The sequence below is a fragment of the Pieris brassicae genome, chromosome 6 (genome assembly GCF_905147105.1).
Source record: "Pieris brassicae chromosome 6, ilPieBrab1.1, whole genome shotgun sequence".
NCBI classification, from domain to species: Eukaryota; Metazoa; Arthropoda; class Insecta; order Lepidoptera; family Pieridae; genus Pieris; species Pieris brassicae.
The window spans coordinates 8623325-8900184 of NC_059670.1; the positions used below are offsets into that span (position 1 = coordinate 8623325).

At 35.3% G+C, this 276860-nt stretch overlaps 18 protein-coding genes and 2 long non-coding RNA genes across 34 annotated transcripts; 12 read left to right on the plus strand and 8 right to left on the minus strand.

Moving 5' to 3' along the window:
• Window positions 1–7184: 7184 nt before the first annotated feature.
• Window positions 7185–21550, plus strand: LOC123710834 (TOX high mobility group box family member 3-like). 3 transcript variants are annotated; one of them, XM_045663082.1, is made up of 14 exons: window positions 7185–7570; window positions 12544–12636; window positions 13071–13199; window positions 15586–15695; window positions 15795–16008; window positions 16315–16392; window positions 16529–16659; window positions 16748–16883; window positions 16953–17033; window positions 18309–18581; window positions 18830–19057; window positions 19349–19801; window positions 19991–20109; window positions 20343–21550. In XM_045663082.1, the coding sequence occupies exons 1-14, from the start codon at window positions 7505–7507 to the stop codon at window positions 20410–20412; spliced, it is 2181 nt and encodes a 726-aa protein (XP_045519038.1). In that variant the 5' UTR covers window positions 7185–7504; the 3' UTR covers window positions 20413–21550. The 3 variants fall into 3 exon arrangements, with proteins under 3 accessions (XP_045519038.1, XP_045519039.1, XP_045519040.1); XM_045663084.1 differs by lacking the exon at window positions 7185–7570 and adding an exon at window positions 8766–9062; XM_045663083.1 differs by lacking the exon at window positions 16315–16392 and having other exon boundaries at window positions 7190–7570.
• Window positions 13960–15251, minus strand: LOC123710839. Its single transcript, XR_006753870.1, has 2 exons — window positions 15042–15251; window positions 13960–14965 (listed from the first exon to the last, which is right to left on the minus strand). It is a non-coding gene; the product is annotated as an uncharacterized LOC123710839 (long non-coding RNA).
• Window positions 20292–23467, minus strand: LOC123710838. The gene is made up of 3 exons (XR_006753869.1): window positions 22793–23467; window positions 21687–21740; window positions 20292–20401 (listed from the first exon to the last, which is right to left on the minus strand). It is a non-coding gene; the product is annotated as an uncharacterized LOC123710838 (long non-coding RNA).
• Window positions 23468–23618: 151 nt separating this feature from the next.
• Window positions 23619–28574, plus strand: LOC123710836 (protein RER1). The gene is made up of 5 exons (XM_045663087.1): window positions 23619–23875; window positions 24003–24107; window positions 24622–24718; window positions 27691–27914; window positions 28366–28574. Exons 1-5 carry the CDS (start codon window positions 23801–23803, stop codon window positions 28447–28449), a joined length of 585 nt encoding a protein of 194 aa, XP_045519043.1. The 5' UTR covers window positions 23619–23800; the 3' UTR covers window positions 28450–28574.
• A 1841-nt stretch (window positions 28575–30415) lies between these two features.
• Window positions 30416–33350, plus strand: LOC123710835 (serine/threonine-protein phosphatase 2B catalytic subunit 3-like). The gene has a single exon (XM_045663086.1). The coding sequence runs from the start codon at window positions 30718–30720 to the stop codon at window positions 32203–32205; it is 1488 nt and encodes a 495-aa protein (XP_045519042.1). The 5' UTR covers window positions 30416–30717; the 3' UTR covers window positions 32206–33350.
• LOC123710837 (phosphatidylinositol N-acetylglucosaminyltransferase subunit P) lies at window positions 33151–35482 on the minus strand. 3 transcript variants are annotated; one of them, XM_045663089.1, is made up of 4 exons: window positions 35391–35473; window positions 35199–35291; window positions 34853–34975; window positions 33151–34631 (listed from the first exon to the last, which is right to left on the minus strand). In XM_045663089.1, the coding sequence occupies exon 4, from the start codon at window positions 34514–34516 to the stop codon at window positions 34031–34033; it is 486 nt and encodes a 161-aa protein (XP_045519045.1). In that variant the 5' UTR covers window positions 34517–34631; window positions 34853–34975; window positions 35199–35291; window positions 35391–35473; the 3' UTR covers window positions 33151–34030. The 3 variants fall into 3 exon arrangements, with proteins under 3 accessions (XP_045519045.1, XP_045519046.1, XP_045519044.1); XM_045663090.1 differs by having other exon boundaries at window positions 35193–35482; XM_045663088.1 differs by having other exon boundaries at window positions 35199–35481.
• Window positions 35483–36218: 736 nt separating this feature from the next.
• Window positions 36219–48459, minus strand: LOC123711278 (vigilin). Its single transcript, XM_045663780.1, has 18 exons — window positions 48389–48459; window positions 48254–48320; window positions 46640–46907; window positions 46330–46545; window positions 46007–46213; window positions 45487–45702; window positions 45055–45238; window positions 44752–44882; window positions 43947–44130; window positions 42894–43615; window positions 42402–42636; window positions 41098–41384; window positions 40068–40313; window positions 39607–39744; window positions 39275–39369; window positions 38750–38963; window positions 38106–38318; window positions 36219–37685 (listed from the first exon to the last, which is right to left on the minus strand). The coding sequence occupies exons 3-18, from the start codon at window positions 46859–46861 to the stop codon at window positions 37428–37430; spliced, it is 3768 nt and encodes a 1255-aa protein (XP_045519736.1). The 5' UTR covers window positions 46862–46907; window positions 48254–48320; window positions 48389–48459; the 3' UTR covers window positions 36219–37427.
• A 66-nt stretch (window positions 48460–48525) lies between these two features.
• LOC123711276 (splicing factor 3B subunit 1) lies at window positions 48526–61855 on the plus strand. Its single transcript, XM_045663778.1, has 21 exons — window positions 48526–48746; window positions 49135–49403; window positions 50105–50231; window positions 50352–50431; window positions 50555–50749; window positions 51183–51375; window positions 51712–51968; window positions 52150–52339; window positions 52726–53009; window positions 53238–53441; window positions 53750–53948; window positions 54614–54772; window positions 55072–55364; window positions 55613–55771; window positions 56230–56418; window positions 57702–57884; window positions 58132–58310; window positions 59400–59645; window positions 59922–60134; window positions 60791–61007; window positions 61403–61855. The coding sequence occupies exons 1-21, from the start codon at window positions 48719–48721 to the stop codon at window positions 61559–61561; spliced, it is 4023 nt and encodes a 1340-aa protein (XP_045519734.1). The 5' UTR covers window positions 48526–48718; the 3' UTR covers window positions 61562–61855.
• A 3-nt stretch (window positions 61856–61858) lies between these two features.
• LOC123711277 (tectonin beta-propeller repeat-containing protein) lies at window positions 61859–69153 on the minus strand. Its single transcript, XM_045663779.1, has 6 exons — window positions 66008–69153; window positions 65743–65939; window positions 65465–65674; window positions 64329–64418; window positions 63616–63937; window positions 61859–62990 (listed from the first exon to the last, which is right to left on the minus strand). Exons 1-6 carry the CDS (start codon window positions 68817–68819, stop codon window positions 62818–62820), a joined length of 3804 nt encoding a protein of 1267 aa, XP_045519735.1. The 5' UTR covers window positions 68820–69153; the 3' UTR covers window positions 61859–62817.
• A 2491-nt stretch (window positions 69154–71644) lies between these two features.
• Window positions 71645–72888, plus strand: LOC123711281 (mpv17-like protein). The gene is made up of 4 exons (XM_045663784.1): window positions 71645–71919; window positions 71999–72138; window positions 72215–72346; window positions 72526–72888. Exons 1-4 carry the CDS (start codon window positions 71796–71798, stop codon window positions 72697–72699), a joined length of 570 nt encoding a protein of 189 aa, XP_045519740.1. The 5' UTR covers window positions 71645–71795; the 3' UTR covers window positions 72700–72888.
• A 1913-nt stretch (window positions 72889–74801) lies between these two features.
• On the minus strand, window positions 74802–78066 carry LOC123711280 (F-box only protein 21-like). Of its 3 annotated transcripts, none has more exons than XM_045663781.1 (10): window positions 77659–78066; window positions 77453–77584; window positions 77206–77373; window positions 76848–77049; window positions 76596–76775; window positions 76206–76507; window positions 75873–76011; window positions 75533–75622; window positions 75262–75463; window positions 74802–75169 (listed from the first exon to the last, which is right to left on the minus strand). In XM_045663781.1, exons 1-10 carry the CDS (start codon window positions 77832–77834, stop codon window positions 74991–74993), a joined length of 1770 nt encoding a protein of 589 aa, XP_045519737.1. In that variant the 5' UTR covers window positions 77835–78066; the 3' UTR covers window positions 74802–74990. The 3 variants fall into 3 exon arrangements, with proteins under 3 accessions (XP_045519737.1, XP_045519738.1, XP_045519739.1); XM_045663782.1 differs by having other exon boundaries at window positions 77206–77352; window positions 77659–78065; XM_045663783.1 differs by lacking the exon at window positions 77659–78066 and having other exon boundaries at window positions 77206–77369; window positions 77453–77491.
• A 7494-nt stretch (window positions 78067–85560) lies between these two features.
• Window positions 85561–93630, plus strand: LOC123710623. Its single transcript, XM_045662646.1, has 5 exons — window positions 85561–85639; window positions 85919–86001; window positions 86384–86540; window positions 93205–93291; window positions 93593–93630. Exons 1-5 carry the CDS (start codon window positions 85561–85563, stop codon window positions 93628–93630), a joined length of 444 nt encoding a protein of 147 aa, XP_045518602.1.
• A 5189-nt stretch (window positions 93631–98819) lies between these two features.
• On the plus strand, window positions 98820–117339 carry LOC123710550 (VPS35 endosomal protein-sorting factor-like). 3 transcript variants are annotated; one of them, XM_045662517.1, is made up of 18 exons: window positions 98821–99059; window positions 99146–99233; window positions 99317–99421; window positions 99490–99634; window positions 99736–99905; window positions 100004–100176; window positions 100481–100820; window positions 101394–101569; window positions 101874–101977; window positions 102248–102429; window positions 102887–103033; window positions 103606–103775; window positions 104302–104461; window positions 105353–105524; window positions 106164–106303; window positions 108781–108949; window positions 114741–115006; window positions 117169–117339. In XM_045662517.1, the coding sequence occupies exons 1-18, from the start codon at window positions 99040–99042 to the stop codon at window positions 117241–117243; spliced, it is 2802 nt and encodes a 933-aa protein (XP_045518473.1). In that variant the 5' UTR covers window positions 98821–99039; the 3' UTR covers window positions 117244–117339. The 3 variants fall into 3 exon arrangements, with proteins under 3 accessions (XP_045518475.1, XP_045518473.1, XP_045518474.1); XM_045662518.1 differs by having other exon boundaries at window positions 98823–99059; window positions 99751–99905; window positions 117169–117338; XM_045662519.1 differs by lacking the exons at window positions 108781–108949; window positions 114741–115006 and having other exon boundaries at window positions 98820–99059.
• Window positions 117340–117973: 634 nt separating this feature from the next.
• On the plus strand, window positions 117974–120239 carry LOC123710624 (the record flags this gene model as incomplete). Its single annotated transcript, XM_045662647.1, has 2 exons — window positions 117974–118124; window positions 118203–120239. Coding segments are annotated over 2 exons (1989 nt in total), but the record flags the coding sequence as incomplete, so codon positions are not given.
• Window positions 120240–120946: 707 nt separating this feature from the next.
• On the plus strand, window positions 120947–122924 carry LOC123711483. The gene is made up of 3 exons (XM_045664091.1): window positions 120947–121105; window positions 121948–122120; window positions 122544–122924. The coding sequence occupies exons 1-3, from the start codon at window positions 121048–121050 to the stop codon at window positions 122706–122708; spliced, it is 396 nt and encodes a 131-aa protein (XP_045520047.1). The 5' UTR covers window positions 120947–121047; the 3' UTR covers window positions 122709–122924.
• Window positions 122925–122983: 59 nt separating this feature from the next.
• On the minus strand, window positions 122984–141124 carry LOC123711481 (nipped-B-like protein). The gene is made up of 27 exons (XM_045664090.1): window positions 141033–141124; window positions 140573–140686; window positions 139492–139660; window positions 138802–139397; window positions 138414–138589; window positions 137947–138181; window positions 137266–137427; window positions 136779–136966; window positions 135917–136154; window positions 135153–135400; window positions 134406–134639; window positions 133706–133924; window positions 133262–133444; window positions 132366–133097; window positions 131901–132221; window positions 131182–131320; window positions 130711–130835; window positions 129723–129957; window positions 128792–128946; window positions 128223–128487; window positions 127549–127739; window positions 127091–127284; window positions 126363–126486; window positions 125854–126000; window positions 125544–125743; window positions 124467–124641; window positions 122984–124057 (listed from the first exon to the last, which is right to left on the minus strand). The coding sequence occupies exons 2-27, from the start codon at window positions 140637–140639 to the stop codon at window positions 123905–123907; spliced, it is 5871 nt and encodes a 1956-aa protein (XP_045520046.1). The 5' UTR covers window positions 140640–140686; window positions 141033–141124; the 3' UTR covers window positions 122984–123904.
• A 1446-nt stretch (window positions 141125–142570) lies between these two features.
• On the plus strand, window positions 142571–144850 carry LOC123711271 (dehydrogenase/reductase SDR family protein 7-like). 3 transcript variants are annotated; one of them, XM_045663770.1, is made up of 6 exons: window positions 142571–142857; window positions 142928–143110; window positions 143184–143327; window positions 143515–143743; window positions 144123–144368; window positions 144440–144850. In XM_045663770.1, exons 2-6 carry the CDS (start codon window positions 142985–142987, stop codon window positions 144628–144630), a joined length of 936 nt encoding a protein of 311 aa, XP_045519726.1. In that variant the 5' UTR covers window positions 142571–142857; window positions 142928–142984; the 3' UTR covers window positions 144631–144850. The 3 variants fall into 3 exon arrangements, with proteins under 3 accessions (XP_045519726.1, XP_045519725.1, XP_045519727.1); XM_045663769.1 differs by lacking the exon at window positions 142571–142857 and having other exon boundaries at window positions 142865–143110; XM_045663771.1 differs by lacking the exon at window positions 142571–142857 and having other exon boundaries at window positions 142865–143110; window positions 143524–143743; window positions 144440–144848.
• A 20-nt stretch (window positions 144851–144870) lies between these two features.
• On the minus strand, window positions 144871–146084 carry LOC123711272 (transmembrane protein 11 homolog, mitochondrial). The gene is made up of 3 exons (XM_045663772.1): window positions 146011–146084; window positions 145659–145879; window positions 144871–145417 (listed from the first exon to the last, which is right to left on the minus strand). The coding sequence occupies exons 1-3, from the start codon at window positions 146031–146033 to the stop codon at window positions 145137–145139; spliced, it is 525 nt and encodes a 174-aa protein (XP_045519728.1). The 5' UTR covers window positions 146034–146084; the 3' UTR covers window positions 144871–145136.
• A 27555-nt stretch (window positions 146085–173639) lies between these two features.
• Window positions 173640–264535, plus strand: LOC123710828. 5 transcript variants are annotated; one of them, XM_045663070.1, is made up of 133 exons: window positions 173640–173906; window positions 182363–182424; window positions 182817–183018; window positions 183365–183469; window positions 184004–184120; window positions 184316–184447; window positions 185351–185466; window positions 185831–186080; window positions 186481–186746; window positions 186819–187551; window positions 187635–188807; window positions 188887–189096; window positions 189257–189550; window positions 189741–192737; window positions 192817–193482; window positions 193742–194452; window positions 194538–194729; window positions 194802–194984; window positions 195086–195217; window positions 195382–196102; window positions 196187–196362; window positions 196475–197386; window positions 197467–197604; window positions 198275–199048; window positions 199795–199938; window positions 200203–200277; window positions 200495–200572; window positions 201309–204902; window positions 205134–205349; window positions 205723–205905; window positions 205977–206177; window positions 206291–206581; window positions 206880–208031; window positions 208107–208442; window positions 208517–209776; window positions 209921–210226; window positions 210672–210986; window positions 211090–211407; window positions 211490–211801; window positions 211892–212203; window positions 212274–212585; window positions 212671–212991; window positions 213073–213387; window positions 213465–213788; window positions 213872–214180; window positions 214404–214724; window positions 214815–215129; window positions 215418–215741; window positions 215862–216176; window positions 216264–216596; window positions 216689–216988; window positions 217069–217395; window positions 217483–218421; window positions 218504–219439; window positions 219655–219969; window positions 220039–220347; window positions 220427–220741; window positions 221478–221798; window positions 221868–222179; window positions 222274–222603; window positions 222683–222991; window positions 223080–223382; window positions 223461–224099; window positions 224179–224490; window positions 224732–225067; window positions 225156–225761; window positions 225861–226487; window positions 226582–226890; window positions 227143–227469; window positions 227588–227887; window positions 228103–228408; window positions 228479–229114; window positions 229202–229516; window positions 229600–229926; window positions 230006–230305; window positions 230388–230693; window positions 230771–231403; window positions 231482–231802; window positions 231925–232245; window positions 232404–232706; window positions 232923–233231; window positions 233344–234609; window positions 234699–234998; window positions 235086–235391; window positions 235480–236112; window positions 236219–236848; window positions 236944–237258; window positions 237347–238276; window positions 238352–238666; window positions 239124–239459; window positions 239527–239826; window positions 239987–240292; window positions 240370–241002; window positions 241102–241410; window positions 241531–241860; window positions 241935–242234; window positions 242316–242618; window positions 242694–243011; window positions 243086–243406; window positions 243518–243817; window positions 243906–244238; window positions 244329–244628; window positions 244744–245052; window positions 245140–246411; window positions 246488–246790; window positions 246860–247156; window positions 247224–247871; window positions 247957–248265; window positions 248430–248750; window positions 249626–249931; window positions 250231–250542; window positions 250819–251130; window positions 251427–251753; window positions 251938–252561; window positions 252751–253059; window positions 253143–253445; window positions 253569–253877; window positions 254129–254443; window positions 254552–254851; window positions 254955–255434; window positions 255558–255914; window positions 255985–256188; window positions 256687–256869; window positions 257078–257266; window positions 257373–258137; window positions 258703–258900; window positions 259263–259457; window positions 259538–261640; window positions 261740–262125; window positions 262311–262493; window positions 262843–263113; window positions 263536–263780; window positions 263865–264535. In XM_045663070.1, exons 2-133 carry the CDS (start codon window positions 182368–182370, stop codon window positions 264234–264236), a joined length of 58179 nt encoding a protein of 19392 aa, XP_045519026.1. In that variant the 5' UTR covers window positions 173640–173906; window positions 182363–182367; the 3' UTR covers window positions 264237–264535. The 5 variants fall into 5 exon arrangements, with proteins under 5 accessions (XP_045519026.1, XP_045519027.1, XP_045519029.1 ...); XM_045663071.1 differs by having other exon boundaries at window positions 222277–222603; XM_045663073.1 differs by having other exon boundaries at window positions 215421–215741.
• A 2844-nt stretch (window positions 264536–267379) lies between these two features.
• On the plus strand, window positions 267380–274436 carry LOC123710769 (sodium- and chloride-dependent GABA transporter ine-like). Its single transcript, XM_045662945.1, has 4 exons — window positions 267380–267932; window positions 271310–271503; window positions 273693–273827; window positions 274219–274436. Exons 1-4 carry the CDS (start codon window positions 267523–267525, stop codon window positions 274434–274436), a joined length of 957 nt encoding a protein of 318 aa, XP_045518901.1. The 5' UTR covers window positions 267380–267522.
• Window positions 274437–276860: the final 2424 nt, after the last annotated feature.

The window sequence follows — 276860 nt, forward strand, 5'->3', positions numbered from 1 at the left end:
TTACCCCCGTGCACAACTCTTCCCGCGGGGAGGGGTGGCCCACGGCGACGTAAAAATCAATATGCTGGAGTTGTTAAATCACGCTTATAAACGAGCACTCGTCTTCGTTTCATTTCTAAAATTGCTTAAGTATATGAATACCCTTTAAAATTGTTCATAATAATATCCCTAACTAAACTAACACGTGGGTGGAGAGATCGCACTTGGAACGCCGCCCGTCAGATTAGTAGTTCTATATAAAATCTTCCTTTTATGCATAAAATATTTACATTCACTTTAATTTTCGTCCTTACGTTCCGTGAGATGTTTCCCCGATTCAGTATAAGTAGGTACCTAAATAATATAATTTATTTCAATTAAGTCTTGGATCCTATTTCTATTCCTTTTTATTCATGTTCACCGCATTTTTAATGATACATATTAGGTTACCAAACGTTACGTCAAAATATATTTTAAATGACCATGTCTTTAAACGGTATCGAAATTTACTAAGCATTGACTAACAAAAACATTCCTAAACGTTAAATTATTATCAGAATCTAATGACAGAGCTTTAGGCGTCATATAAGAACTTACAAGAGATGCAATTACTCAAAGCAATAAAAATTATAAATTAGATGTTAGTAAAAACTTCATATATTTTACAAGCTTAGAAGATATCCTAAACTTAGATATACTAAATAAGCTGAAGCTATATAAAGCTTAGATATACTAAATATGTATTGTATACATACCTCATTGGAAACATAAAATACCAGAACGTAAAGACTGAGATTTAGGAATGCAAAGATTAATTAGTAATTAATTTATTATTAATTTGGATTCTTCGAATTAATTTACTAAATTGTAGTCGATCAAAATTTTCTATGTTTAAAGATTTGATTATTAAAATAGCTATCTGTATATTTAATTATTTCTTACATACGAATTTAATTCCTTTTCTGGTGTTCCTCATACATAAATCAATATATTTATAGTATTCGAATTAAATTGTCTGGAGGAATTTTAAGTTGCTAACTACTCAACAATCAATAACATCTTGGTATTCGACCCAAAAACCCGAAAGAAGTTTGCAATTCAACGTCTAATTTTTTATTTTGTTTTTAATTTATGTTCAACGTTATCCCCGTTCTTCTTTGTATGTATTTTTGCTTGTAGTTGTGACTATAGCACGCATGATGTCAACACAAATTTTTAGTGACAGTTTACATTTTTATATATAAAAATTTAAATCATCGCGAAAACGTACCGAATTTGGTTGGGCTGAGCTGTACAATTACTAATATTTAAAAAAAAATAGAATAGACGTTATAATATACGATTTTTCTTAGTTATGATTATAATATTCTATATAGGTACATTACACTTCTTAGATAATTTAATCCATTTTACTATGACATCACAAATGTGTGTATATTTATATATGTTTCTCTCTATTTCGCATATTTATGTTGCACTTTATTGGAGAATTATTTTATTACATATTACAAAATTTTAATTAGAATTTTCAAATAAGTAGTTATCACATAATATTTACTAACAGGATCTTACGTGAGGTATGCATAAGAATAATTGAAAAATGTATTGATGACGTAAATAATAAATATTATTAGTTTAAGAATTAACTACATTTAAATTTCTTTTTTTTAATTAAACATTTTCCTTGTTGCCAATACAATATTATATTATTATCTTGATAAAAATGTGAAATAGTTACCTAAAAGTAAAAAGTAATATTACTTGTCCTGTTAAAGTGGGTCACCCCCCGGGCCCCCTGTTCCCTGTCCCTCTCCCCGCTGCCCCCACCCCCACCCCTACGTCGCCGTCTCTCGGCCGCCCGCGACTGCCCCCTTACCCCCATCCACCCCTAACATTCATTGTGCCGCAATATATTTCTTTTTATGTGCAAACAGAAAAGTCATTTATTTAAATTTTCTCACGAATTCGCATCGCAATTTTATTTTATTATATTATCTATATCGCATTTAGATTGCTCTGAATTTGATTATTGAAACATGTATAGAAATTGGATGGTGTATAATTCGATTCATACATGCCGACCTTATTTAGAAGTGTTTTTGACGTCTTAATAAAAATGTTTACCAAGAATTTCCGTAATGTTAAAACAAATTGAAGTTATTTAATTTCATGAATTTCATGAAATCTTTGAAGCGAGCTCGCGTCATCGCTATTAAGTCCCCAAATAATTAAATTGAAAGCTCTCGACGTTGTAGAGAATAATATTAAACTCAATCACATTGAAAGATCACAATTTTCCTACATTACAATATAATAGGTACATTTTAAAGACTTTAAGTAAATTGAAAATTGTTGTTTGTTTATCGGAAAAATATAGAATTACTTTTGTATAGTTTTTAATAAAATATTTTTATAACATTGGCATTATGCAATACTTTTTTCTTCTGAATACTTTTCTCATATTTACATAATGTAATAAGAATTATTTAAATTTGTTGTAATTTTTGTTATTTATTCCATTATTATTTTAACAAATGTTGAGGTTATAAATGATAGATGCTTTGACCATTTCGGCCTTAAATATGGGTGTTTTCTTAATAAAAAGGGCATAATGATATTTCATATGCAAGTAGATGACTACGTCCCTGACGCGATCGATTTCTGGGTGCTGGTTTGTAATAATGTAATATAAAAATTTCATTAGTGCACAACCCGGCTGCGAACGCATCACGTCAGGAGAGCCTCTCGCCTAGACACTAGGCTCTCACTAAAATAGATGCGTATCTGCCACATTCCCATTGTAGGGTTGCCGGACAGCAACGTATGTTTACCTTACATGTTTCATGTTTATTTAAGATTATTTAAACCAATCAAACGATCAGAGGCATAAGAAATACCATACCATAACCAGTACAAAATCTATGATATAATACTCTGGCCTAAGAATTCTGAATTCACAGTAAGTTTAAATGTCTATTTGAATATAAAGGAGGTTTATTTGAAAATATTACTAATTATAACCAATATAAATAAAATTGTTATGCGCATAGATGCAAACCATCGGTAGAAAATTAAATATGTAGTGTATATATGGATATATATATTAGGTAATTTCTTAGTGTAAATTTATATGTTTATACAAAATATATGTATAAAATAAGGTCCTGCACCACAAGAGTCGGGGATATTGGGATTTTTATAAAAGAAAAAAACCATCGGCATCCATATTCATCAAATTGGATAACTTCACAGATTTTTTAAATCTCATAATATGAAGCGTGAGCGAGTGCATGAGACTGAAGATTGTGAGACATTAGAACATTTTGACAGAATAGCTACATTTATGGATGTACGCTATAGGCTGTAAAATATCAGGCTATGACCGAATTAAGGGGTTAAAACAATTTTATAGAAAAAAAATACATTTTGGAGTTATTATTATGTGCATGTTTACTAAATGCAAATCAATAAAATATATACTTTATAAATGTAATATGTTAATATAAAAGGTAATACTTCTTTGGCACAATTAACATATTACAGAATATATAAAATATGTATTTCGTGAAAACGTAATCCAACTATATCTATACTTGTAATTTAGTTACTTTATATCATCGGATAGTGTAGCATGCGTAGACATTATTAATTGTGCAATTCAAACATATTACGAAATATTCGCGCTATAACACAAACAGGTGTTTACAGTCAGAGCTCAGTAATGAAGCAGCGATAAAAAGCGTCGTTGGCACGACCGCGTTCATTCATACAACGAGGGCACGGCTCGTCGCACGAACTACGTACGCATTCCTTGACAGCTGATATGCAGACCAATGAAGACACACTGCCTTTTCTTGCTGCCTTAACTGGCTGTACAATGACGTGTGTAGCACCGCGTAATCAAAATGAAGAATGAGTTATAGGTTTATAAGTGGGTTGTTTATTATTATGAAGTCGCTGTATCATAGTGTTTAACCACTACAATATATCTAGAGTAACATGTAATTTTGAATAAAGAACACAATAAAATATCAATGTAACGACTTCGCTGTCAACGCGTAGCGCGTCGTCCGTAGCGCGTAGCTAATTACTACAGCCGCAAATGTCCGCGTTTCTTCATAAAGCTCGACAATAATCAGTCACACGAATAAAAGGTCGTTTCCTTGTTTTCATTGAGAGGGAATACAAGCAGTGTTGAGCACGAGTGCGGGCGGGGTCACTTAAAGTTAGTGTCGGCTCGTAAACGTATCGGGCGGCTACAGGCTACCGCTCGCTGCCGGCTCGCCAGGCCCCGCGGCGACCGCACTCGACACGCTGCACGTCGCCGGCTGAATCGCACCCATTCACACGCTATCATTGTGTGGATATTACTTGCGAATACCTATTATTGAATTTTTTTTAAATTTACAACTACTTTGATTTTTTAGTCTTAATACACTTTAGTTTACCTTGTGAACTATATTAATTAAGTGTTAATATACTTTATTGAAGTATCTTTGTTGAAGCATTTCACTATAAAACTTTGAGATAGATTAGAAGCAATATGAAAAAAATATTTAAAATTTTACAATACTTATTAGAGTAAGAAGAAAGAAACCTTGAAATATTGCACGTTTTTCGCTTGAATAAAGTACAAGCTAATCTTTAAAGAGGATACAATTCGGAACTTTCGGTAAGAATAACCAAAAAAAATTATATATTTTTTTTAAATCATATTATCAAGTGCAAAACATTAAAAAGCTAATCTAAAACAAATTATAATTTGAAATCCTCTATTAGTAAAGTTCGCAAGGCATATCCATACTAGGCTCCCTTGGGAAAGGCGGCGGCGGCGTTCCGACAACAGACAGCGGGTGTCAGCCGCCACGTGCTACCCAAGGCCACTCGCTTAGTGTCAAGGTCATTGCCACTCCAGCTCAGTACACGCGGCTCCCACGCTTCTCCTGTCACCACAAATAGACCAACCCACTCTCAACAACCTGTACACCGCAAAACTGGCTCAGAGGAATCAGAAATGACTCATACAAATTCCCTCCTGCTGAGGTTGTTGTATTAGCAGACTTTGGTTAAAAGCTGACACAAAGTGACTACAATCACGTATGACCTCCAGTGTGGGTAAGTTAAATATTCCTCTAGGGTTGCTCTGGGCTCTGCCAATATCCAGTCTCCGTGCTGGTAGGCTGATAGTATGTTTCAACACTCTTTGTTTATTTCTGTTTGTATTTCAGGCCTTAAACTACATCCAAACAAAAACTCTCTAGTATTTTTATGAATAATACGTATACGCTATATATAATATTTACATTTTAAATATTAAGATCTTTCTATAACTATAGGAATGTCGTAATGTAAAAGCGGTTGGTGCAGTACAAAGTTTTCCTAAGACTCGATACTAAAAGTTCAATCAGAAAATAAGCCCGCCGTAGTTAAAATAGATTAAACAATCTATTTATAGATTTATTATTCATAACGATTTATTCAAAAAAATCACAATGTGATATTAAACACCAGCTTGTGGAAAGTCCTGTTCTTAACAGCTCTACAAGTCGGCTTATTAAGCTAAGTTGGACATACAAGCTAACTTACAGTCTTAAAAAAATTGATTAGCTTTATATTTCTTTTACTAATACGAGATGTATAGCCCCTTACACAACTCTTGTACTCTAGAGTTTAATACTCTATAAATAAAAATCTAATTTAATTTTTGTTCTATTCTTATGAACACCAGATGAACACTTTACTACCCTCTAGGAATCAAGTTCGTACAATGAATTCGTAGTAAATAAACGATTACATGGCAATAATGATGGAAACCCCCATATAAAGAAAGATATTTGTTGTGACAACTTCATTATCAATAATAAATTTATTATGATCATCAACAAAACAAAACTTGTCACTGCACGATAAAACCTAAATCAAACCGAAATCCATTTATGAATTGTTAATGCGTTTCTATTTATTTAATTAAATAAATATTTTTTTGATTCCTAGAGGGTAGTAAAGTGTTCATCTGGTGTTCATAGGAATAGAACAAAAATGAAATTAGATTTTTATTTATAGAGTATTAAACTCTAGAGTACAAGAGTTGTGTAAGGGGCTATACATTTCTAACTAAAATTGTGAATTACGATACTATTGGATATAAACCTGCCGGCCACTATTAGTACCTCAACCACGAATATGCATTTAAAAAACAAATATTCTTAACTTTTTGGTAATTTATCATCCATCATTTAATTGCAAAATTTTACGCACACAATAGCGAGGGTTAGCGATAAGGGGCTGAACGGGTCAATTGATTGCAATACGTATGCTTTGAACACAAACAATTATGGCATGTCTGGCTCTGAGCATGCCACCCCTGTTGTCTGGCGCAGGGATTTCCTGTAATAACATCATTACAAGTGCACGTCGTTCGATCATTGATCGCGAAATATCATATAATTACCACATAATATTGCATAGTATTAGAATATTTATTGAGTTATGATTGATAGGCAAAATAGACAGAGTATAAGACAAAATATAAAACTATCAGGATTGTCAGTATTAATAAGTATATATCTCTTATTGTGAATTCAGTAAATTATAGGAATATTTAAATTACTAAATGTTAAGTTTTTATTACAGATTTAACGATAAGACACGTTGGTATCCAACTAAACATAAATTACTCTTATTCGTCGCACTATTTCATTAATAAAAATACTAATTCTGAAGGAGTGTCTAACGTCAAGACTGTTACAAGTATGGTGACAAACATGGATTCAATCATGTCCAACAAAAGCTAATCTAAATAAAATATGAACAGCCCCCACCGTGCACGTAAGTTTATATAGTGTCTATAGACGTCCATTGATTTAATAAAATCAAGGAAGAATTAAAATATTATACATAAGCTTGGTAAATACGTAATCAGTTACGCAATTTCCTAATCCAGCGTAATGAATGACATCAAATTAAGCTCTAAGCTTAACAGAAAACATTACTGGAAGTTTAATTTGCGATTAAGGCGAGTATAGAATGCGGGGTGAGCGGTGTTGTGGAGGCTTCGAAGTGCATGTGCGGGGTGAGGGGTGAGGGGTCGCTGGGAGAGGCGGGAGTGCCGCGGGCCGCCACTTCTCTGTACTCGAGGAACCCTGGTACACCTCGGTTTCCGGCGGTCGCTCCCTCGCGAATTCTAAGTGTCCCGTCGCGTTGCTTCCTGATCATCTCGGACCGGCCACGTGCTCGCCCTTTGCTTGTCTGTTGGCAGTGACGTCTCCCACGGTTTACCCTTTAGTTCTTCATTGATAAACCTGTACCCCACGTATCGGAATGCCATATCCCTTTTCTCACTACACCTACACGCGTTCACAATTTATTAATTGTTGATATTTCTTACTTTGGACTTATCAACGTTTGTTTACATTACTCTTTTTAAAAACTGTGCCGTTTTAGTTTGCATTTATTGGATTTTGTTTTACATTTAGTAAATGGACCGTTGCATTTTATTAATTTCCCATACTGTAGGTAAAACAGTATGGAACCTGTTCAAACAGCGGGTGATGGCCGAGAGCAATCGTATAAAATCTACAGTATGTATAAGGTAATGATTCTTTAATTTCAATGTAATAGATAATATTATATTAAGAATAATTTTAATTAAAATATAATTAATAATATAATATTTAGTTATTATAATTTCGAATATACCAATGTTTAAAGTTTGACGATAAATTCGCATAAAATGTTAGTTTAACATGTCAATTTCATCATTCTAATTAACCAAGGAACAACTAACATTTCAATTAAGAAAATAATCTCACATATCCGGCTTTACTTCCTCATATTCAATATTTTAAATTACATCATATAACATTTAAAATTTAAGCCAATTTTTCATTTAATTCAATAACTTGACATCTACCGTTTCAATTCGATCTCAGTAATTCAATCACATTTTTTAATTCTATTTTTACGTACCTATATATATTTATTTAAAAATTCGTTTTTTTTCTCTAAATAGTATTATTTCTTTCACCGAAGCATAAGCATATATAGAATTATACTCGTACTTCAGCATAACAGACTTAATTTAACTACATATTTAAGCGAATTTTCATGTTTTATGTTGGGGTGGGCTACAAATATGTAATAGATAAGAGAAAATATGTATTTTATGATTCAAACACAACGAATGAGCTATTCATTCAATTTAACTTTGTAATAACTTAAACGAAAAACTCTGATAAGGCAGTAAAAATCTTACAGAAAACCTCTTACGGATAAAAATGATGTCTGGGTTATATAGGAAGTTGGGTTATATATGGGTTTATATAAGCAGACTATATGTACAAATTGTATACCATTTATCCCTATCCCTAATAATAAATGACGCATACATATATATATATATATATATATATATATACAAAAATAATATTCCGTGCCAGTGAGATAAATTATATTTGTTTTGGGATTTGTGTTTTGGCACATTGTATTATGCAGGTACCTAAAACATATATTGGTAAATTATTATTCCCAAATTAATAATTTATACACAGTACTTTTATTAATTACTTCATTAAATATTTACTTTATGATAACATAAGATGGACTGATATACTACATTGAAAAAAAATATAGAATTAATACAGTACAAACAGTACTATTATTCCCTGTAATATATTTTTCATGACAGCTACCAACGACACAATATTATGTTATCTGTGCTACTACCGTGAAGTCAAAATTCAAAATTGTGGCGCGGTTCCTCAGTCCCCGCCGCAGCCCGCGTGTAAACGCCACGCAGTCTTCCCGCGCGGGTCGCACGTGCGTGTCTAGTGTGTGGTCATACAAGTCCTGTAAAATAATCTTTCCCGCTGTTTTGACATATTAAATCTTAACTAATAATAGACAAATTACATTTTGTGACCTTTATGTGATTAACGAAAGTACTAAGTGTGTCCAACAATTGCTGTGCTTAATTCAATTAAAACTGTAATTACGCCAATTTTTCTTTCTCGATTTTTAATAAATCTTAATGAAGCCGGACTTCTTAATTAATTGGATTTCTAATTCTCGCTCCTTGTGATAAAGTAAGTAATACGTGGCAGTTAGTGCTATTTGCATGGGTTACCTAAACAAAAAGTTCTCTATGTACAGTTAATATCTCATAATTACAATAATAATGACATTATTAACTCTGTTTATGTTATGTGGGTTTTCTTAATAATAAACAAATATTTATTATGAAATTAACCAAAATAAAACTTGAATGGCAACTTGAAATAAGAACGTGGTCTAGACATAAATTTAAAAACAATATATGTATCTATTAGAAATGTAACACTGTTTTACTTTCGCAGATTGAACTATAATATTTAATTGAAATAAATTAAAGTGGGACAAAGATAGACGTAGTGTGATATTCTAAAGATAAGAGTGCATGATAACATACCTATATTATTAGTAGGTACATACTTCAATAATTTATGGAATTATTCAAATTTGACTTGATACATTAAGTCGACCGTATTATTCCAATTTTCGTGACAGTTGTCCAGTTTTAAAATAAAAAATGGTTTACAGACATTTTACTCATATACTAATTAATATATGTAACAATAAAATGACAAGCAAGGTTTTCTCCATCGATTTTTTCCGTTAATGAAATATTTTTATGAATATATATTGTGGCTTGTTTAATATTTCACGTTTAATTATTGAAGGTATAGTTTTATCAATTAAATTTAAAAAGTTGTGTTTGTTATTAAATTTGACATGTCATATTTTTGTGTCCGTCATTGGGCAAGCAAGGAATTCTCCTAAAGTGCCATCAACTCTAAAATTATTACATATTTCGCCGACATTTGTTTATACTAAAAAACAATATAATTATCTAATATGTCCTTAAATCGCCGTAACTCGAATACAGGCTTTCATGAATCTCGATGCAATACATATCAAATCCTTTACTAACATTAGAAAAAAAGCGAGAAAAACTTATTCACCTGCACCCTAAAAAGCATTTTTATCTCGTCCTGTCGACAGACTAACCTCTTTCGACCGTTCTTTTAGGTGATCCTTAACTGATCTCTTGTTAGGAGAGCGTAAGTCCCAACTTCGAACCGTAACAACATCAATTGATTAAACTCTATTTTAGTGGACAGAACTAAATAGGGGTCATTGACCAATACAATTGTTATAAGAGCTCGTATATTACTACTCGTATGTATCTTATAAAATTAATATTTTTGAATTATCGAAATGCACTATTTTTTATTAGAAAATCAAGATTAGTAATTAAGTCTGTATGTAATGCGTGTTCGTTATGTCCATAAAGTAAAAGTAGATTCAAATTCTATAATATAGGTTGATATATGATTTTGGGATTATTTTCTAGAATGTGGTTTTGTAAGTTGTAAATATATACTTCATTTGATTTTAATATACCTTGATTAATATGACCTACTTTTTTCTTACTTTCTACTTTCCTCGCTCTAAATATAGAGCTATTAGAAACACTTAATTATTTATTTAGTTTTTGAATCCAGAGACACCTATCGACAATAGAAAAGAATAGACATAGTTGGTCCACGCTCGTCTTAGATAATGAACCCTACGAAGGAGGAGTAGTAGGAGTATCCGTATATTTCCTAATAATCAGCCAATTTAATTTCAATTTATTCCAATTAAATATAAAGAATAATATTATTTATTGTAAAACTAAAAATGTGTTTTAAAATCGATCACAATTATTGTGCAAGTAACACTCTTTTGTTATAAGACTAAAACAAAAGTTAAATAGAAAATCAAGATTTTCAATAGATCAAAAGCTCTAAATGACTTAAGGTAAAACCTTATTTGATCCAAAATATACATAGCTTAACGATAAAAGTATTAGTCGTATATATGTAGAAACTTTCCCATAAATGTAATAATAACGTAAAATATGTCATAACCCAGCGATTAATATTATTTAATTATAATTCGTATTATTGCAAAATATAAAGGTATTATCGTGTCCTTTCACTTAGTCGATATTGGTATGTTATGCTCAGACCCATGGACTCAGCCGGTGTGCTACAAACCGGTTACCGGAGAATGAGACCAACTTGCCGCATAAACCAGTACAAAAACTGATCAATTGATTTTTGAAGCTATGAACCTTTTAATAGCCACAGACTATTAACTAACGTTTTGATATTACGTATACATATTTGATATTCTAAAATCAGTTAATTCTCGCTATATGGGTACGATATAATACCATTTACACTCAAAATATTTTTTTTCATCTGTTGCTTTCAGGTCAAAAGAAAACTGCCATAATGAAAAATTTGTTTGAAATAGTACCGCCAGAATGTTATGTGTAAATAATACATACTAAAACTAGTTAAAAAGAGTATTAAGAACATGCATAGCGCAAAATCAGCGGCATCATGAGCACACCCGACATACACACCTTCACGTACATACCCTCACTTTTACACCATCACAAATCACAGGCAAATTAGGTATCTCTTAGTTAAATGTATTGAATACTGAACCTAGGTAAATATTATGTTTTCTATCTTTGGCTAGATTCTAGTCTAATTGTTTGTTATAACGAGTAATGTTAGATGTAGTATTACGAAATAAATAAATAATATACCGCTACGAGAAATAAATTTTATTATTGTCAAAAACTGACAATTATTAACATAAAAATAGATTAATTAAAAAATTAAAAAAAAACTTTTTATTTCTATATTAAATAATATTCGTAGAATATAGTGGTAATAAGAATCATAAACAACATTTAACAAAAAGACAAAGAACGTGAAAAACATTTTTACTCCGATTTCTGAAGTAAAAAAATGGTAGTCATGATGAATGTTAAATTCTAACGTGTCGGTGACGGTCAAAGTGAGACCAACACTAGCTTGTTTCTAAAATTTTCCTACGACCGTAATCAAGTGAACCATTAGAATAAAAAATATTTGTAGAATCATCCGAGTGAATAATAGATACATATAACGTTTATTTATATAACATTTTTTCAAACTTGAAACATTACTTTTTATAAACATCTTGTGGAAGTATCCTAATGGCTATTCGGGATAAAAGTACACATAAAAAGAGTCTCAACGGCTGCTTTAATTTTTTTTCGCGTGGTGATTTTCTAGGATAGTACTTAAGAAATTACCGATTATGACTTACCTGAAATGCTTAAAGGTCTAGGAATAATATTGTAGAATGCAACTCCCGTGGTATTTTAATCGGGATATATACGTTCTTATTTTCTTAATTGAATCAGGAGCCATGCCACCACACCTACATATTCATATGCTTCGCTGGAACTTAGGGGGCTTGACTAAAGCCTACATCTTTAAGAATTATAAAAATTCACATAAAACTGTTCAATATGACCAACTTCATGGTAGACAAAAGTTTTCGTATTCTTGAACGTCAATCAAACTAAAGTTAAGCATATTGGAAAGCGCTCAAGACGAGATTGAATAAGAAAAAGGACCTTCATCTATCTCGATTTGTTTATTATATGAAAAGTTAATTTAGTTTTCGATTTTTTTGCAGCAAACTGAAAATCACGATTCTACGGCTAAACTCAGTTCTCTTCCCCAAAACAATCGTAACGCGAAGCCAGGACATTACACCATGAGCGATCAGGTATGTGTAGATATAGGGACATTATCATCACCATGAACTCTAGTCAGGCCTCTGATGATGGGGATTGGGGCATAATATACTTTTTGTTTGTAAAACAGATATGCCGGTTACCTGACGATTTTTCCCCGAAAGCTCCAATCGTTATTTTTGTTGTTATTATTGCTTTTTGCATTTTATTTATTTATATACTCATATATTTTATACAACCTAATAAATTTCCCAGTTTTTTCCACTGCCTTGCAATTTTGTATAATTTTTCCTTTATTCAGTGTCCCCAAGAGAAATCGTTGCATAACGGATATTATATTATGTTTGCAACTAAGTATAAATAAATAAATAAATCCGAAAATGTGCACAGCCGGAAACCTAGAAACACCACTCATTACCACTACTAGTAATGGTTATGCTTTTAGTCAAACATTGTTTTATTGCAGACATTTCATACACCCTCCTTTGGCGACGAAGAATTTGATATTCCTCTTATCCATGGACAACATCCAACTAGTGGAAACGGGCAAAATTCTCATATGCAGTACCCACAAATGCACCATTCGGCACCTCAGGTATTATTGTATACAGTGCTTTAAGTGGTCTTAATATGAGTTGTCAAGAATATAGTTAAATACAATAAAATAAAACTGTTAGAAAAACTTGTTTATCATTTTTGACACAAATAAGAAAACTTACGGAGGTAAAAAAATTAAATTAACATTGTGATGCGTCTGATCGATACCATCAGTTCGATAACTTTCGAGGTACAAAATAGTTGATTTTGTTGATATTGCATAGATTTGAAAGTCTTACAGATTCCAATAAAAAATACGTAAAAATTATACTAAATAGGAGGGGAACGGGCAGGAGGCTCAGTTGATGTTAAGTGATATCGCCGCATATGGACACATTGCCAGAAGGCTCGCAAGTGCGTTGCCGGCCTTTTAAAATTTGTATGCTCTTTTCTTGAAGGACCCTTAGTCGAATTTGTTAGATGGTATTTAAAAGCATGATAATTTTATAAAATTGTGTTCACGATCATAAAAAACGCATGATTATGAATCTGGTGTCTAATTCATTCGTTCACACATTAGTCCATTAGATCAAATAGCTATAGTTCTACCGGAATCTCGTGGCAAATTTGGGAATATTATTTTTGTGGGCAATACTGGGGAAATTTGATTAAATTATCTTGATACTGTTTAATTATTATATCTTTAGTATTCATGAACATTAATTACTTAATTACTTATTTGTACCACGCATGTTATGTATCGGAAATATTATTATTAATTAAGATTTGAAAATATGTCATGAAAAATAAATCAATCGTAAATTACTTTATGTATATATTATTCATTTCAATCATACAAATAACCTTAAACCTCAGTCTGAACTAGAAAACGATTACAATAACTCTACTTACATATCTTGTTCTTCATCACATCATGAAGGTGTTTGTTATACATCGCTCTTCCTTCAAATATCATAACTTGCTTCATGAAATCGTTTTCACAACATTTCCGACAATCCTCTGCACCAATTTGTGAGAAAGTTTCTTCTGTTAATGATTTTCTGTCACATGCCATGCCACATTTACACGTCTATTTACATGTTTATTAACAACTGTCTTATAACTTCATTATACCCCAAATCATTTCTATGGGATTCAATGTGCAATGATAAGGTGAGAGTCTTAAAAGTGCGTGCGATTTTGATATTTGATATAAGAGCGCAGACATAATTTGTTTCACTACATCAAGTAGTTGCCATTTATGCCAAACATCATCATAATGTAAATCATTTTCACGGAACCATTTTTTGTATCAGCGATACGATTGGCGTGTTTGGGCGGTTTGTTCGTACATACAGACTAATAACTAGCATTATTCATAACAATTAATGAACGTTTTTTGTGTTTTGGTAAAATTGTCTTTATTCATATCGTAGTGGTAGTCTGTTGATTTGTACACCAGCCAAGAATTTGGTACAAATCTATTTTTTCATCAGGATTATTATATGGACCTGCAATAACTTTGCTTTGCCAGCACTTATTCACAGAACATGAACCGTGAATGTAAATGTCGTCTAAATTAATCACATCCAATTTATTATGCTCTTCAGCTCCGCGGTTTTCCTTTATACGCTTCAAAAACTGTTGGAATTTCCTTCCGTACTGTATAGAATTCCTTTACTTTATTCCCAATCAACTGTACATCGAAACTGTCGAAGTTGAATTTCTTCGTCCTCTCTCTCCTCTTTTTACCAGGCTTGGAAAACAAACCATCATTCGGTGTGCCCTCAGCTACGATTCGCCGTTTAGTAGTACTGGAAACCCCTATAAAGAAGTTACAATTAAGAAGTTAATTTAAAATATAAAATAAACTAAAACGATCAAAACCACTCAGTCTAACTTATCGGTCAACTCTTACGAAAAACATTGAAAACAATATTTCTTGGTTGAGATTGAAGTGCCGTTTTCGACATTTTTACGGAAGAAACACATTTCAAGAAGATAATCACATTACGCTGAGGTATTATTTGAGCTGTTGACAGATCTCGTACTTTGATGTGATGGATGACACTTGACATTGTCATATGAAAATCTCATTTTTCATTTTTGTTTTATGTCACGAGATTCCGGCAGACCTATAGAATATAGATGTCCACTATTGTTTTCTACATGGTTTCTATATTTTTAGATGTCGTGACCGTGACACTTCTACACATTAAGCTTGGACATAGCTGACAAAAAAGCGTGTAGAACTTTCGTGTGTCAATAATTATCATTACAAGTTCTTGAAGATTCGAATCTTGTTTACAAATAAACAAAATAGTTTCCTACTAATCTAAACATTAATTTTTCATGCAAAACAAAGTAAAATAACTGAGTATTTTACTTTTAGCGTTTTAAAACTATATTTTACTAAAATATAACCTTATCAATTTAATCTTTAGGTTGGTATGATAAATCCTGCTCAAGATGGCTTAGCACCGCCGGGCGGCGCCCCGTCATACCAACAACCCCTATATTTACAAGAACCTCATCCGCCAGTTACAACTCACAGGTGATATAAATTCTATGTACTATATTAATTTTTAGCTCACTATTGTTTAAATGAAATACACGATTACTTCAATCAATTAACCAAAATGTCATATTTTAGTGCTGCTTGTGCTCCTGCTGGAAATTATATAATCCAACAACAACCAGGAGGTCAACAACTATTGATGCTACAGCCAACTCAAGTAATGAGCGGACCACCAACCCCAAGCACTCCAAACCATCCTGGTCCTGTGTATGGATCACCACAGAGATCATCACCCCCAGGCACTACTAGTGATGATTCAGATGATAGTGTTCCCTCACAACATTCTCAGGTATTACTCATAATTTGATGAAATAACTATGTAGTGCACTACAAGACATATGAAACACGATGTATGTATCTATGACTGTATACAATGCCACTGTTACTGTGTTCACTATGCCATTTCGATAAATCTTAATTTTAATCATTATAGGATGTAATATTGAATGCTGTTTGTCTTTAAAAATATAAACAAAGCTTCAACTTTAAAAAAAGATATATATATACATCTAATGCTTATAGTTCATTGGCATATACACTTGTTAGAATTATGTTAAGTGTAGTGAATTCTAATGAATTGGTTGTTTGTTGGTAGTTGCCTGGTGATGCGGAAAGCCTTCTGCCTATCCATTATTGCTCAGCGAGCCGGCAGCAACAAACTGCGCTTCATCAGGTATAGGCAAATTATATAGTTTCAATAATTTGCTACTGAAAAAGTGTTAAGTGTGTATTGCCAATGAATTATTATTTTAGATTTGTAATCATTTAATATTTGACATGTATTCTCATATGTAATTTACTTTTTGTAGATGAATTTGAACATGGGAGTAAAAAGATCCTCTCCTGAACCAATTGAGAATGGCATGAGCCGTGGTCAAATGCAAAAGAAACCTAAAGTTCAGAAGAAAAAGAAAAAAAGGGACCCCAATGAGCCCCAAAAGTAAATATATAAAAATTATGTTTTTTTATATGTAGTTTTCTAGTAGTAATAGGTTTTATTTTATATTTATTATAATTAATTTTTTTAGACCTGTCTCAGCATATGCCCTATTTTTTCGTGACACACAAGCTGCAATTAAAGGGCAAAATCCGAATGCAAGTTTTGGTGAAGTTTCAAAAATTGTTGCATCAATGTGGGATGCTTTAGATTCTGAACACAAAAGTGTAAGTCTTTTTTCATATTTGATAACCATTTTTCATATTTTTGCAATAATATTTTTTTGCTTTTAACAGGTCTACAAACAAAAAACAGAAGTTGCTAAGAAGGAGTATCTCAAAGCTCTCGCAGCCTACAGAGCAAGCTTGGTTTCAAAGGTATTTATCTCCATCTGTTATAAGTTTAGGTAATTTGGCACACTTACTGACATTTCATCTAGTTCAATAAATCAATGCATCAAAATCTAAACAAAATTATCTATGTTAAGTACTAATGACTTTATTACTATTATAAAGATTTATAATTTGTAACTCAATAACTACTGGAGCAATGAAGGAATGCTACTTTAGGCCTAAATAAAATAAACTTATATATTTGTTTAATATTATTTTAAAATCCGTAGGTAGCAAGGACAGATCACTAGTTATATTTGTGGTCTAATTTAGAAAAGAGAATGGTTGTTGGCTTAGTGCCTTAAGCGTGTACCTTTCAACCATGAGTTCGTACGTTAGAATCACGGCTGTGGTCCAATGAAATTTTCATTTAACACTCGCTGGAAAACATCGTCGGAAAACCGGCATGCATGCTTTTGACCTAAGTATCCTACTTCCATATCATGAAAAAAAATTATTGATGTAATTAGAATATCGTTGGAGAGCAATTATATATGACAATGTGTTGAGTCTATTTTTAATTAAATGACATTAAAACATTTACATCAGCTGTTAAAAAGAGAAGCTGTATCACGAAACACAAACAGAAAAAGTTAAGACCTTGAGGACAAAGGTTGTAGCGCTAATAGGTTTTTTCGTCTCGCGAATTGCATGATAAACTATTAGTAGTTTGAATCATTTAAGTTAAGCTGCACTAAACAAGAATGTTATCTGCCGTTGTTTCTTGTCAATGTCGGGTGTTGATGATTGTCAGATGTCAGTGTTAACCATTCAATATCGCGCAAGCGTGAAGCGTGCTTAAAAATAAAATGGTAGTCTGAAATAGGTGGAGCACCGGCAGCGTTTGGTTTTTTTTTTTTATATTGTCAAATGAACCAATAATAATTATAATCTTGTTCATGTGAATTAAATTACGGAGATATTTTTTCTACTTTACTACGCAATGTTAAAGTATTTTTTTTTTAATTAAAATAATAGAGTTGTTGAGAGACAACGATGTATTTCGATCCGACCGAGTTTGATATATTGGTAAGTCTTTACTAACTTCTCGGACTATTATAATGAAGCGATTACAGACCTAGCCTTATGCATTTTATAGTAATACGCAATTTGAAGTTCTATGTTGTACAGGAATCGTAATTAATATCATTTGTGACATAAACTCTTGTTAATTAAAGGTTTAATGCACAGATCTTACTATAGTAAATAATGTCAATGGGTATTTATTGTTTTAATTGTATTTTTATATGGTATTTTTAGGGCTCAGAGCAAGAAAATCAAGTGATATATAATCATAATAATGGAAATGCGAATTACGGAAATTATTACCAGGGGCAACCATATGGTAATGGTCATTCACCCCAGGGATTTGTACCAAATAGCACTCCACAAGGATATTCGCCACAAAATTATCCAGGTGGCCAATCTCAGAATTCCTACAACGGCCAGACCCAACAGGCCTATCCTTCAAATCCACAACAGTCACCTCAAACTTATCAAGGAAACATGGGACACCCAACTCAGTCTTACCAGGTATGTAAATATTTTTTATATATACTTTTTGTCTATAATAATTAGCAATACTCAAAAATAAAATTAGTAAATTATGTATAGTGGACTTTATTAATTTGAAAAAATCAAAACAAGATCATACCCTTATTCTTGGTTTGATGTTTTAATCTTTATCTTTTTAATTAGAAATAAAACATGGTTGGGATACTCATTTAGTTTAAACAATGGGTTAACTAGCAATATCTCCTTAACAATATATACTTTAATAGGTTGTACCAAGTCAATCACCACAAGGCTATCAAGTGAACCCAGCTACTTCCCCACAAAATTGTCAACCAAACATAGCCCAGTCACCTAGAAGCTACCAACAGACACAATCACCTCCAAACTATCCAGCAAATGCTGGGTTATCACCATCTAACTATCGGCAAGTGCAATCACAGTCACCACCCATGGCAAGTGTACATGCAGCCATGCAGTATCATCATGGTCAACAGGTAAATTACAGAATGACTTAAAATATACTCTAAGGACTTTCTGAGTACATATAGAATGAACCTCTATAAATAATTCTTTATTAAGTAGAAAGATGTAGGCCAAATTAGATAATCTGTCAATCAAGTGCAAAATGTGAAAAAATAAGGGTCATGAATAAGTTTTTGTTGCATATTTTCTTCTACAAATTTAAAGTATTATGTTTGAGAAACGTAAATATTATAATTATTTCATTATTCTGATAACTTTTCCCTGTGATCCCTTTTAAACTACTTTAATATATCTATTGTCAGATGCAGCAAGTACCCCAATATCAACAACAGCCGCAGAACCACCAACAATCACAACAACAAAATCAACAACTTCATCAACAGCAAACTCCACAGCAAATTCATCAACAGCAAACACCACAGCAAATTCATCAGCAGCAAACATCACAGCAAATTCATCAACAGCAAACATCACAGCAAATTCACCAACAGCAAACATCACAGCAAATTCATCAACAGCAAACACCACAGCAAATTCATCAACAGCAAACACCACAGCAAATACATCAACAGCAGCAACAGTCACAACAAATGCACCAACAAACACAACAAATTCATCAACAAGTTCACCAGCCTCAGCAAGCACAACTGCATCAGTCACAGTCCCAGCCCCAGCAAACACAAAACCAAACAATTAAAACTGAACATAGCTCAAATGAGGATGGTGCTTCTGGATTGCCACAGCACTCTTCAGAGGTAATAAATACAATTATATTTTGGATTCAGTTATTGTCAATGACTGATGTTTATCAGATTTCTGTGCTTTTTAAAGTAAAAATATTTACTGAGCTGCTCATACAAATACCAATTTTAACAAATAATATATCCTATTAATTTCTGTGTAAACAAAACATTTTAGTGCTTAAACAAGTCTTTTTTACTTAGCAAAATGAAACAAGAACTCCAACATCATGTGTCCGTCAAGGTTGCACCAATCCTGCAATAGCTAATAGTGAATGGGAAGATGAATATTGTTCAAATGAATGTGTTGTCAGTCACTGCAGGTATGCTCGAGACATATTTTTATCTTAAATTAATAATAGATTATACAGCTAGATTACCTAAAAAAGATTTATAGAAAGATAAATTTGTATCTTGTTTTCTAAAGACTTTTTTTCAATTAATAGATAAAGGCATTTCTACAACATTATTTTTATATTATTATTTAAAATATATAAAAAATTCATAGGTTCTATATACTTAAGAAGATTTATCTAAAGCATATTTATATTTTCAGGGATGTCTTCAGTTCCTGGGTTGCATCTAATGCTAACAATCAAATGCAAAGTTTTTCTGCTGTAAAATAAAAAGCATATCATTCCAAGCACATTGTTATCCTGATTTTGTTATGAGGAATGTTAATAAATATGTATTAATACAATGGAATCATAATTTATTATGGTGTGTATTATTATTTTGGATAATTATACCTCAAAGTTATCAGTATTGTTTTGTATAAAGTAGTTATCACAATCAATTAAATGTTGTCATATTTTATATTTTTCATTACATTTTAGAAATATCTAGAGTAGCAAATGTTGTAACATGAAATCTTATTAGAACAAGAATGTTGTAAGTAGTGGTTATGTTTTGTCTTTTTTTTATTCTTTCTGCAAAAAATATTGAAGACATCTATCAAAAAGATTGTGAATAATAATTTCCAATTTGTTTTTCTCAACGGACTGCAATGTAAATAAAAAATCAATAGTCACATTGTTTATTTAAGAGTAATATGGTACTCTGTGTCTTTATGAAAATGCAATAGTGGATATTATTTTTTTATTATTAGAATCTCATAACTTTGATGTTTTTTACATTTTGCCTTATAAAAATAAGATACATGTTTTAACTAGCTCATAAGTGTTATTAGGCAATTATTTTTAATGGACTCTTCAGTCATAAAAATATTACTTTATCTCCTAAGAATTTTAAATTGATATGAATACCTTATGTGAATAATTAATTAGGAATGTAGAATTTTAGAAATGATGTTTAACATTTTAAACTATGTACTAAGTGATACTATAATATATTATGATGTATCAAACATTGCATGAAATTGAACTTGTGCTTTCTTTTTTATACATATAGTAGTTACTTCATGTACAATAACTAATTATATGTACACAATGGCAATATTTACTCATTCCTCTAGGAGTTGTGCTTAGTATATAGGTTTTAGCTGGACCAAAATGTCATTTATATTATTCAAAGCAATGATAATATTATTTAAGTAATGTTCTATGTATGGTAAAATATAAAAAAGTGATGTAAATAAATATATGCAATAAGAGCAATTCAATAGTTGCAACTCACACTTTACAAAGTGTATTTTGGCTATGTAGTCCTATTAGTTCACTCTATAAGTGAAAATTTTAAAAAGTAAACTTACAATGTATAAAATAATGTAATTAGGACTTCATTAAAATTTCCTAAGCAATGGTTGCTTTTATTTTTCCTGACAGATTTTTCTTCCTTTTCTAAAATGCTAATTCTAAGAAACATGCAAATGAAACAGAAAGTCCTTAGTAAAAATGGTAAAAAATAAATATAGAAATTTTATAGTAGCAAGCATACTCACAAATCTTATTGTCGCGCTCGAATAAATACTAATCCCGCTTGAGAAGTCCTTAATCTGTATACAAACTTTAAATTAAAATATCTCTACTGCTATTATGCTTCACCAAAACAAAACTATACCACCGCGTCTAATGATGAATAATGATTAATTTGGATTTGATGATTAATGACCAGTAAGGATTGGCTATCATGAAATGCCATCTAGCTTTGTCTAGATAGAACGTCAATGCCTTTAAAATTATGAAATAAAATCAATTGAGTTCAACAAATTATACTCCAGTAGTACTGAACTTAAAAACACAGATCCAGTAGAGGTAAACTATAATCCAATGTTTTTTAAATAGAATCTCGCTGTCATGGCGATTAGAGTGGATCAGCTCTAGCTGTTATGGGAAGCTTAACTATGCCGGAACTAGTCCCACAACTAGCACAAGGGCGTTTCCTGCCAGACTCGGACCTCGGATTGGGCCATAGGGTGGCTTATGTTAGCGAAAAACGAAGGGACTGCCGTTTTTAACTCGAGTCTGAATTGCTTTACCACGCGGATGGCTTTTAATTGTCATTAGCTAACGTGATGGGATTATCGGGATCCAATAAAGTGTGTCGAAGTTTCCTACGGACACTTGTTGTCTGGAAGGTTTAGTAGTTCCCTTGTCGAACGGGTGGGGATGGTCCTTACCCTTGTCGAAGTTGGAATTTGGACGCCATTGTGCTATAGTAGGGAGCTTCAGGTCATAGTGGAGATAGACGTCTATCCGTGCGCACCGGACTCGTCTCATGAATGGCGACTGGAGTATCTGCAGCCTATAAATATGGGGGATTCGGGTAGCGTAGGTCAGGCATGGACCTTCTACAGTGCCACCATGTCTCTAAGAGATATCTAGTTGCTCATATTCAGGAGAGAGGCGAGAGAAGGTAATCGTGACCTTATTGCAAACACTGCGGCTACGGACTTTTGTCACGGGATTGCTTGCCCGTATTTACTAGAGCTTAGAGACGTCTTTCGACATACGATACACTTCGATACGATGAATAAAAATGGACACAGCTTTTTCAAGGCGCCATTTTTTTGTGAAAATTTTTAATAGATTGTCCAATAATTCTTACACTGTCAAAAACGTGGAATTCCTTCATTTCGTCTTTTTGCTATTTTGTCAAACAGCTTCATTAAGATGTGCAAAACCTTAATAAATCTCTGGTCCATCGTAGCCTCATCATGAGACGCGATTTGTCAGCACTTGTCGTTACTTTAACTTTTGCGATGCTATTCCAAAATCCAAATACAACGATTTTTAAATAGGCTGAACCAGCCGTTACTAGCTTTAATCTATTAATTTTTTGCTTGTAAGCACGCGGTGTTTTAAGCAGGACAAGCTTTAAGTATTTCTTGGTCACACCATAATAATTGTAGCATTGTTTTCCAATGAGCGCTAATACCGTGACGTAGGTCAAATTCCTTTAACAATTAACAAATTTATATTTTTGATTAAGTCTCTGATTTTATTATTATTATTAAAGTATTAGTTTAGTCTGCTAATGGTGTTTTTCGTTCTTCTTCCTCAAATGATTTTTGGTCTTTGGCCAGATCTACACGGAACACTTTCAAAAAGGTCGTAAACCAAACCGCGCTTATCAAAACGAAAAACCGCAATATAGGGTAGCGTAAGCCGGGGTGTTAACTATTATTATACGCAATTTGGCAAATATAATCATTGTTGACATTTGCCAATGTGCGTTATTGTACGTTTCTTTTTGGATTATTATTCGATAAAATATTTTCAAGTAAAAAAAATACAGGTATAAATAATAGAACATGAAACTAGTGTGCCAGAGCACTAACATTTGAATTTTAGTGTATATTCGAGGATTTTATGCTGTGTGCATAACGTGCTTATTTTGTTCTGTGTACTTATCGCTTTCTATAGTTTACTGTAGTCTGTAATGCTATGTAATTTATCTGCTGAATACTAATTGAAGTATAAAATTCGTATTTTGTAATGTCTGGAATTTGTAGGCGATTAATTATGTATTCAATTTAATGTACCCCTATAAATGTAAAATATAATAATTAAAAGCTAATGTGATTACAATTACACATAAGTTCGAAATCAAAATATGATGGACGGTAGTGATTTAAGTTCTGATACCAGAAGAGGTTTTGTATCACAAGGATGGACACGTATTTCACAGGTTTATAAATTGTTCCTCTCATAAATTTTGTTATGCTGATGTTAAAGTTCCTGTATTTATATTTTATTTTATTCTTAATATTCGTATATCTTGACTAAAATGTAGTTTACGCCTAATCGCATTGCAGATATATCAAGGGTTATTAGATAAATGGACACCTCATTCGAAAAGCAGATGGGCAGTAGCTTTGTTACTGATATTACTATTTGTCCTCAGAGTATTTTTAAAACAAGTAAGTATTTTACACTCAACTCTATTTAAATTATAGGCATATTATCAACTAAATATTACATCTTCCAGTTCTAGGATTAAACTTACATTTTTATGATACCTAAAAGACAAATTAAACTAACAGCAAGAAATTAACCCTCCCTCATATCTCCATCTGCCAATGACAACTTATGTTATTACTATGTAACAAATTGTTGTTACTCAATATATATTTATATTTATAGTGGACACCCAGTAATCTGACAAACATTTTGTTTGGCAGGACATCCAACAAATTAAAGATATAATGATAAGATTCTATATGTTATATGTATGTACTCTGAAGTACAAATCAATATTCAATAATCAAAAAAATATTCAAAAATAAATAAATGACTGTGTCGGATTACTGGGGGGTCCACTGTATTTGGTTGTGGAAGGCCAATATGATAGTATGGTTGCAACTCTCTCTTCTCTTTTAAACTGATATGTTAATTTCAATTTTTTGTATTTACCAGCTTTTTTTTTAATTTCAGGGATGGTATATTGTTACATATGCTTTAGGAATATATCACTTAAATTTATTTATTGCATTCCTGACACCAAAGATTGATCCCGCTATGGATTTTGATGGTAAGTGTAAAGTTCTTATAACCTTCAATATCAAGTTTTATTTAATAGCAAATTATGCCAAAAATATCATGACTAAGTAATTTTTCTGTAGTACAATATTTAGTATATTTCCATGAGTTGGTGACTGTGACAGTGACTGGCACTGATAATTTTATCAGTTTCGGTTATTGACCCTCAGTTATTGTATTTAATTCTATGAGTGTCTTGTGTGAAATATATGGTACTCAAAGGTTTAAAAGTAATATTTATGAATAACTAAATTAAAAAAAGAGTAATTTATGTGAACCAGAAAAATAAATTATTAATAATAAAAAAATTGTGTGCATACATAGTACACATGTCAGAAGTAAAACTTCTTTGTAAATTATATTTATATTTTTACTAAAGTAAAAGCCCCAATAGATAATCATGTTCCAGTGTATGATCACTCCATGTATTTGTATATCTATATTCAAACTGTTTACACACTGTATACATGCTAATGATAATAAAAAATCTCCACAAGAAGTTATGCAACAGAATTGCCTTCTAAAGTTCTAATATGTAACTACTAAATGGATACATCAACCAATAGCATATATTTTTTCTCGATCTCACTTACTCTCACTCTCTCGATCTTTCTCACTTGCTTGCTTGCCCTACTCTCGCTCCATGACTATTTGCTTTATGCTACATTCCCCCATTCTCACTCTATCACAATCACTCTCTCCCTTTCCTTCGGCAAAAACGCTGCACAGCTTCGTGACGCTATTACTTATTATTATTGCGTATCATCCGTAAAAAAATTGCCCTCATGCACCTAAATAGGTTAAACTATAATTTGATTATCAAATTAATTTTAAAATTAAAAATTATCTTTGTTTAAAGTTACTTAAGGGCACACTTGTGGCATTGTTGGACATATTAGGTCCTGACATATGAAATTGGCGTTTTGTCACTGGCCACTTTGACCTCAAATACCTCCTCTTTGGTTAGTAATTTCAAATTCAAATTTGTACAGCTACTCATGTATTTGTGCTACGATGACCGTCATTCATTTGTTTTTTCTTCTGTTTTTTTTCTGTTTGCGTCACTCATTTTACAAAATGGAAAACTTAAAGTATCGCATTATTTAAGAGTACGAGTTCCGCCGTGGCACTTGTGCTGCGGAAACGACTCGAAGGGTGAATGATGTGTATGGCGGTCATGTTGCAAAAGAAAACACCGTTCGTTTTCGTTCTGGAAATTTCGACCTGCAGAACAAGCCCCGTGGACGGCCTGAGACCCAAGTTGATAATGAAGTATTGAAGGCTATTGTGGAAGCGGTTCCATCGCAAACCACGTCCGAGTTAGCTGCAGGCTGCGGTGTTAGTGATAAAACTGTTTTAATTCACTTGAAGCAAATTGGGAAGATTAAAAAGCTTGAAAGGTGGGTACCTCACGAATTGACTGAAGCAAACCGGCAAACGCGCGTCGACTGCTGCGTTACATTACTCAACCGGCACAATAATGAAGATATTTTAAACTGAATCATTACCTGTGATGAAAAATGGATTCTTTACGATAATCGGAAGCGCTCAGCGCATTGGTTGGATCCTGGCCAGCCAGCCAAATCCTGCCCCAAGCGAAAATTAACCCCAAAAAAGTTACTTGTAAGCGTTTGGTGGATTAGTGCCGGTTTTGTTCATTGCAGTTTTCTCAACTCTGGCCAGACTATTACGGCTGATGTCTATTTTCAGCAATTGCAAACCATGATGGAAAAGCTAGCAGCTAAACAACCTAGGCTGGTCAATCGCTTCACGCCACTGCTATTTCACGACAACGCTAGACCACACACTGCACAATAGACGGCTACCAAATAAGAAGAGCTTCATTTGGAATATCTAAGACATCCTCCGTACTCCCCGGACCTTGCTCCAACAGATTATCATTTTTTTCGAATTTGGACAACTTCTTGCAAGGGAAAAAATTTAACTTTGATGGGGCAGTCCAAATCGCCTTCACAGATTTTATTGATTCCCGTCCGACTGGTTTTTTTAGTAAAGGGATCAATGAACTACCTATGAGATGGCAAAAGTGAATAGAAAACAATGGTTGATACTTTGATTAATTAAATATATTATATTTAAAAATATTCGACTTTTTGTTCCTCCCATACAAAACGCCAATTTCATATGTAAGGACCTAATGTAAATAAATATGTATAATATATTGGAATGAGAATGGAGCAAAACTTTATTCTTTAATCTATTCTTACTATAGACATTTAAAAGTTACCAGAATAATAAAGATACATTTATAATTTGATATTTTTTTTAAATATGTAGAAATTTATCCTTGTGAGTAACAAGTAAGTAACTAAAATTGTGGTAGAAATCAATATTAGTATAATAAGAATAGAGCAAAACTTGATTCTTTAATTAAATTCTGGATGAGATAAAACAAATATTTTAAACTATCAGTATTGTAATAGTGAATAGTTTTTGTATTTTATTTTGTTTGTAAACATTTTACATACAAAATAACCTAATGTAATTTTTGTGAATCTATTCACTTATAAAAAAAGTTGATGCACTTTATAGACATTGATTAAGATGTATTTGAAACCAATGTAGAAAGTAATTACAGCTTAATTAACAAACTACTATTTAAAATATATATTCTTGTAAATGCTAAATTGCTTGTATTACCCTTAAGTTATGCTGATAGGTAGAATTTCAGTTAAAATTATAAAGACAGTATCAATAACTTCAGACATATAAACAGTTTTATTGGCTATGCCTTACAATCAATATAATACATAAGACTAATTCTGTACAAAATTTAAACTAATTAATAAATACTAGTGTGAAATTATGTTTCACACTATTATTTATTAAAGTTTGATAACAAGAGGGAATTGTCTGTGATGCCTTTAATATTGAAACCATACTAAAACATAACATTTGAACATGTATTTAGTTTTTTTATTAATAATTTGTTTAAATTTACAGGTGATGATGAAAATGGCCCGGCATTACCAACTAGATCAACTGAAGAATTCCGACCCTTTATTCGGAGATTACCAGAGTTTAAATTTTGGTTATCTGTAACTAAAAGTACTATATTTGCGTTCTTCTGCACCTTTATTGATGCATTCAATATACCAGTATTCTGGCCTATATTAGTGATGTATTTCATAACTTTATTCTGCATTACAATGAAGAGGCAAATTAAGGTATGGTTTGATTAATATAACTAATGTCCATATTTAGCTGGTTTAAAATTAAGATGTAGTGTCATTATTAGGGTAAACGCGACCCAAGTATATAAAATAGTTTATTTATTTTATAATAAACAATTTTTTGTACACACTTACATTCCCCGGACGCCCCGGACGCGGTTTTGGCGACCAAATCATGTAAAATAATGACATTGCCACAAACATTTCTAAGAAGGCGTCAACAAAATATTTAATCTCGAAAAATTGTGTGAGATTGTTGCCACTCCTAAGCTTCTGTCATTTAATTCTACATTCTTCTGCTCATTATTTGCAAAGCCACAATTGTAATAAGGACAATACATTGAATAGCTTTTCATTTTTATAGTACATGTATAAACTAGGAAGACACTTAAAAGGTTGTTCGTCATTCATCTGCTTAATTTATAACGAATCATTATTGTTTCAGCATATGATGAAATATCGTTACTTGCCATTCACCCACAGTAAGCCGAAATACAAAGCGGTTGATTCAGCAGTGACTGTGAACTGACCATAGGTAAAACGATTTAGTTAATGCAATGTTCAGATGTACTTCACACCAACAGCTACAGATGATCAACGCCAATCTGTTGTACACACCTACTTATGTTCTAGAAATACAGTTTATATTGTAATGTTTTTAATTTTATTTCAATGTAATATTATGAATTGTAATGTAATTAAAAGTTATTGTAATATTTTAAGATTTTATATATTATTTTTCAATATATATATATATATATATATATATATGTATTGTTTGAAGTCCCTTTACCCTATAGCGTCTATACAGTGATAATTCTTCTAGTCTGATTATGTACCTAAACTGCATAATGGGTAATTTTATTATTTTACCATAATTTCAACCCAGGATCTCGGGCTTCCACTATATCAACCCAACCACGAAGGCAATTTTATATACTTAGGCATTTTTAAATAAAATTCTTATACTTTTGAAAGACAATATGTAAATGGAATTTAGTAAAATGTTTACATCACCTACGGCCCCACTTTAACGAGCAGTATACTAGCGTATTATGTGGGACATAGCTTGGTCTTGTTAAATAATGAGCTAAAACAAACGAGATAATTTGTGTGGTTACTAGGTAGTTAAAGTATATTTAACGACGGTTTATCAAAGCAATTATTACCCTAGAGTTAAAAATAGTCGCTAAAGATAAAAATAATTCATTGCGTTGGATGGTGCAAACCGTAATGAGAATAAACATGAACTTATATTAGACTGTTTAAGACGTGAAAAACTAGTTCCTGTAGTAATAAAAACCCATTGATTAAAGTTCGGTAGAAATCGTAAAACTTAGTATTTAATATACATACTGCTAGCGCTGATGTCATCCTAGTAACGAGTAACATAAACAATATTTTTTGAACCCAAGAAAGCAAAATTTATCTACCATGGTGACTGTATTAAGGTTTAGTGGACATAATGTCTTAGACTATATTTGTACTGTTTTTTTAATCCATAGCGCTGCTATCTTATTGTAGTGAATGTTAGCTAAGATCCATCCCTAAAATATTAACTTACAATTAATACAATAGTATAAGAGTCTTTGATTAAGTTTCAGTCTGTCTTAATTTGACCTTTACCGAAATCCGACGACGATGATTATATCAATTAAATATAAAACGAATTATCCCTTTAGTCAACACGTTCGAATTTAATATTTTGCCAGTTCCCTACATTTGCTCTGTCATTTTGAATTTTTTTTATCATTTCAGATTTCAGTAATTTGTAAAACATTAAATTTTTTTATTATAATCAACATGTCTGTATCTGCGTTTTCGTTGTAAATCTGTCGTTGTAAATTATACTGAATATTTTTTTAACTGTGAGACCATCATTGAATTTGTTTACATTATAAAATGTAAGTCTAGAAAAAAAATTAACTGTTGTACAAAAAAGTGCTGGTGGTACAGCTGCCGAACCAATAGCGTGTGCGCGATGTGGCCTCCCCACCTGATGCCCAGTGACGAAGATGGACCCATTTGACAGCGGGCGCTGCCGAGTAATATAGACCTCATGAATTTACCAATTAATTCAAATTCATAATGTGTACGAAATGCTTAACGTGCTTTTGTTCTTAATGAAGTTTTTAGAAGTTTAAATGGAGAAGTACTCTTCATAAATACATACAGTTAGACATTTTTACATATAAAGTAGGAAAACAGCAACCATACATTCTTTTACTATGGTATTTAAAACGTAAACTATTTATCGAAACCAAAAGCATTAAGGGCGAAAATTTGAGCAGTAATGTTACCTGAATTACAGAAGGCGCAGACAGCGCATTCATATAAATTTATTCAGATTTTAATTTCGCAATTGCTGGAAGCTAATTTGTTTTTGGTTCCATCAATAATCAGTCGATAATATACTGCGAGTCAAGCGTCGGTGACATTACGTAACGGAAATCAAACGACAAATTATAACAAAAAATAAGCAAAAGCAGTTTAGTTACCGCAAGCCGATTTTGAACTAACAGTTGGTAGGTCGATTGTTTTCCAGATGGTCACCCTGCTGCCCTACTAATGTTACCAGTTACTATTTCTAATTTCAGTGGATTCAGTGATACAGTGAAAACGCGCTCGATATCCCTGTTTCTTTTATTGACCACTCGCCAGAAGTTTGCGCATTGTTTTCCAGTGCGCAGTAGTAAACTATTCTCTCGCCTCCTGTGAAATACGGATTTAATTTCTCATCTGCCATTTTTAATTTCGAAAATAGTGGCGTTTATGGAACTGTTGTTACTTCAACAATATGTGTGACAATAATGAAAAAGTTTCGACTACGCAGCGAATGATCCAAAGTGTAGCTTTCCCTCCCAGCCATAAGCTCACCGTATCAGAAGTATTCGATGAGAAAACGGGCAAACCTCTTCCAGATGTACTTAAGCAACATTTTATTTTAGAAGGCCGGATTGAGGAAAATGCGGCTCTACGAATTATCCAAGATGGTGCCACCCTTCTTCGTTCAGAAAAAACCATGATCGAAATTGATTCCCCGGTCACCGTATGTGGAGACGTCCATGGGCAGTTTTACGATTTGATGAAATTGTTCGAAGTTGGAGGTTCTCCTTCATGCACCAAGTATTTATTCTTAGGTGATTATGTCGACAGAGGTTACTTCAGTATAGAATGTGTACTCTACCTGTGGGCTTTGAAAATTTGCTATCCGAAGACCTTATTTCTATTACGCGGTAATCACGAATGCCGACACTTGACAGAATATTTTACCTTCAAACAAGAATGCAAGATCAAATACTCTGAAAAAGTATATGATGCTTGTATGGATGCTTTTGATTGCCTACCTTTGGCTGCACTTATGAACCAGCAGTTCCTGTGTGTCCATGGAGGTCTATCTCCAGAAATAAGCAGTTTAGATGATATTCGTAAACTAGATAGATTCAAAGAGCCTCCTGCATATGGAGCTATGTGTGATCTACTGTGGTCAGATCCATTGGAAGATTTTGGTAATGAGAAAAATGCAGAACATTTCTCACACAACTCTGTAAGAGGCTGTTCTTACTTCTACAGCTATGCTGCATGTTGTGATTTTCTTCAAAGAAATAATTTATTATCTATTATTCGAGCTCATGAGGCACAAGATGCAGGATATCGAATGTATCGTAAAAGTCAAACAACTGGATTCCCCAGTCTTATCACTATTTTCTCAGCTCCTAACTATTTGGATGTGTACAACAACAAGGCTGCAGTTCTTAAATATGAAAATAATGTTATGAACATCAGGCAATTTAACTGCTCACCCCATCCTTACTGGTTACCAAACTTCATGGATGTCTTTACATGGTCACTTCCCTTTGTTGGTGAGAAAGTGACTGAAATGTTGGTTAATGTATTAAATATTTGTTCTGATGATGAGCTGATGACGGAAGGTGAAGATGCTTTGGAGGAAGCTAATCTCAGGAAAGAGGTCATTCGCAATAAGATAAGAGCCATTGGTAAGATGGCTCATGTATTCTCTGTGCTACGTGAAGAGAGTGAGTCTGTTTTACAACTTAAAGGATTAACACCCACTGGTGCATTACCCTTGGGTGCCCTTTCTGGAGGTAAAACTTCACTTAAGAATGCACTGCAGGGCTTTTCACCAAATCATAAGATCACCTCGTTTGCTGAGGCTAAAGGCTTGGATGCCATTAATGAGCGCATGCCCCCAAGGCGTGATGGCCAACGCACACCGGATACTCAAGAAAAGAAGCCACATGTCAACAGCAATGCACACTCGTGAAGTGCTTGTTGATACTTCTCTTCAATCCTTACTCATAATTTTTCCCAAATAAGGAGTGCTGGTGAAATGTGTTATGGAGACTTAATCTTTGGAATGATTTTTATGAAAACAAGGTGGATTTGAAGGGATTTGTCATACTAAATGTTTTAAAATTTGGATTTAACTTTTTTTCTATAGATAAAATTAAAATTTCTCTTATAAGATATTAACTTTCGATATTTAAAATATTATAACAGATCTGCAGGCAACAAATTTGTTTAGTCAATTAAATAATAAGAATGCACATTTATTTATAATGCAATGCACTGTTTAATTTTTGGTAATGTAATTTAAAATTTTCATATGAAAAGACATGATATTGTAATATAAATTTATTCAAATTTTCTTCTTAACACTACATTAGTGAAAATTAGACAAGTCTATAATTTTCAAAGCATAATTAGCTGTGATATTAAGCGATCAATGTATTATTTATTAGCAATTTGCTAGTTGAGTACAGGCATGTTCATTGGCTAATCATGCATTGAAATTATTGTAAAGTGGTGAAGTTCAGCTTTGGCATGTCCTTTTATTCTATATTTAAGTAATAAAATAATTATTATGTACTATAGTGTTGAGCACATGGTGTGTTGTTGCCATGTGTGTGTGATGTGTAAATATGCCTCGAGCGTACACACACGTTAGCTTTAACACTTTAGATAAATATTACTCTCTTTAATATCTTTGCTACAAGTTGTACTTAACTGTATTTTATTGTACAAAATATATAAAAATTACTATCTTAAATATACTTTAATAATTTATATTTGGATGTATGCTGAATATTTGCAGCATGTGAGCAGTGGAACTTGTATGCTGAAACATCTCATGTTAAAATCTTAGTCATAATATATTGGTATACATATAAGATGTAGCGGCTAGTCTAACTGCAGATTTTCTTACAGCTTCTATTTCATATTTCACTTAACACAGGTTTAATGACCTATGCACTGTTGGAAAATCTCTTTTGGTCAGCCAATAATATTCTTGAAGCTATAAGTTTGACATTGTGAATACTAAAAGTGGCTTACATAATTTCAGTCAAAGTATTCAAAGTTTATCTCAATTTTTAAGCCTTATATAGTAGTTAAAATTCATTTTTAAGTCTTTTACCTAAATCTTTCCTATGTAAAAACTAACAATGTATTTTATTTCATTTTGTACTAATTATGGGAAGTGTTGTTTTATCCTTATAAAATATATTAACATTGAGATCCAAAATATAGTTTTATTCTTAGAATAATATCTTTAAGGCAAAATCTATTTTAACGAAAAAAATGTGTTTGTATTGTATCAGGTTTGATACTTGTAAGTATAATAATAAAAGTATTGAATTTAATATACTGCAGACAGACATATCTGTAACTGTCTACTGTAATACTTGTAAGTATAATGATAAAAGTATTGAATTTAATATACTGCAGACAGACATATCTGTAACTGTCTACTGTAACCTCTTAAGTTTACCTAGTGTAATTGTAACAAATTGTAATTAAAAAATATTAAATGTTTAAAATTTCAATAGTATAGCCAGGCTGCAACAGGTTCTTTTACAAATACAGTACACAATATGACCATTTTCAATTTATCATGCACATTGTACCAGTTATGATATTCAAACCCTATTCCCTGTAACTTTCTATATATATCAATGACAGTGAATACCAAGCATACTGGAAATGAGTTTAAGATTAGAAATAACCTTGATACTGCCTATTACATATGACAACATTCAACAACACCAGATGTTTGCTGTATGGTATAAGGAGACTAAAATACATAACAGTTAAATATTTTTATATCTATTCAAATACAACTTTTTACAAACATAACGTATATCTAAATCATACAGTTGTGGTACAGTATTTTCATCTAAATCTTTAGGTGTTGTGGAAAAATATATTTTTTTACATTTTTCATTTGTCTTACAAATACAAACAGGCTGAATAGACCTCTGATAATTGTTAATTTCATTACTTTTACAACTAAACTTATCCCAAATAGAGTTTATACTATCACATGTAAATGCTAACATAAGATTAGAACTGGGATAGATCAGAAAAGCAAATAATGTCAATGCAACTAAACATTGTATGGGTACAGCTGTTGACCAAAATTTTTGTGGTATATAATAAATGTACATGTAATGAAAATACTCATTAGGAACTATGGCCCATATCAAATACAGTGCAAGCACTGTTTTACTAAACAAATACATAGAAAAGCCATAAACTGAACGCGCTGGACTGGGAGCTGGAGTATGTTCTGGCATGTTTTTTACTCCTTACAAACTAAACAAACTTATGGTTTTCGTAACCAAACTTAAATTTTGGAGCAATCCATTCACTGAAAGCCTTAAAATTTTGTAGTCGTCTCCTTCAAAATGACTGAAAGCAAACAAATTTATATTAGAAACTTCCATATTCCTAACCTAAGTCACCTTTATTGCTCTCTTCATACTTAGCTTAAGATGGTGTTTAGTCATTAACTATAACTGTTGTTAAAACTACACTAACTTTACACTTTTATTGCAATATTAAGAATAAAGAATAAATAGTTTAACATTTTACAGTGGTATGTAAATAATAAGAAAAAATAATATACTCACATAATAAGGTTACTATCTTCAACAGCTAAACTTCTAAACACATTTTTTAATTCTTTGTCAACATTAATGACATCATATGCAATGCGAGCATGAGCATTTGTAGAAAATGGAATATTTAGTGATCTGAAATAAAATGGAACAATGTTTCCTATATATTATGACTGAAGTTTAAATCTAGGCTTTATAATTAATGTGTGAACCATATCCTAGATAGAACTCTCTCTACACAAAGTAAATACTTTATTTATATTGAATATTGTAAAAAGCCTTACGTTTTCTATCTATCCTACTATACTCAGTAATTGGGTTACATTAGAATACAAAATAATCTTTTACGTACACTTACACTTTGCTCATTTTTCCCGGCATCATATATCGTCAAATAATAAGTTAATTTATATTAACTTTCAGAACATTCGATTGTATTGAATGGCGTTAACTAAAAAGAAATTACACAAGGCAAAAATACATTTCCAATGATAAATATTAAATGGTACTAAACACTAATAATCCCAACACTAAAATAAATTAAAAATACCGGCAAAAGATTTATCAATAATTCGACTGCAACATATCAAGAAATTAGAAATCCAAGACTGTCAAGACTTCATAGCTAAATTCTAAAAAAAAATTTGTTATAGGTAAACACCTCTGTTATATGTCAATCCATGACATCGAGTAAACAAGACAGTTTATGTTCCCACGTGATTCAATTGTTATGAAAATTGAAAATATGAATGTGTGTCTTCAAACTAACAGATATGTAGATAGTTTAACAAAAAAATAAATAAACATTGTTCCCTAAAATATCATAATATAATTGTAAACCAGCCCGTGTTGATTTCATGTATTCTAACCAGTATGTCTGCGACTGAACCTAAACCTTCTTTAGGAATCAGTGCAGTAGTAAAAAAAAATTTGGTATATCACTAGTATTTATTAAAGTTACAAGATTCCTTATCATTTTTATGAATTTTATTATTCTCCTCTCCTGGTTGTTTCTTTAAATAAACATAAGTATTCTTGAAATTTATAATATGTAAATAATAAGCTATTTGAAAATATTCTAATAAGAATATTTATTTAGTTAGGATGCCATCAAGAGAGATAAAGATGTCTTCAGGCAATTAAAAGGAATTTATTTTTATATTAAAGTTACTTATGATTTTGGAGTTATAAGTTTTTTTTGTAATATAGGTATTTATTTTTGGAAAACAAATTTGTGAACAATACTAACTATTTAATATACTGAAAAATGTTATTAGGTTACAGGTGACAACTCCACTAGTCATTAATTCATCATTGAATATCTTATGAAAGACACATTTATTTATTATGTAAAAGTTTTTATTAATATTCAAACACAATTATCAACTATGTACAAATTACTTGTAAAAATATTAATTCTTGTCTTATGATTTATTCAATCCATTGTTGTAGGTATCACTCTAAAAACATAAAAAAATATTATATCAATAATAGTAATTATAATATTTTTCCATTACATTTTCGCCCAATAAGTACATGACAAATATTGTTTATTATATTGTATATCCACATTATGTGGTTACATATAACCAACTACTCTATTTTGCAGCATTTAAGTCTCACATAAATTTACATTTAACCACATTGATATGGTGTTTTAATGAATGTTGCACTAATTATTATTATTCATCATAATATAACTTCATTATATATTAAAATAAAAATTATTATGCTTTAAATATGAAGCAAACATATGATAAATGTCTCAAATAATGGCATATTTAAACTTAAAAAAAAAACCGATATGGCGTGATTTGGCTCTGAAACGTATTGGAAAGATAAACATCGTGCCAAACAGATTACTGCAACATCGAAGAAAATTAATAAAACAAAAAACTAAAGAACTTTTAAATAGAAAGTAAAAATATAACGATTACGTTTAAAACGTATCTTTTTCGTACGTTTAGTCCCTAAATTCTGCTTAGATGTTATTTTAAAGTACCCTGTGTCAACACCTCACAGGTCTTATGCAGCAGAAATAATTTCAAGCAGTCTTACTTGTCAGTTGTAGTACAGTAATACAAAAATCGTAAGTTTCTTTATTCTCATCATGATTTTAAATTTATACTGTAAATTAAGCATAGTTGAGACTTGAGATAATTGCAGTAATCTGATAGAATATTAAACGGTCAAGTGATATAGATAGTGCCATCCAAAACAATAACCCATTTTTTATGATCCAAATTTTCATTACAGTTCATATGCTGATATTTGAAAAATAAATTGCATCGCTTAAAAACCAGAAGTCACAATCGAGGTACTTGTCTTTTAATTTAACTCTTCAGAGAAGTGAACTTGTAGGATGAAAGACGAGGGCACGTCACCAGGTCTAGTCTATCCAGTTACTCCACGTAGATGATTATGTAAACATTCTGGAACTCAAATCTAATCTCAACACCTGTCCTATTTTTCTCTACAAATAAAGACAGACCTCAAGATTCTAACTTGAGACATCAAAATGTATTGAATAGTCAAACTTTAAAGTAAAGGTCAGTTGGGCGTAATGTGTGGATGGCAATAAATATACTTAGCGCCGTGGTCCCCAGGCGGGTGGGGCACTCGAAGGAGTGGCAGCGGCCCTGGGGCCACCGGGCATTGTCGGGAATTCGTGTGTAGATGCCGTATCAGGCGCGCGTTGTTCCCAAGGCCCACCCTTGACTACGAAACCAGTAGAGGGAGGGTTGTTGGCATTCGCGTTTGCAGTAGTTGCGTTCTCGAGCACTTCACCGAAGTCAGCTAAAGACGGAGCAGCTGGTCTCTGGTATCGGTCTGCGACGTCTTGCAGCTGTTCATACAAATTATATTTTAATAATAATGTCCCATCTTTTATGAGGCATTTAATACAATAAATAGTAATTAGACATTTAAGAAGTTATAATTCTTACAGAACAGAAGATTATAGAACACTGTGTGTATTAAAAGAAGAAAATAAACATAAGATTAGAATGTGTCTGTCATAATATGCAACTAAATAAAGTTTAATTAATCAAGTTTTTTTAATTATATGATACGATACAGGAGTAACATAACAATTCAACCCAAACATCCATCTAAGGAAATGTCTGCTTTATCTTTTGATAAGGTTACGTTATAAAAAAGTAAATTGAAGTAAATGAAGGTGAAATCCGAATCGAGATTTCGCAAGAAGGATTCTCTATGCTATTTGACAGGAGAGACTTAGCGCTAAGTCTCTAATTACACTCACATATTCCTCTGCAAGGTTGAGGAGATGATCCTTAGCATCAAGGACATTGTCTTCATCCCCAGTTATGACGACGATGCTATCGTCGCCCTGCTTCGGGAAGCGGATGTCAACCTTGAAGTCATCCATGATGCGACGAATGTTCTTGCCTCGAAGACCTATAAGGCGTCTGTGGACTCGTGGATCGATGTCAACTTCCTCCCTGTATTGGTTATCCTGAAAAGCAATGATGAATGTTAAAACATGAACAAAAATTTTATAGTGTTCAATCACATGGATTACCGCGTACAAGCATTTACACATTTCAGCTTTAAAAACTTAGTTTTTTTTAAATAAAAATACAATTATTATTATAAAAATTTGTTAAATAACATTTTACTAGCCACTAAGAATATGCACCACATATAAAAATAAACTTTGTTCAGAAACTACATGCAATAAAAGTAAAAACAACCAAGTTTGTATCTGATTAAAAACAATTAAAGGCAGATTATTTAACCTTACATAGTAACTAAAACGAATTATTATTCTTTGACCTTGATTTTAATTATATCACGTTTTTGTTAATAATTACTTTTATTATAGTTTTAACTATGGTTTCTTATGTTGCTGATTAAAATTCAACATAAAGTCATAAATTAACTTACAAGTTGATGCACAATAGCCATGATGGCTTCCTTGGCTTGGTGTGCCTTATCTTCATACCCTTGAATGGTAATAATGTTGTCATCTGGCTCTCCACGCTTGGGCAAGTTAATTTGTACTCCATAGTCAGTGCGAATCTTTGTTATCACTGAACCACCCTTTCCTATCACTAGGGGATGGTATTCGGGGTCTACTTGGAATTTCAGCTCAAATGATCTATAAAAATATACTTATAATTTATTATTTAGATTTAACGCCTAACTCACTTAGTTGTTACACATAATATTTATGGGTTAGAGGGTTAATTTTTTTTAAATGCACAGATTATTTAAATGAAGTTACGCAATTATAACCAAGTTATTTAGATGTAAGTATCATATTTTTATTTTATTTTCATCCATCCATTTAGAGCATAGTGTATCTAAAGTAAGAATTATTTTAAGTTTAAGACTAAAATAAAATATTTATTTTCAACCAATGATACAGCCTAAAACACAAGCATGCAATAGTAATGATAATGTATTTACCTGAGCAGTCTATCTTCCTTTTCTTTCTCCATATCGGTTATCTTCTCCGTGAGAGCTTGTTTGGCTTTTTCAACATTTGTTGGTGTTCCAGTCACCTAAAATCATTAAGAAATTTAATCTAGTTTTAAAATATAGATTTTTATGTTAAACAATGTATCAAATATACTACTTCTTGTGCATAAGGCTTAGTAGTCTTATGTAAAAAAGGTAGGTAGGTTCTAGTCAACCATTTTTCAATTAAAGCATATTGCTTATTCTTATACATCAATAAAATTTCCCGCTGCACAGCTTTGAGAATTGATTATAGTCGATATGGATAATAGTATAATAACCTTAACGATATCGGTGATCTCATCATTAGGCGGCATGAGGATGTGGACATCATATGTCTGCATCAAGTCTCTTCGTTTTTGACCAGCAAGTAATCTATGCAGGTCATTTGGCACTTCGACGTCAATGGTTATAGGAACCTGTAATTAGAAATACAGTTTAATCAAGGATAAATGTTTGGAAGATTTGATTCAGGATCTATAGTTAACTCGTCGTATCGCCATATTATACCAGATATACTATCAAGGAATTTATACATAAACATACAATAAATCTCAAGTAGTTGCAGAAAAACATTCTGTGATAAAGACAAAACACTTGATAGGTATTTGTCGTTTATACTACGTTTGTTAATACGAAAGTTAAGAAAGAAATAATAATAAGGAATTAAGAAGAATCTTTAATTCAAATGATAACATTTAAAAATGAAACATGTACTATCAAACCATCCACAAAGACATACCTGGTCGAGAAGGGCTTTTTTAGCATCCTCACAATTCTTGGGCCGTCCGGTTATCCTGATGGTATCATTTGGTCCTGGTTCCGATCCCTCTTCACCTCGCACTGGAATGTCTGCTCCTTCTGTCGTATCTCTCTCAGGGAACTTTATCTGAACATCGAACTCCGCAGTGATGTCTTTGACTTTAGCACCGCGAGCACCCATCACTGTTCTGTGATGCTTTTGTGGAATGACGCACTCGATTGTTATCTGTGAAAATATTAGAAAGAATTAATGGAAGAGGGTTCAAAAAACATTTATTTTCTTTATTTTTAGCCTATCTGTTATTTTCAATTTTCAAAGGGAATTAAATCCAGGCAAGGACTAAAATCAAGAAAAGTATGTGGTCAACTAAGCTGATTCAAATGGAAATAGTTTGAAATAAGTTAGAAAACAGACATCAATTTACAAAAATTACTTACACTATTACATAAGAATCTATATATATAAAAATGAATCCCTATTTCCCTTGGTCACGGCATCACGCGTGAACGGCTGGACCGATTGCGCTAATTCTTTTTTGTTGTGTTTGATTCACAAGAGCTTCTAGATCCGGTATTAAATGAACCTTGTTACTGTGTAATGAAAACATAGTAAAGAGTCTTTTATGTTCTAGACATTTTATGCAAATTCATTTATTAACACTTCGTTACGTTACAATATAAACATTGAACCTAATTAAATCAAATGGAGGGCAGCTAGCGGCAAATTTGTATATACATATGTACTTAAATCGATTTATTTATAACTTTTACTTAGACCATTAAGACATTAATTCTGATTCGTAACAAGCAGTGCTCGTACAGATTATCTTTCAATAGCGATTACCATGATGAAAAGAATATTAATGAAAATACCGATTTTTCCGTTTTTTTTTAAAGCGACCGACCGAAGATTGGCGATATTTAATTTTGCCAATTATCAATTTCAATATTGGAACGGGCACTGGTTATGCACGGCGGCTCAATTTATTTCCTTTCCCTAAAAAACATACCTTAGCTTCTAAATCTTCGATGATTTCGTTGATCCGTATTTTAGCAGCTTCAATGCATTCCTTAGGCCCCTTAAGAACTACGCGGTCACTTGCCACGCCCTGTCGCGGGAATGAAATTTGTACGCCACCGCACTCATCAGCAATACGCCTGAGGACCTCACCACGCCTTGCCACAAAGTGCCTGTGATGACGAGGGTCCACTGACATTTCTCCCTCTGACACATTGCTGATCTCCGCTACTGCGGTTTCTAGCTGTTTTCGGGCAGCCTCCACTTGATCTTCGCGACCTAGATTACCATTTTAAACAATTTCAATCTCTCTATTATGAAACATCAGGCGCAAGTGGTTCTAAAATCGTAACATACTATCAAGACTAAACTACAAAGTCTTGTATGAACTGCACTTTCTAAATAAAGTTTAAAAATTTAGCTGTAAGTCATGTCGGTGTACCAAAGGCTCTTGTTTCTAAAACATACAACATTTCTGGCTTAATAAATTAATCAAGTGATACAGTTTATTGTTTTGGAAATGAAGTTTATATATTTCTAACTTGTCATCATTCTATGAAAAAGAAATGTGTAAAGAAATCTATATGAAAGCAAAAAAAAAATTTTATCAACGCGTAAAACAATTTTAATTCATTTTACTATCAAAAACACTTAACATTGCTATTTGAACAAAATAATGCAAGTCTATTTGATTTTATAGTCAGATATAAATTTATTGGGGTTATGTATACAAGTATGGACATATATTACATAACATTCATGATAACCCATAACACAAAAGGAAAGAGATAATGCTTTGATAACTACAATGTTAAATAAGTAAACTAATATTTAAGTATTTATGATTCGATATACATATTTTCAAGATAATATTTTTGCAGTTACCATCGTCTAACCTCACAAAGGACACAACAATGTATCTGTTTCATTCACCATTCTTTTACCCAATGGGGTAGGCAGAGACCACATATCTCCACTTGCTACGGTCATGCCTCTCTCGCTTCGTCCACTTTCATAACATTCACCATGCATGCTCGTCGGTTATCTGTCCCTTCTCTAGGACCCTGATCCACGTATGTACGACAAGGCCTACCCAATCCGATTTCACTATCATTTCTTATTTTTTGTTTATAGGACAGGGGGCGAACAAGCAGGAGGCTCACCTGATGTTAAATGATACCGCCGCCCACGGACACTCTCAATGCCAGAGCTCGCATGTGCGTTGCCGGCCTTTCTTAAGTTACACTTTAACAGAAAAATGTTCAAATACAAGATTGAAAGGCGAATATTCCTTACCAATAATGAAAATGGCCTCTTTATCCTCATCCTTTTCTGTGGGGAATATGATGCGAGCGCCGGTTAGTTCGCGGATTTTCTTAATATTTGCCCCGCTCTTGCCAATTAGGAACTTGTGATGCTCGGACTTAGCCCGTACGGTGGCCGTGTGTGACGTCAGCTCGCGTTCCGACGCGTGCGCAAGTAATTGTTGCTTCGCTTTCTCCACGTCTTCGACTGGGCCTTTGATTATAACCTAAAAATGTATTTAAATAATTATATTCTCTAATGTGGCGGATAAATAGGCTTATAATAAATGAATAACCAACATTATTTACTACTTAGCTCACACAAATGCGACAGTTCTAACTTGCTATGGAAATATAAAGCTGTATGGTAAAACATTAGCTCAAGTTTCGCCAGGTAGCCTTCAGTAAAATACTTTCGAACTCCTTTCTCAATAGAAATATTTCAATTTGTGATACGCAAAAGCTAACATAATTATAGGTATACCTTATCACTATCACTCTCAGCTGGTGGGAACTTGATGAGAACACCGCCACATTCTTCCATAATTGAATGAATTAGTTTTCCTCCTGCACCGATAAGCGAGTTATAGTACTTGGGTGGAATGGTCACTTCTTCTGTCACAATATTTGCTTTCTCATTATGGATCTGCTGAATCCTTTTTACGGCTTCCTCGACATTTTCCCTCTTTCCTCGCACCGTTATAACATCGCTGTCATCACCTTCCGCCGGCAAGTCGATAGCAGTTTGAGTTTCATCCCGGATTTTTCTAAGATTAGCCCCACCCTTTCCGATGATAAATTTGTGGAACTGTTTGAATATCGGCACTTCTTGTACGTAAGACGATTCGGCAATCTCTTTCATGAGCTTATGCAAGTATTTCTCACACTTTTCAATGTCTTCCTGAGGTCCTCTAAGTTTGATGGGACTCCTCTTTTGTCCCTGGTCTGGCAGCGATATTAGGACTCGTTCAAATTTCTCACGAATTTCCTTGATCTTATCGCCTCTCACGCCAATCAGTGATTTGATATACCTATGGTCGACATAAACTTCCTTGGTCCTTTCATTTTCTAGCTTATTAACCATATCTCTCAACTCCCTCTCGGCTTCGGCCACCCCATGGTGACTGCCTTCAATGCGAATCACATTGGTACCTTCGTTTTCAATAATATTAATAACTACACCAGTCTCATCTTTCAGTCTGTTAACTGTAAGAAAGAAAATAGTTTCTGAAAGCTCTGGAATTAGTATACGTAAAAACTAAGAGATATCATTAATGGAATTTTATTTATTTTCACCTTTATAACAAAATCTAATTTTTTTGTATTATCCCTGAAGAAAAGTACGTCTACGTTGTGTATAATTTTATCTAAATTGTCCAATATTTTAATAGAAGACTTAGAAACATATGTTTCTCTATTTTTTTTAAATAATTTCAATTATTTGGGATTTTATCAGAGAACAAATTTACTATTATTCAGCAATAAATTATATGAAAAATTAGCTGAACCTATAAATTGTAAGCATCGAAAAACTTACTGTTCGCTCCGCTTTTTCCGATGATGTGTTTGAAGAACTTAGGGTCAACAGTGAGTTCAACATAAGTAAGTGTTGCTAGTAAATTCTTGACAAACACATCTAATTCTACTTGAGCTCTTTCAACTTCTTCCGGGGGACCATCAATTTTAACCTTGTCTTCCGAGTGAGTGATGTCAACATGTACCTACACAATCATCCCATTACTTATTATAATTAGCAACCTCCAACTATGGACTATATATAGATATGTTGTATTTTTGGACAATTCCAAGCTCGGTAGCTGTAGGTAATTAATAATAATAATCTTTTATTTGCCAAGATAGTGGTACAGTGGTTAGATTGATCAATTACAAATATCCGAACAATCAGCCATATATCAATAGGCATGCAAATTTCGTATAAATTTTTACAATGTCTTATTAATTACATAAAATAATATCAAGGTTAAATTATTTACAATCGGTGTCAAATCTCTGGTCTAAATATTCGCTAAAGTTATAAAGGCACTTTGCCTAAAAAAACTGTCTTTAACTCTGTGAATGTTCTACTAAAAATATTAATTTTAAATTGGACACTCACTTAGTTTTTGATAAATGAATTTATAACTGTAAATTGTTAGATGACGTCACATGCACAATAGTAGATAGGAAATGGCAGCCACAATTTAAAATATCATAATATGAATAGCCTTAATACAAATACTTTGTATCTGACGTAATTCGGCGTAGTGAACAGTGAATTTAAATTACGAAATCATAATTGTTAATGATAGAATTTCAATAATGGTCATAGAAATAATGTTTACCTTAGAGAAGTCCTGAGTGATTTTCTTAATGTTCGATCCATTTTTCCCAATAATGTACTTATGTATCCATGTTGGTGCATCAACTGTTGCTGTTTTAACGGAATTCGCCTTTTCGCATACTTTAGATAGAGCTGTAATAAAATACAAGTGAATATATAAAGCGGTGTAAAAGCATATACAAAAGATATCCCTTAACATAATAGTCTAAAATGCATATACAACATATAATTTAAAACTAGAACAATTATCGCAATTAACGAGTGACCTAATTATACAAAATCATTAATTAATCATTAATCTTACCCAATCCAATCTTATTGTGAGGGCCGTGAAGTGTAATTGTTCCTGTGGGAGAATCTGGAGGTGGCATTTCAACGGACACACCAGTCTCCTTCAAGATTTCTTGAATTGTCGTTCCACGAGCACCAATGACATATTTATGCTGGGACTTGGGCACTTCTACGCGAACAGTCGAACATTTCTTCTTCTAAAATATATATGTAAATAATGAAATAAGAAAAATTAAAAAAAAACCTTTCATTTAAATAAATTAATATTACATTATTTAATTGCTTATGAGCTATACGCATACGAAAATTTAACAATTCTCCTTGGTTAACCAAAGGCCACCTATATGTATATTTCGATCTTGGGTTCGGTTTTTGGGAAATCAATTTGAATATTTAATTCTCTGATAGATAAGCAATTATCCCCAAGAAATTTAAACGCACTAACCATTTCCTCATAAATCTGTTCAATCTGAGCTTTAGCAGCAAGTACACCAGTCTTCTCTCCAGCAACAACAATCTCATCGCTTTGAGTAGAGGCAGGCGGAATGTGAATGCGAGCACCGGTCTCGGCACTGAGTGCCGCTGATCGCTCACCAAATGGCCCTTGGATGAAGGGATGGTAGATCTTGGGCACAGTGATGCGCTCCAATGCCTTACGTGACTGAAATTTCATATTAATTAAGTTATTTTATTCACAGAAAACATAATTAATAAAATTTGTATACAATAGAATGTATCGTAAAACAATGTTGATAAAGATGTTGTAATAAATTTGAGTTTCTCCACTTTACAGGAAACAAGCTTTTTAATTTGGTCGGTAATTTAATTACTGCTTATCAGTGTGACAAAGTTGCAGAATAGCTTTAATATTATATTAATAATTTTGTTAGCTGTTACAACATTACATATTCTATATTGTTAAATTTTACATTTGATAAAAAATACTGCTCTATTTTAATATATACCTGTTCCTCAGAGCACACTCGAATCTCATGTTCTGCCTTCTCAATACCTTCCTTAGTACCAGTAATAGTAATGATTTCACTGTTGTCTGCAATACTGGGTACATTAATCTTGGTTGCTGTCAATTTCTCCAACTCCTTCAGCTTTTGTCCTTGCTTGCCCAAAATCCAGCGGTAATGTTCTTTTGGAATGTTAATTTGCTTGCTTGCCTGTAATGGATTTTTAAATTAATAACAATTTCTATTTCAATAAAGATTGTATTGTATCATATTGCAATTAAATGGGACATAATTTTTTATTTATGTGAATTAATTAATTTGTATACCTGTTGTTGAAAGTGCGTCAAAATGAGACGCCTTGCATCAAGCACTGCACTATGTTTTCCCGTAATGAGAAAAGTGAGACTTCCATCCTTGCTGGTAGATATCTCAATATGAGCCCCAGTATCTTTGGTGATAGACTGGCATGTCCTTAATGACTCGCCTTCACCAAAAGTATTGGCATTATCCAGTTTCCTCTCTTCATAGGGTACATGGAATACCTATAAAATAAAATAATGTGTTATATACTGTTAAAAAAATAATAGAAAAAAATTTACAAAAGAAATAATGACATGAAGTTATTGTAATATTTACCTGGGTATGGAGGCTAGATCCAACACGAAGTTTGTTAGTAACCTGCTGAATACTACGTTGGACCGGGGGTTGCGAGTGAGGCAAAGCCGGAAAAAGGTCGTCATACGCCGGAGAACTGCTGTTCTCGTAAGCCACATTGTTCATGTTTTCATTGTTATGCCCGGGTAGTTCAGAGTGTACGGGAATCATATCTCCAACCATCATGGATTGCTGATGCATCATTTTCGTCTCCTCCAGCAGTCCTTATTCGCGCCAAGTCGTTACAGTACTAAAATCGTAATATTATAATTTTATAATGTATAACTTTAATTTGCTTTCCAACTACCACATGTATTTGAACAATTGTCAAATTGTTCAACATATGATTTTACATAATTTGTTTCATATTGTAATTTACATTATAAAATGTTCAAGGACATAAGTAAATTACTCTATAAAAAGTAATTTACTTTTTAAGATAATAGTGAAATAATCTTTAAAGGTCAATTTGATTAACTTGTAAATATTATTCATAGATTTGTATTACACATTTTATATATTTAAATGTAGTAAAAGTTTGGTCTTGGTCTCTTCAGTATTTTAAATAGTAAAAGTAGTAGTTAAATAGCAAAGTAGGTGATCAACTTTTGTTGCCTGACACACAACATCAATTTCCCTTTCACTGTAAGATAAGTATTAATATAACAGATAAAGCTTCAAGCACCAAGCTCAGCTGTGTTTTAAAAACAAAATATTGGGATGAACTAAATTAACTATATCAGAAATGTTTATGTACAAAAAAAGAAGTATGATATAAATATTCATGTACTAGATGACATGTAGCTTTAATTCTTAAACAACTTAATATTAACCTATAATATATAATTAGTTACTACTAGAACATTAATTTACAAATAAATATAATTAGGTGAATATTTAAAAAAGAAATTATATGTGGAAACCAATTGATGATGTTCAAGAATTCAATGCTTGCTCAAGGCAACAAAATTTAAATAATTATTAGCAATTCTTCTTTAACATATACACTTAATATAATTTTTATCTAGGTTATATAAACAGCAATATTGGTGTAGTGGAATTCGTGGTTATTTAATTAACAAAATAAAAACCAAGTAATGACTGTATTTGTTACTAAAAAATGTAATGTAACATAACCAATATGTAGCAATTAGTGTAATATCTGGTTTTGTTTGCTTTGAGTTCTCTACGCTGGTAAGTTTTAAAAAATCAATGTATTACTTGTTTTCTAACAGGATATTAGGGTACAGTTAAAAGTTATTAATTTAATATTCTCGGAAAGTAAGAGCGTAATTAAGCTTCAGCTCATAAATGCCGGTTATTAAGCGTAATGAAATGATAATAGGTACATGTGAGTTTAACATTTGTGCATGTTTCTAATAAGTATTTACGGCAAACATCATAGAATATACAATTTAATTGACATAGAAGCTTTGGAAATCCTATAAGAATTAAAAGCATAACATATTATTTAGGATAATTAATATTCTTACAAGATCGCCACCCGGAATAATAAATTTGTGATAATACGTGTCACCTTCTTCCAACACATTTGACGTGGAACCTATGTGCATGGAAAAATCGTTAAATATTTACCTAATGTACTGTAGCAAATCAACCAAAACGTTTATCCTTGAGACGCCAGGATCGTTATTGCTTCCTCCTGGTGAGAAAATTGTAATTAAATAATAGTAAAAACCCTAAAAATATTTTTATCACTAACACACGTACCCAGTGCCGCGATCGGAGACCATAGACAATTTTCCAAAGACAAACTAAGTAAATATTTTATATTTTGTAGGTGGTAGCCTCTGTACCTTTATGAGATAGGTAGTCTGTAGATGTTTGTGGTATTAGTCGCTTGTTTTGCTTCTCACACCTATAGTCTATACAAGTTACATTTTCAGTTATACGTTCTATGGTTATTGGTTTGTTTCGTGTACTAAATACTATGTCTTATTAATTGCGATTAAGATTTTCGGCTTATTGTAAGACTTACATTCTTAATATATAAAATAATTTAAATGCATAGATGAATTTAGAAGACAAAGGAAGATCATAATGGATAAAATACCGAGAACGCACGAAGGTAACCTTTTTCTAATGTTATTGGCCTCACCCAATCCTGCCAGCCATTTTTAATATCGGTATAAAATATAACCTAATATCATTCTACTATATTTTACCAAAAGTATTCATATAAACTGAATGTTCTACTTTCCGTGCCAATAGTATTAGGTAGTTTATCAATACAAATATATGTATTTCTGTAATATGACTAGTTGACAAATGTACGGGAAGTACATTATAGAAAATTACAGATTATAGAAAAAAATATGAAATTATATTTATTTAAATTTATATCGAGCTTTTCTTGTCGTGTCTCTTCTGTATATTAAAATCTTAAAATACTTTATAGAGATTTTAAATGTATAATAAATATGTATTTTATATCTATTGTGTTTGTTTATTTCCAGCTATTGAGGCTCAAATAAGAGAAATTCAAGCAAAGAAAAATGAATTACCTGAAAATGGGTCTGGCAAAGGTGTATCTTTGGCAGATACATACTATGACAGTGATATATATGATAGCTCTGGTCAGACAGGAAAATCTAGGTATGATGGCTATGTAACATCAATTGCTGCTAATGATGAAAATGAAGATGAGGATGTTGAAAATGTTCCTATAAGTCAAAAGAGACCAGGATACACAGCTCCCGCCTCATTACTAAATGATATTGCACAGGTAATGCTAGACTAATTTCACTAGCTGTTCTAGGATCTATGTTACATATGCCATATTTATAGCAATTCTAAACAAAGGTCTTGCGCAGTATTTATTAAAGAAAATTAACTATTTTTAGATTATGTAATAATAATAACATGTAGACAATTTGCTGGTTAGAAAGCTGTGCCATTTATAAAGAATAATCAATGTTCATTTGGTATGCTATCATCTTCCTGATTTCATTTGTAATATCTTAAATTTACTAACATGTTTATTTTATTGTATCTCTTAAACCATATTAATTTGGATAGTATAATGGTATTTTTATACATGAAACTCTATACAATTATTGTTAGTTTACATTTCTTAGTATAAGTATTAGTTGAGTTAGTATGATTTCTAAACATTAATGTTAATTTTTTTAGTGATCTAGTATTTGTATGTCTCCTTTTAGGATAAATAAGCCTCCTCCATATTAATCATATTCAACATTATCCAGGTTTTCCCTGCAAGATCTTTTATGTCATCTGTCCTTTGCTAACTGTAAAACAGAACAGCTGTAAACTATCACTCTAATGGAGCTTTAACCCCAGTGTAACCCATCTCTTCTTTTCTTGTCCTATGCATCTCTTTTCAGTACAATCCATTTTGTTATTCCCAATTTCCATCTTTTATCCTGGGCTTTACATGTGTACTTAATTTTACATATTGGTTTACAGAGTGACAAAGATTATGATCCATTTGCTGAAAAAAGACGACCAACAATTGCTGATAGGGAGGATGAATATCGCCAGAAAAGGAGAAGGATGATAATTTCTCCAGAGAGAGTGGATCCCTTTGCTGAAGGTATTAAAGTATTTTATCTAGAATATTACTTTAAAAATTTGACATTTTAATTATAAAGTGGTAATCAATTTGTACATTGTGCTGTAGCACTCATTTATATTGTATTTGTGTATGTTATAGGGGGTAAGACTCCTGATGTTGGATCTAGGACTTACACAGAAATTATGAAGGAGCAATATCTCCGAGCTGAAGAGACGGAAGTAAGTGATCCATAAATATCATATAAAATTAAAGATTCATTTTTGTAAAGTGGTTAACAAGTGTGAATTAAATCGAAATTCTTAAGCATTGTTCATTTTTTAAAATAATTTTGTATATTTTAGTTGAGGAAAAAACTTATTGAAAGAGCCCGAGAAGGTACTTTAAAACCAGTAGCACAAGCCAATGGTGAAGCTGCAAAACCAGCAGCCAAACGTAAAGGAAGATGGGATCAAAGTACTGAAGATACGCCTTCAGTTAAGAAGGTGGTTGCTTCAGCCACTCCCAGTTCACAAGCAACACCATCATGGGAAAATGAGGTTTGTTCACATTTAAGGTCAGGGTATGACCATGTCTCTAAGATATGATATGATATTAATATATTTTTAAGTTTTGGCCTCTTATCTTAAAAATACAAGTAACTATGAAATGTTAAATCTTTTTTACACACATTACTATGTATTTACCAAAATTATGTAATTTTGTATTTTCTGGTGAGTGAATGCTTCTAATTTTACATTTACTGCCAGTTCTTAAATCAAGGGCATAGAACGGACGAGAAGAACTGTGAATGAACCGCCACTCTTTTTAATCGCCAAGTTTTTTATTTTACACTATATAGTGATAATCAAGAGAAGAAAATAAATAAATAATTTTAAACATATTTCAAATTTTACTTCAACTTTCTACCTAAAATGTTAAAAAAAGCCCGGTTTTATGTACTAATAAAGATAATGTGTGTTTGGAGTACAGCGTGGTGGTTGGGAAGAGACTCCTGGCGGAGGTGGTCGTGGGGGAGAGACACCCGGGGCGACACCATCAGCTCGTGTGTGGGATGCGACACCCGGACATGCTACTCCCGGGCATGCCACGCCCGGAAGAGAAACGCCGGCCCATCACGCCTCTCGTCGAAACCGATGGGATGAGACGCCCAAAACTGATAGGGGTAAGTTAGCTTTTACTAAAAAATAATTTTATAATAAAATCAAAATAATATATCATACTAGGCTATGATATAATATAAATTTTAAATAAAACTTATTTTTTTAATTATAAAGGCAAAAAGTATTATTTCATTTGTCAAATAGATGTTCTTACAGAAGTAACACCTAAATTGAAGATCATTGCAGCAAAAAAAAAAACATAGTGATATTCCTGTCTCATAAGCACACAAATAATTAAAGTATTTCTTGAGTTCTAATATTATGAATTTTCCTCTCTATACTTAATAACTCTCTATATACTTTTTGAAGTTATTTTTAATATATTAAATTTCCAATAGAAACTCCCGGGCACAGCAGCGGTTGGGCTGAAACACCTCGTACAGACCGTGGCACTGGCGTTGATACGATTCAAGAAACTCCAACGCCCGGTACAAAGAGACGGTCTCGATGGGACGAGACGCCAGGAGCCACACCAGCCCCGGCCACGCCCACCCCATCTCACGCCACACCCACACATGCCACGCCCTCCCACGCAACACCTGCCCACGGCACCCCTACCCCGGGATCGCACACGCCGGTGTTCACCCCTGGTGGTGTAAGTAACAATAACCTTATAATAACTGATCAAATGCAGATTTTTCCCTATTTTCATTCAAATACAACTATTGTATATATATATAAATACAATATTGCTATGTATATTCTTGAAACACCATGAAAATAAAAATTGCTTTACATTTAGAAATGATTTCTAATTAAAATTCTGTTTATTCCAGTCGACGCCAGTGGGAGTGAAAGCTATGGCTATGGCTACTCCTACGCCCGGCCACATCGCGGCCATGACTCCGGAACAGCTCCAAGCTTACCGCTGGGAAAAAGAAATTGACGAGCGCAATAGACCTTACACTGACGAAGAGCTCGATGCCATGTTCCCACCTGGGTACAAGGTTTTGCCTCCTCCGGCCGGTGAGTACATATCAATATGAGGGATCGCGTTTTTTTCTTGAGTTTTTTTAAGTAAAAGTACCTACTTATCGAACAGTTAGTAATTGATCCAAAAATTTATTTCAGGGTACATGTAAAAGCCTCCGAAATCTTCTGGATAACCTACACGGTGTTCTTTAAATACATGTACTATTCAATTCGAACTTAAATACATCGATATTAAATAAGAAATTTTTCTTTCAGATGAATGATGACAAATGTAGTGACGTCGGAAACGCTACGCTGTACCACGATATAGCGTTTGGCAAAAAAGGCTTTTGTAAATTCACTTAAATAACCTTTTTTGCCAACCGTCACAGCATACGGTTCCGACGGGCGTGAATCTGACGTGTCCAATTGTTGCCCAGGTTACGTCCCGATACGGACGCCGGCCAGAAAGCTTACCGCGACGCCTACCCCGTTGGCTGGTACCCCAATCGGCTTTTTCATGCAGACGGAGGAAGCCGGCGGCTCCGCGGCTGCCGCGGCGCGTCTGCTCGACCCGCAGCCCAAGGGCTCGCAGCAACTTCCCTTCATGAAGCCCGAGGACGCTCAGTACTTCGACAAGCTGCTCGTTGACGTCGACGAAGACACGCTCTCCCCTGAGGAGCTCAAAGAGAGAAAGATCATGAAACTGTTGCTCAAGATCAAGGTATACTGAATGCTTCACTGGATAACTTGATTATGCAAATGTTGAATTATTCATATGAAATAATAAAAGTAACAATTTTTTATTTTAGTTTATTGAATAATTGTTTCATATAACTACGGAAAAGTTTCTCGATTCATTGTCATTTTATTTTGTGTAAATTTGGACATTTCAAAAGAATTACTGAAATAATTTCTTTAACTAACTAAATAATATAATGTCATCTTTCAGAACGGAACGCCGCCAATGTGTAAGGCCGCTCTGAGGCAGATAACAGACAAAGCTCGTGACTTCGGTGCTGGACCTCTCTTCAACCAAATATTGCCACTTCTCATGAGCCCTACGCTAGAAGACCAAGAGCGACACTTGCTTGTCAAAGTTATTGATCGAATTTTGTATAAGTTGGATGATTTAGTCAGACCCTACGTTCATAAGGTAAAAAGACTTTTACGTTTTACACTGAAATCACACACATACAATAGCGTCAAAGCATTTCAATACTTTGATAGAATAATGAAATAATATTAAATAAAAACTGAAAGTATTAAAAATCTTGTAAATTCTGTATAAAGTCTAGGTTTGGTCCAATAATTTGGAATTTTCATGTGAGGCAGCTAAGACAATATTAGCTTTCTCAAGGATAAAACTCTCATTAAATCAGTCCCAGGGAAGAAACAGAAGTTGATGGAACAATGCATTTTTCAGTTGCATCAGAATACAATATTTTTTTTTACTTTATACAGATATTGGTAGTGATAGAGCCTCTTCTGATTGACGAAGACTACTATGCACGTGTGGAAGGTCGTGAGATTATATCCAACTTGGCCAAGGCTGCTGGACTGGCCACCATGATCTCGACTATGAGGCCTGATATTGACAACATTGATGAATATGTACGGAATACAACTGCAAGGGCCTTTGCTGTAGTTGCTTCAGCCTTGGGTGTGTCTGAAATTGTATTATCCAGCTTAAAAAAGGAGCATTTTAATTAGGCCGTATGTTTTTTTTAAGAGTCAAGGGATTGTAAATTTTGCTCGCGCTGAGTGTCTTAAATTTTTGTAGGGAGGTTTAGGGAGTTACGCCCCGAGTATTGCCACTAATATTCATTATTTTGCTTATATTCTATTACTGGTTAATATTGAGTTAAAATAAAATCATGACATGACAAATGAGACAAGAACCGTTCAGTATATGTTGTTGGGATTAGATAAAATTTTAGTATGATGATTTACTTTAGATTCTATCCATGTGTGCTAAATTTGATAAGTATTTGTATGTTTGTCCACTCGGAAACTTATTTTAGAAAAAAAAATGTTATGTTTCAACTTAGATAACTGTCCAAGTTTCATCAAAATCGGTTAAGTAGTTTTTGTGATCGGTATTTATGCATCTATTTCATTTTTTTTCAAATGGATCATGAGGCAAGCTCATTTCTACATATGCAATTGCAAAGATAAAGTCAAGGCAAGTATGCTCAGCAACACGAAGCAAATGGAAACTGGAATTAAATCCAGAACCATGTTAATCTAGTCGATTTATCAGCTAAAAAAGCGAAAGTCCAGTTTTAATTTATTTTAAGAAATTTAACATTCCGTGCATCTTTTCAGGTATTCCATCTCTCTTGCCTTTCTTGAAAGCTGTGTGTAGGTCAAAGAAATCTTGGCAAGCAAGACACACTGGTATTAAGATTGTGCAGCAAATTGCTATATTGATGGGATGTGCCATCCTCCCACATCTTAAATCACTTGTGGAGATCATTGAACATGGTGAGTAATATATTTACATTTTAGTAAAAAGGTAATTTCAGTAGTATTGTATTATTGAAGTATATTTTAGGATTGCCACATGTACCATGGTACTCTAGTCACTTAAAATATGTAGCTAACATATGTTTTGTATTGATGAGTACCACTTGGGACTCAAAAAGCTATATCAAAAGATTTAATTTACTCTTTTGAAGATTTCTTTAAAAAGTAAAAAAAATAGAATCTGTAATATTAATTTAAAAAAATGTTGCTACTAATTTTTTATTCCATAATATTTGTTTTATCTTTATTTTTAATAGGTTTGGTGGATGAGCAGCAGAAAGTGCGTACAATCACAGCCTTGGCAAGTGCCGCTTTAGCCGAAGCGGCCACACCATATGGTATTGAGTCCTTTGACTCTGTACTAAAACCCCTTTGGAAGGGTATCAGAACACATCGAGGCAAGGGTCTGGCAGCTTTCTTGAAGGCAATTGGGTACTTGATACCCCTCATGGACGCTGAGTACGCCAACTATTATACAAGGGAAGTGATGCTTATCCTTATCCGTGAGTTCCAGTCTCCTGATGAAGAAATGAAGAAAATTGTACTCAAGGTAAAGTAGACATTTCAATTTTTTTTTCTACAAGAAGAAAAGAACAATCCAAAGGAAATTATACATGTCATTTCTCAATATTTTCATATATTTGATCAAGCTTCATTCGTCTTGTTTAAGTCGTATTTTCAATGCCAGATGAAACTATAAAAGAAATCTCGTTGAGAAAGGCACGGCTTGTGTTTTGGTATAAATGTTTTGTGTGTTTCATCATAACTCATAATTTTAATGAAGTAAATACATTTTAGGTAGTGAAACAATGTTGTGGTACGGATGGTGTGGAGCCACAGTACATTATGGACGAGATATTACCTCATTTCTTCAAACATTTCTGGAACCATCGCATGGCCCTCGATCGCAGGAACTATCGCCAGCTTGTTGATACCACTGTTGAGATTGCAAACAAGGTAATTCATTATTAATGATCTATTTTTTTAATTGCGGGCTTATATCTGTATTAAATTACGGTTAGATAAAAACATATTTTGTTTAAAAAAAATACTTTTAAAAAAGCCGAAGAAAGAACTTTACAGTTAATTTTTTTATTTTTATGTGCGGCTTATTTTTTTAAAATATTAAGGTAACAATATGTACTTACATTAATTTTAACACTACTAGTGCGCGCTTGTACTTTTAAGAGAAATATTTTTTGTTAAAACCAGTTTATTATTTTACAATTACGGACTGATGATGATGATGATGGATTGAACTCTTGTACTAGATAAGGATATTATAAGCCTCAGTTAGTTAAATAATGTCATTGAATTTCAAAGTGTCATGTAACAACAAAACATACATACCTACATATTAGGACTTTACAAGCCACGATTTCTGTGTATTGGTATTTAAATATATTAAATTTTAGGTTGGAGCTTCAGAGATCATAAACAGAATTGTGGACGATTTAAAAGATGACAATGAACAGTACAGAAAGATGGTAATGGAGTCGATAGAAAAGATACTTGCCAATTTGGGTGCCGCTGATATCGACTCGAAACTTGAAGAAGCCCTCATTGATGGCATCCTTTATGCATTCCAAGAACAGACAACTGAGGTATTAAATATATATATTTTTTTGAATCATCAACTTAAAGTTTTTAGCAATGTAAGTAGCCTATACATGACAGTATGATATTTTTTTATTGAGAGTATCCTTATTTTAAAGGCGTCTAATGATAATTATCAAAAATAAAAATATTTTATTTTTTTAATTTTTAGTCATAGATTAGTCGATGTTGGCGTATCTTGTAAATAATATGTAATGTTAATCCTAATCCTGTTTTGGGGTTTAATTTCATCGGAGAGTATTTTCGATTGACATTTGATGACAACAATTAACAAATATAAAACTTAAGCTTGTTTGTAAACATGCATGGGCCGGTGCGATGCCATCATTCATAGTCAATAATTAACAGACTTAAAAATAACTCCGTGTACAGGTTCTGTAATCACTAATGAAATATTTAAAATAGTATTTAAAATCTTGTCAAATAACACATATAAATTTCGAAACCCTGCAACGGGGATGGGGTTACATATTTCAGTGTAGTTGTTGATAATTTTTTTAAGTAATCGATCACCAAAACAACTTTGTTTCACCGGGAAACGACTCAGGTGATAGACCTCAACAACGGAAGCGTCACCTAACATTGCCCCTTCGTATATTTATTTCTGTCATAGCATATGCTATGTTTACTTACTAAGACACTGAAACTAATAAAAAAAACTGTAGTTTATGGTAGGAAAGAACCGAACAGCAAAATTAATATCTTATAACTATATGCTCGAGGTACCCCTGGTTCAAGATGTTCATTTCCATTCTGATCATCTAGCCCAAATAAAGAAATACAGTGTAAACTCCATGTAACGTCCCTTAATTTAACGACTACCTAACTTTTCGAAATCAATTGGCTATGGTTGATTTAGCTTATTTTCCTCTCAATAACGACAACAATTGAGTAATGAAGTACTTTTTAAGTTTAGTTTAATTAGTGAAAACTGCGCAGCTGTGTACGTTCTTTTGTCGCTTTATTATCGTAGCCCGCAAAAAACTTGACAGTCCGCATCATGAATACGAACTTTCTAAGAAATTCCTTCCTTTATTACAATTTGGGATTGCTTCCACGTGTAAACTGTTGTTGAACAATAATTAAGAGTCATGGATTAAATATTCGACTTCCTTCTCCATTTATTGACAACTCTATATAAGGCCATAAAATGCACAGTCCCTGCAGTGTCGTTATATAGAGTTCAAACTATATAATTAAATACCTTTTATTAGTACAAAATATACACATTATACATGAATTTTAATTTATGAAAATTGTAAATTTTCAGGATGTAGTAATGTTAAACGGATTCGGTACAATAGTAAATCAGTTGGGAAAACGGGTGAAGCCATATCTGCCGCAGATCTGTGGTATCATCTTGTGGCGAATGAACAATAAATCAGCTAAAGTGCGTCAACAGGCCGCGGATCTCATATCCCGAATCGCTGTTGTCATGAAAACATGTCAAGAGGTGAGAATTAAGAAAATAATGTAATTTGTTGAATTTCTATTTGTTATTTTATACCGTTTATCATTTATAATTAATTAATAAACAAAAAAATTATAATTTACCTACCAACAATGATATCAAAAATATGTTTTGATTGACGATGACTACAAAAGCTTCTAATAATATCACTTACAATTTATTCAACGTTTCAGATATATTGGATTGGAAACATTTAGTTTACTATTTTAAAGTTGTTACTTATTTTCAGGAAAAACTGATGGGTCATCTGGGTTTAGTGCTTTATGAATACCTCGGTGAGGAATACCCTGAGGTCTTGGGTTCCATACTTGGTGCCTTGAAAGCCATTGTTAATGTCATTGGTATGACTAAAATGACACCACCTATTAAAGATCTTCTCCCTAGACTGACTCCTATTTTAAAAAACAGGTACTAAATATAATATAGTAAAATTAATTTTTTTTTTAAATGTAACGTGAAATTGTTTTTACATTTCGTCCATTAGATCTAATTTTACAGCTGAACGCGGTTTGTCCATTCAATTATTTGAAATATATTTTAAAAATGGTGCAATCATGTTATAGGATTTTTTTTGCCTGTTAAGTAAATGAGTACATATAGGGATACTTCTTTAACTTCAACTTATGTCCTTACTAAATGTCATGTGACTGATAACTCTGAGTGCGGTTGTAAAATGGGCAAACTTTCATATTTAGCTTCACCTGAAGTTAGTGAGATATGCCGCACATGGTATTGACCTACAAAGCCAGTTGACTGGCGGGTTTTTTTGAATGGTTAGTTTTTTCTTTCGTAAACTAACTTTAAAACTTTATTTGTACAATGTATACAGTTGTTCTCTATAGAAAGACATTTTACTATGAGTATGTTAAAAGAACCCAGCAATTAATGGTAATTGGGGGCCGTTAAAGTATTACGTAAGCACGTCTTCGATTTTCTTATTTCGTGAAAAATACGTCAACAATATTTTTTAGATTTATACATATATTACACACACAGTGTCTATGCTCGAAATATATTTTCAAGGATTCTTACAAAAAAATAATATGTTAATGCACTATTACTATTATTATTATTGCTGACAAGCGGAAGGGGGGAAATTGCTGTCAATCTGCTGACGTAATACTTGAACGGCCCCTTGACCATGCCTCTGCTTCAATGGCGAAACATCTTCTGATATATTTCTATTTATCAAAACCTTTACGACCTTTCAAAAATATTAGATTAAACCCATATGTTTCTGTAATTAACTGGAAAGTCAAAATTATAATCGCGTTAAAATCTATATATTAATAAAACATTTATTTATATATTACATTGACGTTCGTAAATAAATAAATGTTAAAATTAAAAGATTCAGATTTATTAACCAGATCTTAAATCGAGAGCTTAGAAGAGACGAGTAACACTGGAAATGAACTCTGCATCTCTCTTTTAAATCCTTTTTTTATGTTACGAAATGCGATAAAGTGCTTTTTTTTAATTTATCTTTATTTACAGACATGAGAAGGTACAAGAGAACTGTATAGATCTCGTTGGACGTATCGCCGATAGAGGGCCGGAGTTTGTTTCTGCAAGGGAATGGATGAGAATCTGCTTTGAACTCCTGGAACTGCTTAAGGCTCACAAAAAAGCCATCAGGCGAGCGACGGTCAACACATTCGGTTATATAGCGAAGGCCATTGGACCTCATGATGTACTGGCCACGCTTCTTAATAACTTGAAGGTTCAGGAAAGACAGAACAGGTAGATACTTTGTTTGTGGTAATTCTATTTTTGGTTTGTATAATATATAAGTTTGTAACGAAATATTATTATACAAATATATATCACATCATAATATAAAGTAGTAAATGAATGCCTTTATTTTTAATTTTTTCTTTGAACAAACTTTTCAAGTAGCATATGATAAGTATCAATTGGAATAAAAATATATATTACTATGCGTTATACTATAAATAATATTTTTTTCATAATTCATGGAATGTATTTATTATGTATATAATTTTGTTTCCATTACAGGGTGTGTACGACTGTAGCCATCGCTATAGTAGCGGAAACTTGTTCCCCATTCACAGTATTGCCAGCCCTAATGAATGAATACCGAGTGCCAGAACTCAACGTACAAAATGGCGTGCTCAAATCGTTATCTTTCCTCTTTGAGTACATAGGGGAGATGGGGAAAGATTATATTTATGCTGTGTGTCCACTGCTGGAGGATGCTTTAATGGATCGGTAAGATAATTTGTAATACTGGTCTTTGCTTATTTTTTATATTATTTGGATTTTGAAGCCACTGTTAGTAAGTAGAAATGTATGTACTCGTAATGGTAATGAGGCAAACATTTTCCTACTACCAATTATAATTTTTTATGAAAAATCCGTCCGTTTTCTGTGCCTCCGCATCCGAAACAAGTATAATTTCGAAAATCGAATTTAGAAATGCTGAATTATACTCGCTAACCAAGAGGCGCTTCCTTACTTTTCCGTGTAACACCGAGTCAAAATTTCGCATAACACGTTGTTGGCCAATAAAGACTGAAAGAAACCCTTTGTAATAACATTAATACTAAATCCGCAGATTCAGGGAGAAGAGAATACACGTTTACGCAATATGGGTCCATATTCTAAAACCTTAATATTTCTTAGTCGTTTTATAAGTATATATATTATTTCCCCCTTCATTTATGAGAACTAAGTCTAATTTTTTAATTAATATCTGTCAATTTGTTTTCAACAATGAGTGAGATTTTAACAATAGGTTTACTATAGTTAAAAAATGCAATAAGACATATTTTTTAAAGAAACCTAAATGATTTTGAAACCCTAAATACGAAAGACGAGCTTTGAATTAAACTTGATACAATTATTAATATTTTTAATATTTTCAGAGATCTAGTTCACAGACAGACCGCATGTGCAGCCATAAAACATATGGCACTTGGCGTATATGGCTTTGGTTGTGAGGACGCATTAGTCCATCTCCTCAACCACGTATGGCCGAACATATTCGAGACCTCGCCGCATCTGGTACAGGCATTCATGGATGCTGTGGAAGGAATGAGGGTCGCCCTTGGACCTATCAAAATTTTGCAATACGCTTTACAGGTTTGAATTTTTGCAAATTAATTCAATTTAACTAATTTTTATATTATTTTTGTTAATTCAACATTTAATTTGTATACATGGCTTCTTTATGGCAATTTGTATGAAGGCTTGTTTCGAATTGGCAAGTACAGAAATCTGATCCCCAGTCTTAAATATTATCAAATGGGTGCAAAAATATGTCTGGAATATTAGGAATTTCAAATCCGAATATGTTTAATACTTTGCTCCGATACTTTGTATTGTATTTTAAATCCAGTACTTGATGACGTTATAATGGCTTGAGTAATTGAATGGTTTATAAATTTTCCTTTAAGAGGAGTCGGTTGAATACCGGACCAATTCATCACAGATAAAGATGTGTTATTTTTATTTAGATTAATGAAGTTTTTTTTCAGGGATTGTTTCATCCAGCGAGAAAAGTTCGAGATGTATATTGGAAGATATACAACACCCTATATATAGGCGGTCAAGACGCGCTGGTAGCAGGTTACCCCAGGATACACAATGACCCCAACAATCACTTTATTCGATATGAATTAGATTATATGTTGTAAACTCTAATATTAAAAGTGTGGCTAGATTTGTTTGCGCAATAAACTTTGATCACAAGTACAATTTGTTTAATTATTATATTTTTTTTTAATTCAAATTACATTGAAGTAAACTTGTAATTGATGGCATTCAATTCATTTTGCAAAACATATTTTTAAATAAATAACCGAAGCAAAGTAATCTTGACTAATTAAAGTTTTCCATATTAAATATTCTGACTACAAGGGAAATAAAACCATACATTACTTGATAAATTGTTACTAGATATTTATTTCTTAATACATTTATAAAGCGCACTGGTTGTTTTTTCTTTTCTTTTCATTATAACATCGAACTATATTTATAAATAATTGTTGACTAGAGAATAGCAAGTTTAATAATACCTCAGTTTTAATTCCAATCATTGAAATATACTCCTAATAGACTTATCACCAAAAAAATATTTTGTTACATAATTATGAGTTTTAATAATTTTTGCATTGAACAAACAACATTATCAAGTATTTAACATCTAAAAAGAGTACATTTATTATAAGCTTTAGCCAGCAAATAACAATACTGTTGAAAATTTAACAAAAAAAATACTTTAATATTATTAATAATAATTTCCAAATCCATACATTTCTTAATAAAGGACACTAGGTGCTAAACAGTCATCAGAAAAAATACATTTAGTTTTTACGACATGGTTGTGTTAGTTTTTCAAATACATATATAAATGAATAATCTTCCATGAAAATAATACTTCGGAGCTTGAACAATACCCGCTCAAGTTAAGCCTTTGTATATAGTAGAAGATGAAAGAAGAAAGGGAGTAAAGCTATAGGTTAATTATGATTCATAGTGTTTAGAAAATGATTTTAACAAGCGAAGGACTTTTTTATTTTTGTCAATTTTGTACGTGACACGAGACTGTGACTAATCCGCCTCGCCGTGGCAATCTGAGGTCGAGGCAGCACCTTGTGCAGTCCTATTATGGGAAAACAGCTATGCCATGAGAATTCAAATTAAATTATTTGAAGTCAGTATTGCTATTTGTAGTCTTTTACTAGATCATAAATCGATAAACATGGGATTGGTGATTGATCACTAACCTGATAGGAATGTTTCTTAGACAAAATATAAAGGAGATCAAATTATAAACAGTAACCTATATTAATAGCATTGGTTGTGCGAAAAATAACCGCATTTTAAACTTATATTTAAAGCTTATTTGGAATATAATTACTGAGCAAAAAAAATATTATAACGATATAAACTACGAGCCTCTTACGGATACATAAACACAAGGAACATTCAAAATAAGCTGCCAAGCTACTCCTAATACGTTGTCTGCGGTGAGACCAAGTCTTCTATGCAGAGAGCCGTCAGATCGCACCGCCCAAACCTCTTGATCTTTGCATGATATATGTTTGTATGTGACGTCACAATCTGAAATAAATTATTACGACATCATTGCCGACATAGGTTTACATTGTCGTGGTAAGTGACGTACGGGGTAAAGAACATTTTCTCACAATTTTTTGTATATTTTTGAAGTGAAACTTCTTTATCGGCGTTGGAAAAAATTACCGTCATATTTTTCGGTTACGCGCCATCATTTTCTTGTCCCTACCATTGTTGATTCGAAGAGTACTTTCTCCAGCGGAGTACGGATGGCATGTAGATAGCAATAATTCTAATACAATTAATGAAATTCTGTAATAATCTTAGTACAAGTAATAAGGTAAAATGAAATAATTGTATTATTTGTATTCATGTCTAAGATAATACAAGCCTTTTATTAAACTTTATCTAATTCAAATTTATTAAACCAATTTCTGTTGCATATAGAACATCATTTTTCTGAAAGAGATCTCTTATTTGCGATAAGCTCGGCACAGCGTAATATGTATTGCATTCGAAAAACCATTTAAACCACGAATACGGTTTTAGCGAAACCAAAATTTTTAATCCATATTTGTACTTCGGTAATTAGAATTTGTTGAAAAGAAAAAATAAAAAAGAGATTAATTTGTAACGTAAAAGAAAATGTAATGGATTTCATGATTTTTACCTGTTATATATTTCCACTGCTTTCCACAAGGTTCCAATGGAGAAATATCAGTTCTTACAGCCAAACCTCCATTCGTGAGGAGGACCCACGCAGACGTCGAAGACAATGAAACCATTTTGGCCCCAGCGCCCGATTTATGACTACTCCCAATATTGCCCTTAGGTGCTTCTATAAGCCTCCAACTAGTTCCTGCGGGATTCTCTTTTGTGATTCCATCTCTATAGTAAAGTTCTGCTTTCCTCCCCACCACCCAAACAATGTTGTTGCAAACAGTTATAGCGACTAGAGCCTGTGGGCTGTTGATGTGTTCCCAGTGATTCCCCTGAAATAGATATTTACATATTAGTTCATAACACTGTTTTGAATATGCGCTAGAATCGCTATTAAAATAGTTTTTCTTAGTTTCCTTATAACTAGTACTTCTAGACACGAAATAGCTTCAAGCTAAGATAACTGGCGAACAGACCCACTTGGAGTCACTTTCGACTATTGCGCACTCTAAAACACGTTAAATTTTATTAACATTTAGCTCAAGAAATTCGTCGAGTTTGAAATTTTCGGTCATAAAAGAAGTTTTTATATAGAATATTTAACTAAAGTACCATTTCGACTCATTCTGACACATGAATAATTTAGTTAAAACGATGCATTTAGACTTAATTCGTATTTATGAAAAAGGCTATTTTTAATAATATTTATTATATTTGACTTACAACAGGTGTAGCTGCAGTGACCCCAGTTTTATATATAACTTCACCGCCTAGAGTTACAGCCCATACCGATACGTCCTTATCATTGCCTGCCTGAAATGTATAACAATATATTTAATCAAATTTGTTCTGGATTGAACGAACTGAGAAAATTTACAAAACATTTAATGCAAGATTCAAAAACAAGACTGCTGAAAGCCCTCGAAACCTCGAACTATTTTTCTTCTTATTTATTTTTATAATTCTCTAAGACCTAATGAGGAAAATAATGTAACTAGATATACAAAGATTATATAAAAACAAAGAAATGGTGATTTAAAGTGTGAGTTAGTGACTCCACACTCACTCACTCATTAGTTTATTGCCATTATTGTCTTTCTCGTCTGTTTTGAGAACTGGCAGAACTGGAAATATGAATTTCGAACAATTCATTTTCTTTTATTATTTACGATTATAAGTGTAATTGTTGTACAAATATAGCTCTCAGAAAATGATATTAACGTTCACGTCAACATTATCGCCGTCTTTTATTATTTAAAGCATAGTTAACAACTAGTTTCCTATACTACAGCACTGTACAACTCTATGTTATCGAATAAAACATGGGATTTTTCTTTTGACCTGAAGGGACCTGACAGCTCAGCTCGGATTGTATTATAGACCGTCGCCCTGCCTGCAAATAGGGTATTCCCACTTGCTAGCGAGACTCGGAGCCATATGGAAGCTCCCTCCAGTGAGCGAAGAACGAAGTAAGTAACCTCGCATTCCTCGGTGAAGTCGGGTTTTAACTCGAATCTGAATTGGCTTTACGGCGGGGAGCACTTTTTAATTCTTAATTTAAGCTGCGCGCCGGCTTTTAATTTGTCATTAACTAACGTGGTGGGATTATGTGGATCTATAAAATGTGTGGGAATGTCCTACGGGCCCTTGTTGTCTGGAAGGAGTTTTTACGCACGAACGAGTTGGAATGGTCTTTGACGAAGTGGCGTTTGTACGTCGACGTCGACTACGCTTGTATTGGGCTATAGTAGGGAGCTCCTGGTTATAGTGGGCCTCCTGGCATAAAAAAAACTTAACACATATGAATGATGTGATTTAATAAAGAATAAAATACTAATAAATTTTAAACTATTTCTCACCCACAGTGATAAATCTAGTAATGCAGTGGATCCAGCGCGAATCCAAGGACCCTCTGTATTAATTTGTGCCTTCCTATACCAACGGCGGCGTCTTACACAATCTGTAAAGATTTTCTTCCCGTGATAAGGCGCCGGAAAATCTGTGGCATATTGCCATCCATCACTATCAACCCCTCCTGGCGTGTTGTAGTCTATCATCCACTCTGAAATCTATAAGTGATCGTTAAATTATATATAATTTTTAAGCATCAAAATTAATCTGAGCACATAAGTATTACCCAATGCCAGTGACGACTTAACAATTTCGTGTGCTCCCTGGTTCGTTTATATTTGCCAGTTACGTCACTCCACATGTAGCGATCAGTCGGTAGGCCCGTAGAAGTGTACCCAGATAAAGGATTCCATCTCTGATTTTCATATATACAATATGTTTGAGTGTCTGTCATAGTGTGTATTCCATCTGTACTACCGAGGCCTGCCAAGATTAATCATTATAAAAAAATTTCAAAGGATAATATAGATATTTAGTTTGAAATGACATACCTTTTAAGGGTCCACCACCCCAACCGCCCGTATACACCCATGCTCTATGATCATGAGATAGTCCCCAAACAATATTATTTGCACAACATTCTACTTTTCTTAAATAGCCGCCAATCATTTTCCAAAACATTTCGTCAGGGCCAATAATGATACTTGTGGAAGAATATTCCATATTGAACAATTTCAAAGGACCAGAAATATTAACAGATGTTATGTTTTCAGGGCTTAATCTATGTTTAAAGAAACAAAAATGTTTATCGTTCACAGTGACAGTAAATCCAGCTGTATCACATAAAATCTTTATGGTAAATTCTTGTCCAGGAATTAAAGGAAGTTGATACCGTTCTTCTGGTCCCCAGTGACCGAATTTTTTTGTGTTACACACAACAGCACCCTCTTCAAATCGCACGTTAAAATGAAAAGGAATTTCGGTTACTTCAGATTCAATTTTATGTCGCTGCTTGACTATTTCTGGACCTTGTAAATTTAAATGAAATCGATTAATGTCGTCGAACAAACAACCAGCTACTTTTAAAGTACTGCCAGGAGGAAAATTATTGTACAACATGCATGTGTATCCCTTTTGTATGTCTTTACCAAACAGCTGAAATTCTTTTGTATAGTTCCCAGCACTTTTTTCAGCAGTTAAAAGTGCTGGAGCAGGATCCCAGTTTAATACATCTCCTGAATTAGTAACTACCCACACTGAAGTATCAGATGGTCTTCCTGAGAGTCCATAAATCTGAGAGATAATATCTACTAATACATTGAGCCATTCTTCTTGTTCCATTTCTGAGATAAATTGAATTTTTAATATTTGACTGCTTTGGGTGGGTATTGTTAGAGAAATTCGAGGACTACCTGGTTCAGAACACGATGTAATACTAGTTACTTCACTGAGATTAAATATAAATTTAATAGTACCATCAGGTTGGAAAACTGACATTGTTCCCGTATTTTCAGAAGCATGCCAATAAAGAGATATTATGCAATCCTCACTAGTGTTATTATAGTTAACTTTTCTTGACTCACAACTTCGGGTCCAACCTTTTTCTTCAATAGCTATACCAAATTTGGTAACATCTATACTTAAACTGTTATTTCTAGTTTTTAATTCATCTAATATTTGCAATCTCCATTTAGCTACTATGTCAGTATTATGTACATTTTGAGAATCACTAAACCAATGAGGTGGTTGTACTGAATCAAGAGAGCATGCACCAGATGCAACAAAACTCCAAGCCACATCACAGGTTCCCCATGCAGTTTGGCTGACTTCTTCATCAAAAAACATTCCAGAATCAAGATCAAAAACACTACTGTCACTGTCTGGTTGTGCTTCCATTCCAACAACAGAGCCCACACTTCGAACTGGGCTCCAAGCTCTAGGATTTTTTAAGGTAGTCTCGTAACTTTTACCGGTCATATCCATATTTTCTATATTCATGCTAATTTTTTGGTTTAGTTCCTTTGAGGGTTTAAGAGGTAGGGTATTTTCTATTGGGGCAGAGTGTGATTCCTCCCATGAATTTCGTAAATTTATATTGGACTTCAGTTCTAGAGTGTTTTCATTAAGTAAACTTAAACTTTGGTGTTTCTGATTTGATGCTGAAGAAACTATACTAGTAGCACTTGACGTTCGACTTACTTGCATATTGGCTTGCACCATTCTCCATCTCTTGCCTGTCAGCTCAGTAGTGTTAATTCCACTTCTCCAATAAACACTTTTGTTTGATCCTCCAATTGCAAATACTTGGTCATTTATTCCCACTGAAATGTGCACCATATTTCCATTTATTTCTAACCACCCATTACCCATAGCAGCCATTTCTGAACATCCAGAAGCATTTCCATCTATTCCTTTCCTAAACCATACTCTCGTGTCTGCACTAACTGCCCACACTACGTTTCGTCCAACAGACACAACAGTTAACTTTGTCTCATTTGGTGATTTCACTTCTAACCAAGCTTCACCTGTTGGACAATCTTTGCTAATACCTTTACGTACTATTGCTCTGCCAGACCATAACAAAGCCCAAACTAAGCCAGATGGGCCTACAGAAATTTGTTTTATATCACAGTTTGGTGGAATACTTACATTTATCCATTTTAATCCTTCTGGTGAGGTAGTACTTACTCCTGCTCTGTACATAACTCTACCTTGAGCAGTTATAGCCCAAACAGAGAGAGTGCCAGGAGCAGCATAGGGTATTTGATTACCACCAATACTCACATCAATAAAAGGTTCCTGAGTTGGATCTTTGTGTAATGGTGCTATAGCACACCAAGAATTCATAGCACTAAACTTTCTGTACCTTATCCATTTTCGCCTGCGGACACAAGACTTCCATTGCTTAACTGGTCCAAATTGAGCAGGAAAGTCGACAGCATAACTCCACCCATCATGATCTAGAGGCTGACCATCTAAAGTTAATTCCAATTGCCAATCTCCTTCCCATTGCCAAGCCATTGATGGTAATCGAATACAGTCAATAGATCTGTCTTTTGTACCATCTTGAGATGAAAAGTGATAGCGATCTGTAGGTAATAGCCGGCCAGTAAATCCTTCCAAGGGCAGCCAACGCTCATTTTCATATGACTCTTCTTTGACTCTTATTGGAATCTCTAAGCCATGTACATGTAAATATATTTGCCGATCGCCTCCTACAGCCCATAAAAAATGGGGCACAGCTGATAGCGTTTTGAACTCTAAACCTAAATACATGAATTCTCTCCAACAGGATCCATTAGTAGGAAGAGCATATACCTTTCCCTCATTATTTATCGAAAATAAAAGGGAGTTGCTCGACATCTTAAGATAACTTTACCTTTGAAATTTTAATCACGGCTTATAAAAATATATGTATTCGATATTTAATTACTTAAAAATTGTCCCATGATTATAACAGGTTTTCGTATGTTTCAAGACAATAAATAATTTGAATTGATCTACTGGAAGTGTAAGAGTATCCGCATAATGCAAAATGTATTGTAAACTAGTATATTGTATTAGTATTTGGCAACTAAAATTGTCTACTCTCGACTAAAACTGATGTCATACGCCCTCTCAACTTCAACCCCTTCAACTACAACAAATTAAAATACTTTTACTTAAAAATAAATATAAGATTATAGTATATATAGTCCGGTCATTTTAGACAATTGAAATAAAGAAAATTCCGACAGAGCCAAATCTTCGTAGAGACCTTAGGTTTACCACAAGGAATAAAGTGTCAAAAGTCCCCATCAGTCCCATGTGAGCTTAGTGACTTATTCGGGGCCCAAGGTAAAAATTTTAGGTTTTTTGGATTTTTCACGAAAACGGTAAGTTTTATCGAAAAAGTACCTCAGAGCAAAGTTGTAGATCTTAAAATTCTCTATAAAAATGGTCCCTATGATTTTTTCTCTAAGACCCACCATTTCCCAGATATTACGCTTGTAAGTATCACGTTCTACATAGTATGCACACATATGCCACGTATATACATATTTAGGTACTCAAGCAAGCAAAAATGCCTACTCGTGTCTCTTTTATGTATACATTATACTATTCTAAGAAAATTTACTCTAAAATCACCGCCGGTCCCTTACCAAATCCCCTCTACTTGAATAACATCTGGCCTTGAAAAACATCTGCCTATTCTTTTGTCCATGTGGTGTCGTTCACGTATACCTGCTTCTTTTAGTGTTGAACGAGCAGTTCGAGTGACTATACGTATTTATTACAAGCGTCTACTATTGAAGTTAGTGCTGATTAATATTTTTAAAAAAATGTCACAATTTTGCTTTAATAAACTTTTGACTGAAGATGAAACTGTTGTGGTCAGTCGTGGAATGCCAACTTTAATCGATGCAAGTGTCGCGAGAAGTGATGAGTTTGCTGATTATTTAAGAAGCCAAAAGTCCGTTACAATTCACGTGGATTGCAGAAAATCATACACCCGGAAAACTTCAATCTCTGCATCAAAAAGACAACGTGAGGAAGAACAGGCCAGTACTTCAAAAGTAAGTTCACCTCATACTAGAGCGCGAATAAGTGAATCCAGCTTTTGTTTTAAAAACCACTGCTTATTTTGTGGCGATGAAGCGGATGAAGAAGCAGAAAAGAAGAAAGTGAAGATTTATCGCCGAAAAATTCATAAAGTTTCTACACTTACATTCAAAGATTCCATTTTAAAATTAGCTAAAGATCGTTCTGATGATGTGTCAAAAGCTGTCTTTGCGCGTATTAATTTTCAGTATGATTTAGTTGCTGCTGACGCTAAATACCATGACAGTTGTTACAAATCCTTCCTGAGACCTAATACTGGCGGTAAAATTAGCCGCCAGTAATTCGGTTTCTTCTTGCGGTTTATGGAGCTCCAAAAAAAATTGATTGCATAGATACGTACAGATATTTAACATTTGTAAAAAATACACGAAACAAAAAGCAAGTACAGCTATCTTGTCTTCCTCCAACATCGGCATCTGCTACTGAACATTTGTTTCGAGTATACTATCAAGTTCAGACATGGCAAGGCAATGAACTGAACCCTGAAGACTGGGGTTGGAAATTGATAAATAATACTTTGGAACCGATTCGAACTTTACTGCCCCCTGCTCCAGAAAAACTTCTTAACACTATTTTTTGCAATTGCAAGAAAGGTTGTAGTGCCAAATGTGGCTGTAAAAAAGTAGGGTTGCAGTGTTCTCCAGCGTGTACCAATTGCCAAGGTGTCTCTTGCTCAAATGTTCAATTAAATACAAGAGAGGAAAATTCATGTGATTTTGATGAAGAGACAACTGATTCATCTTCATTTGAACAATTTCTAAGCGTTCATCAACAGGAAGGAGAAGAAGAAGAACAAGAAGAAATTGAAGAAAACATGATTGTTGAAGTTGAATATGAAGAGTATGAGTCAGATTAAAGTAATAAAAAAAAGTTAGAACGACAGTTAAACTCAGTAACCCATATCAATAATCTTCATACTATTAAATAATTATTGTTCCTGAAAATAACGTCATAAAGGTTCGTGGAATAGGCCTACCGGGGATACCACATTAAAAAAAACGCGCCGAGTACACTACCTCACAGGTGGTGTGGAAATGTGTGCATATTATGTAGAACGTGATTCTTACAAGCGTAATATCTGGGAAATAGTGGGTCTTAGAGAAAAAATTATAGGGACCATTTTTATAGAGAATTTTAAGATCTACAACTTACTTACTATAGGTACTTTTTCGATAAAACTTACCGTTTTCGAGAAAAATCCAAAAAACCTAAAATTTTTACCTTGGGCCCCGAATAAGTCCCTAAGCTCACATGGGACTGATGGGGACTTTTGACACTTTATTCCTTGTGGTAAACCTAAGGTCTCTACGAAGATTTGGCTCTGTCGGAATTTTCTTTATTTGATCACTATTTTTATGTCTAAAATGACCGGACTAATAGTAATTTTTAAACTACAAACTAGTTTATCAAGCAATAAACAGAACTTAATAGACGATACAGCATTAGCCATTACCCGATAGTTGATACCTCTACTTGGTCTGTGGTACGATAAATTTTTTTAAGGTTATGTATATAAATCTTAAATTATAGAAATAATGAAGAATTTATGACAAAAAAGAAATATATTTTGTATTACGTGGAATTTCATCCTTATATTTTACTATTTTATATGAGACATTTATATGAATCAAAAAAATATACTTTTTTAAAACCTGGCACAATATCAACTAAAATAATGAATTGCGACGTATCCTTGACAAAAATAGATTTACAAGTTTTGAAAATTCTGATGGTATAATGAGTTATCTGAGTAAATTTGTGAAAAATATTAAGCATCCTCTTTTAAGGGGAATGGCTTCTTATGGAGTGATATGGCCTATTTCAAGTTTAATTCAACAAACTTTCGAAGGAAGGAGTTTTGGTAATATAATATTAAAAGATGTAAGGTCATATCTAAGCAACTATATAAACTACATATAATTGTTTAATTAATATTTCAGAAGACCATTCCTATGATTGGTGGAGGTGTGCTCGTTTTGGATTTTATGGATCATGCTATGTTGCTCCTACCTTGTATATTTGGTTTTCAATTGCAAGTGCTGTGTGGCCAGGGAGTACATTGAAGTCTGCTGTGATAAAGGTGTTATATCTGTATTATATCAGGCATTCATATTATATAAAATTTAGTGGCCTAATATTAAAACTTTTTCTTGTAGACTTGTATTGAAACAATAACCTACACACCATTTGCTATGTGTAGCTTTTACTTTGGAATGAGCTTATTAGAAGGTAAATCAGTGGAAGATGCAGTTGCAGAAGTTAAAGCAAAGTTTTGGCCCACATATAAGGTAATTAATTTAATGGTGTTTCTACTGTTTATATTTGGAAATTGTGTAAGGTATGAAAAATATTATTTTTAATTATGGTCTCAAAAAACTTAAATTGATAATTCAGTGTTGGTAAAATGACAGATAATTATTTACTTTTACAATTATAAAATAAATGTTAAGACAAGTAATGTTTACAGGTAGGAGCCTCGGTGTGGCCTATTGTAGCAGTGACAAACTTCTGGCTAATTCCCCCAGCAAACAGAGTTCCTTTCATAAGTGTTTGTAGTCTTATATGGACATGTTTCTTAGCTTATATGAAACATTTAGATAAAGAAAATTTGCCTCAAAGATTTAAACATAGATCTGTTTAATGGCAGATAGTTAAGATAATATTAGCCAATTTTTTAGTAAATTTTGACATAAAATGTCAGTACATAGTACTATAATTTTATTTATTAGTTATATTTTATAATTTCATGAGTGATATTTTAATAAAGTCAAATTGTAAATAGTAAAAGTATTACGAAATATAAGTATTAAAATACATTTAGGTTACAGGTATTCATCATTATTAAATTATACAAAGTCATTCCATCTCTTTAATATACATATAATCGACTTACTTTGTTATTTATCATAGTTAATGATTTAACAAATAAATATTGTTATTGTTCATGTTTTGCCGTTTTATTATCAGCATCAGTCTTTGAATTTGAATTGTTTTTTAAAAAGGAAATCTAACGAATTAATTGATTCTTTGAAACAAATCCAAAGTGAGTTTGACGCAGCTACAAATACTTTGATCAGTCATTCGGACAGCAACATTATAAATTTGAGCCAGATAAAACAAACTGCCGAAATCATTAAGGCAGGAAACTTAATAAAATTTAATAGTATAATCAGTGAATTAGGTAAAATCCAAAAAAGGACAGCAGAGTCAACAAAAACGTAAATTGCAACGGTAAGAAACATCTCCAATGAAGCCAAAAGTTCTGATTTGATCACAGTGTTCAGAACACCTGGCAAAAACGTTCCAGAACAAAACCGGTCACAAATATTGATAACTTCGACCAAGGAGTAATAAAGAGAACCATTCATAACTTTCACAAGACAAATAATGAACTTCCTACCATCGGAAAGCTTAAAAAGCAGCTACGAGATGACATAAATTTCAAAGGTTCAGAACGAAGTCTTCGGCGAATAGTTAAGAGTTTGGGATTTCGGTGGAAAAACACCGAAAACAACCGGAAAGTGCTGATTGAGACTTAATATACGTTTGCAACGTATCGAATATTTAAGGAAAATAAAGCAATATCGCCAAGAGGGAAAGCCTATTGTTTATACAGACGAATCTTACGTAGATTCATCGCACTCTTCTTCAAAAGCCTAGACCGATGGTACTACTAAGGGGCTTTAGAAACCTATTTCGAAAGGACAGCGAGTTGTCATTGTCCACGCAGGGTCTGATACTGGGTTTATTCCTAATGCGTTGCTGACTTTTAAAGCTGGTACCAAATCAGGCGACTACCACGACAATATGAATTTTGAAAACTACGAAAAATGGCTCCGAATCCAATTAATGCCCAACCTACAACCCAGTTCCGTCGTGGTAGTCGACAACGCGTCCTATCATAATAAGCAGTGGGATCGCGCACCAATCTCTAATTCTAAAAAAGCTGACATGCAGGCCTGGCTCACTGAAAAAGGTATACAGTACGAGGAAACACATTTGAAACCTCAGTTTTACAATTTAATAAAGATCAACAAAGATAAATTTAAAACATTTTCGATTGATCGAATCCTAGCTGAACCAGGTCATCAGGTCCTGAGACTACCACCATACCACCCCGACCTAAATCGAATTGAAATGGCATGGTCGGATATTAAACAATATGTAGGCAGCAAAAATATAAAATGGAGTGTCAGTAAATGTATAGACCTAATACAAGCAAAAGGTTTTACTAATGGGTACATGGGATTGGCAAAAGTTGTGTAAAAAGGTGAAGGATATAGAAGAGCAATATGCAAAGAGTGATCATTGTCGTCTTGTCGCGAGACCATTGAAGGCGTGATACCGTTCTCTGATTCAGATTAATAAAAGGTTACAAATTAAAAGATAATGTTTTTATTTTTCTAAATCCCATAAACTTGTTAAAATATCTTAGGTCTTTTTTGGAAATACGTTCTATGTACAGACACTTTTTTACGGTCTTATTATATTTTATAGATAGGTAATATTACTTACATGCGCGACAGTAATCATGCGCAGCAGCTATCCTTCACATTTCGTTCACCTTAATATCGTTATTTAGGTAATCATTAATCAAAGTGGCATATAATGTATTGCGTGCGCGACAGTACACATGCGCAGCAATCCCCTCCACATATCGGCCAGCGCTAGACTTACGTGCCGCTGCCTATATTTTAAACTTAGGCCATGTTTTTATTTGAGTTAATAATAAAAACAAATCTAAACATATTATAAAATTTATTATATGACTAGGTACTTATTCTAAGGTTATTTTATTGGAGATCCCGTTTGAAGAATTTTTTTTTATATAATTTTTTGTAAATTGTATAATACATAGGAAATGTAGCTGCTGCATAATACACAGATAACATTATTTAAGATGAACATATTTTTATAAAGCTACAATAATAATTATGCTCTAGTAAATGAATTATTACGGTACATTTCAATAATAAGTGCTTCATCTGGATATTGAATCCTCTTTTCGTAATTTAACACATATGCGAAACCATCAAAGTGACAAAAATCTTTTGAAATCTGATCTTCTAAATGATAAAGACGACTTGGATGTGGCAGATTAATAAGATTCTCTGTAATAAAAATAAGAACATAAATTAATTTACGATCAGGCTTGCAGTGCTATTTAATGAATTGAAACAATAATAATTTAAATTAATTTAACCTTGTGCCACATATCTCTCTGAGTGATCAGCTGCTGTTACACTGTAGAAAGGCTGATAACGGCTAACATTATCAACTGGAATTTCCAAGTGATCTCCATTTAAATCCCAATCACGGATTATACAAGTGTATTGATATTTTTTATGATAGCAAATCATTCCTACAGCATAAAGCACATTTTTGTTGTGTTTCTTTGATTTTAACTGAAATAAGCAAAATTAATTATTTCAACAGTTATGTGTATGTTTATATAGTTATAGTAAATTTCTTACATTTCCTTCTCTTGGATTTACTGACTCTGAGATACATCCTGCATTTAATGATGTCAAAGATAAAATTATTTCCCGGTAGAAAGGTTCCAACTGTAAAGAAGTTGTTATCATTTATTATATTTATCCATTCAGTGATTATCACAGTTTCAAACTTATTTTATTTATAATATTAGAATAAACCCAGTAGACAGTCTCTGTATAATAATATTCATCAAATATATTTTTTGATGAACTGAATAATTTTAAATTTGTTTTATCTTTAAATTTAATAAGATAAAACCAATTTAAAATAAGGGTCTGAAATGGAATAAAATAAAGGCTGATTGATAAACTAACTTACATATAAAATATTCAATGGTCTGTCTGGAGCACTTATTTCAGGAGTCTCAATTAGATAAGCAAATAGATTTTTGTAGGGATTTTGATAACTGTCGCTTGCACCCAAAAAGTTTAATAAGTGTAGACAATTTTGTACATTCCTGAAAAAAAAATGTACCAACCAAGTCAAAGACTGAATTGTCATCAAAACTGTATATAGTTTATGTATTATGTTATAAGAAAGGCACTGGAAAGAAACTGGTGGAGTCATCTTCCACTCCAGATGTTTCCTTGCTGACCATGACATTCATTATTGACTCTTAACATAAATTGGAGAACTAATATTTATGCTTACCAGTTTCGAATTGCTCCCATTGTAACTAAATAATTAGAATAAATGTACTTCAAGAATGAGCGAGAGCAGTAGGAATAACTGGTGTGTTCATTGACTTGTGAAAATGGACATTGCCGTTTTGGCTTGAGCTCTCCAGTATCCAAGCTAATTGTATATAGTTTATTAGGACTCAAGTCATCTACCCATTCCAGAAACAGGTGATTTGGAAATGCAATCAAGTTAACATTTACCCCACATTTTCTTGCAACTGCATGATATATAGCTGCCAAGGCAACAGCATGTCCACACTTTTTACTCAACACCTGTAATAAAGGCATTTTATATATTTGATATAATTTATAAGCTCATAACTTTATTTTTTGGAAAAAAAACTTAAGACGCTTTAACAACCTTAACAATATTTAATGTATCCAGGTTAGCAGCTGATGTTATTGCAATATGCTTTTGGCCATATAAAACTTGTGACACAGCAGATAGTATTTCACGCCCTGTGATTTTTTTTTTCTCAACTTGAGGACTTTTTTTACAATGATGAATCACATCCTTAACATTTTCTACAACTTCATTTAGCTGAAACAGAGATTTCTTTTGTCTTAATACACAAATTGGTTAAAATCACAAAAATAATTAAGCACCACTAACCACATCAGCAATCCTTTCATCCGAGTAATAATGGGCTGGATCAATCCATTGAACACAAAAATTAAGTACAAGTTCTGGGTAAATTGGTGGACCATTAAATGTTTGTGCTGTTTGTAGTCTAGCCCACTTAATACCAAGATATGTATGCATCAAATAGCGGAGCACAACTTTTGCATAGTGTTGTTCTGTTAAAGTATGCGGCCTAGGTAGAAAACATTTGTAAAAAACTGTTATAATAAAGATGTTATTATAAAATGTGTAAACATATAAATATTAGTAATATTGTATGTTTACTACTTACTAATATTAGTACTATACTAGTATTAGTAAGTAAATACTACTACTACTAATTACTTACTTTTCACAAATATTTTGGTTAAGATTCTTTATTGCATTTTCTATAACTTTCTGCAAAACATGCACTGTATAATAATAACTCAATTCATCTTTAGTGGCAATCGTAAAGAATTTTAAAGAGTCTTCTATTGTCAATTGATTCATTCTCCTGAAGAAAAAAAACCCCTGACTTAAATTTGCTTACTGCCTTAATAACATTGAAATAGTAAAGGTTCCATATATACTATAGCTTTATATAATGTACTAACCAGTAAAATTTTGGTGATAAAGCAAGCAGTTCTGTGATAATGTTATTCTTCAAATCAATAAATTCCTTAAGTTGATTAAACCAGTTGCCATTAGAATATTTTATGATTGTTTTAATAATTGGATGAGGCAATCTATAAATAAAATGGCGCTATTAGAAAAGCCTTCTCAAAATTGTCGATGTTGTAAAAAATAAAAAATTACGAACACTTCCAAGCACTTTGTTTTCCAAAGATGTTGGTTATTAAAAACCACATCAGAGAACCTTTTGCACGTTATTCCAAACGCAATGATATCATTGTATTTGCTTTTATGCAACACCATAGCAATTAGCTCATCTGGTAAATCTGTAATTGACCATATCTTTTTGGAGTCTTTATCCATTGTTGAAAAGAATACTAGTAAGAATCCACTTAAAAAATCATATCAATTCACGCTTAAACAGTCGCCAAATGTTGCATTTATCGCTATAATAGGCGACAATATACACTTCACCAAGGTTAATAAATAATATTATTATTTGTTCTATTTTTTATTATTAATACACCTTCCGTCAAGAATATAATTTAATACGACTTAGATGACACGCCCAGGTAAGTTCAGCTTCTGAAGTCTGTACTGAAGAGTGAAGTGACATTTGACAGTGTACAGTCTTACCTGGGCTGGGGGCTCGTAGGTTTGGTCACAAAACATACAACTTGTATGTAGATAAAATTCATTGCATAGTTTCCATTGATAATATTTACAAGTAAAGAGACATTGCTGAATTCTGCGAAAAGAAAGGAAATATCGTTATAGTAGACATAATACGCCGCACGGGCCATCCCCTTCCCTACTCTACAGTCCACATACAGTGATGCTAAATTAGGGGTTTTCCCCCCAAATTTAGGGGGAAACAAGATATTCAGTGGTTTTTAGGGGGTACTTTATTCAATATTTTTTTCTCTATAAGCACACGGTTCTATACAATTTATATTGTTACGAGCTAGGGGATCGGATAGAAAATGCCGTAGATTTCTTCAAAGGTTTATTTCTTGATAAATCAATGAGGAATTTATGGGCACAAATTAATTGCAGAAATGCACTTATGACACACAAAAACACAGTCACTAATTACTTCACTTATGCACACTTCACACTGTACTTTATCACTTGTATTCACTTTATCGCTTCAGTGTTCCTCTCGTGTTATCGCATTCAAAACTAAAGGCGACTAGTCGCGTTTCGGCTCGCTTATATATCCCTGGTAATAATTCTAAACAATATTCGAGAACTTTCTAGGCGGGCTTGCTACTGAGTAGCGATTGCACAATTCTAGAAAGTCCGCACTCTTTGTCTCTTTCGCACGTTGCTCCGTCCTTGTCGTACTGCGTTCTAGAGTGCTCAGTCTAGTTTCGAGAATGTTCTGATCTTCTCTCTCTCTCTCTCGTATCATTTCGTCCTTGTCTCACACCTAGAAAGTTCGGTCTAGAATATTCCTTCATCAAAGGGGTATACCTAGGCCTGAAAACGCCTGAAGATGGGTCTCCTGAAAACTGCACCAATCGACTACACATGTTCTGAAACTGACTGAAAAAAGGTTTCAGCTTCCTGAAAACTAGGGTAACATTATGGAAATTACAATTTTCTAATATGTGATTGACCCTCTCCTGAAACGGTCAGAAATCATATTACAGCATGCTGAAAAGTTCTCTAAGTAGTGGAAAAACCTAGAAACATTGTAGTCGACCCGTCTTCGTAACACTGCCCCCTCCTTAGACATGCTCGTCCCGAGCATCATTACTTCCTTTATAGGACGCCATTATCTTTTCCCATCGAGATCGAGTCTGCGGATCCTTAACAGCTGCACAAGCTCTACATTTCTTGATCCAGTCATCTACATCTGCATGATAATGTATCCAATAAAACATTTCCTTAACCTTCATAAGAGTCCGTTTTACTCCTAAATGTCCACTAGACAAGTCACTATGACACATTTCTAATATGTCGCGAACCTTGAATCTTGGCACAACAAACTGCAAATGATCGCCTTGAGCATTTTTCCATTTACGACATAACACCCCATTATGGAGAACTAAACTATCCCATTGAGCCCAGTAACTCTTAGTAGTGGTACTTGTTGATGCAACTTTACTCCATTGTGGCTTGACAGCTGAAGATTTCATCCAGTCCAGAATTGGTTTAATGTCAGAATCTTGATGTTGCTCTTCCTGAATTAATTTACCACACCAATCTGGACTAATGGTATCCGTTCTTAGTATCCTCACTGGTTCATTATCCCTTCCATCCTCTTCGTTAACGTTATCGCACGGTCCTTGAGACACATCATCTGAACTCGTTAGCTCTCTTTCATGAGTAGATAACATGTCAGAAAATTTCTTTAATTGTCCCTCTGCGTTTGATAGAAGTATTGACAGGGCTTCCTTATAGTTATCCAGAACTGTTCGAACTGCGTTCCACTCTTGTTGATTACTAGCCTGTCCGTCCACATTGATTACTCTACAGGCGTCATAACCACTTTTTGAAGAATTGCCTTTAAAACAAACTTCCTGCTCTCCACACTTGAACATTCCTTTTTCCAGATCTATCTTACACTTATAATACTTCATGAAGTCTAATCCGATTATGCAGTCATCTACTATGTCGGCAAGAACAACCTTGTGTCTGTAAAACTTCCACCAATCTTGAAGGTTGCGATACCTTCTCCCCGGTCGGTTATGCGCTGACCTGTTGCCGTAACAAGCTGTACAATTCCTCTAGAAGCGCTTTTATAAAATGTCTTCAAAAGCTGGTATCTGATCACTGTTCGTGAAGCTCCTGTATCAAGTGTCAGATCACACTTAGTGCCATTGACTTCTCCTTCGATAACTAAAGTATTCCCACGTCTAACCTTCACATCACCTCGGAAGTCTTTCTTAGGGCACGAAAACCTCATGTGCCCTACTTCCCCACAAGTGTAACAGGTTGGCCCACGTTGACACGAGTTTGCTTTTTCCGTGACAGCCCTAACACGGTAAGGTCGAGGATCTTTCCGAATAGCCTCCACCTCCAGAGCATCCTTCAGGTCCTTATGGTGACCGAGGTTCACAGCCATTCGAATTTCACGGTCTCGAATACCGTCAACAAAAGCTTGAACCAACATCTCGTCTGCAATATCTGGTGAGGATGCGTAGGCCTTCCTTACCAGCTTCTATATTTCAAGTCCCCATTTTTGGAAACTTTCATTTGTCTGTTGTATTCTATCCTTCAATTGAGCCCTGTAAACGTGCTCTAAATGTGTGTCTCCGTACCGTGATTCCAGGGCATCTAGCAGTTGCTTCAACGTCACCTTACCTTTCTTGGTATCTAATATGGTGAGGGCTTCGTCTTGCAGTCCCAGAATAAGGGCGGTAACAGCTTGATCGTCAGTCCACCCGTTTGACTCTGCTACAGTCTCAAACTGCAGCTTGTACGCGCCCCAAGAAGATGTACCATCAAAGGTGCCTCCCTTTCAGATTTCCAGGTGGTGTTACAGTCGTGACAACACCAGTGGTCTTTAAGCATTGGATTTCATTTTCTATTCCAAGGATACGTTTATCCTGCTTGGATAGCTTACAATCCATATTAGATTCCAAATTCTCGATCTTTTTATCTACCTGTATTTTCAGGTCACAAAGTTTTTCTCCTATACGGCGAGCCTGCTCCTCTTGACGTCGTGCCTGCTCCTCTATCATGCGACGTGTCTGAGCCTGTTCTTCCATCATTTGGCGTGTATGTTCTTCTTGACGGCGTGCCTGGTCTTCCATTATTTGTCGTGCCTGTTCTTCTTGACGGCATGCCTGTTCTTCCATCATTTGGCGTGTATGTTCTTCTTGACGGCGTGCCTGGTCTTCCATTATTTGTCGTGCCTGTTCTTCTTGCCGGCGTGCCTGTTCTTCCATCATTTGCCGTGCCTGTTCTTCCTGACGGCGTGCCTGTTCCTCCATCATTTGCCGCAGAGCAAAGTGGATGTTGCTATCGTTACTTTCACCCATGCCGCGGTTTGCATCGAAACTTTGTCGCCGGGCGGCGTCACGTGCTGATTGCGCCCTTGTCTGCACTCCCTCCGCAGCTGGAGACTCTGCCACAAACTCCTCTTGATTCTCCCTTGGAGTAATTGGCATGTTTCTATCCCACTTCTGACACCAAAATGTTACGAGCTAGGGGATCGGATAGAAAATTCCGTAGATTTCTTCAAAGGTTTATTTCTTGATAAATCAATGAGGAATTTATGGGCACAAATTAATTGCAGAAATGCACTTATGACACACAAAAACACAGTCGCGTTTCGGCTCGCTTATATATCCCTGGGAATAATTCTAAACAATATTCGAGAACTTTCTAGGCGGGCTTGCTACTGAGTAGCGATTGCACAATTCTAGAACGTCCGCACTCTTTGTCTCTTTCGCACGTTGCTCCGTCCTTGTCGTACTGCGTTCTAGAGTGCTCAGTCTAGTTTCGAGAATGTTCTGATCTTCTCTCTCTCTCTCGTATCATTTCTTCCTTGTCTCACACCTAGAAAGTTCGGTCTAGAATATTCCTCCATCAAAGGGGTATACCTAGGCCTGAAAACGCCTGAAAACGGGTCTCCTGAAAACTGCACCAATCGACTACACATGTTCTGAAACTGACTGAAAAAAGGTTTCAGCTTCCTGAAAACTAGGGTAATAATTATGGAAATTACAATTTTCTAATATGTGATTGACCCTCTCCTGAAACGGTCAGAAATCATATTACAGCCTGCTGAAAAGTTCTCTAAGTAGTGGAAAAACCTAGAAACATTGTAGTCGACCCGTCTTCGTAACAATATTAAGCTTCGGACGCAATCAACAAGCTTAACTAAATATAAACTCCAAGCCTGGCTACAGCTTAAATATCGAAAAACAATAATTTTATCCGAACGAATTAATGGCTTAATGGCCAACGTGCTAGTCTACTACTATTGTATCTCTTAATTATCATTTAATGCATACTTCAGCTATGTATTTTGGATACGAGTTTCAGTCAATCGCAGAAAATATTGATGCAAGAGACTTACTCGATGTTAAAGATAAATTCTTGTGTATCTTGGCTCAAAAAATTCAGAACGGCAAAAGGCAGCACGATATCCAGGTCGAGATCGCGCTGCGTTTTCGATGCCTTAGATGAAATATAAGAGAAGGAAAAAAAGGAGACATTGAAGCAATTCGTTTTTTATTATAATTCTGTCTTGTTTAACTGTAACAGAACACATACAAAAGAAAAGTACAAACAGGTTTAAAAATAATGTATGAAAAAAATGTCTACCGAGAAACGTTAAGAAAAACTGAATTCGAAGAAAGAAAAGTTAAGAAATAAAAAATAAGAATCGTTTCATCTCATTATTATCATTAATATTATTCGGTCATTGAATAACAAATATAAATATGTAAAATGTACTCACATAAATACAACATAATTTTTTTACTACTTCACCGTATTTTTAATTTATATTTGAAATTACCTCTCAAATCAAGAGTACAACAAAAACTTTAGGGGTTTTTGATCGATATTTAGGGGTATTTGAAGTTGATCCTAGGGGGGAACATTTTGTAGGAGTTGGCATCACTGTCTTACCTTTTGACCTCAGTCAAATTATCCCCGTGAGCGTGACCAAAATATTCCTTCTAGCGCATGTGCCGATCATTTATGTGCGCGTATTAATCTTAAGTTTATTACTAAAACAATTATATATATTTGTTCCAAAAGAGCATTTTATTCTAAACTCTTACAGCTTAAAATAATAATTGTCATAAGTACATAAACTAATCTCGTACATACAACACAAAGTAGATTGAGTCATTTGTCATAAGTTATGCTATTATAACAAATTTTAAAAATTGCAAATGACAAAACTCTTGTTGGAAGCGGTCACCGACAGCTTAAGTTCAAAACTAGTCACGCACCGCGCCCGCTTTACATCTAGGAATGCAACTATATCTTGTGTTAAGATCACAAAATCGTAATTATTAGGTATATCACCCAATTTAATCAAATTGAAAAGTTACATTTATCTTAGATAGGTATTTAGACCGCTGGATTCTAGGAAACTTGTGTGATAGGTACATACAATTTTAGAAGCGCCAGAAGGGCTTGGGCATTGTCGCTGACTTGTTTTGTTATATTTTGTGATTTGACGAATTTTTACAATGAAATATGGATTGCTTTAAGGTGTAAGGTCTAAAGTTGGTGGACTCAGTTTCCACACTTAGACCCATAATTGGTCCATTTTTCGTAAAGTCCTGGCTAATTTAGCCAGCCTAGATCCTTCCAGAAGCACAGAACTTTCCTTGGCACTTCACAGGCTTCACGGAGCGACCTCACTGCTTTGAGGATTTCTGCACGTTGTTTAGCCACAGCCTCTCATTCCAGGACTACGAGGGTGACTGACTCCTCTGCGCTGAAACAGCCTCTACACATGGAGTTGTCTGTCGCGCCTAGGACAAAAAGACGTTTATTAAGTAGACGGTGGCACGCAATTGTCTCTGTCATTGTTGAGATTAGTTCTATTTAAGCTTAGAAGTCGCTTTGTCAATTACGAGTTTACTGCTTTGCGGCAGAGCTATTTTGGACTGTTTGCAGTCCGCACTTCGCGACCATCGCTGATGTTGGAGTTCAGCGGAGGAGCGGATACGGCATTCCACAGCCTCTTCTCGCAAGCTCGTCCGCAGCATCATTGCCGAGAGAACCACTCATCCTCTACTGTTACGAGAATATAATATTATTACACCTTTTGCATATTACTCTTGCACTATAAAAAAGTTACATAATGTTTTTTCTACGTTGTATATATACATTGTTATTAAAACTATATTATTAAAATTTCAATTTTGTATTCAGCGTCCACGTACCTTTGCCTCCTAAATACATTGGCGTGCATGAAAAGTGGTCGTGTGGTAGATTTAGGTACCGACCAATTCGTTATTTATGCTTACGGTGATCATGATAACTCCATCTCCCCTGAACCTAGACCAAGCACTAGCTCTGCTATGATCTAATGGAAGGAATATCTTTTTTAGATGATGATTAAATTATTTAAATATGTTTTCCACAATCATTATTAATATCTGATATACACTAACAATCTACAAAAATGAAACCTAACTATTTTTAAAATTTATCTACGTTTAAAGTATTTTACAGTTAAATAAAATAGACACTTTTTTTGCTCGTGTACGATGCGCAAACTTTCCCCCACTCCCTTGTTTACTGCTCAAGAAGTTTGCCGGTATCTGTACTTAAATATATTTTACTAAGGCGACGCCACTTATTGGTTCCTTTGATTGCTATAACACAGGTTCAGCACATATGGTATGGTAGATAAGCTGAAAGATTCCCGACGCGCGGTTGATTTAATTCATATAAAGCAACTTGAAGAATTGAAAATTCACGTAAAGCTTTAATAAGGTACTAAGTAATTTTATTTATAATTTCACCATTTTCACCTTTCATAAGGTCTATAATATTTGAAAACTCATAATTTTTTTACTAGAGAGAATATTTATTTAAACGGAATATTTTGATAAATAAAATAGTTCACGAGTAACCCCTATATAACCCCTAATTGTTTACTTTCATCACGCGAACGTGGCATTTAGTATACGCTATTACTCTAATTGTGATGTCAAACCCCGATAAGACAAATTGTATAAAACTCTATTAAAACTAGATAATAATTATACTGAAAAAAGTTATAGTGCTCACGCCCAATCTGCGAACACAAAACTTTACAGCTAGGAACTTTATATTACGTTATGGGTAGCCGGACTTGTTCTTCGCGAAGGGTTTTAATATTGAAAAAAAATTCTATTAAATATTTAGATTTTTACTATTATACAATAGTGTAATAATCGGTTCAAAGAAATGCTCTTAAATATTTATGCATACTCTCCGGTCATCATATCACAGCTGAAAAAATGAAACTTACCTATTAGATAGCGTAACTATTATATACAAATAATTCCATTGTTCTCAGTACTAGAGTATTAATATTTAACATTAAACATTATTTTAGTTAGAAAGGAAATTAGAAACTTGTCTCTGTTTCTATAGTAATATAAAGAAAGTATAAAAAATGGCACTTGTGTATAGCTGTTGCTTCTGGTTTTCTCTACGATTGGGAGGCTTATTGATTTCCTTCTTTTCAATTGTAAGTAATAATTGAATAGTTATTTACTTTTATTTAAATTGGTGTAATTTACTTTTCTTAATACTTTCAGTTGCAAGCTGTATTATTTTTGATAATATTTAGCCTCTTCTCCGTACAAGATTATGAACAGAAACGTGATAAATTAAAACTATTGGACGATATCAATCTTATTTATATGAAATCTTTTATTACAGGCATTATAGAAGGCAAGTTTACTTAATATTATTTAGCTCAAAAAGTAAATTGTAATAATTTTTTTGTTTAATAAATAAATGTTTTTTAGAATCTAATTATGACATTTACATTAAAACGGTACTCTGTTTCTATATAATGGCATGTGTTATATATATCTATGGAGCATTTAAGGTAAGTAGTAAATAGGAGTAATTAAAAAAAATAACCGATTTTAAATACCTGTTAATTGAGATGAAAGAATAATAATATCAAAAATTTATTTATGTCGGTACTTATTTTATTCTTAAAAGTCCGACAACGCACTCACGAGATCTATGGTATTGAGAGTGTCCAAGGGCGGCGGTATTACTTAACATCAGGTGAGCCTCCTGCCCGAAATAAATGTTCAAAAAAGCGTGGATTCGAGTCGGCTAATCTTAGTTCCGAGAAATTTGTGGTCAAGCATAATACACATCAACCTGATAGCCTCCTTTGTTAAAGTCATTTAAAAGTAAAGGCATTGTATTGCAGGATATTACACAGTTACTATAAAAATGCAAATTTTTGTTTACAGCTTGTAAATATCCTCATGTTCCCGTATATTTCTTTGGAGTTACTGCGCCTAATAGGATTATCATTTTTTGGAATAACGGGATTGCTAGTACTCAAGAAAAATACCATGGATATTGGTTTGCTTATTGTGATAAGTTTGGTAGTAGGATTCACTCTCTGTAAGTACCTCAACCTGCTCATTGCCCCCCCTTTTTCCCCTATACTCTTATTTAACGTCGTAAGAATTATTTAATGCTAATACTTTGGTAGCGGTATAGGTAATTCATCGGTAGGGGGATAGCCCAAGCGAGGATTTCGGGATTTACTACAGCGTGGCAGATTAATATATAGGGACATACCTGGTACCCAGTCAAGTACGTCCACCAAATATGAGCCCCATATATATGGCCGCCCGATAAGGATAACGCATCAGATTATTTTTTTTTATGGCCCGCACGGTTTGTGCATTGTGGCCCAGGGTAAAAACAGGGAAACGGGTAAAAAAATTTAAGAATGGAAATTAAATCTAAAAAATAAAAGATCAATTCTTATAGAGCTACATAAAAAAGGAGTGTAAGACAAGATATTTACATAAATTTACTTTCATATTGTCTACATTTTTATATCATTACTTAAGATAAAAGCTGCTAAAAGTTTATATACATGTGGGTCTAATGTTGCAAGTAAATAGAATATGGATGAAGGGAAAGGAATTTGAAGGGAAATGAGACCTTCGAGAAGAGCCGACCGGTCGCGTCGAGAACAAACAAACATGATGTGGTTCAAATCAGCTTCTTCATATCCGCATTCGCACGTAGGGCTGTCTATAATATTTAGCTTAGCAAGATGAGCTGGGGTGCAGACGTGTCCCAGTCGCATACGAGACAATATTGTTGTAACTCTTTTGCCGAATCTCAGATTCCAAAACCAGGGCTTAATGGGTACAGAAGGTTGAATAGCACGATAATGGCGACCTTTTGGACTATCTTGCGCCCACGATTCAGTCCACGAATTCCTGAGATAAATCCCGGAAAGAGCCATCAAGTCATGCGCATAATTTATAAAAATATCCACATCTCCACTATCCACCGCCTCATTGGCTATACGATCGGCTTTCTCATTTCCAGATATTCCACTGTGACCAGGAACCCACGCAAACGATACGGAATAGTTTTCTTTTAAACATTTCAATAGCAGGTTTCTAATTTCAGAAATAACAGGGAATTGATATTGTGAGCCAAACGGGAACCGGGCTAGGGCATTTAAAGAACTCAGTGAGTCGGTAAAAATTACAGTTTTTTGAAGTTTTAGTAGAAGGATGTATTCTATGGCCTTAACCAGGCCTATACATTCGCCAGTGAACGCGGAGGTTTCAGGAGGGAGTTTAGTTTTTTGAACAATATTGTAATTAGAGTGCAGTACACCAACACCTACACAGCCTTCTTTGGAACGCTTAGATGCATCTGTAAATATTCGATGCCATCGTGGCCACTTGGTGTCAACAATATAGTTAAATGTTAACTTTTGGTTTTTCTCAGTTTTCACAAGACCCGTGCTAGTATGTATATCAGGAGAGATTACAAGGGAATCGTAACTATATTTGAACAACGGATTAGAAGTTGCTTGGTGAGTAGGAGCCTCAAGAGAAGTAAATCTTCTGTAACTTTCAACCAAACACGGTGGGCGTTTGTTTTTCCAATAACTAAAAGTGGGGATTATAGATGTTAGGCAAGTCAGTTTAGGTGTTAGAATATGGTTCCTGAATTGGACACAACGAAATAGGAATTTATCAGACAGGAATTGCCTTCGTAAGTTTAATGGAGGCTCTACACATTCGGCTCTCATACAAGTGATTGGGCTTGACTTCATAGCTCCTAGGACTATTCTCATTGCTTTTGCCTGAATGCTATCTAATTTTTTAAAAGCAGAAGCATTGCCTGGTTCCAACAGGAAAGTACCGTAATCCATTACACTTCTGATTATGGCGTTGTAAATCAGTTTTAAGGAGTGTGAATGCGCTCCCCACCAGATGCCCGATAAGCATCTAAGAATATTCAAATTACGTTCACATCTCGCAGATACATATTCACAGTGGGATACACCGGTAAGCTTGGAATCTAGAACTACTCCCAAGAATTTGACGTCATTAGTCGAGGGAATCAAAACATTATTGAACTTTACCTGGACCGGGGGAGGCCTACGCATTCTGGAAAACAACACAACCTTACTCTTGGATACAGATAAGTGTAAACTATTCGAATTTAACCATAATTTTAAAAATGAGAGGGAAGATGTTAGAGCTTGGCAATTTTTTTCAATCGATTTGCCCGATTTGTATATAAGGAGAATATGGAATCCCATCTTCTCCTAGAGTAGAATCTTTTACGTTATTAAGTACACCTTTAAGTTCGGTCAAAGAAAAAGGAGCGTTTAATCCAGTTAGGTCATCAGAAATATAAGCAGGAATAGATAATGGAGGAAATCCCTTTTCCGGTACAGAAGGGGGAGCAAGATGATCCATGAACTGATCAGCTAGGGTTAGCGGTAATTTAGAAGAGGGAGAATTATTGTAGACAGATCTAAATTTACGAATATTACGCCAGACATCTGATGGGCTGACGTCTGGACTAATGGAGGCACAAAATGATTGCCAACCATCGTATTTCTTTTTCTTAAACATTTTTTTAGCACTACGAGCAGATTCTAAATATAACTCGAAATTTTCTTCTGACATGTCCTCACAGTAATTTTTTTCAGCCTGTTTTCTTGCTTTTATTGCAGCTTTACATTCATGATCCCACCAGGGAGGCGAAGGAATTTGCGATCGGAACTTAGTTTTGGTACAAAAAGATTCATCTGCAGTTTCAATCAAAACCTGAGAAAGAATTTCGGCGGAGATCTGGCTACCTTCTTCGGAATAAGTAGTAGTTTTCTGCTCTTCTCTTTGGTTGAATAATTCCCAATCAGCGTTATTCAATCTGTATTTGAAACGAGGAGAATGAGTGGTTTTGATAGGTTTTTGTGAAGGAAAAGTAATTACAAGTGGAAAGTGGTCACTACCATACGAAGATGTAAGAGGGTGCCAGTCCAAAGTTGAAGCTAAATCAGGCGAACATAAAGAAAGATCAGGCGCACTTGCACCTTCACTTGGTCCAGTAACACGAGTTGGCAGCCCAGTATTAAAAATGCAGATACAATGAGAATCTATAATATCTAATAATTGATCTCCATAATAGTTGGAAGAAGTGCTTCCCCAAGATTGATGTTGGCAATTAAAATCACCTAGGACTAAGAATGGTTTTGGAAGGATGGAGAACAGGTGATTGAGATAAGAAAATATATTTACATTGGGACGAGAAAAATAAATAGACACTATACTAATTTTATTTACAATAGCAGCAATGACTGACAAGTCATCACCGAATGAGGGGAGTGGAAATAAGCTATAAGGGAGATTATTTTTGATGACTAAGGCAACACCGCCATAGCCGTCAGGTCTGTCCTGTCGGAGAATAACATAAGCTGGAATCCGAAATTTCAGTTCCGGGCGAAGCCATGTTTCAGACAGAGTTGAGACAAATGGTTCAAATTTATTATGCAAATGGATTAAATCATTTTTATTGCAGATGGCGCTTCTGTAATTCCACTGGATTATTTGTTCGCGTTCGTGACGCATAAGAGGATTTTAATTGAGCTAAGGAAGCAATAGTTGGGCGGCGTTGTTCGGTTACATTGTTGTCAGAGTTAGAAATGGTTTTTATTTCAGTCAAAAGTTGGATTACATCAGAGATTGAGAACATAGTTTCATTATTGTTAAGGTTACTGTTTATTAAAGCGACCCCGTCAGAAGAAGCTGGAGCATCGTAGTCCTTTATCAAATTGAAGTGTTCTGTTTTGTTATACCCCAATCGTTTTGGTTTGGGGGGATGTTGGTTTAGCAAATATTGTTTTCTTATAAGATCTACTATACGACGGAATCGAGGGAGAGGAAGGCGATACAGGTGCAGAATACTCCTAATTCTCCTGGAATTAGGAGTATTCTGCATGTTTGAAAACCTAACTACATCAGCAAAAGATTTTGAAACAGGATCATGCACTTTATTTGCTTCTGCGTAAGATACACATCTTTGAGCCATATATAATTTAATTTTAGTCTGCCGTTCGTATTCTGGACACTTCATGTTTGTTGCAAAGTGTAGACCAGAACACAGACAGCAAGACGCGGCATCATCTTGTATGTTGCACGTGTCCACTGTATGGCCTTGGCCACACTTGTAACAACGGGGCCGAGAGTTACAATTAGATTTAGTATGACCAAATCGGCAACAAGAATAGCACTGAATAGTAGGGTAAGAGTAAAGTTCCACGGGCAGAGCATTGTAGCAGACAAATACATGTTTAGGAAGGGTTTGACCATCAAAAGTTATGACAATAGTCTGTGATGGTTTCCACTCAGGAGGGCTGCTGTTACGCACTTTATAATTTAGACGTCTAATTTTTATAATTCCTCTGCTGCCTACAGGCAGAGATATATTGTCTAATATTTCTTCAGGCGACCATTCCGCGGGAACACCTCGCACCAGGCCCATTCGGGTCACATGAAATGAGGGAATAAAAGCTTTGTAGTTATTTCTTGTCAGGCAAGGATTATTAATGAATTCGTTTGCACATTTGTGGTCTGAGGATGATATGGAAATTCGGTTTCTGCCTATCCTTTTGATGCTACCATTAATAATATTTGCAGGGAAGCGACGCTCGTATCTGAAGAAACTTTTTGCGCATGAACTACAAATGGCCCTATGTCATAGGCCTCATAAAACGTTCGGCCTGTAGGATTTTTTGGAGAATGAGAACCGTCTAATGGAGGTGTTGGGTGCTGTGGGGTATTAACAGTTATAGAATCTGCAGAGTCTACTTTGTTCTGAAAATTATCTAGAGCATGAGCGTTCGTAATCTCAGTATATATTGAGGGAATTTCAATTTCCGGTATTTGGCACGAACAATCGGAGTCTTTTTGTTTGTTCCGACGCTTCGGATCGAATCTTCGTTTCCTTTTGTTGCAGTGTTTACAAATTTTTCCTAGACGCATTCTTTTTCGGTCACTCCGTTGATCCACATCTGTATCTACACTGGACTCTGGTCTAGTTTTGAAAATCTATTATCTACTATAATATTACACGCTACCTCGGGGGGCGAGCCCCCGATATCCGGGGGCTCGTCCATTTTTTCGCCTGACTCCAGGCCTTGAGGAAAAAGTATAAAAACTTACAAGATACTGTAGAATATATACACAAATTAATAAACAAAACAATTAAATTAAACTAATACATATATATATATATATATATATATATATATATATATATATATATATATATATATACAAACTGATCTTTTATACAAGTTAAATTAAATTTAAAAATTTCACTAGAAAAAACACTCCCGCCACGACCAACGTTTCCCGCGCTTTTTCGATCAGATTATTAGTAGTTAGAAATAAAATAAAGATCAGAAATTCTCGATCCTCGTATGTTTCCCTAATCTGACAATTTGCAAGTGAGGTAAAGGAAGGGATTGCAAACTTGTCAAAAAACGTCATCTTGATATTTTAGAGGGTGGCCTTTTTTATTTTGAAGGAAATAATTCAAGGATGATCAAAAATATATAATACGACAGTTAGCTGCATGATGTCTATATTCCCCTCTCCACGTTTGTATTCCTCTCACACTATTTCTCTATCTATTAATCTCTAGTTCCGTCGCTACTCTGGTTTATGTTGGAATTATCACAGCAGATCACACAGCTCGTTCCTAGTAATATTTCCCATGTTTGTCTAAGATTATTTTGTTATTTGTATTTTATTTGAATTAAGTTTAAAAATATTAACTATGAGTAATATTGACATTTTGTGTTGATACTACTTTGCATAAAACAATAAAATTTAAATTAGAAACATCACAAAAAATTATAAATATTTTAGAATATCGCCAAACCGAAGCAAGCCGGTTCTCCGAAAATACTGAACATTATACGATAATTTTGAACTTTCGATAGAATCTTCATTAAATGGATCACGATGAAAATTATGATTAATTGATCAATTAATTAAACAATATCGATTTTATTAGATAACAATCAAATATACAGTATTTAAAATTTTGTTAATCTTCAATAAATAAAAATAACTAAAATAATCAATAAATTATTTATATCAAATGATTTTTTTTAAATTATGTTATAATAAAAACAACTATTCTACTTGAACAACAATTAAGTTCAATGATTATTATCTTTAATTATTAGATTAAGCGAATCGCTCCAGATAATCGTCAAATTATGAAACAGCACGTCTAGGACATAAAGATAGACCATATATATCTTAATCTGGCGCGCTTGAGTATTTCAATAGGAGATTTTTTGGCATATAATAATGGCCGCGAGTTTGCGTCACATCTAAATTCGACGTCAGATTATTAGATGAGAGCTTTTTTAGAAGTGAAACTTCTTTAGGCGCATGAGGGTAAATTTTTTACGGATGAAACGTCACGAAGATGTGCAGTGTGATGTGAAATGTATACATTATATAACATTTTTTTAATATTTATTATCTAAGTTTCGAACTCAATAGGTCTCTATGAGGCTCGAGTAAATCCCCATTTAGCATCGCGGCCTCCCCTACTATTATAAGTATATGTTTATTAAAGGTAGGCTTGTCGTAAATAATAATAAAAAAAACGTTACTGAATACATAATGAATTTTGCATTGATTATACTTTCTCATAGTTTCTTGTGTATAGTGTAGTATTATATTTTCAAGTGCATTAGCATTGTTTTTTTTTATAGTGGGAATGTTCTACTTATGGATATGTGCGATGAATTTGCCGATTGTTATAAACGAGATAAATGCTAATGAACAAACGGTGTTACTTGGTACATTGAAAAATATAGAGGGAAAACAGACTGTTCGTAATAATTTGCTTTTTAGCGAGTATCGTAATCTTGGTGCTAGCCAAATATTTATGCAAACGACACGACAAAATAGATTGTCGACGGCTGACGAACCACCAAGATATTATTATTAAATTATGATTTAATTATGCCTCTACACTAATTTTTATTAATAAAGAATTATTATTATTATGTCGTTGTTGCTCATTTAACAAAATAACTTATTATCTTTTTTCCTGATATTTAATATTTTATTTATTTATTTTATTTTTATTTTTTTTAGTTTTCAGTCTTGGATTAAGATTGCGCAAAGGAACTTAGCATCGCAATTATACAATTTTGACGTATGGGAGTCGGGCGTTTTAGCGCTTAGTCTCGTTTCTAATTTAAACAATAACTGATAACCTTGTCAATGGTTATGACTGAGTTAAATTAGGATTTTTTAAATATTATGGCAATAGTTTTGACTTTATGCCAGTTTCAACTTTCAAGTAAAAGGTTGGGAAACTACACGCGAGAAAAAATAAACAAGTTAAGACAAGATAAAAGTATTGGGACAGGGGTATGAGACAAAATCATTTTACGATAGACGTGACATAGAATGAAATTAGCTCCCGCTTTATCACGTGAACCATACAAATTCGTTTGACGGTACTGGGTCACGACTATGCCGAGGAGGTCTTGATTCTTATAACACAGATTGCATATGTATTGCATCATATAGACATTGTATTAAAATACCAACACATTCTATTTAACTAATTTATATTTCCTAGACTTACTTATTTAAGCATTGGTATTATTTCTAATTGAGAATATCTATAGGCTTTGTCTATGACATATTAGTCGCCTATTCTAGCTTAGCTGATAATCAAATGTCATATAACTTCAAAACAATTAAGTAATTGATGAGTAGTTGAAAGTCAGCAGCGAGAAAAAGGCGGGAAGTGTTGAAATAGGCGGGCGCCAAACTTTTGAAAATTAAATTTAATTTGATATCGCAGGATCAGTTAAGTTGTAAAGTGTATATATTAGTAGTTATTATTGTTTATTTATTTTCTTAGTTTGTTTTCTTCCCCTGGTAAGTAATTGAATTGTATTATATGTAAATAGGAATATTCTTTAGGCGTCCATGTTGGAGCCTGAAGACCCTGGAGGGACATCCCTCCAGGTGTCTCATGTAGTCACAATCGATGCATCGGGAATGGAAACGGAAGGTTTAATTTTAGATACGGACTGTTCGGATAGCACGAAATCGATTAAAAGAAAAAGAATTTCAGGTAGAAACCAAAAGAAGAGAAGGAATCATAGACATACGAGTCCATCAGAATCCCAACTTTCCCCGAATAATTTAAAGGATAATATTATTTCTAAAGTGCTTGATGATAAAATCAATGTAATACACCATAATGAGGCTGCTCAATCTGCTTCAAGTAACCCTCGCGCTGCTAGGTCGCTTTACCAGGCGTCAGACCCTGCGCCTTATGTTGTCCATATTCAAAAAATATTACAACCAAATCAAACTGGGTCTATTCACCCAGTACAATTTGGATTTTTCCTGAAAAAAAGTTCTATAAAAAGCATAGTAGAGGGAAGCATCAAAAAAATTGGAAGGAACATGTTGTCTTTGCAATTTCATTCATTTCAGGATGCTAACACATTTTTAAATCACAAATCTCTAGATATTAATAAATATAAAGCATTTATTCCGGCCTTCACTATCACTCGCATGGGAATAGTGAGAGGTGTTCCATGTGACTGGGACGAGAAAGACATTATAGAAAATATTGAGCTTCCGCAGAACTGTGGAAGTATTTTGAAAGTTCGGAGACTAAACAGAAAGGTATATGAAGGCGAGACGCACAAGTTCATTCCAACTGAGACCGTAGTTTTAACCTTTGATGGAAAGGTGTTACCTCCCAGGGTCTTTATATGTTTCAACTCCCTATCTGTAGATCTTTATATTTACCCCACACTGCAATGCTTTAATTGCTGCCGTTTTGGTCACACAAAAATGCAATGCAGAGGCACTCCAAGGTGTTACAAATGTGCTAACAACCACCCAAGTATAAGCTGTAAGACTGAAAGAGATGATGCTGTGTGTATCTTATGTTCTGGTTCTCATTTTGCAACAGACAAAAAGTGCCCAGAGTACGCTAGACAAAAAACTATCAAAGAAACAATGGCTAGAAACTCTATATCTTATTCAGAAGCCAGTAAAGTACATCCACCAGTTTCGAAATCCTATGCAGACGTTGTTGCTTCTGCTTCATCGGCCCCTTCTGGTCCGACTACTGCTTATTCCAGTCCCTATAATTTAACAAGCCCTTCTAAAAGCCCCACACAGTCATTTAGGAAAACAGTATACATGAAACCCAAAGCTCGTCCCAGAAATACTAGTAAGGGATACGATCAAAAAGCGCATGCAGAGCTTATTGAACATTACAGCAACATTCCTTCCTTTTCTACAGGTTGTCGCAAAAATTATAATGATTTGTCAGAAATCATAACAAAGGATCTCATAATTTCTATAATTCAATACCTTTCACAATCTGACATAATTAAAATACCGTCCAACGATGCCACTTCTTCAAAAAGTTTTTTAACTCATGGACAGACAGGACCATCCACGAAACCAGTCTCTGGTGATTCAATGGAACTGCCGGAGTATTAATAGTAAAAAAAGTGACCTAATTTTTTTATTGAATATTTACAAACCATTTGCTGTGTCTCTTCAAGAGACTTGGCTTCGTCCTGGATGCAATTTTAGAATCCCAGGATATATCTGTCTTAGAGAAGACAGAACAGATGGGTATGGTGGAGTTGCACTAATTCTTAAGGGAAGTGTGCCCTTTGTCCACATACCCATGCCTAATCACAGTGATAAATTTTCCATTATTGCTGCTAGTGTAAATAATATTTGTATTGTAAATATGTATATACCACACCCCTCCACTGAAGTCTTTGACGATATTTGTAGCATTCTATCTTCCCTCCCGCGCCCTATTGTGGTCATGGGAGATTTCAATGCACAACATTTTATGTGGGGAAGTTCTAAGTCTGATCATTATGGGGCTAGAATCTTAGACATCTTAGATGATAATAATTTATGCCTTCTAAACTCTGGTTGTCCTACTAGAAGGACAAAGCCCCATGAGGGTTTCAGTGCACCAGACCTTATCCTGTGTAGTCCTTCCCTTGCTCCTATATTAAACTGGTGGCCTCTATCGTCTTCATATGGAAGCGATCACTTTCCGCTAATTGTATCATTTCCTCAAAAAATTGGCGAAAAGACGTCAAAGGCCGGCTAAAATATAGACTTAAGGATGCCAACTGGTCATTATTTAGAGATAAAGTTCAACAAAATTTATCAACAATACCTCCAGTAAATGACAGCAATAATCATCTTTGTGCTGAAGCTTTTACACGGGCACTACTACAGGCTGCTGAGGAAGTTTTTCCAATTAAAAATAATAGTGGCAATGGGCATATTCCATCACCTCCTTGGTGGGACAGCGAGTGCTCTGCTGCTATAGCTGAGAGAAAGATGGCCGAAAAATATTACAGAGAAAATTCTACAACACAACATTTTAATATTCTTTGTAATCTTATAACTAAAACACGTAAATTATTAAAACAAAAACGATTCAATGGGTGGAAATCTTTTTGTGCTTCAATTTCACCAGACATTTCTTCATCTGAAGTTTGGCAAAATATTCGTAGATTCAGATCTGCTTTTAAACCTCAAAGGTCTCGCTTTATGGATGGCAATACAGTTGATTTGTTTCTTGATAAATTAGCTCCACCATATGTCCCATCTACAGAAAATATTTCTTCTGACTCACAGCCTTCTCTCTTCTCCCAGCATGATAGTAGCGATTCATTCATTTCGTTTAGCCTTTCAGAACTCAAAGGAGTTCTTTCAAAACTTAGGGACTCAGCCCCAGGTTGTGATGGAATTCCATATTCTTTTCTACAAAACCTGAATGACACATGCCTTTCTTATTTTCTCAGTTTAATTAATTCTATCTTAACATCAGGTAATATTCCTTCATCATGGAAAATCCATGAAGTTATCCCTATACATAAGCCCAACAAACCGATTAATGATCCAACATCATACAGACCAATTGCATTAACTTCAGTTATTTCCAAAATTTCTGAACATTTAGTTAAAAATAGATTAGAATGGTTTATTGAGAGTAAAGGCTTACTATCTCAAAACCAGTTTGGATTTAGGAAAGGCAGATGTACGATGGATAGTATCAGTATTTTTATGACAGACTTAAGATTGGCATTTTCATGTAATAAGTCTGTGTTAGCTGCATTCTTAGATGTGTCTGCAGCCTATGATAATGTTAACCTTTCAATTCTGAAACAAAAAATGAATAATTTAGAAATCCCTCAAATTTTTATAAGCTTCACTATAAATCTTCTCTCTGGTAGAATGCTTAAAGTAATATCAGAAGACTCCTACCAATCCCGTATTGCCTGGAAAGGTTTACCACAGGGCTCAGTTTTAAGTCCCTTACTTTACAATATATATTCTCATGATGTGGAAGCCTCCCTTAAGGGTAAAGTTAACTCACTCCAATATGCAGATGATTTACTCCTATATATCTCAGGTGATTCTGTTGACAAAATGTCTGATACTATGACATATTCCCTTAAGTTGCTAAAAGTCTGGCTTGACAATAATTCTCTAAGTCTTTCGGTTCCTAAAAGTGTTATGGTCTTATTTTCACGTATGAGACTTCCTCCATCAGTGTCTGTATTTTATAATAACATTAGAGTTCCCCTTAAAAGTGAAGCAACATTTCTAGGGGTAATTTTAGACTCAAGACTTACAGGAAACCCTCATTGCAACTATATAAGTGCCAAATGTGAGAAGATTCTAAATATACTGCGTTGCCTCTCTGGAGTTTGGTGGGGAGCCCACCCTTTCTCTTTAAAGCTTTTATATAATGCCCTAATTAGAAGTATTTTAGACTATGGAACATTTATACTTGAACCCTGTAATGCAGTAGCCCTCCATAAGTTAAACATTATCCAGTCTAAAGCTCTGAGAATAATTGCTGGGGCTATGCGTTCGAGCCCTATTAACGCTTTGCCGGTCGAATGCTCTGAAGCCCCTCTGCACCTCAGACGACAATTTCTTTCTGACAGGTTCCTGTTTAGAGCATTCCAAGTCTATAATCATCCTCTTTACTCTAAGTTATGGTCTCTGTTGGATTGTATGGATTATCCGTACTGGGCTCATAAATCGCCGCCATGCCTTATTGTTAGTCTCCAAAAATATTTAGCTCTTCAAGCTCCAACACATAGATCACAATTCCTTCCTATATTTTGTGTTAACTATGATGCCTTAACATTAAATCCTTGTCCAAAAATTATAATCATTTATGTACTTATTATATACCTAATTTATCTGATCCTTTTCAAAATTCCGATCCAATTTCCAAACCAATAAAATAAATCTAATAACACACTTCCTAACTTTTTTGCATGGCTGACGCACAAACCGTGCAGGCCAAGAAAGGGGAAAAAAAAAAAAAAAGTAATTGATCTGTGTATTAAACCAATACAAGAATGTTTACTATTTATTACGAATTACAATTTACGTGAGTATTAAGTAATTTAGATATTTGCTTTGAAGTGTAAAGTGTTATAACATTGTTATACAAAAATAATAAATCTTCATGAAGAAAAATTGAAAAATAAAACCTAAATATGCCGACAAGTTATCCCTGGTAAGAAATCTTTTTTTCTTTCTCTATTTTCAATACATAAATTTCCCCAATAAAGTTGTATGGAAGTTAATCGAATTATGTTTCAGGACTACAGCCAAGAAATGTAGACGAAAAAATTATGTTGCTAGTTTAGAAGTTAGCACCCATCCTCTCAAAATGGACAACATGAGAATTGTATGAACACTATTAATCTTAATCAAACTATTCTAATAATATCACTGCTTTTTGCTGTACATAATCTATAATTGTTTTTGCAGACACCAAGTTTAAATAAGACTTTAATGGAAAGTCTACAGAACTGGAGTATGCCTTTCGAGGAATTGGATCCTTTGCTACGTTTTGAAAAAATGAATGTAGCAGAGGCAAGTTTTAATACAACTGCAGCTTTCCTTCCATTTAAATTATTTTTTTAAACTTATTACTATTTTAGGAATCATTGCCTTTAGATATATGTGAGGATGAAAAGGAAAATTACTTGAAAGTATGGAATTGTAAAAAGACATCTATTCTAAATAAATATACGACAGGTGAAAAGCTTACAATCATAAGCAGTTTTTTACCTGGTGGAGAAAAGAGTATGTTTATCAATAATTGTGCAATATTGTCAAATTAATAATTGTTCTTTGATACTTTTAATAACATATATTTCTTTCCTTTTATTTTTTGTTATGTTCAGTTAGTACTTTTTCAGCATTAATTAGACAAGTCTCCAATCTTAATGAAAAAGTAAAGCATAGATTAGAACAACTTGATGATTTTGATGAAGCTTCAGTTAGAAAGACTATGGGACTCTCTCAACAAGAGTTTGTAACTAAAGTACATATGTTGGATGAGGAGATAAAAAAGGTGTGTCATAAAATTTCATAAATTATTATATTACAGTTTTTAAATTGGTGTACTTAGACAAACAATGTGTTAGTCCATAATATTTTTTTAAATTACAGGCATGGGATTCAGAGCAAAGGGTAAATGCATTCAAAATTGCTATACAGTGCTCGAAATTACTCTCAGACATCAGCGTAATGCAATTTTATCCCAGCAAGTTCATTCTCCTCAGTGATGTTTTAAATAACTTTGGAAGTTTAGTATTTGATCGTCTTAAGAATAAAAGCTTTGGGTTTGTACATATTTCTATAAAACATATTAAATGAAATTTACATATGCTACTTATTCAATTTTTTAGTTCGTTAACAGTTTTACTATCACTTTCAATCACAATTTTCATCCATAAAGTTTCTGAGGGATAATGGATAAATGGTCATTATTAATAGCTGAATTGTCATTGAAATTGAACATAAACCAACATTATTACTATATAACCTAGACATAAATACTTTATGGACATAAACCGTTTTTGCAAATGTGGAAACCTAATACCTATAATATTTTCTGTAATCTAATATCCAAAATTGTATTTTCAGAAACAAAAATATAAAATTTCAAGACATTGATCCAAGTACAGTTCTAGAAATAGCTAAAGAAACATGTCAAAATTGGTTGTTTAAAATGGCGTCTATTAGAGAATTGTTGCCACGGGTCTATATGGAAATAGCTCTTTTACAGTGTAATGTATTCATATCTAGAGAAGAAATGAAACCAACAATAAATCGACTGACGAATATGATCAGAGGAATGGGGAATCCCCTTGTAGCAATATATATTAGAGTCTATTTATGTAATATCTCATCAAAGTTATTTGGGAAAGAAAGTGAACCATATTACAAAGACAATTTAAGTGAGTTCATTAATGAATACCAGCAGGTGAGCTATATCTAAATTTGTAAGAATTAAACTTAATTGTCCATATGAAAGTAATTTATTCTTCTTCTTGAGTATTGATTACATTACAGTAGTTAGGTAGGTGAAGAAAAGCTACTGAAGATCCACGAGCAGTCGACCTGGAGGGCTATCGTACTTGCAGGCTAGCGGATGTCACGAGGATTTTCTTTTTTTAATGGAATCTCGCTGTTGGTCTTAAGGCCTTGACAGCTCAGCTCGGACTGTTTTGGCGAGCATTGCTCGGCCTGAATTGGTGTATTTCCCGCGGCTGGCGCAAGGGCGTCTTCCGTGAGACTCGAACCTCGGCTTGGATCGTCGCGGGATTGTCAATCGCCTGGTGGGCAGGACGAAAGTTCACTGGAGTGAACGAAGTACGTAGTGAAGGTCCTCGCCTTCCCCGATGAAGACGGTTTTTATCCTAACATTGAGGAACACATTATTGGATGATATTTGAGTTACTCAATTGAATAGAGATATTATGGAGCAAGAAAACCTTGATGAATTCATAGAATTTGTAGCTATAATAATAATAATATAATTTTGTAATTCCTCTAGATCTTCCACCCTACAATGTTAAAAAAATATGGCGCGCAGCTTCTAACTGCTGACCAGTACTTGAATCTATATGTACCTGCTGTAGATTGGCTACTTTTTGGTACTCTCAATTGGAATCATGATAAATTAAATCTACTTGAGGAATTGTTAAAAAAATGTAATGAAATTGAGAACAGGTAATTACGGTATCAGCGTAAAAGTACATATAAGTCACAATATAACTCCGTCTTAATTTAAATAAGTTGTTTTTGTGTGACATTATCTGTCACTGATGCAAAACTAGACATAGATAAAAACTAAAATGATTTTTCTGGCATCTAAGTATTATAAATACCTTGGTCTTCTCAAATATTTGCTATGGTCGAATAACTGTAATGTTTTCAATAATAAAGCTAATATTATAGTATATGAAATTATATACTATTTATATATTATATTTTAAATTAAAATACATAGTAATAAGCTTGTTTACAATTTTAGTGAGCTGCTCCTGTGTTGCATAATCTCTGCATTTGATTCGTCCAGTGTTATACAGAAATCTTCAGCAATTTTGGATATCATACGCAAGAATGCTGATGGAATGGGTATGTAATGTTTATTTAAGCGATTAAAAGAAATAAAGTAAAAAGAAATAATAATTTTTACTATTGTTTATTGCCATTTTTTTAATAAAAACTTCTTGCTTGTCAAACGGAGACAAAAATTAAAAGTTGTTGGAAAAGTAACTACTAAGTTTTTTTAAACAACACAAGCTTGACCGCCATTGGTTTTTAAATAAAAGAATGTTGTTAGTTTAAATTTAGATGACTTTATTTAACATGGCAACATAGTATAGTTATAAAAAATACTCGTAGTGATGATGCACCAAGCATTATCGTCGCTGGGAGAGCACTTATGCCACGCTGAGAGCTATCGGCAGGTCTCAGCTGAAGTCTTGAGTCAAACATGGTGGAAATTAGCCAGTGGTATGAAGAACACGGCCAACTTTTTGCAAGTGCTGGAGCCGTGGATTCAATTCGCTTGTATTCAATTATCTGTAAGTGACTAATATCTGTTATACAAAATACGTCATATACAGAGTGTATATGACACCAAACAAATATTTTTTTTTTTAAACAAATTTAACGTTTCTCGTCGTGTAATAAAAAGTTTATCTCTGTTATATTTTAAAACTCTTAATTTACATCGATAAAGATTGTATGTGTTTATCTGTCCTCAGTAAATGTAATTTATTGTGATGGAACTTAGTTTTCCAAAGGCTGCGTTATGTTCTTTAAAAAATCTTGAAAAACAAAACAAAAATTTAACTTCATATTACTAAAACTAATTCTATTTATTGTATTTGGTTTACGCGCGTTCGACACATCTATATAAATACTTTCCAAATATACAACATTATAATTATATTATGCTGTATACATTACTCGACTTTTCGTTTTTAATTGATAAAAAATGGTATTCTTGTTTCTATTTATTTTTTATTATTTCTTCAGAGTCAACATATTAATGTGATTCTTCGTGGGACTATTCGCTATTTAATCAAGAGTGGTCAGCCGCCAGATAACTATTCCATGCAGATACAGAATGTTGTCAAAAGAATACTCAAGCATATTCCCGATGTTGAGGAATTATTTTTAATGGTAATTTATACTTGACTATATCTTGTGGCTTCGGAGATTGTTTATAAGTATTTTTATCGAAATTATAAACATGTTAGTGTAACAAAAAATGAATTTTATAGCAATTGAACAGTTTAACATTTTAAATTCCAATTATTCGAAAAATAATACCAAAGCATTTTTTTATATTATGCCAATAGGTTTGACTTTATGCTACTAAAGCATGCGTTTATTTATTAGATTATATTAATACTTATTATAGAAACTAAAAACTGTTCCCGGTTTGAAAAAAAACATTAATAATGCCGAAAAAATATTTAAATTTGGAATTGAACTATTAAATCGATTTAGATATAATTTGTTTACATCGAGAGCTAAATAATCGATCAAAACTCCTAAAAAATATTATGTTATAAATACATAGTTTGATAAATTAAATATATATATATATATATGCATATAAACGGTTTAAAATATTTTATATTTTACATTTTATTTTACATAATTTGACGTTTCGAATGCTTCTTGCTGCTTGTTTCAGCAATCGCAGTACGATATTTTTTTGTATATGTAATTTTCCACAAATATTTTAGGACGCCTTTATGCCTTTGGTAGAGCTGGTCCAGACCTCAGCAGCTCGTACGTCAATGGCTCGGACAGTACTCACTGTGTTCTTTGAGAGAAACAAGTCTGAACGTATAGATGACCCCATAGTCATCGCTAGCCTTATGAGGCTTTGCCGTATTGTGCACGATTCTATTAAGTAAACATTTTTTTTTAAATTCGGAACTTGAGTATGTGCATAGGGGAGCGTTCAAGTATTATGTCCCGCAATTTTTGGAGATTCTTGACCCCCCCCCCCCACGATACGCGCCGTAACGTTACTCTTTATACCTAAAACTTACCATTATGTGGTGTAAAGTACTGGAGAGTGGAAAATAATTTTAACAATAACGCGTAATTCAATCCCCGCCGCGCATTGTAACGTTTTACAAGAGGACCCCCGCCCCAAATTATTTATGTAACACTTGAACGCTCCCTTGAGCAGAAATTAAAAATTATTTGGTTTCAAAACTTTTGACACAATAATATTTTCTTTTAAATCTTGCAAATTATAATTATTAGAATTATAATAAAATATCAAACCCGAATTAATTTATTATAACTTTCTCCTACATATATTATTTACCGTCCGTAATGTAATTTTACTAATATAACAGATGGGCTTAACTTTTATGATTCCCGTTAATTTATGAGGTTAAATTTGAATGAATTTTGTACTTCCTTAGTGCTGTGAGTGTAGAAGATGAGAGCAAGTGGAGTGGGGAATTGATAGTCAGATGCATTCAAGCCGCGAGACATGAGGATCTTGATACGCAACTGAATTTCTATGTGGAGTGCCGAGCTGCCTTTCTCAAGTTGGATGCTGTACTTGTCGCATTGGTTCATGTAAGTATTCATTTAACATCCGTTAGCGGTAGTTGATCTAGTTCTTAGAGTAGGAAATTGAACACTTCAATGATGACTTAATTCACTACACTGATTTTACGTGAACTGTATAACTTCAAACTTGTACAAAGAAAAAGCACGTGCGCATGTGTCACAACCTCTTATAATCACAACTCCCTCCTCCGACTCGACCATCCCACTTCGGGGAGATGGTCGAGTCAATTCGTAACAATTCGTAAACAACCGAACGAGTCAAATGAATAACACATGCGCACTTGTAGCAAGATTCTTAAGAATATGTTTCATAAAAATGTTTAGAATTTAATTAAATAAATATTAGAAGCTAACACATTCTAGACATTTCTGTGTGATTAGTTTTAATAGAGATTTAACATTCGCCATTCAGTTGCTCAATAAAAAAGAAAACAATGAAATTGTGATGGTGTTACCAAAGTTTCAAAGAGGAAAATTTACGTCTTAAAAATACAACTAGAATTTGAGAAAAACATTAAATTTTGTGTTATACGGATAAAAACATACGGAATGGTCATTTTGAGTTATTTTAAAATGTGTGTTTGTGTTTGAAAAATATTGATAAATCTGAATTTATTTAATAAATAATTTTGCCGCGCTACAACCCTATGTGGGTCTGCATTTGTTTCTTTGATCATTTATTGTTATAGACTTTAAGTAAACTGCTGTGCCTGACACCAGTATGTCGGAGATTTTTGGTTTAAAGCCTGGCCGATTTCCTATGGATATTTCCTTTTTATTTTGAAATCACGACTTCAGAGTTAAGATTTGCACTCAAGCCACTTATGGCTGAGCATGAACCACCCATGCCTCCTCTATATAAGCCTCTCTGGGCTATTAATAAAATACTGTCATAAGGCGGTGAACACACTATCGACCCGCGGTGCGGCTTCCCGCGGCAGATGGCTGCAGCGCGCGTGCGCAGCCTATTGTTACATCACGGTGCCCTCTCTGCAATGCGCATTATCCCGGGCTACGCTTTACCTACTCTCAGGACAGGTTGCTTTGCTTAATAACTGCATTGGACAAGGTACATTTGGGTTATTCCTTTAGAATTAGATTTCCAAAATTTACACACGATTATCAAGTATTGTGGTTATGTTAATGTTTTTTTAACATAAAGTTACCGTTTACCTGTTCTATAAGATAAATAAGTTTCGCATAAGCTCTCTAGTACAGCCCTCTACATTTTTTAATTTAATCTTAATATGATTATTTATTTATTCACACTTGGTTACATTTATAAAAAAGAACATAAAAATTATAAAGGTTGCAACAGGCGGCCTTATCGCTAAAAAGCGATCTCTTCCAGGTTACCCTAGTAAGGGAAATAATTTAAAAAAAAAAAAGAAATATGTTGGATAGTATATAATCATATTTTTTTTAAATTTAATCTAGCCATATTTTTTGCAATTAAACAGTTATAGTAAATATGATTATTCTTCTTTTCCAAACTATTATTCATTTATATTCCACCAGGAATTGAACCCAGTAATTAAAGGTTCGGGTTAAGAATATTACAATAATTACTTGTGTAATACAGCTTAGCGTTTGCTTACTTTAGATTAAAGTATTTAACACATATTTCATAGTATAGATATGTCGTCAATGTACCTGGAGGTCTTGAGTTGGATAACCTTTAAAACAAATTTACTTAAACTATTTACAGCTGAAGCGAACTTCAAAGCACTGGTTGGTGTAATACCAAACATACCGCAATACGTCCAAGAAGATGGCCAGAAGAAACCTACTCATGATAGAGTGGCCGGTCTTATCAGTAATTTCTTATCAACGCTTCTCGTACTGCCGGTAACTTACAAGCTTATTACTGTTTAGGCACACTTCCACTACATATATAGACAGATAATAGAAAATGTACATGAGTAAACACAACAGGCATGTCTTATAAGTATGTAACATATACAGAAAGATGTTACTAAAACTGTTAATTTAAAAAAAATACACAAATCTGGTATTTAACCGACCACGCTTGCACTATTGGACGCTTTTTTAAATTCTATTTTGAAACTTTTAGTTTTGGATAGTTGGGTTAAAAGCTAAAACGTACCATATATTAGGTCCTTACATATGAAATTGGCGTTTTGTATGGGAGGAACAAAAAGTCGAATATTTTTAAATATAATATATTTAATTAATCAAAGTATGAACCATTGTTTTCTATGCACTTTTGCCATCTCATAGGTAGTTCATTGATCCCTTTACTAAAAAAAAACCAGTCGGACGGGAATCGATAAAATCTGTGAAGGCGATTTGGACTGCCTCATCAGAGTTAAATTTTTTCCCTTGCAAGAAGTTGTCAAAATTTCGAAAAAAATGGCAATCTGTTGGAGCAAGGTCCGGGGAGTACGGAGGATGTCTTAGACATTCCAATTGAAGCTCTTCTAATTTGGTGCCGTCTGTTGTGCAGTGTGTGGTCTAGCGTTGTCGTGAAGTAGCAGTGGTGTGGAGCGATTGACCAGCCTAGGTTGTTTAGCCGCTAGCTTTTCCATCATGGTTTGCAATTGCTGACAATAGACATCAGCCGTAATAGTCTGGCCAGATTTGAGAAACCTGCAATGAACAATACCGGTACTAGTCCACCAAACGCTTAAAGTAACTTTTTTGGGGTTAATTTTCGCTTGGGGCAGGATTTGGCTGGCCTGGCCAGGATCCAACCATTGCGCTGAGCACTTCCGATTATCGTAAAGAACCCATTTATCATCACAGGTAATGATTCGGTTTAAAATACCTTCACTATTGTGCCGGTTCAGTAATGTAACTCAGCAGTTGACGCGCGTTTGCGCCGGTTTGCTTCAGTCAATTCGTGAGGTACCCACCTTTCAAGCTTTTTAATCTTCCCAATTTGCTTCAAGTGAATTAAAACAGTTTTATCACTAACACCGCAGCCTGCAGGTAACTCGGACGTGGTTTGCGATGGATGTGGAAGCGGCCACAATAGCCTTCAATACTTTATTATCAACTTGGGTCTCAGGCCGTCCACGGGGCTTGTTCTGCAGGTCGAAATTTCCAGAACGAAAACGTTGGAACCAAAAACGAACTGTGTTTTCTTTTGCAACATGAACGCCATACACATCGTTCACCCTTCGAGTCGTTTCCGCAGCACTAGTGCCACGGCGGAACTCGTTCTCGTTAATAATGCGATACTTTAAGTTTTCCATTTTGTAAAATGAGTGACGCAAACAGAAAAAACCAGAAGAAAAAACAAATGAATGACGGTCATCGAAGCACAAATACATAAGTAAATAGCTGTACAAATTTGAATTTGAAATTCCTAACCAAAGAGGAGGTATTTGAGGTCAAAGTGGCCAGTACGACAAAACGCCAATTTCATATGTAAGGACCTAATATATATTTTTTTAAGTTATGGAACAATATGCGTTATGTACGAAAATGCATAGCGCCATAGTTTGTCTATGTTTAGCTATGTCTATGCCTAAACGCGAAGGAGACAAAATTAGGAAGGGGAAATGTATTTAATGACATTCTAGAACTGAAATATTAATGATAAAACATGTTTTTATGTGTCATTCAGATTGAAGTTTTGTTAATTTAAAGTTAAGTTTTGGGGGTTAATAAAATTTTTTTCACCGTTTATTTATTAACTAGGGTGCTAAACCAGCTTTTGCAAAATCTTGCCTTTGAATTTCCATGATTTTATTATGGGCTGGATTTATATCTGCGATTGTTTCATTAATCACTTTTAATACAAATAGTCATTCTGGTCAGTCCACTGTGCCTACAAACTTTCAACCTTTATATAACGGTTAAGCCACGGGTTTAAAAACAGGCAAACATAAACAGTAGATATAAGAATTTTCTAGTAACAAAATATTTGTTGCCAAAAACAAACACCAATTGGCATGACATCTACACATAGAGTGATTTATAATCATTTTTAAATTTAGACTTTATTCAAGTACTACGTAGTACTAAGTATATTTTAGAGTAATAATTGATATTTATTTTTAGTGTAAGTAATTGTTTATTACCAGTTTTGTCACTCGTACGTTTACTGCCCTACAGGGTCAGAAGAAAACTCTATCAGTCTTTATTAATCTCAGTTGGGATTTGAATGCGCTACGGTTTTGGAGTCGCACTCTACGCTACATAATGAACGTGTCATTGCCTCGCAATTACAAGTCCAATACGTCTACTTTTACTAGAAGCCTATAATATATTTTTCTTCAATTCTGCTTTGTTTCGACAGGAATATTTTACTGGTTATTTTAAATTAATACTATCTATAGTGATTTATATAATTTTAGGATAATGTAGACAGTAACAGCAAGGCGTATATATTAAGCGGTTTCATTAAAACCCTGGAGAGGGTAGAATGGCGGAAAATAGATACCTTATATTACACGACACTTTTACGAGTACTGGACTTGCTTTGCGAGATGACACAAGAACAGTACGCGTATCACATAGATTCAGGTGAATATTTTTTTGTCTTTTGTTTCGTATCGATTAATTTACTATATTTCTCCATACCAGACTTCTCCTATCTTACCTATGCTTTTTCTAAAATTAAAGCAAACTTTGTCAGATATGTATGTATGTGTGGACTCTGTTTCCGCACTTAGACGCTCAATAGGTCCATTGTGCGTAAAGTCCTGGCTAAATAAGCCAGCCTAACTCCTTCCAGAAGCACAGAAGTCTCCTGGGCACCTCGCAGGCTTCACGGAGCGACCTCACTGTTCCGAGGATTTCTACACGTTGATTAGTCACAGCCTCGCATTCCAGGACTACGTGGGTGACTGATTCCTCTGCGCTGAAACAGCCTCTGCACAGGGGGCTGTCTGTCGCGCCTAGGACATAAAGATGTTTATTAAGGAGACAATGGCCCGTAATTGTCCCTATCATTGTTTTCAGATTTATTCTATTCAAGTTTAGAAGTTGTTTAGTAAGCTGTCGGTTGACTGCTGGCAGAGCCATTTTGGACTGTCTGCAGCCCGCACCTTGTGACCAACGTTGATGTTGGAGCTCTGTGGATCTCTGGCATACCCAGGCTCGCACCTGCGAGAAGGATAAGGGAAGGAGCGGATACGGACCTGCAGGCCTCATCTCCGAACCTCTTCTCGCAAGCTCATCGGCAGCATCGTTGCCAAGTGATCCACTATGTCCCCTGATCCACTGCAGGGTAACTCTGTTTGTCAGGGTTATTGCCTCCAGTGCATCGTGACACTCCAGTATCAGTCTACTGTTAGTCTTTTTGCTTACCAACGCCATCAGCACAGACGCACTGTCGGATACGAACTTAATACAAAAGTTATTAATTCCTAACCGCTGCACGGCTCTGGCTGCTTCAGTTATAGCGACACATTCGCACTGAAAGATCGAGCTGTATGTGGCCAAGGGCAGGTGTAAGTTGATGTTGAGATCAAGAGAGAATATGCCAGCTCCAGAGCCACAGCCTGTTTTTGAGCCATCGGTGTATATGCGCAGCTCATTCAGGGGTGATCTATCACATTCCTCTTCTCTCATTTGCACATGGTATCTTCTGTTAAGTATGTTCTGATTTGCGATCCTATCACATGGAGCGGCTAATAGAGGTTGGTACTCTATCACCCTGTTAAGAATCGCTGCGTGTGTGCTGTAGTGATTTTTGCCCCATAGATCTAGCACCTTCAGCCTGATGGCAGCCAGTGCCGCCTCCTGCTGTATGTGCAGGTCCAGAGGCAAAACTTGTAGGGCTATCTCCAAAGCTGCAGTAGGCGTTGTTTTCATGCAGCCGCTTGCAGCGGACAACGCAAGCCTTTGGAAGAGTCCAAGTTAAAGTAAAAAGCATCAGTTCTGTTTTTGATGGGTTGACAGATAGCTCATGTTGACTGCACCATCTCTCAATCAATCTGAAAGCCTTCCTCATGAGGTCACATAAGGTACTTTTAAAGTTCCCCGATACGAGGAGTGCTATGTCATCCGCATACCCCACAGTGTAGAGATTAATAGCGTTGAGTTTTATGATGAGCTCATTTACCACTAGATTCCACAGGAGCGGCGAGAGGACACCACCCTGTGGGCAACCTCTACTGACAATACCGCGTGTGGTGGTATTCACGATAAATTGTATAGCTCGCTGTCTTAACATGTTGTTGATCCATTCTGTAAGGGTCGATGGTACTCCACATGTCTCGAGTGCTCTGGTAATGCTTGTGAAATTGGTTTTGTCAAAAGCCCCCTCAATGTCAATAAATGCGCCTAGGGTTGACTGCTTTAGTTTTAGGGAGTTGCCAATGCAAGATACAACGCTGTGTAGTGATGATTCAGTTGATTTGCCGGAACTGTAGGCATGTTGATTTGGATGAAGGAATTCTGATAAGGTTACCCGACTGCGTATCTCCAGGTCCCCCAACCTCACCAGCGTTTTAAGAAGGAATGAGGTGAGACTAATGGGTCTGAAGGATTTTGGCCGGGTATAGTCGTCTCTTCCTGGTTTCGGGATAAATATTATTTTTACTTCCCTCCATTTCAGAGGTATATAGCGATGTGCTATGCAGGCTCGGAAGACTGAGACAAGATAGTCTACTATTAAGTTCCCACTCCATCTCAGTAGACCAGGGAAAATGCCGTCCAAGCCGGCCGCTTTAAATGGTAGGAACGAGTTGATTGCCCATGCTACCTTTTCATTCGTGATTATTCTGTCTGCTACTTGCCAGTCCGAGCTGACCGTGGCTCTTTCCGAGTAAGGTTGCCATGACTGCTCATTAGCAATTATACAGCCTGGAAAGTGGGTTGCCAGAAGTAGTTCACAAGTTTCTTCATCTGTTTTTGTAAATGTGTTGTCAGGTTTTTTAAGGGATCCGATCGAGTGGTTTGTCACTTTAGACAGACATGATTTCACTCTGTTAGCCTGGTTGTTATTTTCGATACTAGTGCAGAAGTGTCTCCAGCACTCCTGCTTCCTAATACGTAGTAGTTTTTTGAATCGCCTTCTCGCGATTGTATATTTGTCCCAGTCGGTTGGCAGCCGTGTGTTCCCTGCTCTGTTGAACAGCCTCCTGACTTTCCGACGGTGTCTCTCCAATTCGGGGCACCACCAGTTCTGTTTGCCACCCTGTCTTGGTATGGTAAGCGGACACGACTGCTCATAGCTTGTCACGAGTAGGGACGTAAGTTTGTTAACATGTGTGTCTATGTCGTGTACATCTATGGTTGTTGGTATTGTTAGTTTGGCTACTTCTGAGCTGAACAGTCTGGAAAATTTTACTGAGTCAGTTCTCCGAGGTATTCTTCTTGGTTGTGGGTTTGGTAGATCCCCTTTGATTGCGAAGCGGATCCACCTATGATCTGAGCAGGATAACTCGTTGGACACGTGCCAGTCATGTATGTGATCTGACATACCTGCTGATACCATTGTTAGATCTATTATGGTTTGTGCGCGCGCGTTAACAAATGTTGGTTCTGAACCGCTGTTGGCTAGGATAAGATTATTGCTGAGTATAAAATTAAGCATGTCCTCACCTCGTGCGTTGGTTTTGGCATTACCCCATAGCAAGTGATGTGCATTGGTGTCTGCCGCGATGTTGAGCTCCAGTTTTTCCCTCTCACAGTGTTCGGCCAGGAGGCTTAGTTCCGGAGGGGGCACGTCCTCGTCGCCCGGTAAGTAGGCCGACGCCAGGACGATGTCTGGATACTCGTTCCTGGGTAACCTAACAGCTGTAAGGTCCCTTGAACATAGTTCGCTTATTAGTATTGCTGGTACATGTTTGGGTATTATAATGCAGGATCTTGGGTTACTTACGGAGGTGTCCAGTAAGGTTTTACCGCCGGTGTTACCCAGTCCACATATCTTGCCATTCCTGATCCACGGCTCTTGGATCACAGCAATGGTCTTGGGGTTGGTCTCCAGCAGTCTGCGCAGGGAAGCCGACGCTGTTTGGCTGTGCTGGAGGTTTGCTTGGACAAAGTCAATCCGGCGTAGGGGAGGAGCGCAGACAGCTGTCGCTGAGTTCACTCCCCCCTGTCTCCTGAAATAACTCATCATCCGAGGTTAGTTGTGCCGTCTCCATGGGGGTCTCGACTGCTCGGTTGTCCGCGGTCTTCCCCGTCACAGACGTGGGAGGCACCGGCCCCGATGTCGCCGTCCCCGATGTACAGGCTGTTGTTTGAGGTTGGGCGGGAGCTACCACTGAGGACTCCTCTTTATCTAGAAGTCGGATATATATGTTCCCCAGTAGGTAGTATATGCGCCTTTCCTGGGCTTTTATCGTTATTATCTCAGACTCCGGCACACGAAAGAAGAGGGACACGCCAGTTGGGTCCTGTGTTCTGCGTGCATGTGTCAGGGTCCACGATCTTACGTTAAGGTGGCGGTTCTGCCTCGTGATCAGTCTCATCAGATTCTCCGTAGTGCCAGTGTACTCTGGTACGTGTAGGAGACAGGGAACCTTTTTCGGGATGGCCGATTGAGGCCGAACCACCAGCTTGGTGTCTGGTATGGGGTTAGTGATGACAGACTCCGGTCAGCCAGCTCAGTGAGAAAGTGTCCTCGCACCAAATTTTGAGGACACCATCTGAGTGATGCGCTTTACCCCGGAACCTGATGTCATTGGGTTCTTTTGTTAGGGAAGCTTCAAAGTCCGCCATGACCTCATCGTGAAGCTTACCCTGTATTTGTAGGCGGATATTTTCCGCCTGTTCGTGCGTCATGTCTAGGAAGGGCTCAGCCATCACAGCAACACAGAATTCGTTATTCCTGTACGATGCTGCGGCCTCCGCATAACTGGCCGAGGTCCCTCCCACCGTTCGGGGTCTATTAGGTTTAATCCTTTTTCGTTGCCCCGTTGGTGTCACGGAATCCTCTGGCCGTTCGCGCTTTTGGCCCTTCGTTTCCTGGTTGACTTTAGTTTTCTTGGGATTGTTGTTGCTGTTAGGGTTATTGTCGTGCTTAGAGCCGTCTGGCTTTTGCGCGGCATTAGACCCTAGTGGCTTCGGTGCCCCTTTCCTTCCCCCAGATTCCTTTAAGGCTCCAGGGGCGGATTTAGGGGCCTCAAGTAGCCTCTGAGCATTGGTTGCCAGCTTCTGCTGATCCGCCGCTCTTCTGGCTTTCTTGAGCCGTCGCCTCTTTGATGAACTCATAACTGTGGTCATGGTTGGCTCCTGAATTGCGGATTTCAGGGCCGTCATATCCATAGATGAGGATGGTGCACTGAACGTATCCTCCGTTGAAGCCTCGGTCTTCCGCATCGGTCTTACCGCAGATGCCTCCCCTTCGGACGCAGACAGTTCTGTAGCATCGTACGGAGTGGCCTTCTTTGGTTCAACCGGCGCAGTTGACCCGGCCGCAACGGTGGTCGCGTCCCTGTGCGGTGGTGTTATTGATCCAGTCGAAGAGGGTACGGTCCTGGACGTAGCCCGGCTTGGCGTAACCCTAGTCGCTTCCCTCTCCTTTGGAAGCTTAGACGCTGCCCGAATAGGTGCATCTTTGCGAGTTGCAGGGGCATCACAGTGTCGTGCCACTGGTGACTTGCACCGTGACCCGTCCTGAGACGCAGCCCTTAGTTTTTTGTTAGTTGGCGCATTTTCAGGTGCAGCCTTATTTTCATGTTGAGCCTCTTTATCCATGAGGTAAAAAGAAATATTTCACCGTCAGAGCTCTCCACCCGCCACGGACTCCTCAGTCGGGGACATCTCCTACTCAGCAGGTAGACGCCAGAGCTACTCCTTCGGTATAGAGCCAGGGCTCAGACAGACGCGTCCGCACGCTGCGAGGAAGTACGGAGCTGTTCGCATCACGAGACGATGACGCAAACTCACCCCGAGTCCCGCGCTGCGCCGACGCCCCCCCCCCCCCCGACTCTCGCTTGGTAGCCCTCTTACGAGATACCGCAGCCGGTTGACCAAGGGTAGCTAACCCATGGCCTCCCGTGTGAGGAGAAATCCGGACCAAAGAGGTGTGTTGTGTGCAGCGCACAACTGTTAACCGGCGCACTGCTACACTCAACCACCAGGACTCCTTCATCCCCCCGTACGGGTCCCCGCGCACGGCACAAACACGCGGGAGGTCATTTACTGTCCACCGTCCTGTTATTTTGGACGATGAACTTTGTCAGATATAAATTATAATCTGTTTTGGTGTTTATTTTTAGCATACTTTTTTGAATACAATAGTTATTGTTTTTTTTAGAGTTACCTATATATTTATAACTATATAACTTGAAATAATTAAAATTCTATTAATATTTTTTAATTAAATGACATTTAATTTACGACAATAATTTTGTAGTAATATCCAACGACGAACTGTACGGCGCCGAAGAAGAATTCGTAAAGTGTTTAGAAAATTATGCAACAAATGTTTGTCAGGAGTTGCTAGTGGTTTTAAAGGCGCTGTCAGATGCAAAAGAAACTAAGAAACAATATAGTTTATCTCTCGAGTTATTTTGGAGGATTATAAAAAGAGGAGATTTACAGCAGTCGTCTATGTCCGGTTTGGCTTCTAATTTGTGGATGTTGTCGCAGAAACTTCAAGATTCCAATGCGAAGTATGCGGTAAGTTTTTCTGTTCACCAAGTCCAAGTTTGTTTATTGTTTTTAAGTTTGTAATTTCGAGATTGTTAATTCTGACAGCGGACCTCCCTTCCTATCATGTGATCATACAATTTCCATTTTGAAATTTCTCTAAGACTAGACTACGTAATAAAATATAGTCTGTAGTCTTCTACCGTGATATCTATAGAATAGATATACAGTCAAGATCTTTTCACGGAATCCGAACGAACGAACGAATGATAATCCTGATAGCCTATGACGATGTTATTAAGTACCTAATACTTTTACCGGCCGGGACCTTTGATTTTGGTCAATATAACCGGTAGGTCTAAACGATGTCGTCTTAAACGGTTTTCGCCGTATATGTATTAATTATAATATAATATATTTACTCGTTATTACCTTAATTTTGAGCTACTATTTAATATCTATATAGTTACGACGCACCATTATGTCGACCAACGATATCCGTGAAACGCCATACCGTGTGTCTTAAATTGAGATTTATTTCCACGCATTTTGTATGAAATTTCAATGGAAGCTGACCGTTCATATCGGCCATTTATATGAGGGCAGCGCCTAAATCTTAGTTTTATAACCACCTATATGTTATACTAGTTCATTATTACTATTAATTGTCATAGATTGTAATCGTTCATAATGCTACAATTAAAGTGATTTTTAATGCACACAATTTAAAGTTGTATCGCGTCTAGGTTTGACACAATGTTGTTAGAAAGAATGGGAGCTATATCCAATCACATCCAATTTTACATATATAAATACAAAATACTTTTGCACACGAGATCTTGAGAAATTATCGCGTATGTAATAAATCGCTGACATCCTATATTTATGTTTATATTTATAGATTTTCGTAAGTTCTGCGTTACGTGGCAATGTCTTGCTGTTTCCAGATGCTTCCTGTACTAATATTGCTGCAAAAAAACTAACGTTTATATTGTTTATTTCGAAGACCTTGGATCTGCAAAATTATCAAGTGTATTAGTCTTGCCTTATAAAAATTATCAAATTATACGGTAGTGTCTGCGGCTATTTTTTAGTAGTTTTAGCTAGAACTATTCACCTCCCATGGACACCTGCAACGACGAGGGTTTTTGGGTGTTGCCGACCTTTGAGAAAATGGTACGCTCTTTTATTGAAGGCTCATAAGCTGGTTTCACAAAGAGGTAGTGCGCGACATAAAATGCATCAAAAAGCTATAGGAATAAGGGTTACGGAGATTCATATAAACAAACACACGTTACAATGCATTAGGGTACTTACATTGTAACATATTGTTAATAAATAACTTTCATAAATACACTTCTCTGTAACATACGAGATACGCCTACTTATATAAAACAAAGTCTGTCTTATTACGCATTAATTATTTATTCGTCTCTTTCTGGCAGATGATATTTGTGTTGTGTTCATAACACACATACCTTAGTTAAAGGTGTAATAGGAATACATCAAGATTATACAGATTAGATTAATATGCGTTCATTTACAGGTCAATGAAATGAATTAACCTAAAACTTATATAACGTATTTTCTTTAAGATATCGAACGCTGTTGCGAAATATCGGATTCTGTAATAACTAATTATTGAGGCAATACTGTTACATCGTGGATACCACAATATCTGAGAAACAATATAAATGAAGTTGAAGTCTAGAACCGGCTAAATTGAAAAAAAACTCACTTATACAAACATGTCTAGCTCAAACTTTTAATAGTTTTTTAAGAGATTCCTACTTTGAGTTATTTCGTAAACACATTAATTCCGCTAATAAATTTGGATTCGCCACGTTGGGAATGTAGTTTATATATAGGTCAGCAAGACAATGAGTAAATAACGGATAGAAATTTGAGTTTTAACCCAACTACCCTTATTTCATATTGTATAATTTTATATCGAATTAAATTAATAACAGCAGAATAATAAGTAGCGAACATTATATGATTAAGCCTTTAAAATCATTGTTAATAACAAATTTACCGGTTTCAGTATACATTGGCCAAGATACATTTTAAAAGCCACTTTCGCTAATTAGATTTATTTCGAATTAAACTAAAATGTGATTAACTAATAATCAATAAACAAAAACGTTACTAATACCCAGTAAAAATTAATCTTATACTATTATTTCTTTCAGAAATCAATATTGACTGTTCTACAAGGCGGCGACCCAGCTGGGCGACAATTACTAGAGAAATTGAAAGTCCAGTGATAATGTTGTCACATTCCAATGAACTTTAAGAAAAAAGAATGAAACATTTACAAAATAAATCCATGCGAAATTTTAAAATAACGCAATAAAATATATTAATATTAAAAGATTGTTTTTTTTTACAAAATCATCAAAACTTAATTATACTAATAACTACCATATAATAATAATACTTAATAATACTTGCTTAAACGTAAAATAACAGAGATAAAAGAAAGTTATGTTTTTGAGAAAAGGTAAAATAAATTACATGTTGGAATTGTATCTGTGTACCAGAATATATTTATATACATGTATATAATCTTTCTTTTTTTCAATTTGTCGCAGTCTTCGGTTTCCTGTTGTCTGTTACTTGTAAGTCTCGTGCAGTTAGGAATTCTTATACTGATAGGGTTAATTAGAAAGCATACTGACAAGGATTGAGGTACTCGTACGCCTTCTTATTGCAGATGTTGACCCCAACAACGGCGGATGGAGTAAGCGGACATTGTCCGATGGGACACGCTTGAGTGGTGCCCACGCTGTTGCACCGATCTTTCACCTTCGCAATAATAACGCCTATAAAACCTTGTCATTGTAATAATATGACGCTACTTTTATCTCAACTCAAAACAGATATACAACTTGATATAGCAGGAAGTTAATTCTATAGCGAATTTTTTGGGTTCTTACCCATTTTAAAATGTTGGCATTTAAATGTTTGGTAAGGTATTTAAATTTTTTGTAATTGTTTTGCGAGAAATATCTCAATTTTAATACTTTAACACTGTTACAGTTTATTCTAATAATTACATGCGGAGAAGTATTCTCGAATAATGAAGAACACCCTGGATTCGATGGGTCATTGGGTACCGCGAGCATTTTCGAGGATGTGAAATCGGGTTAGTAAATTTATTTAAGTATATGCGGTTAGATAGAAAAATGAAAAATTACCACACTCAAACCCATTTCAATTGCAGGTAAAATATCTCTTTCATCCAAACCCGTCGCTGCTGCAATGGTAGAAGTTGATAAAAATCGATACTCTCAGTTCTTTGATACTATAGTCAGTAGTTCTATCGATTCTATTCAAAGAGAAGTGGCTCCCAAAGTTAATATATTCGCCGCAGAAAATTTTGGTTTCAATCCCATTGCAAGTCAGGGTTTTACTCATCAGTCTCTTCGCCGTGAAGAATCAGACCTGACATCACAACCTCTTGATTTATTGCGTGATGCACGCCCACTTAAATATAATATCCGGACGGTTCATGATCCCAATTATCGCGTCTTTAAACCCGAAGAACAAGAAGACGGGACAGAAATTTTATCAGCTTTAAAAAAAAATCCCGCTGTGTCAGCCTATTTCCAACCTCTTGTTAATGCTCAAGTTACACATCCTTTGCATTATCGAAGAGAGGAATCTGTTGAAAGTCTTGAAAGTGACTCAAACTACAAGCCAAATCCTTATATTGCAGGACCTGTGCGTATCCGACGTTATACCAGAGGGCGAAGCAAGGAAAATGAGAAAAAGAGAAACGACGACGATGATGCTTCCTATGACAATAGTTCGGAGTATGAAGCTATGCCAAAAGCTTTCAAGGGAAGTCGATATATCGCCTATAAGGAAGATAAAGACTCTAAAGATAAATATGATTATCCTTATAATTACGATAGTGGTTATGACCATAAAGAATATGACAGAATCAAAGAATTATCGGAAAAACAAGCTGCAGAAATTAGAGAAAATCCTGGTAACTGCAAGGAAGTTAAGCGAGATGGGATGACCTGTAATGTATGCAAGGACCCCAAAACGGGTGGTAATTATGAATCCTGTTCATACCAGGCTGAACCGAAAAATAATAAATATGCTTATTCAAAGGAAAAAAAATTTGATAGCAACGATGAACCCGATGATAAGTCTGGCGAAGAAAATGATAAGCCCGCAAAAATAAAAAACTATGAAGTCGCCCCGGAAGATAAAACGGGCCCACAAAAATTTTCTGATCCCGAAGAAAAGCCTTCTAATAACTATAAACGTGGCGAAGATGATGATAAATATAAAGCATACTATATTCATACATCCAATCCTAAGCCTAGTGAAGCGTTACGAGCATCAAGCGAAGAAAATAACGACGATAGGACAAAATCCAAAGGATACGACTATCAAAAGGCACTGCCAGGATTTTATTCGGACAATGAACCAAAGAAAGATGTGGAACACGTACTAGCAGAATTTAAAAAGAAGGACAGATCGGCATGTAATAAGGTTCAGAAAAACGGAATGACATGTTTTCAGTGCCTTGATAAGGCTGGATTAAAACATGAAGAGTGTATGTTTGTTTCCGAGTCGGCCCCCAAGCAAAGTCATTTGGCATATCAGGAAGTTAAAGAATTTACCTCTAAACCTGCTACGCTCGAAGAAGGTAACGAAGGTTCGGAAAGTCAAACTATAACCACAAGTACGCCCCCATTACAAACGTCAGCGATAAGTAAACGATTGAATAAACAGAAACGTAAGAAGGCAACACACTCATCTCTAGCTGCATCTGCTAGTAATCCTGTAGCTGCAACTGCAGCTAAACAAAGGTCCATAAAAGTTAAAAGAAGTCAGAACAGTGAAGTAAATGAAGAAAAGCCCGTCGCTGATGAGCCAAATATTGCCCCGCCGGAGGAATTTGCAGGTGCCGATTCTAAAGGTGCATTTTGGGCTGAAACTGTCCCACGTTACAGCGCCGATTTAGGCGTTTCTTTACCGGAATACATGCTCTCAAGATCTGAGCATGAAGCTTCATTTGATGAGTTAGTAGTAGGAGCTTAAGATGAGACCTCGGTAATACTTTAAGAGATATGATTAATAAAACAGGATCGTGTCTTTAAACCCATTCCGAGACTACACCGCCTAGTTGTTCCTGCTTATAATTGTGAAACAAAAGAACTAAGTAACATTTGTAATGTAAAAGTGGAAGGGTATTTTTACAGACTTATTTTAATTTTATTAAAGCTAGGCGATTTATAATACTGCGAAAAATACTTATTATTATTCCGTTGTTAAATTTATAGATAGGTGTCCTATCTAGTTATTGTTGACTAGTTTTATTTTATTATTAAATATCTTTATATAATAGATGTCTTTTTTATTACACAAATATTTTACTTTCCTGACATTGAGCCTGAAACTACGACCAGTGTCCATACACATATCTCAAGCTTGATAATATCTTATATTTATTGCCTATGGATACGATTTAGTCACAAAAGTATTAATTAGAATTAGACAGACCCATTTGAATCTACAAAAATAAGAAATGAACTAATAAAATTCTAATGCTGAACTTGTTGGCATTAAATCCGGTCAGTGTCCCAGATGTCAATGTGTACGCCGTATACCGATCAACTGGTAATTGTCCAAATTTAACGTCACAAAGACACGAACCGCGACGTAGTGAAGATCCTACGAGGAAAGAGAAGTCTGTTTATTCCTTTGTTGAAAATACATCGGAAAGTCCTCAAATACCTTGTTATTTTGTCTGCGAAAGTGTATAACAATAGTGCGTGTTTAAATACAATGTAAGTTTAACCATGTTGCCCTATTTTTAAGCTTATAAGTAATATCAGTTATTGATAATGTAACTTAATGAAAATAAATTACTTGTCTGCAAATTTCGGATATAGATAACAAAGACCCGTGGTACAAGTTGTCAAATTAATCATAAATTACTAACTTAGCGTTGCTCGATCTAAATCTAGGTCTGAACTGTAAACATGTCATAGGTAGTATATTCAAAATATTTTTAATAATACTTAAGTTTCTTAGTAATTAAATATATGCTCATTACAAAGCGAAGAGTTTGTTGGACGCCCTATAACGGAAATGGCAATTCATGTAAGATATTTTCGCCTGTATTCAATTTGATAAACAATGTCTTATAATAAAAAAATAGGTGTTGGGCGTTCCAAAAAAGACGCATGAAACTGCGGGTACAACTAGCTAGCTATATTACCATAGTAATTTTACATAGATTTCACATTATTAGAGGATTGAATGATAAGATTTTTTTTTGTAAAACCTATACCTAACTGCCGAGCCTAATTTAATACAGTAGTAGTAGTATTTATTACAATCTGTACAGACATATTTGTACCTTTAACAATAAGATATATTTTTTTTATTCTACTGACAAAGTTATAAAAATACAAAACTTCCCAATATTTTACGAAATGATCCAACAATAAAAAGTAATCTTATGAGAAATCGTTCAAACAGCCGATGTCGAAAATGATTTCTTGTATCTGTGCCAAATAACCAATTCAATTGAATTGCGTAGTTGTTTCTTTACGGCTTGCCTGTGTTTATTTTTATATCATCAAACGTTGGCCTGTACAAAAGCCTAGAATGTTTGGTGTATGTATATTACGTAGAATATACAGCAATCGAAAACTTTTGTTAATACAGGGATTAAATGTTTGTTGTTTTATAAAAAAAATGCTAAAATAAGCTGATATGATGACTATATCCTATTAGAACGGCCTCCGTGGTTTTGGTGAGCCTTATTTACGCATAAAGAACCTGGATTTCTGTTGGATCATTTGTATTACTAATTCTTCCAAAATGCGTAGGACATTTATGAACAAGACTTGTAAACCTACAACATTTTTTATTTATCTGGGATACGTGGTAGGATATTGGTATGTTTTTTAAAAAAAAATCAGAATATCCCATTCCAGTGATAATGAGCAGAGACTATTTGAATTACGATGACGTCACTGATATTGACGTTAATTCGCTACCATTGAGGCCACCGCAACCTTTGATTCCTCCCGAGAAGCCAATCCGGCGAACGTGGCACCCAGTAATGTGGGATGATGGCAGCCAACCAGGAGACCAGCCGACGGGAGAAGTAAGCTGAGATTATGTTTCCACTGTTTTTACCCGTCGATGCAAGGAACTTTTATGCATTTCATCAATATTGATTTTGCTCGATAGATTTTTTATTTAGATTTTCAATAAAGTTGTCATATTCAATCACCTTACCATTTATACTTTCTCTCGTAGACGTTTAGATTTCAAAGCATTCCCATTAGTATTTAACACAATAATTCAACGGACAATAGAATTCGTTGCAATAATTTATAACCCAATTATAATTAAGTTGTTGTTATAATAGCATTTCAGTCTCACATATATTTTGATTTTAGAAAACCAATGTTTTCTTGTAATATTCAGCTGATATATTTGAATTATATTTTCTCTTCTCGATAATATATACAAAAATATCAATGATGATAAAGTTTATCACTTACAAGTTTTGAATACTTTCTAGGCACAACCACCATCTAAAGAGTTCCCTCACAAGAAACAAATCCGTAACATTCGACGTCTCATTGCTGAAGGAAAAGTCAAACCGACGTCTGAAACTCTTATTTTCTTCCTTTGTAATAAATTTGCTATCTCCGAAGAAAGGCAAGCGAGGATGAGAGACTCTTAAATATAAATTTAATTAATGTTTTAAAATATGTACTTATGACTATTATACCATGTTGTATGAAAATGGTGATATAAAATTACATAGTATAGATATATGATGTAGATATAATATCTGTTAAAATCATTATTTTAAATCAATTATATTTCTGGAATGTGATATGTAAATTTCGTTATTAAGAAATAAATTTTATTACTGTATCAATTTATATTTTCATACTTAAAAGTTGTCGTATGTAGATGTAAATAAATAACAGGTGTTTTAAATTAAAAAATAAATAAATAAAAATCTATCCGTGTAGCTTTAATGTTCTCTTATTTATCGAAATGCAGCATATTGCAGTATCCTCCACATTCAACATAAAATCTTTTAAATCTATATTACATAGACGCCGATACGTATAAAAATTATGCACTCTATTCCTTGTACCGGTCGCGGCGCGACAACAAATTGACCTAAGAGTCACTCGCTCCAACGAACGCGTCGTCGATTCGGAAACGTTACATATAATTTATATTCTTCATAGAAATTATCTACACACGAGACTTTTATAAATCAAAATTGTATATAACTTAGATAAAAAAATTTCGAATCGCATCTATCGAGGCGGCGGCCGGGCTACGCGATCCGTCAAAATAAATAAAAAGTATAAAAAATCGTAATGTACCGGCGATGGAACGCGCACTTAAGTGTCTTCTCACTAATATAGTTCACTGCACTAAGGCCGACACGAAACACACGCGCACTACCACGGCGACACTTCTTAGTATAATGGAATAAATTAAATATAACATTTAAATTTAAGAATACATGAAAATCATAGCTTAATTAAATTTATAATTCGAATGGAATTAGTAGCACAGTGTAATAACTATGCAACTAAAGAGCCGCTGCGTCGACGCCGACAGAAAATATTGCCTTTATCATATGCGACATACAAAAATTAGTTTTCCGCACCCACAAATCTAGAGTCTTTAAGCTTCAGCATCAACTGGACAGCTCAATCTGGTTTCGACTGATTCACAATCTGGAACTTATCTGCCTCGCGTACGCATAGAAAAGCGACAAAAGTTCCGCTCACCGCGGATGCAGAACTGCACCGCAGGGCTTAGAGTACTCGTGTCGCCGCGGGTTTAGCGCGTGTCACCTGTGTGAAGCGTGTACGTACGCGGTTAATTCGTGCGGTTCTAGCGTGACGGCTATGTGGGCGGGGCCGGCGGGGGCGCAGCGGGCGGAGGCACGCTCTTGCTACCCGCTGCTGCCCCCGCTCCCGCTCCGGCCGTACTAGTTGCTGCACTGGCCTCTTCCTCCTCCTCTTCTTCAGGGTCGAATTTCAACATTAGTTGCTTAAACTGAAACAATACGATACGATTTAAAAACACCTGCTCCGATTTCTGTATTATTTCACTGCAAATTTATCCGCCAATGGCAAAGTAAACAAATGTACGTCGAAAACAACTGAAAAAAAAGTGATTTAGAGAATACAACAATAGTTAGTACAATGGCCATTTAAAATATACAAAGGAAATTAAGGTTGTGTACAGGTATAGAAATACATACTTTAATAGAGTGATAGAAAAGACTCGAGTTAGTAATAGCTATTAAAATTGAATATAGATATTAGTTCTTGTTACTATTGTTATATTAAATATTATAAAGTGCAGTTGTATTTTTCGAATAGAATATTAGGCAAAAACATGAGTTTTATCAATGCCAACAAAAGAAGTCTTAAAAACTTAAGAGTATTTTAAAAATATTTACCTCTAAGTAGTCATCGACGAGACGGCGTCGCGCGCGTTCGTCGAGTTCTTCATCGACATCGCCTTGTTCGAGCTGTGCAATCGTTGCTTTAGGCTCAAACTGCGGCGCGTGTCTCCTAGATATTGCCTTCTCATATACTTTCACATTTTCCGATGGCGAATACTGATTTATTTTTCTAAAAATTTCAAAGAAAACAATAAGATGTGACGAAATAATACAGATTATAGAAACAAGGAATAAACTTTAACTTCTGATAAACCCAATATTATAAACCAGACTGTGCATACAATCTAATCAAGCAATTGATTCCGACGAATCAATTGTTCCAGATGGAAAGGAAGGGAGAGATAACCATCTCTTAATTTATTTAATAAAAACAGAAGAAGTGCCTTTTAAGTACATAAATACATTAAAAATCATCTATATAATATTAATTTGCAAAGTCATAACATACTTATAAGCAATATTATGGATTTAGATTTTTGTGTAATTTCTAACGATGCTTCTTGTTGACATAAACTATGTAATGTTTTTTGACCTAATCTGATGGTCTCTATGAATGGATCTGTGCTCTATGGATTTAAATCTAAAGGCGAATAACCAACATAATCTCAAAACGTTCAACATGAGCCCTTTCTATAGACATCTATGGTAGAATCGAATCAATGTTTTGGTAAAGAAATGGTCTGTAGGCTGGAAACACTCTCCGAGTCATTTATTATATGTAGATTCACGTAATGGTTGCAGGTTGCCTACAAACATTTTGTAAAAAGAAAAAAAATCTTTAAGATTTAGAGTGACGGAGAGTTATTTTCAGTTCTTCTCGCCCCCTCTTCGACTTGATTTGAGAGCTGCCAGTAAATATAAATTAAGAATAATGATTCTTTTACTGACGTGCAAGTGTACCTAAACCTACATAAAATATTTAAAAAATGGCATTGAGACAAAATGATCGCGTGTTATAGGTGTGACCCACTAAATGACATTGGAAAACTTGTTGTCACGTGATCTTTTGTTGCCTAGTTATATAAAACAAATTAACATAAAATGAAATATCAAGGAGAGTAAAATACTCACGCGTCAGTGAGGCCGTATAACTGCTTTAAGTGCTGCTTAAGCACGAGCAGTAATAAGCAGCCCCGGGCCTGTCTCATAGCATCCCTTAGCGGCCGTGCATCTTCAGGCATCCGGCAGACCAGCGACTCGGCTTCCTCTTCCTCGTCTTCTTCATCCAGTGCCTCTTTTTCTTTCTCCACTGTTTCGTCCTTAATTAATCCCTGTGAAAGGTATGTACATATATCAATACCATAAAATGCCTTCTAATTGCTTGTAAAAAAACAGCGTATAAACGTCTCGTTAAATATAAACTATGTATGTACAAACTTACCTCACGAAAAAGCTGCAAGAGATTCGATCCCGAAGTTGATATAATAATGTCGATATGATGAATTATAAAAAGGGGTTCATCTTGAACTTGATATGGAAAATAACTTAAGTTATCAGCCAGAAACAACATCTGATTCAGTGGCGCAGTCTGAAAATTTTAAGTTAAATATATTAGATTATATGTAAATTTTAATAACAAAATAAATAAAACATAGCAAAAAATATATGTCAATAGAAATTAAGTAGTCATTTACACAAAAAAAAAATATTCAAATAAGCCTTTAACGGAATTAATACATTTCTAAAAACTTGGTAGTAATCTTTGCTAATGCTTTAAAGTTATATATATTTCAACTATGAATTTTCTTAGCTACAAATGGACTTTAAGACGTTTATGGTTTTAAAAATTTGTCGTTACCATTTTATCTATAATTAATTAACATATTAAAAAATTTCGGCATGAGAAACTAGGTGAATTTTATCATAGTTTTACATACAAAATAAACTTACCGAAGCATCGTCGAACTGTTTCAGTAACGACAACACAAGTGCTCGCCTCTGCGGTCTTGTATTTCGTAATAATGAATATAAAAAACCATTCAGCGCAGACGGTAGATCGTCTTGTTCCTTTTTCCTAAAAATAAAAAATGATAAATTCACTAACTACCCTTGTGCGGGAATTACAATTCATAAAAGAAAATAAGATCTTGGATTTGAAAGAACGACTTTTGACCTTTGTATACATTTTGAAGAGCAAAAGTGCTCAACTGAATTTTTATAACTACCCACATTTATTATATTTTGTAATACCTGATTTTTTTCTAGTCACCAAAAAGCTCTAAATGTTTTATTTACAATATATATATATATATATATATATATATATTGTAAATAAAACATATTTATACAAAAATATTTTTTAGGTCTAGGCCTCAGATTTCTGTATCAGTTTCATGATCATTTGTCAATGTATTAGACAAGTAGGTGATCAGCCTCCTGTGCCTAACACACGCCTTTGACTTTTGGACCCAGGCAAGTCGGTTTTGTACGATGTTTTCCTTCACCATTGGAACAAATGTTAAATGCGCACACAGAAATAATGTCCATTGGTGCAGAGCCGGAGATCGAGCCTACGACCTCAGGAATGTAGCATGCTGAAGCCACTAGGACAACACTACTCAAACATATGTTCATACATATATTAGAATAAATTTGAATTTAGAGAAAAATTAACCTACCTAAACCCTCTAATGACACCTTTGCATTTCGCCTGTAAAATCTTCTGTAACTGGTAAGACAGCTTGATACCAAGTTGAGCCTTCATGTGAATAAATCCTGGATATTTTTTGTCAATCTCTTGAAGGTTTTTGTCCGCTGTATGTGACACAGTTACTTCTGTATCTGTACTCATCGATATTAAATAGGGGACAATCTGAAATAAAATTTGTGTTATCAATTTGGATTAATATTCTATTCATTCATAAATCATTATTTCCTTATTCTATATTTTTTGAACTTTGAATTAATAAAAGTAATTTTGTTTTACCTGTCGACTACTGACTTTGGAAACATTTGTTTAACCACATCTATGTGAATTTTTTTTACTTAAAGTAAATTTATAATTGGTATTCACTAAGTAGTGTTCTATAAAAATTTATCACATCCATGTCCCTTCAAAGATCATCGATATACACACCTGAACGGGATGAACCAGTCCCTGCGCGAGCACCAACTGAACAACCTTCATGGCACTGGATCGCACTGTAGTACTGGGGTGGAGGAAGGAGCCGAGAATTTCCTTCAGGTACAACTGGATCACGGTCGATGCCATACCAGATGAAACATCTCCCATCTCCTTTAGGTTCTCCATTTTGGAATTTTTTGACCCTGAAAGTATGAATGTGATTAATTGATGATTTCTATGTCTTTTGAAACGTTCTATTTATATTTTAATTATTTTAAAAAAAATTAGAAGTTTATGTGACCGTGGAACACAAGTTAGTCCCAAATTCTTCGTCTACCAAAGCGTCGGCATTCATTACAGTAATATTATAATACTTTAAAAAATATAGAAAACTCAAACATGGCATAATAGTTACTAAACCAATACTACCAAACTTTGAAACTTAAGTCACCAGTATGAGGGACATATATTGTAATATTTTTTATTTTAAATATTTGTCTTTCTATAAAAGACCCAAAATGTAAACAGTTTTGTAATTAAGAAATAATAGAAGTTATTCTATGTTAATATGGATGAGAAGCCTAATATGCATTTCATACCTAAACAACAACTGCTTCGGGAATCATTTTACTTGCTTAATTAGACATTAAAAATATAAATGGGCAAATAGCATCCAATCTACTTACATTCCTTATCCTGTCTGATCATCCGCTGTTCTTCCTCTTGTAAATACATCTCAATATTTCTGAGAACATCTGCTTTCATCTCAATAGGGGCAAGATCAGACGTAAGGAGGTGGTGATAGAACTCTTTCAATTCTGGCCTTAACATGAACTCATAATGCCTGACACACACAGAGCCGAGCGCTTTCAACGTGTGTGACACAAAGTCTTCGTCTTCAAGGCCAACGAAATACATTAATGTACTGTACACTTGTTCTTTGATGTCATTCTGAAATATCGTTTTAAGTATTATTGCGTGATTCAGTAAAAATATTATACCTACATTAGATGAATGAATGCCTGTTATATGACGTGCCTTTATTGATATGACGGAAATTCCAAGCGTTAAAATCATATAATTAAACATTGTTTAAAATAAATGAGGTCGATATGGTCCGTATGTCGTAGTATATATGTAAATTTAAACAACATTTACATATAAATAAATGCATGTATTATAACGCCATTATTTGATACGAAGGAAATTTTTAAATGAAAAAAAAACTTGATTTGAAAATATAAATATTACTCACATGTAATCCGTCAATAACTTTGCCATCCGTAAAGTCAAAATATCTGAATAGAAGGCCCACAATGAACAGAGCTCGGCGGAAGTGAGGCCTCGAGTGCAATGACCGAGTCACTTCTGGATTCCTTTGCCAGCCCTGTTTCCACTGCAGAAGAATACCTTGGAAAGGAATGACACATAAAATGGACACATATTCATGTATAATTTATAAAATAACTCTGAAACATTGTAAAACGCACTTATTTTTAATTTATTTATTTTACTGAATAATATAATAATATCATGATATGTTACATTAGAAAACCACTGAGGTTGGTATAAATGTAACCATAACAGTCTTGTTTAGGAGCGAGACACTGCATATAAAGTAGTTTTTCAATTTACTTTTTTATGTTGGTTAACCTTAGGCTATCTAATAATTGACTACCCCCATTTATTAGACACGGTAGCATATAACTCAACTTGATCTCGACGTACTGAGATAACTTGCGTTACCGCTTGGGTCTTTATGTCATGCTCAACTCGTTTTTTATGTCATCTCGAAAAATGTGTTCGACTAGAAGACATTTATTTAGTTTTTCTGTTTAAATAAAAACAAATTAAAGTAAAACAATAGAAATTCCTCTCTCAGGCTACACTCGCTGCTATATTGATGTAAAAATGTTTATATTTTACCAGGTGACTTACAGGTTTACTAGATGAAATGAGATTGCAGCAAATACGGAATAATTAGATCGACGATATAAGGTTTTAAAAGGACTGATAAGGGCTAAGAGGACCAAAAACCTTCTAGAAAAAGTAATATTTTTTTTCTTAAACGATCTTAAGGGTAAGTCGAGACTTAGTACGAACAATGACTTCCGTATCAAGATCAAGTATGTTTTAGACATACCCCTGTGATTGCCTCGAAAGCAGAAAAAAATAGCTATACTAACTGTGATATTGGTTAAAGACGTCGCGTATGAGTTTGTAGTTGTGCGTAAGGTTGTTAACGATAGCTGCTAAGCAGGCGATGCATGAAGCTATAACTAGCTGTCCACGCTGGAGAATCAGTTTCACTGCGTCTTCCTCCAGCTGAGCCAGAAACACTTCGCTGGGGTGTTCCATTAAAGGCACTACCAGCTCTAGGGTCGAAGCCACCGTTGACATTATTTGCTGCTCGTATTGGTTCTAAAATATGAGTGAATTTTATAAGTAAGTAATTTTAAGTGTTTACAATTACTGTAAATAATAGTAATATAGTATAATAAACGGTACAATTCTTTCAACTTAGAAATGTTCCAATGTAATTGACAATATTAATAGCATTATTATCGTCTACTAAAGGAGAAATAAATTTGATATCATAATCAAATTAATATTAAATTCTATATTAAAATAAAACTTTTTAACATAAAATATGAAACATTAAACGAGATGGAAAATATATATAAATATAGAAATCAATGATCTTAAATGATGCGAAGTTGCCGCACTCAAAAGAAGATACTGTTAATATAAGGTTTTTAAAGTATTGCCATATAAATTCATTTTTTTTTATTCAATATCATTTATTCATTTCTGGTAACACAATGTACACTTATGACCGTCAATCTAATTTTACATTTACTGCCAGTTCCAATCGAGGGCGTAGAACGGACGAGAAAAATTAGCAATGAACTCTCCGCCACTCTTTTTAATAAAAATTAAAAATGCAACCATTAAACTATGGTCCACGTGACATCTTTAAGTAATTAACTAAAAAAACAAATATAAATAAATAAACGAAGACAAATTATATTCTGGTGAGAACAAGACGCAAATACATAGTCGAAATAACCAACATCACCGCATACACGAATTCAAGTCCGACCAGTCATCACAAATAATAATAATTTGATAGTAATATTTATAAAATTAAATAAAAATTAGAAATAGCCTTACCTGACATTTTAAGCTCAAGTATGGTTGCAACGTTAGTGCGTGATTAACGAGCAATTGTGGCCGTATTTTTGCAAACAAATGTAGTGTTGAGAGGCACGCTAAAATACGCTGTGAAGAACTATTACCTGTAATAAATATTATTTACGTTACTATTTAATAAAAATACACTTTACAGGATATTATCTAATTATCCTATACGATTATTTCAAATTATGAAAATAGTTGGCCGGATAGTGATGTTTTTGTAAGCTGCGGTCTACGGCTAGCGGACCCGATTCACAACTGTTTTTAATCAAAATCAGTCCAGCCGTTTAGTAGTATTACAGACACACACAAAAAAGATAAGTATACATAAAGAAGTTATCTTAATATAAAATAAATAGTTATAATAAAATACATCCCGTTGCGACGCGAGATAGGTGGATAAACAGACAAACACACTTTCGTATTTGTTATTTAAATTCTACTTACCATCCGTATTCGTTTCCTCTAGCTGCAGCAAATGTTCTATGAGGCAGTCAACTATTTGTTGACACGCAACAAGTAGAGATTTAGGCGGCTGGTATATGATCTTCGTTGAATCGTCTTTGTCCTCCTTAGGTTTAAATAACTGAAAAAAATTAACGCATATAAAATTGTTTAATTTCCTTAGTGGCTTAATAGTGGATTAAAAATAATCTAGGTATCTGGGGCAAAATATTCCCAAACACCATTCCATGGCAATTTAGGGTCAAACAGTTATTTGTACGATGTATATTGATAAGCAGTATTAATGCACTTGCCAAAGTTTGTTATATTATTTGTATGAATGATATACAAACAATATATAGTTTACGTATACACATTATGGGCAATTAATCTGGTCCAATATGAATTACGTGGTCGAATGCTTGTATGCACTATGTTGAGGGTAGTTGATAAAAGATAGGGACGGACGGTAGTTGCTGTGTAGTTGACGTTCTGGGTTTCGTGTGAGAAATATAGAATATATTAGACTTTGTAATTTTCGAATTTATGTAACTGTGAAATTAAATAAATGAAAACTTCGTTTGAAAATAAAATTGCAATATCATATTTATTATAATTTTTTTTAACTTTTTGTTTTTTTTTTACATAAATAACCCATAACAGCATCTACTGGGTCCATTCTACTGTATAGTAATCATTAAATATGTGTTTTATTTACTTACACTAGTCAATAACTGTTGGAACCACTCCAAGCCCATATCCCTTGAGGAGATCACAACATCAGTGATGTTCAAGACCTTTCTAGTCAGAGGGTCTGCTGTGGCCGTGGTGAGATCTAATGTTCCCGGTCTGGCCGTATTACGACATGGCGTAAACCACATATTTTGAAATACCTCCATAACTAATTTCCGAATACCCTCCTCGTCGTTCACTCTTCTTATCATTTTTACACAAATCTCGGGTATTTTCGGAAACTCGGGACACTCTATACAGATATCTTTTAAGATTTTTATCACTCGTTTCCTGACAGACACACCTGTGTCCTAAAAAAAAGTTTTGTGTTAATTTAAAGAATATTTTTTTTTAATCAAGCGAAAAGTTTAGATCCTACAGTGAACCAGGACAAACAAATGAACTTCACATAGTGGCAAGGATTATGTTTTAATTGTAAACGAAATGGAACTTACCAATATCCTGTTAGAAAGCATTCCATAGTACTTGTCTATTAGATCTGGCCGACTGAGAACGAATTTGCCAACCAAGTCAACGGCCGCCTCCCGCACTGCAGTAGACTGGTCGAGGAAAGACCGGTTGACACCGATCTGCATATCGGGCCTCGCCAGCACAGAGGGATCCGCCTCCACGATCATAGTTAAGCACTTCATTGCTTTCGTCCGGATTGCTATTGTATTTTCACACAGGATCACGAGGATTTTTCTAAGGTACTTGTCGAAACTCTGCGAGAACGACCGCTTGGAAGCTAAGTACTGGGAGATAAGTTCCGCCCCACTGTAGTCTATGTAGGACTGCATCACTTGGACCTGAGTCCCGCCCTGATATCGAAAAGGTCGAATTTTCTCTAAGAAGAAAGTTTTCCTTCGTTCTATCGTTTTGAACTTCTCCGCAGACATTACAGCAGTCGTCACCTGTCTCTTGGACTCTCTTTCGCTGTCCTCGTCTGCATCAGAATCTTCATCACTGCTGAGAACTTTATATCGTTTCTTAGATTTGTGCTTGGGTTTTTTCGTAGGCGATGCTTTGGGCTGAACGACCATGTCTCTATACCACTGTGTGATGTAAAAATGCCTGGCGCAGTTCCACGCTTGATCTTTTTGTCCGTTGATTGCTAAATAGTCAAGTAGTACTCTTTGTAAGAACTCTGTCCTTTCCTCGTCTTCGTCTAGGCCGGATGAGGGTGTCTATAAAGAAAAAAATAATCTTCAATAAAGTTAACTTAGGTCTGGAACATAATGTGGGCCTATTGATGACATTAATTTGAGCTTATATAGATGTTTAAAATTCTTAGATAAAAGTCAAAACTGATAAAATTAAAATATCTCATATATTTGCTTGTATGTCATACATGCGCTTGACTGCCGTCCTTTTCTTCCTCGGTCCGTATATCTCGTATAACTGCGTCCATACTAGAAAGCTTTGCTCGCGAATGCACGCTATCCCTCCTCAGTCTCGACGCTACCAAACCTAAATATTCCAGAGATGCCACACGAACTGGCATTTCCATAGATTTATCCGACATATATTTTACCTATAAAAACAAATAGAAACTTGTATAACGGCCGCCTTATAGCTAACATACAATCTCTTCCAAGTAACACGAGTCAGGAAAACAATGAAAAAACATTGGGAAAGTGAAGCTATGCGATTACAAATAATTGATATTATTAATGATTGTTACTTAATATTGTATTGAATACGGATTGAGTACGGATATTCTTAACAACGGTATTTTTAAGTATTTTAAAATCACATGTCAAACAAGTTCAAAAAGTAAATAATAAACACTTACAAGCATCGTCCCAAGAAGGCTCAGTAGTAATTCCGTAGCGGGCCACTCTGGCTTATTTACAGTTGTTAGTAAGTCGTGTACAAAATTCTCAAATAAAGGCCTAAAGTCTACTTCCTCAGAGCGACTCCGGCATTTGTTTAAGAACGATGTAAGGAACGTGCCGCCTACACTGATTGCTGCCTCATACTTTGATATTATTAGGAGATCTTTGTCTACGTGCTGAAATTAGATAATTTTTTTGTATTTTGTAGGTATACGACTAATGTTGACCTCATACGGTTTAGAGACTTCGCTTCGTTCTGTGGAACTGCATAGTATATTCAGTAAATTGTTTATACCAGGGGAATTACAATGTGAGATATGACGCGATTTTTGACTAATCACAATCAAGCAAAACGCTAATTGCGCGTGAAAAGTATTTTTTTTATTCGAAAATAAATTCAAATCCATTTGTATTTCTTCTAATACAACGCTCGGTAAGTGTGACTCTCGTATGCCAAAAACGTATTGCATTTTGACATATGGGAGTCATGTTCGCGCTAAGTCTCGTTTCTGAATCACGACTATAGAGTTAAACTCTAAAAATACATACATAGATTAAAGAAAAGTAAACATTTTTTTAAAGTTTCAAGTGCTACACAGATTATGCTTGAAAATCCTTGAATTATAATACATTTGATATATTCATAAATACACTTACCTTCTTACTCTCAACCTCAACCTCTTTATTCTTATCCTGTGACTTGCACAGAGTCTCAGGTAGAGTGACCACACACTGGACCAACTGTAACACAAGCGCTGTCAGCATCTGTATGTGCTGATCTGAGCTAAGCTGGAAAGAACGTAGATTGTGCTTCGAGCTCGGAATACGAGCTATTGACGCTAGGATGTCCTCCAGGAGTAACCGCCTATGTTGCTCGTATTTTGTGAATATCTGTAAAACGTATGATTTTATTCACGTGGACGCAATCCGACAATGTACTCGCATATTTTAAGTGTTTATCTGTAGTTGTTCCACTAAAAAAAATTTTATTTTTAATGACATTCAATTGGAATAATTAAATGTACATAAAAATAATTCTAGAGTTATAGTGTTTGTAACTTAACTCAAAATAATATATTTGATAGGTCTGAGAATAGCACGTAAGCTATTTTATACCTCTAAGTGATAAGGGTGAATCTAAATAATTTTTATTTTAAGGACAGCTTTGGTTTAAGAAATACATATTAATATTAACCCTTATTTGAGTTTAATAGCGATATTAACACTGTAATAATCTTTATATGGCAAACCCGGGTCAAATATTTTTTTATATAAAATCGTTTTCCGACAAACAAACATTTCGTCACCGAAGCTTTATCTTTTGTTCTCTTTCGAGTTTCACTTTATCTAAATAATTTATTTAAAAATATATTTTTCAATACATAAGGAATCCTTGATACTGACTGTAGTAACAAGTTTGAGAGCGGAGAGCTGAAGTTCGCTGATGTTCTCGACGAAGAACGGCGATACGGCGACAGTAGACGCGTGCAACACAGTTGTGTCCGTCAGTTGGTGCGCGGCGAACAGTTCGCCGAGCAATGTGACACACTCGTGCGCATGTGTGTAGAGTTCCCGAACTGCTCGCGTTGAGTTCCCTGCGCTACGCTTGTTCGATTGATTCGCCCCACCACCCCGACGTTTTCGACCATCCACTTAAACAGAGATAACAGCTTTTATTCTGATGAAATAATTGTCCAAGGGGCATTTTTACTATAGGTAAGTAGATCATCTTCTTTTTATGCCGAAGTATTTATAATGTTTCTTATAGAATAGTGGGCAAACGGGCAGGAGGCACATTTGATGTTATGTGATACAACTACTCATGAACTCTCTAAATGCCAGAAGGCTCGCGAATGTGTTGCCGTCCTTTTAGCAATTGGTATGCTTTTCTAGAAAAACACTACGTCAAATTGGTTCGGAAAAACTTTAGTGGCTGGTTCCACATAGTAGTGGTGCGCGTAAAAATTGCCTTAAAAATGCTTAGTTGTGAAACGATGGACGTCGAGCTGGAATTTCGTATTCTGCCTCGACGTCCTATGCAGGTATTAAAGATTAAATTGTTTTAAATATTAAACAAAACGTATTTCATTAGCCTTTAAAATTCTGAAATATATTTAGGATCAAAAGCAAATAATTCTAAAGGTTTAATATCTACTTAGTTGCCTTACCTTTCTTTTTGGAAGTAGACTGGATGCTATACACAGGATCGTAAACGCAATAAATCGTATTGTTTAATTGAAATTTGATAAACATTATAATCCTATCAATGACGTCTTCAAGGAATATGCGCTTGGGCATACTCGGGGAGGTCATTATGTAGAGTGCCGTCAGACAAGCGTCTGATGCACACATCACTCTCTCTAACGCAGACTCTAACCATATTTGACGCATTTCTTCGCTGTCCTCCTAAAAAAGAAATTTCTATTATAAATAATTATAATTCACAGTTTGAAAACAGTAGGTCTTAATGAGCAAAACACATTCTTTTAGTTTTTATAAATTTTTTCAATGCTATTTGTATTCCAGCATACAAAAACAGATTTTGTTATAGTAAATTAAAAAATTTAAATTCATTTATAATATATTTTAGAGCAGTGTTGGCTTCAACATGCGACTCTCAACTCTGGGGTCGTAGGTTCGATCCCCGGCTGTATACCGATGGATTTTCTTTCCATGTGCGCATTTAACATTCGCTCGAACTTTAAAGGAAAACATCGTGAGGTAACCGGCTTGGCATAAACCCAAAAAGTCGAGGGCGTGCGTTAGGCACAGAATGCTGATCATTTACTTGCCTATTAGATTAACCAATGATCATGAACCAGATACAGAAATCTGAGGCCCAGACCTAAAAAGGTTGTTGCGCCATTAATTTATTTTTATTTTTAATATATATTAGTCATCTTTAACATACATATTTATATAAAAACCTGTTAAAAATAATACTGCAGTTTAGTTCAAACTAAAAGATTAATATGTATCAAAATAATTAAGAAAATGATTGATAACACCTTAAAAAACATATCTACTAACCGGATCTCCAATAAGTGACATTTTTTCAGCAGCCCTTATGTTTTTCTCCAATATATTGAGTAACCGAAGCAATCTGTCAGCTGGAATAGCTTCCATCGCACCAAGTGTCTTTAACTTAGCAGCTTCTGAACATAACTCTTGAAGTTGGTACCGTGGCAATAACAGTTCTTGTGGTATATCTGGACCTTCTGTAACAGATTTTGACAAGTTTATTCAGTTGGTACATTTTCTCAAAAGTGTATTAACTGTAATGGACCCATTAATTTTAAATAAAAGCACTTTACATACAACAATAATATTTCCATGTCCTAAACACCATGTTTATATTAATTTTTTAAGTCATTATGAGTAAATGCTTAGGAGTTTACCTTAAGGTAAATTAAACACAAATAACATTTTGTCTTCCTTATACATTGACACCAATTAAAAACTAACAGGATCATCTTTCACATTAAAAAAGAAGATTTAAAAATAAGTTATAACTTACCCATTTCATCTGTTATTATAACATCTTCATCAATTGTTTCAAAAACTGCTTCTATCAGTTTATTAAATCTTTGATAAGTGTTGGTCTCCATAAGTTCATCTACAGATAACATCTCTAGTACTGGTACTAATCTCCTTTCAACCTTCCGTAACTTGGGTCGAACTGGAATTATAACATTACTCAAAACTTAAAATACATGTATTTATTACTAATATGTATTAATTAATAAACAAAACTATTATTATCTTTGTTTAACTTGAATGCCCCATATTTTGTTAAAAATATATCATTAGAAATGGAACAAGACTTAGTGTAAATATAAAATATTTAGTTATAAGATTACACTATTTAGTCATGTCAATTCTGACTTAGACTGTTCCAGTGTTATCCATACCATAATTTACTAGACTAGGCTTCGCACAGCTAGATTTTTTAAAAATAATATTTTGGTATTAAAAATGCACTATGTAACTCAGGGATACAGTACCAATCTAATTGTGAAAGAATTTTTAAAATTAGTCCAGTAGTTTTCATTGAACATACAAAACTTTTAATCGTTCTGTTTTACGGATTAGATTTTTATTTATTAGATAAAGAAAAATATATATTAAATGTTTCAAATATATATTTTTCTTTCGACTTTTTATTCTATGATCCTAAGCGTAAATAAGTTATTATTACCAATAGCAGTTTCGGCTTCCTCCTTTTTACTAGCTTCCTCATGTTTTCTTTTAACAGCTTCCCAATTCTTTTCTCGGGCCATGTCGATGGCTTCCCTCTCTTTGTCTAGAACTTGTGTGTTCTGTTTTTGCTTTGATTGTGGTTTTAATGGTGTGTTGTCGTCTGAGTCTGTTTCAACTGTGCTATTTTTCCGTACCCTCTCAGTGGTAAAATCATGCTTTTTCAGCAAGCCCTCCTATATAAATGCAATAATTACTGTTATAGCAAGTCTAAAACTGTTAATATTATTTGGTATACACATATTGTAATAAAAGTTTCACCAATAGTTGATATTAGGGATAGTTTTGTTACATGTGATTTGAGTAAAGTAATACTTTGACTTGTTAGTTTTCTAAAATATGTGACATTTAAATAGTCCAGAGTATAGCATAAGGTTCTAGAGATAAAGAAAGGTTTTTCATACTTACAGAGAGACGACCAATTTTAACCACTGGATATCTAGTATTTACAGTATTAGAACCTTTGCCCTGATCTTGTGCATAGGGAGTGCCCATAGAGGGTTGAGGCACTTGGGGTTCTTGGCGTAGCGGCGATGGCGCGACACTAGCTTGAGCTGGGGATTGCCCAGTCATTACGTTTCCATCTAGGGACAATAATTTTATTATTAAACATTAATATTATATATATAAAGTATAAATCAAATATTCAGCAATGAAGCTCTCTAAAGTATCTAGATAAATATATAAAAGAATTCTAGAGAATGTATTGACAAAAGTAATATTAGACACAACTGCTCTTTATTTACAGATACAGTTGTCTTATAAATTGAGAGACTCCGTTAAGGAAACATCTTACCTTGTTCAAATACTTTGTCCTGAGTTTGCATAGTAAGCTGTTGTGGTTCTGGTAAATTTCTTGGGGAATCAGAGAGTGGATCCTTGTCTTCAGTAATATTGGTTTCAAAACTTCTATTTTCTTGTAGCAAGCTATTGTAGAAACCACCGTTTTGAGAATTAGGTGTATTTGTTAGTGGACTTGTATATGTTTTAGATTGATTAGCACTGTTCCAAGGGGGAGATATATTATTTTGAGCAGCAATATTGACTTGACTTCCTGGTCTGGCCTGTGATGGTGGTGAACCCATATTAACATGAGGTGATGACTGGCATGGTGGAGCTAGCAATTGCTGCTGATTAGGAATTGGCACTGAGTGGACTGCAGTGCCATGTGATGATGGACTTGAATGAACAGTATTGTGTGATGTGTAGTTAAAGGTTGGTGATGGTGACATTCCATTAAACTTTGATGTATTTAAGTGATTGCTCCAATGGTTCCTTTGTTGTTGGTCAAATACATTAGGATTGACACTTAGAATTGCTTTCAAGAGCTCAGGTGTGGATTGTTGTGGAGCAGGGCTTACAGCATTTGGTATGGTTTCATCCTTTAAGTCGCTGTAAATAAAATTTCAGAGGTATCATTATAATGTTTATTCGTAGACAGTAGTAAAATCTTAAGATGCAAAAACAAATTTAAATAAAATCTTACATATGCTGAACTGAAGTCTGCATTAACGATTGCAATAATAATGATACTAAATTATCATCTCTTGTAGCAAGCAGAATAGCCGCTTCTTCTGCAACTCGTGGATGAAATAACTGAGATTTATTGTTCAATGTTGATGGTAGAGGAGTTGGAAGAGGTAGCACTGGTAGCACTGAAATAGTTAGTCATTTAAAATTTGTGTATTTTCACATTTGCATGTTGGATATAATGACAATATTTAAAAAAATATTGACTAGGCCATTAAATAATAAAAGTAATGTTATTGTAAATATTAAATAAAACTTTATCATACTAGATAGCCTTACTAAACAAGCACTTGATAATATGCCATATATTAATACTAGTAGTAAATGTTACAAGACACATACTCCAAAATGTACACCCATAGTACACATAAACATCTACTTTTGTAATTTGTACTCATAATTTATTAATATAGACTAATGCCAATTATATTCAACTAGTGCCTAATTGTAATAACTGTAAATAACAAATACTATGTTCAACCAAACTTTACTTAATATTTACTACAGAAAAACACATTTAATGTTTAAACTTCTCAGTATTCTAATAAAAATAGCAACATGTACTTTATGCAATAATTATTAGGTTCAATTCATGGTAATAAAAATAAATTTAATTCCTAATCATGAAGGTATATATTTTTTTTAATATAAATAAATGTAGTTTTATTTCTAAAGATAAAGAACATCTCCAGTATTAAGGGTATGTTTTCTCCGGTAAGAAGAAGAAGTTCCCCTGTTCTACAGTTTTTCTCATTATTATTTACTATAGGTAAAAATAAAATTAATTTTGTGTAGAAGTGAAAGAAAAATCAATCTACTAGGTAAAGTGTGACTAATAATAATTACATTTTCTACAAGCCATAAACAACATACTTCTGTGAATGTCAGGTAATTAATATAACTTTCTATAGTTAAATAAGTAGTATGTTATTTATGTCAATATATATTATGTTAAGATCTCATTTAAGATTAATTAAGCATTAAATTTTAAAGGAAACGTTCTGTATTCACCTCATGTGTATTTACAAGATACTTACAGTCAGTTAAACTGGCTACTCCTGCTAAAGTTGTAATAGGGACACTGGGAATATCCCTCTCGTTCATCTTGAGAACTATTTTTGTTTTATTTTGCAAAGTGGACTACAATTATCCTAAAAGTCAAAAAGAAAGTGTTTTCTCTGGTAATGTAACACACACTATTGGAAGTTGTTTGCGTAGTCGCAGTTTCCATTATCGTTTAAACTTCACATACACTTGTCACAATTGCACCTGAACGTCTGTAATTGCTAGGAGCGCGAAAAATATACCTTGAAAACTAGTTTGGATAAATCGTAAGATTGTTGTGAAAATAGGGCAGCCGTCAATTTGATGCTTTGTTGTGCGTTGTGCATCAAAACGAAGGTCAGCGCATCTGTATGACACTCCCATTAAAAAGTTAAAAGCATAAATGTATAGCATTGAAGTTTTTTTATTTTAAACAAATGCCTACATACTCACTGGAACATAGTGAAAATTATTTATATCCAGGACAAACCAAACATTAATCCTAACATTAAGATAAATTATCTCAAGGAAATCTAGAGAACAGAGTTGCCATTTCTTTTATTTTCTATTTTCTACCAAAGAGTATAATCTACGAATCATAGGTAATAGAATGAACCATAGAATAAAAAAAGTATGGCTTGTAATTTATTGGACAATTTATTAACAGACTTAATTATACCAACATTAAAAGTAATTTAATAAAATTAAATCTTTTTCAAAATCATTATTTAGAACAGGTTACACATATCTCAAAAACAACTTAACCGACACCGACCATTTACAACAATATCACCAACAAGTCAGCTTTTTTTAAGTAAAAAGGGAGTATTCTAGTTTTTTTTGGATAAAATTGAGAAACGAGGCAGTTACCAATGTAAGTTAAAATTAAAATAAACATAGATAATTCAAACAAAATTGAATTATCTAATTTTCATACTTCATAAAATTCAGCTTTCCTGAAATATGAAATAGTAGTAAGATATTTTTGTCTTTAGTCTTGTGTAAATCTCATACAGTTTGAAACGAAGAAATACCGAAGCGATGACCGGAATGAATAAGAGTTTTTATTTACATTATAAATAAATAATATTTATAATCTTTCAGCCAAATTTAGTCAGAATATGTATAGCATACACTTCTGTTCGATATGAAAATTGTCTATGATTGTTTTATCTCGGGGCTTAGTCAAGATTCCTTAACATTACTGTATGAAGAAAGACGAAAAATGAGAATTTGTTGTCACTAACTGTCATTTTAGAAGCCCCCTCATACCGTTTTATCTATGAACAGTCAAACACAACATTGATAATAATTATAGGTGACTTTCCTTCTGATTATTCTCAATGTTTTTAAAAATCTTGTCAAAGTATTCAATACCCAAAAAGTTTTATTTCACTCTAATATAAATTATATTATGATTTTATAGCAAAAATAACAACTAAACATAAACCATCAATGGGTTTTAAAATGTTCTTAAATATTGTACCAATATATTAAATTGAATGTATTTATGTTATTTCTTCCATAATCGACATAGTAAGTAATTTATACAAAATTGCAAAAAGCTTGCGTGTCAATAAAAGTTTAGTTTTTTGCTTATCTAATTCCACTTTTGGATTCCAAATGATATGTTCCATTCAATAAAATTCTATAAAAGCCATACAAAAATCGTTACTGCATCATAATAATAAAAAAAACACGTGTTCTTATAGTGCAGTAGTCAACAAAGTGAGCAAGCGCGGGAGTGTGATACTTTCGCCTCACCCCTCGCGTCCATTGACTCACGCCCTAAGTGGTAGCATCCACCGTCTCGCTCTCGTGTCTCTTGTCGCCTCGTGGAGAGTGTGGATGGCAATTAAGACATTCATTTAGTAACTAATCAAATATTAGTCATTACTTTTAATGTGTTTTATTTTTCTTTAAATATTCAAAGGCAATTTTTTTATTTTATGTTATTAAAATAAATTTTCATTTAGACCTTGTTATTTTTGACGCCATCGGAATAATGATTAAAACTAGTAAACCACTGAGTTCATTGGATAAACTAAGAATTTCCCATTTTTACTTGGTATCACTGACATCTACTGCAAAGAGAGTTTAAAAACTCAAAATTACATTTGTATCATTTATGTTCATATACGCTATTTGTTGGTTTTGATTCGTTAGACGTTATCTCACATAGATTTTATCCTTTTAACTTTAGCTCTACATGATCTGTGATTTTATTTTTGACATAGTAGCGACTGCTTTGTAAATTGTAAATAAATATTTTGTTCGTGTATGTATATTGTACTCAATATACATAATATATAAATTATAATATATTATACTGCATTTAAAACTTGCAGAGCACGTACTTCACGTTTACTTGACCTCCACATAATATTTCTTGGTAATTACATACAATGAAGAGCCTTGGAGTGTCCTGGTTTTTAAAATACACCGGTTTATCGATATCGGTTGCCTTCGGTATGTTGCATTTGTATAATAAATATATTGAACGTAAAAGAAGAAATGCATTGGAAGGAAAGGTAAATGACTGGTCAGAATTTAAATAAATTAATATTAACATTTTTTTCAAGTAAGTTATTTTAATATTTGCAGGTTGTGGTTATAACTGGCGCTAGTTCAGGCATTGGTGAAGCACTTTCCCATGCATTTTATGAGTATGGTTGTAATGTGATATTAGCATCTAGAAGAAAATCTGAGTTAGAACGAGTCAAACAGGATCTTTTGTCTAAAAAAGTGGTGTGTATATTTTTAATTTCATGGTATAAGTTATCCTTTAAATTACTTACGACTTCCATATTTATCTAATAAAAATAAGTATTTTATTATAACAAACCTAATGCTATATAAGAATTAATATTAAAGGGATTTTATTAGTTTTTATGTGATGAAAAGCTGAATATGGAAAAATTTAATAAAATATTAGTTTTTACAGGAGAATGCAGTGTTTGAACCAGTGGTAATTGAGTTAGATTTAGCTGATAAAAATCAGTTTAAACAATTTATTCAAAGGGTTCATGAAGTTTGTGGAAAGATAGATATTTTGATAAATAATGGGGGTGTTTCACATAGAGACTCTGTTATGAATACCAAAATGGATGTTTATGAAAAGATAATGAACATCAATTATTTTGGCTCAGTGGGTCTTACTAAAGGTAGGCCATTATACTAAGTAAAGTGTCATAATCCATACAGATGCAGGATATATTCTATATCTTATCCATTCATGCTTTAACTACACAAAATAAATTTTAGGATTACCTTGAGTCTATAACTATGCAGTATTGAAAAACTTGAAAGTGTGTCTTAAATTTATGAAGATGTTAAAGCAAATAGATAGTATAAAATAATATCTATAATGTAAATATAATATATTATCATGACATAAATTAAGATTGTAATTATAATAACATTAAAATCTCATACCATATATTAAACTCAGAAGTATTTCTATAGCTTTGTTTAATAGATTTGCTGTTGGGTTGTTTTATAAGTTAATCAAAACACACTAGTGACAAGTTTGAATGGTTACAGCTGCTTTGCCCAGAATGATTGAACAAAAATGTGGCCATGTAGTATTTATTAGTTCGGTTCAAGGCCTTATTGCCATCCCTGATCGATCTGCTTATGCTGCCTCTAAACATGCCCTTCAAGCATTTAGTGACTCTCTACGTGCAGAAATGAACCAGCATAACATAAATGTATCTGTTGTGAGTCCGGGATATGTTAAAACAGCAGTTTCTTTAAATGCATTGACTGGTTCTGGAGATAATCATGGAGGTATGCCATTTCAACAAATATTTTTAAAAAGTTTTTTGATATATTTTAATAATTGTTTTATAATTTTTTAGTTATGGATAAAAGTACTGCATGTGGATTTGCTGCTGAATATTGTGCTATAAAAATCTTAGACACAGTCGTCCAGAAAAATAATGAATTGGTTGTGAGTCAGATCACACCCAGATTGGCTATATTTCTGAGACATGTTGCTCCATCATTATATTTCTGGATTATGGCTAAACGAGCAGTGAAGACTACATAAGAAAGAAAATGGGTTGCCCTTGTTCAATACAATGGTTCAATTGAAGATTTTTGTTCATTTCTTAAGTTTAAGTTTTAAGCATTAGTAAGTTTTTTTTATCTTAGGCATCAATGTGTGCATTGTAAGCATTATGATTGATTATTAGTTGAATTACTTAATCAAAATAATCAATTATAAGACTGAGACTTTTTTTACATAATTGAAATAAAAATTATGTATATAAACACAAATCAGTTTTATTTGTCTATAACACAATGTTATCATTAATCTTAAAACACTACATTAAACAACCATTTTAATTTACTAAGAAGCATTTTACACTATAACAAAATATATTTGTACAGATTAATTATTTATCTAAGTGTACATACAAACATAATATACTTAATATGAATATACAATATTGTACAATAAATTAAACTAGATTGAGACAGAAGACACTAGAGGTATAGTTGAGTAACCATACTCGAAACAAGCTTAAGTAATATAGCTTGGTTAAATAGGGTTCACTTAAATGTTTTGAAAATTCTCCATAGGCATATAGCAACTGCAGCTATAGATACTGTGGTATGTAAAATGATTTTTCGTCTATTATCTGTGCGTACCAGTACAACAGGTGTGGCAGATGTAAGGTCACTCAGCATTGGCATGGTTGACAAGTGGCGGCGATCTTTTTCCTCTTGATATTTGCAACAGGGATCCCATTGCCATGATAGAGTATAGCAACCAGCACAAAGAACTGATACCAATCCAAAAGGTGTGCACATCAGAGAATTCCAAGCTAAACCTATAAATACAAAATAAATCTAAATGAACATTCTTTATATTAAATATTAATTTTTGACCTTGAATAAATAATGTTTAATAAACAATATTTTCATTTTAAAATAGGAAGATTTCATTTTATAATAGTGTCATTGTTAATTTTCACTTTGTTGAAGTCTTAGATTGGTGATTTTAATAGTTAAATATATATAATCAGAGCAAATTTATTGTACACTACATAAACCTCTTTTGTTTATTTATACCTGATGATATGCTGCATAATCCACTATATAATGACACTTTATGTAACAGGTTACCAACGTAAATCCATCGGGCTGTTTCTTCTCCTAGTGGCTCTGGTTCTATAACAATAACGCTAACACCAGCCTCAAGTGCTCTTTCTAATTCCATTTCAAATTTGATGTGGGCATTTTCACTATCGTACACTTCTCGTATAATAGCAACGCTTGAAGGTTTGAGATCACTACAAAACAGGGGTTTATTAGAATAAAGCAAATTAATTTTTTTGCATATATATTGCAGTTCACCAATATATAATAACTGTCTTATTTAGTTTTAATGAAAATAATTTTCTCGTTTTCAATATTTACCAACCTGTCACTTTCATCACCCTCCATGTTTACTGTTTTTTATATAGAGTACAGAATACAAGATTATACAATTAACGCTATGTTCAATTTGATTTTAGTATTGCCATTTAATATTCTCGATATGTTTAAAGTTACAGAATATATTTTTATTTTCTCCCGATCTAGATGAAAAAGTTGTAATATCATATATTTATCTTCCTTTTATCAGTATTATGTATAATGTAATAGCAGTAGTTAGTTTAATTAACATTTAAGTATTTATACTTTTTTTAAATGTAATAGCAGGCAAACGGGCAAGAGGCTCACCTGATGTGAAGCGATACCGCCGCCCATGGACACTCACATTGCCAGAAGGCTCGCAAGTGCGTTGCCGGCCTTTCAAGAATTGGTACGCTCTTTTCTTGAATTGGTTCGGAAATACTTCAGTGGGCAGCTGGTTCCACATAGTGGTGGTGCGCGGCAAAAACTGCCTTAGAAAACGCTCAGTTGTGGAACGACGGACGTCGAGGTGATACGGATGGTATTTTGTATTTTGCCTTGACGTCTGATAATGAAACTCAGCTGCGGGTATTAGAACGAACAACTCTTCTGAACATGGTAAATGCCGTAGAAGATGCAGAGAGACCCAAAATCTCTACGCAACGCCAAGGGATCAAGCCTCACGGAAAATGATTGGTCGTCGACGATTCGAATCGCTCTTCGTTGAATACGGTCAAGTGGAAGGAGTTGGTACCGGGGAGCTCCTGCCCAGAGGTGAGAACAGTATTCCATGTGGGGCCGAATTTGCGCTTTATAGAGTTGCAAGCGGTGGCCCGGAGTGCCCGTAGTGCAAGTACCGTCTCGCCTTGCTGAGCACACCAAGCTTTTTGGAGGCTAATTTAGCCTTCCCTTCCAAATGACCGCGAAACTGGACGTTATTCGATATGTCAACGCCCAATATTCCGATGTTGGCTGAGGCTTTAAGGAGAGTGCCTTCAAAGAGGGGAGTAGCGACAAAGGGAGTTTTTTTAGCGGAAAACGCGCAGACTTGTGTCTTCTTGGGGTTAAATTGGACTAGATTTAGTCTACCCCAGTCCGAGACTCCACGTAAAAGAGTTTCGACTTCAGACACAAGTTTGTTCCGGTACTCATCGACAACTGCCCGAGAAATACCTGCCCGGCCAGTGTAAAGAGTATCCCCAGTGCTGTCGTCCGCATAGCAATGAAGGTTGCTAAGTTGCAACATATCATTAATGTGCAGAATAAACAGGGTCGGGGATAGGACACAGCCTTGTGGGATACCAGCATTGCCTCGTTTAAGGTTGGAGCATGCTCCGTCGATGACGACCTTAATGCTCCGATCAGCGAGAAAGCTGGAAATCCAGTTGCATAATTTCTCGGGGAGCCCATAGGCTGGAAGCTTCGAGAGCAGTGCTCTGTGCCACACCCGATCGAAGGCTTTCGCTATGTCCAAACTCCTCCCCCTTGGACTCAATTGCCTCTGCCCACCTATGTGTAAGGTATACAAGGAGGTCACCAGCTGAGCGACCACGACGAAAGCCGTACTGAGAATCGCTAATCAGTTGATTGCCCTCTAGATACCTCAAGATCTGGCCGTTAATAATGGTTTCCATTATTTTGGAGAACAAGCAGGTTATTGCGATTGGGTGATAGTTGGACGGATCAGAGCGATCGCCTTTTTTAGGGATCGAATGTATCAAAGCTATCTTCCAGCACTTCGGAACAGTGTTGAGGGAGTACAGGTACCGGAAAAGGCGCGTTAGGACCGCAGCCAACTCAGGAGCACAAGTACGCAGCACAATTGGGGGGATGCCATCAGGCCCGCTCGACTTATGGATGTCCAGGGAAAATAAATGTTTACGGATAGCACGTTGCCGGAATGTAACTTCAGGCATCGTAGTATCACACCGCAATAATGTCGGTGGTTCCTTCCCTTCATCATCCAAAGTTGAGTTCGACGCAAAGGACAGCCTAGAAGATCGGCCTTCTCTTTTGCAGTATGGGCCAGTGAGTCATCCTCCCTATGCAGTGGTGGAATAGAGGGCTGACAGAAATTCCCTTGGACAGCTTTGGTAAGAGACCAGAAGGCTCGAGTTCCCGAAGGAAGGCGGGCCAATCTCTCACCAAACCTGGCAATAAGCTCTGACTTTGCCTTAGCGATTTCCCGTTTGAAGGACCTAGAGGCTGAATTGTATGCTTTTTTACGTTCGCTGATAGCTGCATCACAGGATGTCACCGCTTCTGCCCAGGCTTTAAAACATTTACGCTTACGGCGTAAAGCCTCTTTGCACGAACGCCTAAACCAAGGCTGGGACTTGCCACCGACCGGCACCGCAGAGAAAGGAATAAAAAGTTCCATGCCCTGCAGGACCACATCAGCGACAGAGTCAGCGACGGCATCCGGAGTACTCAACGAAAAGCAAATGGGCCCCCAAGGGTAGGGTATTATTGCAGTATTCGTATACATTGTACAATACTTCAGTAATTTAAATAAATTTTATCTATGGATAAAAAAAAAGAATTCCAACTATTATCTGTCAAATATAACCAGTATGCCTTTGGTTTACCGGTTAACTTTTACATTTGTTTGATGTGTATTTAGCGTAATTATTATCTGCGTAGGAGCACCTAAGGCTGGCTGGCTTGCAGGCATCTGCTGCAGAGGATGCAATGTATCATGTATGTATCATGATCACATGTCACATGAATATATAATATTATTTACAGGTCCCTGCCATTGTTAAATCGACAGATTTCAGGTTATAAAAATAAAACAATGGAATAAAAAAACCTAAGCCGTATAAAACCGTTTTAGTTACTATAGTTAGACTGATTTCGATACTAAGGTTAAGAAACTAAACTTAAGTAGTATGTCGGTATATACGGAAGTCATAGTTTTTTATTTAACAAGACCTATTGCGAAATAATAATAATAATCATATTTTAATAATAACTAAAAATAACCTAGTAATCATACTAACTAATATTGAATAATCGAATACATAGTTTCGATCCGCTTTTAGCACTACGGCTGAAAATAGATTATTTTAATTTTTTAAATATTTATGTGGGATGTAAATCATTTTTTATTCTCGATTATCATGACGCCTTTAACGCCGCTCTTAAATTCTCAATAACTTTTTGCTTCAGTTATTCATCAGGCACTCATTATTGAGTCAAATGATAATTAAAGATCAGTTTCAAATATTATAAAATAATATTGTAATTTTTAATTGAATAAGTCTAAAAATTACAGTAGGTTTGTATAAACTTGTGTCTTTCACTTACCACCTACTTCTGCCATTCTAAAATCCGTTTGCCACATTAGGCAAAGGTGAATGTTGCAAGTAAAATTTTTATTGATTTTTAAAATGTTATATTTTCTTAAGAGTAGAAGTTAAAAATCATCTCTATTCCAATTATATAAGATCTATATTTCTGTACAGCGCTACTAACCGCTTGAGATAGTTTTCGAATAGATGACTGGTGCTTTGTGCTAAGCTATGATACATAAGCGGTCCGTGTGGGTGCAAGGCTGACCTTAACTGCCCACGAAACTTACTAAGCACTTATGATCCCCGATCACGTGGGATGTCAACAACTTTTGACATTAAAGTTTCTATTTGGAAGTTATATCCTTGTTCTTAGGTTATATCAATTCTAAAGTTAATTATAACGCAAAACAATAACTATTAAAAAAAAACACGTGTGCAATTCAAACGTCGAAAAATTTGGTTTCAAGATAATGAGACGAATGTAATTTTAATTTTTAAGTTTAATAACGATTATTAATTTCGATAAAACCTACAATGATTGTATTTAAATGTTTTTTATAATTAATAATATGTATATTAGACTTTTTTACACTATTAGAAAGTGTAGTGTTACACTTTTCTTTAAATTATTTTTTTATTTTCAAATTAAATTTTAAGTTTAAATTGGCTTGGGAGGAGTCGCATGACGCTTTGGGTGTTTTCTGCGACTTATCTAAAGCATTTGATTGTGTCTAACACGAGAACATAATTGGGAAACTCCGTCACTATGGCATCAAGAATACCGCACTGAATTGACTGACTTCCTACTTACACGGTAGAACTCAGAAGTTTGAAGTGAATAGTAAGCGGTCCTCTGGGTCGGCAGAAGATATGATGGGGGTACCATAGGGTTCAATTATTGGTTCTTTCCTCTTTCTTGATTATATAAATGGTCTACCTTTCACAGTAGAGAAAAAACATCAGATAGTATTGTTTGCTGATGATACATCCATGGTATATGATATAACAAATTTTTGACTATGTGAACAATGCTCTCTCTTCGATCGTCCATTGGATTTGTATGAATAACCTGCTTAATGCAAAAAAAACTAAATACATTAAATTTTGTGCAAAAATGTACTAATTATAAATGATGAAGAATTAAATCTGGATGATACAACTGTATTTTCTTGGAATCACCTTGTATTGGAAACTTCTGTGGTCCCTACATATTAACGAAATGGGGGAAGAGACTTAGTTTTGCAACTTACGCAGTTAAAAAGATTCGCTCACTAACTGATGTCGATACAGCTAGACTTGTTTATTTTAGTTACTTTCACAGCTTAATGACTTATTATTATGGCTTCATGCGGCTGACGTCAAAACTATTTTCACCCTGCAGAAAAGGGCTATTCGTGCAACCTATAATTTAAATTGTAGGGAATCTCTGAGATAAATTCAAGGAAATTAATAAACTTACCTTTCCCTCGCAATATATTTATGAAAATATTATGTATGTATACAAAAAAAGTGATAACTCTACTAGAATAGAACATACCCACAATTTTAATACTCTGAACAAACGTAGTTAGTAATTATTTTTTGGGAAAAGGCACACTTTTATTTAAAAGTGTAATAACGCTTACTATAAAATTAACGATTATCTAGATCTCGTACCAGTTTGTTGAGTTGGAAGGGAGATGCGTGAGATGCGCACTGGGTTTAGTTTTATTAACTGGGAAGCCGGAGAAGTCATGCTTACTCAAATGTGGCTGGGGCGGTTTCTTGCCGATGAGTAGGGATGTCTACCGATACAAATTTAATGACGTGGAATAAGTGATACCTGTATCTTATATTAATCATAATCATAAATATTTATGATTTTATTAATAAATCATAATAAACATATTTTATTTTTTATTTACTAGTCTGAACAACTCCTCTGAACACTCTTTATGGTAAATGCAGTAGGAGACTCAGAGAGATCCTTAAGATAATGTTTCCTATCTCATTTTCTACCACGTTAAATCTTATGAATGTATGTGTCTGTCTCTTTTTCGTTTTATCGACTTTCAAATCACAACGACTTCTTAATACTAAATTGCCCGAGTGAAATTCTCAAACTTTTTTATTTTTTTATTTTCTCCCATATAACATTTACAATAAATAAGAAATTAGTTTATATCATTACCATAGGAGTTTTACCAAACAAACTCACTTTTATATTTATCTAAGTATTGCTTTGAGTAATGTGTCGTAGTTCCATAGAGAAGGTATTTTTTAAAATTCATAGTTTAATTTTAAAAAAAAGAATATTTTCTTGTATTTATTACTCTTGTGTTCATACGCAGTTATCTAAATATTAAAAGTGCATGCTCTCATTTTCCTGTCACTATTAATATTCATTACAAAATTTCCTTGTTTTTACAGTTGATTCGATACACCTGTTTAAATAATTGTACTAGTATCTGCTCCTATTATTATTGCATACGTGGTATTTACGTTTTTTACTAAAACGATTTTATTTAAGTAATTAAATAAACGTCCTAAATCTTAATGGGAAACTATACGCTGAATTTACAATAACTTTTCTAGTAAATTTAATGAATTAATGACACCACCAACTTGTAAATGACAAATAACAAAACCAGGAATTCACCAGAAACAATTGAACGTTTATACGTTTTTTAAAGTAAAAACAAAATAGTTACCAAGGAAATATGGTATATTTTTTATCTTTACTAATATTTTTGAAATAAGGTTGTGTTTTCACCGCTAGATCTTTGTCTGTGTTCTATCTTCGCCGAAGGTAATTTGCTAGTCCCTACACAATATATCCTTATTCTTTGATAGTAGATGATTTCTGTTCTGTGATTTACTACGGTTAAATAACGTTGTACGATTCCCACCAAGCTGGTGCGATGGAACGGGCGCGGGTATTGAACCCGAACATCCGCGGGATTCACGATGACTTCCCCCGTACCTCGCGCCCCGCGCCCTTAGTTTAGACCTTCACTTGCCTGTGCTACTTTCCTGCTCTCGAGTCTGCGATTATCGTCCCTTTCGAAGAACACGTTTCATCTCGTTTTGGTTTTATGGAATCTTACACCTTTTTATAGACCAGATTTCGACGATACAACCAATTCGTGTCAATTTAGTAACCTGTAAGGTACGAAGATATGTAATGCACTATTTATGTCTTTTCAGGAATGCAAGAACAAAAGACGACGGAATGAAGTGGTGCGTTAAAATTGTTATCCTCTCTGAATGCACTCGTTGTACTTGCAATCCAGACGGCGTTGAGGATAAAAAATTCAGCCTTTACCATAACGTAATTATGCAGACTGCAAAGTTAAAAACAGTGACATCGAGGGGGGACGTATTGCATAATGCATTGCGTAGCATAATGTATTGGATATGCGATAACAAGATACATTAAGGATACTGAACAGTTGAAACGTAACTCAATTTTGGATTGCATTCTATTACACAATTCGCCAATCCCGGTGAATTATTCTACGTATATTGGGTAAACATTATTAATTATTTTTTAGAATCATCGTAAGTCAATGTAATAAATTGAAGCCGGTGGGTCTTATACCCTGATCTATTGGAATTTAGATCATTAAAAAGGGTTCAAGGAAGGCGTAACAAAAACTCAATTTCCCATTCAATAAACCTAGATTAAGGTTATTTAAGGAATTCAAGCGATGTAATTTATAAATATGTTTTTAGCTATAATAGGCTAACGGCTGGTGTAGGTTAGTGTACCATTGTTGCTGGAATATTAAATTATAAAATCATTATAAACCATAAATTATAGATATGTAAAATTTTTGGGTAACTTCCAGCCTAAACGATACTAGGTTCTATATTTTGTTATTCAAGCTTTATTCAATTCTTTTATTTTAATTCATTTCATTCATCAAAATAATATTGTAATGTTCTGATGTAGGTTTGTTTGAGAGGTTTAAAAATTGATTTCTAATACCAATTAAAGGTAAGGCCTTACGAGCAGATATTTGCTGTTCACTGGAGTTTTGTGACTGTCTATTGCTAAATGTGTATTTGTATTAAGATAATACAGTGTTTAAATGTAGGTCGTACATACAATAACATCAATGGTATTATTATAGATGCTCTAGTGTCATACCCTGGCCGCGTAAATAAACCAAATAAACTTCCTTAAAAAAATGTTTCTCAATTAATTAATGTTCATTATAATACATTAAAGACGAAATACTTAAAGGTTTAACATATTGTTACGAGCTAGGGGATCGGATAGAAAATGCCGTAGATTTCTTCAAAGGTTTATTTCTTGATAAATCAATGAGGAATTTATGGGCACAAATTAATTGCAAATTAATTGATGCACTAATTACACACACAAAAACAATCACTTATTACTCTACTTATGCACACTTTACACAGTACTTTGTCACTTGTATTCACTTTATTCGCACTGTATCGCTTCGGTGTTTCTCTCTTGTTATCGAATTCCGAACTAAAGACGACTAGTCGCGTTTTGGCTCGCTTATATATCCCTGGGAATAGTTCTAAACAATATTCGAGAACTTTCTAGGCGGGCTTGCTACTGAGTAGCGATTGCACAATTCTAGAACGTCCGCACTCTTTATCTCTTTCGCACGTTGCTCCGTCCTTGTCGTACGGCGTTCTAGAGTGCTCGTCTAGTTTCGAGAAAGTTCTGATCTTCTATCTCTCTCTCTCTCGTATCATTTCGTCCTTGTCTCACACCTAGAAAGTTCGGTCTAGAATATTCCTTCATGAAAGGGGTATAACTAGGCCTGAAAACGCCTGAAAACGGGTCTCCTGAAAACTGCACTACTCTACTACACATGTTCTGAAACCGACTGAAAAAAGGTTTCAGCTTCCTGAAAACTAGGGTAACATTATGGAAATTACAATTTTCTAATATGTGATTGACCCTCTCCTGAAACGGTCAGAAATCATATTACAGCCTGCTGAAAAGTTCTCTAACTAGTGGAAAAATCTATAAACATTGCAGTCGACCCGTCTTCGTAACAATATTTTGCTAAAAAGCTAGTCTCTTTTAAGCCAAACACGTTCGTTTATATGCACTTTGCACTGAATATAACATAAAGTTAATATTTAATAATGGAAGCGGGAAAGTCGTATATAAATTCCTTAGTTTTTGCGCAATTACCGACCAATGCGCGTCTATAGTACATATAATCTTTGAACCAATTGTGAAGAATGAGTTTTATTTTAAACTTTATTCAGATATTTAGAAATTACTAATAATATTTAATCAACAGACATCAACCAGCTACAATATTATTAAATATGTATTGCATATATTCACCTGACGACACAGTACGTTTGCACATCGAGGGCATTGGCTTGGCGCCGCATATTATATAGTTTATGGTGTAGATAAGCGGCTTTATTTTATCTGCGAAGTTGTTTTAAAGCTATTTCGTGTGTAAACACGTACAATGCATGCTGTATTTCCCTTTAAAGCCTATTTGTGTCTAGAGTGGTCTCCTGTGATTATTTCCGGTAATGTTTCCAGTTTGGGCAAATTACGGTATCCGGTGTCCGAAAGTCCGGTCCCGTAAGCTTCGGTTGACGCAATAGACAAGATCTTTTTTGTGGATTAGCACGATTTTATTGTTTTTGAGCAGCGGCGTTTTTCCACTGCTACGTTTTATTTACTGATCAGACAATCACAAAAGAAGGACCAAGTGTTGGTTGATTGGACCAAAAAAAGTTGTGACCTGATCCGATCCTGACCGGACACAAAAAGAGGCAAATTCCTCTTTACCACATTTTTTTTTACTAAAACTCAAGGCAAAATCACTTGTACGAAATGGTTATCCAGGGTCAGGTGATGAAATAATTTATATAAAATGAATAAGAGGCAACACACCATGATAATCAAATAGTTTGATTAATATAAACATACCTAAGTCTTATCCGTCAAGTTTTCCAAGCGTGTAATTTATATACGAAACTATAATATTTAACTGTACACACAAGACAAGATGTAAATTCTCCACAATTGCAAAAATATTCATTTACTTGTCCTTGCTATCAGTAATTAAATAAAGCCAAAATTGTTGTAAACTCAAACCAGTCTCTAGTATGAGATGAGACTAATGGACTTTGATACCGACGTTTTAAAACTCGTACGAAGTTCTTAACTATTCTAGAGTATTCTGGTAATTAAGATTACATATAAAAAATTGCAATTGCCAAGTGGATGCTATGGAATTGTACATTAGTAGTTTTGTCACGACCATCTAAAGCGGATGTGCGTCCTAACCAAGCCTCGCCATAACTGTTAATGAATAATGAACCGTAATAAGTTCTTGCTGCTTGATGGGACAAACATCCAGAGACGGCTCCCACTAAGTTTTATCATCTTGATGTTTCCTGTTAGTTCTTGATGACATAATGCATTCAATTTACACATCCCACTTTACACTGAGACGTTTTAACCACCTCCGTAGTTTCGTTATACAGTTGCAGATTGAATACTCATTCCCATAGGCAAAACGTTAAGTACAAAAAAAATTTGTCAAACCCTTACTTGACTTCGAATCTTAATGCACTGTTTTGTTTTCTCCAATATACTATTTTTAAAACCAAAACTATTACCACATTAAACATAAACAACTTTTATATTCTATGGGGCTAATGTTATCTAAGCTACGGAGAATGAACAATTGTAACCAAAAATGGAAATAAAGTGCTCGCATACATTCCACAAGAAGTCAGGTTATAAGCCTTTACCTAATTAGCATACCTAAGTATGTTCTTCTTAAAAGGACTCGGACGTTACGGTTCGTACATAATGATTCATAAAATTCCATTTCCTGTAATTTGAGTCTGGGTTTTGAAGATATCTTTGAATGTAAATGAATTCTATTCGTACTAGCCGTATAGACAGAGGGTCTATTTAAAAAAACCTTACTCATTATCGTAATTTGGTTCCGAGGCTAAAATCTTTTGTCGCATTTATTTATTTTCAAAGTGATATAAGATTTACCCTCTCTAGAGAATGTTATATTTTTTACGAATAACGCGACATCTTATAATAGAATTAAAACTATATATGTATATAATAATATCCATAAAAATTGCATCTTTTATTGAATCCTATTGTTGTTGTCAAATGTTCGTTATATGATATTATTGTTATTGTACATACTTTTCTTGATGCGTATTTTAACAAGCCGTTTCCTCACCCCTCCCTCTCCGCCACGGTCACTGAACACTCTGACCTCTGGCAGAACATCCACGATACTGGCGTTATTCAATGTCTGTCTTAAAAAAACACGCTAGAGCATAATATGTAAAAAAAGCATTTAAAACAAAGAATACTTAAGAATTATCTTTATTTTATTTTTACGTTTTCATGCCAAGGTCTCACAAAATATTCATTTGTAAGTCTTTTCGAATAGTTTGAAAAATATTTCTTGTGAACGTCTAAAAAGATTTAATGTTTACAGAACTTTAGTTTTTATTAGAAAATTGTATTTTATTTACATGAGAAATGTATATTTGGTATACATACACTAGCGAGATACACGTCCCAATTTTAGTCTACTAGGTTCACTTTGACATGTTTCTTTAATGCCTTTTTGAATTTGTTAAACGCGCTAATATTGCGAATTTTAGATGATAATTGTAGAAATAATTGCACACCCTCATACCTAATAGACGCGGCTTCGGTCAGTTAAGCAAACTACAACTAGATTTTTTTATAAACTTATGAAATTATTGGAAGAGAAATTAGTATTAATATTCAAAATTCAAAATCATTTATTAAAAATTTCAATCGTTAAAAAAATAAATTCATATGAAATGTTTCTAATTTTAAATTTCTGCCAGTTATGAAATCAAGGGCGTAGAACAGAAGAGGAGAGCTCTCCTAAAAATAAATTCATATGAAATGTTTCAAATTTTAAATTTCTGCCAGTTATGAAATCAAGGGCGTAGAACAGAAGAGGAGAGCTCTCCTCTTCCGTTTTGCCAGTTGGCAATAAAATCTGCCACAATTTTTCTTTTTTTATACTAATATATACATACGAAGTGACTGTTAAAAACAAACTCTTATGAATATTGGATATTTGCGACCAGTGAAATATTACTTGATACATTAATTAATTATTAGTTATATAGATTAAATTGATTTTTAATGAGGATTAAATGGATTGACAATTAAAAGGGATCAAAGGTTATATTTTAGTTTTTTAAATTACATTTTTATGATTTTATTATGTATTCTTTTATTTGTAATTTTTGTATAATTGTTTGTAACCGCGACTTCTCTGTATAGATTTACAGCTACTACTACGTTACCTACTTTTAATATAGTATACATCAAAATCAGAACATCATTCTCTGTTTAAGAGATTTATCCAAGATTTGTTTGTAGCAAGGTTTGAAATCATGACAAATATTGGAAAATCATATTAAAATATTTAATAGGTTTATAAGTGAAACTGTTAATTGCAATATGATGGTTCGAAATATTTGAAAACAAATTGGGGATTTTCCACAAATATCAAGCTAATATAATGTTTCAAAGACTGTTGTTAGAGACAGAGTAACAAGTAGTTTACTTTTTCAATACACATATGAATATTGGTTTATTTTTTTCCAACACACAAATATAATAACTATAAATAAATATAAAATATATACAATAAAATCTTAACCTACCTATCCACCTACCTACCTAAGTAATAATAATAATTATTAAAAAATTTGGTCCCTGCGACAGCGTACCTTTGACGATAGCACCATTTTCGGATTTCCTCGATGTATTGCGATACTTAAACAGGTAAGGCTAGGCTAACGTGTCACACAAGTAGCAACCCATACCAAAGCCCGTCCCATCCTCCAAGGGATTAAAACACTCCATACTACGTGTGTAACACAGAAAATGTTTAGATATGGAAAACTTTTCCGTCAAAAAGACGTCCTTTAACAGTGACTACTGAAGATAACATCAGTGCTGTGCGACGACGCATGATAGAGGAAGATAAGAGAGTGATCTATCAGCAGATACGGGCAAGCCTAGGCATTGGTATGATTCAAGTTTAACAAACATTACACGGACATTTAGGCCTCAGAAAGCTTTGTACTAGATGGAATCCCCCTACGACCCCCGACGACCAGACACACCTTCGCATGGACTGGTGTCGCCAAATGTTTGATAAGTTAAACGGCGGTGACTCAAATGCTTACTACGAACCCGAAACCAAAAGTCAATCAGCTCAGTGGGTGTTTCCTTTCGAGGATCAGCCAACTAAGGTAAAGAAAGGAAGAAGTCATGGAAAAAGATGATTGCCTCATTCTTTGGCCGGAAAGGTTATTTAGCGACAGTTGCGCTAGAATATGGAAGGACAGTTACTGCAGACTGGTATGTCAATCGCTGTTTGACTGTTGTCTTGGAAAAATTTGACAGCAGCGCCCTCGAAGCAGGATCCTCCTTCACCACGACAATGCTTCACAGCACTCCGCAAAACGGCCTGTTGAATATTTGACTATGGCAGGTGTCGAGATAATGAGTCATTCGCCATACAGTCCTGACCGCCTGGCGCCCTGCGACTTTCATTTATTCCCAAGAACTAAACATATATTCGAGGTATTTGCTTTACGAGCCCTGAAGATGCGGTGAAAGCGTCCGAAAATGCCATAGAAGAGACCCCTAAGGACAGCTTTTTTCAGTGGTTCCATCGAATGCGACGATGTGTAGAGAGGAACAGAGATTAATTCGAAAAACAATAAAAGTATTGGCAAAAAATACTGAATTTTAAGTTAAATTAATATATATATATATATCAAAAATAATAATTTAACCGATAAATGCTGGTTATCGAATCTCCAATTATAAATAACCTACTCCATGTCCAAAGAATGATTATTTTTAATGTATCCATATTTTTAAAAAAAATACAAGTTCAAAACGATATTTGTTATTATGGTTTATTACGAACTTTATCTGGAAAGATTATCTTCAGAACATGATACCTGTGACCCCACAAACGAGATGGCAGCTTCACGGTCGTTGATGTCTTTTATAAAAAATCATAATGTACTGGAAAGAATTTTTTAGCAAAGCATTTGCTTCTGACAATGTGGGTCGGTGGTATCACTTAACATCAGGTTACCTTACCACCCGTTTGCCACTGTTACATAAATAAATTCTAATTTTATGTCATATACATATATAGAAGCAAATGGCATTTCATTTTTAGCTTTGATTTCATAATTTTCTTGAATATTGTTTAGAATATATTATTGAATTGGTATTCCGAGTAATTGTGATAGGCCAAGTTGGAAGATGTGGTAGCTTGTGTCTGTGTAAACTAGAGTTGTTATACAGTTACTATAAAGCGGTGTTTTATATTATCGTCCTATTTCCAGCCTTTGAATTTACGAAAATAATACTTGAACTAAAATCGAAGTAGAGCTCAATTGAGCAATCAATTGTAAGAACAATAACCATTTACCTTTGTATTACGGCCTACTGCCATAAATACTGCTTAAATTAGTAAATACAATATGTTTTGATTAATTACATAAGTAGTACAAATTATTACTTTTACAAAATTGTCTGTTTTCTTTCTAATTGAGAAAACTTAAAAGTGTGACAAAGTAATCGTAGATATATATCAGAAATAACCTATCTTCATTTATACACTGTTACTTATAAAAAAAATATTGTATATTTAAATCATGGTTTTTAATATTAAACATTTGTAGAACAGTTAAAATAACGATGTATGTATTTTAATATTTACTATGTATTTTGATAGCCGTTGCACCTTATTTTTTCTTATAAACGAGCGACAAAATGTTACTGTTGCTATAAAATTAATAAGACTTAAATTACACTTAATAATGAGCGTTTTATGACAGCCATTTTTCTTGAGATGCGTGCAAAAGAACATAATTTTACGAGCGTTGAACTTTGTAAAATCCTTATTTGATAAAACTGACCATAAACATTTTCTCCAGACCGGCGTTGTATTTGTTACATAAAATATAGAGAACGTGTTTTAAACCGAATCTAATTTTTGCGTTATTATAACAAATTCAAACTCTGCTATTAAGTTATTATGCGGTGCTCGTTCGATTAAGCCGTACAGATCAGTCTGGCTTCACTTTAAATATTTTTTCTTATTTATACGTGCAAACGAGGCGTACTTTATTATAAACAATAAAATTATCTCGGTTTAAGTATGATACATATGCAATCTCTATTGTTTACCCTGTTAAGGGGTTTATTTTTTTGTAAATACATCAATTATACCTAATTTTTTTAACAAAAATTTACTCGTTGCTTGTGTAGATTTTATAACATCTTTACATGATTTACATAAACTGGCTTACCTACTTTGTAAAATTTAACGATAATGTGTTAACAATAACGATTGTAACGTGCGTAGCCTTCTCGCAATAGATTAGCGCCGCGGGCTCCAATGCGACAGAGTGATGTCATCGTCCTCAAAGCAAAGGCATAATATTAGGTATATTATCCACATTCAGATCGTGGTCTAATGGTTGTTTGACCACTGGTTTCTAAGTAAGGTCACGATGTTGCTCACATTATGTGTCCTCTGCATTTCCATGGCAATAATATAAAGGATAATAATTTTCTAATAAAATCAACCGGTTTAGCCACATTAAATGTGCAGAATGCATTAACTAACCTTTGAAGTATTTTAATCAATGACATAATATAACAACAAACAAGCTTAGCAACGTAAAACTTGTATCTGCTATATTGGTATGAAATAAGACCACCACCTCAGTTTTTAATTCTCCAAGATTTAATTGATTTATGTAGTTTCAAATCTATAACATTGGGTAGCTACATACCTTAATCTATTGTCTGTGTGTAGTCAATGGAACAACGACAAGTGTTGTCCATTATAGATATTTTTCCTAAATAAACGAATTTTCAAAAACTATGTGTGAGTAGGGAAAAAAATTAAACAAATTCAAATTTAACCTTTTGCATTTTTGTTATGTTATTTATCATAATAAATTAAAAGTTTGTGATAGTTCAGTTCTAATTGTAACTTGTAAAAATGTATGGGAGACAAATAATAAATGTATTTTGATCATGAGAAATTATCGTCTCTCACAAATTGTTTAATAAGAGTTGTACACGTAAGTTGCGCCTCTCTGAAGCCACAAATTGTTAACGTAGTAAACTTTTTTTAAACTTTTAGGAATAAATTGGCGGATGTTCGTCTTCATCATTATTCCTGTTTATTGAATGGAACAATGTCGAGGTTGTCCGGTCAGTGCTTGCGTGCTGCATGACAATAATTTAATCTCCGGAGAACAGGTAAGATAGTCATAGATATGGTGATAAAACATATACATATTTAATATATATGTCTATTAGCGCAACATCCTGGTAATTTTCTTGAACAAATAATAAATTTAATTATAAGTAAGATGACTTAACTCATAATGATCCGTGGCGTGTTTTTTCCTGACTTTCGTCAAGGTTGCTGATGTCATGAAAGCAATACCTAATCATAATTACTGCAAATCGAGTATTTTTTATTGCATAGATCCACTGAGTCCATGGTTTATTATAAAGGATGATGTGATGTGTAAATGATTCGAATGACTTGGTTGCGTTCTTCTCATGCATTAGGTGTGAACACCATGCCGCGTGAGAATATTTCCATAAGCGCCTTAGTGCCCAGGTATATAATAATTTAAAACATCTAGGTATGCTATCACTAGTTGCCACCATTACGACCTTACCAACCTGCTAAGTTTTATGATGTAGTATTGTCAATGGACGCAATGGTCCTAATAACAAATAAAAAAATTAAATCAATGACGCTACAACCTTTTTAGGTCTGGGCCTCAGATTTTTGTATCTGTTTCATGATTATTAGTTAATCTAATAGGCAAGTAGGTGATAGGTGAGGTATGAGCCTGTGTCAGACGTCGTCGATTTTGGGTCTAAGGCAAGCCGGTTTCCTCACGATGTTTTCCTTCACCGTTTGAGCGAACGTTAAATGTGCACATAAAAAGAAAGTCCATTGGTGCACAGCCGGGGGTGTTACCTACGACCTCAGAGATGAGAGTCGCATGCTAAAGACACTCGGCCAACACTGCTCAATGCTAATTACAAATAGTTTAATGAAATAAATAGATGAAGACTTATCTATTCAGTACACATTTAGTTGTAAACCGACAAGTAGTTTATCTTGTTGCCCGCATAATTCAGTAGAAATACTTCAAGTAAAATAAATGTTTATCTAAATCTACTCTGTAATTGTTGTTTGCTTCATTGCATTATTTTACTAAGAATATGTATGACCTTTGTTTTCTAATATGATGTCAGAATTTACTTTGTCGAACCACAGGCCTTGAAGCAAAATGTTGGCAAGATGCGACTTGCTATTAATAGATTATTGTGAGGACCTGTTGGCTTTATTTCATACATTATATCTTTATTCAACAGTTTTACAGGTAGGGATTGAGAGATTAATCATACTTGCAGTTTTAACTAGATTATCTATAGAATTTTTATTTCAATAACATTATTACGATAAAATTAACGTTTTATTTTCAAAATACACAAAACGTATATTTGTAAATAAAATAATATATTATATGAAATTTTTTACTATACAAATATTGTACCAAGGTAAAAATTATAAAAACCACCACAATTTTTTACCAACATTAAACAATCAAATTCTTTTAATCAATAAATCAGGTTAAAATGCCATAAACAGAGACCCGATATGTCACGTATATAGGGCCTTCTGCTAAAAGAAAATATAACTATATGAGCTTAATATAATTTAAAAAAATGTATGAATTTAATTACAGTTTACGGCGTTAAGAAAACCCCAAGTAAAGTAGGGCAATAGAGTATGCACAACAATAGGTAATTATTATTTTCCTAGGATACCGCGTTGGTAACTAATTTGCTAAATTAAATTACTACTGTTTGTAAACTTTATTTAAAATTTCATTGTTTAATCTCTTAAACGTCTGTGTTTTATTTATTTTATACGTCATACGTTCTTCTTCGTCGGTAATTAAATTAAATTATTGTTTTAATGAGAATATTGTACTTGACATATCTTTTATTTGTTCTACTTTTCTCTTTAAACTAATGTATATTTTAATCACAGTAAGTTTCTATAAATTATTTATTTTGGAACCGTTCCGTTCCAAAATCATTATGCAATAGAAGTTTCAACAGATCGAGTGACGCGGGCGCAACGGATATGGCACGGGGTCACTCTTTCTTGTCCACGCCTACATTATTTAAACATCTTCGTCTGTAGGCAAGTGCTAATTTTTTGAACAAACAAAACATGGAATACACTGATAACGATATCCGAAAAAACAAAAGAATGTTCAACCAACCAAAACTGATAACATTTATTTATATAATAAATTTTACTTTTTGGTGATAAATTAGTACATCAAATAAGCTAATAAACGACACCAATGTATATTGATACGAAGATAGATAAATATTGATTTTAAAATAATATATTTAGAGAACGTCTATGATTCAATCATCTTGTGTCATCTATCGAGGCCTTTGGATGATGTCATACATTTGCAGAATTTTTATGTTATTGGTATATAATTATTAAAGATTTAGCATTGAGAAGCTTTTAAACAAGTCTCGCCGAGTCGTAGTTCAACAAATTTTTAACAATTGTACGTAATTAGGAATAATTCCGAACACAGGCAATTTAGAACGAATGAGAAAAAGTTTTGAATGTGATAGGTTTTTAATAGAAGTATCACATATATTATGCATATGTATTGAACCTGAATATAATTATTAGGTCCTTACATATGAAATTGGCGTTTTGTCGTACTGGCCACTTTGACCTCAAATACGTCCTCTTTGCTTAGGAATTTCAAATTCAAATTTGTACAGCTATTTACTCATGTATTTGTGCTTCGATGACCGTCATTCATTTGTTTTTTCTTCTGTTTTTTTCTGTTTGCGTCACTCATTTTACAAAATGGAAAACTTAAAGTATCGCATTATTAACGAGAACGAGTTCCGCCGTGGCACTAGTGCTGCGGAAACGACTCGAAGGGTGAACGATGTGTATGGCGGTCATGTTGCAAAAGAAAACACAGTTCGTTTTTGGTTCCAATGTTTGCGTTCTGGAAATTTCGACCTGCAGAACAAGCCCCGTGGACGGCCTGAGACCCAAGTTGATAATGAAGTATTGAAGGCTATTGTGGAAGCGGATCCATCGCAAACCACGTCCGAGTTACCTGCAGGCTGCGGTGTTAGTGATAAAACTGTTTTAATTCACTTGAAGCAAATTGGGAAGATTAAAAAGCTTGAAAGGTGGGTACCTCACGAATTGACTGAAGCAAACCGGCGCAAACGCGCGTCAACTGCTGCGTTACATTACTGAACCGGCACAATAATGAAGGTATTTTAAACCGAATCATTACCTGTGATGAAAAATGGATTCTTTACGATAATCGGAAGCGCTCAGCGCAATGGTTGGATCCTGGCCAGCCAGCCAAATCCTGCCCCAAGCGAAAATTAACCCTAAAAAAGTTACTTGTAAGCGTTTGGTGGACTAGTGCCGGTATTGTTCATTGCAGTTTTCTCAAATCTGGCCAGACTATTACGGCTGATGTCTATTGTCAGCAATTGCAAACCATGATGGAAAAGCTAGCGGCTAAACAACCTAGGCTGGTCAATCGCTCCACGCCACTGCTACTTCACGACAACGCTAGACCACACACTGCACAACAGACGGCTACCAAATTAGAAGAGCTTCAATTGGAATGTCTAAGACACCCTCCGTACTCCCCCGACCTTGCTCCAACAGATTGCCATTTTTTTTCGAAATTTGGACAACTTCTTGCAAGGGAAAATATTTAACTCTGATGGGGCAGTCCAAATCGCGTTCACAGATTTTATTGATTCCCGTCCGACTGTTTTTTTTAGTAAAGGGATCAATGAACTACCTATGAGATGGCAAAAGTGCATAGAAAACAATGGTTCATACTTTGATTAATTAAATATATTATATTTAAAAATATTCGACTTTTTGTTCCTCCCATACAAAACGCCAATTTCATATGTAAGGACCTAATAATTACCATATTTTTTAATCAAGATATAAAATACATGAAAAATCTAAAACAACGACTCTTCAGTACACAGCGTGTACATTAATTTAAAACCAACTTTTTTTAAAAGGTCTAGAAAAGAAATCAATTATTTCATTTTAGATTCTTACCTTAAATTTAATCTGATAAAATTTGATAGGCGATAAGTGATGAGTTCAAAATATGAGAAAGGAACTTGACATTTGCTGTCGCCGAATTTCATACATATATGTTTTACAGTGTTGGGCAGCGACGACCTCCCAATCCACTAAAGAGGTTTAATTGAAATAATAAATTTATGAAATTACTATGAAGGTCTAAATAAATAAATTTACATCTTTCAAAATAATTCAACCCTGGATAAACCTATATAAGTAGTAATTACGGCTTTCGCTTTGTTTTATTTAACCATTGCAATGCGAATTGAATGCATTCATTGAAATCCATGTCTATTTTGTTCATTGCATTATTGTTGGTCTTCAATGCCTTCTGAGCAGTTGCATTATATTAAAGATATCTATTGCCTTTAATAAGATAACATTAGGATATTCTATTAAAATTTTACTCATGATTTGTGTACAAGTATGTTTTTGAAAGTTAAACAGCTATGTAGTATGCCTTGCTAAACTTTTATTGCACCAAAATTTACGCGTTGTAGTTGTAACGGCTTTAAAATTATAGGTATTTCTTTAAAAGAACAACAAATAAATATTCATAAAACATGTATTTAATTTACGGGTACTTAAGATATTGTCATATTTGAAGGCTTTAAATTCGCTCTCTAGTTACTATGGTAACTCAAAAATCATTTATTCATATAAGTAAAACAATGCATACATATGAACATCAAAAAAAATTACATTAAATGCTTCAAATTTTACATTTACTGTCAGTTCTCAAATCAAGGGCGTATAACGGAAGAGAAGAACTGGCAATAAACTCTCCGCCACTCTTTTTAATCTACAAGTTTGTTTTTGCGTTATAAACGTTTGTAAGGAGCTGCAACAATTACACCATGTTCCACATGACATCAGCAGGAGGCATGGTGAAATAGGAGCACGCACTTACATTCTCGTGGGAACAACACGCAAATAAATAGTCGAAATAACTAACATCACCGCATACACGAATTCAAGTAGGACCAGTTATCACAAGTAGCACCCGTTCACGAGTATCACACATGGTCAGCCATCGGCCCCCTCGCCATATTTTAGCTCTCCCTAAGACAACCCGACGCATGGACGCCGCCACAAGCAATGACATTTAAGCGAACATGACGATCCTTGAAATGTGAACTTGGTTACATAAGAAAATAATAATAATACTAATTATACTGAAATAATTTGATACCACATGGATCACGGTTTTTCCCACTTTACATTAAAACAGTCGTGGATGTTGACGATCGGCCCAGAGTCTAGAAATGCAGCCGAGAGATTCAGTCGCGTTACCTCTTTATACTGGGGCAATTCATATCCAAGCACTAGGATCGTTTAAATATTCATTTATATTATAATAGGCCTTAGCAAACAGTTTTACTTTAATGTACGAATTAAATTTATTTATTGACAACATGTAAACAATTGACTTGGTAAGAATTACTTGTTTTTTGCAGCGTTGTGGTTGGTGCGCTAATTTTGTCTTTATTACGAGTACTATAATTATGGAAGCTACTATTCTTTTTAAAGGCATCTATATTTTTCCGCACATACAAAATATTCTTATAAATGTATTGACTTGCCAAAGTCAAAATATGTAATTCCACAAACTTCCTTCGGACTGACTCCGTGGGGACAACTCACAGATCACTCCTATAGCCCGCTTTTGCACTACAAATATCGATTGCATTCCCCACAAATTATCACCATACAACAAGAATTATATTCCCTTCTTCATATTCATAATTGATTTGTTAACTTATATAGAATATAAATTATTAAGTACAATTTAGCTATATCTTTCTGGCAACTCGTATACCGTAATTCCTAATAACCAAATTAGTATCATATACTTTTTATCCTTTTAAGTTTTTTTTTGCATCTCCCTCGCTTTCTATAAAAATTTCCATATCAAAGCTGCTTTCATTTTCTTTCTCATTTTTTTTCGTTTGTCACAATAAGACGAGTATATGTCTAAACCCTTATGAAAGATTTTGCACACATAAATTAGCTTTAAAATATTCTAACTATATTAAAGATATATAGACGGTTCGTTAAAACTCGAGCCGAATATTAAGCGAAACCAGTTTGGATGACATCATCTTCCTGTGCAGTCAATATATTTTTCAATATATTTTTCAAATATCTCAGACGTGATATTTTGAAGACAAATTACTTAAAATGTAATCATTGATTGTAACTTATAATTAGAAATTGCGTATACTGTGATGTTATTTATACCTATATATTTAATAGAAGACAGGTTTGAGAATAGTAAACACAACTAAAAATATAATGGCGTTATATCTGCAACATTCTTTATGATGTTTTATTGTTTGAATTTAAATTATGTACGTTTTTCTATTCGACAATAAATATATTTTCATTATTAAACAACGACATTGTCTATTCTGGCGCAATTTTATGTGCCTAAATCTAGTATGTAGGACGCAAATGTGCGAATTTGCAGTTCACAAGTTTACTGCAAACTTAGGCCCGAAGAGAATAAAAAACACACATTATTCGTGCTTTGTTTTTTGGTTTGTTTTTTTTTGCTAAGACTAAAGATAAAGTAAATAATAATAAAAAAATATTAACTAGTTCATTCAGTATTACTTTAAGACTGTTATTTATACTGTACAGTTATTTTTAAAAATATATTTATATTAACTAAATTAATTGTAACCTCTCAGGTTACTGGAATGCGCTATGAGGCGAGAAGTAGCCATTGACTTGTATTAATCTTTTTATTTTAATCCAACTCAGATCAAATAAAAACGTTAAAAAATAAAGAAAACAACATCATTTAATGAAGCGCTTGTTGTTTTTAAAATAAATCATTTCGTCAATTTCTTTTAACAGTTTGCCGTTGATGGTTATAAAAAAAACTATTCGCATGTCCTTGCAACGAAACTATTTCGACCTTAACTTTCAAGATGGCGCAGGATGACCGAGGACTCGTTTGAGGGACGGGGTGAACGCGATGAGACCGGCTGTATCGCCCAGCTAACTATTTTTAGCGCTGCGTCACCGCGGTTCGCCAGAATCTTACATCTAAGTGAAGGCCTACATTGTTGGCAACGCAACGTCCACCTCGACAAATGAAACAATGAGCTTAAGTATGAGAAATTTCGACACACTAAGTCACTTCAATGCTTCGATTGCTTTGTTAACGAAGACTCTCTCTTAACAATTGCAAAGTGCGTTGTTTTAGTATTCCAAAACCTAATTTAATGGTTATTTTGAAATTAGATACTGTTTAGTGTAATGTTTCGTGTACTAGTATATATATAGTTAAAGCATAGTTTTTTTTTAAATTTATTTATACTTTCTTAATGAGATCATTACGCTTTTTTTTGAGTCAGAAACTGAAGGTTTTTCAATACTTAGCGCGATAAATTCCGTAAGATAAAATACAATATGTTACTGGAGATGAACTTAGGGGTAAGTCTCGATTCTGATTATGTCATACTATTGCTCGAATCTGAATCAAGGGTCAAGAAAATATTGCCGAACATCATAGAGGGAAAATCTTGATTTGCACTGTATTTCAATCTAATATCTCACTATCGTGAATTTCTTTGAATTCTAAGAATTTTCTGTACAGTGACTTTCCCTTCGAATGAAACCTGTGGTCCGAGTACACAACATTTTAAAATTAAGTTCACGTCCTCCAGTCTAGGTAACAGTAAGTTGTCGTCATGATGTCATTGGCATGCGATAAGTAGTGTCCTACAATATGACGTGTTATGTAAGTAGCGGTACAGTATAACTGATACCTTCCTACCTACGCTGCAAATTACAGTCCTAGTGGTTGGACTACATTATTAATGTTGTCCTACGCCTTGCAGAAAACAAGAGCAGATTTTTTTTAAAGAAAATATTCTCAGACATCTTTATGTCGACAATAACTATAAGGAATACACGAATTACATAAATTCAGTAGGGAGAGTATAATCCTAATCTTAAAGTCTTATGCATTTCAATATTACATTTCTCTTCTTGTTTATCGCAAACGTTGCCACAGCTGTACCTATTTTATGTCGCTACAATAAGTTTGAGACGTCCTAATTCTAAATACATGTCAGACTTTAAAAAAAAATATTTTCAAAAGCTGTTAGTACGTTTGTGTGGGTAACTATTACTCTGAATGTTGTATCAAAATTATGATGAACAAGATAGTCTAGGCGAAAACTAGTGTAAAAGCTAGAGTTGCCCATACAAATGTACTAAAAGTAGTAGTGATCAATTGCTTTCAATTATTATTTGTCAATGAATAACAGCGAGTTTCGCTTTACGCCTACATGCCTCTCCTTTTTATGTCAGCCAATGATATTGGCACTCCGTAACCTGCTGCGAGACTTCGACCTACGCACGCCAGCGCGTTATGCTAAAGGACTCGGCCCACGACATAACGCAATTACTGTTAATTATGAAATATTTTTTTATATTAATCTGATAACATTTTTTTAAAGCACTGTAGAGAATTAAAAAAAATTAAACGTTTTTTTAATACAATGTAAATAATGCCTGTGACGAAGGGGTCTTGATAATGTAAATATGAGTTAATGTCGTTATAACCAAATAAATATAAAACGAAAAAAAATCCATGGAACTGCGTGTCACATTTTTCAAATTATGTTCGAACGCTTTGATTTAGTTTAAAACTAAATTCGCAGTTTTGAGAACAAAGTATCCGCAAAAATAATAATAATTACCAATTTCAACTTTTACAGTCCGAGGTGATTATTCAAGTTTCCATTTTAAAAACACCTACATAGTTACAACACGTTTGTGATTCAATCTCTTGCCATTTTCAATATTCACTATAAAATAGTTCCGGTAAGCATTTTCCACGTTCAAATCACTGTAGTTTACCTTGGTATTTAATCTGTTAAAATGTCAATGAGGATCGCAATGTGGACCGGACAGTGTTGACATATTGCAACACAGAGAAAGTTAAAGTCGTCTGGTGAAATCACACCCACGAGCGTTGTGTCAAATCTTCGAGAATTAGCCCTCACTTATGTTACCGATATGGTATATCGAGATCTCGGTAAAAGTTGTTTTTGTTCGTTTACTCATTCGAGAAGGACACGTACTGCAGCGATATATAGTATTTTGTAGGTGAATAAAATTAAAATAAAAATGTTGCACAATAAAGGATATCCAACAAAAACTCAATGATGAATTAAATACTTTAAATACTACATAACTAATCCAAAGGTACTGTAAAATAAAATGTACCTTTCAGAAGAACGGGTTTTGGCCAAAACTAATCGATATCCAGATTGAGCATTCTGATACAAGAGCTAGGTCTGGATAGTGGATATCCAATATCCATAGTTGCTCCCCTTGAAATCAATTATCCTTTAGTTTTTATAATTTATGAATCAATATTTTTCCCTTCATAAATGTTCTTTGCTTATCACGTTAATTCATTTTATTTTTCGTTTCAAATTTAAAATTAGGTTAGACTTAAATTATTTATTAGTCTTTAGTTAGGCTAGATTGTAATGTTCCATGATGTGTTAATAAAGGCACATGTACTCGTATAAAAAATGTACCAATGTGTGTGCCGAGCCTTGGCAAGCTTTTGTAAATAAAATAAAATACAATACTTTAAAGTTAAGAAGTAAATATACAGAAGTTTATTTTTATAATTGAAATATTGTATTTGGAATTCCAATAACCCTGTAATTATAAACACCTATAACTGTAAAATATAGCAACCTGAATATAAATAATCGTCTATAACACTGTTACGTATAGAACGCTTCATCGCATCGGATAAACTTTACTATTAAAATAGATTGGGAATTTAATAAGAATTTTCTATAATCATAGAGCCGTGGGCATCAGCAGCAATTTATATAAATTTGCAAAGGTAAAGTTAGATATAATATGGGAATGGTCTTATGAATAAAAATACTATACATTTATTCGTTCGTAGTTTCCTATATAACAAGTAGGTGCCTGACAGCCGAGTTAATTGTAAATGATAACAAATTTAAAATCTAAAATGATAGTCGACAATTTGTCGTTAAGCCTAAACAGTGCATTTAGTTAAATTTATCTATGTATTTTATATTAGAATTAGTAGTTAGAGTCCAGAAGTCTGTTTTGTAAAAAAATATGTTGTGATAACAAAAGTAATATAATTGTATCTTCTTTATGTCTTGATAAAACCTGTTAAGAAAAAATTTGTCCAGCAAAGAAATATCTAATCCTACGCAGATCAAGATAATTTGTATATAAATGATTAGTTACCATAATTTTACATTTCAATCGATTTAATAGCATATTCGCATATTTTTTATTAATCAGCTTACGACGTGTAGAGTTAACACGCTTCTTACTTAGATACTTGATATTACTAGCAATTTGCTCTTCAACCTTGCATGGCGGCCCCCGATTGCAAAAGGAAGCCGACCGTGACAATGGTGTGGGTCATGATAATGACGTCTTCGTCCGGGCCTTTAAGTATTAAATAATTAAATATAATTTTACACTATGACTTGAAGTAAGCCCTGCTCTTGTTAAGTTAGTCTATAATTCTATAGCGCTAATTCTATATGGGAAAAATGCATAAAACGTTATTGTTTTACCTAATACTAAAGTATTCATTTCATTTTTGAGAATATCATAACGTTACAAATACAATAAAGCATTCGATGTACATAAAACGAACGTAAGTACGAAGAATGTATTTTTTTTTAAATTCATACTTACTGTTACAAATAGGTAGTCGTGTAACTAAAGAAACAGTTACCTTCTAATATTTCCGTGCAACTAGAGAAAGACTCAAGTCCGCATTTCTGATTTGTTGATTAAAGTTGCCCTCCAACTCAAACCGCTCGAAGTAAGTTTGAATAAGTACCGTGACCGTTAGCCGGTCACCGGTATCACGGGTACTTTGTCTTAACGAAACTTGTCTAAATATTCATTTAGCATTTTTGTTTTATAATATATCTAGATCCTTGCGGTTTCAAATAAGTCTAGTCTACTATGTCTGTGGTTGGAAGACCATTTGAAAATTTATATGTAACAAATTTTATAAATGTCATTCAAATTACATATTAAGTTCTAGGTATCTTTTGAAAACAGCTAGACTTTGTACTATAATTTAGTAAATAAAGAGATAAAAGAACATTTGAACAAAATCAACGTTTAATCAAAATGATTTTTTTTTAATTTGACAACAAAATATATTGGCTTTTTAATTTAGTACAGTTTTATAAGTTATATCTAATTTAACCTCTTGCTTGCTAAAAGACGCTCATTAGGTCCAATGTGCGTATATTATTTATTTAAAATAGTATTTAAGGTTTGTTATACTTTTTAAATTGTATAATTTCTAATTAAATGAAAAAGGGAGCGCGCGCGTTGAAGTCTTCAATATGAAACTTTATATATAGAGGGTGTAGAGCTGTAGTGCCAATCTTACTTAATCATTGTGCAATAACTTCATTTTAAATGTAATCTCACTCATATTCTGTTTAAAGTTATCTTACTTTTAACGATCTCAAACGAATTAGGCTAATGGGTGTTAAATCGTTGAGTAATGTATTGTTATTATTATTACCCTCGGTTTTGGCCATAATATAAAAAAATAGACACAGATACTTTGATTCAAGTTAAGCTTTAGACTAAAGAGACGTTTTTACAGTAAAAAAGTTATAATAATAAATTATTATTATAAATAATTCTACTTGTTACCTATAAAAATGCAAGTATGCTACATTAAAAATGGATCTCTCTTAAATATAACTTCACAACACTATAATTATAATATTGTTAATATATGAATGTTGCAGAGAAGGAATGAAAATAATTATTTCTCTAAATAATAAAAAAATGCCTGACCGGTCATCCGGTTTGTCTTCACCCATGCAGTTTCTTGCAGTTTTATTATCAGATTGAGGATCCGGCTCCATGCAAAGCCTTGCCGCCCGACGCTCGTTACTAGCTAGAGGGTGGAGACGGGTGGTAACGGCGGGGGAGGGGAGAGGTGCGTGTGCGCAGCCTGCGCAACTCGGCTCACGGCACTCACCCAGTCCCAATACGAATAGCGCGCTGTTCGTACAACTGACGTGCGTCGTTACTGAATTCCGTTCGTGTCCATTAAAATCCACTCTAAACTTGGGGTGTAGGTGCAGTGTGGTGATGGTGTGTTTATAGTTATACAACTGGATTGTGTATACCTACAAAGTACCCGTCAGTGATTCGTGGAATTTCCACTGAACTTTAGGCGTTCGTCTGGCGAGGAAGGCGATCGTTTACTCCGGGAGGAATGAGCCCCGTGAACCACTGCTTCCATACTCACCGATGATCTCAAGGTTGGCATCGAACTCACTGTTTAACCGCGCGACTGTGTCGCAACTCTCACGGTCTCACAGTCGCTCCTTTCTGCTCTTATTACAATAGTACTTACAACCAAGTTACGGTCACTATACTGTTATTCCACCATTAATATTTGTAACTGTAATCGTATGAGAACTAACATTTCGGAGACCTCAGATAATCTTATTGGATTTTTGACTTCTATTTTTGAACTCATAATAACGTATTTGTATAATTCCACGTCTGCAATTAACTGTTTTCCAATACAATGGCTGTCTCAATGCAAGGCTTTCAAAGCACAAAATATTTTCATTAGAAATGTCTTATTTCTTTCTAATTCGGTTTTTATTATGAATTTATGTTTCGTATATGTTATTATCATGTAATCGGTGACTAAAAATATTTATATACAGTAAAAAAGGATTTTAAAAATAATACTATTGTATTATACATTTCTACAAAAAATATAGCCTTTAGAAGCAATTTTAATTATAGACAAGTTAATTGATATAAATTTTTTCGTATAAAATTACCACTCCTCAGCCCTTACAAGTTTTTCATGGATTCGTAAGGTCTAAATTCATTATTATCGATTCGTTGCCTTCCTTAGGAGTGAGGGTGAGGCAAAACAAACACTATTGTATTTTATTTATTAAGTTAGTAATCATTATTTGTATCATGCAAAAGCAAATAGTTAATTGGCTTACTCTCCTATTACATTAACAAGAAAGGACACGGTTACACTAGGTGGCGCTCACTGCTTATGTAAAAACCCGCTTCAAATCCATATAAAGTCAAGCGATGTACTTAGAGGCATCCGACATACACACCTTACTTAATCTGACGTAATGTAGTGAATAAACTCTTGAAATGTGTTCTTCTACGAACTAAGAAGAATTTATTTAACTTTCCTCAATACTAATTTTCCAATATACTTTTCGCGCGTATTTGGTACGAGTCTAACTCCTTTTCAGTCTATTTAAATATCTTTTAATCGTGGAACAGAATTTAAAAGTTTGGATTCTTAATCATGGCCAAATAGATATTATTTGTAACACCTCCTTAAATTTTTTATCTAATGTAGTATATAATGTAAATCTGACTTGATTTCCTATATTATTCGAGCATTTGCAGTTTTTGTAAAACCGACGCTTACGTCAACATGGTAACTCAAAAAAAGGCTATGGGATTTCTGTTGGATTCGAAATACAAACAGATTTTTTGTAAATAGAATGTGGTACATTGTATTTTAAAGCCATAAACCACTGGATCTTTTATTACTATAAATAATATTAATATTAGTGTTACTTTACACTGTATTAATGTGAACCTACTTGTCTAAGTGTTTAACCATACCATGTCATATCCCACGGCATTGCAACGTAGAAATTAGTAATTTGATTTTTATAGTGAGTTATCGCAATCAAGTGTAAGTATAAAATAACAAATATTAAGCTTTGTACCAAATTTACAAAGCCAGTAAGCTTAAGTCTCGAAAGACGTAAAATCTTACATAATATAACATTTCTTTTTTTCTAGATGATAGTATAAATTTTTTATCTTGTTTAAGATGGGTTGAAACATTGAAATGTAAATTACGGAAGGATAAATGGTTGGATTTATAGTCTGATAGACCCACCAAAACGGCCGTTTACACTAATTTTGTTAGGCTTTTGTTCACATTATGGCCAATGCATTTTGTATTTAAAATAAAAACTAGCATCGAGCATAAATTATAATATGTATAGGTTGATAAATAAGGAATTTACTTAAATTTCTTACGGCTTTATGGTTTTTTTGTTAAAATGTATTTCAAAAAATACCAATTTAGCCTTTTAAACTTCTATAACATATTAAATACTATAACAGCAATGTATCCTAATCTAACCAATAAATAATAATGGCAGTTAAATAGACGGTTAACTACAGGCACACTAAACTAAGTGAATGTAACATGTAAATCACAAAAAAACCTCTACTTTCACATCAACTGCAATTAATTACTGCAGTCCATAAGTCGGAACTGTGGTTTGGCAAATAGTTCGAATATTTTGTTATACGTATTAATAGACGTTCACATATGGCGTCATTATACAGCTGATGTTATAGGTATAATACCCCATACACCTGTCATTGACTGCAGGCCGGTGACCGTTATGTCAATCTACACTATTATCTCACGCGAGCTATGAACCATTATTTTTTCCTTCGTAGGGATTAATTATTTGTGAGGTTTGTTGTGGTATATTAAGTATCTTTAATTATTCATTATTAACTCGTGGCTGAGTCATTGTCATGTGATTGATTTTATTAATAAACAGCATAAAATGTCACATTATTAAAAAATCTAAACAATTATATTATTGGTATAGTATTTATAATGTATTGTGCGTTGTAAAATAAATTATTTTCCAAAATAATTGCTAGGTATTCCTTAATGCCCTAGCAGTATATAAACAACCATAAAGAAAATGTTGTTGGTAGAATATCGTGACGAATTATCAGAAAGTTGGTTCTAAGTACTCTCTGTCATCACGATCACGATATTTTGTGTGTCATTGAATATGTATATCTGTACGAACTGTATAATGAGTATTAATTTAATAATTCTAGTCGTGATGCCTTAGCCGCGATGTCGCTGCCGTCGGAACTAAATGCAATGTAATTCCAAAGCAAGTTTGTAACTATGCTATAGTACTTGCTCTATAGTATTTTTATTATGTCCAATTTATTGAATTTAATACTCTCAAAGTTTATTTTAAATGACACCAATTAATTGGAGTTAACTGGCAAAGATTAAAAGAACTCATAAGCAACATAACTAGTAAATGTAAACACTTTATTACTAGCTTAAAAACAATTGACAAAAGATTATAAAGATTGCTCTTAATCCCGAAACTTGACAAAACTAGGGAAATGGCGTTGTGACCGTGTTGAGTTGAACAAGCAAAAGATAATGTTGCAACTTTGTTATGTATGTGTCGCATTAAAGTAGTTAAATCAGAGAATTAATTGAATCTCTAGACAGTCAATAAGACTTTTCGAGTGGTATGGGTATTTCTGATCCAGTTAGACCCACGACTATAAATTACTTTCCAATTAAAATATTTCTCGTTTGTCATTATGTTACCGTACTTTGTGAATTAGAGCGAAACATTTCTGTAGTACATTTCGATTCGTTCCGTGCTTCATTCCTTATGTGGTGTGTCAGCAAAATTACTCATATTTTACTGCTGTTCCGCTACGGGTCTAAAATAGCTATACCGCTATAATTTATCGCTTATCGATGGTTTTTCTTAAGATACACTATAGTCAAATCTATCTTGATATGAAGTTGTATTTCTAGTCAAAGATAAAAAATGTACAGGTTAAAGAAAATAACGTGCTTGAATAACTCAGGCGTATTTGTGTTCTTACTCACTAAGTTTTATACAAATTATATTATTGTACCTCTAATGATACTCTAGAATGTGAACCACAAATTTAGTTTCAACAAATATCCGTTTAAATATCTTTTCACTGGATCAAAATACGAGAGTTAAAATTATACAACTATCTAAGCTGGAATTTTCTAAACACGTTTTAATGAATGGCGTGTTTTTTGATGTGTTTTATACGAGTAAATGAAAATGAAACTAGTTTTTTCTATAAACTTGACATTTATGTGTAAAACCACCATTAAGTGACCACCACCGTCGCTCATTGGGTCTAGAGGTTTGTTTAAACTCTCAAACTCAATCACAAAATAACTTTATTCATATACACGAGTATAACCAAGTAAACTTATGAGCAACAGAAATAATTCTAAATTTACATTTAATACGAGTTCGCCATTCGCTCTACCATCTTGGTCCGACTCCCAGCAATATAATAGTTAAATCATTCATATTTTGCATAGTTAGTCTATAATTATTTTTGTATTCAACCCAAAAGCGTATTATTGCGTAGAAGTATGTAAAAAATACATATTTTTAGTTCTATGCAAAAGAAGTCGCCTATCACATACCAGTAGATTGGTCATAAAGTGTTAATGAAGTCAACGAGTTTTACAAGGTTGAAGGTACTTTTAAAATTATGTTATTTGTATTTAAAACGAGATACAACTTAGTTCCATATACTGTGGATATTATATTAAAATTTATAGATATTTTTGTTTGTAATTCACTTACACACCTTTAAACATATCTTAAATATTTGCATACTTGTATACTTTCTGTACATATATAATCCAGAGGCGTTATAACCCTTTGTAGGTCTTGGCTTCAAACTGCTCTCCGTCAGTCGTTTGGGCAGTGAGGCTGTCCGCTTGAATTACAGTAACATATAGTAATCATTATATGTTCAAAGTATAATAATCTCCCGAATGTTTGTTTATCACAGTGTGAAATAGTAAATTTAAACATAGTTGGAATACGTGGTGTATACACATACATGTAAATAGAATTGTTTCTCAAGAGAGAGAAACTATTATCGTGCTATTGTTTAAGCCCATTTTCCGTACCGACGTTTTGTCAGCACCCGAGATGTGAAAGTGAATGCCACAAGTCGTATTATACAGACGGATACCCGAACTTTCAATATTTTTGTCCTTATTACAAGATCAAATTTAACTTTCTTCTTAAAACTTTCCAAGGGTTTATTTGTTTATGTTTATGGCTGAATAGTAGACATCAATTGTCTTTAAACAAAGTTATTTTAAAATTTTATTATGAACATTAATATGTTCGCTTTTTGTTCAACAAGAGGAAAAACCAGGGCTCACATCTTTATAGATGCTTTTATTGGCATTTGTTGTTTTGATAAGTATTACAGAAACATTAAGTTAGGATTTAAAAAAGGATATTAAGTTTGAATGCAACCTCCTTAATGGCATGAACGCGAATAAACGCGAATTTATTACACAGATTAATGCCCATATAATTAACTCTTAGTTGTTCGCCTCCTATTAAATTGTCTTAAGGCTTATAATAAGACATTTGCATCTTAGTTTTAGTTAGGTTTTATAAAAATGAAAATTTTTAAATATAAGATTATCACGAGGGGTTTGATAAATGTATTATGCGGTTAAAATAAGATATTTGTATCCGTTGTTCCCAACAAATGACACGTAAAATTGATTTTGTAGCTTAAAGAAATACCAGGACCCAGTGTAAAAATAATAATGTTTTATGTATATTTTCTAGTGGTTAAATTATTTATAAAAATCGTGGGTTATTTGTAAACGTAAAAATATTTTGCCAACGTTAAATTAAGTAGTTTTTATCAATATATTCATGATCATAGAATACAATAGAATTGAATAATAGGTTAAAGTCGTTTCATATTGTATGTTTTTGTACAATTTTTCTTCAACAAAGTAAATATTTTATTTGATAATTAGTTTTGTCTGCATCTATCGAACGAAAAACATGACTTAACGTGAAAACAATTGATTCGTTTAAAACGTTTTGATATATCTTAAGTCACCTCTAAAAAATTTATATTAGTTTATATTTTTATGTTAATAGAAGGAAAGGAGGCACTCTGTTCGAGTGAGAACAGAGTGTCTTTCCTTTAATAGATACTGAAATAGAGATACTGACCTTTAATAGAGTATTATTGGAAATTTATTTAATATTTTAAATATCCTTATTAGTAAATTTAGTTATCCTAGTTATTAAGTTGGGCTCGTAATGTTCCATGATGTCTCATATCATTTCTCTCAATTAGCTGAAAAGGTTTATTTTTAAACCCAATAAGTGTAGCACAAAGTACCAAAACAAATATTCATTATCATTATCAAATACGTTTATATATTATTTAAAAACTTTTTAAATTGGCAGCGTTATGATGAACACTACATTCATAAACAAATTTAGAAGGTGACGTCAAAGGTCTGGTCGAGATTGAACAATATCCAGTTATACATGTGACCTCTTACATCAACAGGATGTAAATCAGTCTTGTATATAAATTCATTAATAAATCAAGAGCTGCAGTATCATACCTAAAACGGTAAAAGTCAAAAACAACTGTACACACACAGAGAAAATAAACACACAAATACTTATATATTTAGTGTCTAAATCATTATGTCGTATTCTACATTTCTAAATTCAAGTAAAAGGACCTTTTACGTAATATGACAAAATATTACTTTTGAATTATATGAATAAAACCATGACTAATATTGACATAATAATAATTAAGCCTCATACATGAAACAAATATATATATACATATATTTTGTAAATATAATCAGTAAATAATATTGACATAATGGTTTTAAATGAAACTAGTAATTGGATAAAAATGTTAAAGTAACTTAATTAAATAGCTACTATTAGTTTTCTCTAACCGTTCAAACTGATGTGGCTCAAATGCTAGAACGTAAGTGAAATCATTGCAAACCTCTTAAAGTTAAGTCAATTTACAAGTAAGATGATTGATACGATATCGTGAATGTACTATTTTTAAACCAGACCTACCACAATCGAATGCGATTAAATCCAAATAAAACTCTGGATTTTCTTGTTATTCATTTTAAAGTGCCTATTAAAAAGCTTCTGACATTCTTGTTTATATTTAAATTATAGAATTTAATAATTATACATATACATCATTCGTTACGTCTCTAATTTTAATTGATTTCAAATAATACTCTTATAACATCAAAATACATTAAGACACAAACAGAGTATTTACAATTTCTTAACCTACTTCGTAATAATTAAAAACGGATAAATAGAATAGAATATAGGCAGTATGTATACCTTTAAAGCTGGCAAAATTTCTTCTCTGTATTGCTATACTTATTCTTTGAATATATTAAGTAGTTTATGAGAATAAACAAGACACAATGTTTAAAAAAAACATCTACTTACTCTTACTCTAAAACACATCGTAATCGTCGTGTATATGAAAGAGTCTTTTATGACCATAAGCCCATAACTGTTACAAAAATAAAGTTAATATATATACAATCACGTTACAAAGAACACTTGATAATTAAATTGACTTCTCTCTTAAAGTGACCTCGAACTATATATGCCCTTAGCATTTGTCATATGCGTCAATAAAATACTTAAATCGGTACTATTTATATTATTTTATTCTTTCTATGAGCCTAGATTTTTTCATACGAAACCCACTTTTTTATCTCAATGTTTCATGAAAATAAAAACCGAAATAACGAACGTTGAAAGATAGTATAAGATATTTTTTCCGTGCAAGAAGCGGAAAGAAAATATAACATAAACATGAAAGTGAGTTGCGCAGGTTTACGTCTACTTAAGCTGCTAAATTTAAATGTGTAAATGACTTCATCAAGTAAAGTAAAGTTCTATACTGCAACGTTGTCAAAGTCGAGATGATGCAAAACACTTTTTTTTGTAGTAATCACTGGTCTTATTAATAACCATTTGAAGTTGTAGTGATGGGACCGAAGTTGGAGCCGGTGATCGTCGTAAATCTCCTGTTTGCTTGTTTTTAATTCTTTAAATTTAATCAATATATATTAATATATATATATATATACACGGGTATATTATCTTAAGTGAGAAATAAAATATAACCCTTACGTAAAAAGTGTTGAAGATAAATTTCTCATTATTGATATTAATATTGCTCATAGGGCAAAAGGTCAAGGAAATGTCTCAAAGTAAACTTATTATTATATACATATTTGCATAAATGTTGGTAGATAATTGAAATAATCGGGTCACGGCTAGATATTCGATATATAGAAAATAAACTACAAATTTTCCTACCCTATTACAGTCATAAATTTATAATTTATATACTCATGTATGATAAGTTTTAATTAACTTTTGTTTGTTAAAGTATCAACAAGACCTTGAGTAATAATACTTTCAAAATGACATTTATATTATAATCGTATAGGTTTTCCATAAGACAATTTTATTGAAGTTTTTATCCCAGCTAACCTAGAAAGTTTCATAGAGTAAACTTGCTTTTGATATTATTTGCGAAATGCTTAAATCTTTATTTACATCGATTCTCAATATCAATGAATTAGAAAACGGGGTTCGTATTTGTATTAATTTCTTTACTATGAAATAATATTTCTCTATAAAAAACGGGTTTAACAGCTGATATATACGGGTATCTCGAGATGTATTGTTGCTCCGTACAAAAATCAATTGGTAATTCATTAGGATTTAAACACATGTCGACAGGGATCAGAGTCATACGCTATATGACTAGGCCTCTAGTTACCAACTGTAGTAGTGGAATCGTACTTTATAACGTCAATCTTACTTTAATCTATTTTTAAAAGATTTAGAAAATTTTTTTTTAGAAGAAACCATTTTTCCTATATAACATCACGGCAAGAGGTATTGACGATCTAACAGCCTAAAGATCTTGGCAGTAAGAGATCTTGTAAATCTCGTTATATCAATATAATTCCATAATTCGCAATGTTTCCTTAAATGAAATTTCCTTGTTTCAGAGACAATGTACAAAGAAACCTTACCTCTTGTGGTATGGACGCTCTTAGTCATAACAACAAATGTAAGTAAAACTTTTTTCTTTCATCTTTTAACTAGATTTTACTCCATGAACAACATGAAAACATCGGTTGGATAAATAGATATTATGCGTTAGATATCAAATATCATCATGATTTATATAAAGGCCGAAGTGTCTGATTTTAATAAGTTGTACAAAACAAAACATAGCTCTGGTCCAATTTCATTTACAAATTTATCTACTTATAAACGTCTTTAATGTACATAAACCCGAATTTATTACATCATTAACGTGACTTTACAAGTCATTCCAAATCTTATTTAAGCATCTACATACTTTTATATTAACGAGTTCATATATTCAATTCCAGTAGTACTATGCTATTCTATACTGAGAGTTATTGCAGTTTATGCTATTAATAATATTCGTTACAGGTAGCGACGCAAAGCCAGTACGGAATAGGATTAGGAATAAAACGAGAAGTATTTTTCTTAAATTTAGAAGACGGCTACTTTGGCTGTCAAGTTAACGAATCGACTCAAATATTACAATTATACGAATTATCAAAGTTATGTGATGGCGTACCCGACTGCTATAAGGCATCTGATGAGCTTAGAACCGAATTGAAGTGTTCAGGTTAGTACTAAAATATGTATAGTACCATAAAATAACTATCATAGACACTAATCATAGAGAAAAATAATTATTAAGACTGCCCTGTTTCGTAACCTAATAAATAAAAAATTGCATTTCACAAACATACATATATATATATTTGTAGATATCTAATAATTTTCCTTTTTTAACGCAATTTTGAAAATTAATAAAATTCTACGTAATATTTGTGTTTTACAATTAAAAATGTTTGTATATTATAAAAGTGGATATAACTGTTAAGTTATTTCCAAATCCTGTTCAATTTTGTATTTTTTTAGAGTTTTCGCATAAATTGTTATACTATACATATAATACATTTTTATAGATGACTGTACCAAAGAAGATGGGGCACAGTGTATAAACGGTGCTTGTCTAAATGGTGTTTGCTATTGTAATGATGGATTCGGAGGCTGCAATTGTCAGGAACAAGGTAAGAACCTAAAAAAATAAATTTACGTTAAATATTTACATAATGAACTTATATTTAAATTCGAATAGAATTTTTTTATATGCGGGTATACCTATGGTAACTCTCTACCACTTATAAGCTCGGTAATATTAAAATAGGCTTTAGCGGTTACGAGAATTACGATTACGAGTTTTTTACGGTACTACGCTAGGGCTGAGGTTCAGAACGAGAGTTCGCGCTAAAAACGCTCGTTTATCTTAATCTAATACATTGACTTACGGGAGTCTGACATACCTTGCCTAATCTAGCTTAAGGCTCGTCTCTGAATATTATACCAAAAAGCTTAAAATTCTTTCTAGAATAACAACTGGCCTAAATAATAATTTCCTTCTAAATAAAACTTGTTTAACGGATGTAAATGCGGGCTTATATTGCTTAAAGGTTTATATAAATGTATACTCGCGTAATCCAAAGCTAATATTATTTCCTTGATTGTATTATCACTAAATCAACTATATAATGTACTCTGTGGCTTAATTATCGTATTTAATTCAGATGTCAACGAATGTAAAGACCGGCCTTGTGATGTTTTCGCACATTGCACGAACACAGTCGGAAGCTTTCAGTGCTCTTGTTTCCCTGGATATGTTGGAGACGGATTCTCTTGCAAAGGTTAGTTGGAAAATACAATGTACTTAACTTTATAGTGGTAAGTATTGTATAGTAATTTATCACTATATTTGTAGTTTAGGTCAATACGAGAAAAAATTTGTGAGGTAATCAAAGATAGTACTCTCTTGATTATGGATTATGAAAAATATATTAAGTACAATGTGTGTTAAAGCCTATATTTAATTTTATTAACAGATATCAATGAATGTGAAGATCCAGCCATAGCAGCGAGATGCGTGGAAAATGCGGAATGTTGCAATCTTCCTGCTCATTTCATATGTAAATGCAACCGTGGGTTTGAAGGCGACGGGGAAGAAGAATGTCGAGGTAGGTTTATATTATTAATGTTCTATCTCTTTTCTGTATTCAGAGATGTCGCACAACTCTCCATGAAACGGCAGCTAAGCTCCATTGAAACATTATCATTAATTGTCATTTGTGCGGAGTATCATGAAATCAGGCACAGGTTCAGTAAATTTCGAGATAGATAGATATTTATTGAAAATAATAACCCTTATAACTTCAAAATAAATCAAATTAACTTCTTAATACTTAATACATCCTAGTGTATCACTAAGCAAAAGCTGATAACTTACAAGCGATTCGGCAGCACCGATTTTCACGGATTACATTACAGTGTCCTGCATTTTATTGTTGTAACACATGATCTTCTTACAACAATATTATTACATTTATGTAATTATAATGTTTAAAAAAAATACATTACAGTACAGTACAGCCCACCCATCCGTTCTTTGAACGTAACACCTGATCATATATATAATGCGATTCTGTATAGATTAATAATATTTGTGAAATGTCAAAATATCTGTTTTAAAAGGTCAGTGACAACGTACCTGATACTAGGATTCCTAAGATTGGCACAATTTATTTTTTACTACTAATAAATAATTGAAAATTGTGTTTATATTAAGTTAATAGCTCTTAGCTTCCTAGTAATTAACTTTATATTCCTAGCTCGCAACTTCCTCATTTTCATGAGCGCATCCGGGCAAGTCAATTGAAATGTGGAAAACGTATTCAAACGTGCAAATCATGTAAAATTCTTTTTAAATCTTTTAAACTATTGAAGTTTATTTAATTTTCTTAGACAACGACTGTATATCGATAGCTAAATTGGTAGATTAGATAATTATGGTTAAACATGGGTCTAACTCTACTACGAAATTTATTCTCCCATTAGCTAACGACTGGTTTTTACTTTTTTAGATATTGATGAATGCCGAAGACCTGGTGCTTGCGGTTCAAATGCCGTTTGTCAAAATTATCCCGGAAACTACACATGCGCCTGTCAAGCTGGCTACACAGGAAATCCATTTGATGGGGTGAGTCATTATATTAACATCTTTAACATGTTTTAGAATATTTAATGGTCCTTTAAAAGCCTTATTTTGCTGCTGCAGTTACTTTGAGTATATGTAAGTATTTGGTTTTTTATTACTTGTCTTGATGACACAATTTTTTAAGTTTAAATAAAATTAATCTTTTGTCCCAACGTGGCACAAAAATAGAGAAAACAATATTTAAATTTATATCTATATACATAACTAAATTGATCGTTAATTTACATCATTTCTGGGAAACTAAAACTGAAGTGTGTAAGTTTCAATGGAAAGCAAATACATGTGATGTTTGGAATTTCCCCTACAAATTGTACAAAGTGCATTCATTATATCTATTGATACGCAGTGTATTGACGTCGACGAATGTGCGAACTCGGATGCATGTGGGGCGGGAGCTGTATGCCGAAATCTTGTGGGAGGCTACGAATGCAGTTGCTTACCTGGACACGAAGGGGACCCCAGAGTCGCCTGCACGCCTACGGATCAATGTTCTAGAACGTCATGTGGACGCGGGGCTCTCTGTGAAAACCTTCCAGGAACCTATCGATGTGTCTGCCCGCCAGGTTTTGAAGGCGATCCCAATGTCAAATGCAATGGTAAATATAGGAAAAGGCTCTATTCTTATTTCTCGTTTTCTGTCTGTTAAATGCTTTATAATCCTAAATAACGGCGTGTGAACAACGCTGACTACCGCATATTAATATGCGCGGTAGATTCACGCTTCTACTAACTGGAATAACTCTAACTCGCGACCGATTTTTGGGTTTTTCAAGTTGTATGTTTCAGAAATGAGCGGAATGTCGTAAGGTGTCATCATATTTTCGGTTGTATATTAAATTTTCTTCACTAGATTTACATCTTTCATCGTATCTATCATGAGTATCTATTCTGCTATTTCTTCTTCGTAGTGGCTGTCGTCGTATCTTTCTCGTACGTATATACATACATTTGGGAAAGGTGGATGTTGTAATAAGATACGAGTTGTTTCTTGTTTAGACGTAGATGAGTGTAAAAATAGCAAAGCGGTATGTGGCGCCAATGCTGTTTGTGCAAACACGGTAGGAAGCTTTGTATGCAATTGTTTGCCCGACTACACGGGAGATGCGCGCGCTTCGGATGGCTGCAAAGATGTGGATGAATGTGAGGCACTAGAACATCCCTGCGGATTACATGCTATATGTGAAAATGCCTCACCAGGATATAACTGTCTTTGCCCTCAAGGGTATAGTGGTCACCCAGATCCACAAATTGCTTGCGAACAGGTAAATTCTACCAATATTTTTCTGTCGTTGTCAAATAATCTGCTCGTTTTCTAATACAATTTTGAATTACAGGTGGATGTTAACACTTTGTGTAAATCTAATTTCGACTGCACAAACAATGCTGAATGCTTAGAAGATCAGTGCTTCTGTAAAATTGGTTTCCAACCGAAAGGATCAGTCTGTGTGGACATAGACGAATGTACAAATTCTTCGTTATGTGGGGATAATTCGATTTGTATTAATTCCATTGGAAGTTATGCTTGCGAATGTGTAACTGGCTACGTAGGATCACCACCACAAGTGAAATGTCGTACTCCGTGTGAAGATGTGCAGTGTGGAGATCATTCATATTGTAAGTTCGTTGGGGCCGATGCGTATTGTATGTGCGATGAGGGGTGGAATTTCAACCCTAACGACGTATCTGCCGGATGTATCGATATTGATGAATGTGATACTGCTAATGTCGCAACGTCTCACTGTGGTGCTAATGCACTTTGCTCAAATAAACCTGGAAGTTTCATGTGCCAATGTCCCGATGGATTTACTGGTGACCCCTATAAGAATTGTTTTGATATCAACGAGTGTCAAATAGATAATAGTTGCGGTGCCGGCGCAGAATGTATAAATAAAAAAGGTTCCTATTCATGTTCATGCCCTGATGGAACAGTCCCAGACCCTGAGCCTCGAGTAAAATGTTCAGAAATTCTAACTTGTAATAAGAGTAATGATTGTCCTGGAAATGCTATTTGTGATGTTAATGCAAAGTGCATTTGCCCTGAGCCAAACATTGGAAATGACTGTCGACGTAAGTTTACACATTATATTCTCTTCTTTATCTATTAAAAGGTTAGGATTGTGAATGAGTTTAATAAATAATATATTTTTCAGATCCCTGTGAAGCGTTACACTGTGGAAGTAATTCTGAATGTCTCTTAAACGAGCAAACTGCCCAATGTACATGTCGAAATGGCTTTAGTGGTGAACCAACATCAGCGAGTGGTTGTCAAGATATAAATGAGTGTGAAGCTAATCCCTGTGCCCCTGGAGCCGTGTGTAAAAATTTACCCGGACATTTTCAATGTGAATGTCCAGGTCAATTCAAAGGAGATCCCTATACTGAAGGCTGTTTCAACAGTAAGCAACCTCATGCTTGCGGCAATACAAATCCATGTCCGCAGGGTGAGCAATGTATATTAAATGATAATGAAAACGTTTGCATTTGTGGCCAGGGATTTTCTCGTAATGATGAAACGGGTTTATGCGAAGATATAAACGAATGCATTCAATATGGCCGCTCGCCTTGTGGTTTAAACGCTATATGTAAAAATTTACCTGGAAGCTATGAATGTAGATGTCCACCTGAATATAGTGGAAATCCATACAATTTATGCGAAGAATGTAACGATATTTCGTGTCAGTGTCAACCTCCATACAAAATTGTCGATGGTATTTGTGTACTGTCTGGCTGTTCAAAAGAAAATAAATGTGGAAAAGGAGCAGAATGTATCATTATTTCTGATAATGTTAGTTACTGTGCATGTCCAATCGGTTATTCTCAAACCATCGACGGAGCTTGTGAAGATATAAACGAGTGCTCTCTTGATCAGCCTGCATGTGGATTTGGTGCAGAATGCGTTAATACTGTTGGATCTTATGTATGTAAATGCCCTCCTGGTTATGGAAAAGACTCGATTTCAGGTCATTGTAGCTTAAACCAAAAGCGCTGTATAAGCGATAGCGATTGCTTCGCCAATGAAAAGTGTGTCCAGCCCGGAAACTGTGTTTGCCCGCCTCCGTTTTACTTAGATATTACAGATGGGCAAAAATGTAAAAGCCCCTGTGAAAGGTTTACTTGTGGAATTAATGCAAAATGTACACCAAGTGATCCACCAAGGTGCATGTGCATGTCGGGCTACGAAGGAGACCCTTATACAGGTTGTACAAACAGGAATGAATGCCAAAGCGCCCCCTGCGCTTATGGCGCAATATGCAATGATGAACAAGGTGGATATAAATGTATATGTCCACAAAATATGGTTGGCGATCCGTACAAATCTGGATGTGAGTATATTTATTGCTCTAACTAACGTAAAATTACATTTATGTATAAAAAAATATATTTTTAAAATAATATTTTTAGGTACCGTTGAACAAATACCGTCACAGAAACTATTATGTAGCAAAGACAATCAATGCCCTAATAACTTTGCTTGTCTAAATCGAACATGTACTTCACCATGCCTAAGTGTATCCTGTGGATCAAATGCTTTTTGTGAGGTTGATAATCACGCCGCGTGGTGTCGTTGTAATCCCGGATACACAAAACCAGAAGGCGGAAAATGCGTTTCTGGTAATAGTTTTATATAAATTAATTTGTTTTAGGTCTACTATATACTACGTCTACGGAGATACATATAGAAAATCTAATTAATATTTGGTTCAATTAAAAAATATAATTTTTTTCTTGTTGTTATCATAACAAACTATTTTAATGTATTTTATATTTCCAGGCTGTGATTCCTATTCGTGTGCCTCCGGCGCCCACTGCATTATTTCAAAATCCGGTCCAACATGCGTATGCCCAGAGGGTACTGTTGGAAATCCATTCCCTGGAGGTATTTGTAGACGGGACTTGTGCGGAGCAGGCATTCCCTGTGAGGAACCAATGTCATGTGTCGCCGGCAGATGTCGCCAGCGTTGTGAGGATGTCGTCTGTGGTATCGGTGCCACTTGTGATGAAGGAACGGGTCGCTGTATTTGTAATGCCTTCTTTGTTGGAAACCCAGACTTACTTTGTATGCCTCGTAAGTATAATTTTATGCCATTATTAAATTTAAAAACTAACTACAGATAATTTTTAACCAAAGATAAAGAGGGAGGGCTTTGCTCTCGTATCATATCTTTTTTATTCATAAAATTTACGAAAATCACTCAATCGGTTTATATTAAATTCCACATGTTTTTTTTTTATTTAACGTCTTGACTGTCTTACAGCCGTAGCCCCACCAGCCTGTAAACCGGGTTGTGCCGAGAATGCCCATTGCGTTTATGGACAAAGTAATGTTTGCAAGTGCAATAAAGGATTCACTGGTAATCCATATAAGAACTGTTTACCTCGAAAAGAAATAACGTGTGCGAAAGCCTCGTGTGGGACGAATGCAGTATGTCAGCAGACTAGATCGCACGTAGAATGTCTTTGTCCACCAGGATATGTTGGTAATCCTAATTTACAATGTATCGATATAGACGAGTGTGGCTCACGCCCGTGCGGGGAAAATGCGATATGTATCAACACACCTGGAAGTTTCAGTTGTATATGCAAAAGTCGGTATATTGGTAACCCATACGAGCTCTGCACTCAAGTATCAGTATCAAAATGTGTAGATGGTACAGCGTGTACATGTTCCCGCAATAGCTCATGCCCAGAGGGATATTTTTGTGAAAAATCTAGATGCATCGACTCCTGCCGCAATACGCAATGTGGACCAAAAACTATATGCGCAGAAGGAAAATGCGAATGCCTTCCAGGTTACATAGGAAATCCTAATAATCTTCAACAGGGTTGCACTATTGATAAAACTTGTTTTACTGATGGAGATTGTAAAGACTCTGAAATTTGTTTACAATTAGGTAAAGACACGAGAAAGTGTTTAGATGCTTGTAGTAAACGTCAATGTGGGCCTAATTCGATATGCGTTAGTTCAAATCATCATGCTCATTGTATATGTGCTGAAGGTTATGTAGGAAAACCTAATGATGTTAAAACTGGATGTCAATTACAACAACCCGACCCTAACGAGGTCGAATGTAATGTAAATAGTGATTGTGCTGAGCCACAAATTTGTGTGTCAGTAGATGGTTCAACCAAAAGATGTCTCGATCTATGCTCTACTATAATATGCAGTCCAAATGAAATATGTAAAGTTATAGATAATAGCGCTCGCTGCGACTGCAAAGAAGGTTTTATATGGAATCCCTTGAACTCCATGTGTGAGCAGCCTACAACACCAAATTGTAAAAATGATAACGATTGTGATGATGATAAAGCATGTCAAAAAGATATTTTGGATGTTAAAAAGTGTTTAGATATATGCCAAACATTTACGTGTCCGCAAAATTCTAGATGTATAACAAAAGGTCACAAAAGTCAGTGTCAATGTTCTCCAGGTTATGAAGGAAATCCTAATGATCGAATTGGTTGCACACCAAATAATAAAAATCAATGTGTTAATGATGCGCAATGTAGAGAAAGTGAAATCTGTAAGACAATCAATACTATTAAAAAATGTGTTCCAGCTTGTCAGCAACTAATTTGTGGACCAAACGCTCTCTGTGTAACTAATAATCACGTTGCTAATTGTCAATGCCCTCTAGGACCGTATATGGGAGATCCAAATGACTTAAAGAATGGATGTAAACAAGTACCGTGTGTTTATAATTTAGATTGCATGCCTAATCAACTATGTAATCGTATGACACATACTTGTATTGACGTGTGTGAAGAGGAGTCGTGTGGCGAAAATGCCGTGTGTATTGCAGAAAATCATAAATTTACATGTCGTTGTCCAGCCGGTTACCTAGGAAATCCGATACCTGAAGTGAGTTGTAGAAAAGTTGACGTATGCCAATCAAATCCTTGTCATAAATCAGCAATATGCAAACCATCAGGATCCTCCTTCATTTGCAAATGTCCTGATGGATTAGTAGGTGATCCGAAAGAAACAGGCTGTGTTGCACAAAATCGATGTGCTAAAGGTGACTACGATTGTCCTACTGACACCGTTTGTTTAAACGGGCGGTGTGTAAACCCATGTGAAAATGCATGTGGAGTTAATTCATTGTGTAAAGTTGTTGAGAGAAAAGCAGTTTGCTTGTGTCCTGAAGGATATGAACTTATCCAGGGCTTAAATGCGTGTAAGAAAAAATTAATTAAATGTGCTGATGATTTAGACTGTGACGGTGATATTTGTCATAATGGCCAATGTTTCACTGCATGTAAGAATTCTACGCAATGTGAACACGGGGAGTTTTGTATCAAAAAATTTTGTATAAAGGAATGCACTACGCATAGTCAATGTAGTATTGGAGAGGCGTGTATTGGTGGTCAGTGCTTGATTGGATGCCGCGGTAATAATGATTGTATCAGCGAAGAAGCTTGTGTTAACAACCAATGTATTGATCCTTGTATCGGTTCAAGAATATGTGGCCCAAATGCAATTTGTTCAAGAGTTCAACATGCCACAACATGTGAATGTCCTTTAGGATTCGAAGGGACACCAACCGCTCAACAAGGTTGTATTAGAAAACCAAATTCATGTTCTAAAACTTTAGATTGTCCGCCAGATCACATGTGCATTGGATATTTTTGTCAGGTACCATGCCAAATGAATTCTGACTGCGCCATGGGGGAAACATGTTTTGATAATAAATGTCATAAGGTATGCCACACCAGTAGCAACTGTTTACATGGTGAACACTGTAATTCCGGAGTATGCATACTTGGTTGCAAGGCAGATTCAGACTGCATGACTAATCAAATGTGTAAAGAAACAAAATGCCAATGTTTAGCAGGATTCAAAATGACACAGAATGAATGTATAAATGACAACGAATGCGTCAATAATCCATGTCACCCCACAGCCCAGTGTATAGATGATATCGGTTCTTTTAAATGTGTCTGTCCTACGGGTGCCATAGGAGACCCTTACAAATCAGGATGTTTATTGCCCAATCAATGTAGACGCGATAATCAATGCGAAGATTCACTTGTCTGTTTCCGAGGAAAGTGCACAAATCCATGTGAAAGAAATGACCCATGTGGAACGAATGCTATTTGCACAGTAAATATGCATAAAGTTACATGTAATTGCAAAAAAGGACATCTGGGCAATGCATTCGATAAACGAGTCGGCTGTTTTAGGGTCGAATGTGTGGATGACACTGAATGTCCAAATGATAAATTTTGCCGATTAGAAAGTAACAAATGTTCAGGTATGCAATTTTTATGTCGTATACTAATAAATATTTGATTTCGACTTAATTTTTATTAGTATATCTATCTATCTTGCAGATCAATGTGATGAAACAATTTGTCAAGGTGGCAGCTGTAAAATTATAAACCATAAAGCATTTTGCACTTGTTCATCTGGTTTTGAATTAAACAATTCCAAATGTGAAGACATAAATGAGTGCCTTACACACCCGTGTCCATTGAATGCAATTTGTGAAAATATACCTGGGTCATATATTTGTACATGTGTAAATGGAACTGTTCTGGATATCAACACAAAACACTGTAAAAAACCCGGAGACTGCTTTACTGACGAAGATTGTTCAGAAATTACAAAATGTAAAAAAAATCAATGTACAAATCCCTGTGACACTTCTCCTTGTGGTGATAATACTGACTGTTACGTATTAAAGCATGAACCTGCGTGCGAATGTCAAACGGGTAGTCATGGCGATCCATATAAGGGGTGTGTAAAATTCGAATGTGTAAAAGATGCCGATTGTTCCTCAGAAGAAGCCTGTGTAAATAACAAATGTAAAAACTCATGTAGCATACCACGTGCATGTGGTAGAAATGCAAATTGCTTCTCTAGAAACCACATTGGCCACTGTTTCTGTGCTTCTGGATTCACAGGCGATCCTGTTTTAGGATGTGTTCCAGTACAGTATTGTAACGATGATAGCAGATGCTCATCGGGGACTAAATGTATAGAGAATTTGTGCCTGGGTAAGTCAGTTATGGATGATTATAGATGTTTTCGAGAAAGATGCAACTTTAGTTTGAGAAATAATTAAGAATACATTTAGTTTGAAAGCACATACGGCTGCTATTCCCTTACTTATTAAGGTAGAATTATTAATAAATTATAACCATGACTAAAATAATTATCAGGTCTTATTATAGAAAGAGCCAATGCGTCATCAGAGACGTACTTGTAACGAGTATCCTAACATTCTTAATATTCTCTTTAATTTTTTTTTTTTAGGTTTGTGCAAGAATTCAAGGGATTGCCTTAACGATCAAGTCTGTATCCAAGATACATGTAGACTAACGTGCACAACAAATGATACGTGCCTTGACTCATACTATTGCTCTAATAGAATTTGTATAAAAGAAATAAAATGTACTACCAATGATGACTGTTCTGATGATGAACAGTGCTCTGAAGACAAAAACGGAATACCCCAATGTTCTAAATTATGTAACAATCAACCATGTGGCAGAAATGCTCTCTGTATTGCTGCTTCCCATAAGGCATCCTGCTCATGTAAAGATGGATATTTTGGTGATCCGGTTCAAGGTTGTAAAAAAATTGAGTGTGGTCAGGATAGTGACTGTTCAGATGATAAATTTTGCGAAAAAAATATGTGTAAAATTGCGTGTTTGTCTCAAAACAAATGTGGAGAGAATACTGTATGTTCTTCAGAAAAACATCAAGCCCTCTGTTACTGTCAATCTGGCTATACTGGTAATCCATCTACGGGTTGTCGACAAATAAATTTCTGTACATCAAACCCTTGTGGCGATGGAGCACAATGCAACAATACTAGAAGTGGAGCCCAATGTGTTTGTCCTCAAGGAACGGTAGGCGATCCTTATGAAAAAGGGTGTCAAAAAGGCTCTGAATGTAGATTTAACAAGGATTGTCCCACGGTTGCACGTTGCACCGTTATTGATGGAATAAGAAAATGCACAGGTACTATGATATTAAGTTGATTTGATCCTTATTTTTCATTAACATATTATTTCTATCCTTATCAACAATGTTGGTTTATTTACAGATGCTTGTGATAATATGAAATGTGGACCTAATACTGAGTGTCTTGCGGCGAGACATTCTGGCCAATGTAAATGTAAAACTGGCTTTACTGGAAATCCTTCAAGTGAAAAAGGCTGTCGACCCCATGAAATTTCTTGTAATGCAAAAGACGATTGTCCTAAAAATCAATATTGTCACGACAAAGTATGTCAAGGTAAGAAAACTTTTTATAATTCGTTATTTTATAGTTGCAAAAATAGCAAAACTAATAATTTGTTTATTTTAGCTTTATGTTTACTTGATGAAGAATGTCAAATGCAAGAAAAATGTATTAACGGCCAATGTTTAGATCCCTGTAAAATGGAAAATACTTGTGGTTTGAATGCTTTATGCAGAACTGATAATCACGTTGTACAATGTAGTTGTCCGTACAGATTTACTGGAAATCAAGACGTTGAATGCGTGAGAAGTAAGTACTATTATTAATTAAACTATAATAATATATTACTATTTACTCTAAATATTATGTATTTTTATGAGGAATTTTTCACTAATTATACTGTTTTCTAGTACCAAGATTGTGTGGTGGATCTGGAGAATGCGAAGATGGGCATTATTGTCAAGATTCAATGTGTGTACCTAAATGTACGGTGGACGAAGAGTGCGCAATGAATGAACGTTGCTCCAAAGGAGCTTGTTTGCGTAAGTAATTTTATCATTTTTACAATATATGTATCTTGTTTTTATGTCAAATTACTATTTCATTGCTTTTTGGCCGACTTTGCCAAAAGGACGTGGTTTACAATTCAACGTGTATTTTTTGGCCAAAGTAATTAAATTTAATATTTTTTTAATGTTGGTTGCAGTGACTTGTCGGGTAGACAACGACTGTTTCCTCGGACATATATGTCTTGCAAATAGCTGTCATTACGGATGCAGACAAGAGGATGACTGTGGACCCGATGAATTTTGTAGAAACAATTACTGCCAAAATCCTTGTGCGAATGAGGTGAACCCTTGTGGACCTAACACGCGATGTACGGCGGTAGATCGCAAAGCCGTATGCTCATGTCTTGATAACTTAATACCAAATCCAACACCTAACGTTGGATGCGTACGAACCCCTTCACCCACTTGCAAAATGCATTCCGATTGCGCATCAGGATGGAGATGTGAAGATGACCGATGTAGGCCAGCTTGTACGCCCGACGGGACAGATTGTCTTCAAGGAGAACGTTGTGATTTAGGCGTTTGCCGATTCGCTTGCACCACTGATGACCACTGCTCCGATGAAGAAATTTGCGACGGCAGATTTTGTATAACGGGATGTAAATCTGACTCCCAATGTTCAAACGACAAAGCTTGTATATCTGGACAATGTAAGGATCCTTGCACCGAACCAGCCACGTGTGGTGCCAACGCACTTTGTTTAGCAAATAATCACCAACCGGTTTGCACCTGCTCTACAACTTTGACTGGAGATCCAAAGGTTGCTTGTAGAAGAATATCTATGCCTTGTGATATGGACAAAAACTGTGGTGATGGATTTAGTTGCTACGGAAATATTTGTTATCCGTCGTGTAGAAGGTAAATTTTAAAAATATTGAATTTAAATTCTTTTTCGAGCTCTGATGTATTTGTAAATTAACTTCTCGTCTTATATTATTTTAGTGATACCATTTGCATGTCAAATGAAAAGTGTATACGTGGCATATGCAGAGTGGTTTGTAATAGTGATGACGTATGTAGTGATGGCCATATTTGTGAAAACAGAATATGCAAACAAGGCTGTCGCCACGATAAAGCTTGTAGTGATGGACAGGCTTGTTTTAACGGGCAATGTAAAGGTATGTATAGAAAATAAAGTATAGACAAAATTAATATAAAATCTTCTATTATTGGTATTGCTTTAAAAAAATTTAAACTAATATTAAATTTTGATCTTTACATATATTTTAGATCCCTGCAAGGAAGGCAATAGTTGTGGCACATGCGCTGATTGTAAAGTCATCAATCATAGACCTCAATGTAGCTGTTCAAGCAATTATACCGGAAATCCTCTCGTAGAATGCAAAAGAAAACAGTTACAATGTGATGGATTTTGTCCTTGCGATGATAGCGGTTTTTGCATTTCACTTTGTGACAATAACTCCGATTGTAATTGTGATGAAAAATGTCACAATGGCGGATGCAGGGTTATGTGCTCGTTGCGCAATAAATGCCCGCAGAGACAGATATGTTCTCAAGGAGTATGCTTACCGGGCTGTAATAGTAACAGGGACTGTGGAGACGACATGGTGTGCTCATCTAAGCAATGTGTCCCCGTTTGTCGTGAAAATTCTTGTGGAAAAAATGCTTTGTGTTCTTCGGCACGACATCGTCCCATTTGCAGTTGTCCCAGTGGGTTTTCTGGAGATCCTATTAAGGAGTGTAAAATCTTTGAATGCTCTAACGACGATGAATGCGCTTTGGATGAGGAATGTAATTTAGAAGGTAAATGTAAAAATGTGTGTATACATGCTTGCGGGACAAACGCAATATGTAGATCTGTGAATAGAAGTCCACAGTGTACTTGTCCTCCAAACTTTATTGGTAACCCAAAGCTTGAATGTGCAAAACCGACTGGGGGTACTTGTTCTCGAAACCCTTGTGGAGTTAACGCTCGTTGCCGTGATATGGAAGATGGAAGTTACGAGTGCACCTGCCCTCCAGGCTGTGCGGGTAATCCACAACATCAATGTTTCTGCGGCACTATGATGCCGTGTGCTGCTAAAGTTTGCGGAACCAATGCACAGTGTCGAATTGGACAAAATCGAGAGACACAGTGCTATTGTCCACGCAATTATCCAAACGGAGACCCAAATATAGAATGTATGTATTGACTTATTATTTATGTATGCGCTTCTAATTTTACTGTTTGTACATATTACTAATTAACTCGCATGTTACAGGTACTCAAGAACGCAGTATTGTTGATTGCCGTACGACTGGATGTGGTGTTAATGGAGAATGCTTACGAGAAGGGGCAGACTTTGTATGCCGATGTGTTCCCGGTACGGAAGGCCAAGCTGATATAGAATGTCACACCAGTGAGTTACACACATATTTTCATGCACATCACTTGTAAAAATGCACGTTTCAAGTTTAAAAAATATAAACTTTCATTTTATATTCTCCTTTTTTTGTAAAAAAGTAATAATAATTTTCTACTTTACTTAATTATGTACAAACTTAGGGAAACTTCTCGTTTTCTAGATGCACAATTTCAGGCATTCTATTATTATTAATGCATTGGGACTGAAATGTCCCATATAAGTAAAAAGTATAGATTCTATAACTTAGGTGTCGTGTCAAACAATTATCAACATCGATTGTGAGAAGGTCAATAACATAATATAATTTTAAAAGAATCACAAAAATAATAATTATAAGTTATCTTTGTGACACGATTCCTGAGTTATGTAAATTATGTAAAAATTTAATTTCTCAGTGTACAAAATGTATACATTAAAATAAAAATGACACATTTTTGTCGATTATTAGTGGAAGCATTCTCACCATTCGTGCTTGATTTCAGTCAGTAACATTTTGTTCGGCTTCATGTACATATCGCTTCTTTATAATATTCCTACCGTTATATATTTCTGGTCATAAAACTATCAGTTTCAAAAAGCATGCACTGTCTCGTGAGAAAGTTTCCTCTTCACGGCTGAAGGTACAGCTCTTTCGACTCTGCTTTCTTCTTTCAAATCTTCCTAGGTATCGAATGTACGAGTGACAAGGACTGTCCTGTCGACAAGGCGTGCCTCAGTTTACACTGCGTGGACCCATGCACAGTACGCGGTGTATGTGGGGAGGATGCCCTGTGTGTTCCCGTCATGCATAGAGCGCAATGCTCCTGTCCACAATGCTACGTCGGACAACCCAGACTATCATGCCGGCTGGACCCCACCTGCAAACCTACTTCGGATATAAATAATACATTCACATGCTCTGATACCAAGCCCTGTCCGTCAAAGCTAGCTTGCGACTTAGTTACGAATTATTGCCGCAACCCTTGCTCCGACTATCACAGCTGTCGACCGAATCAAAAATGTGAAGTACGTGATCATCAGCCAGTATGTGTTTGTCGAAATGGCTTCGCGTTAAACGAAAGGGGTGAATTGACTTGTGCTCCGGAACACGCAGAATGCACTAGAGACGAACAATGCCCTTCTAATGCACTTTGCAAAGATAATAAATGTGTGAATCCATGTTTGGCATCTAGAGAATCAATGTGTCCAAAAGGAAAACAATGTGAAGTTGTGGAGCACAAAATTATGTGCATGTGCATTGAGGATTGCCATCCATCAGTATCGATCTGCCTAAGAGACACCGGTTGTCCTCAAAACCTTGCGTGTCGAGATTTTCAATGCAAAGATCCTTGCAAAGGTGCATGCGGAGATGCCCCTTGTTCTGTAGAAGATCATCACCCCGTTTGCAAGTTCTGTCCCGCTGGTTTTATACATGATGAAAAACATGGCTGTATTAAAGGTAATTTGTTTTTTGATAGTGATTTGAATGTGAAAGTATTTAGTAATTTTATATATTTTAGATCTTGACTTGAATGAATCTTAATAATTTTTTTCTTCATATTCCAGGAAATATTGATCGTATCTACCCTATGTCTTCATGCCGTTCTTATTTCTGTTCTTCTATTCTAGCTTGTTTGTATTTCTTTCAGCGGTTTAAACGCCTTTATACGTAAGGTAGTCTTTGGAATGACTTAGTATATTGTTTTAGTACTTGTGTGTTATATAACTATTGGTGGTTGTGTGCTTGGGTGACTATTAATGCAATGTCTAATGCTTTCGCGAATTTAACAGCCTAAAGCTCCCACGAGACAAAGTGAAAATATCTAACGAAATGCTTTAACTATGAAATGCCTATCTTTATATTTATCTGTATAGTTTATTGTAGATAGATGAACCTATATATATTATATAGAATGTTACTTTCAGTCGGCACAATTTAGTATCAAAATTAAAGTGAATAATTTAAACTGTTTCTCAAGTCGACATTTAAAAAAATAACTGAAAGTGCTAGGAATTTACAAATCTTGTACTCCGTCGTGCACAACTATGTAACAGTTAAAGAAAGTGTTAGACTTAATAATGAAACAACAAAAGAACGTAAAACAACATAGGCAGATATCGTCGAATAATATAATAAATTATCTGGATTATGATAAATCTTCATCCTTGCAACATAAAAGTAACTTATAGTAAACTCTACCACAGCGTTAGGATGCAGTGCCCATGAGCAATGTGCTTCGGGACTCGCATGCATTGAAGGCCGCTGCTCTGACCCATGCGCACAAGGTGGTCCATGCGCTAGTGGACATCATTGTGCAGTCGTTGATCACCAACCTGTATGCTCTAAAGGTAACTTTGTCTGCTAGGCCCTCAGTATCTGATTTCATGTACACTTCCTTGTTATATGTCTCGGTGGTGAACATTTGCCTAATTCCTTGCAAACACATATACCTATATTTTAATAGATCGTAGGACTTATTCATTTTAGTTGATTGTATGTTCTGCATTTAATTTAGTTTTGATTTATGAAAGGCGTAGAAGACTTCACTGGTACATAAATAGTTTCATTTTAAGGTGAAAGAAAACAATTAAAAAAATCTTTTTCTTTTATAGTATGCCAATGTCAAACATCGTCAGACTGCGTAAGGCATCCTAATACTAATTGTGATGGATGTGTTTGTATTCGTGGTAAATATGCATTTAGTTAATTGTTTATAGTTTTATTTGTTTCTATTGTAATATGAAATACATGCTGATTATTAATCAGTGTTTGTTTAAATTTATTATAAAATAATACGCCTGCAAAAATTCTTTAGTTGCGGAGTACAGATTTAGCAGTCTGATGTTGGCTTAGATTTTTGAAATGAACAGGTGGGTCTAACTAAGCTATTGTGTATTTGTGCAGATGAAAAGATAACAACGAATTGCGCACACTGCCGCCCAGGAGTACCCTGTGATCCGTTCTCTGGAGCGTGCATGGAAAGTAAGTACTATGAAACTATTTATTCGTGTTATTGTCATATATTTAATCTTACTAAATATTTATATTTTTTATGAAGGGTTTACTTATATTGATTTACCTATCTTACTCACGCATTTTTATTTGTTGAAGATTGCAGACTTCTACTGTATAGCTAGCAAGTCTGCGCCTATAATTTGTGAATAGCAAAACTAACTCCAAATGAACTGGTTATTGCTATTGCCTACAACGTATCATTTTGTCCGATATAACGCCACGAAGTACTGGCCACGTTATCACGGCAGACCCGGTAAAAATGTTATTTACAAAAAAATCCGACTACGGAAGTTACATTGAGGACCTTAAACGCTGTAGATACTCTTTTGTAGTTGTAGTAATTATTGTATTTATTGCATATTTGTTGCGCATTTTCATTGGCTTGCACATTGGACGATTTTATGTACGCAAATTTTGTGTACGCACATGTGCACACATGCACATTTCGCTTTCTTTCATTATTTTACGTTTTACGTAGGTACTGCTTGACTTGGTGTTGGGATAATGTAGTCCATGTGTGAAATTTATTTGTTATTGTCTTGCATTTTAGACACAACTATTAGTATTGATTGCAAAATGAATATTAACAACCCATTTTTCTTTGCTTGTATAATTTCTTTTCTCCAGCCTTTAGAATTTCTTAGCCTGTTTGTTTTTAATAGTTTGTATATTGTTAAGACATTTGTATTATTTTTATTAACAGATGCTCGGCCTATACATGTCCCACTAACCGAAAAAAACTCCGACACTACCACAGATCAGTTTTCAACGAGTGAAACAACTACTAATACTTTAGAATTAACTGGTTTGACCTCAAAATCCCCATACAGTACCGTTATGACTTATGACATTACAGAGACTAATGATATAACAGATACAACTTATGTAGTAACGGAAACAACTATTCCAGAGAAACGTTCGACCACATCTCTTACGGAAAATTTCTTTGATTCAAGTACAACGTTAAGTCAAGAATTGGGTAGTTCAATAACCTCACCACCTTCAGAAAATCAAGAATTCATAGGCAGTGGTGAGGTGGTTGTTACTAAAAGTCAGAATTCAACAACTGGAAAACCTTACTTAAAACGTAATGAAACTAGCGGCACTCATAAACGTGTTAATGAAAATAGAAATACAAAAACTCCAGAAAATCGACGAAATCTACAAAATACGTATGATTCAAATTTCAAAACTGCAGTTACAAATCCTATAAATATAACTACAAAACATCCTAATAATGAAACACTTCGAAATAATTTATCAACAGAGAAAACTTACAGTATAGAAAGAGGAGATCAAACTGTTGAAATACCAGATATATATATCACAACGCAAAATTTGCAAGAAGCTGATGATAGCAGTACCTCTGAGATCGTTACAATAAAACAAAGTAACAAAGAACAATTAGTGACATCATCTGAGTATTCACTAGGCATAAAAAGTACCCACTTTACAACTTTAACAGAGGATAGTGAAACCACAATAACTAATACATCACCTGAAATATATACTTCTAATTCAATAGGGACAATTACAGTAACTGAAATAAACTACAGCATTACGTCACTTCCCGGAGAAGAAAGTGTTGATAAAGAAGTAGAAAATAAAGCCACATCTTTAGTTACTGATGCCTCGAAAGTACTGAATACAGCAAAATCGGATGATTATGATGACATTAACTATACTACAAGTCTACAATCAAATGACAAGCGAACTAATCAGGTAGACGTGGAATCTAGTACAGTCACCACATACTTTGATACAGATAAATTAAATGTAAATAGCCAAGATAATATAAAGGTAACAACATCTCTAAGTGATCAGATGGAAATACATACAATGGAAAGTTTATATACAAAAAATGAAAATGACGTACCTATTTACAACACAGAAAAATACATGTATAGTACTCAAAATGTATTGACAACTCTTGAAACATCTTCTAAGGAAGGTTCTAACGAAGTGACTGGTCAATTTGACTTCATAAATACCGATGCAGAAGAAATGACAGATACAAATTCAATGACAACATCAAATGTAGGAACTGAGGATAAAATTTTAAGTACCACTACTACAAAGAAAATCGATAGTACTATTCAAGATATTAAGTATACAAATAAAGATTCTACTTCATATATTCCTGTCGAAAATAAACATAAAACACATATAAGTACTTTAGATAACTTTGAAAACGTTAATACTTTTGTTGTGTCTACTGATAGTGCAAATCAACTTGAATTAGAACATACAGAGAGTTTTCGAGAAGTGGAATCAAGCACAACTGCCTCAAATGATTTAATTATATCAAAAACCAGTCCAGATCAGAATCACTACACAACATCAGAAACGACAGAATACAAAATATTACTTGAGGGGACAAATAAAAATGAACATATGTTTACCACGGTTTCAACAGTTTATGATTCAAAAAATATACCATCTGACACGTTAATGGAAAAATATGATGAATACACAACTAGAAAAAGCACTGACGTTGATATTAAATTCACTACTGATTCTATGACTGATGTTACATCATCAAATTATAAAGATGTATCAGAAATCAGTATGACAACAAAAAATATTGTTGATGATTCAAAAATTAATTCTACAGAGGCTAGTATACCTACAATTGAATATAGTATTAGTTCTGATTCTACAATTCCAACAGGCTTAAAAACAACCATGAGTGTAGAAACAACTACAGATGGTAGAGAATTGAAAACTTCGTATGTGGAAACTGGACACGATGGTACCACAACATATAGTGTTATAGGATTTGATGAGGCGGATCTTACGAAAAAAGTTCCTATTGAAAATATAGTTTCTACAGAGGCAATACACAGTAATTATGAATCAAGCACAGAATTTGCAAGTACAACTAGTAAAAATTTCGGTGTAAATGATGGAAATGAAAGAAAAGGTACATTACAGACAACTTATTCAGACGTTAGTCAAAACGTTTATAGTGTAGGTAATAAAGTTAATAATCCTGAGACGGATGATATTTCTGATATGAATAGCGTTGAAACAAATACAGATTCGTATGAACTGTATACATCAACAAATAGATATAGCGAAAATAATGCATATTCCACAGAATATACACGTGAAAAATCACATAGTGAATTTTTTACAACAACTGCTTCAACTACTTTAGATACAGAAACAACAGAACTAACTTCTTTAGATTTTACATCCTATGACACAACGAATATTGAAGCTATTGCGACAACACAAAACCATATGTTTACAGAAACAACTTCGGTTGTAGCAGATATAGGTAATAAGAATAATTATTTGCCCGAAACCACAGAATTAACAACCGCTGAAAATATTGAACTTTCAACGAGTCTAGTACATGAATCGGACTCAGATATTCCTTACACTAGTATAACACAGCTATCAAATACCTTCGAAAAAACTTCAACAAATTCATATTTAAAAGATACTTTTTCTACGGGAATGGATATGGTTGAAATAACAGAGGAGGATATAAAAAAACCATCGATTGAGGTTATTACCACAATAAAATCTGATATGGCTTCCACAATTACTGTTGATGGTGGTACCAAAACTACACAAATAACACCCAAGGAATCCAAAAATTACGTAACCGGTGCTACATCAACAGAAAAATCTAATATATTAAAACTTACAACAGAATCATTTCAATCAATAGATGCAAATGCGTCTACTCCAAAATATGAAAATGGAATCACAGTTTCTCTGGAAACAATAAACATTCAAACGACACAATCAGGCAAGTATTCTGAGTCGACGCAACATACAACAGATGAGGTCACTTCTACCGATTTCAAAAGTGTTACCTCTATTACTCTTGATGAAATTAGTAAAACTGAAATGCTCAAAAGCTATGGGTCTACATCAACTTCTACCGACAAATACGACATAACTACTACTACAAATATAGATACAACTACAGAAATTTCTGAGGTAAATAAAGGAAAAAATAAATACCCTTCTACAATATCATCAACTTTCAATGCGTTTTCTGATAACTTATCTTCGAGGCAAAAAGACACTGATATTTTCGCCTGGACTGAGACTACTTTATTTACTGAATCGACACCAACTTACGATTTTGATGATGTGACGACTAAAGTTAATTGTACATTTGACTTTGACTGTAATATAAACAAATCTTGTCTAAACGGGGTTTGCCAAAATCCGTGTGAGGTCCAGAGTCCGTGTATACAGAATAAAACCTGTAATGTTTTCAACCATGTAGCAGTTTGTGAGTGTAACGACGAGGCCAGGGACAACTGCGTTAGAGGTATGCTCTTCTTTATAAAGCATATTTCTATACAAATCATTGTTTTTAGATATAAACTTATCTTTTCGTCTAAAATCTGTTGAGTACGTTGTTATATCGGACAAAATGTGTTTAAATAATAAATATATTTTAACTGTACAAAATAAATAATGTTTAATATTGTAAATAATAAATTCTAAGATCTCAAGCTATTTAACATACTAATTATTAATAAACCATGTAACATACTAGAATCACCTGGGACACCTAAAGCACCAGAACCTTGTCATTCTGATCGCGACTGTATAGAAACTGAAGCCTGTTTTATGGGACTATGTCAAAATCCATGTGAATTTGATAACGTATGTGGAACTGAAGCTAATTGCAATCCCGTAAAACAAAGACCCATGTGTTCATGCCCAGCCGGGCATGAAGGAGATCCAGCTGTAAAATGTTCACCTAAAATAAGTAAGCTTAACTTTGTCTCAAATCCTAAAATTCATTATGTAGGTATATTTACAAACTCTGTAATGTTTAAACTTATACTTACTATAAAAAAATATTATATCGAGAAAAAAATATAGTAGGTAAGATAGTATCTATTTACTTACAAGTATGCGTGGCGTTATTTTTTGGATGAAACTAGCATGGATGACATATGAGACCAACATTGAATGAAGTAATGAGGAGTGACGAGATCGCTAATTGAACTAATTAAACATAATTAATATTAAGATGTATAAAATTGTTTTGCTGTACTATATCGTTCTTATATATATCGAAGCTCTGTGAATATAAACTTGCATGTGTAAATATAAATATTTTTTTACATTTCGCTCAGCCGGTTGCACTCGAAATGAAGAATGTCTTGTGACGGAGGCTTGTATAAATAACGCGTGTCAGCATCCGTGTGCGATACACAACCCGTGTGCACCTAACGCCGTCTGTATAAACACAAATCATGGTTCGGATTGTAGCTGCATCGAAGGGTTCCAAGGAAACGGATACGTTGGATGTGTACCAGGTACGAAGATAGATTTAATTGAAATAATTTAGACAAAATCGAATGTGTTGTAAAAAAAAAATTTTTTTTAGTGGTTGAATCTCGATCAGTTTGCCAGTATAATGAAGATTGTCCTCCAGAGCTATTATGTGATAGATTAAACAGGGTGTGTATTAACCCTTGTGCTGTGAATACATGCGGTGATAATGCCGAATGTTACCCTGCGAGTCATGGTATTCAATGCAAATGCTTAGCTGGTTTTACTGGAAATCCCTTCTTGGAATGTTATCAAGGTAACTGATTTAATTTTAATATCTACATACAAAAAAAAACAAAGTCGGTTTTTGTCAGTTGTAAGCCTTTTTAACTACGCAACAGTAATATTAATATGTTTACCATTTTTTAGTACAAGGATGTCGATCAGACAACGAATGTCCAAATACGGAAGCTTGTATAAATGGTAAATGTGATTCACCGTGCCGCTGCGGAATCAATGCCGTTTGCGATGTAATAAACCATCGTGCGTCCTGTAAATGTTTAGCTGGATTCTCTGGGAACCCATCGATTGGTTGTGAACCACCAACAAACCCATGTGTTCCAAATCCATGTGGTAATAACGCTTTATGTGAAAATGACAATGGTAATCCCATTTGCTTCTGCCCTAAAGGTTTAACTGGAAATCCATTCAAAAATTGTAGTAAGTATTAAGTATAACATATACACATATATATCGCGGAACTACCCAATCTAGCAGACGTATTTCTCCATCTATTTCATTGATCACTTTATTTTAAACAAGAAAATCTTTTGGCTCTTTTCACAATAAGGTCAAGTTTCGAAATAGCGCAAATAAAAAAGAACCCATTGATATACGTTGGGGATTATACGCAGAATTGAAAATACGCAAGCCTAATCACTAAGTCAACGCTGTTCGATTCATATATCTTGTTTTCTCGATAAATCTTTAGATTAAGTAATTTTCAAAACATTTTCAGTTCCCGAAGGAAATGAATGTGAACCTAATCCATGTGGACCAAATACAGGATGCAGGGTGATAGAAAACAAACCAGCGTGCTTCTGTTTGCCAAACTATGAGGGAAACCCACCTCGTCAACCATGCCAACTGCCAAATAATCCTTGTAACCCATCTCCATGCGGGCCTAATACACAATGTACTGTGTTATCTAACGGGTTTTCAAAATGCACGTGTCTATTAGGATATGTAGAAAGTCCTAATACTGTGAGGGGTTGTGTTGAAGCCAGAAATCCTTGCGAACCTAATACTTGTGGTGTTGGTGCTCGTTGTGATGCAAACAGAATCCCAGCGTGCTATTGCCCTGAAAATACTATCGGTAATCCTTATAAATCATGTAATCATCAAGCTTACTTACCACCAGAAGTATTATGTAAACCTGGAAAATGCGGAAGTAATGCAGATTGTTATGTCAGTAGTAACACTGAAATGTGCTTTTGCAAAGCAGGATTCTTCGGCGACCCGTATATAGGCTGTCAACCACTACGGAATCCTTGTAGTCCAAATCCATGTGGGCCTCATGCGATATGTAATATAAACTATGAAGGCCAACTCTCCTGTTTATGTCCAGAAGGCATTACTGGTGATCCTTACAGTTTGAATGGCTGTGTTTCCCGAGAGTGTGAAATAGACGACGAATGTCCATCCAATAAGGCCTGTATTGGATTCACATGCCGTGATCCTTGCCCTGGAGTCTGTGGAATAAATGCTGGATGTTCCGTCGAAACTCATCATCCCGTCTGCGTTTGTGAAGATGGTTATGAAGGAAATCCCCTTATTTGTTGCTTACAACCAGAAAGTCAAAAATCGAATAGACCTTGCACAAGAACTACGTGTGGCATTAATGCAATATGCCAAGATGTTGACGAGAAGGCCATTTGTGCCTGTCTACCTGACTTCCATGGTGATCCTCTGATAGAATGTAAACCAGAATGTATAATGAACTCAGATTGTGCATCGGGCGAAGCTTGTATAAATCAAAAATGTATTGACCCATGTGACCACAACAACATATGTGGAATTAATGCTGTATGTCTATGTTCGGATCACACGGTGTCGTGCTTGTGCCCGGAGGGATACATTGGTGATCCATTAATACAATGTCTTTACCGACGTAAGTAGAATTTATATAATATTACTTGTTTCATAATTTATGTGATTTAATATTAATTGCTTTTATTTGTTACAGCGATTATAATAACACCTGACAATACTACAGTACAACCTTGTTCACCAAATCCTTGCGACCCTAATTCTTATTGTGACACATATGGTGATAAATTTGCAGTGTGCGATATATGTGTTGGACCCAACTCTATTAACAATCCTGCTTGTAGACCAGAATGTCTTTTAAGCTCTGACTGTACGTTTGATAAGGCTTGTATTCGAAACAGATGTGTGGATCCCTGTGCCGGTTCTTGTGGTCTGAATGCTGAATGCACAGTTTATCACCACGATCCTATTTGTCGCTGTAAATCTGGCTTTGAAGGCAATCCATATGAGGGTTGTAAAGTAAATACTCAAGGTAAGTAATGCGACATTTTGTTAATATCATATTACTTGAAACTTTTTCTAATATTGATAATGTTTTTATTTTAGTTATACAACCCAAGCTATGTGATAATATGCAATGCGGGCCTAACGCTGTGTGTGATGAAATAAATGGGGTTCTAACATGCCAATGTCTCTCTAATTTCTACGGAAATCCGTATATTTCATGCAGGCCAGAATGCGTGGTTAACAGTGATTGCAGTTCAAATAAAGCATGTTTAAATAACAAATGCGAAACTCCTTGCAAGGATATTTGCGGAATAGGGGCTCAATGTGAAACCGTAAACCATCACGCTGTATGCTACTGTCCTCCAAATCTCTCAGGCGATCCTTATATCAGGTGCCAGACACAAGCCAAAATACCCACTACATTATCTATATGTGATCCATCACCGTGTGGTGCATACAGTCGTTGCTTGGTCTCAGAAACAGGTTTTGCTATATGTTCTTGCCTACCAGGATTTAGAGGAATACCGCCAATGTGTCAACCTGAATGTGTAAGCAATTCTGACTGTGAACAACAAGAAACTTGTGTAAACCAAAGATGTGTTAACCCTTGCCAAGGAAGCTGTGGAGTCGGATCTAGTTGCATTGTAGTCAACCATAATGTAATTTGTAGTTGTGGACCCGGAGCAACGGGTGATCCTTTCGTAGCCTGTACAGCGTTTGTTGAAGGTCCATCGTCTGATAAAAATCCATGTGTGCCCTCACCTTGTGGACCAAACTCTGTTTGTGAAATAAGATCAAACCATCCAGTATGTTCTTGCCAGCCAAACTATTCAGGAACTCCACCTTTCTGTAGACCAGAATGTGTAATTAGTCAAGAATGTTCACCAAATCAAGCTTGTATTAATGAAAAATGTAGTGACCCATGTGTGGGCGCTTGTGGAAACAACGCTAAGTGTGACGTTATTAACCATACACCATTGTGTAGTTGTTTAGAAGGCTATAGGGGCGATGCATTTATAGGATGTATTGCAGTAGACAAAGACGAAAACGTATCGCCATGCAATCCATCACCGTGTGGTGAAAATACTCTATGTACCGTTATTAACAATGCAGCTCGATGTTCTTGCATCCCGCCAAATATAGGTAATCCGTACGCGGGAGGATGTCGACCAGAATGTATTTCAAATTCAGATTGTCCTAACCACCTGGCGTGCTTATCCAGTCATTGTAGAGATCCTTGTCGAGATTTATGTGGCCTCAATGCTCAGTGTGTTGTGACTAATCATGTACCCGTATGTACATGCTTCAAAGGATATCAAGGTGATCCATTTTCTTCGTGCAGACCAGAATATACAACATGTAAGTTTAACACTTCTTTTAAACAAAACCCAAATAGCATCGGACATTTAGATATTCCGCAAAAAAAATTCATGTCGTTTTGCTAACTTCCTCTTTTTTTAAGCCGTTTAAATTTCAATATATATTTTGTACATATGATTTCAGCGGTAACATTCAATCCATGCGAACCTTCTAGCTGTGGACCAAACAGTGAATGCCATGTAGTAAACAACCGTGCTGCATGTTCCTGCCGTGTTGGATATGTCGGTGCTCCTCCCAACTGTAGACCGGAGTGCGTAGTTAACTCCGACTGCCCTGGTACTAAAGCCTGCATAAATATAAAGTGTAAAGACCCCTGTATAAACAGCTGCGGACTTGAGGCTCGCTGTCACGTCATTGGGCACAACCCTATTTGTACCTGCCCTGAGAACATGCCCGAAGGCGATCCGTTTATTAAATGTTATAGAAAGAGTAAGTAAGATAGAGTTAATTCCATTTCAATTTTGTAGGAAAATTTTATCAGTTTATTTAACTATATTACAAAATAGTTTTTATATCGTAACAACTACTACAAAGTTTACAGACTTAACAATAATATGAAAGAGAATGCATGTAGAGTGCGGTATTTGTATGTGCGTGTATGTATAACTAAAGCCTGTGTATAAAAGTGGTTTGATTTAGTGACATTAAATGTCTGATAGTGTTTTAAGGATATATTTTTTTGAAAGAGTTACGACGGAAAAGATTATATAGAGCGGGTAGCCAATTAAATAATGAATGTTTAGTGTTATGAAATGTTGAACGAACTACGTGCTGTCCTGAAAGAGAAATTTGCAAGAAACATGTAATATAAAGTCCAATAATGGATTTTTGGGCGTAAATAATTTGAGTAAACTTTAAGTAATTATCATGTTAGGTATTACGGCACCGGCACCAAACCCGTGTCTTCCATCCCCATGCGGACCACACTCAACTTGCCGTAGCGAATTGGGTCGCGCCGTGTGCGCCTGTGAACCTGGAACATTGGGCGCGCCACCCGCATGCCGTCCACAGTGTCTCATCAATCAAGACTGCCCTCTCGCCCTGGCGTGTCTCAGGGGTACTTGCATCAATCCTTGTGTCGGTTCTTGTGGTTTCAACGCCAAATGTTCCGTACAAAACCACCAACCTCAATGTTCCTGTGACGATGGTTATTCTGGAGATCCTTTCGCTGGCTGTAGTCCATTTGAAAGTAAGTTTATGCTTTTTTATTTCCGCATTCTTAAGCTTCGGTAGTTATTGATAGTATCAATGCATGTAAACTTGTTCATGAACTTTTTCCACCATAATTTCAGTTTCTAAAGAAGTTCCTCGACAACCATGCAATCCTTCACCTTGCGGATCTAATGCAATTTGTCGAGAAAGGAATGGTGCAGGTGCATGTACATGTATAGATGAATTTTATGGGGACCCATATCAGGGTTGTAGACCAGAATGTGTTATGAATACTGATTGTGCTCCGGACAGGTCTTGCTTTAATAACAAATGTGTAGATCCTTGTCCGGGCACATGTGGGCGAAATGCTGAATGTAAAGTGACCAATCACGCACCTTCATGTTATTGCTTGACTGGATTTTCTGGAAATCCTCTTCATGCATGTAATCCTATAATAAGTAAGAATCTCTTTCTTTATACTCCTTATACTTTATCTGAACTCTTTATTGTTATTTCTTTATATACTTTTATTTACTTCAGCTGTCCAAGAACCTGTCAATCCTTGCCACCCTTCACCATGTGGCCCGTATAGTAAATGCCGAACTTTTAACGGTCATGCTGTTTGTACATGTCTCGATATGTGTGTGGGATCTCCACCAAATTGTCGGCCTGAATGTATTGTGAGTTCGGATTGTCGACCTGATAAAGCGTGTGTTAATCAAAAATGTCAAGACCCATGTCCGGGTACTTGCGGTGTAAATGCAAATTGCCACGTTGTCAATCATAATCCAGTTTGCAGTTGTTTTATTGACTATACTGGTGATCCATTTGTGCGATGTTACTTGGAAGACAGTAAGTTATTTTGATTTAATTTTAAAGATAAACTTTTAAAAATTGTTATCATTGTTACTATTCATTATTATTAATATTTTTTTCGCGCAGAACATATGGTGCCAGTCGACAATTGTCTACCAAGTCCCTGCGGACCAAATTCTCAGTGTAAAGATTTAGGTGGAGTACCAGTGTGCTCATGTTTAATCAACTACATTGGACGACCACCAAATTGTAGACCTGAGTGTACGTTAAATTCCGAATGTCCCAGTAACTTAGCATGTATATCTGAAAAGTGCAGCAATCCATGTCCGGGCTCATGCGGCATACACGCTACGTGTAACGTTGTTAAGCATATCCCCATATGCACATGTGATAATGATTACACTGGGGATCCATTTTCCGGTTGTTATTTAACTCCAAGTAAGTGTTGCAACAAAAATAATCGATACTAATCATCCCAGATTTATTAACAAATGCTAATATATTACAGTTATTGAACCACAACTAGAAAGCCCCTGCTCCAGATCACCTTGTGGTGCTAATGCCGTGTGTAAAGAGAGACATGGGGCGGGCTCGTGCTCTTGTCTGCCCGACTATTATGGTGATCCATACGTAGAATGTCGACCAGAATGTGTTCTCAATTCCGATTGTCCCAAAGATAGAGCGTGCATTAATAACAAATGCAAAGATCCGTGTCCTGGCGTTTGTGGTATGAATGCGGAGTGTCGCGTAAATAACCATGCACCCTCTTGTGCGTGCTTCTCTGGATACGAAGGAAATCCGTTTACTTCCTGTTTTATCAGTAAGAAAAAATATTATTAAGTACTTTGTTAAATTATATTAAATTTGATTCAAATTTTTTGATTCGTATTTGCAAACCGTTTTAGGCCAAATAGATAGAGAGAAATCCGTCCAGCCGTGCACCCCATCGCCATGTGGGCCTAATAGTATATGTCGAGAAAGTCATGGACACGCCATTTGTGCGTGCCAGGACGACTTTTTCGGTTCACCCCCTTCTTGCCATCCCGAATGTATGGTTAGCAGTGACTGTATGCCAAACAAAGCCTGCATTAACAAAAAATGCGTAGATCCATGTATCAATGCCTGCGGAAAAGACGCGAAATGCAATGTTGTGAACCATAATGCATTATGTAGTTGCCCCCGTAACTATATTGGTGACCCATTTATACAATGTGTTTATGGAAAACGTAAGTGTTTTCGTAAATAACCCTAATATAACATAGAAATTAACAAAAACTTAATAATAAAAAAAACCTAAATCTTTTAAGGTCCTGAACCAAAACCGTCACAGAATCCATGTATTCCTTCCCCATGTGGGCCAAACTCACAATGTCGAATGGTAGGTGAAACACCAGCTTGTTCATGTAAGGCCGGTTACGTGGGCAGAGCCCCGAATTGTCGTCCCGAATGTATCTATGACGAAGAATGTCCTAGCAATCTTGCTTGTATTCGCGAAAAATGTATGACACCTTGCGATGGTTCTTGCGGCGCACACACTGATTGTATGGTTATTTCACACAAAGCTGTATGTAGATGTCAAGATAGCTATACCGGTGACCCTTTTAGTGGTTGTTATTTTATTGGTAAGTTTCATTTTGGTAATACTAACAAAGTTTTATATGTTTACACCAAAATATATTGTATTGTTGCATTCTCATAGTGACCGTTGCAAGTGAATATGAAAGCCCGTGCGATCCATCGCCATGTGGTCCAAATGCGTTATGTACGGAAAAAAAATCAGCCGGTGCTTGCACATGTGTCCCTGGTTATTTTGGAGATCCATACATGGGATGCCGTCCAGAATGTGTGACAAATAACGATTGCCATTTTGATCAAGCTTGTTCCAACAACAAATGTGTAAATCCTTGTGAAGGTGCTTGTGGAGTCAACGCAGTTTGTAATGTAGCACACCATACCCCCGTATGCTTATGTATCGATGGTTATATGGGAAATCCTACGGTATCATGTTATCCACAGAAAAAAAGTTAGTAATTGAAATATGAACTAAGTAAAGAGAGAGACAATTGATTATTCAAGTTTTGAATAAAACATTTAATACTGTTTCAGTACCCGTTGAAGAAAATCCGTGTTCACCGTCACCTTGTGGCCCGTATAGTAATTGTAAAGTAATAGACGGACATGGAGTGTGTTCGTGTCAAGGGGACTATATAGGGTCGCCTCCTACGTGTAGGCCAGAATGCGTGATAAGTACAGATTGTCCTCAACACCAAGCCTGCATTAAACAAAAGTGTAGGGACCCTTGTCCGGGAACATGTGGAATTAATGCGAAATGCCAAGTTATAAATCATAATCCTATCTGTACATGCAAAGCAGGATTTACTGGTGATCCATTCGTTACTTGCCAACTGGAACCAAGTAAGGAAATAATAATCGATGCAGATAAAAAATATATTATAATAAAACCGAACGTTAATAAAATGTGTTGTTGTATTTTATAAAAAACCCTCAATTATTTAAAGTTCACTTATAATTTCTCTTATATCTTGCTTTCTTATACTTTACTATTCTCTATCAATTTTATATATTTCTCTCGTATCGATGTTTACTGTTTTCTATACTTGTTATCTTTTTTCCTTAGAACCTATTCTTCCGGTGCCTAAGGGAAACCCATGTGTACCATCGCCGTGTGGCCCTTATTCACAATGTAAAGTAGTTGGAGAAGCGCCTGCATGTTCATGCTTACCAAACTATATGGGTGTTGCACCAAACTGTAGACCAGAATGTTCTATTAATGCGGAATGTCCTGGTAATCTTGCATGTCAAAACGAAAAGTGTGTAGATCCATGTCCGGGATCATGTGGCTTTAACGCTGAATGCACCATTGCAAATCATATAGCACTCTGCCATTGTATCATTGGATATACAGGTGATCCGTTTAGTGGATGTTCTATCATCGAACGTAAGTTTTTGTGTTAGGAAGTTTATAAATGTAAGAGTACCACTTAAATTAAAGTATATTACTATATATATATTATTATAACATTAACAGATACTAAAGAGCCACCGCCAAACCCTTGCAATCCATCTCCGTGCGGTGCTAATGCAATATGCAAAGAGAGAAACGGCATTGGTTCATGCTCCTGCCTTCCTGAATACTTCGGTGACCCATACACCGGATGTCGTCCTGAATGTGTTTCGAATTCAGATTGTGACCGAAACAAGGCGTGTTCAAATAACAGATGTAGAGATCCATGCCCCGGTGCCTGTGGAATCAATGCAGAATGTAGAACTGTAAATCACGCCCCAACTTGCACCTGTCTTACAGGATACACAGGAAATCCACTAACAAATTGTGAAGTACAACGTAAGTGTTTAATAATTTTTAATCAATGAGTCTTTATTAGTATGGCCTCTCTTATCAGAGACAAGCCCTCTTTATCATGACTTCTATTATTTTATAAAAAAGACGTTTGGCCATAATCCCACCTGATGTTAAATGAGATGTGTGTGTGTGGGTAATGGAGAGCACGTCTGTTCAAAACATCATCGTAATTTTGAGCATTTGAAGAAAAACTATTTTTGTTTTTAAGTACTGATTATAAATGATTTATTATGTATATGTAGTGATTGATATATTTTGTATATGCTACAGTAGTATCAGAAAGAGACGAACCACAACTCAACCCGTGCCAGCCATCACCGTGTGGACCTAATAGTTTGTGTCGGGAAGTCAACGGTCATAGCGTCTGCACTTGTGAAACGGGATACATCGGAACGCCACCTACTTGTCGCCCTGAATGTATTGTTAGTTCAGAATGTCCACAAGACAAAGCATGTGTTAATAAGAAATGTTTAGATCCTTGTCCAAATACTTGTGGGCTGAATGCACGCTGTCAAGTTGTAACACACAATCCAATATGCAGTTGCACTCCTGGATATACCGGTGATCCCTTTACTAGATGTACATTGACAGAAAGTGAGTATGAGGAAATAAAATAAAATTATATCTTAGACTTTGTTTTAAGATGTTATATAATAATAACAAATTGTAATAAATAAAAGGTTACTGTGTAAATGTAATATTTAATTTTCTCAGGGACGGTATCAACTAATCCGTGTGACCCATCCCCCTGCGGGGCAAACTCGGAATGTCGTGTCATAGGTGACCAAGCAGCTTGTTCTTGCCTACCGAATTACATTGGAAGAGTACCAAATTGTCGGCCAGAATGTACAATCGATCCTGAATGTCCTAGCAATGCAGCCTGTATAAACGAACGTTGTAAAGATCCATGCCAGAATGCCTGTGGATTAAATGCACTATGTATGACAGTGAATCATAAAGCTATCTGTAATTGCCAGCAAGGTTTTACTGGAGATGCCTCTAGCAATTGCATTCAAATTGTTATTTCGTGTAAGTTAAGACATATTTTTATACTCCTATGTTATATTGTTATGTGTATATCTCAGAATTATTTATTTATTTTCTATGAAATTTTAGCGACGGAAATGACACCAACCTCAAGTCCATGTACTCCTTCGCCATGTGGACCAAACGCGGAATGTCGTGAATTTAATGGAGCGGGAGCGTGCTTCTGCTCCGAAGGATATGAGGGTGACGCCTACAGCTCGCAAGGATGTCGTAGAGAATGTGAAAACAATGATGATTGTCCATTAAACCTAGCTTGTACGCGTTTCAAATGTATCGATCCCTGTCCGAGAACTTGTGGACAATTTGCAGAATGCACTGTTGAAAAACATATACCAGTCTGCACATGCCCCAGAGGTTATACCGGGGACCCATTCTTCCAATGTAAACAAATAGTTTTGGAAGGTAAGGCAAAGCGTAAATTCTATATTATTACTAGGCACGACAAAACTTTTATCAAAGTATAGTTTTCAAAATTAATGACTTATTCCTTTTAGATGTTCCACCTTCAAACCCATGCGAGCCTACTCCCTGCGGTCCAAACAGTCAATGCAGACAAGTAAATATGCAAGCGGTGTGCTCGTGCTTACCAAATTATGTTAGCTCTCCACCATCATGTAGACCACAATGTATTGTTAATAGTGAATGTGATTCATCGAAGGCGTGTATAAATCAAAAATGTGATGACCCCTGCCCGAACACCTGTGGTTTGAGAGCACATTGCCAAGTCAAGAATCATAACCCTATTTGTACTTGTCCAGCTGGTATGACTGGAGATCCGTTTACGCAATGTTACCGTAAGCATTTTATATTTTTGAAATATAATTCTATGTATGTCATAAACTTAAAATTCAATGGTGAAAAATTTGTATTACAGAAATTCCATCTAGTACTACCGAACGTCCTCCTTCTTGCACTCCTTCGCCTTGTGGACCCCACTCACGGTGCCAATTGTTGTCCAGTGGTCCTGCTTGTTCTTGTCTGCCAGGATATATTGGCTCACCACCATCATGTCGTCCTGAGTGTACAATTAATTCTGAATGTCCAGCTTCCTTAGCATGCGTACGACAAAAATGTGAAGACCCATGTCCAGGTTCTTGCGGAGTGGAGGCCAACTGTCACGTCTTGAATCATGTAGCAGTTTGCGTCTGTAATGAAGGCTACACAGGGGATCCATTCTCCAGATGTTCTCCAATTAGTGAGGGTAAGAATCGTTCAAATGATTACTATTTTAACTATGTTTTTCATAATTTAAAATATATGTAATATTAAAACTATATATTTTTTCCAGTTCCTACAACCCCTACACCGCTAGATCCATGTAATCCGTCACCTTGTGGATCAAATGCTAAATGTGATAATGGATTCTGTACATGTTTACCGGAATATAGAGGAAATCCTTACGAATCATGTCGACCGGAATGCACCGGCAGCCAAGAATGTCCTAGAGACAAAGCTTGCTTCCGCAATAAGTGTCAAGATCCTTGTCCAGGTGTATGCGGGCAAAATGCCAAATGTGATGTTATTAACCATATACCAAGTTGTTCGTGTATTGCTGATTATACCGGAAATCCATTCGTTCATTGTCTACCAATGGAAAGAGATAAGTCTAGACCTAACGACCCATGCCATCCATCGCCTTGCGGACCGAATAGTATCTGTAAAACTGTAGATAATACAGCCGTATGCGCTTGTGTAGAAGGCTTCCAAGGATCACCACCAGCCTGTAGACCCGAGTGTGTTGTCAGTTCTGAATGTCCATCAACAAAAGCGTGTGTTAATAAAAAATGTGTTAATCCCTGTATCAACGCATGTGGTCTCTTAGCACGTTGTGAGGTTATTAATCATAGTCCTATCTGTAGCTGTAACGTTGGTCAGACAGGAGACCCGTTTAAGAGCTGCTTTGACATCATAATAATGCCAAATGATCCCGTTGACGCGTGCAATCCTTCACCGTGTGGACCGAACTCAATATGTGCTGAAAGAAATGGAAAGGCTAATTGTAGATGCGCCGATGACTATATAGGACAACCTCCAAACTGTAGACCAGAGTGTGTGATTAATCCCGACTGTCCTTCCAATCAAGCCTGTATAAGAAACAAATGTATAGATCCTTGTCCGGGCTCATGTGGAGTAAATGCGGATTGTATTATTGTCAGTCACACCGTCTCTTGTGTATGCCGTGAACAATTTACTGGAAATCCATTTCTACAATGTGTGCCACAAGAAGGTATATTTATCTTTATTATTTAAATTTAACTATGATAATATAAGCTAAACTGTAATTGTTATTATTATACTATCTCTTTCAGAAAAAGTTGTGAAACCCTGTGATCCTTCACCCTGTGGAATGAATGCTGTGTGTACTCAAAGAGACGGAGCTGGTGCATGTTCTTGCTTAGAGGGTTATCAAGGAAATCCATATGAGGGATGTAGGCCTGAATGTGTTTTAAGCTCAGATTGCTCAGCAGATAAATCTTGCATTCGTAATAAATGTGCTGATCCATGCCCAGGAATCTGTGGAAACTTTGCTGAATGTACTGTAGTAAATCATGTGCCTACATGTGCTTGCCTTAAGGGTTATTCTGGAAATCCATTTGTACAATGTTCTAGAGAAGAACCAATAGTGAAAATTAAACCTTGTCAGCCCTCACCGTGTGGTCCAAATAGTGTTTGTAGAGAAAACGGTGGCTTAGCCTCTTGTGAATGTTTACCAGAATATAAAGGCGCACCACCTGATTGCCGCCCAGAATGTACTGTGAGCAGCGAATGTCCTCCAGATCGTGCCTGTCATAAACTCAGATGTGCAGATCCTTGCAGAGGAACTTGCGGTCTTGGTGCACATTGTCAAGTTATAAACCACAGCCCATTATGTAGCTGTCCCGCGGGCACTACTGGTGATCCCTTTAGTCGGTGCCAAGAAATACAGTATAGTGAAACAGAAATTCCGTTGGAGCCCTGTTCGCCCAATCCTTGTGGTCCTTACAGTGAATGTCGACCAATTAATGGCTACCCTTCATGTTCGTGTAGCGGAGATTATTTAGGTACCCCGCCAAATTGCCACCCTGAGTGTCTAGTCAATACCGACTGCCCATCACACCAAGCCTGTATAGCTGAAAAATGCACTAACCCTTGTGAAGGCTCATGCGGATTTAGAGCCGAATGTCGTGTACAAGACCATATACCAATTTGCAGCTGCCCCACAAGATATTCTGGAGATCCATTCATACAATGTGCTGAAGTAATAGGTAAGAAATTCACACATATACAGTAGACGCATAAATACTTTAAATATTTTGTTTGGTCTATGCGAGTACTACCGTCAGTAGCCACTTCATCATTTAAAAATATAATTTCTTGTAATGTAATATTTAAATAATGTTAGAAAAAAAATGTTTTATATGTGGTAGAAAAAGTCTAAGAATCAATATAAATATATATATAAAAACTTTCTACATTTTAGTATCAACGCCCCCACCAACTGCAGACCCTTGCAATCCGTCACCATGCGGATCAAATTCCATATGTGATAATGGCGTTTGCCTTTGTGCTAAAGGATTCTTTGGAGATCCTTATTTTGGTTGTCGTCTTGAATGCTCAACAAATGGAGAATGTTCACCAACACGTGCTTGTCACGGTGGAAAATGCTTGGACCCCTGCCCTGGAGCCTGTGGGACTGGTGCCATCTGTTCCGTGAACAACCATATACCATCATGTACTTGTGCAGTCGGTACATCAGGTGATCCATTCTCATACTGTACGGAGATAATAAAAGAAGGTAATATATTCTGAAGAGTATAACTGTTAATAGTTTTTAGGCTAGTCTAATTTACTTTTAAATTCGTAGAACCACACCGATCTCCATGTACTCCATCTCCTTGTGGACCATATAGCGAATGTACAGTGAGTACCAACGGTGCGGCTGCTTGTTCGTGCCGCTCTGGTCACATTGGGTCACCGCCAACTTGTCGTCCAGAATGTCTCGTTAGCTCTGAGTGTAAATTACAAGAAGCATGTATAGACCATCGTTGTCGGGACCCGTGTGAAGGAGCTTGTGGTCGTGGAGCACGCTGCCAAGTTATAGCACATTCTCCAATATGTACCTGCAATGATGGATATTCTGGTGATCCGTTCACTTATTGCTCACCAATACCGAGTATGTATACATAGAATAACTATACCTAAATAAATAATAAAACTAAAAAACTAAAGTATACCTTTTAATTTTTTTTTAGTATCGCTCCCGAACCCAATCGATCCATGCGAGCCAACACCTTGTGGACCCAATTCAATATGCGTTAAAACAGGAGATATACCAGCATGTAGTTGCCAAGCGGGCTATATTGGGTCACCACCTAACTGTCGACCAGAGTGTACGATCAGTGCTGAATGTCCCGCGGCGTTGGCCTGTGTGTCTCAGAGATGTAAAGACCCATGCGTGCACGCTTGCGGCTCCAACGCGGTGTGCTCCGTTGTAGATCATCGAGCGACATGTGCCTGTGAACATGGTTACCAAGGAGATCCATTCCAGGGTTGCATTCCACCTAAAGGTATATTTCTTTTCATTACTAACATCTTAAATATTTATGTTTTTAGATAAAATTGAAATAAACTATCTAAGGTATGAAAAACACACGCGACGATTTAAGTGTACTATAACGAAATATGTATATCATATTTTAAAAGTTTGCATTAACCCGCTGCTTTGCAAAGCGTGATAATTATTATTCATGCCTTAAATTATGTGCTTTAGTTAAGGTCAATCATATAAGTTCACGCCTGACATGGTATACTAATGTAAATATAGAGTTGTATTGGCGGTTTTATTTAAGGGCAATGAGACTACCATGCCAGCCGCAAAGCCTGTTTATATAATCTCGCTAATGCAACTTCTATACCCAGCTTTAATAATAATTTAATCAATATTCACATTGAAACGGTGTATAAGTTTCATAAACGATTAATAATGAATAAGGATGTTAAGTGCTTTCAGAAGGGATGTAACACTTTTTTTAACTTGTATATTTGTTTGAAAATTAATGCCTTGCTTTTCAACGGAGCACGCGGAGATAACAAAGCACTTACAGTAAGCTTAGGCCGTTCGTTGGGGCGGCCGCTTTCGATTTACGGCGGGTTCGCAATGGCGTCATCGGATTAGAGAGGTCATCTAACGTCGTCCATGCCGAGTTAAGCTTCGATTAACGCTTGGAACGGAAAATAGAAGTGCTTCTACGGTGAATGGAATATATTGGTAAGTGAATTCATTTTTTTATAATTATATTTCAGCTACTTCTGCAATTGAATATTTGAATCCTTGTGAGCCTTCCCCTTGTGGTGTAAACGCGGATTGTAAAGTACAAGGAAACGCGGGATCTTGCACTTGCCGTCCTGATTATTTTGGTGATCCATATCAAGGTTGCAGACCTCAGTGTTTAGCTGATTCTGATTGCTCTTTAATGATGGGATGCGTAAACAACAAATGTGTCGATACTTGCCCCGGTGTATGCGGGCTCAATGCAGAATGTTTTGTTACATATCATAAACCGACGTGCAATTGTCGATTTGGTTTTACTGGAAATGCGCTAGTCATGTGCTCTCCAATACTAGGTAAGTCCATATAACCATTAAATAAAAAATATAAATTACAGAGTATTACATTAATATTATTACTTGCAGTAAGAGATACATCGATTGACGTGTGTAATCCATCTCCGTGTGGGCCTAATGCACAATGTAAAGTTATTAATAATCAACCAGTATGTTCATGTTGGAGTAATTACATAGGAGCACCACCGAACTGTAAGCCAGAATGTGTTATAAATTCAGATTGTCAAACAAATCGGGCTTGTATAAACAACAGATGTGTAAATCCGTGTCCAAGACCTTGTGGAAGTAACTCAGACTGTAAGGTAATCAACCATAGCCCTGTTTGCTCTTGTCGACAAGGATATACTGGAGATCCGTTCATATCATGTACCCGGAAATTACGTAAGATTTTTCTTTCAACTTTATATTACAATATAAAGGTGCTATTGATACACGTTTATATCTTTCCTATTTTCCGTTTATATATTTATTTCAGAAGTTTCATTCTCTATAGAAGAACATACAGATCCTTGCTTATCTTCACCATGTGGACTTTATGCGGAATGTAGGAACGCGAATGGGTTGCCCTCCTGCTCGTGCCTTCCATCTTATATTGGATCTCCGCCATTTTGTAAACCTGAATGTGTAGTGCATTCTGATTGCCCTAGTGATAAGGCCTGTATTTCTGAAAAATGTAGAAATCCGTGTGATGGCTCATGTGGCATTTATGCCAACTGTTTTGTTAACCGACATGTAGCTGTCTGTTTATGTTCAGAAGGCTTCACTGGAGACCCATTTAGAGAATGCAAAATTTCAGCTGTTAAAGGTAAAGCGTTAAAGATTCTTAGAAATCATTGTGTTGGCCTTACAATTGCTCGATATTTATTCATCTTTTGTTATTTTAGAGACTGTACAATATGAACCTAGTGATCCCTGCACACCTAGTCCATGTGGTTCCAATGCAATCTGTAACAATGGAGTTTGTACTTGTATAGCTGACTATAATGGCGATCCATACTTCGGATGCAGACCAGAATGTCTATATAATACAGACTGTGCTCGAAACAAAGGTTGCCAAAAGAATAAGTGTGTAGATCCATGTATAGGAACATGTGGACTTCATGCCATATGTGAAGTCAACAATCACGTCCCCATGTGTTCTTGTCCACGTGGAATGAGTGGCAACGCCTTTATTGAATGTCGTGCTATAAGCGGTAATTATTAAACATATAATTCGTTTTCTTCGCTTAGTGGTGCTTCTTTCTTTAATTGTATAATTCACGTAATGCCATTTGTTCTCAGTTATAAACAAAAGCCCCTGTCAACCTTCACCATGTGGTCCAAACAGTCAATGTCAGCAATCACACGGCCAAGCAGTATGCTCATGCCTACAGGGATATCGTGGTAGCCCTCCTAACTGTAGACCAGAATGTGTTGTGAGTTTAGAATGTCCACTCAATGAGGCGTGTCAGAACCAAAAATGTGTTAATCCATGTCAAGGTGCTTGTGGGATTGCTGCCGTATGTGAAGTTATTAACCATAATCCAATTTGTACTTGCCCAGCATTGTTCACTGGAGATCCCTTCAGAAAATGCGATTATATTGGTAAGATCTTTATAGATTTACTCATGATAGTTATTGTGTAATTTTTACAACATAATTGTGTTATTTATTCAATTGTAGTAAATGTACCAATCCAAATCAATCCCTGTGAGCCATCTCCTTGCGGACCCTATTCGACCTGTAGAAGTAAAGATGACGGACCAGTTTGTGCTTGTCTCGATAATTACAAGGGGACACCACCACATTGCAAGCCAGAATGTATAAGTAATAGTGAATGCGATCACAATCAAGCCTGTATCAACCAAAAATGTTCTGACCCATGTATAGGAAGCTGTGGAATTAACTCTGAATGCAGAGTTGTTAGTCATTCTCCAGTTTGCCTTTGTCAATCTGGTTACACAGGCGACCCATTTTCACATTGCAGCCTAGAAGTTATATCTAGACCAAGTGAAAGTTTACACCCATGCAATCCAAATCCTTGTGGAGCAAACGCTATATGTAGAGAGCAAAATGGAATAGGGGCATGCCTATGTGCAGAGACTTATACAGGTAACCCGTACGAGGGATGTCGACCCGAATGTGTTGTAGATTCCGACTGCCCCCTAAACAAGGCCTGTTCAGGCATGAAATGTGTTGATCCATGTCCGGGTTCTTGTGGAGTAAATGCGTTCTGTCTTGTAAGCAATCATAGGCCGAACTGTATTTGTCAGTCTGGATATACCGGAAATCCATTTAGTCACTGTGGTATTCTACAAGAATGTGAGTATCATATAACAAATTGACGACGGTAATTGTTAAAGCTCTGTGGCTCTTTAAATAACCTTAAATTTGTTCATAGCTCAAATCTTGGAAACAAACCCGTGCAGTCCGAGTCCATGCGGTGCTAACAGCCAATGCAAAGAAATACAAGGCCAAGCAGTGTGCTCTTGTTTACCTTTATTTGTAGGAGCACCGCCCTATTGTCGCCCAGAATGTGTTATGAGTTCCGAATGCCCGCCGAACTTGGCTTGTATTGACCAAAAATGTTCTGACCCGTGTGTAGGGAGTTGTGGTGAGAGGGCCAGTTGTAACGTCATCAACCATAGCCCTATCTGTGTATGCAATCAAGGTTTGACTGGAAATCCATTTTCAAGATGTTACCCGATGATAAGTAAGTTTATAAATTTTATTCAATATCTAGATACAAAATCGTTTGCATAATTACAATTATTCAAATAAATATAGTATATAGAGAAAACGTATTAAATAATCTCATTGTTGTGTTTTTTAACAATAAAACAGAATCAAATTAACGACGTTAGGTTTAGTCTACAATTCACAATGTAATAAATTATGTATATATTATGCGTTAAAGAAGGTTTTTTTTAATAATTGATTAATACTTCTTACAGTTTCGTCACAGCCAGAACAGTCACAATCTTCAGATCCATGCTTACCATCGCCGTGTGGTCTCTATGCAATATGTCGCAACGTTGGAGGTGCACCGTCTTGTGCATGCGAAACGAATTACATCGGAACCCCTCCTAATTGCAGACCTGAGTGTACTATTAATTCTGAATGCGCTAGTGATCAAGCGTGCATTAATGAGAAATGTAGAGATCCATGTTTAGGCTCATGTGGATTAAATGCACAATGTAGAGTATTCCATCACATCGCGCAGTGTAGTTGTTTAGATAAATACAAAGGAGATCCATTCATTCAATGTCAACCAGACATTGAAAGAGACGGTAAGATAATAATTAAACTTGACTTAAATTTAATAAAAAAAGTATTAATTCTGTAAAACCGATTCTAAATAATGTTAATCTTCCACAGAAATTACGGAATTGGACCTATGTAATCCATCACCATGTGGTCCAAACGCTGAATGTGACGAAGGCAAATGTACTTGTATACTTGATTACCAAGGTGATCCATATATCGGTTGCAGACCGGAATGTCTCGTAAGCAGCGACTGCTCTCACGATAAAGCATGTTTCAAAAAGAAATGTGTTAATCCATGCATAAATACATGTGGTCGTCAGGCTATATGCAACGTCATTAATCACGTACCGATGTGTACATGTTTGCCGAATCACACAGGAAATGCGTTTGTAGATTGTAAACCTATAACAATTATTGAAAACGTAAACCCCTGTCATCCATCTCCATGTGGACCTAACAGTCAATGTAGAGAAGTTAACGGTCAAGCCATTTGCACATGTCTACCTGGATTTAAAGATGCCCCACCAACATGCAGACCCGAATGTGTTACTAGCTCTGAATGTTCTCTTAATAGAGCCTGCTCTGGTCAAAAATGTATTGATCCATGTAAAGGAAATTGTGGCCTTGGAGCTATTTGTCAAGTAATTAATCACAATCCCATATGTTCATGTCCTACAGGATTCACAGGTGATCCGTTCAGTAAATGTATACAAAAAGGTAAGAATTCTCATTGATCTATCTACCTATATATCTTTGATGTATACATCTCTTGTTTCAAAACAAAGTCTACAATTTATTTTTGTTTATTTTTTATAGAAAATGAAGAACCGCCTTACGTTAATCCATGTCAGCCATCACCTTGTGGTCCAAATGCAATTTGCAAAGAAATCAATGGATCGCCGTCGTGTGCATGTCTTGATGAATATACAGGAAGTCCACCAAATTGTAAACCAGAATGTATTGCAAATTCCGAATGCCCTAATGAATTAGCCTGTATTAACGAAAAGTGTAAAGATCCTTGTCCAGGGTCATGTGGATCCGGTGCTGAATGCAAGGTCGTGAGCCACGCACCTCAGTGTTACTGCCCACCTGGTTTTACTGGTGATTCATTTATAAATTGTATTGTGATAGATGTACCACTTACACCATGTTCGCCGTCTCCTTGTGGTCCCAACGCTTTATGTAAGGAATTCAACGGTGCTGGATCATGTGTGTGTTTACCTGAGTACATAGGAAACCCCTACGAGGGTTGTCGCCCAGAATGTATTGTAAATTCAGACTGCGCATCTAATTTGGCCTGTATTCAAAACAAATGTCAAAACCCCTGTAATAATGTTTGTGGACTAAACGCCATCTGTAATGTTATAAATCATTCACCTAAATGCGAGTGTCTACCTGGTTTTGTTGGGAGTCCGTATCAAGAATGTATCGTGAAACTTAATGGTACGTTTATATCCAATACTAATTTGTCTATTTTTCCTTTTTTCTTTAGAGAATAAAATTATGGCAATAGTATAACATTCATAAACTGTTTCAGATGAACTCTTGCCTCAAAGGAATCCTTGTACTCCTTCACCTTGTGGTCCTAATAGTATTTGTAAGGAGGCCAACAATCAAGCCATCTGCACCTGTAGAGTTAATTATTTGGGCTCTCCACCATCTTGTAGACCAGAATGTCTTATTAGTTCAGAATGTTCACAACATCAAGCATGCATAAATGAAAGGTGTAAAAACCCATGCGATGGAGTTTGTGGCATTGATGCAGAATGCAAAGTTATAAACCATAGCCCCATTTGTTCCTGTACATCTCAGTATACAGGAGATCCGTTTAATAGGTGTTATAGAGGTAAACAATATTTTTTTATAAAAATTTATGATCTGATGAAGATTTTAGAAATAATTACAAAGTCGATTATTTAATACTAAAATTGAACTTGCTTTATTTACTTTTTATATACATAATAAAAAAACACTAGTTTAGATGCACATAATACAATAATGTTTTATATATTTTATTCTAAGAGTTATAATCCTTTTGAGGATTTCTAATGCTGTATTCCCGAGATCTATATACTTATCACAGTCATCTTATTTGCAGTTACGGAAACGATCGTTGTACACACAAATCCATGCGTACCGAATCCATGTGGTCCTTTTTCTCAATGTCGTGATACGAACAATTCACCGTCCTGTTCTTGTTTACCGCAATACATTGGTAGTCCACCTAATTGCCGCCCTGAGTGCACGATTAACACAGATTGTGTTAGTAACAAGGCTTGTATTAATGAAAAATGTGTTGACCCATGTCCTGGGTCCTGTGGATTGAATGCTCAGTGTCGAGTTCAGAATCATATATCAATTTGTACATGCATAGAGGGATATATCGGAGATCCGTTCCAAAGTTGTGTCTTAAAACTCCATCAAGGTATGTTCCAATATTATTCTTATACTTTTCTTAGTTATATGTACTTTATATGAACTCTAGTTGATACAGATTTTCAGTAAGTGAGACTCATTTTTTCAAAATATTTTATTATTTTCAGAAGCATCACCGCGTGACCCTTGTAATCCGTCACCTTGCGGTGCAAACGCGATGTGCAATAATGGTATTTGTACCTGCCTACTTGAATATAGTTATGATCCATACTTTGAATGCCGACCTGAATGTACAATCAGTTCAGAATGTCCCATGGATAAAGCATGTGTTAGAAATCGGTGTGTCAATCCGTGTAATAATACTTGTGGCTTAGATGCGGTTTGTAATGTGATGAAACATATGGCTATTTGTACGTGCCCTCCCAAAATGACAGGAAATGCATTTTTGCGATGTTCTCCAATGCGAGGTTTGTACACTAAAGTAAAAATTATAATGTTTATATTTTTGTTTATGTATAAAAACATGACAAAAAATTATATTTCTTGTTGGTTTAATAATTATTAATATTTCTAATGCAAGTAGCTTCTGAGGTTCCAACCAAAAACAATTTATGTTTAACATGTGTATATAAATATTTACGATGTACAATCGTATACATATATGTCTTTACCATCCTTACAGAAGCTGTGATGACTAACCCTTGCGAGCCCAGTCCCTGCGGACCTTACAGCCGTTGTACGGAACACAACCAACAAGCCATATGCTCCTGTATGTCCGGTTACCAAGGGGCGCCTCCATCATGTCGTCCGGAATGTGTTAGTAGTGCTGACTGCACACTAAACAGGGCTTGTAGTAACCAAAAATGTATCAACCCTTGTGAAGGTGTATGTGGTGTTGGAGCCAAATGCCAAGTGATAAATCACAACCCTATTTGTATCTGTCCATCTGGATATACAGGGGATCCTTTTACCAGATGTATAAATATGCGTAAGTTTATTTTTGGATTTATAAAGGTACATACATGCAACAGTGAATTTATCTTTACTTTTTTCCACAGCTCTCTTTGAGCCAACAAAAACCAATCCTTGTCAGCCATCACCGTGTGGTCCGAACTCTGTATGCCAGGAAACAGCAACGGCAACTGCATCATGTCAGTGTTTGCCCAACTTCATTGGCTCTCCACCAAACTGCCGCCCCGAGTGCATCTCTAACACTGAATGCTCACCACTTCAAGCTTGTATAAACAGAAAATGTCAAAATCCTTGTAATCAAGCATGTGGAACGAATTCGGAATGTCGTGTTGTAAGTCATTCAGCTCTTTGTATATGCCCAGACGGATATACTGGAGACGCCGCAGTAAAATGCACCTTGACTGCATTGGCTTTTGTTGAAGAAATAAATCCATGTTCGCCATCACCTTGTGGATCAAATGCTGAATGTATTACGCGTAGTGGGACAGGAGCTTGTATATGTCTAAAAGGTTACTTTGGAGATCCGTATGAAGCTTGTCGACCTGAGTGTATAGTTAACTCCGACTGTCCAAGCAACAAGGCGTGTACCAAAAACAAATGTGTTGATCCATGTCCTGGTACTTGTGCTATTAATGCGGATTGTCAAGTTGTTAATCACTCGCCTATATGTACATGCCTTCCGCAATATTCTGGAGACCCATTCAGGCATTGTATATTAAGCAGTAAGTATTGAATACTTTGTCACATTATTCTAAACGGCTATATTATTTTTATATTTCAATAAATTTTATTATTTTTTCTCCTTACAGTTCGTGATATGATCCCAAGTAATCCTTGTCAACCGTCACCATGTGGTCCAAATAGTCAATGTAGGACATTAAATGAACAAAGTGTATGCTCTTGTTTGCCCGAATATTATGGATCGCCACCTAATTGTAAACCGGAATGTGTTATAAATGCAGAATGTCCTACAGACAAAACATGCAAAAATCTAAAATGTGTTTCAACGTGCCCTGGTCCCTGCGGACAAAATACTGATTGCAAAGTAATTAATCATAGTCCAATCTGCACTTGTTCACTATCCTATACTGGAGATCCATTTTCCCGGTGCTATAAATTGATTGGTACGTATACTATATTGTAATTGAAATTTGGCTTAAACGATATATTAATTACCTTATTTTTTAAAAATTTCTTAACGTTTTAGCTTCAGTAGATATTCTTCCTGTCCGGGATCCCTGCGAACCTTCACCGTGTGGACCCAATTCTCTATGTAAAAATAACAATGACCTTCCGATTTGTTCATGTTTGCCACTATACGAGGGCAGCCCACCTAATTGTAGACCAGAATGTACAATAAACGAAGATTGTTCTGGTCACCTTGCTTGCATAAGTCAAAAGTGCCAAGACCCGTGCCCAGGTTCTTGTGGCATAAATGCAGATTGTTTTGTTAAAAATCACATATCAATTTGTAATTGCCGAGATGGTTACACTGGAAATGCCTTTACTCAGTGCAATCCGGCTCCACAAGATGGTAATTTTTTTATTCTTTGAAAAATTGTATACGTATATTTTATTATTCTGTATTCATTAATATTCAAATTTTTTCACAGTTCCTATAGAAATTGATCCGTGTAATCCAACGCCTTGTGGAACTAATGCACAATGTTACAATGGTAAATGCAGTTGCCTTCCGGAATTCCATGGAGATCCATACAGTGGTTGTCGTCCTGAGTGTACTTTAAGCACAGACTGTGATCGCACCAAGGCTTGCATTAGAAATAAATGTACAGATCCGTGTCCGGGAACTTGCGCTTCAAATGCAATATGTAATGTTGTTAATCATATTCCTATGTGTAGCTGCCCCCAGCGCATGATAGGAAATGCCTTTATAGAATGCCATTCAGTATCGGGTAAGTTTAAACACCAAACGTTTATTTGTATTATATATTTTTATTGATAATTTACGTATTAATTATGTTTTATCTATTGTAGAACCGAACAACATAAATCCTTGTCGGCCATCTCCATGCGGCCCTAATAGCCAATGTCGCATTTTAAATGGTCAAGCCGTATGCTCCTGCAATCCTAACTTCTTTGGCAGTCCACCAGCCTGTCGACCAGAATGCACAATATCTGCCGAGTGTCCCTTGAATCAGGCGTGTAGTAACCAGAGATGTACGAACCCATGTGTTGGTGCTTGTGGAGTAGATGCTGAATGTCAAGTTGTAAACCATAGTCCTATATGTTCCTGCCCATCTATGTTCTCTGGAAATCCATTTTCTCGATGCTTCAAACTTCGTATGTATTAACAACAAAAAAAATCTTTTTTATTCATTTTATTTCCACGTTATTACGTTATTTTTTTTTTATTTCAGCGGAAAAACCGCAAAAGCAAATTGATGTTTGTTCGCCTTCACCATGTGGTCCTAATTCAATTTGTAAAATTATCAACGAAGTACCATCTTGCACGTGCCTTGAAAATTACCATGGACAACCACCATATTGCCGACCCGAATGTTCAAGCAATGAAGAATGCTCCACACAGATGTCCTGTGTCAATATGAAATGTATTAATCCATGTGAAGGAGCATGTGGGAGCAACGCAGAATGTAGAGTAGTCAGTCATTCGCCAAACTGCATATGTACTTACGGCTATACAGGTGACCCATTCTTCAGATGTATTATAGAACCGTTACGTGAAGAAATTATTACAACTCCATGTTCGCCTTCACCGTGTGGGTTTAATGCTATTTGTAAAGAGAAGAATAATGCCGGGTCCTGCGTCTGTGTTGATGGTTATATTGGAAATCCATATGAAGGATGCCGACCTGAATGTGTTGTGAATACGGACTGCCCAAGTAATAAAGCTTGTGCCAACAATAAGTGTATCGATCCCTGTCCTGGCAGCTGCGGCTCAAATGCCCTGTGTCAAGTAGTCAATCACGCACCATTATGCACCTGTATCAGCGGCTATACTGGGGATCCATTTAGAAACTGTGTTTTCCAAGGTGGGTAAAAACTTATTTTTATAATTTCAATCAGTTATACAATATTAAGATTAATTAAACATTCATTATAATTTTCAGAACCTCTACCGGTGGAACCCACCGATATTTGTTATCCTTCGCCATGTGGACCTAATAGCCAATGTAAAGCCATCAATAATCAAGCCGTATGCTCATGTTTACAAGATTACATTGGAACTCCACCAAACTGTCGTCCAGAATGTGTTGCAAGTTCAGAATGTCAACATGACATGGCTTGCATAAACAATAAATGTATTAATCCATGCGTTAATGCTTGCGGCATTAACGCTAACTGCAAAGTTATCAATCATAGCCCTATTTGTTCCTGCAAGAGGTCTTATACAGGAGATCCATTTACCATTTGTACCTTTTCTACACCTGGTAAGTATTTCATAAAATCTTTTCCAATATTTATTTGTGGATGAAATATTAACATTTATAATTTTAAAAAAATAAGGTGCGATATATATCAGTATAGATTTATAATGACTGATATGTTTTAGTATCATATCAAGAGACCAGTGACCCTTGCGTACCGTCTCCATGTGGACCTAATTCAGTGTGTAGGAAAATTGGCACTTCACCATCGTGTTCATGTTTATCCGAATTCATCGGTAATCCACCTAACTGCAGACCAGAGTGCACGATACACGCAGACTGTGCCAGTGACCGCGCTTGTATCAACTCAAAATGCCGAGACCCTTGTCCCGGTTCTTGTGGGTTATCTGCAACGTGTCACGTTCTTAACCACATTCCGATATGCTCATGTCTTACTGGTTATATAGGAGATCCATTCACAAATTGCAGACCTCAACCATTACAAGGTAAGTGTATTTTCGGTAAAACGATACAAGTTTTATGTGAATTTAAATAGCATTTGACAAGTATATCATCTTTACTTTCAGAAATCGCTTTTGTAACTAATAATATAGTGTATTCAAATTTTATTCTACAATTGAAACAGATAACAATTTCTTTACAGTCGAAGCAACAGTAACTGATTCATGTTCGAATGTGCGATGTGGATCAAATGCTGAATGTATTAATGGCCATTGTCAATGCTTACAAGATTATAACGGAGATCCGTACTTCAGTTGTCGTCCCGAATGCGTAGTAAGCACGGATTGTGAGAGTAACAAAGCCTGCGTTCAAAAGAAATGTGTCAATCCTTGTATAGATGCTTGTGGATTAAATGCAATTTGCCAAGTAGTCAATCATATTCCCATGTGTAGTTGTACTACAGGTCATACTGGCAACGCATTTATTGCGTGCAATCCATTTAAAGGTTCGTGTCATTATTATTTAAATTATTATAGGGGTGTTTGACTAATATATTCTATTTAATGTTTCTGAATTTTATATTATGATATATTTCCTTTAAATACCCAAAAATCTCTAAATTTATTAGTCGAAAAGTGACTACTACGATTGTTAATATTTCTTGTATTCTTTGCAAATAATAAAATTGAATGGATATATTAATAATAAGTTATAATTACAGCCCAGCGTATAGAAAATCCTTGTAACACTGCAATTTGTGGGCCAAACAGTCAGTGTAGAGTGTTAAATAATCAGGCCGTTTGTTCGTGTCTGCCAACATATTTGGGTGTCCCACCAGCATGTAGACCAGAATGTACCGGGAACTCAGAATGTGCATTAAACCAAGCTTGTATGAACCAAAAGTGTATTAATCCTTGCATTGGAGTATGTGGAATAAGAGCTACTTGTGAAGTTATCAATCACAATCCAGTATGTGCTTGTCCAAACCGATACTCTGGTGATCCGTTTGTGCAGTGTAATCTTGTGCTCAGTGAGTATAAATGTTAATTTTAGATTTTTATTTTAGCGATCCAGCAAAACACAATAATCTAAGAAAATATAAAAAAAATTAAACGAAGATGACAATAGACATTATTTTTCAGGTTCACCTGTGGTTGTCAATCCCTGCCAACCATCTCCCTGCGGTCCAAACTCAATTTGTCACGAAACAAATGATAGTCCTTCGTGTAGTTGCATGCCTGGTTTTAACGGCCAACCTCCTTATTGTAGACCAGAATGTATTAGTAACAGTGAGTGCGCACCTCACTTAGCTTGCAGAAATCAGAAATGTCAAGATCCATGCACAGAAGTCTGTGGAGAGAACTCAGAGTGTCATGTTGTAAGTCACGCTGCAATGTGTGTCTGCCCTCAAGGTTATGGAGGAGATCCCTTTACCAGGTGTATCATACATACTACAGTTGAAGTATTAAATCCATGTTTTCCATCACCATGTGGGCCAAACGCCGCATGTAGGGAGCAAAATCGAGTCGGATCATGCACTTGCAACGAAGGCTTCTTTGGAAACCCTTACGAAGGCTGCAGACCCGAATGTGTTAGTGACTCAGATTGTCCCGGTAATAAGGCATGCGTGGGTAATAAATGTCAAGACCCATGTCCAGGAGCCTGTGGAATAAACGCGGAGTGTACTACAATCAACCATTCACCCACGTGTGCTTGTATTAATGGATATACAGGTGACCCAAATAGACGATGCAATCTAGTTCCAATCACAGCAATAACAACTGCCATTTGCCAACCAAACCCGTGCGGCCCATACAGCCAATGTAAGAATATAAATAACCAAGCAGACTGTAGTTGTTTGATCAACTTCGTTGGTGAGCCGCCTAATTGTAGACCTGAATGTTTGATTAATTCTGAATGCTCCTCAAATTTAGCGTGTTTTAACCAGAAATGTATAAACCCTTGTCCCGATACTTGCGGTGTGAAGTCAGAATGTCGGGTGATACACCATAATGCAATATGTAGCTGTATTCAAGGTTTCACCGGAGATCCATTCACAAGGTGCTACAAAAAACCAGTCGAAGTAGCACAACTAGATAAAAGCAAAGATCCATGTATTTCAAGTCCGTGCGGTGCAAACGCGGAATGCCGAGTAATTTTTGGACAAGCTTCATGTTCATGTACTGCGGGATATTTAGGTAGCCCTCCTAACTGTAGGCCAGAGTGTGTAACTAATGAGGATTGTATAAGTTCTCTAGCCTGTATAAATGAGAAATGTATAGATCCCTGTCCTGGTTCTTGTGGACAAAATGCCAAATGCACTGTCAATAAACATTTGTCGATCTGCACATGCTTAGATGGCTATGCAGGGGATTCGTTTACATCATGTCACTTACAACCACTACGAGGTATATACTGCATTTTTTATTCTTCTTCAGTTCAACTAAGTTAATATTATTAAGTGAACGAATTATAAGATAATTTTTTTATTTTTTAGAGCCTATAGAAGCTGATTTATGCAACCCTTCGCCGTGTGGGTCCAATTCAATTTGTGAAAACGGAGAGTGCTCGTGTATGCCAGACTATCATGGAGATCCTTACGTAGGTTGCAGACCTGAATGTATTACAAGTTCTGACTGTCAAAGAAATCAAATCTGTCTCAAAAAGAAATGCTTTAACCCATGCCCTGAAACATGCGGCTTGAACGCAGTATGTGAAGTAATCAATCATATACCAATGTGTAGTTGTATGTCAGGCTTCTCTGGGAATGCATTCGTATCCTGCAATCATGTTCAAGGTAATTATCATATCACTTTAACCAATTATTATTAAATATTACCTTAATTTATTTTACCGTTTTTTAAATATACCATAACCTTTTCAGCTGCATTATCTACTATTCCATGCAATCCGAGTCCATGCGGACCAAATAGTCAGTGCCGTGAAGTGAACAATGTAGCAGTTTGTTCTTGTATTTCTGGTTACTTCGGAAACCCACCAACTTGTAGGCCAGAATGTACCACCAGTGGAGAGTGTCCATTAAATAAAGCATGCAGTAATTATAAATGCATAAATCCCTGTGTTGGCGCCTGTGGTTTCAATGCTATGTGCGAAGTAGTAAATCATAATCCTTTATGCTCCTGCCCCAATGATTTAACAGGAGATCCCTTCAGTAGATGTATTCCGAAGCGTAAGTACTTTAACATCAGTGAATTACCATCATTAACTATAACATTGCTATGACACAATCCTTACTTATATATAATTATATATTTCAGCTTTGGAAATACCGACTTATATAAACCCTTGTATTCCGTCACCATGTGGTCCAAATGCAATATGTCAAGAAGTAAATGGATCACCTTCGTGTTCTTGCGCGAATGAATTTATTGGATTGCCTCCTAACTGCCGTCCGGAATGTACCAGCAATAGTGAATGCCCCAGTAACATGGCATGTAATAATAATAAATGTGGTGACCCTTGTCTGAGTGCATGCGGTTCCTTAGCAGAATGCCGTGTAGTCAGTCATACTCCAACTTGTGTTTGCCCTGTTGGATATAATGGAGATCCATTTGTTTCCTGTAAAGTTACAAGTATAGCTATTGAACAATCTTCGCCCTGTACACCATCACCGTGCGGTAGTAATGCTATTTGTAAACAGCGTAACAATGTCGGTTCTTGTTCGTGTCTGACGGGATATTTTGGAAACCCATATGAGGGATGTCGACCAGAATGCGCGGTCAATACTGACTGTCCTTCTGATAAAGTTTGTCAACAAAGCAAATGTCAAGACCCCTGTCTAGGGACATGTGGCCTCAATGCGCAATGTCACACTGTGAATCACGCTCCGCTTTGCACCTGTCTGCCAGGCTACACCGGTGATCCCTTCAGAAATTGTATTTACAAACAAGGTATAAAGCTCTTTTTTAAATATTGATTTATCATTATTCAAAATTAATAATATACCAAATAAGTCATATGATATTGTTTGAATAAATGCAGATATTTCTTTTTCAGAAATTGAAGTGATAACAAATCCATGCTCACCTTCACCTTGTGGTCCTAATGGTATTTGCAAAGTTAAAAATGAACAAGCTATATGTAGTTGTAATCCGGAATATCGTGGATCGCCACCTAATTGTCGCCCTGAATGTGTAATTAGTGCAGAATGTTCGAGTGATAAAGCTTGTTTTGGTCAAAAATGTCTAGACCCTTGCTTGGGACAGTGTGGGCTGAATGCAAAATGTCGTACTATAAACCACAGTCCAATATGCACTTGCAAAGATAAATATACTGGAGATCCTTTCAGTCGATGTTATCCAATAATCTTGCATGCAGTTGAAGATACAACCAAAAATCCTTGTTCACCATCCCCATGTGGTCCATTCAGCCAATGTTTAGAAATTGGTAGTATACCCTCATGCACTTGTTTACCAGACTATATCGGTTCTCCACCAAATTGTAGACCAGAATGTGTTATCAATTCTGATTGTTCTAGTAACTTAGCATGTATCAATCAGAAATGTAAAGATCCGTGTCCTGGATCATGTGGTATAAATGCGCAATGTACTGTAAAGAATCACTCTCCTATGTGTACTTGCCTTGTTAACTTCGTTGGAGATGCATTCACGGAATGTAAACCACAAGGTAAATGTATTAAATAATATGGTTTAAATTTATTAATTAATTTATATTTCATATAATTTGTTTTATTAATTGACATTAACAAAATCGTATTTTAGTTGCAGAAGTAATACATGATATAATAGATCCTTGTGATCCATCACCTTGCGGGCCTAATGCTGTATGTAACAGCGGCGAATGTTTCTGTTTACCTGAATTCCGTGGCGATCCCTACTTCGAATGTCGACCAGAATGCGTGCTCAGCTCAGACTGTGATAGGAATAAAGCATGTCACAAAAACAAATGCGTTAATCCCTGCAATGCACAAGTGTGTGCAACAAATGCAATATGTGAAGTAACAAATCATATACCGATGTGCAGATGTCCAGAAAACATGTTTGGAAATGCTTTTGTAAAGTGTTCCCCCATAGAAGGTAAGCACACAATTTGGATATGCCTTAATGCTGAAGGTGTACCCCTTTTTTTTTCCTAACAATTACAGTATTTTATTTTTAATTTTAGCTGTTCCTCATCAACCTTGTAATCCGTCACCTTGTGGTCCAAACAGTCAATGTCGCGATATTAATAAACAGCCTGTTTGCTCATGCTTAGAAGGTTTTATCGGAATGCCACCATCGTGTAGACCGGAATGTGTAGTAAATACAGACTGTCTGCCTGATGAAGCTTGTTCAAATAGAAAATGCACTAAACCATGTGAAGGAGCGTGTGGAGTTGGAGCAAAATGTCAAGTTATTAATCATAATCCTATTTGTTCTTGCCCTCTAAGATATACAGGCAATCCGTTTGTACGATGTTTCTTGCAAGAGTTTATTCCAGAACAACAGAATCCATGCTTACCTTCGCCGTGTGGACCGAATAGCATATGTAAACAAATTTCGGACTCGCCATCTTGTTCGTGTCAGCCTGAATATTTTGGGACGCCACCACATTGTAAACCCGAATGCATAAGTAATTCTGAATGTCCAACACATCTCGCTTGCATCAACGAAAAGTGTGTTGATCCATGTATTGGATCGTGTGGTTTGAATACTGACTGTCACGTTATAAGCCATTCACCATCATGTGCCTGTTTACCTGAATATACTGGGGATCCTTTTATAGAATGCCATAGGAGAGAGGCTATTGAAGAAATTACAACGCCATGTCAGCCGTCGCCTTGTGGAGCAAATGCTGTTTGTAAGGAGTTCAAGGGTGCCGGTTCCTGTACATGTTTGCCAGACTTTTATGGAAACCCGTACGAAGGATGTAGACCCGAATGTATCATAAATTCAGATTGCCCTCTAAACAAGGCATGTTTGCAGAAGAAATGTCACGATCCTTGTGATGGTTCATGCGCACCTAATGCAATTTGCCAAGTAATAAATCACGCACCATCATGCTCTTGCCCACAAGGATTTTCAGGCGATCCATTCAGATATTGTGTAGCTCAGAGTAAGTACAACATTTTTATATATTTCTAATTTCCTCAACATTAAGAAATTATTACAAATAATTGTTTCTTTTTAGGAGATGAATTAACTACGCTGAATGTTTGCAATCCCTCTCCATGTGGGCCAAACAGTCGATGTCAGGAGGTCAATCAACAAGCTGTTTGTTCATGTATGCCGGAATTTATTGGAACACCGCCTGGTTGTCACCCTGAATGTGTTATCAGTTCTGAATGTCCAAAAGAAAAGGCGTGTATAAATAAAAAATGTGTCGAACCATGTAAAGACACTTGTGGAGTGAATGCAGATTGTAGAGTTATTAATCACAATCCTATTTGCTACTGTAAGCAATTTTACACAGGAGATCCATTCACTAGATGTAGTCCTTTGCCACGTAAGACAATTTTTATAACTATTGTAAATTACCTTTATTCTTAGGTTGCTTGTACATTTATTTTTAAATATAATAAAAATCAAATTTAAATTGATATAAAGCTCGAGCCACATATTGCAATAACAATTATCTTGTCTGGTTAATTTTCTTACTTCCATCGCTATTAGTAAGAAATGTTGGTGTTAATACGAAATTTAAATTTCAACTCCGAAATGACGTCAAATATTTTTTACTTGGTAGTTATTATGACAGTACTGCACACAATTGTTATATACATGTAGTCGTTTTTTTAACTAATATCCCATTTCCTGCATAATTCCAATGTTTTCCGACGGGCATTTTTACAACGTAAGCTGTCGTTTAAAGCGATGGAAAATGAGACACAAAAATATATAATTATTCTAAGACCTGCTGCACTGTTTTTTCGGTATTCATTATTTAATTATTTATTTTGCAGCACCTACAGCAAATGCTGTCTTAGAACCTTACGGTAATCCTTGCGTACCATCCCCCTGTGGACCAAATTCAATATGTAAAGAGGTTGGAAATGTACCTTCTTGTACTTGCATGCAACGTTTTGTTGGAAGCCCTCCAAACTGCAGACCAGAATGCTTATTGAATTCGGAATGTCCAACCTCTAAGGCGTGTATACAACAAAAATGCCAAGATCCCTGTTTAGGCGCATGTGGTATAAACGCCATATGCACTGTTACCAGACATACACCAATGTGCACTTGTACTGATGGTTATGTTGGGGATGCTTTTACTGCGTGTAACCCTCAATTAACACCTGGTAAGTTCATTTTTTTGAAATACTGTAAATGTATCAAAATGTGATTACAATGTAATATTAATTTTAGTGAACGATATCACCGATGCCTGTAATCCTTCACCATGCGGTACAAATGCTATTTGTAATGAAGGAAGCTGTACGTGTGTTGAGGGCTATCAAGGCGATCCTTACTTTGGATGCCGGCCTGAATGCGTTTTAAGCACAGATTGTGCACGAAACAAGGCATGTGTAAAGAATAAATGTGTTGATCCGTGTGCAAACACATGTTCGTTAACGGCTATTTGCGAAGTCATAAATCACGTGCCTATGTGCAGTTGTCCTCATGGAATGACTGGTAATGCATTCTACGGATGTGAAAATATACAAGGTAAGAATTTCAAGGATACAAATGAAGTATACTAATTTATAATAAGTGATCAGAAATTTCTTGCCTATTAGACAAAACAAATTATCACGACACAGTTACAAAAAAAATTAATTCTGAAGCATCATATGCACTGTTAAATTTAAGCATTTTCCATTTTCAGTTCCAGTGAAAACAAACCCATGCCTCCCTTCCCCTTGTGGGCCTAATAGTCAATGTCGGGAAATAAACGGACAAGCTGTATGCTCTTGTGTGGCGGGATATATCGGAAGCCCACCCTTGTGTCGACCCGAATGTGCAGTTAGCTCAGATTGCCCTCTTAACTTAGCCTGTTCTAATCAAAAATGTATAAACCCTTGCAAAGGCTCCTGTGGCGCGGAAGCCATGTGTCAAGTTGTAAAACATAACCCAATTTGCTCGTGTCCTCCGAAATACACAGGAGACCCCTTCATACGCTGTACTCCGTTTAGTAAGTGTTTAATAATTTTAAAGAAAATCGTATTTACACGAAATGGACACATGTAATATTTTTCATAATTTTTCTAGGACCTGCTTTAGCGGAAGCTGCTCCATGCACACCTTCCCCATGTGGGCCTAACGCAATCTGTAAAGAAGTTTCTGGAGCACCATCTTGTGCATGTTCACCAAACTTCTTTGGCTCGCCTCCTTACTGTAAACCAGAATGTATAAGCAACAGCGAATGCCCAACGAACAAAGCTTGCTTTAATCAGAAATGCCAAGATGCTTGCTTAAACGCTTGCGGTTTTAACGCACAATGTAAAACAATCAGCCATTCTCCAATGTGTTTCTGTGAAGCAAGTCACACTGGTGACCCGTTCACTAATTGCTATTTACAAATAAATGTTGAACCAGAAAGAACTTCCCCTTGCGAGCCATCTCCATGTGGCGCTAATGCTATTTGCAAAGAGCAAGGGACCGCCGGATCTTGCTCTTGTCTATCTAATTATATAGGAAATCCGTACGAAGGCTGTCGCCCTGAATGTACTCTAAATACAGATTGTACACCAGATAAAACTTGCATACGTAATAAATGCCAAGACCCCTGTCCCGGTACTTGTTCATTTATGGCTTTCTGTTCAGTGGTGAATCATTTGGCATCATGTAATTGTCCACCTGGCTATACAGGTGATCCCTATCGACAATGTATTATTCAAAAAGGTAAGCAGTATATTTTTAATGCATTAATTGTGATTTATTATGAGTATTTATTTGATATCTGATAATTTTTTTGCATTAAATGTTTACCTATTATTTCAGAAGAAATAAAAGAACCCACACCGTGCGTTCCAAACCCCTGTGGGCCCAATAGTATATGCCGTCCAGTAAATGGTCAAAGCGTATGCTCCTGTTTGCCGAACTATATCGGGGCGCCACCTGGCTGTCGTCCCGAATGTACAGCTAGTTCAGAATGTTCTCCAGACAAAGCCTGTGTTAACCTCAAATGCATAAACCCTTGTCCTGGGCATTGCGGCCTCAACGCTGAATGCAGAGTGATAACTCATAGTCCAATATGCACGTGTAATCCTCAACACACTGGTGACCCATTCACTAGATGCTACTTACAAGGTACAACCCCATTTTATTTTAAACTTGACCTCCAAAGTTTGTAAAATCCTTCGCAGTTCGACAAAAAAACAAGAATTTTCAATGAACAAATTGTATTCCATAAATTTATTTTTTTTTTAGTGACAAATGAAGTTGCACAACACAGAGACCCATGTGTGCCAAATCCTTGTGGCGATAATACAGTTTGTATGAATCGTAATGATTCACCAGTATGTAGTTGCTTGCCAAACTTTGAAGGAGCACCACCGAATTGCAGGCCGGAGTGTGCAATAAGCCAGGATTGTCCTTCTAATAAGGCGTGTATCCATATGAAATGCATTGATCCGTGTCCAGGCAGTTGTGGCTTAAACGCGGAATGTTCAGTATTTAACCATCTTCCAGCTTGCACATGTCCCCAAGCATTAACAGGAGATCCTTTCACTCGTTGCATTGTAGTAGAACCTATAAGAGGCAAGTATCTAGTTACGTTTTAAATCTCTTGTTGTAATCGTAATAAGTATTAATAATTTACTATTTATTTTTAGATGAAACACCACAAGATCTTTGTAATCCATCTCCTTGTGGATTTAATGCACAATGCCTTAATGGTATCTGCACGTGCATAAATGAATATTTTGGCGATCCATATTTTGGTTGTAAACCTGAATGTATCACGAGCATGGAATGTGCATCAGATAAAGTCTGTTCTCGTAATAAATGTATTAATCCATGTCCCGATATGTGTGCTTCGAGTGCGGAATGCAATGTTTTCAACCATATTCCTATATGTTCTTGTCCCACGGGCACTACTGGAAATGCTTTTATCGAATGTCATAGAACGGAAGGTGAGATCACAAAAAATCGTATATTTCAGTCTTTCCAGAGATTGCTGAAATGTTAATAAATCATTTTAATAATGCTTTTAGTCATTGAAGTACAACCATGCAACCCAAATCCATGTGGGCCAAATAGCCAATGCAGAGCTGTGAACAGTCAATCGACATGCTCATGTTTACCAACTTACATTGGAAGCCCGCCATCCTGTCGACCGGAATGTACTTTAAGTTCAGAGTGCGCATCGAACCAGGCATGCAATAACCATAAATGTATCAATCCATGCCTTGGTACATGCGGATATGATGCTAGATGCGAAGTTATTAATCACAATCCCGTTTGTTCGTGTCCACCTCAATACACAGGAGACCCATTTACTCACTGTATATCAATTGGTAAGTTTCTGACCATATCTGGTACATTATTGATAAATGAAGTTCTTGTTATTAAATCAATCTTTATTTTTTAAGTATCTACGCCCCTGCCACCTGTGGACCCCTGCACACCATCACCTTGTGGGCCACATTCAATTTGTAAAGTTATAGGGGAAGCTCCGTCATGCACTTGCATGTCAAAATTCATGGGAGCGCCACCCAATTGTCACCCAGAATGTATAAGCAACTCTGAATGCCCATCAAATCTAGTATGCGTTAATCAGGAATGCAAAGATCCATGTCCAGGGAGCTGTGGCTACAATGCAGATTGTGCGATTGTCAGTCATGGATTAATTTGCACATGTCCGTATGGACAAACTGGAGATCCACTTATATCGTGCAACCCAATAAGAGGTATTTTTTTAAACTGGGTTTATTGTTTTTTAACGTTTTCGTACATAAAATTATCTTAAAAATTGCTTTTTTAGATTCTGTCATAGAATATAACTCCCCTTGTGAGCCTTCCCCTTGTGGCTTAAATGCTGAATGTATCGAAAGAAATGGTGCCGGGGCATGTAAATGTTTTGATACTTACATTGGTAATCCATACGAGGAATGTCGACCAGAATGTGTCTTGAATACTGATTGTAGCCCAACTCTTGCTTGTATGCAAAATAAATGCCAAGATCCCTGTCCTGGAGTTTGTGCACCAAATGGAATATGTCAAGTTGTAAATCACATTCCGTCGTGTTACTGTCCCCCTGGTCTCGATGGCGATCCATACACATATTGCAGACAAAAAGTTGAAGGTATGTAAAAGTATAGCTTTCGTTTTATAATTTAATCAATTAATTTGAGTCCTGAATATACAATTTACAATACAATACAATAAATATTTGCAATTTTTTTTCTTCTTATAGATGTAAAAGTAACACCGTGCACTCCATCTCCTTGCGGTCCAAATAGTCAATGTCGAGAAATAAACTCACAAGCTATATGCAGTTGTCTTGAAAGTTACATAGGATCACCGCCTAGTTGCCGACCTGAATGTACAATAAATAGCGAATGTTTAAGTGATAAGGCATGTATTAATCAAAAATGTGTGGATCCTTGTCGGGATCAATGTGGGCGAAATGCTAAATGTCGAGTGATATCTCATAATCCGATTTGCTCGTGCCAAGAACAATTTACTGGAGATCCATTTTCCTACTGCATGCCAGGTAAACTTACTTCATTTTCTTTACTATGAGAGTGTAAAAATTTAAAATAACAAACATACATAAGCTTAATTAATAATTTTGTTCCCAGTTGCGTTATCAGAACCACAACGAGAACCGAGTCGAAATCCATGCTTCCCGTCACCATGTGGACCTAATTCGCAGTGCCAGGAATATAACCAGAACGTCCGCTGTACTTGTTTACCAAACTATTTAGGCACACCACCACGATGCCGACCAGAATGCACTGTCAGTTCTGAATGTAACGCAGTCAGCGCATGTATCAATAATAAGTGTGAAGATCCTTGTCCGGGCGCTTGTGGTATTAACGCACAATGCAATGTCAATAAACATCTGCCAATATGCTCATGTGTACCGGGATATACTGGTGATCCATTCTCAAAATGTATTTTACAATTAGCAGGTATAAAAAATACAAATTTGAAATGTAATTTTATGTCACATAATTTCTCACCATATTTATACCAATTTATTCAATGAAAAATAATTTCAGAACCGGACATTGTGAATCTATGCTCACCGACACCATGTGGGGCAAATGCTTTGTGTAACAATGGTCAATGTTCATGTTTACCTGAATATTTCGGAGACCCTTACATAGGCTGCAAACCCGAATGCGTTCTTAATATAGATTGTGAGCGAAATAAAGCCTGCGTAAACAATAAATGTGTAGATCCCTGCCTTGGCACTTGCGGTAACAATGCTACGTGTGAAGTTATTAATCACATTCCTGCTTGTTCTTGCCCTTCTGGAACTAAGGGTGACCCATTCCATTATTGCAGTGTAATTAGAGGTATGTTTAGTTAAGTGTTATATTAATTTGACGACACGACCACTTAAATACAAACAATACAATAAGCGTTTCCTTTCCACAAGAGACTAGCAGTAATATCATTATTCACTTTCAGAAATGGAGACACCAATTAATTTATGTAGCCCTTCCCCATGTGGACCCTACAGTCAATGTCGGGAAATAAACGGTCACGCTGTCTGCGTTTGTGTACAGGGCTATACAGGTTCACCACCCAATTGTCGGCCAGAATGTACACTTAGCTCAGACTGTCGTCTTAACCAAGCTTGTTCAAACCAAAAATGTATTGACCCTTGTCCGGGAGCCTGTGGTCAATATAGTAACTGCATAGTTATCAATCACAACCCTGTTTGCACCTGTTTACCCGGTTTTTCTGGTGATCCATTTACACTTTGTCAGCCAATACGTAAGTATTATGAAAAACGTTACATTTATGTCGTGTAAGATGAACGAAGTATTAAAGCTAATAAATATACTTTTCTCCCATATGCAGGTGCAGCACCTCCAGTCAAAGTAAATCCATGTCTTCCATCCCCTTGCGGACCGAACTCACAGTGTATTGAGGTTGGCGATGATGCAAATTGCAAATGTTTGCCAGATTACATCGGTGCACCACCGGCATGCCGACCTGAATGTACCAGTAATACAGAATGCTCTACAAATTTGTCCTGTATCAATAGAAAATGCCGTAACCCATGTGAGGGCGCTTGTGGAATCAATGCTGAGTGTAGAGTAGTCAGCCATACACCGATGTGTATTTGCCAAAACGGTCATTCCGGTGATCCATTCATTCAATGCAGCATTCAAACAGAACCAACAATTGTAGAGCAGCTTACGCCATGTCTACCCTCACCTTGTGGAAGCAATGCTGAATGTAGAGAAAGTAATAATGTCGGCTCTTGTGTATGCATTTCGGGATACTTTGGAGACCCATACGTGTCGTGCAAACCTGAATGCTTATTAAACTCTGATTGCCCTTCAAACCAAGCATGCAAGCAAAATAAATGCTTTGATCCGTGTCCAGGAACCTGTGGTATAAATGCTCAATGTTATGTAACGAGTCACATACCGAACTGCGTATGTACAGAACAATACCTTGGAGATCCATACAAAATATGTAGCTTTAGACCTCAAACGGAATTATCAGAACCATGTAATCCATCACCTTGTGGGGCAAACAGTAAATGCAATTCGCGAGATAACATTGCTGTCTGTACGTGCTTAGCCGGATACCAAGGATCACCACCTAATTGCAGACCTGAGTGCGTTTCAAATGCAGAATGTTCTCTCGACAAGGTGTGTGACAATCTTAAATGCGTATCACCTTGTCCTAGAGGTTGCGGTCTAAACTCCGATTGCCGAGTGATCAATCACAATCCTATATGTTCTTGTAAGCAAGGTTACACTGGAGATCCATTCTCAATTTGTTTTGTACTTAAAGTGGAACCAGTTTTAAGTTCGCCATTAGATCCATGTTTATCATCTCCGTGTGGACCTAATGCTGAATGTCGTAATTTGGGTGGCATAGCCACTTGTTCCTGCAAAGTCGGATTTATCGCTAGTCCACCGAACTGTAGGCCAGAATGTATAATAAACACTGATTGTAACAGCAACGAAGCATGTCTGAATATGAAATGTCAGAACCCTTGCTTTGGATCCTGCGGATTACAGGCAATCTGTAATGTTGTGAATCACGTGCCAGTTTGCTTATGTCCACAAGGTTACAAAGGAGATCCCTTTACGCATTGCACTATTCAAATAGAAGGTAAGATATTATAAGCAATTAAAGATATGTTGGAATCCATATTGATTGATACCTTTAATAACTTATTTAATTTTAGAACAACTACAAGAATTAGATCCTTGCAATCCTTCACCTTGTGGTCCGAACGCCGTATGCAATAATGGTGAATGTACGTGCATAGCGGAGTACCATGGCGACCCTTACTTTGGGTGCAGACCAGAATGTGTTCTTAGCACTGACTGCTCTAATGACAAGACGTGTTTGAGACAAAAATGTGTAGATCCGTGTCGTGACATGTGCGGGGTAAATGCTGACTGTAATGTCTACAATCATGTTGCCGTGTGCAGTTGTCCAATACGCATGACCGGCGACGCCTTTACACAATGTCTGACTATAGAAAGTATGTATATTTATTCTTAAACTAAAAATGTATAAAGTACTGTTTGATTAAAATGACTATTTCTTTCAGAACCACCTACTAGACCATGTGAATCGTCTCCATGTGGACCTAACAGTATTTGTAGAGAATTGAATGGACAAGCTTTGTGTGCATGTATACAGGGATATATAGGAAATCCACCAAATTGCCGACCAGAGTGCATACAAAGTACCGATTGTCAACCATCCTTAGCGTGTATAAATATGAAGTGCCAAGATCCTTGCCCCGGATCGTGTGCATCTAACGCAGAATGCAGAGTCATCAATCACAATCCTGTATGTTCTTGTCCACCAAGATATACAGGTTCACCCTTTACACATTGTTATGGTATGTATTTATATTTATTGAGAATTTTCTTTATCAGAGCAAGACAATAACATTTTTCTGCTTGCAGTTCAACCTCAGGTAGAAGAAGTTAAAAATCCATGCCACCCTTCACCATGTGGGGCAAATAGTTTGTGCACACCAACACCAAGTGGAGAGGCAAAATGTTCATGCCAACCAACTTTCGAAGGCACCCCACCTAATTGCCAACGCGAATGTAGAATAAGCGATGAGTGTCCCGCAAATAAGGCTTGTGTAAATTACAAATGTATGGATCCCTGTATTGGGTCTTGTGGCTCCAACTCCCTTTGTATCGTACGACTTCATACAGCGATGTGTTCATGCCAAGAAGGTTACACTGGTGATCCTTTCCTATCATGCTATCAACTACAACAAACGCCTGAAGTAATCGATCCATGTTATCCCTCTCCATGTGGAGCAAACAGTGAGTGCAAAATATCCCCAAGTGGAGTAGCCGCCTGTACATGTCACAAAGATTACTTTGGGAACCCCTATGAAGGCTGTCGCCCTGAATGTGTTATTAATGCCGACTGTCCATATAACAAGGCTTGCCTTAAGAACAGGTGCCAAGACCCTTGTCTAGGAGTCTGCGGTTCTACGGCAATATGTCAAGTTATAAATCATTTACCTTCATGTTCTTGCTCACCTGGTTATACTGGAAATCCATACGCTTTTTGCCATATTATCATAAAAGAAGGTGTGTTTTTATGACAACTGTTATGATATAAGTTTCCTTCCCTAAGTCTAATCATTTTATGTAATAATTACTTATTAATTTTCAGAACCCGTACGTAATGATCCATGCATACCAAATCCATGTGGAAGTAACACAGCATGTAAAAACAATAATGGTTTGGTATCTTGTTCTTGCTTACCGGAATATTTCGGAACTCCTCCCAACTGTAGACCTGAATGCTCCGTAAACTCAGAGTGTTCATCCACAAAGAGTTGTATTCGGCAAAAATGTGTCGACCCTTGTCAAAATGTATGTGGACAAAACGCCGAGTGCAGAGTTGTTAATCATGCACCAATATGTTCATGCCGAACAGGTTACGAGGGAGATCCATTTATAAGATGCTCAATGATTACAAGTACGTTTAGTTTCTTAATTTAATTAAAACAATCATTTGTTACATATACGGTAATACTTATGAAACTAGTTTTGTTAGTAAATTTCTTTTTATACTTAGTAAATAAGCAATAATGTAATGTAAATTTAATATTTATATCTTGCTTAAAAATATTAATTTTACAGGTACGCCATTAATTGAAGCAAACCCATGTACACCGTCACCTTGTGGGCCAAATTCCCTTTGCCAGGTGCAAAATAAAGTACCCGTATGTAGCTGTATTTCGAATTATATTGGGTCACCACCTAATTGTCGACCTGAGTGTACCATTAACTCAGATTGTCCAAGCAACAAAGCATGCATTAATCAGAGATGTAATGATCCATGTGTCGGATCATGTGGCCTACAGACTATTTGTAACGTACACCAACATTCCGCTGTGTGTAGTTGCTTAGAAGGATACACGGGTGATCCATTTGCTAGCTGTTACTTCCAAGAAGCTATAGGTATGTAATAATTGTTTATGTATATACCTTCTGAAATATTAGTATAGATAATTACTAATATTTCAGAAGGTACAGTTTGTGAGGTGATAAGGATTAATTTCTGGATCTACATGTAATAAGCCGATATTGTATTGATAATTCCTTCTTTTTTTTATTGACCATAAAAATGAAAAACTCTTTCGTGGTAGTTGGATTTGCAAAGTAAGTCGGAGAAAAAACGGTATATTTGATTGAGTTCTAGAGAACAGTTGCAAAAGCTTGAAACGTCAGCGATAACATACTCGTATATGTAACTACAATATTTCCAATATACATATTAAATACACTTATGCAAATCCAAGCAATGACTTGCTTATTTGACAGTTTATTTTATACATAATTATTTTTTGTAATTAAATATATATATCACTACTAGCTGACCCAGCAAACGTCGTCTTGCCATGTATATTTTTTTATATAGGAAACATTTTTAAAGTTCAATAAAAATTTCTACTATAATTAAAAATAGGGGTTGATCATAGAGGGGTTGTATGTCTTTTTGTATGTTGTAGCATAAAAAAAATGAAATTTCTAAAAAATAAAAAATAAATTTAGGAGTGGACTACCCCTAACATTTAGGGGAATGAAAAATAGATGTTGGCCGATTCTCATAGATACCGGATAAGCACAAAAAATTTCATCAAAATCGGTCAAGCCGTTTCGGAGGAGTATGGCTACGAAAACTGTGACACGAGAATTTTATATATATAGATTATGCTCAAAACACGACATTGCTCAGAAGCATCCAAAATTACAATAGCCATGATAAAACATCAACCTTCGAAAGGAGATGACACTATAAGAAAAAGATCACTAAATATAGTTGTATTTTTCAGAACCTCTACCTGAAAAGTATGACAGATGTAATCCCAATCCATGTGGCGCTAATGCTAGGTGCGACAATGGAGCTTGTTTATGTCTACCTAATTATTTCGGAAATCCATACATGAGTTGTCGCCCCGAGTGCACGGTTAACTCTGATTGTGCAGCGGATTTAGTCTGTGTTAATACAAAATGTGTTAATCCGTGTGCCAACCTATGTGGCCAGGGGGCAATATGCGAAGTTTATAACCATATTGCCATGTGTTCATGCTCTCGAAATACTACAGGAAACGCGTTTGTTGCCTGCACATCAGTAGCAAGTAAGTAGTTAATAAAATAAATAATGTAGCTATTTTAGTTAATCCAAATTTTAACAAGCGATCTGTGGAATCGACTCCCGGTGGGGGTCTTCCCTGGGAGGTACAATCTCCAATTGTTTAAAAAAAGCGTATACTCCTCCCACAATGGAAACGCACCAACTAAAATGGGTGTCTATGGACTGCAATGACTGCCCTATTTGGGTGACACATGAAACTCGTTGCCTATAAAAAATCTCTCAAGTTTAAGTCAGTCAGGATGTTTCTACTTAATGCTTAAATAGCGTATATCTACATTTCAGTAATTGAAGATATCAGAGACCCATGCATTCCATCACCATGTGGACCTAACAGCGTATGCAGAACTATAAACAAACAATCTATGTGTTCTTGTCTTGTGGGTTATATTGGTGCTCCTCCATCTTGCCGACCTGAATGTGTTGTGGACTCTGACTGCGCACCTATGCTATCTTGTTCTAACCAGAAATGCGTGGATCCTTGTAGAGGCTCTTGTGGAATCAACGCTGAATGCAAAATCCATAATCATAAACCAATTTGCTACTGCCGTAACGGATTAACTGGAGATCCATTTGTACAGTGTTTGTTTGTACAAAGTAAGTTATGAAATGAGATTCAATTCAATTTATAAATTAGTAGAGGGTATCATAGAATAACCAGCGTTGATAATTATATTGAGAGAATTAAAATAATAATTACGAAAATAATTGTATTTTCGTAGACAATAGATATCGAGCTATACTTATACTATAAGATATATATTTTTTATGTTATTAATGAATAAATAGTAACTGGACCGACTTCAACATTCCTTTCTAATTACAATTGGTTATTATTCTTGAGTAAAAGCTATAAAGTATAATTTTCCACAGATGAACAAACAGTACACACCACTCCATGCGAACCGTCACCTTGTGGTCCAAACACTATTTGTAAAGAAATAAGTGGAACTTCGTCCTGTTCTTGCATGAATGGATATACAGGACGACCTCCATATTGCCGCCCAGAATGTGTTTCGAATAGCGACTGTAACTTTGACAAATCCTGCATAAATAAGAAATGTGTGGATCCTTGCAATGGAGCGTGTGGCCGCAACGCGAATTGTCGTGTCGTGAGTCATTCCCCACAGTGCTCGTGCCAACAGGGCTACACTGGTGATCCATTCAATGAGTGTGTCCTCTCAGGTATCGTATAACGTTTATTTTACCGTTTATAAATATTGAAGGCTGTTTATAAACTGGCGACATCAAAAAAATATACCTAATCCTGTACACTTCTTATGGGTACATAGGCGTTTTACTTTTTGTAACCCTGTAATCTATGGAAAGCAGGGAAGGGTAGATATTTTTATGTATCTATTTTATTAGATTTTTATTAACAGGCAAGTAGGTTATAAGCTTTCCAGCCCTAGGAATCAACTAAGTATTGATTTAAGAACTTAACCAGTAACATAACTATAATATTTTTTTGTTATTTTTAGTGATATCTCAAAAGCCCTTGGAACATTCAAGACCATGCACGCCCAACCCATGTGGGCCAAACGCGATCTGCCAAGAACGATTCAACTCGGCGAGCTGTGTGTGTATCACTGACTACTTTGGCAATCCTTATGAGGGATGCAGACCAGAGTGCCTACTGAACTCTGATTGCTCACAGAATCTTGCCTGTATAAATAATAAATGCACCGATCCCTGTCCAGGATTTTGTGGAATTAACGCCGTCTGCCAAACTGTTAATCACGTTCCAAAATGCTCTTGTATTACTGGATATATTGGTAATCCCTACGATACATGCATAGTCAGAGAAGGTAATTTTAAATTGTATTGTAATCGTATTTTAAAAATACATTAAAATCATTTAAGATTTAATTTATTAAGCGCTCAATTGTTTAAAATTGGTGAAGATTTTAACTCTTTAAATTTGGCATATTTTTACTAGACCTATATAACCATAAATTGCTTTATTTTTAAAGTGCCGTGAATTTTTTACAGCCGTACCTATTGATCCATGTTCACCGTCACCGTGTGGGCCTCATAGTGTATGTTTAGCGAGTAATAATAAAGCTATGTGCTCATGCTTACAAGACTATACGGGTTATCCACCTAACTGCAAACCTGAATGCATTATGAGCTCGGAATGTTCACTTAATAAGGCGTGTGTAAGGCAGAAATGTATAGACCCATGTATAAATACATGCGGAGAAAACGCAGAGTGTCGTACACATCACCACAGTCCATACTGTACTTGTTTGAGTGGTTTTGAAGGTGATCCATTTGTGCGATGTGTCAGAGAAAAACCTATACCGACACACGATCCAACACCTTGTGAGCCCAATCCCTGTGGCCAATATGCTACTTGTAGAGATGTCGGTGGTTCGGCTTTTTGTGGCTGCAAACCAGGATATATGGGTACTCCACCTTCTTGCGCACCCGAATGCACTATTAATCAAGATTGCCCTAATGATAAAGCCTGTGTTCGTGAAAAATGTATGGATCCATGCCTAGGCTCTTGTGGAAGTAATTCACTATGCCGAGCTGTGAACCACCTCGCTATCTGCATGTGTGTTGATGGATATCGAGGAGACCCATTCGTTGGATGTTATGCAGTTATAAAAGGTATAAATAGCATTATTTAAACAATAAAAAAGGATTAACAATGTTTCAAATATTAATAACTCCCCGTAATCATATACAAAAAAGAAGATTATAGTTTTTGAATATTATTATTATTAAATATCACAGCAATACTCTCTTGCCATTATAAAATATAACAGGAATCACTTTATATAATTTAATTTTTTTTAGATTCGGTCTCCCTAACACCTGTAAATCCTTGCATAAGGTCACCATGTGGTATCAACGCTGAATGTCACAACGCCACCTGCTCTTGCATAACGGGCTACCAAGGAAATCCTTATGTAGAATGCCGACCTGAATGTACCATCAATCAAGACTGTTTAAAGAACCAAGCTTGTGTAAATTACAAATGCATCAACCCATGTAATAACGCTTGTGGTTTGGAAGCCGTGTGCAATGTATACAACCATATGGCAATTTGTGATTGTCCATCACCACTTCAAGGAGATCCATTTATTGCGTGTCGCCGCGTAATAGGTATTTGAATTCTTTATTCTATTTAAATTTCAGACACTTATAAATTTATTTTATGATAATTATTATATCTATTTTTTTCATAGATCACGTGGTGTCCGATCCATGCACACCCAATCCATGTGGACCCAATAGCATATGTCGTGCGGACGGGACAGTGGCTCATTGCTCTTGCCGTCCTCCTATGTATGACGAGCCACCGACTTGCAGACCTGAATGCCGAAGCCACTCTGACTGTGCACAAAATCAGGCTTGCCGTAATAAAAAGTGTCAGGATCCCTGTCCCGGTGCCTGTGGAACACACGCTATATGTCATACATCATCCCATTCACCTATCTGTAGTTGTCCTATACGATACACTGGCGATCCGTTCATTCGTTGTGTACCAGGTATGTAAATTACGAAACGAATCCTTTGCGAAATAATTACATTTTTATTTAGAAACATGTACCAATAGGTATTCATAAAATTAATTTTTTTTAACACATTTAACAATCAAACATACTTTATAGTGATCCAGTCTGAACCCAAAGTACCGTCGCCATGCCGCGATTGCGGTCCCAATGCGGATTGCATCCAAGAGTCATGTCGCTGTCGAGATAATTACATAGGAGAGCCTCCAAACTGTCGGCCCGAGTGTCTCAGCGCTGGAGACTGCGACTGGCGACTCACGTGTGTCAATAAACGTTGCATCGATCCTTGTCCCGGTGCTTGTGGCTTCAACGCTCTATGTACGCCGACAGCCCACGAACCACGTTGCGTGTGCCCTCCGAACACCTACGGAAACCCTCTGACAGAGTGCCGACCCGTCGAGAATATTCGTAAGACAGACATTGTTGGAAGATTGCTTAATCTTACAACGTCTCGTAAAATGTTGCTAAATAATATTTTCGTCAAAATGAGGATGCGATCCACAAAAGTTTTCGCTTTTAAAACTTAGGCATGGGTTTCATTAGCGAAACTTGGTGTTTAGCAAACTTGTTCAAAAAAGTTACGCTTCCGAATTCGCTTCGCCGATAAAAATTACATCTGATAAAATAGCAACATTTCATTATCTTTTTATAATTTACAGCTAAAGTTCCAAATGACCCGTGCAACCCATCACCTTGTGGCCCCGGAGCAATTTGTCGGGCCAGAGGTAGCGGTGCATCGTGCGAATGTGAACCTGGCCTCAGAGGGGATCCTTACTCAAATTGTCGACCAGAATGTCTTGCGGACTCTGATTGTTCTCCTGCTCGAGCTTGTATAAGATCTAAATGTCGAGACCCATGTGAAGGCACCTGCGGAGTGGGTGCTGACTGTGAAACTGTCAATCACATACCACTTTGCTCATGCCCAACGGGGACTAGAGGAAATGCTTTTGAACGATGTGATATAGTAATAACAGGTACATGCTTTTAATGTCTTGTTTATATAAATTTACCAATTTTTTTTATATATTTGTTTAAAACTATGCAGGCAAATAAATGGTTATTTATCATTTATGTTTTTGTAGCACCACCATGCACACCATCACCATGTGGTCCAGGAGCGTTGTGTTCAGTTGTAAACAATAATGCTGTATGCTCTTGCCCGAGTGGGACCAGCGGTGACGCTAGTTCCATTGGCTGCAGGCCAGAATGTGTAGTAAGCTCTGAATGCCCACGGGATCGCGCCTGTGTAAGAAATAAATGTATAGACCCATGTCTCGGAGCTTGCGGCAACGGGGCCATGTGCCGCGTATTTGACCACGCACCAATTTGCTCCTGCCCGCCATCGACTACTGGTGATCCTTTCTACAACTGCGTGACGAGAGGTATAATTTGTATACTTATTAATTTAAACTAATTTAATTAAATTATTTTACCCTGATAATTATTTCAATTGAAAATAAAAATGAATATTTGCCCTGTTTACAGACGTGCCTACCACTTCACCTACAGTATTCGATCCTTGTGATCCTAATCCGTGTGGACCTCACGGAACATGCCGCGATGGTTTTTGTTCATACCCAGAGTGTGTAGTAAACGATGACTGTCCCGGTGATCGCGCTTGTATGAACCGAAAATGTTCAGATCCTTGTGTCGATTCTTGCGGAATCAACGCTATCTGTACTGGAGTAAGACATTCAGCTGTTTGTTCATGTCCTGCAGGATATACAGGCTATCCATTTGTTAAGTGTGAACGTATTACAATTTCGACACCACCACAGCCTTTGCCAGAATGCACTAGAGACCAAGAGTGCGCTGACAACATGGCCTGTGTAGATACCAGATGTGCCCCAGTGTGCACACAGAATAGTTGCGGACTTTATGCTCAATGTATTGCAAGACAGCATAGAGCCCATTGTGCTTGCTTACAAGGATTTGAAGGAGACGCTTACACTGGATGCTATTCTGGTATGTATTTTTCATGGTATTTAGTTGAGGCCGCCCCGTTGCTTTAGTAACTACTTGCTCTTTAATAAAATACTTATATTAAAAGCCAGACTTAATACAATAACAAATATTCTTATTTTTCAGTGCAATGCCATAGCAATAATGACTGTCCTGATGATGAAAGTTGTGATAGCGGAACTTGCGTAAAAGTTTGTTCGCGAATCCGATGTGGAGCTGGGTCCAAATGTGTCACTCGAGGACATATCGCCTCGTGCGAGTGCAATCTTGGAGCTCGTGGTAATCCATGGGTAGAATGTCGTACTGAAGAATGTGTCATCGATGACGACTGCCCATCTTGGTTAGCCTGCAGAGGAAATGTTTGTAAAGATCCATGCCCAGGAAGCTGTGCTGAAAACGCTCAATGTTCAGTTGTTAGACACGTACCGGTCTGTGAATGCTTACGAGGTACTAATGGCAATCCCAAAATAAATTGCCAACCCGGTGAGTAACGGCTTTTGTAAGTTAGCATAGCATAGATATCAACATACCTCATCTCATCTTATCTTTATAGTTCTTGAGGAAATCGAATGTTCCAACGATGCAGAATGTGGGCCAAATCTAGCTTGCCTACAAGGAAGATGTAAGAATCCCTGTGACTCCACATCCTGTGGTGTGCGAGCGGAATGTCGCGTTGCAAATACTCTACCATTCCGAACATTAGTTTGTGAATGTCCTAAACCTTTGAGTGGTGATGCTTCTGTACAATGTAATCCGAGTAAGTATTACGCCTTATGCACATATAAAATATTACTAATAAGAAGCTTCATTTACAGCCGTTATCTCTGATTTTATTGAAAAAATCTACAAGTCCCTTTGCATCGTAAGTATGCTATAAAAATATCAGATAAATTTCACCACGGTGTCGGTGTGTAATATATAGTACCATTATATATACGATTGATTCACTTTATTATGTGTATGATACACCACCAATAGATGTTAATTTTTATAAAAAATCTACTTAATGGAAACTTTAGTTCTTCATAGATAATAATTATATCCAGAAATGTATTGTACAGTTTTTTTGTATTTTTATTATTTCATAGCTTGCAGATATGAAACACGTTTAAGCATTTTGATGCTTAACACGTTGGAAAGCTTGTGATTTTGTCAAGTACTAAGTTCTTCATAACCAAGCACATAACTAATTATCCTATCCTAAGATCCTAAGATCAACGTATTTCCTAAAGCTAAGTTACTACTGATTTTGCAGAAGGTGAATGTAGCGAAGACAATGATTGCGGAGAGGAAGAACGGTGCCTTCAAGGCCGTTGTGCTTTAGCATGCGATTCGCAGTTATGTGGTGCAGGCGCGGAATGTCGTGCTGTCGCGCACCGAGCTTCTTGCTCTTGTGTACCACCACTGCAAGGAGATCCAAATGTTGCTTGCACGCCAGGTAAGAATTTAAAACGTTCCCTTATGGAGGTTATCTATACTATTTTTCTATGTGAGAACCACGTCTACTATATAAAGTATGATATTAAATAGTGAAAACATTTATTAATACGTATTATAATCTATAAATTGGTTCATGTAAACTAAAATATTGTTACTAAAACCAACTTAACAATGTTATCTCGCTCAAAAAATAATCTATACTATAGGCGTAGTCGGAAGTATGTGTCTCTCAGACACGGAATGTGGTGCGGCAGAGGCATGCGTGTCTCGGCGCTGCGTGTCCGCGTGCGCTGGCGCGTGTGGTGCCGGAGCACTCTGCGAACCCGACAGACACAGAGCGCGTTGCCGCTGCCCACCTGGCACTGCAGGCGACCCAGCACGTACCTGCTATACACGTTAGTATTTATTATATTATCTACCGTAAAAATTAATACGATATTGAAACTATTTTAATTTGTTTGAACGAAAATTTATTTTATATCAACTTTTATGTTGTTATAGCCGAATGTACCGTCGATGAAAACTGTCCTTTCGATAAGTCCTGTATCAATGGGTACTGTCAAGACCCATGTGCCCTAGAAACACCTTGCGGACGTAACGCAGTTTGTGACGTCATCGCCCATGCAGCAACATGTCGATGCCCCGCGGGAACGCAGGGTGATCCCCGACGTGCGTGCGTCGCAGCTGCTTGCCAATACAATGAAGATTGTGATCTCACTAAAGCATGTGATAGACTGAACCGCGTTTGCCAGCCCGTTTGTTCCGAATATGCTTGCGCGCCTGGTGCTATATGTACCCCGAGCGCCCACCGAGCGATCTGTACCTGTCCTCCAGACAGATCGGGTGACCCCTACTTACGCGGATGTGTAACAGTTGAAAAAACTGAAGAATGCTCAGTAGATTCAGACTGCCCTGCGCCTTTCGCCTGCGTCAATTCGCGTTGCATCGATCTCTGCCGTGATAACCCGTGCGAATCGGGATTGCTATGTAAAACCGTTGACATATTACCATTGCGAGCGGTCGCTTGCGTGTGTGCGGATGGTGGGAGAACGGCGCCAGACACAGGCTGCCGAGCGCCACCACAAGGAAAATGTTCCTCGGACAACGACTGTGCCAACAGCCAAATATGTCGCCGCGGCAGCTGTGTGGACGCGTGCAAAGCAGCAGCTTGCGGACAAAACGCCCTCTGTGAGGCGATCGACCATGTGGCGCGTTGTAGCTGTCCACCAGGATATTTGGGAAATCCAAGAATTGAATGTAACACAGGTATTAGTTTTTTTTATTGCTATACTATTGGCAGATTTTAAGGTAAAAGCGCGCTGTGAGCTGTGTTGGCCTAGTGGCTTCAGCATGCGAATCTCATCCCTGAAGTCGTTGTTTCGATCCCCGGCTGTGCACCAATGGACTTTCTATGTGCGCATTTAACATTGCCTCGAACGGTGAAGGAAAACATCGTGAAGAAACCGGCTTGCCTTAGACGCAACGGCGTGTGTCAGGCACAGAAGACTAATCACCTACTTGCCTATTAGATTAACAAATGATCATGAAACAGATACAGAAATCTAAGGCCCAGACCTAAAAAGGTTGTAAGGTTGCCATTTATTTATTTAATTTATTTTAATAGCGCTACGCAAACTGCGTGATCTTGTTTTCTTCGGGTGATATGCACACATAGAAATTTTATTGTTTCCCTGGTTGTATTTGATAGAAAGTAGTTTAATATTCAAATTATTATTTTGTATAGCTAACCGATTCAGCCACTTATAAAAAAAGTTACGTGAATTCAGTTTTGAGGCATAAATAACTAAATAGGGTTGTATATGAATTCCAGAACCAAGACAGCCTGCAATTTGGGAATGCTACAGCGACAAGGAATGTGGGGAGGATCGTGCATGCGTTGAGCGTGTGTGCGTGAACCCCTGTGTGGGCGCATGTGGGCCTGCCGCGCTCTGCCGCGTCTTGGAAAGGCAACCTGTGTGCTCCTGTCCCATTGGTTACACTGGCGACGCCCGCGTACGCTGTACTCCACGTAAGTATATGTGTATAATTGTAAGGTGAATTACAATAATCGTAATTAGGATGAAATTAGAGTACTAATCACAAGGATCCATTAAACAAGTTTCCTTTCACTTTACCCTAAAGGTTTCTTTTATGTACCCTCTATCAAAATCCCAGTATCGATAAATAAATTCAATTCTCAGTTCAATTAAGGCTAAATTCCTAGGCCAATTGTAATTTAAATAATGATTTGAAGGATATGAGGAAATGAAATTAGTTTTTCACTTGAGTTTGGTATCCCTAAGTAAAAACGAGCTATGTTGCATTTCATATTATTTAAAAGTTCAAACTTTATTCATATTTATTTTAAAAAAAAACATTTATCGTTTTCAGCGTCTCAAGATTCTGTTATACCAGTTGGTTGTAAAGCAAATTCTGACTGTCCACTGTCTCAAGCTTGTATAAACAGCGCATGTGCTAATCCTTGCGCTTGCGGCACCAATGCCGAATGTACCGTTGTACGCCATCATCCGGTTTGCTTCTGTCAAAATGGTTACTCTGGCAACCCCTACACTGATTGTATTAAAGGTATGTTTTACATTTTGATTATCTTGAAATTATAATTTTGTATATTTTTTTACTTATTTATTATATTTCTTGTCTTACAGTAAGCTGTACAGCTGACCGAGATTGTCCCGACAGTGACATATGTTACAACGGAGCCTGTATCAATCCTTGTATAGTAGAATCACCGTGCGCTATAAGTGCGGAATGTTATGGCAAATCTCATAGATCTAACTGTCGCTGTCCTCTTGGGACACACGGAAATCCATTGTCCAGGTGTCACGCATCGGAATGTGAAGCGGAATCTGACTGTAATGATGATAGTGTTTGCGTCCGTGGAGTATGTCAGAACGCCTGCTCTGTCGCTGGCCTGAATCCTTGTGCTTCCAACGCCGAGTGCTTCGCGAAAAACCACGCCGCGTCTTGTAAATGTCCCCCAACACTTCCACTTGGCGATCCCTTGACTCAATGTGAAAGAGTTCCGGTTACTGGACAGCCTGAATGTCAAATGGACGGAGACTGCCCCAGCAGACAGGCGTGCCTTAGAGATACTTGTCGAGATGCTTGTGCTGAGCTAACACCTTGCACTGGTAACTCACGCTGTTCCGTTTCGGATAGTATACCGTTCCGTACGTTAATATGCAGATGTCCAGAAGGCTACGTGCCTAACGTAAAAGGAGCTTGCGATCCGCTCCAATTACCACCACTTAGTTGTTCAGCGGATACTGATTGTAGTGACCAAGAATCATGTGTTAATAGGATATGTCGAAACCCATGCAATTGCGGCGACAACGCCGAATGCTTCATTAAAAATCATAGACCTGTCTGCTCCTGTCGAGATGGATATGATGGCAACCCTTACAGTTCTTGTCGTATAGTCGGCTGTAGGACGAATACAGAATGTCCATCGGACGAGGCTTGTGTCAACGGTAATTGTGTCAGTCCTTGCTTACTAAATAACACGTGCGGATTTAACGCTGAATGTTACGTAGAAAGAAATCATCCGCTATGTCGGTGCAGGACAGGTTTTGAAGGTGACGCATACACAAATTGTAACCCGATTGAGTGCAGATCAAATGGAGACTGCCCGAGAGATAAATTATGTCGAGGACACAAATGTATCAACCCTTGCCTCTCCGATAACAATTGTGGACGAAACGCAATATGCCTTGTACGTAATCATCTACCGGTTTGTAAATGTGAATTTGGATATAATGGAAGCCCCTATGTCGAATGTCAGCCGGAAATCACCACTGAATGTACCGTGGACGCAGACTGTCCTTCCAAGATGGCTTGCTTATCAGCAAAATGTGTCAACCCATGTACTGCTTTACGACCTTGTGCGACACCAGCGCAATGTGAAGTTCTTGCTACGCTACCAGTGCGAACAATGTTATGCTCATGTCCACCTGGATATGTGAGTGGCGGCGGAGGTGTATGTCGTCCAGCCACCACAATAAACGACGTCGCTTGCGAAATCGATAACGATTGTACTTCTAACCACGCTTGCGTAACATCTGTTTGCAAAAATCCATGTGATTGTGGACCTAATACTGACTGCCAAATACGAGATCACAAGCCGGTTTGTGCCTGTCGACCTGGATTTCTAGGGGATCCTCATACCGGTTGCTACTCAGTAACGTGTAGAGCTGATAGTCAGTGTAGCGACGATGAATCATGTATCAACAATCAATGCGTACCAGCCTGCTCCGCTGAGCCCGATCTTTGCGGAGACTCTGCCGAGTGCTACGGAGAACAACACAGAGCTTTCTGCCGATGCCAAATGGGAACAACTGGCAACCCTAACCTCGCTTGTACTCCTATCAGTTGTCGAGCAAACTCGGAATGTCCTTCTGAAAAATCGTGTGTCAACAACAAATGCGTAGAACCTTGTACAGTATCCGCTTGTAATGAGCCGGCAGAATGCAGAGTTCACTTACATGAAGTGTACTGTGTCTGCCCACCGGGTTACCAGAGCACCAAAGATGGTTGCAATAAGACTGAAGAATTGTGTACTTCGGACATTGAATGTTCACCCGGAACCGCTTGTCTTAATAGCAGATGTGTTAACCCTTGTGTGGAAATAGAGCCTTGTGGCAGAAACACTAAATGTCTAGTCACAGATACGAATCCCGTTAGGACCATGATATGTGAATGTGAACAAGGATACAAAGGAAACGCGTTGCTCGAATGTATACCGTACAAACGTAAGTTGTGTTGTAACAGCTCTAGTGGATACTGAAATATATGTATGTATTTAAAATAATATATGTAATAATAATTATTAATTGAAATTTTAATTTCAGCACCAATAACAAAATGCATTGATGGACAGGGAGTAAACGAATTTGGCGAATGTGAGCCTTGTCTTGAAACAGATGGCAAAATAGTGGACGCACGTGGTCGGTGTGTATGTGATGTAGAGCGGGGTTTTACCTCTAAAGGTGATAGCTGTGTCGCTATAGGCTGCCGTGTTGACGAACAATGTGATGATGATGCAAAATGCATGAATGGAAAATGTGTGCCAGTATGTGAAGCTGAACCCTGCGGCCTATTCGCCACTTGTACCGGAGTAAGTCATCGCTCGCGATGCACCTGCATAACAGGCTACGTCGGTAATCCGAAAGTAGCATGTAATGCAACAACACCAAACATTACGTATAGAACTGACTTCCCACTACCGGATATGCAGGTAAATAATAATATTTCGGTTCCAATATAATTTATGTTTCAATTGACACCTTTGAGCATTATAACGTGTATTCAATATTAGAAAGAATCGATATTTAGTATGTATTGCGAATATAAGAATTCGCAATACATACGTAAAAATAAATGAAAGTGACGTTGAAATTTATTTTTAATGCTATATTATAGGTGCACTGTTTAGCTGATGGAGTACGAGTGAGCCTAAAGATAAAGGACTTCAATGGTGTACTCTACGTAAAAGGCTATAGTAAAGACGAGCGCTGTCGCCTCATAGTACACACAGCAGAAAACCAGGAAAGCCCTGTTGACTTTACGGTCCACTTTGGCGATTGTGGTTTAGTTCATGTTAATGTAAGTTTTTAAAATTTCAATAATTATGTAAAATGTTGAATATCTAAAGCGATTTGATGTCGTTCCTGTTACATATGCTATTTTAATTTTACGCTAATGAAATGTGTTGTGCCACATAATTATTACCTTTAAGTCTGACGCGTCTAAATACATCCAACCAGACGACTTGTCTAAACATGTATGGTTTGCCGTGTAAATAATAAATTTGAGAACTTTTTTTACGTTTGAAAATATTATTCACAACAAAAAAAATTTCACAATTGCAACTGCATTAAATGGTGTTATGGTGATAAAACAATGAAAGCGTAACAAAAGCTCGAAAATTAAAACTAACCCGCCAAATTTACAGGGTCTAGCAAGCTTTGTGCTGGTAATGCAGAAACATCCTAAGCTTGTGACGTCAAACGCTAAGGCGTTCCACATCAAGTGCATATACCAGACGGGCGAACAAAACGTGACATTAGCTTTCAATGTGTCAATGTTAACAACTGCGGGAACTATAGCGAATACAGGCCCGCCGCCTACTTGCTCTATGAGAATCGTTTCTCGTACAGGAGATGAGGTTAGCTCTGCCGAAATTGGGGAGAACCTGGTACTGCAAGTAGATGTCCAACCATCAAGTAAGTTTAATACTAGTTGAATTGAATTGATGTCAAATTTAATATTTCATTTTGCACTAGTAAACAGAATTAGGTAATTTGTTCTAAAAATCATATAAGTATAACAACGTAAGGAGATTACAGAAAATATCTATGCTAATATTGGTTTAGAATTCTGGTTTCGTTAAATTTAAATCATCATTGGTCCTTCTGTATATATATATAAAGCAGACGACTCAGGCTAGAATTATTTTCCACAGCAGTTTCAGACGTCTTACCTTCATCTCCATATCGCACAACCCTTAAATTACCTATACCTATGCCTTTCTCGCTGATTGCAAACTATTTGAATGAAATTAAGACGCCGTGCTCGTATCTATCAAGATATTTTTATATATATGTTTTAAATGCTAGTATATTAGTTTCTTTTCCTACGTTTTAAGGTATATATGGCGGCTTTGCCCGAAGCTGTGTAGCAAAGACAAGTGAAGTAGCGACGAACATAGAAAATGAATACACTGTGACTGATGCGGACGGTTGCGCGACGGACGCCGCCATCTTTGGAGAATGGGAGAGAAGCGAGGATGGCACCGCTTTGCGAGCTGCCTTCAACGCTTTCAAATTCCCAAGCAGTGATAATATACGATTCCAATGTAATATACGTGTCTGTTTTGGAAAATGCCAACCGGTAAATATTCATTTATACTAGAATGTAGAAAAATTTCGAAACAATTCTCAAAAAAACCTGAATATCAAATTATCAAATTTTTAGGTGAACTGCCGGGGTAACGACGCTTTCGGCAAGCGCAAAAAGCGTGACGTAATCGATGACAATGCGTTATCCGGACGTCTACGCGAGGAGGTGACCGTGGAGTCGAATCAGATCTTGACGCTGGAGCGGCGCGATCCATCTCGCGCGGCCCGACAACGCGACGCATCAGACGGTCCCACCGGCAACGCCGCCGCCGAGGTGTGCGTGTCGGCAGCCGGGCTGGCGGTGGCGTTAGCGCTGACGGCCTTGCTTGCGCTAGTGGCCGTGGCGGCGGCGGTAGCGTGCTGGCTGGTGGCGTGGCGCCGCGCCCGACCGCCCCCTGCACCTCTGCCCCACCCCCCCGACTTCCCTAACCCCCTCTTTCAGCGCTAAGTGTATATAGAGCCTCTACTATATTAAGTGAGCATTATTAATGAACTAATCTATCGAACTAGTCGTGCCCCGCTCCTCCGTCGGCGCCGGGCGGTGTCGGTCTTTTTCTAGTACTTCGTGCCGCCGGAGGACCGCCGGGTGAGGACGCGACGGGCGCCCCTCGCTTGCGCCCGCTACGTCCTACCTTTTTTACTTTGTGTTGACGTCGCCTCCTTCGAACGTTGTGATATTATATAAATCGAATCAACGTAATGTTGTGTATATTAATTATCGAATTAGTTTATAAGCAATTAATAAAATAATAATAATAAGTGTCTTTTCATTAATACCTCTGAATTAATTACGGGATTAATTGCATCATAAACAAAATGATCATACGCATGGTTATTAGTACATTAATGAATATAATATACGTAAACACTTTGAGTGAATTATTCACAAAAAATTGTATAGGTGCCAAAGGATACTGTTCAGATTTGTACTGCTTCTTCTATGTAATTGGGCTACGTACAGCGCACTCCCTAATTATATGAACTAATGAGGGCGGCGCTGTCTTTGCCTTCAAAACATAATACTCTTGACCGGCGTAGTCGCCATAGGTAGGCACAAATATTAAAACATACCTAATTAGATTTGGTTTGGTCATCGTATAGTTAGTTAGTTCTGCTGCACCTTTGGTCAATATGACCATCAAGAATTCGTCCCTTCGAAGTATGGGAGAGTGAACTAGTGTCTCGGCGCATACGCTAGTGCACATTTCTTGCATAAATGGTTAGTCATATTAGCAAAACGCTGCTGAGGCTGAATTGACTTGGGGAACATTATGACTTAGAAGGTTTACATTTAACTTAGAAGGTTTGCATTTAATCAATACAGGATAAGTACATTTTAGCATACGCGCGAGAGCGGATATTCGATCATGAGTTTAGTTACATACATCATGTAATACTTAGAACTCATCCTAGGTTTGGGAAACAAAAGAATGAAGCCAAAAAAGATTGTTTGGTGAGGGAAAACTACGAAGATGACGTAAAAGTCAAAATACGAAATATAATAAAAGTACCTGCTGTAATTTTTACAAATCAGCAAGCCGATCTATAAAAAATTGTGGCTGTCTACTGCTTGTTCTATGAAAAAGTCCACATCATGATCAGGATCTGTGTTTTTACAGCTAGGAAGGTGGAAAATTAACTCTATAATTGTACAAAACGCAATGTTTCAACAGGAGACGCAATCTTAAATAATAAGTAATAATATAAGCGTTACTAAGTCATATCTACATCTCAAATTTCCATTTCCTATAAATATTATTAATAGTTATGTAAAATCGTGCTGAAAGATGATTAGCATGTTTAGAGGAGGGGCGTGATACATAATATTTATTGTCAAACTAATCAAATATCCTAGTTAAATTGTATTACCTGAACGAACGATCCACAAATCTAACGAATTAGTTCAGGAAGGAGGTTGTAGATATGACAAAAATTCTCTCAAAAACTTCTTATAATGGTGGTAAAAAAACCTATGGTGAGTTTTATTAATAATTAAATTATTATTGTAATTCTTTAATTTCTTCTAAAATTCTTTGGGTCCACCAAATTTGTAGTAAATAGATAAATTAATCTCCGTTCATTCTGTAAAATTATATTAGTATAATCTAATTTGTGCCAACGCTGTTCGTAAATTGACCACTCGAATATATTTGTCAAATAAGTGCATATTATTTGTAAATAAATATAACTTTTAAATTCGTAGAGTAAAGATGTTGGATCTCTTTGTATCTTCTACCGCTTTTACCTTTTGGTGTTGGAGCCTTGGAAGCAGTTATTCGGATTAATACCTGCAGCTGAGTTTCATCGTCGGTCGTCGAGGCACAATACGCAATTCCATCCGTATTACCTCAACATCTATCGTTCCACAATGGAGCGTTAAGCGCACTTTTTTCTTTGTGACACAAGCTGCCCACTGAAGTAATTCTATATAGAGTCTTTCAAGATAAGAGCGTAACAATTCTTAAAAGATCGGCAACGCACTTGCGAGCCTTTTGACAGTCTCAGGGTCCATAGGCGGCGGGTATCACTTAACATAATATACCAGCTACCTCCGCGAACTTCTTTGTTCCTTATTGCGATTACTTAACCTACCTTTTTAATACATACCAACATGGAACATTTTGCTATGCTACCCCAGAAACTGTTCGGTTTTACGTAAGTTTTTCTGTGAATTTTTCTCTATATATACGTCAGAGAAGTCATAAGATATTAATTAACAAATAAAAACTAGGAGTTTATCTTAGACAGTAAATTAGCGTTGAACTTATTTTTGTATGCTGTATCATAAAAAAAAATTAAAAAGAATTAAAAAAATTCAAAATTAAAAATAAAATTTAGAGGTGGACCCTTAACATTTAGGGGGATGAAAAATAGATGTTGTCTGATTCGCAAACCTAACCGATATGCACACAATATTTCTCGAAAATCGGTCGAGCCATTTCGGAGGAGTTTAATTACAAACACGAGGTCATTTTATATATTAAATGTTACCTATGCGTTGCGTTTGCCCCTATTCTACAACCGGTGATTTTAAATGTGAAATTATATATCCTTGAAGATAATTAATTTTATTTTGTAATTAAGTTTAATATTAAGTCAATTCTATACTATGATTAAAATAGGTATTCGATTTTCAAAGTTGTTTTGTACATTAAAAAAATCAGGATTTGAATTATCGCTACGTTCTTTATTATTTGCATTAAATTGATACATGATATATTATTATAACTAATTATTATAATACGACATTCACAATCAAAATTAATCTATATACCTACGATTTACTATATAAAGTTCTACTCTCTAAGAGTATATGTCAATAAATAATATTACCGATATGGGAACTGGCAGATATAAAGCATATAATTTACTTCCGATTATTTAAATCATTATTCAAGTAAGCCAGGATGATGGTATCTTATATGTAGATACAAAGATTTTGATTTTGTACAACGCCTAATCACAAGTTGCGCGGGCGCAAGTAGCGTATCGCGGTCATCATGGCGCATGCGTAGCCCTCGACCCGCCCCCCACCTCTTCCTGTACTCGCCCCACTCCGCAATATAACAGAATCACATTGTGTTTACGAATTGTCGCGATTGACGATGACAAACCAGTCGGTCGGCCACCTAACCCGATCTCGCTCGCTGAGTCGGTAAATTACTCATAAGTCGCGGGTTGCCAGTGGCAAACGCGGCGTCGATCACCGCGTAATGACCCTGTGACGTGATAACATGAGCAAAGACGTAGAAGATATCTCAGAGGAAGCCACCTCGCCAACTCCGGCCGTCCACGTGGATCATTACGATGGTTCAGATTTGGAAAATTCAAAACTGTTGTATTTACAATCACCGACTCCGACCGTAACGCCATCTGGCCAAATGCGCAAGGTGAAAAGTTATACCGATACTCACCGTATACGAGATGTAAATGCTGCGTCTGGTGCAGCCTCCTCGAGGAGTCTGCGTCCTTATGAACATGTGATCGCTTACCCAGATGGCTCAGAGTCCAGCACAAACCACTATGCTCCTTCTGTTCGCTCCCTTGCATCTATTGGGATGGGGTGCACGGATGGCCGGAAAATGGTCATACGACGCGTCCCAACTTCTCCTACCGAATTGTTTCATCTCGTTCGTCCTCCTACGTGAGTATAATATGGGAACGGATGTCACTTCCTTTAAGAACCCATTATTCTATTGAACTAAACACTGCTTTAGCGACATTTCTGTGTAGTTCCCCGGTTTAGTTTTAGATTTAACAATAATTCTATTCACGTTCAAGTTATATTTTCTGGTATATATATTCAATACTAAAACCATACTATATTGTTCGTCCAATTATAACATGTTGTAATTTAACTAAACCCGTTGAGATCTTTTAGGGAAAATTTCTAAATTAAAAATCTTTTTGTAAAGTCTATAAAAACTTCATCCAAAAGAACCCTTCATATGAATTCGACCTGTAACTTCTTAGCTTGTCTTATTAATTATACCAATTCTTTTTATAAACAAAATATTCCCTATTATACTTACAATATTCAGGTTGACAGAAAATAACCTTTACAAAGAATAAGGGTTATTGTAGTATTTTACTCTTAGTTATTATGTATAAAAATAAATAAAAGTAGAGCTACTAAAAAAAAATTTGTTGATGAAAGTTCGCTAAAGAAGAATAAAAACATTGACGATACGAAAAATATATTTTCGGTTATTTTTGCTCTCAGTATATTATGAAATAAATGCTTAGTGCTATAATAATACATTTCGGTCGTAATATATATTGTACATTTACAAAAACAATACAAAAAGTCTCGCATACTATATAAGAAGTAAACATTAAAATCTAAATTAGGTTCATTTAAGTTTTCTAGACATAAACAAATGTCACAAGGTCGGCACATATAGTCTTGCATAAAAACGCGGCTCTACCAAATTTGCAATATCTAGCATTTATTTTTATTTAGATGTAGATTGACATCTAAATAAAAATAAATGCTTGGGATTGGGATTTACTATGGATTTCCAAAATGTTTTATTATGTCTATTATCACCGACGTAAGCATTCCGTAATCTTAAAGCGCAAGATAACTTTGATAGTGGGATTACATTTTGCACTGTTCACAAAATGCATAGAGAATTACCATGTCAACTTATATGTTACTGATCACAAACGAATTTTAAACCTCAATAGTAAAATTATATTTGAGAAATATTAGGGAATGTTTTTGTCACCTTGAAGGTCAATTCTCGCTAAGATAAGGCTGCAACGCAACGTCGCCCTTCAGTTTTCATACACACCATAGTTACAGCGATTGATCGCATTCGGTATTCTTATCACAGTCTATTTGATAATGATTATAAAAACGTTTACGTACTTACGACTTGACATCTAAGGATTATACTGTTCATTTTTAAACTCTCTTCAAATGTTTATTTACTCGCAAATAGGTATTATACGTTATCAGACAAAGTCTTTATTTCTTGAAATTTGAATTATGGTTTTATTACTAGTATGAAGAACAATGACAGTTTTAACTGGTACATTATATCCTGTTTCCGGCTGGTCATGGTATAAATCCATTTTTTAATTATAAAAATTATTTGATTATCGATTTGTATATGTACTGCAGGTATAATATATATATTCATAATTAATAAATAAAATAAAGTACTTCTTGTACTGGATGGTTAACGACGTTAATATTGAGGCGAACACCTCATACCGGAAACAATAATTGGCTGGCTGATAAGTTATTAGATTTTTTATCATTTCGCCAAAGTTCTTCTTGGTATATCTATGACTAATTTTTACTCAATAAGTATGCATTTTCTGTAAAGGTTTATTTTTATAAATTAGATAACTTAATTTAAGTAAATTCTGGTTTTTCCCATGACAATTAAGACCACAAGAGACGTGAACATTTACACTGTAAGTCACATAAAACAACACGTTAATTAGATAGGTATCTAATTTTATTATTTACATTTTCACGGGTTGCAAGCGAATGCGATCGCCATATTTATAATTATTTAGTTTTAACGTAAAATTGTAAAGCTTTTTAAAACGTAGTTAAGGACCAGTGAGGCGATTTTCTAAATGATAACTACGTTTGAAAAAGTTTCATAATTTTATTATATATATATATATATATGTGTGTGTGTGTGTACAGTGAAATATCTATAACTCGAATGTCAAGGGAAATGCAAAAAGAATCTAGTTAACGTCTAAATAATTCGAGATATTTAAGGGTGCAGCGGACGGGAATCGAGGTTCGAGTTATAGAGATTCCACTATTGAAAAGAATTGTCATTTCGTCTATATTATAAAAAGTGATAATAATAGTGCCCAGTTCCTGGGTCAATGGGATGCTTTAAATAACCGTGAATACTTTTTCATTCTATATGGACCTTTCACGTATAACAATATATTACATTTATCCTAAATGAAATGTTATGCTTATTATGCTGAAGAGAGTGCCTGCGTTTAGCTATATTCTCGGGCGATTTAGGCAATCGCCTTGCTTGTAAAACTAAGAAAGCCTGAGTGAGCAAATTGCGCGGTCTTGGCTCTTACATATATATATATATAATATTTTTGATTGATTATTTCAAGTGGTCTTTTCATATAAATAATATTTTTATGATATGGTATCTGCCTAACATGTCATCAACAAATAAATTGCATTGAATTCAATTTATTAGTTTTATAGCTTATGTTATTTAATAGGGTAATAATCTGGCTTTTGTTGAAAGCATTATGACGTTATTTACTTATGCCTGGCTTTTTACAAATCCTTTGAGCTGTATGACCTTTCCTTTATCCGAGGTTTATCCATCTGTATTTATTAGTTTGCTTAATTAGACAAGTAATCTTGTTTAACAGACGTCTATACTATAATGTCTTGTAAAAAATCTTAACTCATAAAAAAATAGTTAAGAAGTGTGTAGGACAGGTTAAGGACATTGATATAATATGGTAAATTAAAGTAGGCACATACATAGATACGTGTATATCTCTTTTACTTTTTTGTGTTACTATTTTATTTTTCTTGACTATATTGATATTAACATATAATTACAAAAATATTAATATTGTTTTAATTTACTTTTCTAATAATAATTGGACATTGGTTTTTTTTCTATACTAAGTTACACTTGTCATGTTACACGAGTGTAACAACTATAACATCTTTTCCGCTATCTGGTACTTAAAAACAAATATGTATATATGAATAGCCAAGTAAAGCAGTGACATTGACAACTAGATATAATTCTGTTAAGTAGTTTATATATAACAGAGGAACAAACAGGTAAAACAATTGTCGTAACTTGTGCTTATATTAATTACAGATTTTTTCTTATAAAAGGCAATAATTAGAATTTGCATCAACTTGTCGTTCGGATTCAGCAAAACCTTGGCATAGTCGTAGTAATTTTCTATTTATATATTTTTTAATATTATTACTATGTAGGTTAAATATATTGTAAAAACTGTGTAAATAACTAAAGTCTTATTTTTCAGGCCACCCGATGAAGACACCGCATCACACGACAGTGACTGTGGAGAGGAAGAAGAAGATGCTGAAACGGTACACCTGAAGCCGCGAAGACCTTTTTGGGCAAACAAAATACAATTTGTGCTGGCATGTGTTGGCTACTCCGTCGGACTTGGCAACGTTTGGCGATTTCCATATTTATGTTACAAAAGTGGTGGAGGTATGTACCACTTACCATCTATGAATCGCTATAGTATGGATCGCTATGGATAACTAAAATAAATCATTGTCAAGGTCTCAAAGGCCCATTCTGTGCATATTTGCATGTTTACTCTAAACTAAATACCTAAATTTTTCTATGGAGGAAACGGGCAGGAAGCTCACCTGATACAGCCGTCCATGAACACTGACATTGCCGGAAGGCTCGCAAGTGCATTGCCGGTCTTTTAAGAATTATTTTTTATAGGTATACATACATATGTATGTATATAGGAAGTACCAAGAGACCAAACCGTTAAAAGTGGAGAATCGATATACTATTATCGATTTAAAAAAATAAACAAAGATAAGGTTTAAAATACTCATATTTTTAATCGACATCAAAGTTACCTTTTATTTTAATTAGACAATATCCCCAAATTTAATGTAAATTATAGATTATTAGAATTCATCGAACGAGAAACTGCCGCCAACATTATGAACACAACGCTACAAAAACTTTTCTACCTTTACTTTTTAATGGACATAAAAAAAATTCGAAGAACGAGGTTTAACATTCGACATGTAAATATTTTGAGTATAAATAATTTGCAAATGTAATAAAACGTTAACTAAAGCTAAATAATCGTTCACGACTTAACTTAGTCAATAAGAAAAATAGACTGATCTCGTGGTGTCTTTGTATTCCACATCAGTTGGTGTAAATTACGTTTGATGTGTATTGTAAACTGATACGACACGATGCATGCTGCTCACGCGTCCTTTCAAGATATCGAATGATATATTGCTGTTATTTATTTAAATGTACATACATGTACATACAATATGAACTAGTATAGTCAGCAAAATAAACAGCTGTACCTGTACCATTAGTTTTTTTCGCAGTAAAATTTGTTGACTGGTTCGGGGAAAATTGGCTGAGATATTCACTGCCACAAATGCACTTTATTTGTTGACTGGTTCGGGGAAAATTGGCTGAGATATTTACTGCCACAAATGCACTTTATTTGTTGATTGTACCTATATATAAGTAGAATAAAATGCAACCAGCATAAAGTAACCACGATATCTGATACGATAAGTAATACTTTATGTTCTTTATATATAAATCACTTCTAGTAATATCTAAGAAGTCATAAAATAAAACCAACTATAATAAACAAACAATAATATGTATATATGAACTCACTTAGTACTACAAAAATTGATTTAACATAGGATCCAAAGTATGTTTTAAATTAACTACTATCAAACATTTTAAAATACATTCCGTTTAATCTTCTAACGAAAGCATAGGATGAGTTTCTTTGTTTAATAACATAAAAATTATTACCTGATACAACAATTCTGTGATAAATGTACTTTATCGCAAAATTAAGGTAACGATTAGATAGGTATTTGTCGAACAGAATTGTAAAATCTAAATTCAGGCTAGGCACATATTTGTAAGTGATATACATAATTGCCGTTTGAAAATATGACGTTTTAATTTAAAGATTGCTCAGTAGTTCCTCTGTGGCTCAGATGGTTTAAATATTATATTTTCTAGCAAATGCCTAATTTGTATTCTGATTCGTGGGGGTTACGAGGCTTGAAATCGGTAGGTTAATGAATGCAAAAACGAAACGATGTTGATAGCACTTAAAGTATTATAATGGTTTTGATTTAGTATGGTTTCTTTAGGCGAAGGGTAATTAAAATTTTGAAAGTTTTACATTTCAAGGAATTAATACTTATCACGCATCAAACGATCGAATTTTCATAGTTAAATTTAATGATTACTCAGGTTAACTACCTTGGAGAAGATAACTCGAGAGGAATCTGCAAACCTACTTTACCTCAAGTACTTAAACTGATACAGTAATGATCGGGTTAATTGTGTAAATTCTCCGGGTCAATTTAGATATTGTATCTACTAATGACGCACCCACAGCACCCATTACATTCGGGTAAACAAATAGTGCTTAACCATATGATAAATCATCAAATTGGTTTAGTTATAAAACTTTAGCGTGTGTAGCGTGAGTGTTAACCCTTAGAAACTGGGCTCTGCCTGTACTTTAGGGCTATGATTTTAACTACGTTTATGTTGTTATAATAATGTATTTTATATCTTATGTCGTGTCACGACGCGACGGTGCCACAACCAGTATGACCACTAATTAAAAGAATGACTATGTATATTCACAGGTGCGTTCCTGATTCCTTACTTCATAATACTTCTGGTATGTGGCGTGCCTATGCTTTTTATGGAATTAGCTATAGGCCAGTACACAGCCCATGGCCCCATCGGCGCGCTCTCTCAAATATGTCCATTGTTGAAAGGTATTTTAAAATAAATATCGCTTATAACAAATTCAAGGGCGAACATTTGCCTATTATGAACGCTTGCTATCTATTGTTTGTAGTAGTGTATTATGAAAATAAAAACTTTAAAATTATATCAAATACGCCTGTAATATCATTTTATTATGGATTACCATTAGGATTTTTATCATTTCACTCGCATTACGGTATTGTATTTGAGATTTAATTCCATAACTTTATTTAGATAATTAGAATAATAATGAATGATAAAATTAATGTTAAAACTACTTTTAAATGAATTGAGAGAATGAGAAATTTTATTAGAGCACATTTCTTTTTTATGACTCACCTGCTTCTTAAGCGCCAAAATACATATACCTATTACTAATATCGGCTCACTTCCTTCTAGGGGCCGGACTTGCAAGTGTTGTCATCTCGTTTTTAATGTCTACATACTACGCAGTGATCATCGCATGGGCTATTTATTACTTCTTTACATCATTTAAATCAGAAGTCCCCTGGGCGACGTGCTCCAATCGATGGAATACGCCTTCTTGCTGGATCCCAAATCATAACATTACAAAACCTAATGGATCGCAGACACCTACAGAACAATTTTTCGAGTAAGGTTTGATTTAGATAATATTGATAAGAAAACGTAGCGTTTTTAAACAAAACTAGCCTGCAATGCCCATTGCAATGCAAGTGTGATGCGGCCTATCGATAAAATATAAAAACGATACTCCTGTAACGTTTAACAACTTACCAAATATGTACAATTAGAGTGCAAATATAAATAACATAATACGTACATATAATAAATAGATGATTAGTAAAACAAAGGTACTATTATTTATCAAATGTTTTATTTTCAGGAAAAAAGTATTAAGTATGAGTGACGGCATTGAGTTTCCGGGGGGTATGCGGTGGGAGCTGGCAGCTTGTTTGGTGTGTGCTTGGTTGCTCGTCTACTTTGCACTTTGGAAAAGCATAAAGTCATCCGCTAAAGTTAGATACATAACGACTACTCTTCCGTTCCTACTTATTATAGTATTTCTTGGAAGGTCATTGACTCTAGATGGAGCAGATGAAGGTTTAAGATTCTTTTTTAAACCAGATTGGGAATTATTGAAACAATCGCGGCCATGGGTAAATGCAGCTTCACAAATTTTCAACTCTATCGGCATTGCTTTCGGATCAATGATTATGTTTGCGTCATACAATCGCTTTGACAATAATTTTCTCCATGACACCTTGGCAGTCTCACTAATCAACGCAGTGACCAGTCTGATAGTAGGAATTTTCACATTTGCAACAATAGGAAATATTGCGACTGAACAAAACACGAGTGTAAAAGACGTTATTGCAGATAGTAAGTATTTAATGATAATATCTCAATTTGAATAGTAATGACAAATCTTGACCTTTTTACCTATTAAAATCATTAATATATTATCAACGCTTATGTAGGTGTACGTTAAGTAAATAATGTATCCACGTTTGTTCCAGGTCCTGGGCTTCTTTTTGTCGTTTATCCACAAGCAATTGCAAAAATGCCTGCATCCCAATTATGGGCAGTGTTATTTTTCTTTATGTTCCTTTGTCTGGGACTAAATAGCCAGGTGATTATTTTTACTATATTGTACATTGGAAAGTTTTTTTAACAAAATAGAAAAATCTAATGATTTAATCGTGATTTTCAGTTTGCAATCGTAGAAGTCGTTGTAACATCAATTCAAGACGGATTCCCTGACATGATACGAAGAAAACTGGTTTATCATGAGTTATTAGTCCTTCTTGTTTGTGGAATTTCAATGGTCTTTGGTCTACCTCATATAATCCAAAGTGGGATATATCTATTTCAATTAATGGACTACTACGCTGCCTCCCTTACTATAACATATCTTGCATTTTTCGAAGTAGTAGGGATAGCATGGTTTTACGGTGTAGAAAGATTATCTCGGAACATAAAACAAATGACAGGTAAAACCAAATAAGATAATATTTATCGTTTTCGGCCCTCTTTTGCACGAGTAAATATGGTTCAAGACATTCTTGTTTCCATACCTGAGTTATATATATATATATATATTATCTTGTTTTTGATTTTTTATGTATTATACTTAAATTAATCTAGAATAACTTGTTCATCTTACAGGACAACGTCCCTCTTTGTACTTCCGTTTTTGTTGGATGATTGCTGCACCAGCGCTTTTACTAGCACTTTGGGTTGCAAGTTTAGTTGACTATACTCCACCCAGCTACCGACAGTACCAATATCCGGTATGGGCGCAATTTTTGGGCTGGATCATAGCCTCCCTTTCATTGTTATGTATACCAGGATACGCCCTGGTTGTCATAGTAAGATCCCCCGGAAAATCTATTGGGGAAGTATGTATTTATTTTACTTATTTCGTTTAAAAAGTATAAACACCTATAATTCAATCCCTAATGAATCAATTAGACACTTTAATAATATACACGTATTTTAATACGTCTATTTGCATAGATTACAATAATTTTTAAAATTATAATGAATGAATGTTTTCTTTAATCTTTCTTCGGAGTTTTAGCCTAATAATTTATCTAAGTCGTTAAAGACATTGTTTTTGTTTCAGAAAGTGCGTAATGCAATAAGACCAACGTTTATGTGCGACTGTGGTGTGAATGGTTGTGATATATGTTGCTCTGAATCTGAACCTCCTGATGATAAAGCAACAATCAACTAGTCTACATAATATATTTAGATACCTGTAAGTTATTTATAGTCCGTGAAACGGGTTTCGTCTACTTTATATCTATATCGTGATATCAAAAATAAACAAAACGATGGCGATAAAACGTTATGTTCTTCCATCATAATTATCACTCATTTGCAATGGCACAGAGATCACACTCGACCTCAAACTGTATTGTTTACATTGTAACAGTGACATAGTTTAGTTCACTCGAATTCAAGGGTAAAGAAATAAGTACATTTAAAGTACTTTGCACACGGATCTGTAGATATGTCTTATGTGTTTATTATTTTATTTAATAACCAGAGAAATT

What these genes read in the sequence shown, in the direction of transcription:
- LOC123710828 (XM_045663070.1), top strand. Translation starts at nt 182,368, where the DNA reads ATGTACAAAGAAACCTTACCTCTTGTGGTATGGACGCTCTTAGTCATA. An exon ending in CGATCCGTACAAATCTGGAT is followed by an intron (nt 188,808 to 188,886) that starts GTGAGTATATTT and finishes TAATATTTTTAG; the next exon opens with GTACCGTTGAACAAATACCG. An exon ending in TTACACTGGATGCTATTCTG is followed by an intron (nt 255,435 to 255,557) that starts GTATGTATTTTT and finishes CTTATTTTTCAG; the next exon opens with TGCAATGCCATAGCAATAAT.
- LOC123711272 (XM_045663772.1), bottom strand. Translation starts at nt 146,033, where the DNA reads ATGGAGGGTGATGAAAGTGACAG. An exon ending in GAGGGTGATGAAAGTGACAG is followed by an intron (nt 145,880 to 146,010) that starts GTTGGTAAATAT and finishes CCTGTTTTGTAG; the next exon opens with TGATCTCAAACCTTCAAGCG. An exon ending in ATTATGCAGCATATCATCAG is followed by an intron (nt 145,418 to 145,658) that starts GTATAAATAAAC and finishes TTGTATTTATAG; the next exon opens with GTTTAGCTTGGAATTCTCTG.
- LOC123711278 (XM_045663780.1), bottom strand. Translation starts at nt 46,861, where the DNA reads ATGATGCATCAGCAATCCATGATGGTTGGAGATATGATTCCCGTACAC. An exon ending in TCACTCAGGACTTCTCTAAG is followed by an intron (nt 44,131 to 44,751) that starts GTAAACATTATT and finishes ATGATTGTGTAG; the next exon opens with GTACATGTTGACATCACTCA. An exon ending in AAGGAAGATAGACTGCTCAG is followed by an intron (nt 38,964 to 39,274) that starts GTAAATACATTA and finishes ATATTTTTATAG; the next exon opens with ATCATTTGAGCTGAAATTCC.
- LOC123711277 (XM_045663779.1), bottom strand. Translation starts at nt 68,819, where the DNA reads ATGTCGAGCAACTCCCTTTTATTTTCGATAAATAATGAGGGAAAGGTA. An exon ending in TACTAGATTTATCACTGTGG is followed by an intron (nt 64,419 to 65,464) that starts GTGAGAAATAGT and finishes TATACATTTCAG; the next exon opens with GCAGGCAATGATAAGGACGT. An exon ending in GCAGTGGAAATATATAACAG is followed by an intron (nt 62,991 to 63,615) that starts GTAAAAATCATG and finishes AATTTATTTCAG; the next exon opens with ATTGTGACGTCACATACAAA.
- LOC123710623 (XM_045662646.1), top strand. Translation starts at nt 85,561, where the DNA reads ATGGCACTTGTGTATAGCTGTTGCTTCTGGTTTTCTCTACGATTGGGA. An exon ending in TTCCTTCTTTTCAATTGTAA is followed by an intron (nt 85,640 to 85,918) that starts GTAATAATTGAA and finishes AATGTTTTTTAG; the next exon opens with AATCTAATTATGACATTTAC. An exon ending in GGTAGTAGGATTCACTCTCT is followed by an intron (nt 86,541 to 93,204) that starts GTAAGTACCTCA and finishes TTTTTTTTATAG; the next exon opens with TGGGAATGTTCTACTTATGG.
- LOC123711481 (XM_045664090.1), bottom strand. Translation starts at nt 140,639, where the DNA reads ATGAACGAGAGGGATATTCCCAGTGTCCCTATTACAACTTTAGCAGGA. An exon ending in AGTAGCCAGTTTAACTGACT is followed by an intron (nt 139,661 to 140,572) that starts GTAAGTATCTTG and finishes TAACTATTTCAG; the next exon opens with TGCTACCAGTGCTACCTCTT. An exon ending in TTGAGGTTGAGAGTAAGAAG is followed by an intron (nt 133,925 to 134,405) that starts GTAAGTGTATTT and finishes ATCTAATTTCAG; the next exon opens with CACGTAGACAAAGATCTCCT.
- LOC123710550 (XM_045662517.1), top strand. Translation starts at nt 99,040, where the DNA reads ATGCCGACAAGTTATCCCTG. An exon ending in AAAAAATGAATGTAGCAGAG is followed by an intron (nt 99,422 to 99,489) that starts GCAAGTTTTAAT and finishes TTACTATTTTAG; the next exon opens with GAATCATTGCCTTTAGATAT. An exon ending in TCGCTTGTATTCAATTATCT is followed by an intron (nt 102,430 to 102,886) that starts GTAAGTGACTAA and finishes TTATTTCTTCAG; the next exon opens with AGTCAACATATTAATGTGAT.
- LOC123710769 (XM_045662945.1), top strand. Translation starts at nt 267,523, where the DNA reads ATGAGCAAAGACGTAGAAGATATCTCAGAGGAAGCCACCTCGCCAACT. An exon ending in ATGTTACAAAAGTGGTGGAG is followed by an intron (nt 271,504 to 273,692) that starts GTATGTACCACT and finishes GTATATTCACAG; the next exon opens with GTGCGTTCCTGATTCCTTAC. An exon ending in AATATGTCCATTGTTGAAAG is followed by an intron (nt 273,828 to 274,218) that starts GTATTTTAAAAT and finishes ACTTCCTTCTAG; the next exon opens with GGGCCGGACTTGCAAGTGTT.
- LOC123711276 (XM_045663778.1), top strand. Translation starts at nt 48,719, where the DNA reads ATGGATAAAATACCGAGAACGCACGAAG. An exon ending in TGAAGAAAATTGTACTCAAG is followed by an intron (nt 55,365 to 55,612) that starts GTAAAGTAGACA and finishes AATACATTTTAG; the next exon opens with GTAGTGAAACAATGTTGTGG. An exon ending in TCATGAAAACATGTCAAGAG is followed by an intron (nt 57,885 to 58,131) that starts GTGAGAATTAAG and finishes ACTTATTTTCAG; the next exon opens with GAAAAACTGATGGGTCATCT.
- LOC123711281 (XM_045663784.1), top strand. Translation starts at nt 71,796, where the DNA reads ATGAGTTATCTGAGTAAATTTGTGAAAAATATTAAGCATCCTCTTTTA. An exon ending in TTTCGAAGGAAGGAGTTTTG is followed by an intron (nt 71,920 to 71,998) that starts GTAATATAATAT and finishes TTAATATTTCAG; the next exon opens with AAGACCATTCCTATGATTGG. An exon ending in AGTTTTGGCCCACATATAAG is followed by an intron (nt 72,347 to 72,525) that starts GTAATTAATTTA and finishes TAATGTTTACAG; the next exon opens with GTAGGAGCCTCGGTGTGGCC.
- LOC123710835 (XM_045663086.1), top strand. Translation starts at nt 30,718, where the DNA reads ATGTGTGACAATAATGAAAAAGTTTCGACTACGCAGCGAATGATCCAA.
- LOC123710836 (XM_045663087.1), top strand. Translation starts at nt 23,801, where the DNA reads ATGATGGACGGTAGTGATTTAAGTTCTGATACCAGAAGAGGTTTTGTA. An exon ending in TCAGAGTATTTTTAAAACAA is followed by an intron (nt 24,108 to 24,621) that starts GTAAGTATTTTA and finishes TTTTAATTTCAG; the next exon opens with GGATGGTATATTGTTACATA. An exon ending in CAATGAAGAGGCAAATTAAG is followed by an intron (nt 27,915 to 28,365) that starts GTATGGTTTGAT and finishes TTATTGTTTCAG; the next exon opens with CATATGATGAAATATCGTTA.
- LOC123710834 (XM_045663082.1), top strand. Translation starts at nt 7,505, where the DNA reads ATGGAACCTGTTCAAACAGCGGGTGATGGCCGAGAGCAATCGTATAAA. An exon ending in AAATCTACAGTATGTATAAG is followed by an intron (nt 7,571 to 12,543) that starts GTAATGATTCTT and finishes ATTTTTTTGCAG; the next exon opens with CAAACTGAAAATCACGATTC. An exon ending in AACAAACTGCGCTTCATCAG is followed by an intron (nt 16,393 to 16,528) that starts GTATAGGCAAAT and finishes TACTTTTTGTAG; the next exon opens with ATGAATTTGAACATGGGAGT.
- LOC123711280 (XM_045663781.1), bottom strand. Translation starts at nt 77,834, where the DNA reads ATGGATAAAGACTCCAAAAAGATATGGTCAATTACAGATTTACCAGAT. An exon ending in TTATCACCAAAATTTTACTG is followed by an intron (nt 77,374 to 77,452) that starts GTTAGTACATTA and finishes AGCAAATTTAAG; the next exon opens with TCAGGGGTTTTTTTTCTTCA. An exon ending in ATGGGAGCAATTCGAAACTG is followed by an intron (nt 76,012 to 76,205) that starts GTAAGCATAAAT and finishes TTTTTTTTTCAG; the next exon opens with GAATGTACAAAATTGTCTAC.
- LOC123711483 (XM_045664091.1), top strand. Translation starts at nt 121,048, where the DNA reads ATGCTCATTACAAAGCGAAGAGTTTGTTGGACGCCCTATAACGGAAAT. An exon ending in TAACGGAAATGGCAATTCAT is followed by an intron (nt 121,106 to 121,947) that starts GTAAGATATTTT and finishes ATCCCATTCCAG; the next exon opens with TGATAATGAGCAGAGACTAT. An exon ending in GAGACCAGCCGACGGGAGAA is followed by an intron (nt 122,121 to 122,543) that starts GTAAGCTGAGAT and finishes AATACTTTCTAG; the next exon opens with GCACAACCACCATCTAAAGA.
- LOC123711271 (XM_045663770.1), top strand. Translation starts at nt 142,985, where the DNA reads ATGAAGAGCCTTGGAGTGTCCTGGTTTTTAAAATACACCGGTTTATCG. An exon ending in CTCAGTGGGTCTTACTAAAG is followed by an intron (nt 143,744 to 144,122) that starts GTAGGCCATTAT and finishes GAATGGTTACAG; the next exon opens with CTGCTTTGCCCAGAATGATT. An exon ending in TTCTGGAGATAATCATGGAG is followed by an intron (nt 144,369 to 144,439) that starts GTATGCCATTTC and finishes ATAATTTTTTAG; the next exon opens with TTATGGATAAAAGTACTGCA.
- LOC123710837 (XM_045663090.1), bottom strand. Translation starts at nt 34,516, where the DNA reads ATGCCAGAACATACTCCAGCTCCCAGTCCAGCGCGTTCAGTTTATGGC.